Source organism: Diadema antillarum, unplaced genomic scaffold, assembly GCF_040938485.1.
Source record: "Diadema antillarum isolate AM-2024a unplaced genomic scaffold, OU_Dant_1.0 seq00001905_RagTag, whole genome shotgun sequence".
NCBI classification, from domain to species: Eukaryota; Metazoa; Echinodermata; class Echinoidea; order Diadematoida; family Diadematidae; genus Diadema; species Diadema antillarum.
The window spans coordinates 219,030-507,387 of NW_027272571.1; the positions used below are offsets into that span (position 1 = coordinate 219,030).

The window sequence follows — 288,358 nt, forward strand, 5'->3', positions numbered from 1 at the left end:
TCAAAAGCGCGTAAAATCTCAACCCCTTGGTGTATCAGCATGTCATGTTTTACGTCTATTGCACCGCCAGTCTAAAGGAACGGGTTACTGTGATTCGCTGCTTTTGGTCTCGCTCACAAAGCATAATGAAAGGATGATTCCTAATTTGCATAATGGCGCTTGTTTCGAAGATTTTGCCGGGTAGGTACCGTACTGATACTACGATTTATGGCGCGCGTAAGCGGTGATACGTAGGCGTATAGGCTTTCTCGAGCGATCTCGCCAGAGCGTGCGGATCCGCCTGCCGTCATATAAATAGCAAACCAAACAAGTTGGCCAACATTATTTTGTCATTCCACTTACATCGTTCGCGGTTTGTCTGTACGTACGTCACCGAGGTGTTCTTCTCTATCTCAACATAGGCGTGCAGATTGCTCCCCGCGCCAAATTACTATCATGACTATTATTTTAGTTGTTTAGCAGTGGAATTAAATATCTATTTTTTCCTTCGTTCTGAAAAGAGTATTTGAGTGTATATCTCTATAATATAAAGGCGTAGATATTCAATACTGGATCACCAACAACAACGATACCCGCGGCCGCGCTACCATTTGCAGATGAAACAAATATCCAGTTTAACCCTAATCAGGCTGGGGGGGGGGGGGGCGGAATCCGCCCCCCCCTCGACGTTTCGCGCAATATCTTCGCAGCGCGATAAGCTCCCGCCGCGATGTTTCATGACTTTTTTCTTTCAAGTATCGCGCAACTTTTGAGACCCAAATTGTTGCGCCCGCGCGTACCGTTTTGACGCGACGCCCGTTCGAAAAAAATTTGTCAACCGCAAAATTGCTCCAAAACGTGACTTTGTATACAAATCCAATGCAAATTGTGTTTTTTTAATTAATTCACATAAAAATTCATATCTTGACGTAGAATGGACGAAATTAATTTATTTTAGCATAATAAAGCTTCGAAAAATGTCTGTGACAAATTTTGGCCAAAAAACAAACAAAAACAAAAGGTCGAAAAACAAGGAAATACATAAGAAATTCAAAAAACAATCAAAAACATAAGAAATTAATTTCGATACAGATTTTTTTTTTTATCCTATGTCTCAGGAGAATGATACAAGAAACATTTTTAAAAAGAAATTAGCTTAATTAGAGCATTAATAAATGATTTAGAGCCCAAAACTGATTTTATGCATAAATTACAATAATTAATTAATATAAAATACATGTGTATAAGAAATATTTTTCGGAGAAAGCAACCATACATTTTGATAGTATACGTCGCGGGCGTCGCGTGTGCCGATTTTCGGCGCGATCACGCGTTCCATAGGCGAGATCTGAAGGGGGGGGGGGGGGGGGGGGGGCGGAATCCGCCGCCCCCCCCCCCCCCCCCCCCCCAGATATAGCATAGCCAAAAAAGCCCAGCCTGATTAGGGTTAATTCTAGTGCTTCAAAATAGTTCTAAATGTGAGTTATAGGGATAGAAACAGCCAATGTAAAATGTTAATCAGCAAATTATGTCAAGAAGGCCTGTTGTTAACATCTACAAAACGTGAACAATCGTTGGGCCTATAATAAATTTGTTTTTAAAATAAATCGTCTCCAGACCACTTAATAGCAAGATCACTATATTGTGTTTGGATGTCTCAGCCATTCCAAAACCGATTTTAATCTAATAAACTTTGAATTCCTCAGAATGGTATGCTCTGTATTATTTCATAAGTGGTTTCTTGGTATCTCGCATGCACAAAAAGTCATCAGGCCAATCACTGACGTTCATTAACAGACTATCAAGGTGTCAATCAAAGGTACTGTTTACCATTGGAAGCAGCGATTTGAAAAGAATTTTCCGCGTTAGGCACCTATCACATTTGATGCATAAACAAGTACTAGTATAGGCCTATAGGATAGGTCTATTTACGTGTAGGCCAGTTGTACACCTGTATCACAAAACATCCTACCACATAAAAATAAAGCCTGAAATATAAGGAGATATCACTATTTTCTCAATTAGGAGACCATGCTTTCACTTTTGTGTAATTAAATAGCACTTGACGAACCTCTTTCACGAAAAGCACGGGGAATGATTTTACCCCCCCCCCCCCCTTGAGGACGAGTCCCGAGTATACTCGGGCAGGTGTCTATGGGAAATGCATGTTGTAGCAAAATCAGCCGTCCTCACTGGGGTAACAGAATATGTTGTGTCAGTAACAAGCTGATGGAATGTGTAATTTTAATGAAAAAAAAACAAATTTTGTGGAATTCTTATATTTTCTTTATGTCGTTTCCACACATGACGTCATGAACTGTAGTAGTCTCCTTATCCAGTGATTACAACACCAAAACTTTAAAAATTCATAACTTTCGTAGCGATTGTCCGATTTTCCACTCAAACTTTCACTGATGTGATACCCCGTTGCTGCTTTTACTCAATCCAAACTGCTCTTTGGGTTTGGGTTTCCTTTAAAAAAAAAAAAAAAAAAAACACCTCAAGAAACCCATGCTTTAACCCTAACTAGGCTGGGGGAGGGGGGGGGGGGGACTCCGAGGCCCCCCCCCCCCCCTCGACGTTCCGCGCGATGTGTCGCAATCGCAAAAAGCTATCGCCGCGACGTTCAACGTTCATGACTTTTTTCTTTCGAGTCTCCCGCATCTTTTGACACCAAATTTGCGACGCCCGGGCGCGCGGTTCCGAAGTTACGCATAAATATAGGATGTGCATGCATGTCATCAGACCAAAAATTGCTCAAAAACGTAAATTCGTGTACAATTTCAATGTAAACTGTGCTTGCAGGCAAATTTCATAAAAGCATGATAATTTTGGTGTTTTATTGATTAAGATCAATGAATAACATATTTTCTTGTTCGGAGCGATGTCACAAACAAATTTCATCGAAAAAACAATGAAAAACATAAAGTCGAAAAAACAGAAATACATAAGAAATTCAAAAAACAATAAAATACTTAAGATTTTTTTCTGATATCATAATTTTTTTTCATTACATTTGCTAAGGGCACTAAAACGAATATTTACACAAAAAATGTGCCTGTTTTGAGCTTCATTTTGTGATTTATACCAAATAGTCTGATTTCATGCATCATTATGCATAAATTAGCATAATTTAGCATAAATGAAATTTTTTGAAAAATTAACTTCATGGTATTTTAGATTACATCATAGGCAATGTGTGTGCCAATTTTCGTCGCGATCGCGTGGTCGACGGCCGAGATCTGGTGGGGGGGGGGGGGGGGGCTGGGAGGCCCCCCCCCCCCCCCGGTTGCGTTTTTTTTTTAAGACGGCACAGATTGGGGCATGGCGCGTGTTAAACCTATGGGAAAAACGTTGGGTTAGGGTTTTTGGTTAGGGTTAGGGTTAGGGTTAGGGTTGGGGTTAGGGTTAGGGTTAGGGTTAGGGTTTGATGGTTAGGGCATGGATGTAGACTCTTTTTCTACCTCCATGGTTAGGGTTAGGATTAGGATTATAGGGTTAGGTTTAGGGATAGGGTCCCCAATAGATTTTTAGGGTCCCCAATCTGCGCCGTCTAAAAAAAAACACGCCCCCGGTTCTATCAACTACCTAAATAGCCCGGCCTAGTTAGGGTTAAAGGGGTAGTAGAGTATTGGTGGAGATGAGAATTGGGCTTTTAACTTTTTGCGAGATACCCAGAAAACACTTTTGACATAGTACAGAGCATACCATTTTAAGAGGAATTCAAAGTTTATTTGATGAAAATCGGGTTTGGAACAACTGAAACATCCAAAAACAAAGTAAAACAAAGCGATCGTAATAAAGTGTGGGTCCCACACTTTATTAGAATCGCTCTTTTTTGGATATCTCATCCATTTCAAAACCAATTTTCATCAAATAAAGGTTGAATTCCTCATAAAATTACATGCTCTTTCATATTTCATGAGAGGTTTCTCATTATCTCACTAACAAATGTTAGAAACCTGAATTAGGTCTCAACCAGGTACTGTACGATCCCTTTAACATGAAACGCTCGTGTTAAAACCATATAGGATGAATGTATGGTCGAAATGCTAGGCCTACTATATAGTATGATTAGAGCCGCCACTTTCAGTGTAGGCCTACCAGTGTACATGTATCATTTGAAGTGAAAACGAAAACAAGAATGTGTCCTACGGCTCTCGAGAAGTAAAAAGATATTAAGTTTCTATAATGTATAGGCTATGTTTGAGTTCAAAATGTAATCTTCAGATTGCTGAGAAAGATGGCGGCATCAAACCCTGATAGTCAAGGGCACAAATGCACCTGTTGAATTCGTTTGTACATCCCTATAGAAAACTGACAAGTATTCAATCTATCAATCAATCAATCAATCATAATTTATTTCCGATCAACAAAATCAAAACATAATACAAAGTATACATGTCATGAAATGATATTGTCCAAACGTTTACAAAAAATTAATGTAGTATAGGAAATACAACATAATGTACAATAATTACTAGGAACAATGCATGTATACTTCGTGAGCGTTCGGAAAATAACTTCAATTATGGAAAATAGCGATCCACTAAAAAGCAAAGCTTGTGGGACGTGGATCGCTAGATAAATAATACGTAAACAATATATTATTCAAGGTTTTTTTTTAACAGCTGTTGTATCAAATGTAAATTACTTAAGTCATTTTTTGTAATAATATAGTTACTTTAAGATACGCTGGCTTCGGCAATAATAAGAATTTTTATAAGAAAAGAATAATAAGTATTTGAATAAGGCCAGTTGTGGGCCAGTCAGAACTCCATGATAGGTTGTACTTGTACCTCCTGGGGACGACCAATCACCAGAGGCCGTGGAGAGATGGTGGGTGCAGTGTACAGAAAGTTCTGTGGTATAGGGCTCACACCCGTAAATACAATGGAATGTCCGAGACCCCTTCACAAATTCGTACCAAAGATACCAAAATAAATGAAGAAAAAAATTAATTAAAAATCAGTGATGTAAACCTTTGGCAAGAAACTGAATAGCTGTAGATATTGAGTATGAATTCCTCTACAAATTGCATTTTGGTTAGAAGATGAAAGCTTTTCTGGTGGAATTTGAGGGGACTATATTTCATTGGGTACGTGTACGGAAAATGGGTGATTTTTTGAGTGACAAGAACTCGTAGTCTGGCTTTTCGGACCCCTGGACAGAATTTGAACTGAATTATCCACCCTGAGAATTTGATTGATGAAAGGTTACATCTAACTTATCCAGGTTAGTGAAGCTGAAACACTTCATTTCTCCCAGCTATTTTACAGAATTTTTTGAAATTTGATTTTTAACACACATCCCTATGGGGAAATATTTATGGGTGTGAGCCCTATAGAGGATGCATGCAATGCACACAAGTCTATGGGAAGTATTCATCCCATACAAACTCTGTTGGTTTATGTTGATCTATTGTGTCAGATCTCTTCCTCCCTCCCCCCTTCCCCTTCCTACCCCCCCCCCCACCTCTCTCCTCTACCCCCCCCCCCCCAACTCTGTTTGGCTATAATTTGTTTTCTTATTATGTTGTTGTGATATAGATAGATCTTTGTACATAACAGTCATCAGTATCACACAACTTTGAATGACTGTGTTATTTTAATGTATTTCTTTGTTTGGCTACCACTGAAACAGGTCAAAATTCATAAAGTTAGTCTGTTTGACAAAACAAAGTCTTTTCAAGTATTTTGTAGGCAATAATGTGATGATGACACCCTCATAATCAAAGATTACTGCCTGCATCTAGGTATTCATCTTATGAAGAACTGATCAACACTACATTTTTATTTTAAAAAAAAAACCTCAAAGGGTGTGAGTTTCAAAAGTGTCCCTTTGAGAAGCTTTATAACCCTTGAATATATAATTTCCCATATGATGTAGGTGCAAATATCATCAAAAACACATTTATGATGTTTAAAAGTCAAATGAGAAATATGACCTTCACTATAGAGGATGCATGCAATGCACACAAGTCTATGGGAAGTATTCATCCCATACAAACTCTGCTGGTTTATGTTGATCTATTGTGTCAGATCTCTTCCTCCCTCCCCCCTTCCCCTTCCTACCCCCCCCCCCCCGCCACCTCTCTCCTCTACCCCCCCCCCCCAACTCTGTTTGGCTATAATTTGTTTTCTTATTATGTTGTTGTGGTATAGATAGATCTTTGTACATAGCAGTCATCAGTATCACACAACTTTTAATGACTGTGTTATTTTAATGTATTTCTTTGTTTGGCTACCACTGAAACAGGTCAAAATTCATAAAGTTAGTCTGTTTGACAAAACAAAGTCTTTTCAAGTATTTTGTAGGCAATAATGTGATGATGACAACCCCATAATCAAAGATTACTGCCTGCATCTAGGTATTCATCTTATGAAGAACTGATCAACACTACATTTTTATTTTAAAAAAAAAAACCTCAAAGGGTGTGAGTTTCAAAAGTGTCCCTTTGAGAAGCTTTATAACCCTTGAATGTGTAATTTCCCATATGATGTAGGTGCAAATATCATCAAAAACACATTTATGATGTTTAAAAGTCAAATGAGAAATATGACCTTCACTATAGTGCCACGCCAATCACCGACGGAAAAAAAAACCTACACCGCAGAGGGCGACATAACATTATCAATGGCAGAACCGTGATCAACGGGATCAAGTGACTGCAATTATTTTACCAGGGAGGTGGAAGACAGATCCATGCACCTCCCTGGTTTTACCCAGGCGTTACAATGGGGGATGGGGTTAACCCCTCCCCCCTCTTAGCAAAAATCTTACATCGCTGTGGGGGGATCCCCCACTTTTTGGCTCGTTTATAAAGAGACTCCTCCCCGCCCCCGCCCCCCCCCCCCAAAAAAAAGGGGGGGGGGGGAATCGGGGGGAAAATCACATTACCTATATGAATTTCCACACCGATGAAAGGTTCCGTCCTACAGTCTTCCCGTCTAAAGGGGAGGGGATCGTGCATTGATCTTGACCCCCTGACCTACAGACCCCACCCCACCCTGAACATTTTTTCAGCTGCCCTGCTTCCCATCTGTTGATGATATTTTAACCCAAGAAGAATTCAAGAGGACCTCAAAATTATTTATCGTATCATAATGAACTTTGAGTGAAAATATGTGGGTTTTTTTTCACCTATTTTGGAGTGAAGTCAGGGATCACTTAAAAAGATCTTGGATAATCCCTGAGGTCACACCAAAATTAGTGAAAATAAACATTTTCACTCAAATTCATTCCAATTTTACTCTAAACTCACTCTTTTCTGTTGTTCACTCCTTCAAGAGTGAACATTTTCACTCGATTTTTTTTTTAGAGAGATGAGAGATCAACAAAATGATAGCCTTGCAGTGTTAAGTAAAATCGTATCCAGTTTTTTTTTTTTTTTTTGGGGGGGGGTGTTTTTTTACATACAGTGTAGTTACAGCAGTAAGTGCAGCATTAGCATTATAAAGTGTCCATGCATGTATACTATACTGTTGTTGTTTTCATGAAAATGGAAACGTTTCATTTTCATGTTGATTTAACAAATTGTTCTCAATTGTTACATTAAATATTGCTTGCTGATGATACAGATATTTCTATGCGTAACAATGATCTATCATTATTATTTAACAACATGAATATGGAATTGAAGAAATTAGATGTATGGATGCAGGCAAATAAGTTAATTTTGAATGCAGGAAAGACTAATTTTATGATATTTGGGACTCGTGAGTGTATTGATAATTTCATATTATATTACAATAGTGATATGATAAAACGTGTAACTAATATAAAGTATCATTTGGGTGTTATGTTGGATGATAAACTGTCTTTGAATAGTCATGTTAATATATATGCTTTGCAACACACTGTCGAGAAATATTGGTATATTGCGAAAATTGAAATTTTTACCTTAACATGTGTTGAAATTGTTATATCATTCTCTCATTTCATCTCATTTGAGTTATTGTACTCTCGTCTGGGGCCGTTCAACTAAAAAGAATGTGAAACGTATTCATTTGTTGCAAAAGAAAGCTATTCGAATTATAACCCATTCATAAAAAAATGAATATATTACCAATTCAAGATACAATCTGCTTCCAAACAGGAATTTTTATGCAACAGTATTTATTTGGCGCATTACCAGCCCCCTTACAACAATGTTTTCATCTCAACACTAGAGTAGTATTCATTCTCATAATACAAGAAACCAACAAAATTTTCATCCTCCCCTCTACGGAACCGAATTAGCCAAGTCAACAATTTTTTTTTTAAATCAAGGTCCCATTTTGTGGAATACTTTACCAAAGGAACTGAAAACTGTAAATCATTACAGCAGCTCAGAAACAACTTTAGACGCACTTTCCGTATTTAACAGCAACATTGTTTTGAATATTCTGCCAGTATTTTACTCTTTCCTTTTTTCCTTCTTCAGCCTGCTTTGATTGTGTACCATTTGTGTTCTATATATTTTGTACCTGTATATAAAGTTGAGAAAGTCTTGCATTTACTTTGGGGCCTATTCCCAGCAAGCCTGAAAGGCTTTAATTGGTCCCCCACAATGAATATGTTTATACTATGACTTGAAAATGTATAATGATTGTTGTTTTTAATGTGGAAATAAATGAAATGAAATGAAATGAAATGAAAAGGAGGGAAAAGTGGGCTCATATCGGAGATAATTTGCCCCAGCCAGGAGTGGTATCATTCACCCTTCAAATTAAACAATATTATCAACAAATTAAAAGATAATATGGCCCTATCATCAATTAAACCTAATCTGCAAATTTTGTCTTTAGATTATTATACACAGTGCATGGTATATGATAGGGGCTTGTGTAAGTCTACGCAGTGCCTCCGTGAGGGAGCTTTTTATCATCGTCTCCATATTGTTGGGAAGCTCATGAAAACGTCCGTACATGTAAATGGGAGCTCATTTATTTTGAATGCCATTTACACTGGGAACGCTGGGGGTGGGGGGGGCGAGGCGGGTGGGCTGCAGCCCACCCGCCCCCCCCCCCCCCCCCATCACCCACCCCACTTTTTTGGGTCTGTGAAAAAAAAAATCGAAAAAAGTCGAAAAATCCATGTTTTCCCATTGGTTCCCTCATGAAGGTTCTTCCTGTGTAAGAGGGGTAGTATACCATAATGATACCTCCCCCCTTTTTTTATAGGAACACTTTGTTTTACTTTGTCTTTTTTTTTTCATCAAATCAACTTTTAATTCCTCAGAATTGCATGCTCTTTCAGGGATGGATCCAGGAATTCTGTAATATTTCTGGTGCCACTTCCAGGTTTCATTTCATTTTTTCTTTTGATTTCGTTTGTTTTTAACGAAAAATAAAGGGAGGGGGGTCGTGCGCCGGTTGCGCCCCCCTCCCCCTCCCCCCTCTGGATCCGCCACTGTCCCTGATATTTGCTATAGGTGGTTTCTAATTATCTCGCCAAAAGTTAAAATCTGAATCGCCATCAGATCCTCAACCAAAACTATATTACCATCCCTAATGCTGTGGGTGTGTCCGCGCGTGCAATGCGCACAGATTTTCGTCACGATTATTACGGATCGCATGCAGGGAGTCATAAGTACTTAACAGCACTGGTTCATGGGGCATCAATCCATCATTGCAAGCTAATTCTTTATTTCTGCATTCTAGTTTGTAGCGCTGCTGCCAAGCACAGTCTCCAGTCGACTTCTTCAAATTTGTTTTGCTCTCAATCGTGTGATATTATTATGCCAATCGATAGCTTGTTGACATCCTCTCCACAGTGCCCTGGTGGTGCTAATGCGGCATTGCATTGGATTTGATGAATATTTGTTCATGATTCAACAAATCTCACCTTTAAGATTTTCAACTGACGGCTGCATGGTTGCTTAGGGTACTTGGACACGGCAATGTCCATGCGATGATCTCGATCAGGTTATCAGCTTTCTTTGTATGAATACTCTTCTTTGTTGCGTAACTACATTTTGAATCGGACCATAATTGCAAAGGATACGAGAGCTTCGGGATGCCATTGAAGTGCTACTAATTTATAATGTGAAACGGAATTACTTTTGCCTGGCTGCAGAGACAATACGGACAGGAACCCGACCGTCACAACTGTGTAACAATTAATGCTAATCATTTCTAATCATTGATATAAACACCTGCGTTCTCCATCAAACAAAGTGACGTATCGGTGAACCGTACCACTTGATTTAAAAATCAAGCAAACATGCCTGCCGACGTAGGAAATCATAATGTGACGGGAACGCTAGTAGTGACGTTTTCTTACCACACGGCCTGGTATGCATGTTATCTAATTCTCGCTATGAGCCTGAATTCCTTTGTTTTACTCGTCATCCACCATCAGAGGGAACTCCAAGACTCAATGAGGCTCCTTTACCAAGCCCTGGCGGGACTTAACCTCGTTCTCGGGACCTGCTGGAATTTGTGGTCCATTACATGGTACTCCTTCGTCAGTCCCAAAATGTGTGACATCACAAGTAAAATTTTCCCGTTCATTTACAGGTCGTCCATCATTTCGGTCATGGCGTGCCTCAGTGGGATCACTCTCAACCTGTTCCTGATCGTACGTCGACCGCTGAGGTATCACTCTATCGTCTCACCGAGGAGAGTTCGGCTGGTGATGATGATTCATTTCTCCCTTGTTCTGCCCGTCTGCTGCGTGTTTCTCCCGCTGCCAATGATGCCCTTTCATGGCATTATTAACAAGGAGTGCCTTTCCGAAGACCTTCTGCCCAATGAGAAACTCTTGTATATCGTAAAGACATTATTTCTGGTTGTTCCAGTTTCGTTCACCATTGTTTTCACGTCTGTGGTCAACGCAGTTTTGCTGAGAACAGCCTGGAAGCAAATGAGACAAGTTGGCCCGCAGGTGGTATCGAGAACCAACATGGCGCCAAATTTCACTGCCAGCAACTCATCAGGACCCAACAGTGTTAATGATATCGACCGACCTACTATCATCAGAAGCCTTCAAAGCAATTCGACCTGTCCTAGTAATGGTCGTGCCGTTGCTGGACGATCTTCGTCGCATGGCGGTCAACCGAAAGGACCTGTTCGTGGAATGGTCACCGTGTTCCTCTTAACGGGCTCAGTCCTGGTCTGCTGGTTTCCGTTCTTGGTCTTCTATATGATACAAGGCGATGCAGGAGAGCACGTCGTAGATAAATTTGCTGCATCCTGCACCTGGATCCAACCCCTCGTCTATCTGGCTACAAACGGAGAAGCCCGAAAGATATGTCGCCACATTCTTCTCCGTACGAGGCGATAATCGTTGCCTGCGTTTATGTGGTATCGATGGTCTGGAGATGGCCTGATACATTCGTGCCCCAAAAATATTTCATCAGACGATTGTGAAGACACGATACTGTAAACCTGTGTGAGATTGAACCTGAATAAGTTATTCTGCTATTTATTATCCAGTTTAAATCATTGCAGCTGCCATTTGTTTCTTCAAAGCTACGCCGTATTGCAAGGCTCTGTGCTTCCCCGTTCACCTTTCGTTTATTTACAGAACTTCATTGCTAACTTTTTGTACGAAACGGCTGATCATCACTGTCATCGAAATATCGGTGGAATTACACAAGTAGAACATTAGGTTTCAGTTGATGTGCAAACCTTAAAAAAGGCAAAGAATGATTATTCGACTGCAGCGTGCCAGTAAAATGGGATGTGCCACTTATTGCGCAAGTAAGCACTATTGCCATAAGTAGATCACCCTTAATTCATTTTGCATTTTTATTGACGTTTCAATTTCAATTTCAGTTTCAATTCAAATACATTTGTATTTCTAGACAAAAGCACAACAGTAGTGTACTTCACTCCCTTTTGTATAAAACAGAGAATAATGTAAACAATACATACAATGTATTATGATTGTGAAACTGACTAAGGGACAACAATAATGTATACCTGTATAGTGAAACATAAAACATTGTATAAAATAGTGAATAGTGAAGTGAACAATGATGTAAGAAGAGGGATGAGATGCGATGCGTGTATAGGCCTACGTGGACCCCCTGTATATCCATATCGGAGAATTAACACACACGCAGAAATATCAAGTTACACACTCACACACACACACATACACACACACACACACACACACACACACACACACACACAAGATTCGAAAAAGCCAACTGAAAAGACAGAGTAAGCCTAACAGACAAAAAACAACATGAGACAAGATTGTCCACGACAACAAGACTACTCGAGATAAGACTGACGTGGCAAGACAAAATGAGACAAGGTTAACATACGGCAAATTGAGAAAACAACATGAACAGACTATAAAATATACAACAGACAGCGACCTGTATATAAAGAAGCAGCCTGTATGAAATATATATTGTGCAGCGTAAAAAAAAGGTAAATAAAAGAATTAAGGAAGTGAATTAAAGAGACTCCAGTGCATAATTATATACTCGGTATTCCGACAAAGTGCATGGCGATAACGTTGATGACAATATTGTAAGTGACAGTGCAGATTCTGATGGGAGTGAGTACAAAATGCACCATCAACAGGCTAAGTTCGAGTTTGTCGAATCATAAGTAAAGAGAACACTTCAATATCTTTTTAAATGGATAGGAGGATTTAATGGGTTTATAGGTTTCATGCGACTATCATGCACTAAGTAAAAATCCAACATTATTTTAGATACCATTTGATACGTACCTTGGAAATAGGTTTATTTTAATTTACTTTCACAAAATAAACAGCAGCATTGGGTTTACCTATCATAGAGAACTCTATATGCCAAAATTTCATGAGATTTCGATGACCTTTGATCCTCCACCACAGTCATTTCAGAGAATTATTTATTTCATTTATTGCTATCTTTTTTACTAACATAAATATTACCTTTAGACATTCCTCAATGAAACTATATAGACGGAGAAGGGAATTTTTAACCTTCGGTGACACTGAAGACCTATGCGAGTATATCATCAGTATATTATATTCATTTTCAAGGAAACGTTTATTGATTACTAAAGCAAGCTCTGCTATCAAACTTACCTTATGCCACTAGACATCAACAGCGGAAGAAATGGCTGGAAATGTTAGCTTGTCAAAAAAGTACAGCGATCTTTCACTTCCCATGACTATAATTTCATTCACCGTTATATTTTGTATAGTAATAATAATTTTGTCTATTACTTCGTTACAATTAGAATATCATAGGCCTATCCCACCGGACATTAATTCCTGTAAACCATATAGCTGGAAAGTGTCAGCTTCATTTAGCTCGGTGACCCTTGACCTATATATGTTGTAGAGGGACTTACGTCCAAAATCTAACCATACAGAGCATCTCTATACATCTCATGCAACATTTAAGTTTACAAAACGTGGCCCATCTACGAGTATATACGCGTATAGCTGGGCCACGTTTTGTAAACTTGAGCCTTGTTGGTTATAGTTTGTAATAGACTTATTCGACAAATCGTGTATACTTGGATAATGATGATACATTTTGCAAAATAATTGTAACATACACCGTGGTAGTAATGGTGATGATAATCTATTATCATAATCAATGACTGTGATAAGAATCATGGTTAAAATGGTACCCATGCATGTAAAGCCAGCAAACGACAACGAAGCTATTATAAGACCATAGAGATAAGATCAATGGGGGAAAGCTCATTCAAAGCTATGGAAACTTCACTCTATTGAGTTTTTTTTTTCAGTTAACTTGACACTGTCCAGTCAAAGAAAGACCCAAAGAAGGACATTTCGAGGTTTAGCATTATTTTCTATATAATTATATGTGTGACAATGAACAATCAGAAAATCAGCTATAATATTGTAAACGCCTGAAAGTCCCATTGGTTTATTTGTTACAAAATGTTCTTTCTTTTTTATAAAAAAAAAGAATGCTCTGTATATTGCCCCCTCCTCAAAATCATTGATGATGTAGTATCTTTGCAACTCTATGTATATGTAAGGATTTTTTTTTTCTTGAATTCGGGTATTACGGAGTTTGAAAGATTTTTGCAAAAACCTTTTATACCCTCAGTGATGACAATAATGATCTATGTGATTGCATGCCGTGTCATAGGTTATAGAAGTTACAGAGTTCTGTCAACAGAAATGTAAGGGCATTTCAATTTCAATGATATTAACTATCTATTTTTCATTGCTCTTTCATAACAACAACATATAAAAAGTGTAATGGTAAGGTAATTCTATTGTATTGGAAGGGAGATAAGTGCATTCTTTAGACCGATTCAATAGAGATTGCTGAAGGATTCAATTTCTTTCAGACGATAGAAACCGGCTATGACATATCTGGAACAGGAAAAATAGTTCTTCAAGAATGGATTCTCGACAGATCTTTCTACGTCTTTATTGTGCCAGAGTTGAAAGCAGCAACTTTCTGATAACCCTTTCCATTAAAAATAAGAAAAATAAAAAAGGATACATAGAGGAAAGCCATAAGGAAGTAAAGAGAAAACCAACCAACCACCTCCCAAAAGAAAAAAATATATATATACATATAATAATAATAATAATAATTTTTTCTTAAATCAATCAAACAAAGCCAACTCCATATATTTTAAAATCATTCCTAAAGTATAATATTGCACGCCCTATAAATAGTGAAAATCCATCTTTTGTTTGTTGTTGTTGTTGGTTTTTTTTTTTTTACTATTATGCCATCTTCATGATATCAAATTTAGTAAAAAAAAAACAACTTTTATTCGAAGGTGATAATGAAAACAGTTCAAACAAAATCCTTTTTGGAGCTCATTCTCTTTGCAAGGATAAAGAGAGTGACACTGAGATTGAAAAGTGTGTATCGATGCATTATGACGACGAGCGGATAGCATAGTTAATGAAACGTGGCTTAAAAAATATCATCTTGATATCAAATCTGGAGGTGACTCTTGAAGCTGTATGAATGCCCTATTCTGCACATAACTGTATGTGTGTGTGTGTGTGTGTGTGTGTGTGTGTGTGTGTGTGCGTGTGTGTGAGTGTGTTTGTATAATGTGTGCGATTGTTTTGTGTCCCGTGTGTATGTGTGTCATAGCTAATTGGGGTGTGTGTGTTTGTGTGTGTGTGTGTGTGTGTGCGTGTGTGTGTGAAGGTACTTGATACTTGAATGTTGATGTGTTAACTTTGCGTTAAAGAGAAATAGTTGTACGTATTTTTTTTCCTGGCTTCAATGTTGTTTCGCTTAAATTTGTTGCCAACGCCATTCAGCAAACTAAGCACGGCGCGATGTTTTTGATTGCAAACTGCAGTATTGATATCCACCCTTCATTCATATTCCATACCTTTCATCAACCTAGCACTTCCATGCCTTTTCTTTTTAAATCTCACATCCACAACAGCAGAATATACCTTTTAAACCATTGACAAAGACGAGGGCGCATAATAAAGTACATTAGAATTATTATGTAATAAGCATTCTCATTGTTATTGACTTTAAATCTTTCATGAGCAAGTGAAGCCAATATACACAAATAGCGACAAATATTTCAGAGGCGAGTCAAAGTTTATTAATCATGATACACGTTTATGCAGTGCATGACCTTCTCTTCCCCTAATGGGTCGAGTTCCTTGCGGATTTTGAAATAAAGATTCGATATCCCATTTCAGCTGGTCGCAATCTCTCACTTTGGTAATTCTTTGATGATATATTTTGGTAGGGAGTTACTCTATGGAAGCAGATTAACCCATTCCCTACTGGAACGTGGCGGCCTGTGTATTAATCTATAGGGATTTCAGAATTCGGCATGGAACAGATTAACCCTTTCTGCGTGACAAACATTCCTCCCCATGAGGGTACATTAATCTGACTAGTTGGTGATGGGGTCTCTGGACAGTCATCTGAAAATTTTAGTGGTCTTATGAGCTGTTTCAGATTTTTTTTTTTAGTTTTGTTTTCTTGAACAAAATGGACATCTGCCGTAATATCCGCCACTTTAATTGTTTTGTTTTGCAGGGCATTTCGCGAGGCATCATGACGTGTTTTCTTTTTCTTTTTCTTTTTTTTTCTTTCTTTCTCACCCCCATGCCACTACTTTCTTTCTGAAACGGATTAACCAATAAAGACATTATCCTTTCACTGATGTTCTTTTAGGCAATCCTCCCTACCCCCAGCATATACTTTGAACTCCATCGAATTTAAGGATGATGATGGTTTTCAGACACAACCATAATTGCATGCAGTGCAGAGTGCAATGCCACCATCAATGTTTTGGTATTCAGGGCGCTCAACCTTGTCCCTGGTGATGCATGTATAATACAATAATATAGTCTTTGCATTAAGAGCTTCGGTCACCATATTCATTGATATTGGAGAGATGCTTTGTCTCTCCCCCACCCCCCTTTTTTTGTCGTAAAGCACTGACAGTCCTATTGCTATTAGATCTTCCAATCCATCATAATATAATATTTATGGCACGTTTTTCATATGAGTGAATTTGGATTTGCAAGTGTCTTTCAATTTTCCCATTTTCGTGTCCTTGGACTTGTTCACATCCTGTACAGACCGTGTATATGCACTCAAAGTCCATGTCATCTTTCCTGTTCAATGCCGCTGCATGATGACATTGTAATAGCCATTTGCCTTTGTCTATCCTTGTTAAATCAGAAATGAAGTTATCTGTGACTTCGAGCAAAATTTCCTCACGTAGCATCCATTCAAAAACGCTGCTCTCTCAGTGTTAACCCTTAACCATTCCTCAATCCTCTGTTTTGTTTTGTTTTTTAGTTCTTCCAGAGAGTGTCCTCGATCCCTAACATTCAATAATTTAGCTTCACTGCTTCGAGACCATGGTCACTTTGTCTTGCAAATTATCTAGCTCATCCGTGTTTCTCGAGTTTAATTCACTGTCTGAAGAATTTCCCTTTGCACCTTCTCGAAGTCCCTCACCCTCCCCTCACCCCCCCCCCCTCTTCTTGGGGTCCTCATCCTACCCCGTCTTTGCTGTCCTCCGGTGAATGTGAACAGAGGACGACTGTGCCGCAGCGTTTCGGTTGAACGCTGTTTCGGCTTTGAAGTCCGTCCTTTACAGCAACAACGTCTGGCAAGACAGCTGCAAGGCTTCTCGGTCTGAGAGGGAACCAGTCTTGTGTGCATGACTCCGCGACCGTAACCAGGTCGGCTTCCTGGATGAACCGCCCGATGATGCCCAGCAGCATTCCCACGGAGTAGATGTCGGTGGACTCGTTTGTGTATGCTCCCTCGAGAACCACCTCGGAGGCTATGTGAGTGAAATTGTCCCTCTTTTGCCTGCGGGCTTCCTGATCAGAAGGCGTGGCAGTTAGGGTGATTGACCGCGCCATCGTACTAACGAGACCGAGGTCGATGATCACCGCGTGCCATCTTTGTCCTCTGTACTCGAGGAGGACGTTGTCGTCTTTGAGGTCATTGTGCAGAAGGCCATGACCATGGAGGACCATAACGCCTCTCACTATGTCCTCAGCTACTGCAGCCATGTTCCACCTGGTGAGAATGGGCTCAGGATTGATAGGGCACATAGCATAGTACAGGGGATACGCTCTTCCCGTTGTCTTGTCACCTACAAACTCCGTCACTACACACAAGTCGCCCTCAAGCGTGACAGTGCCGAAAAGTGCAGGAAAGAACGGACTTCCAGAGAGTAGCTGGTGGACCATAGACTCCTTCCTCGAGCGAGCGTAGTTGCTTTTCCTCTCTGCAGCTTCCCTGTCTTTGGGGCATCCCTCCGGCAAGAATGGTCTCTTTATGGCGATTTGAGAGGGGTGACCTTCGAGGCGGCCAAGAAGCACCACAGCGTAGGAACCGCGTCCAAGTTCATCGAAGCTTAGCATTCCACCAGAGATGCGAGAGTGGTCGGGGCCCCTCAGATCATATGGGTCCAGCTCGGTGCAGCGGATGTCGGAAAGCATAGCAGTGACAGCACGATCACCTTGAGTCTGAGCGTCCATGATGGCGCTGTGAGGCTTCGCAAGATTTTCCTCCATCCTGCAGAGAATAGTGACCAGGCATATAAGGATGAAATATTTTCCCCACTAAATTCGTTGTTTTATGCAACAACTTCAATTACTGCTCGTGCAATTGCCCATTTTAAACACTTCAGGAGTACCTAGGAACATATTAGATTATTGAAAGCAACTGTGTATTTTTCTTTTGATATGGACACAATACCAGAATGGTTCCACTCACGTTTTCCTTGCGTTTGTTTATGTGGAATCAATTACTTATATGCGTGTAAAAAATGATGAAGCCGAATTACGGAGCATTTATAATCGTTCCTGAAGAAAACTGATCGATCCACTTGAAACGTTGTAGTATGGATAAGTTGATTTTTGTAAACTGATCTTTTCAGCTGTGATGCTGCAGCCTCTATCCGTGAATTTGATGCAATCAAGTCGAATAATAATGAAAATGGGAAAAATAGAAATAATATACGTGTCATTCATCCAAAATCCTCTTGCAGCGCACTTTATAACAGAATTATGATTACTACGTACTCATGATCTAATATCCAACGTGGCAACAACATGACATTCGTTTTGGAAATCACGAAGAGTCTATATAGAAAATAGCCATTGACAAGATAAATTAGAGTGAGGAAAAATCAAGCAAACTTAATGCAACATACTTTTCTAGCAGAAGATACAACTGTACGATCAGCTTCGTCTGTGCGTCTCTTTCGTATTCGATGAGGAAGCCCTGCTCATTGATCTTCCGATTCTCGGCCTCGACGTCGGCCTTCTGGTCCTCTAGGTCTTGGATCAACCTCTTTGCCATCTGGTCGCAGTCCTGAAGCTTTTCAATTTGGGACTCGAGGAGTACTTTGTCTTTCTGCAGAGCACTGTATGTGAACCCACAATGATCAATGCACATCCTAGTTATAAGAATGTACTTAACATATCAAGGAGATAGCAGAAACTCCTTGCTTAATACACATTGTCCTATAATCATTAAGCGAAGAACATTCAATCTCTTTGACAATAATTTGGTATATGCAGATAGCAACAGCGTATATATTTTACCCAATTGAGTTTGCTTTTTTATTTGAGTATTAGCTATGCCATGTGGAAGTATTCATCCGGTGTATTATACAAAGAAGCTTTGTGTACATAAATCGAGGTTGTGTTAATCACATTTTATCAAGTATAGTCACAATTTACATAATGCACCAATATTCATAAACTCAATAGTAACTTTTCTTATTTATGAATAACAAAAACCAAACTCAAAACCGTGCTAATCGGATATGACTGACAGTCTTTCTTACCTTTTTGCATGCATGCTTTATTGAATGTTCATTTTTTTCTGTCAAATCTCCTGGAAACTTACAATCAGTATACAATTGGCTGGCGCAGGCACTTCGGTTAGATTTACATAAGTATTGATTCCAATTCGATATCAGTCACTAAAATATAGTCACCTGATTCGGGAATTTTGTTCGTCGATGAATCGTTTGAACTGATTTTCTCTTTCCACCTGCAGCTGTATCTGCCGTGAATAAAATGTGAGCAGCAAGATGCATATCATTTCATCCTTGGACAAAATAATGACACCTACACATTGGAAGTTAGGTCCAGTGGTGAAGTTTATTGGATTACTTGATATTCAGTCTATACAAAACACCTCATGGAGCCGTTACTGAACTTTATGTCAGGAAACTACAGTGTATTAGTGAGAAAGGTCTTGATACAATGTAAGTGATGGTTTTGTCGTATTCATACTGTAGTATTATTATCATTTCAAACAATTCCACACTGGTTTCACATTGAGCCATTTCATGACTATCATACCGGTGTAGTATCGTCATGCTGTAACAATCACGTATTTTGAGATGGTGTTCAGTGTGTAAGCATATAAAAATACTACTTTCATTAATCACCGTTATAATTTCTCACAATAATTCACCAATCAGAAAAGAATTCAAGTCATCTTCAATTCAATCTTGCATTCTTGTGCGATGCATTGACATCATAATGCATGATCGGCATTATACAGCAAACCATTAAAATAAGCATTTTACTGTTTATGATGCTAAATTCATTGATTGAGAAATTAAAGAATATATAGGTCGAATATGGATTTATTTTCTCATGTACCTCTTTGGGATCCACGTCAACTCTGTTGTTCCTCTTGCCAAGCAATCGCCTTAACCTCCTCCTCATTCCCCGGGACTTGCGGCCTTGATTCTTATTGCAAGCCGCCTTGAGTGCTTCCTCGAGCTCCTTGATCAAAAATAGGATGGGGAGGGGGAGGGGGGGGGGGGGACAAGAGGGGACGTGACATAAAATGATAGTACATGTATTTGTATTGTTAATTTGTATTACGTGACTGCTAAGGAAGGGATAAGCTATGAAGATGGAGAACTTTGCCTACAGGGGCACGACTACCGGTATAGCCAGGGGATTCGAAACCTGACCTCGGATTCATAATCCGTTGTCTTATCCACTGAGATATTTTGTTTGAATAACTAAATTAGATATATTACAGATTATATTTTAGATTTAAAAAAAAATGTCCTCTAGTGATTGGTTGAAAGAGCTTCACGTCACGTGATTATAGGTATTTTAGCTATGTCAGAGTGTTGCCATGTTTGACACTCCATGAAGTACTATTTGCAACATGACGTCACTCCTATGACGACATTTTGCAAGTACATGTACATGCATGTACTTCACAAAGCAGTTCTACAATTTGTGCGCAGCTTTGCACCGTCACTCTGTGAAATGTAACAATTTTAACAAAACAATTGTGACATCACAAAGCAATTCTGACAGCGCGCACTGCGTCGTACCGTTGCGTCGCTCTGTGAAATGTAACAATTTCCTACAAAACAATTGTGACATCACAAAGCAATTCTGACAGCGGGCACTGCGTCGTACTGTCGCTCTGTGAAATGCAACAATTTCCCACAAAACAATTGTGACGTCACAAAGCAATTTTGACTCACTTGCACTCTTTTCGCATTATCTCCAAACATGGCCCTCTCCTCATGGAGTAATCGAATCTCTTGTCGTAGTTCGGCAAACTTCTCGTGGATCTTCGGGACGATTTCGGCCGCTCGGCAGTCGATGGTTTCGGTAGACAGTCCGGCATCTACTGCAAGAATCTACATTGAGAGGATAGTCAAAGTAAAGAATCGTCAATGTGCTTTGACCCTCATCGACAACTTAAAGGCACGCACATTGAACAACGTTTTTATTTTCAATGATCAATCGGAGGTATCACATAGAATGTGCTTGATGCAGATGGCTATGAATTAAACAGCAAAATTTATATGGGCGCGGAAAGGGTGGGTGAGGTGTGGTACCCCACCCCGATTTAGATGGGGGAGAATCTAAAGACTAACTTTGGAGAGCCATGGGTGTTGTTATTTCTTTTTCCGATTCTTTTCCCCCGATTTCTTAAAGACCCCCCAAAAGTGTGTTTGTGCAGGGAGGTGGGAAGATCCACCTCCCTGGTTTGTGTGTGTGTGTGTGTGTGTGGGGGGGGGGGGGGGGGGGGCTGCGGTCTCCAGCGGTTTCTTTCGTTATAACCGAACAGTATAGTGTATAAAGACAATAGATTGTAATTTTGGGATTTGAACTTCGATTTCGTTGTAACGAGATTTTCGTTATAACCGTGTTCGTTATAACGGGCATGTTGACGGGAGTGCACTGCACTATAAAAATTTACACTTTGACTCCAATACACAGGCGAATAAAAGCCTTCAGTGGCGTGGTGAGATCGAGAAATGATGCCTATTCCAAAGTGTACTCGTGATTTAGTTATTGTATTTTACGTAACTATCATACAATTGTAACATGATTTATTGATAGCTTCTTTTATACCTGGATGCGTTCTTGGAGGTCCCTGGACTTTTCTTCCAGACGAACAGCCTTCATCACTTGGTCCTATAGTGAGGAGGGAGTATATCAAATATCAAAACGAGGAAAACGAATTTATTCACAATGCTGCTTTTGGATGCCGTTTGTAGATTCAAAATTTAAAAAAAAAATCTGTAGAATAGCTGGAAGAAATGAGATGTTTCAGCTTCGGTAACCTAAAAAAAAAAAGTGAGGTATACCCTTTCATCCATCAAATTTCCAAGGGGGGTTCTCCTGCTCAAACTCTGTCCAAGGGTTCGCAAAGCCAGACTACGAGTTCTTTTCACTCAAACAATCACATATTTTCTGTACATGCACCCAATCAAATAATAGTCCCTTCAAATTCCATGAAAAAAGCTTTCATCTTACAACCAAAATGCAGTTTGTAGAGGAATTCATACTCAAAATCTGAACCTATTCCAATTTCTGCCAAATTGCCTCTTCTGATTTTTAATTATCTTTTTTTTCTTCATTCAAGTTAGTATCTTTGGTACGATTTTGTGATGGGGTCAGGGATATTCCATAATATTTACAGGTGTGAGCCCTATAATACCTTCATGTTATCGGTGAGACGTTGGCTCTTCTCTGTTAGCTCCCTCCACGTCTCGGTGAAGATGTAAGACAGATCATCTAGTCCACAGTCACCTTCCAGGCCAATGGTCTTCTGCACAGTGCCAGCAAGACTTTTGTAGTCCTGTCATCAGATTCCATACATTGTCAATAGATACTTCCATCGAGGTAATTACAGAAAGATTGTAATTATCGACTATCTCGACTTGTACGACATTTATTTTGCGCTTATATACCTCTCTCTTGTTTAGTCCAGCCCTACTATGCCACTCTGGAGAACAACCAAATTTGAAAAGGAATTCGTTTTTAATTGGAAAACAGTAACATAAATGCATGAGTCCTTATCAATCGAATCCTTTATCGCAGAAATACAAGGTGTGTTTGTGATAGAGCAACTTCACGGGAAATGAACAGAGTCGGTGAAGTATGAGTCAAACTGGGAGATAAATTATCATCATACTGTACTTGTTGTCTAAAACACAGTTAAATAAAATAGCCTTACATGGGAGCATTAGCTCATTTTAATAGGACACAATGAATTAAGACTGCATCATGAAGTGAATGCGCAGAGAGGCGAAGCGAAAAGAGAAAGACCGGCAGCTTGACATACTTGAGAAAGAGGAAAGGAAGGCAAGTAATATTCTTATGTGATATACGTTCTGTGGAAGAAGAAAAAACACTAGACAAGTTAGATTTAATTGAATTGAATCAAATTAATTCAAATTGAATGACAGAGATGAAAGAGAAAAGAGTAACGCATAAAAGATGAATGACATAGAGAATGAGAGAGAGAGAGAGAGAGAGAGAGAGAGAGAGAAAGAAAGAGAGAATATGTTTTTCGAAGAATATTGTTATTGAGAATGAGCATTCATCAGAATAAGACGCATAACTTGATTGTAAATGATGAAGAAGACAATAGTGTATATAAGTCAAATAAAATCCATGAAATTAAAGTGAAGATGGTAACGACAAAACTAACCTCCATCTCTGCCCGGGTCTTCGTCACATCGGCGATGAGTCTGTCGCACTTCCCCTCCCAAACAGACTTGATCTCGCCGTACCTGGATGTCATCTTGCTCCAGCTCTCCCTGAGTCGTCCTGCAGCTGCATCCGGTGAGAGGTCTTCATCGCCCGTGATCTCCTTAGCAACAGTCACTACGCTCTGCGTTGATTAAGATGATGCAGATATTTAGTAGAGAGAATAGCTGGACCACGTTCTTACCCTCTGACTTTAGTGTGACGGGTAGCAACCAGAGCTACTGTAAATGATGTCCATCATTGTCAGAGTTTGATCTTTATACTTTATACTTTATATAATAGTATAATATTTAATTGTTATCTCCTGTTTCGTATACAGGATTTACAATCAATGCCATCGTGTAAAGCCAATGGGCTGAGCTATATGCAGGATTGTATAGGGTGTATCGCGCTTGAAAACGGCTTTTATCCTTGCATTGGTTCGGTGTTAGCATATAGCCTCAGAATATCCTTCTCTGCCTTCTCTATCATTATCCCTGTTCGCCTTTCTGTCTTTGTCTTCCTTTCTTTGTCTGTGACTTTCTGTGGCAATAATCGTGTATTCTAGCATATCCCTCTAAAGTTTCATGGCAAAAAGGGGGAATTTATTACAGTGGTATGTGAAGAGTTAATGGTCCTCTTTATATTTCACCAAGAGACATAATCATATTAGTATTCACTTGGGTGATTTAAGCTGTCAATTGCATGTCACAATAATGATAAACACAATTTTTAGGCAAACTCAACAGGATGAATAAAAGATACATAAAAGAAGAACAATACCATCAAAGCGTCCTGTACATGGGCCTTCTCCTCTCTGAGCTTATCTCCATCTGCCTTCAGACTCTTGATGGTTGAGTCCTGCTCTCGCCAAGTACTGAGCAAACTCGTCGCCAGGGTTGCTGGCTGCTGAGAGTCGTCGAATTTCGCTCCTGTCACCGTGACGGCGGCTTGGATCAGCTGTTCGTATGTCTGCATGCGATTTGTCAAGTCATATAGAATCAAGCATGTGGAACGCATCACTATCAAAAGTCATGTATTGCGTGAACGAACAATGATGCACACTGACCTACTACTGCTTTCTTGGTTTATTACCATCTATAATTTTGAGTTTTCTATTTAGAGTGAAAATCCTTATGAAATTAACAACAAGACCAGAATTTTAATGTCGGGTTCTTATATTTTCCGCTCGCCCACGAAGTATTTATACAGTGTTTTTTCCTAAATATTGTACATGTTATATGTTGTTCTATAATTTGTCTCGTACATATATTACATGAACCTTTTGGAAACGTTTGAACAATATTATTTCATCACATGTATACTTTGTACTATGTTTTTTGATTTTCGATGATTGGAAATAAACTATGATTGAATTGAATTGAATTGAATTGAATTGAATTGAATTGAATTGTATAGCTCCTTGGTGAGAGCTCATAATTCAGGAGCAAGCTTGTCATAAAAAAAAATCCAGATAACAATCTGGATGCGATAAAAACTGGAGAGACTTTCTCTCATATTATTATTGATATTGCTGCATGTGTAGTATACCCATCAGATATAATTACACATTGTCATGACTGTCAACTTAATTGGCCTGACAAAACATAATAGCATCTATAGATGAAGAGGTATATAATAGTAGCTTGCTTCTCTTCAACTTTCGGTTTCATTTTGTCACAGACTGATGATGTTCCTTATCATCTGTATAGGCATACAATGGCATACCTGGAGCTTGGCTTTGATCTCTTCAAGATCCTTCTGCAGGGATCTGTAGCAATTTTCGCCCGCCTACAAACAAGAGACATTGAAATCGGAAGAACCACGGATTTACTGTCTCTAGATGTGCATGTAAAATACGGCGTTCATAAACTTGAGGTATTGAATATTATACCACAAAATTGGATAATCTGTCGTTTGAAAGTCCATTTGCGGCAATTTCCATGTGAATTCCACCTGGATTACTACTGCAACTGCCAGCTTCATGAGTCTTAAACATCAAGAATAAATCAATTCTCATCAGGTTTTTGCTTATAGAGATGTTCCGATTCAAAGTATCTAGTATCCGGAGGTTTTTATCATTTCCTCCCCTTCCTTTCTTCTTCTTCTTCTTCTTCTCCTCTCTCTCTCTCTCTCTCTCTCTCCCTCTTCCTAACCCTTATTCCACGAGCATCATGTTGGACCCTCTTGTTTTTCTTCACTATAATGTTATTTGTTATCGGTTGCCAAACAGTCAAGAGTTGTGCTTATTATTGGCAATCGTTCTGTATGCAAATCATTAACATGTTACTCATGTAATTATACTACAGATGTATTGCATAATTGATGAAAATGATGAAAATTGTATAAAGTATACTACCGGTATTTTGTACTTTGTTAATGAAATTGCAGAAAGTTGATGTATTTGAAAAAAAAAAATGGCATACAGAGAATAAATAAATCAAATCAAATCAAATCAAATCAAAGGTGCCTACGATTCTTCATGCAAAGGGTCAGACGACATTATCGTTAGCTTGATGCTGTCGTATGTCATAAATGAATAGAGGAAAAAAAAGATAACAAAAACAAAGCCAGCAATAAGAACAAAAACAAAGCAATTTTTGTTTTAGTTTCTGTCATCCTCCATACAATTTTTTGTATTTGTCCTTTAAACTACGTATACGTGAGAGGGAGAACTTCTGGCAAAAGGAAAAGTGAATGATGTACTATAGAGTCTCTGGTTGCTATATCCAGATATCATTGTCCACCGGAAATAAATGAGTTGACTGCTGGCCGCGTTACACCGGTAGCTCACTTTGACATCGTAATAATAAGGGACAATCATCTCCCATTAATTCAAAGTGGCCAAATAAGGCAGAAATCATCACAAGTTTTATCATGACACAGTGTAAATCAATATCATGTTTTGTGTTTAGTAAGGTAAAAGACTGTCTGTGTCTATACATGCACTTTATACCTTATTGTGATTACTTTCTGGATGTAGTTGAACTTCATACTCGTCAACGATTAATCCATCCCATGCACTTACTTCTAGGCGATGGGTGTTGCTTTTAGGCGAAGCTGCATTTAGAACGGTCGGTTTGGCGTTCATCATCCGAATCAGCCTCTGCTTCTTTGAGTCGTCATCGGTGCCATCCCAACCGATGGTTCTCGACGTCGCCGAAACCCGCGGCGTCTGCGGTGCAGCATCGCGTCTTCCTCCAGTGGGTCTGCGGTCACTACAGACCCGTTTTTCTCTGGCCGCGGCGGGGCCTAGAGGGTTAACAGTCCCTCCGTAGCTCCGCTTGAGGGCAGCGAGAACCTGATCGGTGTGGTCTTCGGTCCTGCCCCTGGCCTGTCGGCGGCGCCGTTTGGCAATATTTGCCTCGCGGCGCTCTCCCTCAGTGGGATTCTTAGTAGCAGTTTTCTCGTCCATGGATCTTTAACAAACGTACGAAAGATATTGTACATCAAATGCTGGGATCATTAACTGGCATTTTTGTTTTAAAATGTCAGCTAAGCATGAAAAGCCTATGTAGACTTCTATATCCTTACCGCAATCAACTTGTTGACTATTCTGTCACTTTCGGGGAGATCTTAGTTCACAAGTCTTCAAAGGGTTCAAGTAGTTGCAGAAATAATCATCATGTGAATAAGTACATACTCAAATAAACTGGCAAGTGGAATAAAACGAAAATGAAAATAAAATAGAATTTTAGAAATGGGTGTTAAAGGGATGGTATATTTTGGTTGAGATGGATTTTTAGGTTTCAACTTTTTGTGAGATTATTAGAGACCACTTATATGAAATATTCAAGAGCATACAATATTCTAAGAGGAATTAAAAGTCTATCATACTTGATAAAAATCAGTTCTGAAATGGCTGAAATATCCCAAAACAAAGTGTTCATAAAAATGGTGGGTCTCACCTTTTTTCAGGACCACTTTGTGTTACCTTATTTTGGTTATCTCAGCCATTTAAAAGCCTATTTTCATCTAATAAACTTTTAATTCCCCTTAGGATATTATGCTCTTTAGTATTTCACAAAGTGGTTTCTAGTATCTCGCAAAAGGTAAAACCTGAATCCCCATTCCACCCAAAACTATTTACCATCCCTTTAATTAAGCAACTACTCCTGGGTTGAGGCTTGCCACACGAATGTGTCAATGGTGTTGGCCTCGACCACCTCCTGGGGTTATGTGCTGTTTCAGTCTTTGATGGTTCTTTGTAAGAAATAGATTTGGCGATTAAGTAGTCCGACGCGCATTTCGTCAACATTACTTTTTTTAGATCTATATCATCTAGCTATGATTTATAATCTTTTTGTCATGTATAGAATACTCATAGTTAAGTTGTTCAATTTTACGCCAGCTCATCAACATAATACTTCTGTATACCATAGACAATTCTATATCATACTCCAAATGAAACGTTTACGATAGCATTAAAGTAAGATCTATAGATCTAGTACATTTTGCAGATAAAAATAAGGATGAGAGATTGTGGCAATCGGCCGTGTTGTTACTTTGCCGTCGTGTTTGATGAATACATCATCTCCTAAACTAATAACAATAATAGTACTGAAACTGCACAAAATCGATTATATGAGGAAATGGGTCAGTGAAAATACTTACAACGATGTTGTATCCGTACTGAATTAAAAATTCAATCCTCAAGATAACTGCTATGAAAAAGCTGGCAATAGTAGAACGAAAGAACATCCGTTTACATGAGCCGTCGAAATAGCAATAGGCCTAGTCGACAGTGTGTGTGTAGTGATAAATCACTGACCAAATTTTGTGTACGTTGCCAGGAATGTGACGTCATGAATATGACATTAATTTGACCTTGCTTGCTGCGCCATGATAAGATAGATACTTGCGCGCATAATATGCGCGTCCTCCAATGTGCTACAATAAATTGCGTTTGGTCGATGTCCTACAGTACGGTCTTGATTGCAAGCTTGCCATGAAAACAAACAAACAAAACAAACAAACACACACACACACAACAACAACAACAACAACAACAACAAAGACGACGACGACCAACAAGAAAATTAACATGAATTCCGTCAAACCTGTCTGCATAGCAACCACCCAAGGGAAATACGAAAAAGGTGGCCACAACAGACAGGGTCTCTATTCACGTGGATTTCATCTTGGAAGGTTTTTCTTTTCACTGTCGCATACGACAGGTGGCCGCTAAAGCACGTTTGACTGTATGTATGTATGCTCATATACTAGTACTCGATTATTCGTCTCAAGACATCGATGGGCGTATTCTTATTTTATGCCGTTGGTAATGAATTCCTTCGTTTATAATCTTATATTCTTTTACTAATACATTCATCCATTCAATCAGTTAGTAATGTAAGGAAGCAGTTTGTATTTTTTTTGTTTTTTGTGTTATCTAAAAATATTGTTCCTCTTTTCTGGAAATCTGAGGGGCATTTCATGAAGCATTTTGTTCGACAACTCTGTCGGACAAATTTGCTCTCAGCCAACATCAGATGCAAGGATTTCAGTAGCTTTCAACATTTTGATGAAATATGAAATATCTGACAAAACGCTTGATGAAATGCCCCCCCAGCTTTGCTTGTCATTCGATGTATCGGCATGTCATAGTGAAGTTGCATATCATACGTTTCTGTTACGCGCAGAAGTGGATTCCAAATAATGTTTATTAAAATGATAATGATGTTTATAATGGTGATGATGTCATTGAAAAAAACAATGGCAAATAATGATAATGAAACGATGACAGTATTCAATTCCAATATATTAGAATTCTGTTAGTAATAGCAGTTACCGTTCTATAAGTCCATTCTATTATCCCTATTGTTTCCCTTCGTGTCATGATATTACGCAATGACATTAAACCAAATGAGTTGAAAGTTTAGCTCCACTCATCACCGAGGATTCGAGCTTCGCACAAAAAAAATACCGACAAACAAAGAAAAACAAGAAATTAATAATTGTAGTTTTACATCCAATGGCGGTGCAAGGGGATGAATATCAGCAATGACCATATTGGTTGTGTTTTAGTCGGGTTTTTTTTTTTTTGCTGATTTAGAAGCATGCAAAATTATGTCGTTGAGTTAGTCAGCTGAATTTCAATATTTTGTATTACAAAAAAAGTCATATGATACAGAGAGCAGTACTTATATCAAAGATGTTTTCGCACTTATATCCATGATTTATTATGCACCAGAGCTGAGTGATGAGACCTGGGACCTGTTGCGTAAAACTTTTTTTACCTGAGAAAAACTCTGGTTGATATTCAACAGAGTTTTTCCTGTGTAAAGTCAATGGGGGAGATCATACTAACGTGAGTTTTTAGTTCTTACCGGAGTTTTTCTCAGGTTTTAAACGTTGTATGCAAAAGTCCCAGGGACTCATTTCTCACCAAGCAAAGAGTACAGAGGCTATAGAACGCTTGCTTCTCACCTCCCAATGGGACATCGATCCCATCTCCACAGCATGAGCAAATATTTAGTAGTTCACCGCCCTCTGTTGTTGATGTCACGCAACATTATCATCTGTATCGACATCTCGGCATTAGGAAATTCGCCCGTGCGAGTTTGGCGTATTTGCTTACAGTCACCCATCGTAGTACAGTACTGTATTTTGCAAATTTCACACAATGTAAATAAACTTTAGATGTATGGTTTGCACATCGATTATTTTATCTTTTTTGTTGAATATTGCCAGGATGTTGTTTTAGTTTAGCTTGATCGATGAATATTATGCTTTGGTGAAAGCAACTGATCAGAACTCTTGTTGTTCTTATTGTTTTTATTTTCTTCTTAGGGAAGGAATTTGGCCGCCCAATGGGACATTCCCAAGGGGATGGTATGTCCCCACTTTGCCATCTATTGTCTGGGCTCTGAAGTCATTTGAAAGTAAATGCGTAGATGATAATGGTGGGGATGATAATCAATGATGATAGTGATTTCAATGGTGTGCAATGGTAAAATTTTCATTTTCATTTTTTCTTCATGTCATTTATTTCCACATCCAAATAATACAAAATTATTGCTAAGTAGGATTAAAAATTTGTACAAGAAGGTGGGAGTGTCATAAAGCAAATACAAACAATAACAAAAGTATAATACGTACACCCCTTCAACTACATGCTCAAATGAACCTACGTAATATATATAGATAATTTGATCTTCATGAAATTGAGGATAATGATGAGAAAAAAGAGAATTAACAACAACAACAACAAAATACTGGTGATCAGACTAGCCGTGATTGTTGCTAGAACTATGAGATGTAGAGGTCTAGAGAGAGAGGAAAACCTATGGTATATGAAGTATCAAAAGGCCTATGATTTTCCTCAGCAACTGAACCCAATTATCTGTTGAAGTTTTCCACTGGTGTCGGAATTGACAAGTATATGACATAACCCATTTGATCAGTGTTTTGCTTTGTACAAGTCATTTGTGGTGGACCTGGAGATAGAAAAGACCTACCTCCATTCGCATTTCGCATTTTCAGTTATGAAATTGGCAACTTTTAGACAAGAAAAATGCCTTTATTGTTACAGGGGGCGGGGGGGGGGGGCAAAAACGAGTTTTTGCCCCCCCCCCCCGCTTTCGGCGCCCTTGCTTGCAGTATGTATGTAAGCGCTATTCCGGTCGTCCATGTGTATCGCGGGATGTGCGTTGTCCATGCTTCGATGTCGATCAGTCATAGGGCTGACATTCAGTCGCCGAAGTTGATAAGGTCGAATAGATACGGGTGGTGTGCAGAAAGTTCGTGTTGTAAACTGATGCGAAAGAGTGAGCGAGCGAGAGAACTGCTCGCAAATACCCATACAGAATACATAGGGCCTACATAGGTGTTTATTGTTGCCGCACGATCAGCTGAACTGAGATGTTACAGAGGACTTGATTAATTCTCGTACACTTTACACGCGGAGTGGAAGAAAACAACGCCTGTCCCAGTTCCATCAGTCTAGAAGATAGTGATTTATCATAAAGTCAACTGCTAGAATGGCAACGAGACGGGCAACACACGCTGGCAGTTGGTATTCAAGTTCAGGTAAATTAGGAATTAAATAGCCAGACCCTAAACGTAGACCTAACGTTAGTTCTGACTGAGTCTGTTCTCTGAGTCTTTGCTTTGTTGTCATTGTCATTGAGTTGACCATAACATGTCGACTCTATTTGTCATTATTTCTGATTATCAATTGTTTTGGCTAGTCTTGTCCGGCTGAGAAGAGTCAACGCTGCAGGAGTTCCACTTCTAGTTCGCCTTTACGTAGTTCTTGGCTAGCTAGCTAGCTAGATGTTACTGTTGTTGACCCTGTTCAGTGTTGTTGTTGACCGTCGATCTACAGACAAGATAAGGCCATACACACACCTAAGGAGGGGATGATACAGTGTGAGGGGCGATGAACCCTGCATTGCAGTGCAGCCGCAGTGCGTGATGTTCCGGCCAGCGCAATGAATGACGCATCGCATTCGTAGCGTTTGTGCGTGTTGTGGTCTAAGCTCTTTGTCTACCCTCGTTTACCTTTGGCTTGCACATTCTAGAAACATATTGTACTGTCATTATTCAGATGTGTCTATTCTAATTTTTATATTTTACAGACTGAGTTGTTTTTTTGTTAGGTAATTTAATTTGTGGGGGGGGGGGGGGGGAGTCTTACCCAGTTCAATAATCAAAGTGCTGAGCATTTTAAGAAATGAATTCATGGTTCTATTGTTTATTATGTTTTAGTTGAGAAAGTTGAGTATCATTATTAGCAATTGTGTTCAGCTGACACTAGCAGCCTAAATGTACAAGTTTGCATATTTATCTTTGATTGTTTATGTCAAGAATGGTATACTGTATACGCTATAATTTTCGCGTACATAAATTTTCGCGAATTGCCGCTGTCACGCATTTTCGCGAGTGGTTAAATTCGCGATTGGGGGACCAGAGATAATATGAAGTGGCAAAGAAAGTGTGAATTTTCAACTTACTAGCAAATAAGAATGATACTAGTTATACACTGCATGAAAAAAACTTACCAAACTCTGCAAACTAGTAAGTTAGAATTCAACATTTTTGAAGTGGTTAAGTCCATCGCGCTAGATTTCTGACGAGTGGTCCCCTTGCGATAATGGATTGGCTCTCTACAGTATTCGTAAGTAGACGTGGACGTGCGTAAACAAGCTTAGCCAGTATGGTCTGTTCGGTAAGCCGTGACATGGTATACTAGTACTGAAATGTTAGTATCATCAAGGCAAGGGATTCATTTTGGAAGGTAATATTTTTGCGTGTTGTTAATTTCGCGAATAGCTCCCGACTCGCGAAATTCGCGAAAATAAACCCCCCGCGAAATATATAGCGTATACAGTAATTGTATCGTGTATGCAGACCTTCACTTAAAAAATTCTTGTCTCAAGACAATGCCTCATTCAAAGTGATTGTTTGCTTTATGTAACTATCCATCCTGACACTGCGTCGTTTTCAGGGAGAGAGCTGGATAGAGAGCTTGAGGGCTGGTTGAGCCGAGCCGAGCAAAAGCAGCTGCCCGCCAAAGCAATCATTGCCCCGTAAGTTATCTCACCCTCAAGGCTCAAATCAAACTGCAGTGCCACTAAGCCATGTACTTCCCTCCCTGTTCTTCTCCTCATGATCCTCATTTTTCTTGTTTCTTCCCCATCCCTCTTCCACTTTCTCTTTCCTGTTCTCATCCTTGTCCATCCTTCCTCACCCTCTGCTGGTCTCAAACTACTTACTTTTTTCCTGTGAGTCTCATGCCAATCTTTTCTCTCTCCTTCCCTTCCTTTTTGTCCTTATCCTGCCTTCCTAATCCCTTCTCTCTTACCCTCCCTCCCCCCACCTGCTTCTCTGTTCATAACTTCAGCGATCAGGGCTCAACACTAACCCTTTTCTCCAGTGGCCTGTTCAGGCCACTACTGCAGTCCTTAAATCTGAAATTTTAGTGGCTCAATAGAGAAATGAAGTGGCCTGAAATAAATGGAAATGATTATGACAATCCATTCTGAATCTTAAGTGCCCAATCTGGCTACTAAATAAAAAAATAGCCTTTATGAAAATTTGGTGGCCAGATATTATTTTTTAGTGGCTTATGTTGAGCCACAGTGATAATATTCATATCATGCCTGTCTATAGCATTGGATGTAGTACAATGGTTTACGGCCTTCTTTTAATCCTTAGAATAGTTTAATGCATAATTAATAATGCATCTCATTGAAGAAAGGATTATTATTTTTTTTTGTATAAATACAGTATGTCATATGGAGAGCAGTGGATCAACTGCGAGTTTAGATGAGCAGTGATAATATGACCACATCGAGAAAGGTTGAATCTTATGCCATCAGGGCATACCATATCTTTCAAAGGATTGCATAACCTGCTTTGCACACAAAGATGTCTTGAAATACCACAGAATGACAAGTTAATTCATAATGTTTTTTGTTTTGTTTTTTGTTTTGTTTTTTTTTTCTTCTCTAAACCCATGCCGCAGCCATGCTGGATATAGCTACTGTGGGGCATGTGGAGCGTATGCTTACAAGCAGGTGGATCCAACACGCATGTGAGTGCCTCCTCTACTCTCCTTGTCAGCCTTATCTGAATGCTGAGATTATTTAGGATGGTGCTAAAGGTTTGACTCATGTGCATTTCTTACAGGAGCTGCTGAGTATTGGTTTTAGACTCAGAGTGAAGTTACCAAGCGATTTACTTAAACTGCATTCATCCACAAGCATTTGCTTAATAAATGCATTTAAGTCTGTATGTTCCCTTTCTGAATATGACTTCCATCAAATTGGAATATGTGATGATTGCCATGCAATCAATCATTGTACAATTTTAATGTACAAACAATGCACATAACACATTGTAAAAGAGGAGAATACCAGCATTCTTTCAGTATTGAATACGTTCCAAGTACTTACCATGAACAACAACTTATGGGCAGGTAATGATTACACATTGTGGCATGTGTATTTACAACTGTACATACCGATACTCTCTAGAACATTTTGCCATTACCAATAAATATAAACTTTCTGGCAAATGATATTGCAGTGTGCTATTTCAGTACAGTAATAACTAGTGGTAGTGTATACTGGAGTTTGCCTTGACTTCTAGCAGAAGGAGGCTGTGGTAGAAGTGAAGTTGGTGTTTATCAGTGTTTTGACTTCAAGCTGTTTGTGCATTTTGCATTCTGTGCAGAGAGCGTGTGTTCATCTTGGGACCATCTCATCATGTTTATCTCCCTGGGTGTGCTCTGACGACATGTGCCAAGTACCAGACCCCTTTGTATGATCTAGTTGTCGACCAAGAAGGTGATGATATTGATAAATCCTCATGAAATATGCATATACTTTTCTTTCTTTTGTTAATATCCAGGTTAGGGGGAGGGGGAGGGATGAGACACCGGGCTTTTCAGAACATACAAGTGTATAGATATGCTATTTCATTGTTAGCCATCTTAACCCAGTGATTCATAAAATGTGTCTCCTTTTATCATTTTCATTGATTTCTATCAGTATTGTGCCAAACATGGTTTTACTACCTAATATGATTCAAACTGCACATCTTTATATTGTCAGTTCATTAGGGCTGCAGTGCAATTAAATTGTTGTTGTTGTTGGTGTTGGTGTTGGTGTTTTATCTAGCAGTTTATCTTGGTAGTTTTCCCATCTCACATGTTTTCCCCTAGCAACTTGTTTACATCTTGGTGGAACATCTGTTTGTGCATGACTATCTATTGCAGTGAATCGAGAGTTGATGGGCTCCAAGATGTTTGAAACCATGACGATTCCAGTGGACGAGGATGAACATAGTATAGAGATGCATCTTCCTTACGTAGCCAAAGTCATGGAAAGGTAGAGAGTTCAGCCAACCTTTTTTTTTTCCCAAGACAGATCTTGATGTTGTTTCTTTTAAACTTCCAAAGAATAACTTAATTGAAGTTGATCCAATTAACATGCCCTGCTGCAAGTGAAAATTTCTTTTGTAATCTCTAAAGACTAATCGATCAAAATTTACTTGGTGAATGTGGCAAACACAAATATTTCTTTAAATTAGGAGATGTCATTGAACTGCACCACTGACCCTGTATGTATAACTTTTCACACAACCCTAGTAGAATGTTTTGCTTGGATGAAGCTATGTTAAAACTGTAATGAGTATTGAAGTTACCTGTAAGTCAGTTGGGGTGCAAGTTGAAGTTATTACTAACTCTGAACAGACCTGACCTAGAAGTTGGAATCAAGTTGTGATAAACCTTGCCCGCCTCTGCTTGTGTTCCTTTCCCCACAACAGTAAGAGAGGCAACTTCACCATTGTGCCTGTGCTAGTAGGAGCCCTCGATGAGAGCAAAGAACAAAGCTATGGCCGTCTCTTTAGTACCTACCTGGCTGATCCTAGAAACCTGTTTGTAATATCATCCGACTTCTGCCACTGGGGTGAGGCACTGTCCTGCTGATGATGAATGAATGAAATTGTGGCTGGGTATACAGGTCAAATGAATTTCCCTCTTCTTGGTCATGTGATGGTTAGATGCATCGATAGGTAGAGAGATTGATAAAAATTGTATGATGAGTTGATTAGGTGGAATGTGGAAGATTCATGAATGGATTGACTGCTGGTACATTGGTAGGACGTATAGAATCGTGGATTGGTAGAATGATAGGGCAGTTAATTTTTGGGATATGTGGATGGATGAAAGGTTGGTATGAGAGATAGACCATATATTGATAGACTGATATAATGATGGATGGATGGATGTCAGCCTGCATACAATGATGGATATTTTGATGGAAAGACAATGGACGTGTAGATGGATGGATAAATGAATTGATTAGATCACGTGGACTGGATAAATAGCTGTGATGGATGTGATTATAGAAACTTAGGGAAATGCTCACATGCTTCAGCATGCTTCATACTTGTGATGGTGATTAAATTGATTCTACACTTCTCACTTATTTGCTTTTTTGTTTTGTTTTGTTCTTTGCAGGAAAGAGATTTAGGTATACCTACTATGACAAGAAGTATTCAAAGATCTACCAGTGCATCGAAGCAGTAGATAAAATGGTAAATATTTCCTCTGAAACATTTTACCATGTTGTAGAGTGATCCCAATATCAAATTATACTGTAGTTAGAAGCTTCAATTGCAACTCCAGTGTACTAAATGATTTTTAACATTCAAGAGCTCGGGAAGTCCCACAAATGACTGATTTTGTTATAAAGGCAGTGTATCAGAAAATAATAAAAATTACTCTGAGAATGTGACATACTTCATTTGCAGCAAGGTTGATGTTAAATCGTAGGGAAGTATTCTTTACATGTCATGTATACCTAAAGGGAAGTTTGTAGAGATTCATAAATGTCCTTCCAAAACTACATACTTTAACTCATCATGTGCCATGGTGGAAACCCCGAGTGTGCCACATTATTCTGAGACACCAGTGTTGTTATGCTTTGAGAAAACATTCTGTTTTTCAAATCTATGTTACTTCTATAGTTTTCTGTTCAGCTGGATGTATAGTGTGTAAAGTTGTCAAGAACATGCTAAGTTCTGCTTTGATGTGAATTGCATGACAAATCTATGATTGTTTTTCTTTCAAATGACTAGTAGCTAAATTGCTGTAAAGGCATGACTTCTGCACACAAAACAGTGACAGAAACGTAGAATTTACATGCAAATCCAGTACGTAACACCACTTGTTAGTCAATCACCACATAAAATGTAAGCTATATGTAAGAGGAACGGAGTCGCGAGAAACGCTTTCCTTGTACTGCGGCATTTGGCAATTTATCGATCGGTTTGGTTGGGGTTGTGCGTTTGAGCAGAATATGCGAAGTTGGCACACCCTGTCAACTGAGTCAGACGTTCAGGTGCACATAAAGAGTTAAGGGAAGGACCCCCGTGCTCAATTTTCATCTGCATCTGGCATTTATGGACAGTTTAATTGTACGCAAGAGCAAGTTGTCTTAAGTAACAACTGATATGTTGTGTATCCATTGGGTATTCATTCAGTACAAAGTTCATGCCTGTGTTACGGTGTCAATAGAAATACGCCCTTCTGTTCACTTGAACCTGTGTTCTATCTTCCCAGTCTCAACCTCCATCAACTAAGGAAAAATTTCTCTGAAACATGAATGAAGATTCAGACACAAGGTGACGGCGGGGCATTTAAGAAATTTCAGATCAATGGCATAATCTCCATAGCTGGGATATATAATTGCAGAATTGATAAATTTCAGTCTATTTTAAAACAGTTTTACATCTGTGCAACTGGTTGACAGTTTTACATCCTTTTTTGATGATTATTGTGTTTCTGGTGCCAACATGCACAGATAGACTATTTCTATCTGATGTGTTCCTATGAATTGAATGTTGCCATTGTTATGAGTACTATTCAAATATTGGAATGTCTCTGCTTTATTACCTCCGCCAAGGAAGGAGGCGGTTATGTTTTCATCGTTGTTGGTTTGACTGTTTGCAAATAACTCGAATTGAACGGATTTGAATGCAACTTGCAGGAAAATCTGATGATACCAGGAACAGATTATGAAATTTTGGTAGTGATCGAGAAATTTTTATGGATTTTTGAAGGATTTCTTAATCTTTTGGCATATAGGGTCAATGAACTTGGGAGTTCAAGCTGCGCATATTTGAGGTTTGCATACTGTACGCACACTGAAGCGCGTGCGCTGCTCGAGGTGCTGCGCAGCATGCTGGAAGCTGATGAGGTAAACAGAAGGCTTCTTTATCATTGGGAAATTGTGCGATTTTCAGCATGCATGTATGGATGGAAATGAGCTGCTCTAGCAGAGGGAGGTCTGTGTTCTCCGAGTGCTTTTCTAGTTTTCAGTGTCATCATTATATATATGCAGCTGTATTTAGTTAAATATGTTCCTGAATACTTTTGGTGTGGTTGACTTGTCGACGTAGTTAACATGGAGATAATATGAGTACTGTGTGTTGATGACATTATCTTGTTCTGTGGCAGGGTATGGACCTGATAGAGCAGCTAGACCCCCGAGGCTTTTCAGCATACCTCAAGAAATACAGCAACACCATCTGTGGCAGGCATCCTATTGCTGTACTTCTCAATGTAAGTGGAAAACTTCCCTACATTTTGCCTTTCATGGGGATAAACGATTACTTGTACTGGACTGTTGTATTAGGAGTCCCCGTCAATTGCACAAGTTCCCCGAAATCAAAATATTTCACACTGACACAGCTGACAGGTGTAGGTTGATAGTATGATGGCACTCTGAGAAGTCCCCACCCTATCCTTATTGGTGAAAAGTTACCCGACCCAAGTTCACAACCCAATTCATAGAACAAGCGTAGTTCAATTTCTTGTTCGGGGAAAATTGCTCTAATAGTGAAAATCTGTTTTTGCAGACCACTACCATGTAATCTGGTTCTCTGCCTAGCTTTAAAATGAAGGTAACCCCCAAAACAGAGCTAAAAGGCACACTTTAGTGAGCACTTCCAGAGCAAGACTTTGCAATTCCTTCTGATAGAGGCCTGTAGAGATGGTCTTCTCTCATTTGAAACCTGACTGAAGAATGATCAACTTGTGTGAGGTGCCAGGGTCTTTATTGCAGCCGAGATTTGCCCTAAACTCAATTTTTTTTGTGTGTCTCATTGTGTAAACACATTCACCAGTTACTACCTGTGGGTGTGAACCAAAACAGTTCATTGTATACTTACTGTATCACACATGTGCAAGTGTATGTATCACTTTAAGAGGAAAGTTCACATTCATGTCATTTACAAACAATGAGTTTACATTTTTAACTCAGCCTTACTACCAGCCTCCTGAAATGTTTACCAGGCTTTGACTTGATTCTTTATGTGTGTGCGTATGTGTGTGTATTGCACTCTTTGTACTTGTGTATACTTATTTTTTCTACATGTAAGCCAAATCAAATGGAATTGAAAGCCTTTATAATGTACTTCACAAATTTGAATAACTGATGGGAAGATATATCACAATAATTACATTAAAAACAAACTGTCATGTTATGGAAATTGCATGCTACTGCAGGAATGCAAAGAGTTTTATAATGGCATACTGAGAGAGAAAAGTATAACTTGAGCATACTACGATTCTACTGCCAGTGCCATGCCAGTATATGTCGTAAATGCTGTGACAAATCAGTTAGTGCTCAGCACACCATAATCCATTTTCTATCAAAATCTCCTCCCCATCCTACCCCTTCCAAACACACAAAGGCTATCGTGGCAGTACTAGGTGAGCGCCAGAATGGTCTCCGCTACGAGATGAAATTCCTCAAGTACGCCCAGTCCAACCAGTGCAAGACCCAGAGTGACAGTTCGGTCAGCTACGCAGCCGCCTGTCTGACATCCAGCTAATGCCAACGCAAGCTGGGGCGACGCACCGTTGAAACACTTCAGGAATATCTATAGAGAATCGTAGACTATCACAAGCCACAAAAGCCACGATCGACTGTTGTTCTTGTGCCACGCTCTCTTCAGAGACTGCACAGTGGTAAGCCAGGTGTACAAAAAGCTACAAGCATTGTTGTAAGCGGAAAAATCACATATATCAAAGACATGATTATTATATCTCTCTAGTACTTCTTCAAATACTACAAATTATCGGTACAAATACAGAGCCTTATGGATTACTCACTATCTATCAGTGTTGCGAGCTGCTGGTGATGTTATATGTAAGATGTATTTATGATGCAAAGCTGCACAGGGATGTAAACATTGGAGATACTTGTGTTTTGTTATGGTTTTTTTTTCATGATTTTCAGAGTGATGGAAAGTGACTTGTACAGTGTGACAGAGAAATGATGCGGGTAATCTTTCCATTCATGAGGATACTTTACTGAAACTTGTCCAATTGTATGATCAACTATATCAAAGATCAATCACAAATCAATGTAAGTGTAAAGAGAAAATGAAATATTTTCCCTGTTACTCCTGATGTGGTTCAGGGTTCAGTTTACTTCGAAGTGATAAATGGGGATCTTTATGTTTTCCTCAAATTGTTGATGGAAACTAACCTAGTGGCATCAGTGATAGCTTAATTTTTTTGGCATTGTTGGAGTCCAACAGGATGTAGCTGCCCATTGTTCCCTTAATTGAGCTGAAAAACATGTATGGAGAGTTGCGATATCTTGTCATCTGGAGAGAAGGAAATTATAAAATGTTTGGTCCTGTCGTGCAAGGTCTCAGAATTGGCTTGCTTGACAGATGCATGTGTTTTGGAAAAATATTGCAGTAGGCTTCCCATAGTTTTAAATGTCTCTGTGCCCTCAACACGCCCAAGTCTTGGACACAACTCTGTCTTTGTCGTATCATCACCACTTTCACGAATATTACATGATTTGTGTTATTAGTGGCTCCTCTGGGAAAGATCAGCATGTGTGTGGAATTTACATTTAGCTAATTTCTGCTTTGCTATGGTTTCGTGACAGAAGGCACTTTGTCATATGGTGCTTGCCACCCAGATTAATCTTTTTTGAGTATCAAATCATCAGTCACTTGGCTTATTTAATTATGAACCATTTTTTTGCCACACTGGCAAGCTGTCTGCTGGTTGTGAGAATTACATTAAAGGGATGGCATAGTATTGGTGGAGATGAAGATTTGGCGATTAACTTTTTGACAGATACCAAGAAACCACTTATGAAATAATACAGAGCATACCATTCAAAGAGGAATTCAAAATTTTTTGGATGAAAATCGCTGTTGAAATGGCTGAGACATCCACAAGCAAAGTAAAACAAAGCGATCGTAATAAAAGGTGGGTCCCACCTTTTATTAGGATTGCTCTGTTTTGGATATCTCAGTCATTTCAAAACCAATTTTCATCGAATAAACATTGAATCCCTCTTGAAATTACATGCTCTTTCATATTTCATATGAGGTTTCTCATTATGTCACCAAAAATGTTGGAAACCTGAAGTTAAGCCTCAGCCAAAACTATACGACCCATTTAACCTTGTAAGAAGTTACTCAATTAGGGCCTCGCAGTATCATAGATGATGAGAATAATTTTTAATCTTGAGAAAGGAGCCAGTAAATTTGTCGTGAATGATTGATTTAGCAGAAAATTTACATCTCATATGACGCAGGAAAGATTTGACGATTTTGATTTAACAATTTCCAGTTTCCCAAATTCTGTGTGGAATTTGAAGTTTTCATTTTGCACAAAGTGTCACTCCATCATATATCTTTCAGCTTTTGCCAGTGCATGGAAGAACATTGATGAAAAACTGGCAGTTTTAGAAGTAAAACATAGATGTCTGCTGATAGATTTGAACTCCACAAAAATAATTGTCCCAGCACATGTGCATGACGCAGTTCAACCTTAATTTCCGAAGTCTAACATTTATGTGTCATCTCAGTCAAATACTACATACGTGTACGTCATATATTTTGTGAGTCTAATTTTCCGCGAATCGGGACTTTCCCAACAAATTTGTGAGTGGTTAAATTGACAATTGTGGGGTACAGTAATGAAGGGAGAAATGTGTGCAGGTGGCATGCATGTTGAGATAAGAGTTGATATTTTTTGTGTGTGTGTTGTTAAATTCGCAAATAGCACTCGGCTGGTGAAATTTGCGAAAATAAAAACCTTGCGAAATATATGCCGTATATGTGTACAGTATCTGATTTCTCCCTGAATGAAGTTGAAATTAATTTTTTTTTTTAAAGATTTCTGTGGGTTAACTCCATATGACAAAAGTTATGATTTTTATTTTTTTCATAGTAAGATAAAGTGGCAAGGTGGAGCTTTTCAACACAATGTATGGATGTGTGTTTCAGAGATTTAGCACAAGTAAAATGATAAGTGAAAACGTAACACATACAAGAAATTATAATATACAATTAGACTTGCTGCTCGCATGTGATAATCTCGCCGGATTGATCGTAACTTAAGTTTACCAAAGATAATGAAATATATCAAGAGTCCAAGTGTTACAAGGTCTGACTCTCGCTGAAAGCAGTGGTGCGGAAAGTCTTGTCCAGGAGTGTTTCAGTAGTTTTTCTTTAGTTGTCTTAAAACTCAAAGGTGAAAAATAAAGTAGTGTAGATAGTCTTTTGCTGTAGGTAGATCTGTATTTGTATGGATAATTGATGTGGAACTTGCCTCTATTACTATTCAAAAATATCTTATTCTTTGTGTGTATGTATTTGTCTATTATAAGTGTATTTTGATAAAGTGGAAGAATCTTCCCCTTTTTTTGTCTGTATGTTCCCATTTGAATTATGCTGTTAGATATTGAGACAAATGTACCATTCGTACATGAATTGTGACAGAGATGTGTATGAATGAACACATGAGCGTCAACCAACTTTTGTCCCTTTATACATGGGGAAAACGTCCTATGCAACTCTTGAGGATTATTGCTTTTGTATTAGTTCCTTTTGAAGTGTTGTGAGCAAGTGTAATTGATTGCAAGACATCATCAATGGAATGGCAGAATATTGCTATCACAAGAAATCTCGAGAAATGCTCGCTGTCATGGAAACAAATGGCAAACACGCCCCCAGTGATAAAAAAATTTTCCTCGGACACTCAAAAAGTGTGGCATTTTATGTCACCAGTGTGAACCATTCTCCAGATTTTTTTACCCCCCATCCATATCCACGTGATAATTTGGGGTGGGGATTGATGGTATTCGCATCTTTGTTGGCAAGGAATACATAAAAGCAGGATACAAATAACCCCCCTTCTTTTGATATCCCCTCAATTTCAATACCTGTGCCGAGAAATACGATGTCTGCATTGTTGTGGTAGAGAGTCCAATAATAAAGTAATCTAAATAAACATTCTTGCTGTAGAGTTCCAAATGTGAGTGCTTGTTTGATAAGTGATATAATACATACATATATATGATATATTCATATACGATATCAAAAGCAACCCGCCATGGATATGACCCTGTCGCCTTTTGCTTACAGGCATTATCCATATGCAGACAATTATAGAAATGGCTGAATCCAATCATATGCTCGTGGTGTTCAACTTCACAGAGACCTTTTTTTTTTTTCCAGTTCATTTGTCCCCAAACTTAGCTTTAAGTGCATATATACAATGTATATATGATCAAAACAGTTAAAATGCTGTTTGTTTTTTTCCATTGATATTCAAGAATGTGAGTTTGCCTGTTAGATGAATGTGTAATCTTTCTTTCAGGTACGCTGCATCTGCAGATGTATGAGTGAAGGCTTTGTTTTCTATAAATGGATGCTTGCACAGCTTTTGGGGCATCTCTGTTAACGTTTTTGGAATAATTGACAGCAAATTTGATCGCAAGGACTCCTTATTTGAGAGTCAGAGGTTAATGAAATCTTAAATACTGCTAATGATATGAAATTGTCCCTTGGGTGACAAGACGTAGTATCTCTAAAATCATGATTTTTTTTTGCGAGAGCGAAAAACTGTTTCATTTTTGTAACATTTCAGCACAATGACATCAGTATTGATGTCAAATAATGTAAAAACACTGTTCTGGATTACATTAATAATTACAATGTTTTAAAACTCAAATTGAGCTAGGAGGTTTTTGAATATACAATGCCGAGGGAAATACAGTACAATTCTTCACCCAGGGACAAAAATGCCAGATTGTCTGGTCTGCTAGAACAATGTATCCCTGCGACTGTCCAATCTCCTGAAAAAATTTTTGCAGAGGCCTGTATTTGTGAGAGCCCATCATGATGGCAACTCAGTGAACCCTCATTCTATCCTCTGTTGTGTGCATCCCATAATATACAGGCATTTCATGATGTTGTGATGTTAACAATCCGTCTCCCTTGTGTGTATTAAGTGTACCGAGGTGCCATGAAATGGACAAGAGACAATAAAATATCATAGGGACTATTGTTTGAACTCATCGTTTGGACAAGGTGCTGTGTCTACTCAAATACTGCTTGCAATTTTTTTTCAGCTCGGTTTGAGTCTGTGTTGGATACACAGACAAGAGTTTGTGTATTCTATTCAAGTATTGATAGTTGAAATAGCATTGGCCGTAGCCACCTAGTACCGTAGCTACAAGTACCATTTCATCTTGCTCCTCTTCATGACCATGTATTTATGGCAGTGGTGGGACTTCACAATGCTATGATCACGTATTTCTGTTTTGGGCAATCATCTAACAATTGTTTTTTTTTGTTTTGTTTTGTTTTTTTTGGGGGGGGGGGGGTTGCCAGAAGAGGGTTTGAGAGAAAATATGTTGCCGATTCAACACTTGATCATATATCACGCACCGAACACACTGTTTTCAGTGAGCACTAGCAAATACAATGTACATGTACATGTACAACAACGTACTTTGTTTTCTGACGAGTAAAGCAATGAATAGTTGTACAAGACAATCATTTCATGTGGAACACATTCTGTGCCTGTGAAATCTCGGGAGCCATTTTGCCCATTCAATATGTGGGGTAATTGTTCAGTGGAAACACAAAATCGCAACTTTCCTTCATATATTGTACAGTTTTGTACTGAACAGGCAGGAGTTTGTGAACAAAAAAAGGGAGAAATGTAGCAGTTTCTTTCTCTCTTTCTCTTTTTTTTTTTATTTTGATAAATTCAAACCAGACAGATCATCAATGTGTGTTGACTATAGATTTGAGACTGCTTTATTGCAAAAATAGAGATATACAGGTATTACATTCATTGTGATCACATGTGTTTTTCATTTGTTTTGAATGCATCACAGAATTCTGCATTGTCAATTGCAAATAAACCATGTTTGGTTACAGAGTGGTCCATCAGGACAGGAAATACATGTATCTCTTTTCTTGTCTGTTTTCAGTGATTCACTCTGCATTTGAGCACATACATTACTCGGAGCAAGATCTGTATCTTGTGTGTGCCCATCCTAACACATTTTCCTGTGCCTCAAAGATTACATACATACTGAAGTATGGCTACCAAATGCCATACCACTAAAGTGCATTCTTTTAAATCTGGCAGTCAGATATCCTGCCGTGTATTTATTTTAATAAATATTCCGTCATTAATAGAACCCCTTACCATTAAAATACAGCACAGTAGAAACACTACAAGTGCTTATGATTACGACAACATATATCTTGTTATATTTGATATTTTGTTATACAGTGTGTCAAAGGTCAAACCTTTATTCAAAAGAAAGCACACTGATTGCTTTGGAACTTGAGAGAGGTGAGGAGAAATTGTTTAATCAAAATCAAGGTCAAAGTGTGCTGTTCAAGTCATCAAAAGTGACCATGACTTCTGCAGTCATAGGAAAATAAAGGAATCAATTCAGAACCAATACGACAATTTACCGTAATGTCGTATTGATTCTCAACAGACAAAATACTGCAATACATCATTTATTTAAAAATTTCTGCAGTAGATTGACTCCGATTTGCCTCGCCAGGGTCAAATGCATCCATGTTTTGGTAATAAGAGGAGAGAGGGATACCCGCTTTGTGCCTTAAAAGCTAGAATGTTGATGAGAGTTTGTATACACATACATGTATATGTATGCATGGACAAGGCTACATGAAATTGCAGATATTTCAGTAATGAGCATGGTGAGGAATCGCATCTACAAATTCACTTTACATTTTCTTGACCTCTGTCAAAATATGATTCAAATTAAATGCATTTACAGTATGCTAACATAAAATCTATAACAAGAAACATGGCAGTCATACTTTCGCAACAAATAGTTTGCACTTCGGTTCCTTTGGAGACTCTATCAATGCACTCTTAATACCATAAGATCAAACATCATTACGAACTAGTACCATACATAGCCTTGAGACTTCTTTCAAAAGAAAGGACACTGATATGACGAAGTGAGCTACTGTATTTCGCATGCAGAGGACAATAAAATGGCAAGTACTAGACTTAAGCTCATCCCATCTAAACAATATAGATAATACACGTACCAATAAGACACAAAAGCTGCACAACATTTTGCACATTTCAATACTACTGCCACAAACTAACCTGAAAGACTTGACATCTCTGCAACTAAAGTCCAATGAACTGAACACTTTTAATCTAACCCACACTTCTACTGCAACAGAATGGATGCCACAGGACAAGTACACAAAGGTTTTCCTTTTGATGGTTAAAATATACGTGATATTCTCTTTAGATGATATGTTGTGCACCATCATACCTTGATTTCAAGACCTGGTTAGACTGCCTGTGGAAACTTGGAAATCGTCGGGTGCCCGTGCATTGGCCGCTAACGCAATACAATTTGTATTGCGTTAGCGGCCAATGCACGGGCACCCGACGAAATGAGGTAAGAATTACTGTAAAAGTGGTTTCTTTCGCGCACAGAAACTTCCGCGGTTTCCATCGGTGCCGACTTTTTCGTGTGTGTTTAATTCGCGGTCGGTAATGATAGCGTTGTAACAAGCGACAAGTTCAAAACATTTTCGCGTGATGTTAAATTCGCGGTTCAACCTCAAAGGGCGAAAATAAAACCACCGCGAAAGAAACCACTTTTACAGTAACACATATGAGGCATCCCTTTCCAGAATGTCACCCATGGCAGGCAAATCTTACATTAAAAAAAAAAGTCTTAGTGCATCGGTTGCATAGGTTCTTGCTAATAAAATCTAACAAAGACACATTCTTATTGCTCTACAATGAATGCAGTCACTGCAAAACTTAGCTTCTTTCTTTTACATTCATGATCATATTTTGATTACCACTCATTTCCCTGAGTTGTAAGAAAAAAAAAAATACTAGGGGGAAAAAAAATTTTCATTTCTTTTTCATTTTGTTACAAATTTCAGTACTATCTCCCCGGATGCCCAACTGGACAAAGTGCATATTTGCCATATATATATATATATATATATCACTGATAAATGCAAAATTTGTTCAGTTGATGACGGTTTGTCTTTCCACCAGTTTTCTGAAGATGCCATCTCGTATCATCATCAGCTCCTCGTAGGTCCCTGTCTCCGCGATCCCGCCAGCATCTAGCACGGCAATCATGTCGGCATTTTTTATGGTGGACAGACGATGGGCAATGGTGATCACCGTCCTCCCCACCATCAATCTCTCCAGCGCCTCCTGCACCAGATACTCACTCTCGGCATCAAGGGCACTAGACACAGACAAACAACGAAAAAATACATACTCTAACCCATTGTAGACTACTCCAGAGTATACTTGAGCAGGTGTCTACAGAAAATGCTTATTATAGTACAATCAGCCCGTCCTTAACAGGTTAAAACAGTTTGAGCAGCTTTTGACAATCTTTGTCGGCTGTGTGCAAATACTAGAAATATACATTTCCTGATGGATCCATTCTTCATTTATTTCTTAATTCAAGCAATGTGATACAAAAATATTTGAAAAAAAAAATCAACATTAAGATTAAAGTATGAGAAAATATTTGATGAAATCATCGTAAAAACATACCTTGTATCTATCAGGATTTGACCAAAAAAAAACAAAAAACAATACCTCTAAAAATGTAGCATCCCCTCTCATGGAGGGCTGCAATTCTAACAACATAGATTTCCACAACAGTCCATGACATTGTCTATATCTGCCTCCTCAATACTGTAAGACTGCGTAAGCTTTAATGTGTGCATGACTACAGTATGTGACTGCATGCATAAAACTTGACCTTAACATGAAACTTTGTGACTGATTTCCTAGAACTGACAAAGAAAACGGCCCTTACCTTGTGGCTTCATCAAGCAGGAGAATCTTGGGGTTCTTCAACACCGCCCTCGCTAGAGCTATCCTCTGCCTCTGACCCCCTACAGGACAAACCATGCAGGTCTGACATTGATTAAACATGAAACTTTACATATCAGTTACAAATCAAAGTACATTCTGAGTTACTGCCAGCATAAATGGGTTCTGCTCACAGATGTTGGTCATATTCAATTATTAAGTGATAAGCAGTTATTGTCATTGTAATGGGAGGGGGAAAAAAAGCTCTCCTTTAAATCAGCTCAGTCGTACGTAGCTTCCACATTTCAGTCGTGCACAATACATTTCCCTTTACACATCACAGTGGACAGCCTTTGGTAGGAAAATGACTTGAGATACCACACAATTCATGACAAACAGTATAACCTAGGGTGATAAGATAACTTGTCTGAAGAATTGCACAACAATACGAGATTAATTTCATGGCAAGTTAACATTCATTTGACACATGTGGACTACAAAAGATAAAGCTGTATTTTGTCAAGGCCATATAGAACATGTGATAGCAGCAGTATTGCCAGTTGTAAACTACACAGACAATAGTTAACAAAGTATGATTTGTTTTTTTTCCCTTCAGAATTAGAATTATGGAAATGGCAAATACTGCAGTAATTGAATTTTGATTAAAAATGTAGCTAACAGAAAAGAAACTGACTCAGCATCAGAATCATAGTTTAAAGGGGGGGGGGGGGAGGGTGGGGGGATTCTTCAAAATGATACCATCTCTATGAATAGTCTGTAGGATTAACCCTTTCTGTACCAGGGACTTGAGACAATGTGAACAATGCTACAAGGTTTTCTGTGCCAATCTCCACTCGAAAGCACACTAAGCGTCAAGTTATCTTCCTTCTCCAAGCTCCTACACAACAATATCAGGAAACTTGCCACTAGTGCGTAAGTAACATATTCACACATTCATTGTATACAGAATGAAAGTTTCTTCACCCCAGAATGAAAGTTTCTTCACCCCAGAATGAAAGTTTCTTCACCCCAAAGTCCTGACCTCAAGTCCACACGAATTTTACGTACCCGATAGCATGAGGCCCCTTTCACCGACGACAGTGTCGTACTTGCTTGGGAATGACTGAATGAAGTTGTGGGCGTTGGCAGTCCTGGCGGCATCCTCAATCAGCTCCATGGAGACCACATCCGGATCAATGGCACCATAGGCGATGTTTTCTTTGATGGAGGTTGAGAAGAGAACTGGTTCCTGTGCAATCGGGGGGAAAAATATACCCGCATTTACCAAAGGTTTTATGCTTCATTAACTGTATGCTAGCACCTGTGCTGTGAAACAAAGCAAAAACAAGTCTTTAATTACAAACAATATCACCTCAATTCAAACAGGGGAAAAAGGGAAACCATAATGAAGTAATCATTTATGATTTTGCTAACGCTCTACATAGGCACAACAAAAGATTATTAGTTATATTTTTAAGACATTTTCTTTCTTATGATTTCACATGGTAATGATGGCTTGATATCATACAAATTATGGTATACCAACTAACTGACTAAACCGTTCCCCTTTTTTTGAGCTCAGTGTCATATGACTTTTTTAGGAATACCATACCTGACTGACTGTTCCGATCTGATGCCTTAGCCACTCGGGGCTCAGTGAGGTAACATTGGTGCCATCCAGTGTAATGGAGCCTGCATTGCAAAGACAAGGCAAAAATGTAACCGTGCATTACAAAACGAACAAAAAGTCGCACCCCTTGATTTTATGTGAGCACTCAAAAAAGGTGTATTGGGTCAACCAAGTCAATCTTGAGTTTTTCATATTTTCAGAAAGAGCTATCCTTCTACATTATTCTTTAGTTTGGGATCATAACATGAATGGGAAAGTATGTTTTAAGCAGTTTTTCTACAACCCTTTTTTTGGGAGAATAGAATGATCAAGTATGTCTCAGAATCCCCCTTTCATTTCTTGAAATCCTTTACACACTCCTCACTTAAGTCTAATAACTTTTGAAAGGCTAACTCTACTGCTTTGAAAGTTAGCATTAATTATGGACAGAATGTGTTGATAGAACATGCTCAATCTCAGCTTAATCTGATAATCCCTTCATTGTTGTTGCTCCGGTGGTTTACATCCTGCGTTTTGTCCCTTTCATTGCGCAGCTAGCACGGTTTGGTAAAGATTAATTGCTTGAATAGACCCTGTACTTCAAAGCCTCTTTTCTCAGTTCACACTTTTTCAGAGTGCATGCTTTCTTTCTAGTATTTTGATATGTTAGGGGAGTCTGTTTGAATTAAGTTATACATCATTTTAAAGCTTAGACAGAGACTCCAACTCTCCCGCTTTCGACGGGAGATCTCCAGCCGAAAACCCATTTTCACAAAATCTTCTGTTCTCCCGCTTGAGATTTAATTTCTCCCGCCCTGGCTCTGTGTCTCCCGCTTGCACGTTTTTTTAGATGCCAGTCAATTTCATAATACACATGCATAAGTATAGCATCTGCACATGATCATAATGAAATATAGTTTTATTAACCCAAAACATATGATTTGATTCATTGAATTATTTCTTATTTAGTGCCATCGTATGTTGAAAATAAGCCTGAGATAGCACGAGAGAGCATTTATAGAACCCTATTGACCCAAGGGACTTCGCATACATCAAGTTGAAGTCTCCTGTTTGCGAGGGATTCAGGCGGGAGTATCTCCAGACCAGAAGGTGCTTGGGGTTGTAGTCTCTGCATAGAGTCTGCTCTTTAAGAATCTGCCCTTAGCTAAAAATACATGTCTGGCGACTTTTTATTGGTTTTGTGATGCAGGGTCACAAATGGTCATAAAAAACATTCAAAATAACATTAGAAACACTGCACTTCAGATTATGGGAAAAAATGTTAAACCCCCCCCCCCCTCCCAAAAAAAAAAAAACAACAACAACAACAAACAAAAAAAAACAAAAAAACAACCAACCAACCAAACAACCAAACAAACAAACAAACAAAAAGAGAATAGAAAACATAATGTAGGGGATGACTGTAGAACTTTAGAAATCCATTACTTCCCTACGACTGTTTTTTTCAAAGCCCTGCTTGTTTGGTTTTTATTCCTCTTAATCAACTTAACTCTTAATTAATGACTACCTGGTTTTAGGTATTTCACACATACAGCACAGACCTTATGTTTGAAAGGACACATCTGACTTCAATTATGGTATACAGATTGTAGATAGATAAATAAAGCACAAGTTGGAGCATGGTAGGAATGCATTACTGCAGTCATCAAATCATTTACTGGCAGTAATGCAGCATTATACTACTGCTCTTCTGAAATATCAGTCCCTTTGAGAATAAAAAAAATATATAAAGTCTCGACTCTGTATCTCCACACACTGGCTATTTGTGTCTGTGTGACTTGTGTATGTGTGACTGTATGTATGTATATGTGTATGTGTATGTATGTCTCTGTGTGCATGTACATGTACTTGTCAGTGTCTGAGCAAGGAGTTTCGAGAAATGGAGTCACAACAGTCTTATTCGCTTTGATCCCATGCTCGAAGCCGCCACCCAAAAATATTTGAAGTATGTGTCAAACTGGATCTGCCGCTCAAATGCGAAGACAATTGACTCGTGTCTCATTGCATAATCACCAGCCACTTTCCAAGGAAAATATGTCTTTGTGATGGTAATCTAAATTACTTTTCGCTATCCCTACTTACAAACAATGGGCAGTAGATAATGGTAAAGGCACGGGGGTGCGCGAATACAAATTGCTCAAATATTGCTGAAATAGATATCAAAATTACTCAAATGTACGTGATTGTACGCTAATCTGACATATTAATTCATAAAGAACTATACTTGAAGATGATACCATATTAGTTTCATTTTGCAGAAATAAGGAGAAAAGTGATAAAACCGGCATTCCATGAGGGTAAAATTTCAAACACTTTCACAAAATACAGCTCAGATTTACACTTTTGTACATATTCTCAAACGGAATTAACTTTTGTTTTATATGCTTAATCATTAGGTGAAATTTCACTGCATTTGATATATACAAAACGAGCAGCATATACCCAATATTATATGTTAGCGTTAAAAATGAATCTTCAGATTGCTAAGAAAGATGGCGGCTTCAAGCATCGAACATCAAAGGCACAAATGCACCTGTGGAATTCTTTTTTCCATCCATAGAAAACTGACAGCTGATTGAATAATTATAGTCAGTTGTAACTCCATCTCTCGAACCTCCTTGGTCTGAGTGTGTCTGTGTGAGTGAGTGTTTGTGCATGTGTGGGTGAATTAAAATCTGAATCATGAAAGCCTCAGGAAAAAAAGAAGAAGCAAAAAGCCAACAAACAAATAAACAAACAAACAAACATTTTCCTCTCATATCCAATGAAAGTAAAACAAGAACATACTGGCCACTCACCTGTGCTGGGGTCGTAGTACCTGAGAAGCAATGCCCCGAGGCTGGACTTGCCCGAACCGCTCGCCCCAACCACAGCCATCACAGAGCCTGCCTTGACCGACAAGTTCAGACCCTGGAAGATTTGGACGTCGGGTCGCATAGGGTAGGCAAAGCTGAGCTCGTGGAAGTCTATTGCACCTTTGAGGGTGGACGGGTCTAATCTAAGGCCACCTACAATGACAGGCACACATCAACAAGGATCTTCAGAACACGGGAAACCCTTTCACATGTTGATATAGATATATCAAGCCTAAACAATTTGCATTTCAATCATATTTCATGAAAGAATGCAGGTTTTCATGTGCTATGAAATTTCCAGACAAGGACTGAAAGCTACCTAATGCAGCAGGTGTGTGATTTATGCATACACACATCACCCAGTAGCCTGGGAGAGTTGACTGATTTCTCTTTCTTGCCTCTGATGTGGATGTCATATAGAAGAATGAATTAAAAGGAAAACTAAACAAAAAATAGTTGATAATGATTACAAGGACACAGAAGGAAAAGCTGTTGAAGAGATGTGATACCACACTTTATGCACTCATTCCATTTGAATCAACTAAAGAGGCAGCACTCACTTGTCAGAGGTATGGCAGGTTTTCGGTCGACGAGTTCCCACAGCCGAGTGCTTGCACCAAGTCCCTTCATCAGCTCTGAGTAGAAGGAGCTCAAGCCTGCGGGATTAAAAAAAATAAAATATGCATATGGGACAAAATTACTGGGAGCAATAGCCGACTTCCAGACAACTGTTGACGTTGGTGTTTTACAGGGATCACAGATGGATTTGGTGTGGATACAGCTGTATGTAATCATTTATCATTCAATGCACGAAGAAAACACAAACGTAGCAACACATGAGGAGAGACAGAGAACACCTAATGGTGAAATTTTCTACCTACCAAAATAATCTATGAGTATAAAATGTGTAATTTCCCAACCTTACGAAAGAAAACAACAGCACTCTTGTTTATTGCCAGAGTCACCCCTGGAAAACAGTTGTTTTAAACAACTCATTTTGTATCCTACATTTTGTTTTGAAATTAATGATTGCTGCAGAAATATTCATATCAACATAAGACTAAAGGATCAAGTCATTAGTTGCTGAGTGCCACACTGTGACCTTCTTCGAATGTTGGCATACTATCCACTTGGCACCATCTTCACCACTGTCATCACCAGTACCATCAAAACCACCACCACCACAATTGCCATCAGTACCATTCTCATGCACTACAACTATCATCTTCCCCAACACCACAACCACCACCACCACCAACAGCAACACTGTCATATATATGTAGTGGTTGCTACCTCTTTGAAGAGATGTCTGGCTTACAATCCAGCTTTCATGAAGACACGATCGTTTCATTGAGATGATAATCTCAAACATTAGCATTCACTTTACACAGATAATCAAGAGCAAAATGAAATCATGGCTGACCTCCTATTGACACACCCACATAGGCAGCGTAGAGCAGGAAAGCCGACAGGTCGCCCACAGATATCTGTGATGCTGTCATCATATAGCCGCCGTTGTATAGCACTGTCAGAATGATTAGATTCCCTGAGAGTCCCATCTGAGGATAGCAACATGGAACACATCAACAAGTCAATTGAATTTCACTGTTTCAGTTCTGTCAGTTCTCATTCGTTGAGCAACACCTTTACATTCAATACACATTCATTAATTGTGATGCTCAGAGGGTGAAATGAAGGATTTACTCTGCAAAAGTATGGTTGTGTTTTAATCTCTTGAGAAAGACAATGTTTACTTGTTCTGTTCAGTTGTTTCACTCTACCTAATCTTAAATTTACTAAAACCATACTCTGTTGTAAACACTCATAAAAAAACTAGGCCTCAGGCAAAACACATTGAGTGTCTATATCATTAAAAGCCTGATTTTCAAAAACTCACATAAAATATCTGCACCTCCTCGTAGCTCTCTGTTTTATGAATTATATCAAAATATTTGTCCATTTTTTATTTTTTTAGGCCAGACTACATTGTAGGTACTCCTTTGAACGAGTAGCATCATATAAATGACCTGAGTGCCTGTAGAATTTGGTACTCTTTTGGAAGGTGACGGTGGCAATAATTGTTAACTCTTCAAAGTGATATTCAAGTACAGTTTGGAAATAATATTAGTCACGTGTCAATCTTAAAGCACCCTGTAGCTGGGTACCTGATGTATTTTGTGAATTTTGGGAGTAGACCCAATTTCCAAAAATCAACAACTCACAAAAATAATGCCTCCTATAACATATAAAAATGGCACATCTCAGGTGGGAAAACACTCATTTTTCTCTTTAGAAAGTGTGGTCAATGTGGTTCTTGATCACAAATTCAATCACTCACAAATTGTCATATAAGTTCCAAATCATGAGATATCATAAAGTGTACTCACAAGATGTATGGCATGCACAATATTTTTTTTTTTCAAGTAACAGCAAACATGTCTACAGTTGAGATCTCATTGAAATGCCTCATAAAGAACAGAAAGTACTCTTTATCAGAACAAAAATAAAACAAAACCAAAAACAACAACCTCCCCCACCCCCCTCCCCCCCCCCAAAAAAAAAAAGAAGAAGAGAGAACACAATAAAAAACACTCACTGTTCCAAAGAAAACTGAGCTCGCCAGCGCCTCCTTCTTGGTCATTTGATACACCCCTTCCACCATTCTGCTGTAGGCACTTTCCTCTCGCGGCTCATGCGAGAATGCACGTACAGTGCGAATGCTGCTGATGCGCTCTTCTGCAACCTAGCAACAAGTTTGAGAATTCATAGATGTAGTGTTACTCATTTTGCACATGTCATGACAAACTTTAAACAGTACATATCTGCAGATGGAAGAGTTTGGTTGGTAGGTTTTGCTGCTAAATGTGTTAAGTAAAGGTCTATTAAGTTCAAAGTGATCTTACAGTAGCCTATTACAAAAATTGAACACAAACCACAAAAAAAAAATCATTAAAAAAAAATATTTCAATATAGGCGGTGCGTTATAAAAAAGAAAGCATCAGAACTACTTTACTGTGCTTAGCACTGCGATCACGTATATGAGAACTAAGTATTACAGCCCTATAATAGTTAGGTTAAAGATATATACTTTAAGAGAAAGTAAGCTTTGTTCTGAATAAAAAGTGGGCGACTATATTTTCTGGTCAAGTATGAGATCAGGCTGACGATTTGTAAGTAATTGACACACACAAAATATTGTGTAAACAACAAGTCTGGTATTGTAAAAAGGTGCATGAAACAATCAAATGTGAAAAAAAAATTCCCATTTACCCTTATTTACTTTGTTTCAATTATTGACAAGTACTGTAAAAACAAGATATATTCGCGGCACAAAATTTTCATGAATTGGAGTCGACGGCCATTTTTTGCGGCATGAAATTTTCATGAACTGCTTCTGATATTCAATGCATATATTGTCGACAAGAACTTTTGTGTGCATTTTAATTTCACAAATCTCGCGAAATTCACAAAATTAAAATGCATGCGAACATTCCTTGTTTATTCAGTAACATTTTCATTTGTCTCAGTAACAATTTTTGTCTGACACAAACTTGCGATCCATGTTTTATTTACAACAACTTCTTATAAGAAACCGCAAAACAAAGGAGAAAGAGAAACGATATTGACAAACATTTCTGATGGTTCTCTATATAACGATATACATTGATTTCATATTGGTGGGTGGAACAGTTTTTTGAATCCTGAGAATGAAACAAACCCTACCAAAGTAAAGCAGTGGTAATTACCTGGGTAGCACTTGCTAAGGAGTCTTGGACCTGTTTGGACAGCGATCGGACGTACCTCCCGTACAGTATGGCCAGTACTGAGAATGGTGGCACAATGGATATGACCACTGTGGCGAGCTGAGCCGATGAGTAGAACTGCATTAGTCACACACAAAGAGGGAGAAAGGGGAGTAATGGGCAGTTTTATGATGATGACAATTAAGTGCTGACCCGATCACTGTCTGGACATTCATACAATCATAATGACTGCACGACACAGACAATGTTGCAACATGTAAAATGTACAATGTCACATATGAATACAGCTCCAGTCAGCTTTTTGCTTGATTTGCTATTATGGGGTCAATTTTTACCTTAACTTGTATCAAACATATGACCTGCTCGCAAAACATCACACTTTCACACACACACAAAAAAAAAAATTCATTGATCTTAAACATAACAGTTGAGTGGAGAAAAACAACAGGGTTAAGCTATATGTAATACAGGTTCCATGACACAAACCAAACATCAACATTTAACCACATGCAAGTGACAGCATATTTCAACTTGACCACTAATATTGGTGGATTAAGGTGCTGTAATGAGTGCTATGAATGGCAATTGCTAGGCAGTTCTTATTGCTCAATAGGTTTCACACCTGTAAATAAAATGGACTTTCCCTAGCCCCTCCACAAATTTGTACTGAAATATACTACAGTTCACAATAAAGACAATTCATTAAAAATTGTGCATATAAGTTTTGTGCAAAATATTTGGTTGTGGTTGATGAGGGAAATTTCTTTACAAGATGCACCTAGTATGGATGTCAGAAGTTCTTTGCTTAAAATTCAGAGGGAGTATAATTATGTGTAAGCACACTAAATATTGGGAACTTCTGAGTGAAACGGCACAGGGTCCAGTCTTAAGGACCCCTGTGCAAAGTTTGAGCAGAAAAACACTCTTTGCATATCTGATGACCAAAGTGCAACAGGTTGATTTACTTGGAGACTAACAAGAAAAGAAAGAGCTTGAATCGTTTGTGTGTCTTACAGCAATTTTTTTTTCCTTAAATTTTTAACACATATGTCTCTCTAGGAGATTAACTAAAGGTGTGAGACCTACATGTGTATATAGTGCACACATGCTATGGAAGTAACAACGAATCACTCCCTCTTACCATCATGCCGACACCTCCAATGACCTGCACTGCAGACCTTAAACCGTCGGAAATGTTTGAGGTGAGGGACTGGCCAATCTTAGACGTGTCCGTCGACAGCCTGTTGATCAGCTCACCCGTCGATGTCTTGTCGAAGAAACCAACCTCCTGGGCTACGATGGACTTGAACAGCATCTCTCGTAACCTCTTGATGATTCTCTGGCCTGGGTGTAACGTGATGAAAATAATCATGGTAAAATTCTTGTACTGGTCATATCATACAGCCATTTGCTCTACAAATGTCAAACATGACTGTGTGTCCATGTGAGTGACACAACATATGCTACGGTGACAACTGCTCTGGTCATATTTTCTCCAAGGACTTAGGGTTAGGGTTAGAGCTGTGATAGTGTTTTAGGTTTAGCTTGATGTGAAGATTAGGGTTAGGGTTATGTTTGTGGGTAGAAATTATATTTAGTTTAGCTTGCACGTATTTCATAGGAGCAATTGTCTCAGGAGCCAGCATGGAACTCTCTGCGTGTCTTACCAGAAGTCTGCATGAGGTAGACACGCCCAAAGTTTGCCAAGGCCCCAACGAGGAAGATGCCAGCCAGAAACGTGCAGAGCATTTTTAGACGCTCCATCATCTCCTCTTTGCTGCCCTCGCTCGCCGAGGTGTAGATAACGTCGATCAGCTTCCCGAGGGCAAAAGGCACAGATATCGTGACAGTACTGGAAATGATGAGGAGTCCAATGGCAACTGCAAGGGAACAAGGCATATAAGAAATAATTTCTTAAAATGGAAACAGCTGGCTCAGTAGACATATTATGTTGTGGTACTCTATCACACGAGCAATGGAAAAACAGGTTATCAAAATCTGCACACATTGCCACTGAAGATAATTGTTTTGGGTTTTTTTTTCTCATAAATTCTGTTAAGGAGATGTACAAGTGTATGCTTCTAAAATTCAATTTGTATAATGAAAGACTTTGCCAGACTTTGATGTTCCTCCCTTGGCATTTTCCACCCAATACTGACCTACTAGTCTGTATCTCTCAGGCTTTGCCATGGACAAGAGCCGCCACACCTCTGATGTTTTGGGCACAGCCGCCATCTTGCTTCCAGACTCTGCTGCATCAGACACCCCCTTAAGCCTCCCTTCCATCCTGCCAGCTGGTCTCCTCAAGGATTCGTGCAAGTGCCTCCTCAAGCCGGCCGGCAACGGCCTGTGCCGCAGACTGTTGAAGAGTGCATCACCCTTGACACAGTTTCTGCTAAACTGATGCAGGGAGCCATTCCACATTACCTGGGCTGACAGGACCTGTCTGGACCTGGTTCCACTTGAAAATGTTCTTAACATGCACAGGTCCAGCATTCTTGAATTCCTCGTGAGAGCAAAGGAGGAGTGTCTGCATGGAAAAATGCAGCGTAACGCTGCAGAACTATTGGCAAGATACATCCTTCTTTGGCAGTTGTCCGCTCGTAAAAATTTGCGATGTGATGCAGTTTTGTAGCTCTAGGCCTCTACATCATCCAGTCCACACACTGCAAGCAAAGAAAAAAAGTTTACTGGGTGATTGATTAGCCAATCTCAATCTAATGTTAGAGTTGTTGTTTTTTTTTTGTAGAAAAAAAGTGTGAGTGTTGATTGGGAAACATCTAGACAATGCATCTAACTCATGCATGTAACCAATCCAAATACAAATTTCAATTTAACTTTGGCTAGCCCTTCCAGTACTGTTGCGTTAGGCATAACCCCAGGGCGCTCCTTGTACACAGTAATGCTGTTGGAACGCTTCGCATTCGGGCTGGTCGCAGTTATTGTTAGGCAGTGACTGAGGGGGTCTACCATTTTCCAGCATGCTCCAATAATAATTTTCGATCTTAAAAATAAATGCTCTTGCTCACCGAAATGCTGTACTCTCGCTTGTACACCAGGCAGCAGAGCAAACCTGGGCCCCGTCTTTAAAGACTTGTGATTGATTCAAATCAATTGCAAGTTTACGATTGAATGCAAATCTATCTTATATTATAAAAAAGTTATGATTGAAATTAAGACGGAGAACTGCAATCAATCGTGCATGCAATCACAGGTTGCGATTGATTGCAGCTTTCAAGAGATTTGTGACTGATTGATTTCTATCACAAATTTTATAAGACAGGGCCCAGAGTCGGGCAGCTAACATTGACTAGCTAGGGTATTTTTACCACCCTTCTTTTTTTGATCTCCCAACATACGTGCACGTACTTGACGAGTGCGAGTAAAACACCACACAACATCCAGGATCTAGGACTAGCAAAGGAGGCAGCAGGAACGGCAGCAGAGACACCACAGCGAAGCTCGACGGCCGATATAGTCTATACCAGTACCAGTATTTATGGTATCGCCGATGTATGTTCAATTCAAGAGGTTGGCCACTTCTGGCGTTTTCCTCCGGTGCTCTTGTCCCTTCTGATCTCTGCCTGAGCAAACGTGTTACATCATATCGTTACCGTTCGCTGATGATGTAATGACAATAGTTCTTGAGCCAGCTGGTTGGCTCTACGTACTATAACTATAAGTGCAGTGGAGTGTTGTACATTACAGGTACCTACCTGCGAACGCTGCGGCTAGCTAGATGCACCCGGTACCTGCCGCCCGGCCCGCGGGTCGCACCCAGCACAACGTAACGCGCTGCATGCTTGCTTCTCATCCCCTCACCTTTGACTTTGTGATGCTCCCACATCAGTCCCGCTTGTACATTCCTACGCACGCACCTGATCCTCTTCTATTTTTGAGCCTGTCGCCGCCGGGCCGTCTGATGAAACCTCAAACAGACAAGACTAAGAGTAAGACTGAAGAGGAAAGGACAGGGTTCTTTAATAAGAAGGTTTGTTCTTGATCTTTGGTTCTTTAGAAATGTCTTGCTTGAAGGAAGGAGGCGCAGCCCCCATCCCCAGCCAGGAGGCCACAATGCGAAGGCCAAGAATGTAAAGCCAATGGCTGTATAGTGTATGCCAATGACAATGTATGTCTTTGTATGTGGAATCTATGTAACGTTTAATAGACCTAGAGTAACTGCGTCAGTAAGCGGCCGTGCAGCCGTTCGCGGCAGGTACAACATACACGGTAATATACAGCTAAACACAGCATTGCACTGTCACATGCACACTACACATATACTAACACACTAGCAATCAACAAAAACCAACCGATAAAATGGGCACGATCTCTGACGAAAGTGAAATTTTCTCACCTAAATGACATCATATCGCATCCAAAATGAAATTTTCGGTACTTCTTAACATAACAGTTAAGAAACAATGGTCCAAGAAACTGGATTTTTTGTCGTTTTCTCGATGTTCATGGATTTTGAAAACATATCCTCACGTAAAATAGAACTTTCGCGAGCCGATGTGGGCCGCCATTTTTTTCGGAAAGTGGATGTTACCATCGAAAAAAAATGAGAAAAACACGAGAAAGACATCAACAACACCGCCAGAATTGCGATCTTGTTTGCGGCCAATGCATGTGCGCACGCTATTTTCACGTGCTTTCGCAATGGGAATTGGCGCTTACGCAATGTACGCGAGACATGTGAAGGCGTTCAGCTAAAGATCGCGGAGCACGCGCGTATTGCATAGGGATTGTACATCGTGCCGCAAGCAGAAATACTACGTCGCATATCGCCCTTATCGGCGAAAATTGTGTCGGGTTTTGCCCTGGTAAATCATGAAAACTGCGTTGGTCAATGGTAAATTTCTTTCATGAAAACAATTGCGTTAATGAATAATCTTGTCTATGATATATGAAATGGTTGAAAATAATTTACCTGATTTGTTTACAAGTTGGAAAAACCCTCAACAATGCTTAAACTGCCGCAAACGGGATATTTTACTCTATGTATTTATGCCAATTGCAAGTAGATGTAAATTTATTAAAAGCCAATGTATGTAGCAATTATGCCTGAAGGAGTCCTCGCCTCATCTGGAATTAGACAAGAATCAGAAAAACAAGCGCAGTTGGCCCTACTACTCTACGTACTAGCTACCGGCCTTTTACTGCAACCAGCGCTGTGTGAAGGAGCGCCCTGGGGTTACTAGCGTCAATTACCGTATGGTCGCTACTTGTGTGTAATTCTTATACACGTCCGGGCTGGCGAACTAATAATGTAATATCGACACTGAATTAGTTCGCCGCCCAAAGCCTGCCACATATTATTAGCGTGTGTGTTATACATACGCTTCAATGAAGGAGGCATTGTCGGTCAACGCGTTTGAAAATCTCCCTTAATCTGCCACCTGAAATCCATTCTAAATCAAAAACATCCTCGCATTAAAAATGGTTTTATCACCTGTTACATATGGTAAAATATATTTTGATTACAATTATTTGTGTTTTTACGGAGGAAAAAGGTGAATTACGATTCATACGAATGTATTTTGAGAGTGATGAAAATCTGTCGCCCAACCTGATCTCCGATCGCGGCGCGCGTTACATGTGATGTGAATGTCTGGCGACCTTACCGCAGTGGCGACCATACCGTAATTGACGTTAGTAATAGTATACTTGGCTTGGGTGACCCGCACCTCGTCATACTCAATGTTTATTCATATTTGAATCACATTTTATTACTGAAATTCTATGAAATCCCACTCAAATTCAGGAAATATGCTGAAGATTCCAACAGAATCAAAAGTTCACTGATTGATACCAACCGGAAATTTGCAGCTATCGTCGTCAAACACGAACTGATGAGCGATGCGGAATAGTTGTGCGCTAAGGAAGGGGCCCGCAACTCGTCACCTGTGCTCCCATAGACAAAGCACGTAAAAGACGTGTGCGGGTGACCGTGAGGCTCCCATAGTCAGACATAGACTACACATAAAAGATGCATGCGGGTGACCGTATTACACGTATTCCTAAGATAATATAAATGTCAGATTTTTGTGAAAAACTCTTCAGTTTTCACCACAACTTGCTTGGTTGTGGTAGTCCTGCCAAGTTTCAAGCGTACTGAACACAGTCCTAGGCAAAAATGATTGTTCAGTGCGCTCGTAACGATTTTGAACAGGGTGACGGTATTCGGGCCCCTGGCGAGGTGCGGGCACCTCACTATACTACTACTACTAACGTTAGTAAATTTACTAATTATACTAGGATCTTTGTTATAACTGCGAACAGCAGCCCCATACGCTATGCATATGGGGCTGCTGGTTGCAGTTATGATGGGGGTTAGGTTTCCGGACACTTAAGTTCGCGCATGAAAAACTTGCCTATTTTACACACAGAATATGCACCCTTTACCTCAAAGACTTCATATAGACTCCTCATATAATACTAGACAACATTCTGTGAAAACGGCGTGAGAATTAACCTGCTAAATCATTGGATTTCCCCTTCAATGTGACTCAATGTACGCGTCCGGTCCCACAACGCTTGGTCATACTACTACTAGTACGGTACTAGTAAGTAGACTAGGTTTATTCTAAATTCTACTAGTACTAGATCTAAATTTACTCGTGCTACTGTCAGTACTTTTTTTGTTAGCAACTGTGGACTTCGATTGAGCATAGATGCTGGTGTGCTTTTTAAAGTACGGTATGTTGTCGGTAGACCTTATTTAAGTGATATTACGTTTACAGTCTGCAGCTAGCTCTGCTGCTGGTATGGTTCCAATCTACAATTGTACATTCTATGTTTTTATTTACACAAACAGCTGAACTGGCTCTTTTTGATATTTGTAGCCGATTGCTTGAGAGATGTGGCTTTAGTAACGCATATCATTTGTATCGTCAGGGCGGTACCTCGGGATTGGATGGGACCCTCCTTGACCTTGTCTACCGCAGTACCTGTAAAATTTTAGACCGATTACTTCCTGTATCATTGACAAGAAGGGAGTAATGAACAAGAAGATTTTTCCACCACTGTACTGCACTCACAGGGGACCTGACTCTCCACTCGCTCCTGGCTCCCGTACAGTGAACAAACAACCATTTTTAAGAGCGGAGAGTGAGACTATTAGATGTGAGTTGAGCTGCCCTGGCCTTGGTCGCAACGATGTCCAGTACACTCCCATTATAACAAACACAGTTTATACTGGTAAAACACAGTTCACAGCGAAGTAAAATTTCAGGTCCTAGACTTCAGAATAACTATCTAGACTTTATTCTACATTAATGTTTAGTTTTCTTAGTGAAATTTTCATATTACTATATATATATATATATATATATATATATATATATATATATATATATATATTTATATTACTTTGTTATGACAGGACTGTCCTGTACAGAAATGACATCAGATACGTCGACATACTGCTCATCAGTAACTAATGTAAATCCTGAATGTCTACACTTCAGCCTGTTTGATAGAAATCAAGCTATATATCCCTTCCATTATTGTTTTGATGTTATGTTTCCTTGCTCTTCTGTTCATTTATAGGCCCGACAGTAGTTGTCAAACGCAGTGCCTCAAGTCTGTGAGTCGTCATGTGGCAAATCCAAAGTAAAACCGCTTCGGCATGTGCTGTGCTAGTGATGGCAGTTGTGGCGTGCTGTGTCCTTGCAAAGGCCGTTCACTACTTCACTATTCCTGTGCAATACACGGGTCCTCCACACCCACGATCTGACCTTGCACCGTATCCAGGAGATGGCCCAGATAACCTATTTTGGTTTGTGCAGGTACATTGTATGTGGTGAATTTTTTATGATACTAGATGTCTGTCTTTTCTGCGAGTCAGAGTGGTGGAAGAAGTGTTAATACAGAATGTCTGTTCATTGCTGTTTGAAGTAGTATGGATGGAGATGAGTCAGGCTTCTATAAATTTTCCAAAAGTAGCATTACAAAGTTGCACTGTGGTAAAATATTCTGTGATTTTAATGCCAAGTTAGCATTTAGCATCTAACAGCTATGACCATTTTTGCATAGAAAGGAAATGGAAAAAATCTACAAGAGAGAGGTGTCATAGACATCTATTTCAACTGCCCAGTGGACACAAGAGTTGTATGAGAAATACTGCACTGAAATATAAAAGGTAAATAAAAAGTTGTCTAATTTTGTTTAAATTTTAGTGTCCGATGCGTTGATATTGTTACTTGCTTGAAAGATAGCTTTCTTGATCAGGTAAATTCACTAGTAGCAGTTGCAGCAATGGCTTGTATATAGTGTACTGGGTATTTATTCAGGGAATGATTGTGACCTAAAAGATTAACACAGTTAATCATTAGGCCCGGGGGCTGACATGAAGATTGTGTCGACTATATCCAGTGAAATTGATTCCACTTGTAAGGCACGTGGGATATTGTTTACTTGCAGATGTGATCTGTTGGTGGTAGTTGCTATGTGAAAATGAAAAAGTGGTATGAATGCCTTTCACAATATCTGTTGACCAGTTGGTTCTGTGATTTTGATTAGATCCCTACCTCTTGCTTTTCATTATGAAATTTGCGGCCCTGCTTCATCAGTGAGCTGGTATCATCTGTGATCAACTAGTATCCATTAAAGTAATGAGAAGGATCAGGTTTTAACATCCTTGTGTGGACTAATTATTCTTTAACTGACGTTCTTCATTCTATATGCATGTGTAATGAAAAAAAAGAAAGATTGTAGGTTCTTTTCTTTCCCCTTTCTACCTCGGTGTCATAGAGCAAATGTTGAGCCATGGTATGTCCTTACCTGATCTTTTGTTTTGCTTTGCTTTGTTTCTCTTCTTATAGCAGTAGCAGACATGTAAAATACGCACCAGCAGTTTTCTAATAGAAACTCTCTGGGTATAATCTATGTGCTAATACAGTGAAATTTGCTATCCACATTGTACTGTTTTCAACTTTTCTCTTATTTCTTCCAGATATCTGATATACACCTCACAAGTGTGCCAAACGTAATGAAGGCTACCAGGGCGAGAGACTTCAAAATTTTCTGCACCGATTATCTCAAGATCATTCAGCCGACTCTTGTTCTTGCAACCGGTATGTGAAATTTATGAGTCCCTGAATGAGCAAAGCGGTTTATACTTGTCTGTCACCTTTCGAACATGCCAGACTATCAAAAAGCACGTCTCGGTCGATGTAAGAGTACAAATGTTATTAGCAGACAGGGCCGGTGGGATTGAGAACCAGGGGAAAACAAATGAAAAACTCAGATGTCACACAAGATTGTGTGAGGATCATTTCTTTCTGTTTAGTCGTGACGGAATGTTTATCATGATTCCTGATTCAACTGATGTTCTATGGTTTTTCCGGCAGGCGACCTGACTGACGGAGCACCAAATTCTTCGGAGAACATCGAGGACTGGCTGATGTACCACAAAGTCCTGCAAGAGGCAGAGCTACCCTACTCCATGATCTGGCTGGATGTCAGAGGGAACCATGGTAAGGCTTGACTTCAAACAGGAACTGTTCACCTCGTTAAGGGTCATGACCCATTCTTGATAGCTTAACTCTCCAATGGCATGTGTTTGAATATCTTTGAAAGCCCAACATTAGTTGTGATGGCAAGAGTATGTGATATAAGAATCACGACCAAATTTCATGTTTAACAATAGACTGCTTCTGTAATGTTTTTGGATTTTATGCATGCTTTGTTAACAAAAGTTACCCTGAGCTACCACAAAGCTTGCCGGAGGCTTGCCCTACCTAGCAACAACTAAGCAAATTCCTGCCTATGGAACTTAAAGGCATTATTTACCATTTTCAGATGAAACAAAAACCTTGCTTTAGTGCTTCAAAATAGTTCTGAAATGTGAGTTCGGGATAGAAACAACCGATGTAAAAATGTAAATCAGTATAATTAATGTAAAGTATTGTTAAATATACAAAATGTGAACATTACTCGTAACAAAATTGTTTCTAGAATAAACCGTCTACTGTTATGGTTTGCTGAGAAAAATAGTGCAGAGCTGCCAAATCTCCTTGATTCTGCAGGAGTCTCCCTGATTCTGCAGGAGTCTCCCTGAAAATGTCAAAATCTGTTCATGTCTGAATAAGAGAATATTGAAATGTATGTAACACACAGATATCTCCCTGATTGCTGTGTGGAATCTCCCTGATTTGGATGTGGGGAATGTTGGCAGACCTGATAGTGGTATCTCCTTATATTTTAGGCTTTATTGTGAAATTTTTATATGGTAGGATTTTTGTGATACGACTGACCTATATACATGCATCAAATATGATTTATGATAACTTACAAAATTTTTAAATCACTGCTGCCAGTAGTAAATAGTAATGGGAAAGAGCAATTGAATGAAATGTCTTGTAACTAGACTATAAGAAAAGAACATCCATAACTTGTAATTAGTTACAGAAATGGTTTACTAGATGTTGCTAATTGTACATATTTTTGCATATTCATGCTTGATTTGAATGAGTTAGCTCACTTCTCCCTGAAAATTGAAGTATGATCCAGTCAGGATTGATAAGGAGGTATATGTATTTAAATGTAACATAATCATTTGTGTCATATATTTATTTGTCTCTATTACAGATAATTTCAATGTACCATCAGCTGAGCATACCAACAATCTTTTCAGGTTTGTCTTGTTTGGCTTTATATTAATTCCATCACTTCACTTGAGAAATCAACGAGGAAGTTGTCTTGAATTATGCTTATCATTTGAAACCAATATATCAGTGCAATCTTGGCAAAATTTAGCAAACGCGAGACACTTAAGACGTACTGTATTTAATACGTCATCTTGCGTTGCATCCTATTGTCATCCAAGATATAATTCTTTGTCATATGATTTGATAACAAGTGTTGAATAATGCTCCCTAGTTGTCTTCTTGTTGCAAAAAACTCACAAAAAACTTAAGATCAAGACAGCACAGCTGTGATTTTTGTTGAGTTTGAATGGATAGGCAGGGACTGCCCCTGTCTTGCATAATGAGTCAGAACACAGTGTTCTAGATTTACCTCAATTTGACATATGCAGATCACTTTTATATGAAGAAAAGCAGACAACAGGAGTGAAATTTGTGTGAGGTCGGGAATATTATTCAAGCATTGTCGCAAATGTGAATGGTAGCTATTTTTTAGATGCCCGCCAGACACCATATCAGGTGATGTACTTACATTCAAATGGTGATAGCATTCCTCATATTGGTGAGTTTACATTCAAATTTTCTTTATGCGGCAAAATCCCCTCTCACATTTTATCACCATTCTGTCTTTCTTTTGCAGACAGTCTTACATTTACCTGGGTAGGGATGTTCCAAACATCTCATGATCTGTAGTGGTAATATCCCACAGTTGTATTAAGTCTATTATCTTTCAAATAGAAGATAGAAGTTACTTCCGATGATTCAAATAATACCTTTCCCTCTTCTCTACCATGTTAAATTCAACAAGCAAACTGTAGAACACTTAAAGGGAGGGTACAGTATTGGTGGAGATGAGAATTGGGCTTTTAACTTTCTGTGAGATGCCAAGAAAACACTTATGATATAGTATAGAGCATACCATTTTAAGAGGAATTCAAAGCTTATTTGATGAAAATCAGGTTTGGAATGAGTGAAACATCCAAAAACAAAGTAAAACAAAGCAATCGTAATAAAGTGTGGGTCCCACACTTTTTGAGAATCGCTCTATTTTGGATATCTCAGCCATTTCAAAACCAATTTTCATCAAATAAACATTGAATTACTCATAGAATTACATGCTCTTTCATATTTCATAAGAGGTTTCTCATTATCTCACCAAGAAATGTTAGAAACCTGAAATTAGGTCTCAACCAAAACTATACAATCCCTTTAATCCCTGATTTTGATGTGTCATGTACCTAACGGTTTTATCATCAAATGTAGATAATGTGTTCAAGCTTGTAAGGAAGTGAAAGAGTATCGTGTAAAGCATTTCAGTGGACTGTGTCCATTGGCACAGGGAGTATATAAAGTTATGGCAGTGTACATGCTACAGTTGAAAATATGTATTAAAAGGGCATAGTTAAAGAAAAAAAAAGATTTTGCAAGGTATGTACATAATGTACACTGTGTTCTGGTACTACACTTAAATGTCACCTTTGCATGAAATTTCATTGAAATAGGGGGAGCTAAAAGCATTAAAAAAAGTGTTGTGACCTTGAAGATGGAATAAAGTATAGCTATGTACGAAAGCAGATTTCTTGTTCTGTGATTGGATTCCTTCAGACAATATTCGGTGCTGGGAGCTAAGGGAGACCAATCTTTCCTGCATGAACTACAGCTTCCATTCGGGACGTACTCCTTCATCTATGCAGAGGCCCTCCCTCACATCGGCCTCAAGAGGCCGTTCAACTTCTTTGGCATCCTGGACGATGTGAGTGCACTGCTTGATTGAAAGTTTCTGTGTTTAAATGGTCGACAAGGAAACAGTATGAATATGTAGGTGATGATACTGATGTTTAACAGAGCTTAATATTGATACTATTCAATAGGAGCAGAAACATCTGGAGCATGTTCAATGCCATAGGAATCGCAGCCTCCACCCTCGCACCCCAAAAAGAAATTCTCCAGACTGTACAATGCTCTTTCTATTTCACTTGTCAGTACTAATAGTTAGGAGTAAGCAGCTTTCTACACACACACAAAAAAAAAAAAAAAATCCACATATTGCAGATGATTTTATGTGTCTCATGTAAGCAATCAATCAACGAAGTCTTTCCAACAATCACCAGAAGAGTATTTGCAAACTATACGTGGATAAAAAGTCTTGCATGTTTTGTTCCCAAACACCAGCTGGACTTACACAGAATTCAGGCTCTCACAGACAGGTCTCTGGCGACACCAAGCAACCACACCATTTTCTTTGGACATTATCCAACGAATGTCATTTTGGCGCCCTCTAAGTTTCATACCATATTAAGGTAAGCTGCTAAGATTGAATTCCATGTGTGCAATATAAATATGTTTCTCTGTTGACGTCATTTGCTCCATGACCTATGCCACAGAGCAGATCTTTGTTTGCTAATACCTATTTCATGTTCTGAGAAGAATCAGATTCATGTACTTCTCAGGGAAGTCTTTTAAAGGCTAATAAAAAGGATGGGAATTGTAATGGATATTGGATATTGGATGTAGGATTTTTGGTTTGTTTTTGTTTGTTTGTTTTGTACATACATTGTATATCCTTGTTACAGTTCCATGCTGGAAGAAGTTCCTCCAAATTAAAAAAAAAGAAAAGAAAAATACGTGCTTCCTTATTTTATCTCACTCCTTTTTTCATCTCACTCCTTTTTTCTGCCTTGTTTTTCCTTACCTCCCTCCCCCCCCCCCCCCCCCCCCCCATTTAGTAATGGCATTGCATACTTGTGTGGGCACCTTCATGATTTAGACACCAAAAAAGGGGTGAATGAGATGTACGCATTGCAGCGGTACAACAGTCTTGAACTGGAGCTAGCAGACTGGAAGAAACACAGGAAGTGAGTATTTATTTTGTAAGTTTCATTCTGAGTAGGAAGAACTTTTGTAGGAAGCAATGATAGTGCTTGTCCTCTTGCTGAGACTACAGTGATATATTTCCAGACTCTGTTGGAATGCTGTGGTCCAGCACAGTCAGATTTCCTGGTTGCCAGTAGTGAAATTTTCTGATTTAAGAACTACTGAAAGTGAATCTCTGCAATTATTCAGTGATGATTCATCAGAGATTATTTTTTTTTTCTTTTGTTGCTCCGTATTGTTTTGAGCTGTGCTACTCCTCTTGTTTCACCAATGAAAATGTTGTACATGATTTATCTTTGGTGTGTCATCAAAATCAGATAGGAACCATTACTGTCGCCCTCATGGAATGCTTAGAGCTATTTCTCATACTGGATTGTTTTTAATGTTTTTTATTGTTAATTTTTTTTTTTACTTTTTTTCTTTATCCAAATAACCCATCCATCATTATACCACACTGATTTCTGAAATAGTTGATATGCTTGCATTCTTGTGGTGTGTGATATGTTTTAAAGACCCCCTCCCCAGTAGTGCAGACAGTCAAATCTTAATGATGCACAACCATGTTCAAATGACACAGGTATCGCATAATGGCATTCGACCATGACTTGCTGTCCTTCACCGATGTCCAGTTTGGACAGTGGCCCATAGTCCTGATCACTAATCCCAAGGCCGCCCGCTTCCTGGCACCAGCCCATGAGCCAGTTGGCAAGATGCGGCACTCATCTCACATCAGGTAAAGCAGGGAGATGGGGAGGGGCTGTAACGTTGCCATGTTTTTGGCAGATGTAGAACGGAAGTAAAAGGGAGGTCTCCTACGTGCGAGAGTCAAAACCTCAACCTACATAAAATCTGTTTTGCTTTTCTTAAAGAGCAGGGTAAAAAGCTGATACAGTAGACTAGTGCCATTTAAACAAAACTTGGGTGGTTTTTCTGAGTATCCCAGTCACTGTATAGTCAGTCCTCAACTAATAAATACAGAATAAGAGCTATTGCATGATTACATGTTTGAGATGGTTACTTTGACATGGGTCTACATACACTGTATCACTGTTTGATGGCTATGTTAAGATATTGTAATATACAATGAACTCAGAATGATTAAGAATCTTGTTGTGGCTTTTTGTTTAAAGTCCTTGTTTTGTTTGTTTTGTTGTTTTTGATCTGCCCCCTCCTGTGTCCTCTTCCTGTGGGAAGAGTAGATTTCTGGTCTTTTCGCCGGACCAAGTCAGTTATGCCAATGTAGAGATTGATGGGAGAGCTCTGGGTATGGCTGAGGCAGTGGATGGAGGACCTCTGTTTGTGATGCCATGGAAACCTGAGCTCTATGGCAACGGCCTGCATCGCATCTCAGTGACAGTCCGGGTGAGCAACCCTAGTTTTTGCCATTCGTGAACAGACACATCAAAATTACAAATTGACATAAAACATGCTCCTTATTCTCTTTGGGCATAAAGTGCTGTGATGCACTTGTTGTATTATACTGTACGAGCTGAAATTTTCGCGTACAGATATTTTTGCGAATCGCTACTTGGAGGACATTTTCGTGCGTTGTTATTTTTGCGGTTCAAAGACGATTCGCGAAATTCGCGAATTGTCAGCTCGTATACAGTAGTAGGTATCGCACTGATGTCATTGCACAAGAACTAAAACTAAGTAACAAAAATCCTCATCTCTTGGCCCAACATTTTTTTGGACAAGGAGATTCAATTTATGTGAAAGGATGTAACTAGGTGAAGCATTTTTTTGTGTGTGTGATATGTCAAGGAAAAACTAGTGTTGTCATAGATGCAGCTTGTAATTTATGTTAAGGTGATTTGACTTTGAGCTTGTACTTCCACATGTAATCATTGTTAAAGAGTGAATTTGTAATGCACTAGATGTTCACAGGTGCTTGCCGGGTTCAAGTGACTTGCTCTAGTTTTGCCAAATAGGTCATGTGATGAGCTCTAGAAAAAGAGTGCAGCATTTATTTTTAAGATATGTAAAGTAGATTGAATGAAAACTAATAGCTTGCTACCATTTTAAACATATATGCACATGCTCAAAACCCCACATGCAACATCTGAGAAAAGATGAAGGAATGCACCAGTCAGATAACACCCAAACACTGAGCTTTTTGTAGTGTTGTATTGTATTGACAGGGTTCATTATTGTGAGAAACTGGTGTGATTCAATGGATAAGACCACCGATTATCAACCGCAAGGTCCCTGGTTCGAGTACCCTGTTTGCAGAGGGTGTGCCTCTACACAAGCCACTTTATTCTCACAGCGTATTCCTTCAAAGGGCCTTCATAGGGGGTTTAAAACCATCTGTCACCATGTTTGCTACCTCATATAAAACATTCAGTGCTTCCTTAGTGGTCATATAAAAACAACAATTCAAACTAGAGAAGCACTCTGAGAGCGCAGACTTTTGCCAAGCGGCTCATTTCCACTACTGATCTTGTTCTTCCATAGAGATCAGTGATTTCCACCCACATATGCATGCTGAAAATCACCCGATTTCCCAATATAGAAGCCTTTTGTTACGTCATCAATTCCAGCTGCGCGGCACGCCTTGCCCTAGCAGAAACTAGAGCAGGCACTTAAGTGCTCGTATGCAAACCTCAAAAAATGCGCAGCTTGAACTCTGAAGTTCATTGCCCCTACCTGCCAAAATATCAAAAATCCTTCATAAACTCTGTAAAAATTCCTGGATCACTACCAAAATTTAATCATCTGATCCTTGTGTCATTCTCAGCCTTTCCTGTAAGTTTCATCCAAATCCGTGCACAACTTTTTGAGTTATTTTGCACACAGACAAACAAACAAACTAACGCTGATGAAAACATAACCTCCTCGCTTGGCGGAGGTCATTAAAATGTAAACAAATCAATTTTCTGTTGAGTGATAAAAATCAGCTAAACACTTCTATACCTTCTTGAGAATAATGATTTTTAGGTGATACGCTATCAGCGTATCACCTATTGTGATTGTCAAAATTTCTCTTTTTTTTATTCTTCTTTCTTTCTGCCACATTTTGTGTCGTCAATATCTCAACAATGACATTACGGAATAACATGACATTTTCAGTCAACATGTCTCATAACAATATCTAGCCACAATAAGGTTTTCATGACAGTAACATATCTATGACGTCATCTAGGCGCCATTTTGTGATTTTCGGACCTTGTCACATGATCGATCATAACTTCATAACCAGATATCATTTCTGTATCATTTTTGGTGGACATAAAGTTCAGGTCACGCTCTATCTTACATTTTAACGCTAGTTACCCAGGTCATCATTACGCGCGCAAACGCGCGCGTCAAAATTTTAAAAGGCTCAAAACGACTTCCCAATGGGAAATCTCGAAGTTTCAGACAATTTTAAGCGTTTCAAACATTTTTTCGCGTGCGCGTCCGTCCGCGCAATTTCGCGCGCAGAGGGCGTAACTAACATGAAAATGCAATTTTTTTGACTGATTTGGATTTCTGATACTTTGAGTAACAATATTCATTGATTTCCGATCGATTTTGACCTATAACAAAGGAATGCACTGGCGTCAAAGTTGAAATTCCGCGCGCGCGTCTTTCTGCATATATAGTGAAAAAACATGTCTTTGTTTATTTCGCCATAGCTCTTTAAATCGTCCAGTGACCCTATATTTCTATTGCATATTACAAAAGCATATGAATTGGAAATAACGTTTCAAGTACCAATATTTCCAGGAAAACTCATGACGTCATCATATCATCATCTGAAATCAAAAAAGTGGAATTAATTTTTTTGAGGTACTGTTTCTGACATTCATTTACTCGTATCTCTGTTGTTTAAGCTCAATATTATCCCAAATTCAGATATGTTGTACTTTGAACATTTGCCTTTTAAGTCCATGTCATGCTTTTGATATTTGATGACGTCATCATACCTTAAATTGTGATTAAAGGTAAAGACGCAAAATCAGACAAGTTTACGTGTATTGTCTATGGGAGGTGATTTTTTTTAAAACCATGCATTGACTTAACAACGTTTAAGCACCTTTATCTCAGCTGATTTTGCTTCATTTCCTCTGAAACTTTAGTATGTTGTAGCTGAGAAAATAAGCTGCAGTAATCATGCATTTTATTCTTTGAAATCTTCTCATCAGATTGACAATTTTGCAGTTTAAAACTGAAAATGAAAATGGAATGTGGACAAAACGATTCCTCATGTATCTTTCACATACATAAGTTTACGTTCCCCATATTTTCTCGTCGAGAGGTATGGCCGAGTGGATAAAGGCGACGTCTCAGAGACTTGAGGTTGCGGGTTCGAACCCCACAAGATCACGAAACAAAATACTTAGCTATTTTACTTTTTTTTTCTTCAATTTTGTATTACATATTCGTCCATGTAGAAATCACGTTCGTATATAAACGCACCTATACACACACACAGACACACACACACGCCATATCCCTCTTTTTTGTGTGTTGGAGACCACATTGCTTCGACTGCAGCAAAATTTTGCATGTTGACTTTGTCAAACCGATCATAGTATGTAATGACGACGACTGAGGTGTTGTACTTTGAACAATTGTCTTTGAAGACGATGTCATTGTTTTGTAATTTGATGACGTCATTACACTGAAAATTGTGATTAAAGGCAAGGTATCAAAACCAGCCGATTATAGGTTTTATGTCTGCGGGACGTATTTTTCCCAAGTTGCCAGAAATGGCATAGCGACCTCAGTCGTTACAAGGCCGCTTTTCCGTCTAGCAATGCAATAGATGTTCACACGGCCACGTTGGTTGAGTGGGCATTCACTTTCCCCCTGTTATATCTATACATTGGTTTTTTTTTTGTCTTACCATTTCCGTGGATGACCCGTGGCCGAGTGGTTACAGAAACGGTTTCGCATGCACGCTCAATATAACTTCAAGGTGCCTATATCACATTCTTTTCTTTGTCGATCACAGATGACTGTCATCTGATGACCACAAGCGTATCACCTAACTCGTCCTCAATGTGACGAGTTTTCATGTCTCGTTTTTTTTGCATTTGACGCTGATCCGCAGGATTCGGCTGACAGAGTCGGCGTAGCCAGCCACCAGTTCTCCCTGGATGGGAGCAGACCCGACCAGCCCTTTCTGCAGGCCTCTATCATCATGATGAATGCAGTTTTCTTTGTAAGCAATCTGTTTTTCTTTGCAAGTATTCTGTCCACTTCTGTGAGAAATTGAGAGCACAGTGCTTAACCTCCTCCCATGTGTTATCATTGTTTGGGTGAAAAAAAAATGATCAAAGGATATGTGTGCGATGAGAAAATTAAGAATTTTATGGTAAATATTCATCAGTTGCCTGAATGATTTAGATTGTTGTCATGAAATGGTGCACCATATAATACTGCATCATGATAAACCTGATAAAGTAGCAGCTGTTGTTTCACTGATTGATATTTTGAGATAAGAAATTCTAACTTGAATTACAGGAAATATAGGGGATTGTATGTAATGTTATAATAGTTGTACCAGTGGGCCCAAAATGAGAGCAGCTAAGTTTGTAGCTCTTAATTTATAAATGCTGTTTGAGAAAAAAATATATATATATCCCTTCAAGTACATAAAAAGACTAAAGACCATAAGAGATCATACTGATATTACTGTTAGGTGACTTAGGAATAAACTGCATTGCACTCTGTCTCACTGATTTACATATTTTCATCTATTTCTATTTTCAGTTTGTAGCCGTCATCATGGGTCTTGAGTGCTGCTGTGTGCTCCCCCTTCTCTTTGTCAGAAGATACACAGACGGGTCGAGTCTAGGTATGAGGCGCTTTGTGTAATGACTTCAATTTGCCCTTTCCATGCAGTGATTGAGTTTTCCGTGCTGTTTTGTTCTCAGCTTGTAGGTCTGCAGTCGGACAGTAGTTAAATTTCAAGTTGATTACTTGTTCAGTGTTGTTGCTTGACAATCAGACTTGGCATACATCTGTATGATGCCTTGTGTAGTTTTATATAAATGTCAGAATTGGCCTTTAGAGCTCTGTGAAGATGTGAGAACCCTCCACCACAGCCTTCACCTACTAAAAGTCATATTTCCACTTTCAACTGTAGGTATATTTCTTAATTTTCAGAAGGTAGATAGATGTAGGGCATGTCATGAGGTCAAGTTGTTCTGTGGACAAGTGTTGCTATGAATCCGAAAATATGATACACATAACTGAGCTGCAGAGAAACTACTGCTCAAGTGGAAAAGTACTTTTACTGCATTGTGTCACATACCCATTCTAGTGTTTGGAATACAGGTGAAGTGCAGCACATCTCTGATATTCATTAACCATGTGTGTGCTTTGAGTGCGAATTGGCACAGAAAACCCAATAGCATTGTATACACTGTCCAAAGTCCTAGGCATAGAAAAAGTTAATATTGTCTGCTCATTATGACCTCGGTACATGAAATGTAGAAGTAATAGCCCGCAAATTGTCAAAGTTAAGTTTGTTTGTATTAAGTATTTTTTTTTTTTGTAAACTTGGACAATATTCTTAAAAATAACAAGATATCATCACCTTTTCACCATTTTCATTTTTTGTCCATTGTGTACCGATATACATTTTTGGCAACGACAGAGTTCAAATTTGCATTATGTCTGTTTCCAACTGTTTCTATGGTCCGAGACGTGAGAATAAAATTAATCTGACGTGTACTTTCATTCTCATTGCCTACTCCCTGATCCAAGGTGCCTCTGCTTATCCCCTTCTGACGGGACTCTTACTTCTTGCTCACACCAGTGACGTCTTCTTCTGTCTGCTCATTATTGCAGTTTATCCGCTAATAGGTGAGAGGAGAATACTGTAAAAGTGGAAATTTTTGCGGTGTTGAAATTTTTGCTCATTTTGCAAAACCAGACACCAGCACAAAAATAAAAGCACATGAATATACTTGCTTGCTATATGTTCTAGTAGTTCTTGTCTTGATTCCGTGGAATTAAAAACATGCAAAACTCATCCTACCCAGCCGAGCGTGAAAAACCACTCATGCGAAAAATTACTCACGCGAAAATTTCCACTTTAACAATATTAAACTTTTTTTTTCTTTGTATGTAATTTGCAAAAGCAAATAGTAGTTAATTCAGGTGTCCATGCGTAGGGGAGTTCAAGTGAGGCTAATCAAATGGATTGCTGCTGCTGAGGAAAGGTAATATCCAGGAAAAACATATCCAAAGAAAAAACAGAAAGAAACAAAACTGTGAACTTCAACTGAAAGACAGACTACACTCTCATAGTTTGAGTGTGTTTGCAAGCTCCTCCCCCTTTTAACCTGTTGAGGACAAGCTGATTTTGCAGTAACATGCATTCCCCATAGACACCTGCCCAAGTGTACTCTGGACTAGTCTTCAACGGGTTAAGATAGATTAAAGGATTATTGGCATAATCTACAGCATCATGTTGGGCTTGTATCACCCAAAGCTTGCTGTAGTTTTCACAACAATAAATATGACAGCGCCCCAGCTGTTACATTTGATTTTTTAACCTTCTTCAGCAAGCAACCTAATATTAAAGGTCCTGTTTACCTTTGGGAGCAGTGATTTTAAAAATGTTCAAGATATCACATTTGATGCTTATGTGTAGGTCAGTTGTATCACAAAACATCCTACCATATAAAATTTTCACAATAAAGCCTAAAATATCAGGAGATATCACTATTTTTCTCACTAAACCATAACTGTAGACGGTTTAATCTGGAAACACTTTTATTATAACTATTGTTCACATTTTGTATATTTAACAATACTTAACATCGATTATACTGATTCAAATTTTTACATTGGTTGTTTCTATCCATAACTCACATTTAAGAACTATTTTGAAGCACTAAAGCTGGATTTTTGTTTCATCTGCAAATGGTAAGTTATGCCTTTAATTTTGAAACTGTTGTTGAAAATTGGCAACATCCCACAGGAAACTCCAAGAACAGCACTAGCAGTCCCTCGTCAGGTGTTGTGGAGTTCTGATTGGATCTCTCTGTACATTGACCTGTTTTCTATTTCTTCTACAGGTCCTTGGTTTCTGGGAGATGTCCTTGAGAACACACATGGTATCGTCACACTGTATGGAGTCTATGTGAAGGATACTTTCATTGGGGACAAATTCCCCATGTACTTCTTTGCCCATGATGTAAGTGTATAAATGACTCTGCTAGATTTTTAGGTGTATGTATGTGTGAATGCGTTTGAGTGTGTGAGAGTGAGTTTGCATGTGCAGATGTTTATAATTTCGCATAATTACATATATGTGACCGTGCACCTCAAAACGAACATAAAGTCGCACACACTGATTTTGCGTGAGGACTGAAAATAAGTGAAATGGGTCAACCTAGCCGAACTTGACTTTTTCATATTTTCTGAAAGAGCGGGTCTTCTTTTACATTATGCTAAAATATGGTATCATAAAAAGGGCAAGAGAGTGTGTTTTTTTAGCAATTTATCTCGAACATTTTTGGTAGAATAGTGTGATTAGGTGTGTCTTTAGAATCCCTTTTTCATTTCTGAAAAACCTTGTCCACACTCTTCACTTTCAACTCTAATAACTTTTGAAAGGGTAGTGCTACTGCTTTGAAAGTTGGCATTAATTATGGACAGAATGTGTTAATGAGGCAAGCTTAATTTCAGTTTAATCTGATAATCCTTTCATTGTTGTTACTCTGGTGGTTTACTTCCTGTTTTTTGTCCCATTCGTCGCACAGCCAGCACGGTTTGGTAAAGATTAAGCGCTTGAATAGACACTGTACTTCAGAGCCTCTTTTCTCAGTTCACACTTTTCCTGAGTTTGTGCTTTCTTTCCATTGTTTAGATAGGTCAGAAGAGTCCATTTGATTTGAATTATACATCATTTTAAAGCTTAAAGTCTGCTCTTTCAGGATATGGTCTTAACTAAAAATTCCTGTTTGACAACTTTTTGTTTGTTTTGAGGTGCAGGGTCACATATATGCAATGCATTTCTGTGGTTTTTCTTGTGCCAAAGCCAAATGAAATAAAGATAATGATGCAGTGGAGTCCCATTATAATGAAGTCCTCAGGACCAACATTTTTCTTTCATTAGTTCAAAATTTTGTTATAAGTGAACAAATAAACAATTAAAAAATATATAGAGAGGTTAATGTTGTGGCCTAAATGTTTTTTTTTTCGCTGTAACCGGAATTTTGTTTCAACCGTGTTCGTTTTAACGGGATGCATTGTATTTGTAACGATAATGATCTTGATGACGCTAATGACAATGAAAACAACATTCTTAATGATAATAATAATCATAATACAGTGCTCTCCCGTTACAGCAAACACAGGTATAGTGATATTCCGGTTACAACAAAGTAAAAATTCAGGTCCCAAAATTATCGCATATATATCTTTATAAACTTAATTTCTTCAGTTACAATGAAATTTGGATGTAAGTGAAAAAACTGCCGGTCCAGAGGATTTCGTTATAACCGGAGTGGACTGTAGTATTGATAAGAATTATGCTTTGCAAAAGAATTCCCAAGACATACTTCCATCATAATGTGAATCATTTGTCATCCATGCAAGTGCCGTCTTGGCAACTAGTGAGCAAAGCCAATATTCAACTTCATCCTACTTTTCCAGTTGGCGGAATTTCACATCCCTCTGACACTGTTCTGCATCCTTCACCTGTCACGAGCCCACCACCGCCTCCGCTCCAAGCAGGGCCACCACAACGGCGACAACCCGACGCGGAGCAGCCAGCGAGTGGCCGACGTTGTCCGCGTCATCATCAGCCTGTTCCCGCTCAAGGTGGCTCTGGCTCGAGCCCTGCAGACGTCGTGGGTGATGAGTCACTGGTATGGCTGGCTTGCCCTCCTTATCTCGCCCAAGTATGGCTGGACGTGTTTGGTGGGTGCATACGTGGGACTACGTTGCATCTACATTGGTGTCTATGGCGGACACATCGTCTCTCGCGTATACCATCCAAATGACAGTAGAGAAGGTTGACCGGAAGGATTAAAAAAGAAAAGAAAAGCAAGAAACATCAATCATATGACTTGCTGAAGGTGAAAGTTAAAAATTGCTGCATTGATGCCACTGATTTTGTCTACTTCAAGCTGTCACGGCAGGACATTCTTCCTCACTGAGCTGGACATACTGTATGGAGTGACGTGAATTTTAGCAATAATTGAAGTCTGGTAAGATACTCTATGGTGTCTTTCAAATTTGGTTTTGATATTATCACATGAGCGGGTCTCTTAGGTTCTAATAGGTCATGGTACTTGGTTAAAGTAAATATGGTAGATAGGTCTTTTGATAAAGTTAATGCTGCAGTTGTAATATGATTATTGGTAGCATGTTGTATGGTCTTTGCTGTGCCAGGTTAGCTGGAATTTAATGTCGCAGCTGCATAATTGCAATGATTTTGTGTCTTGTTTTTGTTTATTGATGTCACTTCGTGAAGGTGTTCGCAAATGTCGGTTTTTACAAGCATAGGTTACAGAGGTTACAGATAACTATGATACAAGGGAAGTCATGTGCTGAAGAACTTTCACTGGTTGATACCCTGAACACACAAATTGTGTGCCATTTCTGTGCATTCCAGAGCACTTATGATTTGATAAACATTGGGATACCAGTCACTGCTGGCATCATGCAGTGTCATCTAGGGAAAGCAGGGAACATGCGATGACATGACTTAAAGGACAAGTTCACCTTCATAGACATGCGGATTGAATGAATGCAGCAATATTAATAGAACACATCAACAAGAGTTTGAGGAAAATTGGACAATCCATTCAAATGTTATCAATTTTTGAAGTTTCTGCTCAGTCACTGCTGGATGAGAAGACTACCACAGCTTGTGATGTCACATGTGTACAACTATACAAAGAAAATATGAAGAAAATTCAACATATTTTCACTTTTCTTGCATAAAAAAAAAGAACACTTGACTTCTCTCTTTCAGAAGGCAAGGGGGAATAATATTACCCATAACATATGTCAGTGACGAGTGGAGGAAATGTGCACTTTTTTCAAAAAGGAAAATTTTGTGAGACTCTCTTTATATATTCCTTATAGCATTGTATGCATGTGACATCATTCACTGTGGTAGTCTTCTCATCCAGCAGTGACTATGCAGATACTTAAAAGATTCATAACTTTGGAACGGATCGACTGATTTCCCCCCAACTGTCACTGATGTGTTCTACTAGTGCTGCATTCACTCAATCTATATGTAACTTGTGTGTGATATATTGCAGCACACGAGGCTCCTTGTGGATGTTGCAATCACAATATGATTGAATACCATGAATGACCTCAGCCAATTTTAGGGTGCTGTGGGATTATATAGGAGCCTGTGTGAATTCTCTTTGTATGTTTGTACTCTCTGCCTGCAAACTGTGTGGTAGCATTGTAACTCATAAACCTTAGTCACATACTTGATATCACACACACCTACACTGTACACGCATCACAGACATACACATATCATACATTATTAAACCACAAAGACATCTATTTTATTCATTGATGGGAAAAATACTCACGCTCCAAATGTTGCTTTCTTTGAGTTTGATCCTACATGTATGTATTTCAAGCTTTTGACAATTGTAGACCTTCAAGTCATAAAACAATATCACACATAGCATATACGATTACTCCAAATGTAACTACTTGAATGTCGGTCATAATACAGCTTAAAAGGATAGTACAGTATTGGTGGAGATGAGAATTGGGCTTTTAATTTTTTGTGAGATACCAAGAAAACATTTATGATATAGTTTATTATGATAGTTATTATGATACAGAGCATACCATTTCAAGAGGAATTCAAAGTTTATTTGATGAAACTCGGGTTTGGAATGACTGAAACATCCAAAAACAAAGTAAAACAAAGCGATCGCAATGAAGTGTGGGTCCCACACTTTATTAGAATCATTCTTTTTTGGATATCTCAGCCATTTCAAAACCGATTTTCATCAAATAAACGTTGAATTCCTCATAGAATTACATGCTCTTTCATATTTCATAAGAAGTTTCTCATTATTTCACCAAAAAATGTTGGAAACCCGAAATTAGGTCTCAACCAAAACTGTACGATCCCTTTAACTGTCAACTCAAAAGAGTGCACTAAGGTAAAGAAGCATGTGTTACAAATACTTTCTGTTTTGCTTCACATTGCAGCAATACTAATCATGCTGGATTTGTTGAAGATTTAAAGCTGATGCTTGATGTGAAGTGTAGTCCTGTTTGACAATACAAGCATTGGTGCTATGATATTATTGAAGAAAGTTGACTGAAACATCAGTAACATTAAATAAGTTATGTATAAATGCTAAGCTACATGTTGTATACATACCTCTAACTTGACGTTGTACCAGTCAAGTCAACACTCTCACTAGCAGGGCAACAAAGAGGAACAAATGGCTGCTGGATTTTTTTGGGTACTCTTTCTGTTATCATCTGGATTATGCACAGATGAATTTGACATGTTTGTGCAACTTGCTGCAATTTATTTTTGGACACCCAGGGTACAGCGCCAAAAATTAATGAAATAATTGAACAAAATGGTGGATTTCTACTTGGTACCCTAGGGTACCAAGAACCGCATTATTTGTGCCCACTCAGAGGTGGTATTCAGGTATTCTTACTCATATTCTGATGCATAACATGCCATCGGGTCTGTTTTCTCTCGGTGTTGGCGTATTTGTGACGTGTGTGATGAGATACCAAAAATCCATTTGAGGCAGGGGAAATGCATTTTAGGGTCACAGGAAGAGGTGCCTCCTCTAAACACTTCTACCTCATGTTTTGTCAGGCATTGTATGAAAGACCCTGTTGTTTGGAGATTCATGGAGTGGGAAGTCTGGCCTCTGGGCCCTGTTTCATAAAGCTGTTCGTAAAGTTACGCATGACTTTACGAATGACTGGAATATGAAGTGCCAATATGTGTTCCCATTTTTTTTTTTTTTAATGTTTTAACAAAATATGAGGTCCTTTATGTCAATATTTCATCTACATTAGGGCAAAAATACACTTTCAACTAAAAATGTGTGTTAGAATGTAAGAATAATCGTTATCATCTGCAAATTTCAACTTCAGCTGTTGAAATTAACAATGATTAGGAAACCCACCTGGCTTGCCATATTTGAGTCGTTTGTAAAGTTGTGCGCAACTTTAAGATCAGCTTTTAATGAAACAGGGCCCAGGTTTGTATTAATCCCCATATTTAAGAATTGTGTAAAGCTTTATCACCAATCTCTGTGTAAGTATGCACACAGCCGCAGATTCTCTACTGGAGTTAATCGCTTACGCTTCGAACCGGTATTCGCGGTTTTCGAATGTACCCCGATTGACAGCGACTAAATTGGATCACCCAAGAATCCCCACGCTACTGGGCCTTTAATTCTGGCACTGTCAAACTAGTAAAATGCGTAGCCGTATTAACAATTAACCTTGGCTCTTCCTCACATTGGCATTATACATCCTGGCTCTTTCATACATTTACCCTTTAATTAGCACTCGTATAAAACAATTGCCTGTGATAAATGTCCTAACTTTGCTGCTTCGTTTCCGGCACTTTTAGCTTCCTTGATTACTCTAGGGCATGTTGATATAAAATGAGCCAGCGATGACCCGAAGAAGAAGGAGAAGGAAAAAAAGTGGCATTTTGCTTGAACCCGCTTCGCATCCAGCCGCAACTTCTCAGGTGTATAGTCATCCTTACCGGTGGAAAGCTTTACCCTGTCCCGGCTGCAATGCCAGTTCTACTCAACGACGGTTTTGCCTGACGTTTTTTTACTGTCACTACACAGATCTCTGCCATGGTGTTTGGTGTGTGGTCTCACTACCTTTCTCCTCTAGCCAGTGAGATTTTAAATCTGTCTCTTGTGTATATACCCTGACCTAGAGTTTATTGATAATAACGCAGTTATGTTAAACTTCACCCTAGCAACTGGGTGTATGTGTGTTTTCAAAACAATAGATCTTTTGGCCATGGAGACCATTACCAGGCCTTCTGGTATTATTGTAGTGGAAACATGCTGGACAAAGGTGACAATAGATATAAAGAAAATATAATTTCTTTAATTTCAGTAGCGATGTCTGCATATCTTTCGTGATCATTTAAGTTGGTGCTGAACTCCACTGGTGATTATTTAACTATAAATCTATGACAGTGAGGATCATCATTTCATCATTATCCTCCCTTGTTTTGTGGTTTGATCTATTAGCTTTGATTCTATGATATTGAAGAAAATAACTTCACCAGTATATTTTGGCTCTATCTCAACACAGGCTATTGGTATTCCATAACAACCCTTTGATGGTTTGATCATTTCTTTTTCAAATCTACAACATTGATGGCAAAAGTTTTTTTTACAAAGGTGTTCAGTGCTTTCTCTATGCAGAAGATTCTATACCCACTTTTTGGTGGCTCGATCATTCAAGTGGCAGATCTAGGGGGGCACCCCCTTTATTTTTGTTAAAACAAAAAAAGAAGCAAAACATGGAGGGGGACGCATATGCCCACCTTTAATTTTGTAAAGGTGCCCCACCACCCCCTTAATGGAATTCCTGAATCAGCCCCTGCTTAACTTTAAATATATATGTGGTGTTGAGGACATAAACTTTAATACCAGGGTCTTTCGCTCTTTCTCACTGTAGAACAGTCAAATTCCCTGTTTTGGTGGTTTTGTCTGAAATATGTTGCACTGTTGCTATTGTTCAGACCAGGGAGGTGTCTCACCTCCCTGTTCAGACTGAGGGTGAGTGTACGAGCTGTTGGATTCTTGTGGTGTCAGTACTTCATGGTGGAGTTATGTCCTGTCAAAGTGAAATATGTGAATGTGACGACTTGCAATGATGTTGCCAATTTGATGGTGATGGAGCAACGTCCACTTTCACTCTCGATAACATCCTGCTCCGAAGCTGTGACAAAGGGTATATAGTATTTGAATGGAAATGCTACCTCACTGTGCAAATTTTCCCCACTTGAAATTTGCAGTGTGTCACAATGTTGTAGCTACGGTTGCTGCTGTATTCTTGTCTAAGCTTGTCTCAAAGAAATGTTGAACACACAAGTTTGGTATCTATTGGTATGTGTGGAGAAATCATTAGACTGTGTCCATGAAGCTTTAATTGCAGTTCCGTTTGATTTGTATGCTGAGTTTTAAGCACTGTAAATGCATCTGACCATTGAGGATAATTCAATCTGACCATGCTCTATGCAAAATATTCCATATACTGCCCTTATTCTTTTTTTTCTGGGGGGGGGGGGGGGTGGGGGATGGGGTTGGTGTTACATTGTACATGTACCCTTGACCACCCCCCCCCCCACCCCCCCCCCCAAAAAAAAAAGAAAAAGAAAAAGAAAGAAAGAAAGAAAGAAAGAAAGAAAAAAAAATGTTCCAAGGCCTCTGTATTATATACAGTATATATACTACATAACAGGATTCTTCCAGTCTAGTATTTATCTGTTTTATATCGCCTCTGTTAGGGACCTCACCAAATTCTCATAATCTTTGTCGAGTTTGTAGTTCTCTAAATCTGCTTGTCAACTACTATACTAGTGTTTGCATAAGATTGATTTAAGACTGCAGTGCTTGTGATAGCAACTTGTTGTAGTACACATTAAAATGTATTATTGTTTTAATGTACCACACTTTCATTGGCATCAGTTGGTCATTGTGCATGCCTCCCACACTGTTCTGTAAACTATCCAGGACCTATGATCTCTGCTGCTGTATTTGATGTTCTTTCATTTGATGTGAATAGAGGTGCTGGTATGTTTTGACAAGGATAGAAATGGTTTGAAGAAACAACTCAATTTTATATAGAGAGTAGTGCACTCAAACAGCTCTTTCTCCCTTGTGATTTTTTGACAAGCCTGCTTTATGCAGATATGTTTGTTACAATGATATGCACATGGCTAAGTTAATTTCAGACTGTGGTGCTACAGTTCAAGTGGTAGTGAAGCAGAAACTAAAGATTGCACCCATAAATGTCCATATAAAAGAGTCTACACAGCCTGGCTGTACTACTGGCACTCAGTGCTTGCATAGCTTCTGTGGTACAATGTTACATGTTTCAGTGACTGCAGGTACAGTGTACGTGTTTTCATGGATGCAATCAATAGGTAAATTTTCTGTTAGATATATCTGTTGTTATAGGGATGGTATAGTTGTGGTTGAGACCTAACATTTGGGTGAGATAATGAGAAACCTCTCATGAAATATGAAAGAGCATGTAATTCCAAGAGGAATTTAACGTTTGTTTGATGAAAATTGGTGTTGAAATGGCCGAGATACGCAAAAAAGAGCAATCCTAATAAAAGGTGGGACCCACCTTTTATTACTATCGCTTTATTTTACTTTGTTTTTAGATGTCTCAACCATTCCAAAACCGATGTTCATCAAATAAACTTTGAATTCGTCTTAGAATGGTATGCTCTGTACTATTTCATAAATGGTTTCTTGGAATGGTAGCTCACAAAAAGTTAAAAGCCTAATCCTCGCCTCTGCCAATACTGTACCATCCCTTTAAGTACACATAATCAACAGTCTTTTAGAGCTTTTACAGACTTCTGACAGACTTCTCCTCTTCCATTGACATTCAAGAGTCAATTATGAAATATACTGGTATGATGATGGTGACGATGATGATGATGATGATGATGATTGACAGTTTGATATCAGTAAAGTGATAGAGAGACAGGAAAGATGAGGTCATATGTCCTGTGTGATCTATACATGTACTTATCTACAGTGTGTCCTAGATACAGTGTTAACTGCTATATTTACACTTTCACTATTTACATGTATTTTTTTGTATGGGTATTTCTTTTAAAGCTGAAATATGAGGTACAGTATGATTTTTGTTTGTTTGTTTTCACCGTGAGCATTTGAGTAATCTCAAGAAGTATTTTTGTCTTGGTATATAATCATATATTGATGTGGAATGAAACCCGACATTCATGTGTGTCATATTTGTATATTTCAGTTTTTTAACTGTGTATGGTATATTTGTACATGTACATGTTGAATATGATTTATGTTTATATGAAATTGTATCAATTAAGAATACTGAAATAACAAACAACAAAAACAGTGTTACAGGTGGATTCATCATGCTGTCTCTATATGTTTGTATGCTACATTTGTATATGCTTCTGATACCCACATGAAAAGGTGGATTGCTTGCAAACAAGAACAAAACTGTAGTTTCCCTTCCCCGTATTAAAAAAAAAGCAAACAAAAACAAATCAAAGAAACAGGCTAACATTGATGAGTTGCCATCTATTTGAGGGATGACAGTTAATTCTTCCTCATCTCAAGTTGATCCACTGGGTACATAAACAGTGGATGAATGTAATATGCGATGTGCTGTGATACTGCTTTTCTTTGTGTTTCATTTGGATAAGACTGTTTTCAAGATATTCCCAACAAATGATATCTTAGCTCAAATGCACACTGATCTGCTTTTTTCATGATATAATCCATAAATATGTACACATAGTTAATAAACTTCCATTTCCTTGATGCAATGTCAAATGCAACACTTAACCACACATTTGACACTTCACCACATTTAGACAAAGTGTGACAACTGAGAGGTACTTATGGACTTGTTTAATTATGAAATACAGTGGTAAAGATTTACAATATCGTAAAAATAACACTAAGTGCTTAATAAATGTGTATTCATAGATCCAAGGGGAGAGATACAATGTATTACATTCTACCAATATTCAGCATGAGTGTGTGTGTCTGTGTCTGTGTGCATGAATGAGCTTCATGCTTTCTTGAATGTGTGAACACTTTTCTAGAGCTCTGTAAGGGGTTCAAAGTGGAAAGCTATGATCATAAAGAGATTTGATGGACACAGTTCAAGTTGTTCATTCTTTCTTTTTTTTGTCACCGGGTCCTGGTCTCTGTGAGGTTCATGTATTATCCCTACTGGCATCACAAAATTGTTGAATTTGGATTTCTTGCTTGGAAGCAAAGTTTATATTATGTACTTGTCTGAAGGTAACGAGCACATTTTACATACATTAAGGCAGTGAATGTCTGAATAATCTAAGATCACAATTCCACACCTAGAGCGCCAAATGTCACTTTCGTGAAAACCTTTGAATCTATAGCTCTCTTACACCCCATTTATACAGGGCATTTAGAGAATTCCAGAAGTGCTCTTGAATTGCTTTTAAACTCTGTATGAACAGGCAGTTGGGCCTAGAAGCTCTCTTAAGTTAAGCCTTTCATGAGGCTAAGTTCAGGAACGCTCCTGAGGTGCTCCACATGAACTTGTAAACTGTGTGTAAATGGTCACCACCATGATAGAGTGCTCTGACGGTCTGTGTACGTACACTGTAAGTGGAGACCGCTGCCTGATTGGGATTGAAGACGCATGCATTGTACCTGCACTGAAGTGTCTCGATCGCAGTTGCAAAATTATCGGCTAAGAAAAAATGCTAGCTAAATGTAGCAAAAGTGTACATGTATGTACTTGGAACTGCAGAGATCACTGTGCAAATTATCATATTCAAAGTTCCTGCAAGTGTGAAGGTTACCCAGTTATGCCTCTCTCAGACACTTTGTGTGTGGTCTGTGCAATGGCGATTCTCTGATCTGTATGAACAAACTCAACAGAGCACAGGTCAAGGGCTTCAAGAGCACTCCTGGGCCCCATTTCATAAAAGGTTGATACGATAACAACTCTTGGTGGAATGGTAATTGTCATGGTAACGACAAGAATCCAGCTTCCTGATTGGCTGTTGCTATTGGAAGTTGCCATTCCAGCAAGAGTTGCCGTCCTAACATCTTTTATGAAACTGGGCCCTGGTCCCAACTTTTGTGTATAAAATGGGGTATTTGATTTGGTTTTAATTTGGTACAACATCTGCCACTCTGTTTTTCTGATTAGACTCTTTATATCAAAGCAAACTACAACATAATGTGGAATTGCACTTAAAATATAGAGAACAACAACAACACAACAGTCAGTATTGAAGATGCAACATTAAACTGAAATACAGACACAATTGTAAACAAGTTTTTAGAAAGGCTGACAAAAATTTTTATTACATATAAACAGACACACATACTATAGCTATCAACTGTAAGGTGCCTCGAAAAAAATTACAATCCTGAGGCCTTCATTAAGGCATTCCCCAGTCACCCTTTATACCCCCCCCCCCCCCCTGCATTCCTTTCTGTGTAAGTCACTCAACTACAGCTACAATAAGAGACAGCTGCTCAGTACTGTAGATAAAGAGGTTGGATATTAAACAAAACCCTGTTATACTGTAACATAGCCACTTGCCAATATAAACTCATACACTGGAACCTTGTTAAAATGAGGTTGGATATAGTGACATACATGTACCTGATATCACAGGTGTAATTTTGCAGGTCCCATTACCTATTATATTCTTTTGTTTTATCCCTGATATAACGAGATACCCGATTCAACAAGTAGGCCTACATTTCAGTGGTCCCAAGCAACTCGTTCGTTCCCCCGTATTTGTTTGTTTATCCTAATAAAATGAGAAACCTGATGTAACAAGGTAATTTTTGATATCCCATGGTGCTAGTTTTATCAAGGTTCCACTGCAATTCTTGGGCATTCTTTTCCACATGAATCACCATGAACATTCAAAAGACGAGATCATCTGGCCAGCTATGTTACATGTATCCAAGACAAATCATAATCATGGAGTAAACTAACCGTACTTAATCAGCACGTCTACATATGTCATGGCACTATCAGATTGGTATCCCTGTATGAAATTGCGCAACGATTCTGACCAGCAGAAATTCATGAAATGTCTTTCAGTAGATCTATGTTTACAGAGAGGTGCCAGACTTTAAACACACATTTCTTCCAGCTTGTACCTGACAGAAATCTCTCTCATGGCTGAGGTCATATCAAAGCAGACCCTACAGTCAATCTGTGTCTAGATCGTCACTGGCACTTTATACAGCACTCTGACATTGTTCAATCATCAGAAAGCACCCCCCCCCCCAAGTCCTGTCAACAGAGGAAAACTCTCCCCTTTTGTCCTGCTCTGTATAGATGCTCCGTTGTTAATGGCAACGATGAACAATGTTGATGTTGTTTACATCCTGTAGTCTGGTGAGCAACATGCAAGTAGGACAACATCTTGCCACCTGTTTCCATAGATGACTCCTCCAGCAAAATATGCGAAGAAGAAAGAAACTTGGACACCGGCTTACACAGAAATTGAGATGGGTCTCGCTTTTGTCACCGGTCCGCATCCTCAGCTATCGCCAGACACAAACATGTGAACGTCCTTCTCCGCGTGCAGCATGTGGGCATTGCGCTGCATCCCGACCACCGCCCCGAGCCTCTGGGCGTCGTACTTGGTGTAGAGCACGGTGCAGTTGTGCTCCTGTGTGGCGCCCTCGATGGCTGCTGGCTTCTCCAGCATGTTGCAGAGCTCGCTGTAGAACTGGGGGTAGATGGGCAGCTGGTAGAACACGATGTGTCGAATGCCACGGATCTTGTATCTGATTGGGTGAAGGCAGACATATTGTAAGCTATGGATTTGGGGAAATAAACCAAACAGTTTGCAGAATAGCTGCTGTAAGATCTACACCAAGTTGCAGTAAATGAATAAATTTGGAAATTTGAAATAATTTGGTAGTGATAGTGACAGTGCTCACCCTACAATCGAGAACCGCTTTTACGGAACACTGCTTTATATGTGTAACAAACTTCACTGTAACAACTGTTCAACATGTTATTTTCACCAATTGCTGTACTCATATCACAAACCGCTTCATCAAGACATATTTTGGCTGAAACATTTCTGTTGTCCCTCATTAATGTATAAAAATAATACCTAATTTAAGTACTCCAGTGGGGGGTTACGCATGGTTCACTCATGGCCCGCTACTAACTACATGTAGCCAGAAGCCCCACTTTAATGGGAGAAAAGCTTGTTTCAAGACATCCCCCGATTAAGCAGGTACAACTGTACTTGTGGTATAGGCACCTGTGTATTTCACAGCTCTCTTGAGTGTTTGTGTGTATTTGTATACAACTGCATCATTCTCTACCAGCTCAACACCACCGGAATATACAGAATTTCTACAGACCGGGTACCAAGTAGAAATTGAATCTAACAAACATAATATCTCAATTATGCCATCTAATATTGAAGCAGCAATGTGTCGCGGTTTTTTTTTTTGGGGGGGGGGGGGACAAAAAAGAGAAGAGATCAGATCACACCAAATATCAGGCACTAAGCCACTCTCTCTCTCTCCCTCAATAACATTTGAACTTACCTCCTGAAGAAATGGAACCTCTCTGTGAGTAGCAAAAAGGGTCTAGTCCCCTTCATCATGTAGAGACGAGCTCTGGAGATGTTGGACTGGCTGGTGTACCTGGATTACAGACAGCGAAATCCAAGAGATCTATATTAAATCATTCATTACCACAGGTAAAGAATATGCATGGAATGTTCTTGGTATTCTATGGGAGTATTCCCGAAGGGGTTGATAAACAGAAATTCAGCAGGTCAGCTTAATAAGCTACCACCTCACGGTTTGGTCACGGGTAGTTTCTGTTGTAGGCTTCAAGGAAACACAAAGGTCAGAATTAAAGAGTTAAGAAAGAAAAACCGAGTTGAATACACTCAATGTTTTCCCTCTCATACATTGTTGGAAATGTAAGAAGTATAATTGCTCATTGTCCATGAGTTATCAATTACACTTCTTTTTGTAACACAATTGACACGAAATACACACCCATGGGGAGAGTCACACTGTCAATTTGAATGGCACTGGACAAACAATAAATCAGAGATACCTTACTGATAGAAGCCCGTAAAAAGTCTGTTAAGTTTCATTAGGTATTGCAGAAGTTCATCTCTCCTCCTAAGTCAAAACCACATCGCTTCTCAGATTCTTGTTAGGTGTTGAGAGGACTCCATACATGTCTAAAAGATCTTCTACAGAATAGTTTATCAATTTAGTCATGATCATGTAAAGTTCTAACCACTAGATGCCTATAAAACAATGTAAAATGAGGAATTCTTGTCAGAAGGTAGTTTGAGATGGCTGGAGGCAGACTCACTCGCAAATCTGGGCAAAGCTGATCTCCAGCTTGCGGAAGTAGTTCCTCACGCGCACAAAGTCGAAGTAGGAGGGGATGTAGATCATGGTGCCAGCCATCAGTGACTCACGGTACTGGGGGAGGACCTGGATCAAGACAGGGCATCATTCAGTCAGTTCACTTGTCTCTCTTAAACGCACACTTAATTAGAATGTTACTTTATACTTTGTCATTTTTTTACGAGAATGAAAGCACACTCGAATTGAATATCTCTTCTGAATAAAGGCAGCAGGATATAGTACCCTTTAGAAAATGTCAGTTCTATGTCAAAGGAGTGTGTACATTTCATTTAAAAAAAAAAGAATTCTCTTTAAATTTTCTTTATATTGTTGCCCTACGGTGACATCACAATTGCTGTAGCCTCTTTGTGTAATCATGAAAGCACATAGATTTAAAGGGATGGTATAGTACTGGTGGAGATGAGGATTGGGCTCTAAACTTTTTGCGAGATACCAAAATAACATTTATGAAATAGTAAAGAGCATACCACTCTAAGAGGAATTCAAAGTTTATTTGATGAAAATCAGTTTTGGAATGGCTGAGACATCCAAAAACAAAGTAAAACAAAGTGATCAAAATAAAAGGTGGGTCCCATGTTTTATTATAATCACTCTGTTTTGGATATCTCAGCCATTTCAAAACCAATTTTCATGAAATAAACGTTGAATTCCTCTTGGGATTACATGCTCTTTCATATTACATAAGAAGTTTTTCATTATCTCACCAAAAATGTTAGAAAAGAGAAATTAGGGCTCAACCAGAACTGTACAATCCCTTTAAGCAAAACTTTAAAAAAGATAAGATCGTGTACTACTAACATTTCTGAATTCAACAAATTAATCCACACCCAGATTTGACAAAAATTTTACTTCAAGTTTCATATGATAACACTGACATTTTGAAATAATGTTGACAATTTGAGTATCAAGTAACAGACAGACTGAATCATGGGAACTATCACAGTTGAGTGGCGATAACAAATCAATCTACTGTAAAAGTGGATATTTTCGCGCGACTAATTTTTCGCGCTCAGCTGGGTAAGAAAAGTTTCGCATGCTTTTAATTCCACGGAATCACAACTTCAACTACTGGAACATACGGCAAGCAAAAACATTTGCATGCATTTATTTTGCGTGCTAGTTTCTGGCTGCGCGAAATGCGCGAAAATTTCAACACCGCAAAACTTTCCACTTTTACAGTATACCAAATGGCAGACAAAATAAAGTTAAACAGCAATGCATGTACAAGCTGGTTGTAACACACATACAACTCTTTACCTTTGTTGTGAAGAATTTGAATCTCTTGTCATGCGAGGAAGCAAAGTTGTCACACTGAATACGATGGAAGACCTGAAACACAAAAGATTAATCATATCAGAGTATAGCCATAACATAATAATGATAATACTATGAACACTTTTAATGCTCTTGGTATCCATCAAGAATAGATCATGCTCACAGCACAGAGAAAGGCACATAAAAAATATGAAGGAAGATCTTAGAAATGGGATGAAGGAAACATATCGATTCAATCAAAACCCTTCCCTGAATAGTACTCTTGTGTTTTTTTCTACTTTATCTAATCCAAGCATTAAACTTGTCCTTTCTTAACCCGTTGAGGACGAGTCCCGAGAATACTCAGGCAGGTGTCTATGGGAAATGCATGTCGTAGCAAAATCAGTCCGTCCTCAACGGGTTAAGGAGATAAAAAAGGAACGATTCATGACATCATTGGTCACTATTCAAACACTTCTTCTCTTGATGGAGCATCATATCGTCTTCTGATGAAAGAGTGGTAACCCATTCGTGTGGGAAGAGTGGCACACATTTCAAGTTGAGAGAATGCAGGGATGGACTGCACTTCAACTGAGAAAGGAACAGTACTCATTCTCAAGCCTCCACAGAAACCAAAAATCCGCATGACTCTCCAACAACAAGATATTCATGTCACATATGCTAACATTCTTTCAAGATGACGTCAAACTTAAAAAATTGACATGCCAATCAGAGAGTCAGAAAGAGTGTAGCTGTTGTTTTTAGTTTTCTTCAACACTTTCTCTCAAGAGACACCAGCAGCACAAATGATCAGATAACAAGAGAAAGAGATGAAGCCATCTACAGTGTGCTATCCGACGGGTGAGGTCACGGATGAGAGAAGAAATACAACAATTTCAGAAACTGTTATACATTGCATCTAACAATATGTTCTGAAATTTTAACATAATCCATGTATTTCAAATACCTGAGGTGGTGTTGTTTGTTTTATTTTGTTTTGTCCTCTGTCTTAGTATGTTTTATTCTCTCCATGTTCCCTTGATGATATTGGTAATTTTTGTTAATTTCAATTTTGTGCTTGTTTTAATATGGTCCATTCTCTCTCTGCTCCTTTTATCATTTGGTATTTTAATGTTTAAATTGCAATACGTGTACGATTTGTTTTCAAGGATACATTCTATTTTAACAAGCCTCTGGCTTTGTCAGAACTGTACCTGCTACATTTTGTAAACATTTTATATCGAAACGATTTTTATTACTGAAAATGTATGAATTGTAATTGTAAAATAAGACCGACATCCAACCTACCTGAGGAAGAGGGATGACCACCTGGCCGATGCTGCCCAGAGAAGGGACATTAGAGACCGACACTCTCCCTGCCCAATGTGACTGGAAGAAAAAAGGTTAAGGAAAGCAGATGAGTCACGCCAACTAGAGAAAGAATGACCATATTGACTGCTTCTTTTTTTCTTTTCTTTTCTTAGGTATATGTTGGCTTGTGTTTACGGTCCATTGCGTGAATACACTACTCTGTTGCAATTTTGTTTATCTCGACTTAAATTTCAGAAATTATCATTATCATTATTACTTATTCGGCACTTTAAACATATGTACATAGGTAAACACAAAACACATTTTGTGCTTTATGATTCGCGCTGGTTTTCCAACTTGACATCCATATAAAAGAATCATCTATCCGACTTGGGTCTTAGTTTCAGTCTATGAGCGTGTTTATACAGAGAAGCAAAATACGCGCTCATGCCGGCTCACGCAAGAGGACCTCTCGAATTTTGCTCTGTATAAACACGGCGTATGCCGGCATATGCCGCCAAATGCAGGCTCATGCAATAAATTGCCCTGCGAACGTGACCTATGCTTGACCCCAAAATTCGAGAGGTCCAGTTCAGCTGAGGTCCGCTCGAATCGGCTCGCATGAGCCGGTATTTTGATTTCTGTATAAACACGAGAAATAAGTGCTCATGCGGGAGGTAAAATACCGGCTCATGTGCGCCAATGCGAGAGGCTCCTGTATAAACACGCACTATGACAAACCTGCAGTATGATTGTAATATGGTGTTTCCATTTTCTTTTTTTAACTGAATGGGGTGGGGGGGACAAAATAACTCAATCAAATCAGTCAATAGAAGATGATACCTAACAATGCAGCATTTGAATGCCCAGACAAACAAAATCAGAGTGTGGTATTGGTGGGGGACAAATAATGTTATGACTAATGGCCACATATAGGTAACATCTAAAACATAACTTATCCATATTTTGTTGAGTCACATGAATAAGAGTTGTAGACTCCACAAAGAAAAGAAAGAGAAACTGACAAATCCTAAAATATATGCAAAGCCAGCAGGTCAAAAGTTATCATCTCTTAAGGTGCAAATATTTGTCTTTGGCCATATGTATACCAAATATACAGATGATTCTTCTAAATTTTGGATTACATGTAAGCAAGTCATACTTTCAGTTTGTTTATGCATGGAAGACATATCAACATAGAGAAGAAAAAGGATATTGGCACAATGTTGGCCGAGCAGAGCATTCAGTTCTGGACTGCTGACGGCACTGAAGATTAGACTCTGGCGGTAGTACTTGCTCCTGGTGCAGAGATTGTGGAAAAAGAATGACAGACATCACAACATTCAGACAATTATCTGGAATTGAATAAGGAATACAAGTGTAACTGACTGGTGGGCTGAAACTGTCGCAAGGGCTATGGGGTTGTGCAGTTTGTGTGTCTATTGAGAACTCGCAATGTCAGTAAACATGGAGAAGTGATTAGTCAAGTTTAAGATTTTGATGCAAACTTTGCCTAAGACAAAGCCTGAGAATAAAGGAACACTAAGGGTTCTTGTGGAAGATGATCCAAGCAATGCCTGGCCAGCACTATCATTCAGGGCAAGATATTTTGACCAAAAATACCCTCCCCCCCCCCCCAATAAACCAGGAGGGTAAAAAGTCACACAGGGCAACAATGAGGTAGTAGAAAATGGTACAACCATTTGCAAGAACAATATTGACATTGATGAGGTTACCCTGGGAATATATAAGGTACTTTCATGACCAGTGTACAAGTGAAAATTTTCACATGAGTAATTTTTTTTTTTTAAATTGTGCTCAGCCCGGTAAGAAGAATTTCTCTTGTTTTTAATTCCATGGAAACAAAACATGAAGCAGTATTACATACAACAAGCAAAAAAAAAAATTGTTTTTATTTCTGCGCTAGTTTGACAATGCACAATAATGTGTGAAAATGTCCACTTTTACATTATCCATGAGTAAAGCCATCTCACCATTTATTCAGAGCCCACATCCTGACCCTGGAGAAGTCCACTTCATGGGAGTCCTTGGGTTGGAGGTGGAGGTGTTGCATAATGTGCTGTACGGTAGAATAAATTTCATGTCAGGATATATAATTATAATAATAATAATCATAACGATAACAATCATCATCCTCATCATCATAATCATCATCATCATCATCACCATCATCATCATAATCCCAATAATAACATGAAAAACTTGTATAACGCCTCGTACAAAAACTTTTTAAGCATACAATATAATGTAATTGTGATGTAAAATGTGTTTGTATTGTTATGATCATTTTGTTGCAATTTAATGCCAGTGGAAGCCAAATTTCCATGTCTGACATAGACCAATAAAGAAATGAATGAATGAATGAATGAATGAATGAATGAATGAATGAATGAATGAATGAATGAATATATTGTTCACCGAATAAACATAAATAATTTACAAAAGAACACACACATATAAGTTCAAATAATCCATGAATTACATAAGCATAGATATTGTTCTTCAAATAGGTGAGTCTTAAGTTTCCTTTGGAAAGTGAAAATTGAGGTTGAGTTCTGCATGTGGCTTGGGAGACTGTTCCAGAGAAGGGGGGGGGGGCACAAACTGAAAAAAAGTGTGAGCTGTGCTAAATTATAAGGACGATGATGTGGGATTCATAGGTGTAACCTGTTTGGCTACCTCAGATCTACATTGGGTATCTCAGATCAACTTAACAACAAGTCTCTAACGTATCAAAGATCTGTCATACGCTTGTTGGCAGCATCCCAATCAACTGGGAGCATTTCACTTGGTGCAATGGTAACTGTACGCTTTGAGGTCTGACATTCAAAGTGCAAACATCTTTATAAAACAGGACCCAGGCATCATCTAGAGCCATGCTTCTCAACCTTTTTCATCCAAAGGCCCACGTTGGCTGCTAAGAAGTACTTACCACCATTTGTGAGTTTAAAGCACAAACTAATCTAAATATAGGATGGAATTGTTGACAGATATTCAAAGTATTTGTGATTCTTTACATCAATCATTCTCAGGGTAATGGTTATAAAGTGCAAATAGTATATTCTTTGAACATGGCTTTCACCATGGCAACAGGTGACCTACCACAACATGCTCCCAGTTCTGCATGAGGAAGACATCAGCCTGGTCCATCACCAGTAACTCAATGGAGGACAGGAAGTCATGCTCGTAATGCTCCTCCCTGAAAAAATGATCAAACAGAGCATCAAAAAAGAAAAAAAGAAAAAAAAAGACCACACTCATGAACTTGTAGTAACATTAAAGGACCTATGTAATGCAAATGCTTGTTGACTTGTGTGGTTGAATGAATATCTAAACATGTGCCACACATTTTATAATAATATTTCTGCTATTTTCTTTTTTATTACTTGGATCCACTGGCAAAAAAAGCTTCCAAATTCTGTCAATAACTGCAAAATTACTGATATGAGTGACAGACTACATCAGAATACACCCTCTCCAAAACTGAGCATAACTTGCATGTTTCCACACAGCATGTGTTTTTTAATCAAATCAGGAATATGGACATCTATCTACCCACATATGTGACAATTGAGGAGAGATCTCTCCTGCCTCTTTATGCTTCATTATCATAGAAGAATGGAGAAAGATAATGAACTACTCTGTGCAGAAGTTCTGTTCATCTCACTGAAATTATATGCAAATTCAGCCAAGTGAAGACCTATCTGATGAAGGTTTAGTTTTATCAAGGCATTTTTTTAATAGATTAAAATCTTATCAGGACTGGGGGGTGGGGGAGGATACAAGTCCATTTTACATTATACACCATATCATAGAAGATTTTAATCATCAATTGTTTCATCAAACAACTAGAGGAGCACTCTGAGAGCGCAGACCTCCGCCAAGCATGCAGCTCATTTCCATCACTGATCTTGTTCTTCCATAGAGATATCAGTGATTTCCACCCATAGGCCTACGTACTTATAGCATGCTGAAAGTGTTTACAGTGTGCTGAAAGTCGCCCCATTTTCCCAATATAGAAGCCTTTAATTGTTACGTCATAAACCTTCAGCTGCACGGCGTGCCTCACCCTAGCAGAAACTAGAGCACGCACTTTAGTGCGCGCATACAAACCTCAAATATGCGCAGCCTGAACTCCCAAGTTCATTGACCCTACCTGCCAAAATATCAAAAATCCTTCATAAATTCCCCTAAAATTCTTGGATCACTTCCAAAAGTTAATTGTTTGGTACTTGTGTCATTCTCAACCTTTCCTGCAAGTTTCATCCCAATCCGTTCACTACTTTTTGAGTTATTTTGCACACAGACAAACTAACTATTAAACTAATGAACACACACACAAACCAACAGTAACGAAAACATAACCTCCTCCCTTGGCGGAGGTAATTACATTACAATTATGTCAGCAACTATTATAAATTGCCTTACAACAATATGCTATTTAAAGGGCCTTAAACTATTGGCAAGTGTCAATTTTAAATTTTTCAACAGAAATCTCACCCCTTTGATCCAATCACAGTCCTGAGGCCGAGGGGCGAGGCAATGATGATATCAGAGGTGTAGAAGGTTGAGTAGAGTTTGAAGCTCTTTCTGGTGATGCACACACCGAGCCGGAAGTGATCGTCAATGTTCCCCTTGAAAGTCGCCTCCCAGTCCTCTGAACGACAACAACAAAAAATAACAAGGAAAAGTAGAAATTACGCGGTGCGTAACATATGTCCCCGCCGGAAGTAGCATTTTGAAACAAAATGTGCAATATAGGTAAAAAATCAAGGTCAAAGGTCAAAGAAGTCAAAGGTCAAAATTCTGTGTAGAAGTTTTGAAGCCCTCACCTAGTGCCATCACATAAAGCAAATGGAATCGAAATTGGGTTAGAAATGGCGAAGGAGTAGCATTTTGTAGCCAATGTACAATATAGGTCAAAAATCAAGGTCAAAGGTCAAAGAAGACAAAGGTCAAAATTCTGTGTAGAAGTTTTGAAGCCCTCACCTAGAGCTATCACATAAAGCAAACGGAATCGAAATCGGGTTAGAAATGGCGAAGGAGTAGCATTCTTGTAGCAAAATGCACAATATAGGTCAAAAATCAAGGTCAAAGGTCAAAGAAGTCAAAGGTCAAAATTCTGTGTAGAAGTTTTGAAGCCCTCAACTAGTGCCATCTTATAAAGCAAACGGAATCGAAATCAGGTTAAAAATGGCGAAGGAGTATCATTTCGTAGCAAAATGTACAATATAGGTCAAAAATCAAGGTCAAAGGTCAAAGAAGTCAAAGGTCAAAATTCTGTGTAGAAGTTTTGAAGCCCTCACCTAGTGCTATCACATAAAGCAAACGGAATCGAAATCGGGTTAGAAATGGCGAAGGAGTAGCATTCTGTAGCAAAATGCACAATATAGGTCAAAAATCAAGGTCAAAGGTCAAAGAAGTCAAAGGTCAAAATTCTGTGTAGAAGTTTTGAAGCCCTCAACTAGTGCCATCATATAAAGCAAACGGAATCGAAATCGGGTTAAAAATGGCGAAGGAGTAGCATTTCGTAGCAAAATGTACAATATAGGTCAAAAATCAAGGTCAAAGGTCAAAGAAGTCAAAGGTCAAAATTCTGTGTAGAAGTTTTGAAGCCTTCACCTAGTGCCATCACATAAAGCAAACGGAATCGAAATCGGGTTAGAAATGGCGAAGGAGTAGCATTTTGTAGCAAAATGTACAATATAGGTCAAAAAATCAAGGTCAAAGGTCAAAGAAGTCAAAGGTCAAAATTCTGTGTAGAAGTTTTGAAGCCCTCACCTAGTGCCATCACATAAAGCAAACGGAATCGAAATCGGGTTAGAAATGGCGAAGGAGTAGCATTTTGTAGCAAAATGTACAATACAGGTCAAAAATCAAGGTCAAAGGTCAAAGAAGTCAAAGGTCAAAATTCTGTGTAGAAGTTTTGAAGCCCTCACCTAGTGCCATCACATAAAGCAAACGGAATCGAAATCGGGTTAGAAATGGCGAAGGAGTAGCATTTTGTAGCAAAATGTACAATATAGGTCAAAGGTCAAGGTCAAAGGTCACGACTGAAATTCTGTGTAGAACTTTCAAAGCTCCCATGTAGTGCTATCATATAAAGCAAACAGAATCAAAATTGGCTCATAAATGACAGAGAAGTAGCAAATTGAAGATTTTGATCACACACGGACGCACACACGGACACAAGGACGGACGGACACACGGACGGACGGACGGGCGGACGGACACACGGACACACACACGTACGGAGCCCGTTTCATAGTCCCCTGCCCGAACTCGTTCGGCGGGGACAATTATCAGCATTTACGCCTTGTCGCACACAAGATATCTTCTTCAATTTGATATATCAGTACATGACATAATATAAACATAGCTTTTAGACTGACCAATATTTTTTACAAAGCTGAAGTTTGAGCTCAAATAAAGCCTCTCATAGCATTAAATTAAAAAAGGAGCTCTAGCAGAAGATAGATTTTAAAAATGCAGTCATTTGCATATGATCATCCTGTACACTTATACTAGTAACTGTTTACATCCACATTGTATCAATTTATAAAGTTGCTGTTTTGCAAATATACACATAGTATTATACATTCCTTCCAAGTGGCATTTATGTGACATACTGACAGAGAGACATGTGTGGGGTTTAGTGCCCATGTACAAAATTTACCATAGCCTGAAGTACATTGATTGGTATGTATAGGAGAAATTTGTGTAACATCTTTAAAATATGCTAATATACGAGTGTGTACAATACATAGAGTTTCAAGTTTTCACATCCTACCTGGTCTGACGAGCTTTGACTTTTCCCGAACTTCCTCCTCGCCGTACTCCCCCAAGAATCTCTTGCGGTGACTCATCTGCTGGCCCTCACGGACGAGGATCTTGGCAAAGGTCTGGATGATCTCCAGGGCAGCGTTCCGGAAGGGTACAAGGACCAGCACCCTGGGCCGGGTGAGACCCTGGTCTCGCATTGTCCTGGACCCACGTAAAAATGATGCAGCCACAGAGTAAACTATGCAATGGCAAAGTTTATTAAAGCAGATTTCCTATACCCAACTAAGCAGAACATTAAGGAAATCACTGGCTGAACTTATCTGTAATGCCATCCAGTCCTTTCAACTACTCCATCATTTACGTAGCATAGTGGTAGACTTAAAAAATATTTTAGAAAAAGTGAGAAAGCCACTATCGAGATCACAACAAGAGCAAGATTCACTCCCTGGTCCTTCTAACGTTGCAACAGAAGTCCCCTTAGTTAAAAGATTTCAGAACTTTATGGAAAGTCAACCTCGACCTCGGAGAAGACAACGAAAGGCTGGTGGCAAAGTGAAGACTTGCACATTAGGCCAAAAAAAAAAAATAGTTGTATTGGTGTAACCCGCCCGACCCTAAAAAAAAACCCGACCCTGAACTTTTTAACAAAAAAAAAAAAAAAGGAAATACATTGTACATCGTTTTTACCGAGAGAGGGCGCGATACGGGTTTGTGAATTATCAAAAACCCAGAAGGGAGATACATATTATTGGAAATTGAAGTATCCAATACAAGTTACATTTTATGCAATGTTTATTTTCCGGTTCGAGAAAAACAGCAAGAACAAATTTGATTTTTTAAATAAGTTAAGTGATCACCTCAACAATTTTAATGTAAATAACTCCCTTATGATTATTGGTGGGGACTTTAATATGATTCGAAATTTTGATTATGATATTTCGAGTAAAAGGAGTGCTATAGGTCATCAGTTTAATTCAGAATTTGAACATTTTCTTGGAACCTTCTATGCGTTAGACATATGGAGGAAAAGAAATCCAGATAAGATCCAATTTACATATAAGCAGAAGAACCCTCTAATACAAAGTAAGTTAGATTATTGGATAATCTCTAATCAACTGGAGAAGCAGATTTCAGAGTGTAATATTTTCTCATCAATTGCCCCTGATCACTCGGCTATACATTTAGGATTGTTTTTAAATTGTAACATTTTAAAGAATATAGGACCATCTTATTGGAAGTTTAATAATAGTTTGTGTTTAGATAAAGAATATGTACATTTACTGAGAGCAGAAATTAAATCTATAATAGAGCAAGGAAAGAAGGAGTTTACAAATGTTAGAGTCCTTTGGGATTTTGTTAAAATGAAAATTCGTGAAATAACAAAGAAATATTCAAAAGGAAAGGCCCAAGAAATACAGGAAAAAATAAGGAAATTACAGAAAAATATTTTTGATTTAGAACAATTGTTAATCATTTCCAAAGATAATGACATTTTACATCAATTAGAGTTGAAAAGAAATGAGATGAAGGGATTATATGATCAGAAAGTAGCGGGCTTAAAAGTGAGATCGCGAGCTAAGTGGTTTGAGGAAAGTGAAATTAATGAAAAATATTTTAAACAATTATTAGCATCTAATCAGAGGAAAACATTTATAGATGAATTAAAATCAGAAGATAGTGTAGAAATCATTGATCCAAAGCAGATTCTGAGAGAAATTAAAAAAATTTATCAAAATTTGTATACTCAATGTGAGATAATAGATAATAAAGGGGATTTTTTTATTAATATGCCCCATTTGAATATAGGTGAAGCTAGTAAAAAATCATGTGATGAGAAAATTACAATGGGTGAATGTATTTTGATATTAAATGAAATGCCTTTGAATAAATCACCAGGAAATGACGGATTAACAGTTGAATTTTATCAAACATTTTGGTCTGATATAGGAAACCTTGCTTTAGAATCCTTTAATGCATCTTTTGAGAGAGGGGAATTATCAAACTCACAAAGACAGGGCGTAATAACAGTAATTAAAAAAGAAGATAAAGATCCTTTATATATTCGTAATTACCGATCAATCACCCTTCTCAATGTAGACTACAAACTTTTATCTAAAGTATTAGCTGAAAGAATAAAATTGGTATTAGGAGAAGTGATATACGTAGATCAAGTTGGGTTTTTACCTGAGAGGAATATTGGAGAGGCTGTAAGGATTATTGATGATATTATATTTGATACGCAGGTATACAATGTGCAGGGCTATTTAGTTACAGTCGATTTTGAGAAAGCTTTTGACACCGTCTCACACTCTTACATGAAATTATTAATGACAAAATATGGCTTTGGTCCATATTTCTGTAGATGGATAGAAGTCTTATACAATAATGCAATTAGTTGTGTTATGAATGGAGGCTTCTCCAGGGATACTTCGAAAAAGGCAGGGGAGTAAGGCAAGGGGATCCCTTGTCTCCATACCTTTTTTTTGTTGATTATAGAAACATTAGCATTGTTTATTCGGAATGAAAAAGATTTAAAGGGTATCTTGATTGGTGATAAAGAGACAAAGATAGTAATGTATGCAGACGTTCAATCGTTCAATTTTTGTGAAAGAAAAACGTGATATAGAAAGATTAGATAATATTTTGGATTCTTTTTATTACATATCAGGATTAAAAATAAATAGGGATAAGACATATATTATGAAACTGGGGTCTTCTAGTCAGATTAATGATAACCTGACTGGAATAACGCTGGGCAAATTGGTTCAAACAGTTAAAGTGTTAGGAATATATTTTTCTTTAGATATTAATGTTAAAGGTACTAGCCCACATTTGTAAACCTGCAGCAATTGGTCTCATAGTTAGCATGGAGTTTGGGTATGATTGCAGTAACACCTGTGCAAAATTTCGTTCCAATTAGTCCATTACTTTCATAAAAATAAATGAAAATGCACCGTATGCATGCGTATAATGCTCGCTAGCTCCGGTCCACGTACGTACTACATGCATGCGATACATGTGTATGTTACATGTACGTAGCTAGCCCGCGCACGCAATTCGATTTTGGGTCGGGTTGACCCGGTTTGAAAATTGATTTTAAAACGATGATTTTCTCTCTTTTATCGAATGGTATAGACAAAGAGCAACAGGTGAGGTATGTTACTGTTATAACTTGTACTTGGAGTCATATTGGACCTGTTTTATGCAGTTTTTTATTTTCGTGGGTTTGCAAATGTGGGCTAGTACCTTTAAAGAAGAAATGAATTATAAAGAAATTTTGAGTAAAATAAAAAGATTGTTGGGATGGTGGAAGCAAAGGGATTTGACTCTCTTTGGGAAAATTCAACTGGTTAAAGTATTTGCTATACCTAAATTATTATATGTTTCTTCAATAATGTCAGTACCTCGATGGGTTTTCAGAGAGGTGGAAACGATTTGTTTTAATTTTATTTGTAATGGTCGTGACAAAATAAAGAGAAATTTATTGTATATGAATTATGATAATGGGGGAATGAAAATGATGAATTTTAGGTATATGGTGTATGCCCAGCGCGTAATGTGGATTAAGAGACTTTTTAGAGGTGATAAGAATATGAAGTGGAAACAGTTTTTTGAATATGTATTTACGAAAGTGGGAGGGAGATTATTTTTTTATTGTAATTATGATCCCTGGCTATTAAATATTAAAGCGCCGAATTTGTATTTAGAATTCTTAGATATTTGGAATTACTTGAAAGGAAAGAATGTTATTGTTAAAGAAAGGCATAATGAAAATCAAATAATTTTTAATAATACTTTTATTCCAGGTAGAAATTTCTCCTTTAATGAAAAATTATTTAACGCTAATGTTTTTGAAGTTAAACACGTTATTGACGCTGGTGGAAAAATTAGATCAGGGGCGCATTTTATTAGAAAGGGTTTAAATGTAGACGATTTAATTTTTCTTTATGAATTGTATAACAAATTTCCAGCAGAGTGGAGGGTGGCGAGAATAGGTAATGCGAAGGATCATATTTTGAATGATAACCCTGCTGATGTTTTTGAAATTAGTTTTAACGTTAACAAAAAAGTATACCCCTTAGTGTCAGTGACTTCAAAAATGATTTACAATATTTTTATTGGTACAATTGAAGATTCTTTCCTTTCCAAACACCCAGAAGTATTAGCTTTAAACATGGATAGATCTGCGACTGCAGTTTGTTTCTCTTTTCCTAGAATTTCAACACTAGACGGGAAGTTGAGAGATTTCCAGCATAAGCTCCTGCACAATGTTATTTTCTGTAATGATAAACTTCACCAGTTTGGAATAACACATTCAAATCTGTGCTCCTTTTGTAGGGAAGAGGTTGAAACATATCATCATATATTTTATGACTGTCCTCTAGTTTATCGAATATGGAACGAGGTAGGAAATAAACTAAAATTTCCTCAGTTTATTAATATGAATTGGCTGGATGTTTTACTTGGATTCAGGGAAAATATCAAACTCAATGCCTTGTTGAATCATGTGTTAATTTTGATTAAGCATATGATTTCTACTAATCGTAAAATTGGAAGAGTTCCAACCTGTGAAGAAATATGTAGGGCAATCGCCACCTCAAAACAGTCTGAATATGAAAAAGCAACATTAAAGGATAAATTGACATTACACTACGCGAAATGGGAAAATTATACTTCATGAAATACCGGGTCTAACTATTGCCTTTTGTTAAGATATATCTTTATTATTTACCTCAGTTAATTTATTTAGAATTAATTGAATATCCTGTGTTTTCAGCTTTGCTTGTTTATGTTCTCTGATTCTCATATCATTAAAACTTAATTAAATTTTATCTGGGTATGAATCTCCACTTGCATAAGACCCAGAGAGATATCAGTCATTATGATGTTCATAATTGGTGAATAGAATATATTTCAAAGATTTTGTAAGTCCATCATCTCTCACGTTTTTTTTTGTATTTGTTTTAGATAAAATCTTTATTCAGACTGGTGACTGAATTATGTCAAATGTGTACAATTTATGTATGTTTTATCTATATTCTACACACAACCTTTTGTTGTCCGTTAAACAGTGTATTATAGTTATATTTTGTGTCATTACAATGTAACAATTTCATTTGATTGGTCTGAATAAAGGCTATAAACAGCATCACAAAAAACCCCAACAACAACAACAACAGCTGGTGTTGGAAAATGGTCGCGCAGTACAGCGTGTCGGCGACCGGCAAGTCCGGTTCGAAGATCTTATTTAATATAATATTATTCGGAGAATTGATTTGTCTGTGGCGCTGGGTGATTTAGCCCAGGAATTTGTTCGTTCGTATTCTGACCGGTATGTCGTGACGGCTTTTAAACCGGTGATATAACAAAAAGTTAACTTTGGATGCAACAGACCCTCTCTATAGAATGGGGTTTTGTTAAATATGAGTTTTACACGTAAAATACAGGTAGCAAAAAAAAAAAAAAAAAAAAAAAATCCGCCCGCCCGACCCTATTTGAAAATCTCATGTTACGCGGGCGGATACGAAGCTATTAGTCGTGAGATCCCTCGAGGGTTCGGCGAGAATCTATCGCATGTTTAAAGCACAGTCAGGGCGTGACTGACTGAGATGGTTCTTGCCGACCCCCCTTCCCCTCCGCTCCGCGGCCACTCAGCTGTTGGGTTCAATCCCGGGAGCACTTTCACACTTATAATTTTGACCCAGTTCATAACCCATACTCCTTTTTGGCACCCCCCTCCCATATGGAAAGGTCTCAATACAACACTCCTGCCATACTCACCAATATAATCAAGCCACAACAGTCCCAAGCTGCGTGGAATGGCATGAACTAAGATCTCTGCCAGAAGCACCCTGATTACCACCTGATCCAGGCTACATGCTTGTCCTGCGTCGGTGCTGAGGAAGTACGGCGCTAACAGCAGAAGGAATCGCTAATCACGGACAGCGTGGACTGGTTGTCACTCCGAGCCTTGCCACCATAATATGGGGCAATTCGACAGAGATGACCACGGCAGTAGTGGCCAGGCACGCCGGTCTACCACCCCTGGCAATACCAACTGGTGCTCTCCATGCCGACGGCATTTATGAGTAATGAGGCATCACAGCCCTCGTGGCTGACCGAACACCAAAGGTCTGCCGATTAACAACAGAAGCAGTTCGATATCTGAACGACGCCGATACGGGAGATGCTGGATCACGAATCCGAGACTCACATCTGGGGGGTGCCTTCCATTTCTTCTCCCTCTATCTTTCCCTGTTCTTCCTCTCTATCCATGACCTCTTAATTTCGTTGTGTGGCTCCCGGGATAGTAGTGTATATTGTATATCTTCAGTTTCCGGGCCAGCCTTGCCTGAGGCTCCCCCTAAGTAGTATTGTCCTAGCCAAGTGAGCTATTGTATGCGTTTTGTAAGTGGATCACCAAGTGATGTGATCGTATATGTTCGTGTATGTTTGTATTGTTAGGGGAGAGCCCAAAAGGGCGAATTAATTAAAAAAAAAAAAAAAAAAAAAAAAAAAATAGCCAAATGCCTCGTCATCTAATTAGTGACGCGCATGAATGGATTAACGAGATTCCCACTGTCCCTATCTACTATCTAGCGAAACCACAGCCAAGGGAACGGGCTTGGCAGAATCAGCGGGGAAAGAAGACCCTGTTGAGCTTGACTCTAGTCTGACCTTGTGAAGAGACATGAGGGGTGTAGGATAGGTGGGAGGTGCTTGCATCGCCAGTGAAATACCACTACTCTCATCGTTTCTTTACTTATTCGGTGAGTCGGGAGACGGGCGTTCCACGTGGAGCGTCCGATTTCTGGTGCTAAGTGGCCGGCCCCGCGTCGGCCGCGACCCGCTCCGAAGACAGCGTCAGGCGGGGAGTTTGACTGGGGCAGTACATCTGTCAAATGGTAACGCAGGTGTCCTAAGGCGAGCTCAGCGAGGACGGAAACCTCGCGTAGAGCAAAAGGGCAAAAGCTCGCTTGATCTTGATTTTCAGTACGAATACAGACCGTGAAAGCGTGGCCTATCGATCCTTTTGACCGTCGGAGTTCGACGCAAGGGGTGTCAGAAAAGTTACCACAGGGATAACTGGCTTGTGGCAGCCAAGCGTTCATAGCGACGTTGCTTTTTGCAGAATTCACCAAGCGTTGGATTGTTCACCCACCAATAGGGAACGTGAGCTGGGTTTAGACCGTCGTGAGACAGGTTAGTTTTACCCTACTGATGAAAGGTTGTCGCTACGGCAATTCTGCTCAGTACGAGAGGAACCGCAGATTCGGACCGTTGGTACACGCGCTTGGTCGAGCGGCCAGTGGCGCGAAGCTACCATCCGCGGGATTACGGCTGAACGCCTCTAAGTCGGGATTACGGCTGAATGCCTCTAAGTCGGAATCCCAACCGGTACGCGGCAATACAGCCGGCGCCCCAGCCTCGGGAGGCCTGCACTAGCGCCAGCTAGCGGACGGGGCCGAAACCCGCGCACTCCGGGCTTGGAGGATACGAAGCTCCTTGCCCTCGCTCGCGGATAGCATTCCGCCGTGGAACGGGGCGCAAAATCACTTGCAGACGACTTGGGTATGGATCGAGGTGTCGTGCCCAGTAGAGCAGCCGTTTCGCTGCGATCTGCTGAAACTAACCCTTCCGATCCGCGGGATTTGTCCGCTTTTCTCTCAAAGTTGAGAAACAGGACGGGCGAATTCCCGGGGAGAAGGAGAGAAGGAGGAAGGAAGAGAAAAGGAGCATTATACTTGTAACCCTACAACACGCTGCAAGCGCCTCCTCTGTGTGCTGCTGGTGAGCAGCAATCTATACTTGTACACACATCGACATATATATATCTATCTACACACATCGACATATATATATCTATCTACACACACCGACATATATATATCTATCTACACACATCGACATATATATATCTATCTACACACATCGACATATATATATCTATCTACACACATCGACATATATATATCTATCTACACACATTGACATATATATATCTATCTACACACATCGACATATATATATCTATCTACACACATCGACATATATATATCTATCTATATCATCTATATCTATTCTTTTTGTTCTTCTTGTTGCTTTCGATTTTTTTTCTCTGTCTGTGGTCGGTGTGGGAATATTGATGGCCAGAAGAGACACTTTGCTCTCAAATGTAATGTTCCCGAAAGGGCAACGGCGCTTGCATCATTAGCTTTTCGGCGGGACAGGCAATAATCGTCCTGCTGAAAAGCCGACGAGGTGGAACAGAGGGCATGACGAGGCGAGTTCGTTATGTTTGACAGTCCTTCCCAACGGGGACATCAAAAAAATCTCCAAATGTTCACAATATGGCCGTCCCATCTCCAAAAGACTGACCCTTCCACAAACCTTGAACGATCATTTTCCCGAACTACATGGAAAGCAAATATCTTTCGCAAGAGTGGATGGGGAAAAAAAGGTCCACAAGCTCCCATTGAGTCTTCGTACCCCAAGAGCCATTATTCACCATCCCCAACAGAGGAGATCGGCTGTCTACATCCTGCCGGGCCCGGCTGAGAGAGACACCAGTGATGATGAGCTCCCTGAATATTTACCGGAACGACCTAGACTGGCTCATGTACCGGCTGGCACCCCAACAGTCTTCTTTGGATTTCCTGTTGGAGAGACACCTGATGAAGCAAGAGCCATTCGCCAAGCAAACAGATAAATCCTCCCAGGAACTCGCTACGTTCCGAACGCCTTTTGGCAGGTACTGCTATCAGAGACTTCCATTCGGTTTGTCTGTAAAGCCATGACGTTTTCCAGCAGCGTATGGATAACAACATTGAAAAGAACCCAGGATGTGTCTGCATTGCAGACGACATTGTTGTCATAGGCCACACAGAGATAGAGCAAGACGACAACCTCAGACAGCTCTTCGAGACAGCATCCCGTGAAGGACTGGTGTTCAACAGCAACAAGTGTATGGTCAAGGCTGTCGACTAGATCTGGAATGGAGACTCCGTAAATGATCACGACGCCTGCGCCTACACATAGAACATGATTCATGTAGGTCTAGCTCGCATCAGCCAGCGTATGAATATGGCAACCCGCAAGCAGTAGCAGCATCAACGCCGTATTATAAACTTAGCCGTCTTGGTTAAATCGTCGTCAGTCAATCAGTGTGGACAGATCTAGCTCTTGCCTCAGTCAGAGAAAGATGGAGCAGTTGAAGACTCTGGAACAACTGGAGGTAGACTTAAAAAACATTCTAGAAAAAGTGAGAGAGCCACTATCGAGATCACAAGAGCAAGATTCACTCCCTGGTCCTTCTAACATTACAACTGAAGTCCCTTTAGTTAAAAGATTTCAGAACTTTATGGAAAGTCAACCTCGACCTCGGAGAAGACAACAAAAGGCTGGTGGCAAGTGAAGACTTGCACATTACGTTTGACAGTCCTTCCCAACGGGGACATAAAAAAAAATCTCCAAATGTGCACATGAAAAAGCACTATTACGTCGGACGTCCTAGAGAGCTGACCATTTTACTGATCATAATACAGCTATTTTTTGCCAAGTCCATTTCTTCATTTTCTTCACAAGTGTTGTACAATTGTATATCATAGTGCAGTGCTATTTTTTTTACGAAGGAACCAAACGTTCCATGGAGACAATGCCGACTTTGTGAAGAATACTTGCACGTTCAAGCGGATTCAGAGAGTGAACACTATGATTTGTGCCATCCCGTAGTCCCACCTGGTGCAGCGTACGTCCACTTCTCATCCTACACTTGAACTATATACTATGACCATTTTCCGTTTCAAGGTTGATTATCTAGAGAAGGTACTGTATCATTGCTGCAATATTTGATTCCTTATTGAATCATTCCCTCTCATGTTTGAACTATGTGGTAAACATCAGTCGATCTCTCCGCGAAATGTATTATCTTGGACATGTTGTGGTAACGGTCGGCGTGAAATATGATACTTGTGAATTACCGTGATTACCAAATTTGCAGTGACGCAGAATGAAACCCACACATTTCACTTATTGTTATTTTGACTGACCCTCTGCTTATCTGCTTCTACATCATCATATCTTGAAATATTTTGTATTCTTCTTCTTGGAACATCGCCTAACATGGCTTCGACTAGATCCCAAACCAACATAGAGGCTATCGCTGTACATGCCATGCAAGAGTACTTGCAAAGCGATGCATTCTTTGAAGCCATTGAAAAGGCCCTTGAAAAGGGAATCAACAAACAATTGGGGAAATTTGCTGACCGATTAGCGAGTTTAGAGAAACACAATGTGGAAATAATGACGAGGCTGGAGAAGAGTGAAAGCGCCACAATGGAGAACGAAGTCGCTATTCAGGCCAAGGCGAGTGAGATTGATCACCTGAATAGCCAGCTCGCTTCGCAGGCAGATTCCATCCACAACCTCCAGCTATCCATCAACGAAATGGAACAATACTCTAGACGAAATTGCCTAAAGTTCTACGGTGTTCCTGAGGGCAACAATGAAAACACCGATGATCTCATCTGCAATTTGATGTCCCAGCGACTGAAGGTGCCTTTGTCTGTGACCGACTTGGACCGATCTCACCGAATCGATCCGAGACACACTCAGCCTGGTGCCAAATCTACATCGTCCACCGCAGATGGCGCTAAACCAAGGGCACGTCCGCATGTCATCATCGCCAAGTTCCACTCGTACAAAACACGAATGGCAGTGCTGCGCGCACGGAAGAAGCTTGCGGGCACAGGCATGGGGATCAACGAGGCCCTCACGGCACAGAACCAGCAGCTACTGTGGGACGCGAAAAAACACATGAAAGTGAAGGAGGCTTGGGCCTCTGACGGGCGCATTGTCGTACTCTTGCCCGCCACAAATGGGAAGTCTGTGAAGAAGGTTTTTAGGGGCAGGGATGAATTGGTCAAATTATGAATCATATTAAAAAAAAGTACATGCCAAGTGATATATAGCGATTTGTCATTGGTCAATTTTTGATAGCTTTCTCTTTGTTTTGTTAAACTACAATGTGACAATTTGATGATTATTTTTTCACATATGTACATGCTCTGTTGTCTTTTTGCTCTGTTTCAGTAATTACAATTCTGATATATTGATCTTCGTCTGTTGTTGATGTTGTTTGTTTTTCTAACGTTTTGAGGTATTGTTTCTGTATGTCACACTCAGCAAGTACATTACAATCTGATTTTTTAAGCTGTGAAGAAACTATTACTGGTCATGTAGAAAATGATAATTAATTTAATAATTTACCCTTTTTTGGCATTAACGATGAGGAGTTTGTAAATTTTGATAAGCATGCAGAAAAGAAACGGATTATCTCAATCTGGGAAGCAGATTTCAGTTTAACTTATATGATGGTGATGATAATTTAATTTATGATGTAAGAACTGTAGATTATGTAACTGATGCTGAATTTAATGTTAAAGTAAATGAAGTAGATGTAAATTTAAGTTTTATACATATAAATGCACGAAGTTTATTACGTAACTTTGATAAAGTTTGCGGTTTTCTTGCGTGCCTTGACTTTTCCTTTTCTATAATAGGCATATCTGAAACATGGATATCTCCTGGCATGCCACTTTCTTTTGATATTGACGGGTATGATTTTATACATTCTGACAGGTCTTCAGGTAGAGGAGGGGGCGTTGCAATGTTCATCAGGAAAGATATGAAATACAGAGTCTGTAAACCAATGCAAGAATGTGAAGGGCTTGAATCTCTTTGTATTGAATCATTATCTGGAATTTGTCAACATAATATTGTTCAAGTTTTGTACCGTCAGCCGAAATGTAATGTGCAATCATTTATTGCTTATTTTGAAACATTTTTAAATCATGAATTTATTAAAGATAAATCTGTATTTATTATGGGAGATTTCAATATCAACATACTCAATGTGTATAATATTTCTTATGTAAGTGATTTTGTTAATTTGTTTTCAGCCGGTGTGTATCCATTAGTAGATAAACCTACCCGTATTCAAGGAAACTCTGCTTCTCTTATAGATAATATAATGACAAATGTTGTAAATAAATCTATTCCTTCTGGAATTTTTTTGACTGATATGACAGACCATTTTCCAATTTATAGCATAATATATCCCTCACATGGTAAAGACACTGAAAAAGTAAACTTGTTCACAAATGTATTCCTAAGGTGAAAAAAGTAAATGGAAATGTATTATAAAGAAACCATGGGTTACATTTGCTATTTTGAAAGATATACAAAATAAAAATAAGCTTTTTAAACGATATATGACAAACCCGTCTGAAAAAAACAAAGTAATGTATCAAAAATGTCGTAATGAATTGAACTTGTGTTTACGTTGAGCGAAAAGATCTTATTATTATAAGAAGTTTTCATATGTAAAGAATAACTTAAAAAAGACATGGTCGTTAATAAATGATGTACTTAGACGTAAACAGAGTAAGCAAACTTTATGTAATTCATTTAAGATAGATGATAATATTATATATGACTCTGACATTATAGCAAATAATTTAAATGAATATTTTGTTGATATTGGTTTAAAAATGAATGAGAATTTTTCTGAAAATGAATATGCTTTCTCTGAATATATGAATACACCTATAAATGAAAGTTTGTTTTTGAAACCTGTAACAAAAAAGGATATCCTGGATATATGTGCAGAAACAAAATCCGGGAAAAGTTCAGGATTTGATGATGTTGATGGTGAAGTAGTTCAAAGGGGTAATTGATGCAATAATTGAACCATTAATTTACGTTTTGAATTTGTCTTTTTCTAACGGTATTGTACCTGATAAGTTGAAAATAGCTAAAGTGATTTCCGTTTTTAAAAAAGGTGATTCTCAAGTTTTTAGAAATTATCGACACCCATTTCAATTTTACCTTGTTTTTCTAAAATCCTCGAAAGAGTAATGTATAATAGATTTTATAAGTTTTTATTTTCCAAAAATGTTGTATATCCTAGTCAGTATGGTTTCCGAAAATGTTTTTCAACTGAAATGGCTATCACTGAAATACAAGACCGAATAATCAATGAAATAAATGTTTTAATAAAAGTGTAATAGGAATATTTATGGACCTTTCAAAGGCCTTTGATTCTCTTTTCCATTTTATTGTATTAAAGAAATTAGAGTATTATGGTATTAGAGGTATTTGTTTGAAGTGGTTTAAGTCTTATCTCTCTGGTAGAATGCAATATACTGTTTTTGATTCTGTTTTTTCTGATTTTAAAAGAAGGTCCGAGTACTGGATCAAGGGTCCCACATCTGGATCCCTGCCGAGGTGACAGACGTATGCGATGCCAGATCATACGTAGTCACTACTCCCAATGGCAACAAGCTCAGGAGGAATAGGGTGCACTTGAGAGACATACCACAGATGCCTCTGTTTACCTCACTTGACGACCCTGAACAAAGTCAGGGTGCTGCCTCTCAAAAAGAAGGTGGGAGAGGAGGTCCCACCCCGCCAGCCTCATAGCCCTAATGGTTCCTACATCACCCGCTCTGGGCGCATCAGTAAAAAACCTGCACGTTATCAATATTAGCAGGCACTAGCTGTGAATGAAAAAATAACACTTTCATTTTGAACAATTTACAAGAGTTGTATAGTTTCAAAATTTGATTCCACAAGTTTGTTTAATTTGAATTGTAGATGCGCAAGGATTTTATTCATTCATTTACTATTTTGTACCGTCAATTAATATAAAAACCTGAATGAAGCATAGCACTGTATGCGACATTACATGAAGCTATAATCTCCCATCACATTACAATGTATATACCAGTATGTTTATAGTTTTTTTTTTTTTTTCTAAGACAAGGGGGATATTGTGATATTGGCCAAATGGGCACGAACTACATTTATTCAATGCGCATTTATACCAATTGTCATCACTGTGTGATTTGACTTGATTCGACACACTGGTCCCGGCGGTCAAAGAATAAAGACTTCAACTTTTGTGTTCCCACGTTATTATCACAAAATACGTTTACTGTGGTTAATTGTCCTGTGTCAATTTATCATCAAACCACGTAGTACAACAGTGTATGATATCATTATCTACAACTCATTGGGGGAGGGTGCTAGAACTTCATACAGAACTTGAAGTAAACTCAGCACACACAAAACAGCTGGAAGTATATCTATATGAAAGCTGGAAGTATATCTATATATCTCTCAGCTGGTGATACCCTACTACAAAATCAGGGTCATGATCCCGATGCAAATTTTTTTTTTTCAAAATTGCTATAATTTGCAATCCAAGTATTATGATATTGATGATTTTGTTAGTCAACTTAAGGATGCTAATGCTAGTCAAGCTTCTGTCTCTTCAATACATTTCAATTCTAGAAGTGTTCAGAAGAATGTTGATCAAATGTTAAACTTCTTAGACTTGCTCAAACTTGACTTTGATGTTATTGGTTTATCTGAAACCTGGCTCAAAGATGCCGACAAACTGCCTAATATACCAGGCTACAACTCTGTGTGTTATAATAGATGTGGAAAATTAGGTGGTGGAGTTGGTTTGTACATAAAGGACTCTTACTCCTATTTTGAGAGACCTGATCTGGTTAGTGATGATGGTATGTGTGAGTCTGTTTTTATTGAGATTTGTCAATCAGTAGGATAAAATATTGTGATAGGCACTATGTATAAGCCTCCAGGTGTAGATACGCATAACTTTAATGCTATTTTTGATTCAAAGATCTCACCGCTACTGAAAGAAAACAAATTGGTTTATATTATGGGTGATTTTAATATTGATTTATTAAAATATAGCACAGATAATGATGTAACTGATTTCGTTAACACACTTTTTAGTAATTATTGTCTCCCTCTTATAACGAGGCCTACACGCATTACCAATGCCACTACTACTCTGTTGGACAATTACCAACCAGTTCAATAAGCCTGTTCAAAGTGGACTGTTGTATTGTGATATTACTGATCATCTACCTGTATTCCAGCTAACTGATCTAAATCAAATAAGAAGTGACAGACCAAGTAGTGATATTTATGTGAGAACTGTAAACATAGACAGTATTGACACTTTCAGGAATGAACTTGGTTCACACTGTTGGGATAATTTGTATGCTATGGAAAATGTTAACGAAGCTTATGATTATTTTGAGTCTGTTCTGTCAAGGTTATATAATAAACACCTTCCCCTAAAGAAAAAAAGTCGGTGTGCAAGAAGGCTTAATCCCTGGATGACTGACAGTATTTTACGTTCTATCAAATATAAAAATTTGTTATATAAGAAATATATGCATAAACCAAGCAACTGTAATGAGTGAAAATATAAACGCTTTAGGAATACTCTGAATGCTACAATAAGAAATGTGAAGAAACAATATTTTGAAAGGAAATTTGTTGTATATTGAAGTAATATTAAAGCAACTTGGAATCTCATAAATACACTCTTGAATAGAGGTGGTAAATGTGTAAATGTGTTAATGTAAATATTGATACGTTTGAGGAAAATTCCTTTCTTATTGGTGTTTTTGTTGACTTGTCAAAGGCCTTTGACACAATTAATCATAATATTATGTTAGCTAAATTAAAGCACTATGGTTTTAGAGGTGTAGCATACAGTTGATTTAAAAGCTACCTCTCCCATTGATATCAATGTACAAAATATAACAGTTGTATATCAGACTTAAAGAAAATATTATGTGGAGTTCTACAAGGGTCCTTATTAGGACCACTGTTGTTTATATTATACATAAATGATATTGTAAATGTTTCTAATTCCGATACCTCATCGTACGATTTTGTTAAAGTGGAATTGAATGATGTTCACATTCCCAGGGTAGAGAAAACTAAATTTCTTGGTGTTATTTTAGATTCAAAATTAACATGGAAGCCTCATATACAAGATACAGAGAAAAAAATATCAAAGAACATTGGTATTATATCCAGACTAAGCTACATGTTATTTACTGATGTATTATGGATGTTATACTCCACTCTTGTTTTGCCCTATTTGTCTTATTGCAACATGGTGTGGGGAAGTACTTTACAGTCCAGACTAAAGAAATTGACTTCAAAGCAAAATAAAATAGTAAGAGTCATACATGGAGCAAACCCGAAATCTAAAGCAGGCCCGTTATACTCAAAACTAAACTTGCTTACTTTGAAAAATATCACCACCTATCAGCAATGTATTTTTGTATATCAGTGTGTCAACAAACTTATGCCTGACCATTTTGTTCAATTGTTTGATATCAATCAGAATGTGCATAATTACAATACACGCTCCTCGTCATTAATGCATTTGCCCAGACCCAGAACCTTGTCTTACCAACATAATATTCATTTTATGGGGCCCAAGAAATGGAACAATTTATCTAAAGACCTAAGAAATGCACCATCTCAAAATTGTTTTAATATAAGACTCAAGAAAAAGTTGTATTCATCCATATAAGGTAGTTTATAGTGAGGGCTGCTAAATTTCTCTTGATTTACTAAAATGCATTATACATGTACATGTATGTACAATGTTGCCTTGTTTGTTTTAGTATTATACGTGTATATTTTTGGGTTCTCTTTACCTCTCCTTAATGTATTTTTTTTTTCTTTCTTCTCTTTTCTTTTCTTTCTCTTTTTCCTTCTTCCTATCTGTTTTCCTCCTGCATTCTTAGCTTTAGTCTCTTGTGAATCTGTATTTCATCTTGTAAATTTATATTAATGTCTTCTTAGCTATGTTTCAATCAGATTCAACTACGTTTTCAAATGTTAAAGGTGCACTCACTTCAAGCTGTGCTTACTGAGTTGTCACCTCCAGTTTGTCATTACTGAATTGTTACTGTTGTTATACGAATTGATCTGGAAATAAATGTTCTATTGAATTGAATTGAATTGAATGAAGCTTATGATGTAATAGGTGGAAACAAGTACAGCATTGTTAATAACCATCTTGGACTTAAAAAAAACAAGAAAAAAATAAACTTTGTTCTCTCACAAAAATAAAGTCATGCTCACTCAGTATCAAGGTCTGGGTTGGCTGTTAACAAGCTGTTGTGCTTCTGTACACAATTCCTTGACCTGGTGAAGACAAAAAGGAGGCAACAGATTTTGTTACAAAGAATATTAAGACAACAAACTTTTGTCATCAGAAAGTACTTTGTTTTTGGGGCCAGATTTGAAAGTCCCTTTGTATCTTTTTCCAACCCTGACATACCAAGCTTTAAGTGTAACAAAGTGTTATGTTCCTGGTCCAAACAAGTTAGAGTCAACTGTATATTGGTACTAGGAAATGCCAACAAGAAGAAGGTTATATGGGACTAGTAAAATTATTTCTCTTTCTTAAAAAGTTACTTTTTGAAGACTTTGGATGTATAAAATTTCACCATGGCTGATCAGGTTGAACTTTGCCTTCACGAAAGGGAAACATAATATTGTAAAACATCATTGTAAAAAAAATATTGTAAAACACTATTTGTTTGCCATCAGGAAATACTTCTTTGAGGATATAAAGATACTATATATCACATATGTGCGAGCTTTTACATATCAACACTGCTCTGTGCAATCAGGAAATACTGGTACTTGTTTGAGGATATGTTCACATGTGCAAACTTTTATAGACATAAACAATGAGAGAGAAAATAGAAGCATCTCACTTGACAATGTGGCTAAGGATGTGCAAACAGTATGCTAGCCGAATCTCATCAGCATTCTCATAGGTCCTCTGTGGATACAGCAAATCCTGAGAGAGAAAAAAAAAATCAGGATTGTCACAACAGAAAGCATTTCAGGATTCCAGTTCACAAGGAGGTACACATCAAGAGTTACTTGCAATAACTACAGATAACACTGTTGCGCCAGATTTATAGTTACCAAGCTATAACCACAGAAACTGTACAGTTACTAACACTGATACATATAATGGTCACTGTGAGACAATATTAGACTTCAGAAAGACGATCAAAGCGTGTGTGCAATGCATCCAAAAAATATTTCGATAAGTTGTGGTTGTGTATATATGCTATCTGCCATTATAAAACAATAATGCATAAAGCCCTCATTGGTTTACAATGTTATTACAAGACAGAAAATGTCAGGCTCAAGTGAGCTACAATAACTTGACTACATTTTGATCTAATCAAAGCAAATAAAAAAAAAAAACGAACACAATAAAGGCAGAGTAAAATTTAATACCTCTTTGTAAACAGGAAATGAGCATTCTACAACATTTTCTTTGAAAGAAATGGATAGGAAATCCCTTTTTGGAAAGGAAATACCTGCACCTATCCTTCCTGGCAAAGGAAATGTGTGACTGCCCAGCTAAAACCCACAAAAGTAGGCCAATATGAATTTCCACTTTTTACAGAGTTTAAAAGAGTAAGCTCTATGCTTTAAAATGATATATAACTTGTTAAAATTAGACCATCCTAACCCATTCAAAGAGTGATTGAAGTAAGTGAGAGTTTGGAGGTGCAGTTTCATAGAAAACAGAAAAAAGAGGATTTAAAGATTGGGTCACTCGCAGGTGCTGTGCAGAAGTATCAATTAGAAATGTTCTTTTCACAATGAAAGCAGTGCCTGTCAAAAAAAAAATGTTCAGAAAAACTGTTCAAATCTTGATTTCGGTTTGGTTTTAAACCGCCAAATTTTGACAGCAGGCACAAGTGTAGATGAAATATTACAATAAAGGCAAAAAATTAAACTTTGCTATATCTTTTGCATTAATCACGGTTCACTGTCCAAACATCAATCTCCTACATAATGCTTTTCTAACTTTTTTCCTTTCACGAAGTTTGTTTCATTACTATTCTCCCCTGAGAACGTAAGCACTGAATACTGTTTTCAGCGATGCGAAAACTTTAAAAATTTGAGTCGGTCAGCCCAAATGACACATTTTGGTCCATTACAGAGAATCCTAACCTGCGACTTTTTGTGGGTTTTGAGCTAGGCGGTCACTTATAAAGCCTGCAGGCCAACCATTTTTTCAATCTACACACACTTCATCCACAATCTTACTTTGTAAGAGTTCATGACCGAGAAGAGCTCCCTCTGGAGAGGAGACAGAGCCTCATCGCTGTCTTTCCTCAAGTGGGCGCCGTTGGCTTCTTTCCAGGCACTTGCCACACGCTTGGGTATCTGTGGAAGTCAAGGATCAAGACATCCAACAGTGTCAAAAGCTGATTGATGAAGCAATCAGAGGGTAGGACTAATAGTATAACAAATCCAGTTTAGATGAATGGGAAAAAAGAGGATCAATGGACCGGTTTGTGGCAGGACTAATTAGGAGGGAGGAACAGTTATTCCAAGGTGAAATATAGTTTCCATACACCTGCAGAAACTTTGGAATTTTGCTCAAAAATGGATACATATGTACAAAAAATGTGAGAAATAATGCTGTGATAACATAATTTCAGTTGGGTGGCAATGAAAATGCAAATAATAGCAAAACAGGTTTTGGTAAGCTGACAATATTACAATTTGAAAACATATACGATCGCGATTGGTATGTAATGTTTTATAATAGATTATTGACAATCGAAGAATTGGACCACAGCTGTATCAATCAATTTTCCATGCAAGAGTGAATCACATGCAGCTTGTTTGCCGTCATCCATATCTTTACTTCCCCTTCATCACCGATAGTTACAAAACTGCAGTTCTACTGTGGGATGAGTACCAGAATAGTTGCATACTGCAGTAAATCCAGTAGAACCACAGATATCACATATAAACATGAAATTAACCTTTACAAACTCACACACACACACACACACACACACACACACACACACACGCACACACACACACACACGCACACACACACGCACAATATAACAAAGGGTAACATTTGCTCTGTGTGAAGAAGGAAACTACAGGGGCTGTTGTGACATGGCCCCTCATGAGATACACTTCGACTTATCTGATGGGCGAACAGACCTGCATACCAAAAACTTTCTATAAACCTAATTGCTGGCGCCAATAAATGTTGAAAGTAGAGAATGGATCTTACATGAAGTGCCTTCAAGTCTTGTTCCTTGCACAAGCTCACATCAGCTCCATGTTCCTTTCCATACGAGGCGCAGGAGAGTTGTCCCATGCAGGGCCACTGGAACATATACAATGGCAGACAGATCCAAGGTGCATCACATGCTTTCACAGATGCAATATGAGCGACTACAAGCATTCATCATACATGAATACACAATCACAAATGGCAAATTTATCTGCTGGGTGTTTGATATGAATTAACAGTCAATGAGAGACTTTTCTAATAGATTATCAAAATCTTTGAACAACAGCAAAAAAAAAAAAAAAAAAAAATGACAACATATACCACCAAGATATACATACTGTATATTACGATGAAAGTGATTAGCACATCATATACTGTGATTCAATACTGATAACTATAACCTAATGGCCCTCCTCCAACACAACCAATTAAATCTGTAATCCAAAACTAATTCAAGTCATTACCGTACCTTTATTTCATGTTTATGTGAGGGCTTGGCTGAACTAAGAAGCTCTGCAAACCTTTCATCAAGCTCATGGTTGACTCTCTTGTAGAAAGGATCTGTTATAATGAAGTGGAGAAGAAAATGTTCTTTCTAGTGCAAACACTGAAACTGGTCAGAACTGTCTATAAAATGAGAAACTGAGAATAGATGCTTTTATCTTTTGTGAAAAACTTCTGTATACATGAAATGTTTGTATCAAACAGTTATAAACAAGATATAATTGTATCTCTTCCAGTAGGAACAACACTTACCAGTGATGCATTTAATAAACTTGTAGCATCCTGAGAAGCTCTTAATAATAACAAGACAGCTGTATTATTAATACTGACTGATATGTACAGAAAATAAATAAAACTTTAAACACACCTTGAAGGCTTGTCCCTGAATTTTCCTGCTCATCATCACTGGATCCGGAGTCCTCGGATTCCAAATTAGATGCATCACTCCCGCCTTCATCCTCGTCAGCATCCGCATCATCACTGTCTCCGCCATCTTCACTGTCGGCAACATCCTCCGCTCCTTCCTCCTCCTCATCTTCTCTTTCCTTGTCGCTATCATCCCCATCTGCTGCTAGCAGTTCATCATCTTCTCCATCATCTACATCACCACCATCAGACTGTTCTTCATCAGCATCCTCCTCCTCTGCATCTTCCTCCTCCTCCTTCGGGTATTCCTCTTCCTCTTCCTCTGACTCCTCCTCATCTGAACAGAAACATTTATACCCAAATAAGAGTTCAAAGTGCATTCACGTGACTCTCAGGGAGTTTGGTCAGTCAATAGAAATTTATGTGTTACTGTGGTTGTTGTTGTTTTGTTTTATCTGTTGTGTATTCATGGGTATAAGGTATGTGACAGAAAAATCGAAGGCTGTGGTTGAAATATGCATGAGTGGTGATGAAAATGACTCTATCAGCAAACCCAACGTAATCCCTCTGTAGAGAGTTATATGTCACGTATATAAGTACCCTTTCTAGTCTGATTGGGTGCTGCTGAAATGAATAGTGTAGCACATTATGATGCACATAATAGATGTAGATAAAACGGAGAAAGCTGCAGAGTGAAAACATTTCTCTGAGACACTCTAGTAGTTTCTCTGGCTAAATGGTTAGAACTTTTTCAACTTAACATTTTCTTTATCAATCATCATAACACATTTTTAAAGAATAGATGTGATAATAAGTTGAATGAAAAGAGAAACATGTGTATTTGCTAATTGGTCAATTCTGTTTCTTTCTCTTTTTTTTGGGGGGGGGGGAGCCAGAGGGTGGGTTCAGAAATGCTTTGCAAAACACCTTTAAATTATGTGGAGAGTGGAGTATATGAAGAAAAAAGCATATCAAAAATTTCTTACTGTTCTGAGGTAACAAACCTGAAAAGTCCAGCTCATCATCATTGTCTTGTGATCCCAGATTGGCAAGAAGCTCCTGGTATGAGGACAACTTTTCTCTCTCTTCCTCTTCATCTTCAGAAGATGACATCACCTGGTACACAATTAGATTGGAAGGTAAGTGAATATGTCAGCATAAATTGACAAAAGTGTGGAATTTCGGCATCCAACTTGTTTTATGCTTCCATAGTGCCGAGTAATATAATTTCTTCTTCATGTGGGATTTTTAATAGGTGTTCCAGATAACTTTGGTATGCTTTACTGAAACAGGAGATTGAGGAGGAATGGAGGGGCACATTGGGGAAGGAGTAGAAGTCAACATATGACCCTCTGACCTCCAAGACATAATGCCTAAACAACACAGAGTTCTGTTTGAAATGTGCTATTGTACAGCCAATATAAAATTGTGTTTTAAAATTCAATAATTGTTAGTTCAGAATTGAATGTATCAACTTCAGAGGTATGAATACCTTTGGATTTTGATTTTTTTTATCTTACTCTTGTAGAAAAACACATTCACAGCAAAAAGTAAATCAATTAGAAATGAAAGACAGACATGAAATGAGGCAAAAAAAAAATTATTGTAAAGAAAAGAAAAAAGAACTGGGTTACTAGTTACAGTACATGTATATGTTTCACTTTTACATTGCAATGTCAAGTCTCAGACAATGCAATTGTGACAGACACTGAGTGGTGGAAAATAGGAAATTGCACGTTTCTGGACCAGATACAATTCTCGCTATCGCCAATGACGTAAAAAGTACCCGGATGTGGCTTTTTCGTCAAGATTTAGTGCACTTGGTAGCAAGGGCACTTCCGGCGCGGGGCATAATTTGCACAACGCTAGCGTGCGCGTACGTGTACCTTACCTATAGCGCAACGCCGACCACGGATACTAGTACAGTAGGCCGCTGTACCGCCCGAGCCAGCGAGTGTGGCCAGGCCTGTCATACTCGTACACTGTAGTCCCCTCCGGCGGCGGCCGGCCTTGCATTAGCCACTGCATGCACGCAGCGCATAAGCTAACACATACCGGTACAGCGATCATGCGATCGATGTGCACATCACAGATAAGTCATCTCTGCATACGCTGAAAATATGCTGGAAAATATTCACCCACCTGGATATACAGTATATCGTCATGGAATGCCCATCTTCTTTCTTTATTTGTTCTCTGTCGAAATGTCGCGAACACAATCGGGAACGAACAGTGATCTCGAACTTATCCTGTCTCCGAAGCAATTTCTTCCGAGTAAGTACAATGTACGTACATGTACGTAGGCACTAGGCCTACTACCTAGCTAGTGCTACTAGCAACTACCACAAGTCGCACGTGCACGTACTGCGCTGTGGAGTCACCCGCAAACTTCACCCACGCTGCCACGTCACGTCTCGCATGCCAGTAAGGGTCCTATTTCTGCAGATTTTTTTCATTTATTGTCGTGCGAACAACACATGGCAGCTTCGCAGCAACAACCAATAGTCGTATTAACAGCAATTTCTTAAGAATGGAGAAATTTCAAATCATATTAAAGCTGTAATTCAAGTCGAGAAAACCGGAAGTACACGTAGAATACAGTCGGTTGTGTGTGTAAATAGCATTAGTCACGTATCACGCGCGTACGAACGGAAGTGACTTTGCTACCGGACTATCCCATAATGCACCGTAAATGACGCTTAAATCAACATCCGGGTACTTTTTACGTCATTGGCGATAGCGAGAATTGTAGATACATACTTAAGATCTTGTGGCAAATGTGCATATCAGCACTCATGATGTTATTAGCTTTTTTTGCAGACATCTAACAAATCTCTGCATATTTACCCTTGTTTCTGGAGCTGAAGCAGTAACTGATGGTTGGTCGTTTCCCTTGTAGCCATATAAACTTCTGGTCAATAAAAAGGATTCAGATAGCAAACACTCTCATATTCACACATTTTGCTCATTGGTCTTAATTTGTTTGTACGTTTGTGTATGTATGCATATATTCACATTATTGTTCAATTTGCAGAGAACCAGCCTCACATATATACTACATCAAGTTTTCCAAACTGAATGAAACACTTCTGGTATTCATGTGATTATGAAAAACAATTACTTGTAATCATCAACTGTGGAATCTCTCCTTTGTGTGAGAGACTGAAACTTGGAACTTCAGGCCGAGAGGGGGAGGGGTGGTTACCAACATCTCTTGCCAACAGGAAGTCCTTTTACTAAATCATGAAGAAAACTTTGCATGGAATCTATGAATGAATCTAATTGGGACAAATCAGTGAAGGACTGTTTCTTAAAATGTCAAGTGACACTTTCAAACATCTGTTTTTCAAGATCCTATAATTCCTTCCCCCTCCCTCCCCCTTTTTGTTTTTGTTTTTTGAGGCATCAAAAATAAATTTAGTGGCATAAATTTTACTATACGACGCACCAGGAGGATGGATTTCCTTTGAAAATAACAACGCTTTATGGCGTAGAAATAGTAATCTCTTCACTTTATATCTCTCATCTGACCTTGATGGTCTATAGATCTATGCCAATCGCACTCAAAAATGGCAATGTGCTACTTAGTTAGCCGCCTTCGCTTCGGTCGCGGTCATTGGATTTGGATGGTCATGGATCAACAAGTGAAGTACAATTAGGAAAACAACACTCAAACATCAATACGTGGGACTGGTATCCTGGTAAATGTAAAAATGCACGATATGAAATGGGGAACATAACGATAGTGAAGATTCGTCTTACCTCTTCTTTTCCCGCTCGATTCGTTCCTTGTTCATTTTGCTTAATTTCACCAAGTTGATCTTCCTCCTCTTTTTCTTTGGTCCACCCTTCCCACGATAGTTTCTCTTACCCATTCTCGCTGTCTGGTTCTTCACTCTCACAGCCTGAACTCAGCAGGTAAACACGTGCAGAGACAGATACAGATATTCATTCGACATACGATTACGCAACGAGCCTCTCACCTACACGTCACGTACACACACACAGCTCCCCAGGCTCGTCGTCGAGATTTCAGGCGTAGCCACATCGCCACAGCAGTGAACTGCACACAAGCTTACAGCAAGGAGCCTACTCTTAGATCTTGCCGTCCATGTTGATCATTCGCCGTTGCTGTAGACTGTGGTCAATAACTTCTCCGTCTGTCTGATAAAGAGACTGGGTTCTTTCTTATGCCATCATCTCTTTGACGGAAACTCACAGAAGCCATTAACCGACCTGCGCCTGCTACAAATCGAGCCGAAAGTTTTGTTTATCTCCTCCCGACTTGACGCTGCAGTACTCACACTGTGATCAAGAAATAATGGCAGCACCATCCAAGAAATACGACTTGGTAGTGTTCGGAGCCAGTGGCTTCACTGGGCAATTTGTTGTTGAAGAGTTAGCCAGACACCAAGAAGAGGAGCCGGCGCTGACATGGGCTGTGGCAGGGAGAAATCTTGAAAAGTTGGAAAGTGTCGTGGCACAAGCAGCGACAGTAACAGGTAATAATGGCAGTGTGATAATCTGAGACAGAGTCAGGGGTAACTGCGACAGCCGCCACACGCAGTGTGGCGCGCCTGGCGGCGCGGTCTCCGGGGCTAGGTCAGGGGTAGGGACTTTGTGTCATCAGGGCCAGCTAGAAGTTGGTTTTACATCTAACTTAACATTAAAAAGGCTGTAAATTTATAAGTTCCCTCAGCTTATCAGTAGACTTAATCTAGTGAGGGGAGAGGTGCGGTAAATTTCTTCCGTATCTGTGACGATATCTCATATTTTTGAAACCCAAACTCCACCAAAATCACAGGAAATACTAAATAGGGTCTAGATCTAGAAAGTCTATCTTGTGTTCAGTCTTTCATGAAATATATTTGATATTTTATTGAAATAAGTTGATGGTGCGCTAGCATGACCATATGCTGTGCTTTGCATGTCATCCCCGTGCGCCAGTGTACAGCGAAAGGGCTGTGTATATCGTTAATGGGGCATGGGAAGCGTTGATATCAACATTGATTTTCATGTTGTCGTTTGAATTAAACAAATCATTCTTGGCAAGCAATTGCAGCATATAATGCAATGCTACTTGTCGGAGTACCGTACTTGGGCAGTCTGAACCTGGCGTCCCCCATCGGCCAGCTACAATGTATTTAATTGAGATCCTCTGTCTGTGTTTGTGTGCACTCGAGGAACTGCATTTCTTAACCAACTTCATTCAACTGGCTGTAATCATTTTGTACTTTGGGATATTTGGCTAGCTCCAGATCCTGGTCAGTTGAAAGATATATCGCATCGATAACTAATTTCAGTTGCAGATTTTACCTTTTTAGGGCAGAGTATGCTGCAATTGCTCGCGAAGAGTGAGCTGCTTTGAGAAATGACATAAAGGCCCATATTCACGAAGGTGGTGCAAATGAAACCATGGTTTAAACCATGGACAAAAACCATGGAGCGCCAAGTGTCGCACGGAATATTTCGTTACGAAATTGGTCATTTTGTCGACAAAATGACCGTTTTGTTAACGAAATTATCATTTCGTGGATGAAACGTTCATTTAGTTACAAAATATTGTCATTTCGTTACAAAATAATCATTTCATCGACGAAATGACTGATTTTGTAACGAAATATTCCATGCGACACCTGGCTGTCCATGGTCTAAACTATGGTTTCATTTGTACCACCTTTGTGAATTAGGGCCAAAGAGTAGACCCCAATATCAACACTTCCTGAACCCCATTATTAATTGGTTCAAATATATATGAGTGACTTGAAATAGTATTATATGCGATTTTGAAGTATTTCCTGTGAGTTTGGTGCAATTTCATGCTGTGGAATTCGAGATATTTACATATATTATGCTTATAAATATGGATACAAACACTTGTACAACCATAAGCGTCGTGAGGAGGGATATGGTGCTGTTATGACAATTTTAGCTTTTGTTTTTTCAATTTGAAAATCATTTTTATGAGATGACAAGGATGTCTTTCTTTTTTACTGGACTATTTACAGCTGTACCTATATTACTCATGAATGAGACCAAGGTTCAAGTCCAAGCAGCAGCACAGCAATGGATAATTTGCTTGTGCCCCAGAGCAATGCATGTTATCATTGATTGCACATGTCATCCTTCAGAGGAGACGTCAAGCTGTCACTCCCTAATGGTTGCTTGTTTACAAGCATTCTTTACTTCTTTAGCAACCACATAGTAGAACAAAGCATAATTCAATGAGATTCAATTTGGAATCATTATAGGCAATTGATGAAAACTTTTGTTACTAACATTCTATCATTACACTATTTACAGTTATCATGCAGGATTTGCTTTCTTGGTGAAACTCACTACCATTAATGTAATACATGCCATTATATTAATGGGTGTAGTGGCCTTGGTTGCTAACACTGTTTGCTATTTAATGAAAAAATAATAATTTCTCGCACATCTAATCAAAGGGCAGGTTCTGCTGATCAGATGACATACATGCGAGTGAAAGGGTTGGGTACATGTACATAAGTGTCCAATTGTTACATCCCTCATATTGATCAAAATTTCTCTTCTTTTTTTCTATTGCTGTTCAAATTTTGTTGAAGTGTCAGTTCTCATACAAACAGCTAATGAAGATGACCTCTCCTATAACATCAATGTCATGATAGACTTCCACTCATTTTAGATGTGACTGATGAATAGGTACATACTAGGTTATAATGTCCTTTAATAGATAATGAGCCTTAAAAACTATCATTTGAATGAGGATGGATATCAGTATCATTACCTGACACATGTGACTTGTTTTATCATCTGAGCATATAGTATTCTAAGCTTATTTAATTGAAAAAAATATATGATTCTTGGTATTGGTATGCTCTGTGGTGAGATGGATATCATGACTGTTTGACCATACAATACATGTACAATACATACATTCATATTCAGTAATTCTATGAACCATGTTAATGTTGTATCCAGTAATTCTATAATGTCCTATCTCTTTTTTCTGGTCTCTGTAGCATTTACAATAAGTACATTCCCAGGCAGCCATTCTTGTTGTTCTGAGAATGTCAACATTTTATGCAGAGATTGTCATTTATTCACTCTGAACATACAAAATTGATGATATCCCATTTAGAAAATGTAATTGTTGGGCCTTTGGGTATTTTAAAGGGAAGGAAAGACATTAAAAGTTTACGTGCCGATTTACATACCCAAAATTTATAGCATACTCTGTACAAAATTCCACTCATCTTTAGTTATGAGAAATCCTGTGTTAGGCAGCACAATTTGTACATCAAGTTTTATCCTATTCATATGCTCAAGTATGCTTATTATGCACAGTAATATACAAATGATGCACAGGATAGAGTGCGTTAGTGTAGGCGTAGTGCACTCAAGGGTATTTACAATTGTGAAACATGCACGAGGCGAAGCCGAGTGCATGTTGCACTACATTGTAAATACCCGAGAGTGAGCTACGCCTACACTAACGCCACGAAATAATCCTGTGCATCATTTGTTTTATAAAATGGGTCGAAAATTCGAAAACTAACATCATTTTTCAGCGTTTTTCACGTACCTTTGTGGGTCAAGACGTCCGAAGATGTTCGTCCCAAACTTTTACGCACGTCGCACTCGCGGAAGTCCCGCACATACAGTATAAGTATAATGGGGGGTTGGGTTTCCGGACACCCGCATGAAAACTTACTTATTTTACATAGAATATGCACCCTTTACCTTAAAGACTTGATATAGACTCCTCATATAGGCCTACTAGACAACATACTCTGAAAACGGCGTGAGAATTAACCTGCTAAATCGTTGGATTTGCTCTTCAAAGTGACTCCATGTACGCGTCCCGTCCCAAAACGCTTGGTCTACTGTACTGTACAAAGTGTACGTATAGTACAGTATACGTACGTACGCCACATATTATGTTATGCACAAGGGAAGACAGGCCGGCCGGCCGGCAGCCCGAACTAGAAGTTGTTTACAGGATTGACAGCGCGTACGCGTATGCATGCAATTCATCAAAGGAGCCGCCGCGCGCACAGACGATCGGCAATCTACCATAGGATTACAGGCAGTGCAGTTGTACTGAAGTAAAGGAAGGAGGTGTGTCTCATTTCAGCGCTTCCTATTGGCTACATTCTTGAACCCATTTTATAAAACTACGATATTCCCTTCATCCAAAGCCAATTCTGATGAAAAGATTTTAATAATGAAATGTTTGCGCAGTAGCCACTGCAGCTGCCATGGTAATTGCTGTAGAAGTCATCGATCCTGTAGCACAGAATTTCTTTTGTATACAATGTACCAAGTATGTATGCATGGGTGTTTTGTATGTGTGCATGTGTTCGCATACTAGTACATATGTACAGCTGTATGTGGTACATAGTGTATGTTACAACAATGCCCTGGGAACAGTCTTGCTTTGTTTTTTATTTTGTCTGCCCTTTTATGTGCAGGCCATGTCTCAAGGTCACCTTTATCTGAGTGTGTTGTTTAAACACAGATGTCACTGTGTCAGCAGAATTTGCATCCTGCAAATTGATAAATCTTTACTTTTATTTCTGCAGGCTGTCACCCAACACAGTCTGAATATCATGAAACATACCATTAGGGCTAGACACCAACGTTATAAGTGTGATCATTCTATACTAAAGTGTTCATTTTCTTTCTATTACATCAGACAAATCTTTACCCTTATCTCTCCCAGACAAGGACCTGAGTAAAGTGGGCATGATAAAGGCCAACGTACATGACATGGAGTCTCTAAATGACATGTGTAGCCAGGCAGTGGTTATCCTCAACTGTGTCGGTCCAGTAAGTTTAGAAGCCATATTGCATCCTACGAAGAAAATTGTTTTCATGTGTGTTGCTAGCTAATATCATGTTATACGGAGAAAGTCGCATTGCTGTAATATTTTATGTGTGTCTAAAACAGACCGAGAAAATCCCTGTTGTTCAAAAGTAACTTGTGAGTAACTAAATGATAGCTACAATGTATTCATTTTAGCTATTTTTTCCTTGATTTGCAATAAAAAGGTAGAGTGAATTTAAAGGACTTCATGTTAAAGGAAATGTGTTCATAAGCTTTTAGTATGTCATGTAAAACATGCATGTGGACATACATTGTACTACATGTACACCTAATGCAGAACAGATAAAGCAAAGACATGAATAGAACTGCAAAGGTGACCCTCATAACAGCATATTTACCTACTTCAAATTACTGAAGTACTGTACAATTTGGACAAGGACTCTCTACTCCTGTCGGCAAATGCCCATTCATTTTACAATGTTCCAGTCCATTGGAGTCTTTGTTTCCAGAGCATGTGGGTATAAAACACCCAGCTCATATTAATATTCACATAGTCCAGTTAATGTTTGTTTGTTTTGGACTGATCTTCAAACAGTAAGCAAAGATTTGGATGAAAGATGGTGCATTGCATTTTCATGCATAATCAACCTCTGTCATTTTCACATCATTAGTTTTCTTTTATCTTTACTTTTCTCACCAATGGCCAATATCAACTCTTAACATGTTTGCATTGAAGAAACACATTTTATTTCCAAATTGGGAAATTTGAGTCTAATTTCTGATTTTATATCATCCTTGATTGATAATCAATGTTTTATTATGCTGGCACAGGAACATTACCAGTGCAACAATAATTGTGTGGCTAATGACAGTGTTAAAGGGCAGTGTGACCAATGACCATGTATCCTACCTCATCACGAGGTGTGGGGGGGGGGGGGACTGAACATGTCCAGGACAAGAAGAATAACCATTCTTCTGACTTACATGTATTTCCCAACTTCTGATTTGTTTTGTGTGAGTATAGTACAGGTTCTTTGGGGAGCAAGTGGTGAGGGCATGCATCGAGAGTGGATGTCACCATGTCGACATATCTGGCGAACCACAGGTGGGTCATGTGATTTTTAACCCGTTGAGGACGGTTTGATTTTGATACAACACGCATTTTCCATAGGCACTTGCCCGAGTATACTTGGGACTCGTCCTCAACGGGTTAAGCAATGAATGAAAACGTACAAAGATTTTGGGTTACTGGTATAGCTTTGAAAGTACATGTAATGTTTTCTTTGATCATATAGTAGATGACACTTTCCTGTTCATTGGTACCGTCTGTAAATGAGCAGGTCTAGAATGTGAAGCATGCCGACAGTAGTTTGTTTTGTGTTAGTGGTGAGGTTTGTGAAAACAAAAGCAAAAACAAAAGTGTGTTTCGGTGACCTGTCTTCTTTCAGCACCGTAAAACAGTGCGAGGTTGTTTCTTTTGATATTATTGCAGTCCTGATGAACAGTCGTTGAATTTAGTGGTCCTACTTTAAAACACATGGCAAAATTTCAACTTAAAAGTTCTATTCACATTTTGCTTTTGTGTATATGTGTGCTTCTATTCACATTTTGTTTTTGTGTTTATGTGTGCACCAGATACAAGTGTATTTTATATGAAAAGGAACAAATTGTTTCTTATCTGTAGAACTGTAAGGCTGATAGCTTTACTATTTATCAAAAACTTTTTTCTAGCATTCAAGTGTGCACACACTTTTCTCTTTTTCTTGTTCCTTTCGTACACACACAGATGTACATGTATATGTACACATTCACTCATCACTAAAAAAGAGCGGATTACTTTTGCAGCCTTGTCTTCTGGATATTCAGCTTAAATAATTTGTTTGATCTCAGTTAGATGAATCAACATCACCAGCATCACATGGATTCATGAAGTGAGAAATTTTCAAAGAAGAACACTCCTATCAAACATTTCTACAATAGGCGTTTTCACATCAGCCCATTGTTTCGAAATAGCACGCTATTTTCTGACTCGGGGAAATTAACCCAATCACGAAATAGCGCGCTATTTGATAATGTGAACACAAATTAGCGCGCTAATTGTATCGCTCTGATCGAGAAAATTTCTCGAGTCCAACTCGGGAAATTTCTGAAATAGCGGGATAGTAGCGCGCTATTTGATAATGTGAAAACGACTCGAGAAATTAGTGCGATGCATCCCATCATGCCTAGCATGTGTGACCCGATCAATCGAGGCAAACTGCAAACAAATCATGAGGAATTTTTGAGAGGGCACACACATTTAACTGATGCTGTTTGCACATACTCAGCTGTCGAATTAGCTCGAAGAAAATGCGGGCTAATTCTCTTTGGGCTGATGTGAATAAGAAATGAAATAGCGCTCTAATTCGCAATCACGAAAAATATCTTGAGCTTGGATTTTTATCGGGCTGATGTGAAAACGCCTATTGAGTTTAGTTTTAGTTCACATATGCTTGTACTGTCATTTTCCCCTTTTGCCAGTTTCTGGAAGGCATCCAAGTCAACTATGGCGAAAAGGCCAAGGAAGCTGGCGTCTACGTGGTCGGTGCCTGCGGCTTTGACAGCATCCCGGCAGACATGGGCGTCCTGTACACCAAGCAGCAGTTCAAAGGTCAGATTCACTCATGATGCTCGCTCCAGTGTACATTTAATCTTTTTTGAACATTCCTGTGAGAAATTAAAGGCCATCCATGTGCATCTGCTGAAAATTGTGTTTTTGTGTTTGATGTTTGTTTGTTTGTTTGTTTGTTTTTGAACTCACTGTACATTGCCTGGGAATACCACCGGAAACAGCAGGATGTATGCTTTGTGTGTGCTATTTGTACGACTGACTTCCATGTGTGCTCATTTTGTGACTCTCCACCAAAACTGCATCATTATTCAGAGAGTTTTCTTAGACTACCAGCATGTCTTGTTCTTCCTGCAATAAACTACACCGTACACTCTAAAATTTGCAAGGAATGAGTCATGCTGGATAAAGAAATACCTTCATGACCTCTTTACTATTTTCTACTGAGTTCTTATTGTAGATATCATTTTCCCCTTTTTGTGTTATGCAGGTATCCTAAACACTGTTGAAGGCTACCTTAGTTTCAATTCAGGATCAGAAGTAAGTTAATGAACTGATACGCTTTACTTTCAGGATTTTCTAGGGTTTCTTTGTGTCATCAGAAAATGTTAAGTTTGAAAATTTTGGTTTTTTGACATCAACTATCCTTTTATTTTTTTTATTGAGGAAGAGATGATTTGCATCTAATGCGTGCCCACATGTTCATTAAATTACATGTACGTCTAGTTCCTATTATTACCAATTATTGGAAGAGTCTGATTTCCAAGCCATAAGCCAAATCCTAGTTCTTGCCACTATCCCCTGAACTACATAACTCTTGCAACTGATTGACAAATTGCCTTTCATCGACATAAACACACACCTGATTATTCAGTGTTTTTGTTGTTGTTGTTGGGTTTTTTTAGCGATAGCCATAAGAAAGACTATGAGAACACAATGATGTACATAACTCCTATCCTCAACTTTAACACAATCCTTAACCACAAAATCCTTGATGCCTATTTGAAAGAATACAAGTAAAGTACAATATGCTGACAGTGTATGGATGTCTTCTTTTCATGATCAACGAGGTCTCGGAAAAATTACAGGGGAGCAAGAGCCTAGGAGGTGACTCATGAGTAGTTCAGTTATTCATCAATGTCTGATACTTGATAGGGCTTCTCAGTATAGCTTTTCTTTCAACGGACACGGTATATATTTCAACTCTACTTCATGTTGTCATGGAAGAGAGAATTTGGCCCACAATTGCAACAATGCAGACATCATGTAGTGCAACATACATTCATTCTCTGTTTACCCATCTCTTCTTACACATATCTATCACTAGTGACACATAAATAAGGAGGTTGTTTTGGATCTGAGCGCAAGACAGAGCACCCCTTCTCACATTTTGCAAAGCAAACACGAAAAGCGACCCTCGCTTCCTAAACCATTGTCTGACGTGGCGGTAATTCCTTCCACATTAGGAGATAGGAGGCTCATCAGGGAGTGTTGTGTTTCACAAGTGTAATTTTCTATGGCAGATCGCTCTGATTTCACAATACATTGCCAGTTGTAATGTGAATAAGTAATGAAGGTGTATTTAGATGTGCTCTGCTTTCCATTCCACGTAGCAATTAGTGATGTTAACATTCTGGTCTCTTTACAGGGTTTCTGTGGTCATTATGCGACGTGGCAGTCAGCCATTCATGGATTCGCCAATGCCAAAGAATTGGCCACGTTGCGCAAGGGCATGAACAATAAACCCCTCCCCAAGTACACGCCTCGTTTGACTCGAAGGTGGGTGGGTTCTCAGATAAGCTGATGGCAAGATGGAACATACAATTTATCATTATTGTGATGAACTGTTTTGTTGATTATTGATTTGTTTGTTTGTTTGTTTGTTTGTTTGTTTGGCTAAGTGAAATTGTATAAAGGATTGTGGATATATGAACAGATCAGATAGATGGGTGCATTGAATTTATTGATGGATAGTTTGGTTGGTAGAGGAATGGATGGTGTGGTACATGGATGGATGGATCGATGGGTGGATGGATGGATGGATAGTCAGATTGATAGAAGAATGAATGGTTTGGTTGATGTATGGATAGATGAGTGGATGGATAGTTAGGTTGGTAGAGAAATATATGGTTTCTTGATGAGTGGATGGATGGATGGATAATTGGACTGGTAGAGGCATGGATGACTTGCTTGCTTCATGGCTGGATAGATAGTTGGGTTGATAGAGGAATACATTTCATTGTATATGGTTTGGTTGATGGAAGGATGGATGGATAGTTGGGTTGATGGTGAAATGGATGGTTGATAAATGGATGGATAGATTGTTGGGTTGATGGAGGAATACTCTTCATTGTATATGGTTTGGTTGATAGAAGGATGGATGGATGGATGGATAGTTGGGTTGGTAGAGGAGTGGATGGTTTGCTTGATGGATGGGAGGATAGCTGGATTGACAGAAGAACAGATTTAGGTCGATGGACAGGTGGGTTTCTGGATGGATGAATAAAATTGTGGATGGATGAATTGTTACAGGAATGGAAGGTTCGGTTGATGGATGAATGAATGGATGAATGGTTGGGTTTACAGATGGCTGACTGGATGGATGGATGGATGGTTGGGTTGATGAATGAATGGGTTGTTGAATGGATGGATGAATGGATGGATGAATGGATTGTTGAATGGATGGATGAATTGCCAGGCTGACAGAGAGATGGATGGCCATATGGAGGAATGTTAGATTAATTGATGGATAGACAATAGCATGTGGAAGGATGAATGTATGAGTGCATATGGATTGATGAAGGATGTAAAGATGAATAGTTGAGTTATAATAGATTAGTAAATGGATGGATGGGCTATTTTTAAATAGTGTATTTGTGGATGGATTGATGAGTCAGTGATTAGATAGATGGAAGTAGTCATAGATAGATTATCAACTAGAACATTAAAGGGATGATATTGCTGATAAATTTGGCATAGAAATAGCACAGTCTACTGCTCTCTCAGGAGGGAGAGCAGAGTAAGGAGGAGAAATGATATATTCAATATAATTATTTTGTCAATACTGAGTGAACATGCACTTCCAGTTAGTATTGACCTAATTTCTTGATTACCAGTATTCCTTAACCCATCATACGGGAACCTGGTGGCCTGTGTATTAAGTCAATGGCTATTTCCAAATTCATTATAGAATGGGTTAATATGTGTCTTCTCCATAGGCCACAGGTCTTCTTCAGCAAAGATGCCAACAAATGGAGCCTCATGTTTCCTGGAGCAGATGCCTCGGTTGTAAGGCGGACTCAGCGATTCCTGTATGAAAAGGATGAGGAGAGACCGGTAAGTCTGTGACTTGCACATTTGTTTAGATATCTGGTACCACATGGAATGAACAGTGGGTACATGAATTAAATTTCACCCATATTTGCGGTGTTTGTATGTGTGAGTGTAAATGTGTGTACTTTGGAATTCAGTGGCTTATGTTTATAAGGACTATCCAAGGGAGACGGGAAAATGGTTCAATGGGCGGTTGATATTTATAAACAGTTTCATGAGAAGATGAAATGCTGTAATTTGAAGTAAAATTATACAACAGAGGTCATAATGGACATGTACTATTGTATGGATATAGAGGTTTTGACAGTTGCTCGGTCCACATGTAGCTTGCTGTTTGGAGATAGAAAGTCTCAACAACTTCATTCTTTTAAAAGATATCAAATCTACTAGATGTACTGATACTGAACATATTCAAGCAAGAAATAGCAAGGATCGATGAAGTGAATTTGGAAGGAAAACTTCAAAACAAATATTTTTGTTTCACACCATCTTAATGCAATAGCCAAGGATGATGTAATGATATATTTCCCCATGTGTCACTGTTTTCTTTGGTTCCATTTTTTCCCCCTTTAGATTCAGTTTGGAGCATACATGACAGTCGGCAGTCTGTTTTGGCTCATCGTGACCATCTTCTTTGGAGCCATCTTCAGTTTCTTGGCCAAGTACAAGACTGGCAGAAACCTCCTTGAAAAGGTAGCATATCAAAGTGAATATATCTTTAGATTGTAAATATATTCTCTTTTGTTTCAGGTTGACATGAGTAAATTATGATATTTGTGGGTATATCATGCGCTTTGCAAAAACCATAGACAAATTTATGAGCAAATGTTTCATTCTGTGAGTTTCCATTCTTGACAGACTGTGTAGTTGAGTAGTAGTGAAACAAAGAGCAACACCCAAGTATGTATGTACTCTTCGATGAAGATGTCTGATTTTGATTTTATACGTCCGTTTAAATGTAAATTCATGGATGATGTTGGACAAGTTGTAGGAGGATATAAAATTTATTTAATACCCTGGAATGAAAGACAGTCACCAGCCAGTTAGCAGTGAGAGGGACCACGATTGCCAAGATTTGCATCATCACAACTACTTCATCCTCCTCTGTTTTCCTTTTTTTTCCTTTGTTAAATGCTTCTTGTACTTTAATCTTATTGTAGCTGTTGCTATAATGATCACTGTCATTGTCATTTTTTTCCATTATCATATTTTTTCTTATTGTTATTAGTATCATAATTGTTTTACTTATTATCAGTAGTTGTAGTAGTAAAAGTAGTTGTAGAAGTAATAGTAGTAGTGGTAGTAGTAGTAGTAATAGTAGTAGTAGTAGTATGATATCATTGTATCTCCTATCAGAGTTATTGTCATCGTCATATCACCTTCATCATTATTTGAAGTTTTATTCTTGTCATTAGTTTAAGTGTAAATAATGTTAAACTACTTTTCTTATCAGTACTCGTGATTCTCATTATACTGACATATTAGTTTAAGTGTAAATAATGTTAAACTACTATTCTTACCAGTACTCGTGATTCTCATTACTGACATTTACACCTCCACCTATTCCACTTTCTCCTTGTCATCATCCTCACTGTCACTACAACTTCCTGACCTTTGATTGCTTGCAGTACCCCACGCTGTTTTCTGGAGGGGGATTCAGCCATGCGGGTCCGACGAGGAAGCAGATGGAGGGGAGTTCATTCAGCATCACCTTCCAGGGAGAGGGCTTCACAGACGAGGAGGCAGAAAAGGGTGGGAAGCATAATACCAAGATCACCACACAAGTGAAAGGGCCAGGTATGTCTGCTCAATATGATCATCAATTTTACTGTTGTTGTTGTTGTTGTTGTTGTTGTTGTTGTTGTTGTTGTTGTTGTTGTTGTTGTTGTTGTTGTTGTTGTTGTTGTTGTTGTTGTTGTTGTTGTTGTTGTTGTTGTTGTTGTTGTTGTTGTTGTTGTTGTTGTTGTTGTTGTTGTTGTTGTTGTTAATGTTGACGGTACATGTATTATATAGAATTTTTTCATGAAATCAAACATTTTTAAATCTGAAAACCTTCGTATATATATATATATATATATATATATATATATATATATGTATATATTATATATTATTATTGTATTATATATTCTTATATATTTGGTATGATAATGGAAATGAATAGACAGTAGTTGCCATGGAATGATAGCAATGCAAAGTCAAGGTAAGTGGTCACTCTACATTGACAAAATATGTCTTTCTTTTTTTTTGGGAACACCATATCAACTAGGAATGCCCAGTGATTATATCATTTGGCATTGACAGATATAAATCAGCAATAATTTGTATGAGACAACACAGATGAAAGCTCTTAGTCATGGTCAGAGGTCACTGAACTTTAGCACAAAAAAAAGAGAAAGATATTGTCTGACCATAACTTTAATATAAAAGGTCAAACAATGCTACCATTTGATATGATGGATAGAAGTAAATACAGACATTTTTCATTTGTGTGAGGAGGGGATACAGGTCACTCCTCTAGGTCAGTGGTCAAGGTCTGTGAATGTCCATGTAAATGTAAGTGAAGGGTCATACTTGTGTTGGAATACATTGATTGTAGTGAGAAAAAAGAGGCAGCCCACTCAACTGCCTGCTGCATGTACATTGCTCTCGTTTCATTCTGCAATTTGCTAACATTCTTGTCAATCATTAATCTTTCCAGAGCCTGGTTACGTGGCCACACCCATCGTGATGATCCATGCCGCTCTCGTGATCCTGGATGAACAGGAGAAGCTACCCAAGGGGTGAGTTTTGCCACTCTCACTCTCTTTTTACCCCGTTGAGGACGAGTCCTGAGTATACTTCGGCAAGTGTCTATGGGAAATGCGTGTTGTAGCAAAATCAGCTCATCTTCGATGGGTTAATCTTTATGACTCATGGCCTAAGCAGATCATCTTTGTGCCTTTAGCTTTGAGCTATGCTGTAGTGAGCAGTGAGTTGGTGACTGGAATAGTTGCATCAGGTGCAGCTTTCTTGGGAAACTTTCAGGATAGACACCTCCAAAAAATGTGAAGAGATGTCCTCTCTTTCTCCATAACACCGTTGAAGATGAGTCCCGAGTATACTCAGGCAGGTGTCTGTGGGAAATGCATGTTATAGCAAAAATAGCTCGTCCTCAACAGGTTAAGACTCTATTAAGACTATGGTTTCCAAAGGTCTCATCAAACAGCACAGGTTCTGGGCAGAAGAGCTTCTGTTTGTCTGTATAGTGTAATATTGTAAGTATTGAATTTTTGTAGTTTAACTCCCTTTAATTACTGGTACTTATTACCTCTGCCAAGGAAGGAGGAGATTAAGTGATCATCGGCGTTGGTTTGTCTGTTTGCAAAATAACTCTGAAAGTTGTGAACAGATTCAAATGGAACTTGCAGGAAAAGTCAATAATGACACAAAGAACAGATGATTAAATTTTGGTAGTGATCCAGGAATTTTTGTGGATTTTTGAAAGGTTTTTGGTGTTTTTACATATACATGTACAGTCAGTGATCTTGGGAGTTCTAGCTGCGCGTACTGGAGGTTTACATACGTGCACTAAAGCACATGCTCTGCTCGGGCAAGGAGCCGTGCAGCTGGAAGCTGATGACAAACAGCTTTGATAAGGCTTCTATCAATCATTGGGAACTTGCGTGCATGTATGGATGGAAATTAGTTGCTAGCATGGCGGAGGTCTGCGCTCTCCGAGTGTTTTTCTAGTTCACTATTCGCTTTATTACATTGAGTATTTACTTTAATTCCATAGCTGCATTCACTGCATTGTAAATTATGTTCATAGAAAATTTGAAAGCTGTGTTACACTAGGTGCTTTGTTGTTGGCTTTAAACATATCCACAGATTTATCCTATTCTATGGCACACATGCATGTGGTTTTAAAGTAATCATGGCTTCAATTTCAAATTTGCAGGGAAATGTTGAGAGAAACCGACACTGCTATACAGATTTGCAGCAGGCACTTTAAAAAAAATAGCATCATGATTTATTAATTCATCTGTGATCAGTCCATCTTAACCCTGCACTGTCTTGTTAACCGTGTTGCATTATGTGTATTTTCTGTGAAACAAAATGACTGTTTTTTATTCTTTCAGTGGTGGTGTCTTCACCCCTGGTGCGGCATTCGCCAAAACTTCGCTGCTCGAGCGCCTCAACAAACACAACGTAGAGTTCTCTGTCGTCTCTGCGCAGACTTCCATCTAAAGCTTGCAAACCTACTCATCTAATCACCACCGAAAAGTTTCCGGTTTTGTGGAAGGATTTCTTGCAACATTTTTGTGCACAGGAGAGAAAAGCATTCTTTTCACCACGTGGGTCACTATGTGTTATCCACAAAGAGTCGCAATCAATTACGGCAATATGATGTTCAACGTTAATCTGTTTTGTAACAGACCATGTTTGATTAAGCTGATAGAGCACATCAATAGCAGTACAGGTATCTGCATGCTTATCGAGATTAAGACAAAACATGCAGTAGTTTAAGGTGGCAGCAATTGTCTTAATTTTTGAAATTTGGTTTTGAATATTTGTTTTTATATTTATTCAGACCACATTGTTAGGGAATATCACCAAGATGACTACACTGGCTCCTTAAAATTAAGTATTCATCAATTTTTCCATGTGTATGGTGTAATATCAACTCTTTCAGACCTATTCGTATCGTTCATTTGAGAGTAAAGATATATTTTTATTTTTTTAATGGTTATGACATGGTCATGGACTCCGATTAAATCTAATGAGTGGTACATGCAGCAACTATGTTCATATATATCTACAATGGTGGAACAGTGTACCATATGGGTAGGTGGCAGAATTTTATGAAAGCTTTGGTTTTCATTATTGATAAATTGATTTTTGACAAGGGACTGTAAGTTCCAATACTTGATGGTATAAGTGAAGTGTACAGAGATTTCATTTCAGTTATACTTCATTGATTTATTGATAGTTGTTTTTATGCTTCAGGCCCAAAGGGTGCTGAAGGCATGTTTTCTAAAGTGCATGCATATTGTTTATGAGCGGCCAAGCGCTCGCAAATTCATTATCAAAGAGAAAACTAAAATCTTGTGCATCTTGCCTGAATTGAAAGCATTGTGTGTTCATGCCAATCAAGTGTTGGTCGTCATGCGTAATCTTTCCTCAAGTAGCTAAGCTCCAAAATTAATACATTTCATATCATGATAAGATAAATCTGATCCATATTATGGTGTCTTTCTCATTTGAAGCATGATTTTTATTCTTTGTTTTTTTAATGCAAGATAAGGGTGTCATTGTTATATTCTGGCTGATTATGTTTGGTATATTTTGCAGCACGAGAGCCATGGAACACATAAAAATGTGACCAGAGCTCCACACAGTCAAAAGCTTGATTTGAGTTAATGCACATACACTGGAATTTCTCATCATCGTGCCGTTCATATGCTCTGCACTCTAATGCCAGTGTGTGCGACGTAATTTTCTTATCACTGTGTTGTTTTTATGCTCTGTACTCTGATGAAATTATGTGCAAGCTAAATCTCTTACAATTATCATCATATATTTCAAACGACACATAAACATCATATTGTCTTAATGCTCTGCACCCTATACGTACTGCATTTGCAACCTTTTGACATCTATAGCAAGGTATGATGTATTGCACGTTGGTATTGGCCCACACAACAGCCAGCTAAATGGTTGATGTGTTAGTGAGGGCTCACTATCTGTAAGATACTTTCAGGTTGGCTGTACGTGAGCAAAGAATTTAATCCTCGTCCATGATATCAACCCAGTGAAGATGGTGAAGCTGAAGAAGCCCTTTCTTTCCTAAAACTTTTTTTTTTCCAGACCAAGACTTGCTAACACTGCTCTGGAAGGATATAAGTTGACTTTGCAATGGATTTTTTTTTTTAATCACAGGCGTTACACTAATTTGCAAAAGTGCCAACAACATTTTCTCTTCTTGCAGGAGAAAAAAAAAATGAATAGTATCGGTACTCTATTTATCAGCAGGGTGTATTTTCAGGGCATATTAACCAATATTGCTCCAGTAAGACTGCAATTCACTGGCACTGTAAGTCATAGTCAAGAGAACTTATATTCTCATATATTCCCCCACCAGTGTGCGTCATGTTACGTGATAATTATTTGATTGATGCGGACAGAGCGGACTTGCTATTAGACTTGCACTTTTATATTTCATTTGCTTTTTCGATAAAACTTTAGATAGAAGTGAATTCCACAATACGAGTAAGAATTTGTTGGTTATTTTGTGAGCCTTCCACGACTTTATGTGACACTGGTGGCTGTTGAGTAAACACTTCTTACAAGAAGTCCATCATATGTCCTAAATTCTTCTCATTCTTGACCCTCGTAAAGTGGATTATTGTGATGTAATTCACATTTTCGCAAGTCATTCATCCAGTGTGTTTCTCGGAGCATCGTTGATTCCATTTAATGTGCTTGGGGGGACTCCTTCAATTCAAAGAATATTTTATAATAATGGTTTACAATAATAAACAAATTAATGAATCAACCAAAAAAGGAATTTTGAGTAACTATTTGTGATATGACTATCTGGATAAGTGTCTGTGGTAATGATATTTTCATTTCTGACCTTGTGCGAGTTAATGTGACCTTCACTTTTACGGAACCTTGCTACTAGTTTCAGCATGTATAGTAGAGTTGTTGACTTGCTTGTCAAAACCATGAATGAGAAAGTGCAGAAATTCTGTGTATCAGACCAACAGAGATATACTACACTGAAATGATGAAAGGTGTTAACAATAAAGTTATTTATCTTTTTTAAAGCATAAGTATGAATTTACATGTTGTTTACCTAGAAATCAAACTCCGTGCGTGTTAATGAGTTTGAGTTTGAGATAAGGATTGGTTTCTTTCTTTATCCACTCATATTTAAGTATGTACCATATGTTTGTACTAGTGCCTACTTTTGCAATATATTTGTAATCATGTCGCATGCATTTGCATAAATTGTGTTTGAATAATTGCTGATGGTATCATCCAAAATTAAGAATGGACTAAATACATTTTTCTTTTTCCAGGGTGTGGTAGTGTTTAATTGTCTTGTGTTTTTTATAGAAAATGTAAAGCTACTTAGCCTGGTAGACAGTGTCACTGTGTGTGCTTTATTTCAATAGGGTTAAAACCCATTCTGCAAGAGTGAAATCAAATTAAATGGACCAGTCTGTGAGACACAAGGTAATCACTCATTCTTAACACATGTGGAAAATGTTTGTTTATTGCAAAGCATGGATTATTATTTTCGTAATAAACTTTGCTTCACATATTGCTCAAACTTATTGCAGTGTACCTTACATTGCTTATTGCAAAGATGAGGAGGGATATTGAGCTATCTCGGGCTATTGCATAATTGCTACTAGATAATTGTGTCAGTGTTATGTGTGAAGTTATTCACAGAGTTGGAAGAAAAGACAAGGAACAGGTTTGTTTGTTTGTTTGTTTGTTTGTTTGTTGTTTTTTGGATACACCAGTGGGGCACCCAAATATTATATCCACCCCACAGTGTTTGTATAATGTCAAATGTGATACACAATTTAAAGGAAAACTGTTCAGCTTTGCTCCACACATGGTCCTTCATGTTGGTGTCCACATAATCACAATCATACAGAGCAGCAAAACTTCTAACAATTTTTTCAGAGCAAAACAATAGTCACTGAAGACAACCAGCACAGATTCATGCAGTGATGTGGGACTTTCATCAAAGTGTAAAAAAAAAAAAAATGTCCTTTATTTCTTCCAAACACATTACTTTTTTTTTTTTAAACCAAACCATGCCAATCTTGTCTGAAACATATACACAAGTGTCTCTGTCTCAAGACCTGCTTTTATGTGTATGTGTGTGTTTGTGTGTGCATGTGTGCGTGTGTATGTGTGTGTGTGTGTGTGTGTGTGTGAGAGATAGAGAGAGATACACATACATAATGGAAGGCACTCATATCCACTTCTTTTAGTACAGACTGTATCCTGAGAAAAGAACACCAACTTTGTTTTACCATCTGCCCTATTTGGTGTGTGTGTGTGTGTGTATGTGTGTGTGTGTGTGTGTGTGTGTGTGTGTTACATGGTCATAGAGGTGTTGAATCCAAATCTGGATGATGGAGATCTTGCAGCCTTGAGGGTTTAGAGATATTCAAGATGACCACCAACAGTGGCAGATCCAGAGAGGGGCGCACTGGGCATGGGCCCCCTCTTTATTATTTTTTAAAACAAAAGAAATAAAAGGGATTAAATGGGGGGGGGGGGGGAGCGTGTGCTCCCCCTTTAACATTGTAAAGGCGCTTCCCCTTTACGGAATTCCTGGTCCGCCCCTGACCAATAGGGTAAAACCATCAAAATACATCAGGTGAACTGTAAAACTAGGTTCAGCCTCTTGGCACCCAGACAACAGTCAATGGGTCATTCAAAATTTAAAAAAATAAAAAATGAACAAACACACACACACACACACACACACACTAAACAAAAGAACAAAAAGAGTGACGCAGCAGCCAAAAGAATGATAGAGAATAATTTATTATTTTTCAACTGAATACATTTATGTTTCTTGGAATACAATAATGTGTTTTACACATTTCAAACATTAAAATTTAATTTCATCAAATCTCTGAATCAGACAGGGAACTACTTTTGTTGCGTAAATCACTTCGGTAATTTCCTCCCTTCTTTGATTGGAATTCAAATTCATCATGGAATACGTTATCAATTGACCAACAATAGGGCTCAGTACAAAATTCAAGGTACATGAAACATGGAGTACATTATGTGAGTTTTCTCTCTACAGAGATGTCATTCTGACATTGAACCGTGTTCAACACACACTACCAACAAGCAGTGGTGGATCCAGAGGGGGGCGCAACCGGCGCACGCCCCCCCCCCTTTATCTTTCGTTACGAGTAAAACAAAAGAAATAAAAAGGAAAAAAAATGAAATGAAACCCGGAAGTGGCACCAGAAATATTAGTTGCACATTCCCCCCCCCCCCCCCCTTTATAGAATCCCTGGATCCACCCCTGAACAAGTACTATTCCAATACAAATATATGTGTTCTGTTATCCATGGGTGAAATGTTGGTCAAACCATGGGCCAACGTCAGTAACAGCTTTCCTTACAGACTGGTCTTGTCAAAAAGCCTCTACATGTACATCATTCAGTCATGATTTTAGCGAAGAGAAATTGAATTGACTGCCTCGTACAGTTATGGAAGGCCAAGTCAGACAATCGCCTATTTATCATTAGAGTGACTGTAGTAAGCTCTTATCAAAGCAGAGACTAAACAATCCATATCAACATGAACTTTAGGTGCAAAATGATGTTTAAAAAAAAGCAATGTATGTTAATAAAACTCAACGACTCTGCACTCTACACAATAGACTTGGGTCACTTTTTGATATTTTTTCCCTCTTTTTTTTGTTTGTGGGGGGGGGGGGGGGTTCAACTTGATGACAAATTGAATTAAATGATACACCATTGAAAGAGGGAAATTTTAACCATCTCTCACAAGATTCAATCTTTATAGCTAACTTTTTTATATCTCTTATATTTTACGTCATGATTCATAAACCTTTCTCTTTAACAGATTGCATAATTTGTGTAGGATCTCACTTTTATTAACAGTCACATTTGTCACTGTCTTTATTTGGTCATTTATGGATTTTAGGCCCTTCGTTCAAGAAATGATGCACGATTTAGTAAACGTATATATCAACTGTGTACAATCCGACTTTGTCCTCACTTGTGTATCGAAGAACATTTGACAGAAAAGATAAGTGTCATTTTCACATTAAATTTACACAATTCAAAAACTAGAACAAAACAAAAGTTTTGCTAACGGTCTGGGCATTACAGATGTACATGTACTAAAATTCCTACCCAAATTCAAGTGTAAGCACTGCAGCAATCCTCTTCATCTATTTTGTCAATCACATAAGAGATTAGCTCGCCAGAATTTTTTTCTCTTTCTTCTTCTAGTAGAATAGAGACAACACTTTTCAAATCCATGACCATTCAAGCTGGTAAAGAAGATCTTGGATTATCTCACACAATTACAAAACACAGGCAGTACCAAAAATGGTCACGGCACTGTTTTTCGCTGGAATGCATCTCAGAAAGGACGGAGAAAGGCACACAAAAGACTCAAATTGGACCTTGTGTTTCCATCTGTCAAGGTGACCAGTTTGGCAGAAGCAATTTCTTTGGCCCAGTACAACTGCAAGATAGGACGCCACCACATTAAAACCACACCTATTTGCGGGAATTATTAGCACACTATATCTGAGCACAGGAGGGCTCACTTCAAACCTTTTCTACTATTACCAGCCGTCACACAGAAGTGTGTAAGTTAACAAATTTTCCAACAATACTACCCAAGCTCTATAAAATAGTCTAGCTGTAACAAACCACTGCAAGCTAATGTAATAACCCCTTCTAATGAATTACTGGATCCATCGCTCACAGTGAATGGCATCACAATTTTGATGTCTTTGCATGAATTGAACACATGGCTTACAGAGAAATACACAAATAAATATATTCGATGACTACAAAAAAACAACAAATATATGCACTCTTCATCTACACATACTCATGAATTGTCAGAAGAACAAACAAAAACAGAATTGCTGTATATCATTATTGCCACTGTCACAAACTATAGCTAATCATCAAACAGTAATGCCATGACTATTATTACTGATTATTGAACATTGATCAAAGAATGCCAGTGTAGAAGAAAAGCTAGCAGTAGAGGGTAAAAGCCACTTACAAAAGCCATCTACTAGTATACTGTTCGAATATCTTCCTGCTGAACACGAATCAAATACACAATTCAAAGCAAAAAGTGGGATACATATGATAACAATGCTACAACACGCTAAATATTAGACAGTCATTTATCGGTTTCAAACAAAATATATACAAAACATCTCACTCCATTTCAGTTTCATAATTTACAAGGTCTATATATGGTCACTTTCATACACATCCTAGTACGCAATATTGATACTTTTTGAAGAAAGTTTTTACGATAAGGTTGTAGTATTAATTGTAACTGCAAATATAACGGCCTGATCAATACACAAACAGTGATATTTGTTTACCAGATCCATTATAGGTTTCAAGTCAATTTAGTATGTTTCCGATGCATATACAGACTTAACATACTGACTTTATAAAATGTATGAAAAAAAAAAATGATGAAACAATACAAATGCTGATTTGCTCAATATCTGCTCCAAAAGTTCAAAATTGACAGGGCAAATTTAACTTGATTAGTGCCACTGCATAATAGCCTGAAATGGGTCAGTCACATGTTCATCTACCAAACATTTAATCTCACTCTGAAAGACTGTAAAATAGATGTCAAATATGCACTGATGACAAAAAGGCATAGGATATTTCTCATCTTTATACTTGAAAAATGATGAGTTGTCAAAGGAAGCAAGAGGATTGAAGAAAAAAAAAGACCCTGTACAACTATTGCTTCACCAAATCACATTTAAAATAAAAAATGTAGTACATTCTGTTGCCACTGAATACTTACTCGGGGAAAGATGATTATAACTTTTTTTCATGAGGATATCTCTTTTTACTTTCCACTTATGATACAGGTAATTGTGATTTTCATTATTAGACAATATGGTGTACATGTAAATGAAATATTGGATATATAATTGATTATTTTATAAAGCAACTTTATGCTTTTTGTAAAAATGAAAACAACAAATAATCACACATTATCACAAAATTGATATAGAAGTCAACAATGTTATAGTAAAAAAAAAAGATGGAAGTTGGAAATGAAAATAGTTGGAATATATTTCAGTACAAAAGTTGAAAGAACATGGAAATCAATGAATTTTGGAAACAGAGAAAAAAAATCTCACAGCACTGAATAATAATCACAATGAGCTGAAATACATGCATGAGTGATGTTGAAATTGAATACATTTTTTTTTTTCCAAAATCCATACTGGTGCTAAAGAGGGAAAAAAGGGAAAAATAGCTTTCCTTCAGAACTTGGAATATGCGTAGCTTATACTACCTATCCTTTACAGCTATCATTATTATCATTATCATCATTTACATTACAATCATCATCATCATCATCATTATCATCATCATCATCATCATCATCATCATTAACATCATCATCACCGTTACAATATACAGCAGCAGAAGTAGTATCATTATCATGTTTGATGGCATCAGACATTAACATCAAGGATGGTATGCAGTACATGACTTTTCAGGCTCAAATGTAGGAAGAATTCACACACTAAGCAGGGATGGATACAAGAAACATTTTGATTCAATAAATAGAAATATCAAAAGAAAAACTGTGATGCAATCATATCATAAGATTTACTCAGTGTTGAGAACAACAAATTCCCATGACAGTGCATACTTCATCTCAGACTTGATGTACTAATTTTATATATTAAAAACACCTAAATGTGCCTATCAGCGATTGTACCAACAAATATTTCTATGAACTGTGGTTCAACCCTAAAAAGACTGGGCTATTTTGATAGCTCGAAAGACTGGGGGGGGGCCTAAAGGGCCCCCCCTTAAGATCTCGGCCATGGATCGCGCGATCGCCGCGGAAATTTGCACAATCGTAGTGTGCGATGTAATCTACAAGATCGTATATTTAAATTTTACATAATAGTCTTCTTTTATTTTATTTTGATTAATTATGCTAATTTATGCAAGAAATCAGACACTTTGATCTAAATCAGTAAATAAAGCTCCAAAAGTGCTCATTTTTGGTCTAATTTTTCTTTGTGGCATTCTTAGCAAATGTACTTGAAAAAAAATTCGGTATCAAAATTAATTTCTTATTTATTTTATAGTTTTATGAATTTCTTATGTATTTCTTTGTTTTTTCGACCTTTTGTTTTTGTTAATTTTTTAAACAAAATTTGTGGCAGACACTTTTTGAAGCATAATACTCCTAAAACAAATTAATTTTAGCCACTGAGAGTAAAAATAAGCATATTTATATGAACCATGTGAAAAAACTCAATTTGCATTGACTTTGTACACAAAATCACATTTTTGAGCCATTTTCGGCCTCACGTGCATGTACAAAAAGTTATGTAACTTCAGAACCGTACCCCCGGGTGTCACAAATTTGGTGTCAAAATGTGCGGGAAACTCGAAAGAAAAAAGTCATAGAACATCGCGGTGAGAGCATTGCGTGTTGCAGAGTAATCGCGCGAAATGTCGAGGGGGGGGGGGGCCTTTTAGGCCCCCCCCCCCCAGTCTTTTTAGGGTTAAAAAGAAATGAACAATTTGGCCAAATTTCATTTTGCGTATGAAGGAGTGGAGTGGGTAGTAATGCTCACCACACTTTGCCAGAAGAAATTTTAGTACTGCCTGCTCAAGATGTCTGGTTCAGAATTTCAATATTTACCTCAGAGGCACTCATTTCAAATAATCTATTCATCAAAAACCTCCAATACACACTGCAAATCTCTGCAGAGAGTTTTACTGTATCAAACAGGTACTAAAACTCCTTCACATTCAACCTACTAAACTAACCTACATGTCATGTTACAAATCTCATTATCATAACAAACTTCAACTCTCATTCAATATATAACCACTCTCATGCATATCGCCTTTCCAAACAGAGCAAACACTGAACAGGATGGCTGACTCTAGCTTTAGTCTGTCGTTGCAAAATTAGTACTGGGTAAACTCTCTGTTGTGACTGTATGAAATACTGGTAGTACATGCTCCCCATGAGTTTACACATTCTTCCTCTCAGTGTTAGAAGCCCTTGCTACAAACATATGTGTCACACAGTTAGAGCTGGGCATACTAGAATGTGCCTGCAAGACATATTTACAGCTGATTGCCGACTTCTCCTGTGTGGCTACTCGTGCCATAGTTTTGGAAGCTCCACACGATTCATACTGTGCACATTGTAAAATCAGCACTGATGAGGTGATAATAACTATTTCTGTCACAGTGGTAAGCCCCCTGCCCACTTGTCATATGAATGCACCTGATACATGAACATTTTTTTTAGACAGGGTAAAAGGCAACTTTTCGTTGTGCTGACCAGGCAGTAGTGCATAAAGGAGATCATGTCTGTGCACAAGACACACGAAAAGTTTAAAAAATCCCTTCAACCTGGCAAGAAACACTGTAGTACCAATGGAGAGTAGCCTGAGCATGCAGATATTTTCTTCTTCTCTGTTTTTTTTTCAAACAAGAAATCCACTTCACATAAGTGTGAAAAAAAAGGCAGACTGAAGCCAATTAGGTTGTCTGTGGAAGCTACAATGTACAAGTAGTTTGTAAATTGTAGTAGATAGCAAATGGCACGAACTTCTTAGTATGCATTTTTTTTTTTTTTTTTTGCAACAAGAAGGAAAGAAAAAAAAGAGAAGAAAAACTGCACTACTTCTGTATTGCGAGAAAAATCGTCTGTTTTAACTCTGCAGCTCATTCTGCAGAATGTCACAACCTCTTTGAGACAAACCATGACGCCCTTGGGATGCATCCAGATACATGTGATAATGTACAAATATGACATAATCTATGGGAATGGCATGTACACTTTCTCTTCCACTTTCAGGCACTTTGTTTCTGCAAAGTCAAACACTACACCTTGACCTACAGTGTATCCCTCCCTCATTCACTATTTCAAATCAACAGGAGATACTACATGACACATTTGCAGCATAGAAAACAATGAAAATCATCAGCCATAGAAACAGTCCAGTGTCAGTGCACAGTAATAGTTTGGCGAGACTACATACAGCATTGACATTTGCACTCATAAAGCACTCTGTGTGTATACACATTACATTTCACCCAGTATGGCTAGGCAATATGGCAGACCAATTTTCGAACACACAACTTGATTCTTCATCGGCACTTTTTGCCCAAGGTGATAAATGCACCATCACTGAAAAGTAAAAAGAAGGAACAACTCCTTTCACGTCTTTTCTCCCTCACTTCTTCTTTTTAAAGATGCTTCCAAAAGATATCTTCTTCTCCTTTGCTCCGCTCTCCTTGCCCACAGCTGGCGGTCGTCCCTTACTGAGGCCAACGACGTGGATCGGCGGTGGAGGGGCGGCGGTGACCTTCATCACCTGCGGCCTGCGAGGGGGAGCCGTGGGGACGTTGGTGGGACCAGACACGGCCGAGGGGCTACCGTTGATGCTGCCGCCACCAGACGCCACTGGACTTGCCCTGTGTGGGGAGACGGGAGGGGCGGAGAACTGAGACCCCAAGGCTCTTCCTGATGATGCTGGTGATGCGGATGCTGATGCTGATGATGGTGATGATGCGGGGTGAGCAGATGATGAAGCCTGTTCGATGTGGAGCAGCAATGGCAAGCAATGTGGTGAAGGAATCATGATTAAGCAATCAGCATTGTGAAAATATGACATGCTTGCTCGGAGACTATGACTCTGCCATAAGCAATGAAAGGAGCTGCGCTTGTGTGATCACATTTAACAAAGAAACATGAAAAAGCATGGTTTACAGGTGGTTTTATCAGTTTTATCACAATGATTGGTAAGCCAACATTTATTGAAATATTCTAGATTGCAATTCAGATTAGATTAAATGTGAGGGCAGGGACAAGTTATGGTAAACTGCATTTCTCACCCCCCCCCCCCCCAGAAAACATTTTCTTTTCAATTTGAGTCGAGACAAAGGAGAGGACATTGTATTCTTTCTCACATATCCTCTACACTGGATTATAAAGGAAGTCCTAATCTTTTAAGACAATATCAATGAGAATCAACATTTTAGGCCTCTCTGTACAAAAATACATTTGTAGATGTGAGCAAAACATATGAGATATATGGAGATGTCATTTAAATTTGACAATTATTTTCTGGTGCTGTTTCATTACAAACTGAAATGCAAGTGGTCATGTCTTCATTAATGTCAGCCAGATATCCAACAAATATATTTTCACAAATAAAATATTCAGTTTCAATCTTCTACACTGGATTATAAAGGAAGTCCTAATCTTTTAAGACAATATCAATGAGAATCAACATTTTAGGCCTCTCTGTACAAAAATACATTTGTAGATGTGAGCAAAACATATGAGATATATGGAGATGTCATTTAAATTTGACAATTATTTTCTGGTGCTGTTTCATTACAAACTGAAATGCAAGTGGTCATGTCTTCATTAATGTCAGCCAGATATCCAACAAATATATTTTCACAAATAAAATATTCAGTTTCAATCTTGTTGATTTTATGCACATGAAACTTTTTTTTTTTTTTTTTTTTTTGGGGGGGGGGGGGAGGTATTTTGGGGGGATAAGTTTCCTTGTAGGCCTTCCAGATCTTTAATCATGGATAAATGTAATATTATTAAATATCCATTGAGATGAAAAAGCAAGGATGTCAATGTAGGATGTATGGATAGACATGAGCAACCATAAAGCACGCCTTGTTTGAGGTAACCATACATTTCCATACACAGAGAAATTATTTCTCATGTTTATAAAATCAAGATTACACATGGTATTAGATAGAAAAGCACTCACAGAGAACATACAAGCAGCTCATTTTCAACCATGCACACATGCTGAAAATTGCCCCGTTTCCCAATGATAAAGAAGCTTTGCCTTCTACTGTACTAGCCATAGTGAGAGTATACCTTAAAGTAAAGTCATTTGACAGTTTGACAGCTTTTGTGTTACCCGTCATGGGCACTGGGAATGACCTACCTTACTACCGATAGTACCTCAGGTTCTTGAGGTGTGCCTAAAGTGTGCGCTCAGTGCGCGTATACACACCTATTAAGTAAGCGCACCTTAAACACCCTCATTTGTCAGCCCTATTTGCCAATGATAATCATTTTAAAAAATCCAAATATAGTTAATGTTGGACCCAGACAGGGGTCCAGAGCACTATCAAACTTTAATCATCCATTCCTTGGGTCATTATCAACTTCCCTTAAAGTTTCATCCAAATCCATTTTACAACTTTTTGAGTTATTTTGCAAATAGACAGACAAACAAACAAACAAACCAATGCCGACAAAAATATATCCGCTTTAGCAGATGAAATAACTTCCCCATTCATTGATTAAAGGCAGATGGGTTTCCTGCCCCCCCCCCCCCACCTCCACTCTTTCACAAAACATCCCGCAAACATTTGGAGCATTTGAAAGTCTTGTTTGAATGGATAAAAAGAAATGGCAGATTGCATGACAGCATGAATGAACATGGAGAATAAGCCAAGATGATGTGGTGCATATACTAATATGATGCAGCCGTGTGTCAGATTGCAGAATTTATAACTGAGGCACATCAATAAGCTTTTTAAAAATCTTTGATTTTGTGTCAAAACATCGAGATTTACCTCCTTGTCCCTGCTCAAGTTTGGTGGCGGTGCTGAAACAGGCAAATCTATAACAGAAGAAGAGGAAGAAAAAAAAGTATAGTCATGGAAAATTTGTCTCCAAAACAAGCACTCTGCAGTTTTTGCTATGTAGCACAAAGAATAGAAAGCTAACAAGGGCAGGACTATACAGAGTTGTGGATGTTGATACATCCATTAACATTTTCTGCTGACAGCTCATCCAAAATATGATACACTATGACTTGACTTGCATTATGATAATGGGACATCAGTATTATTATTTTAACTTACTTGCCAATATAACACTGACAGTAGTTTGTCTTATGAAGATTTACTTTTTTTACCCCATGCAAGAAAGATGACAAATATTTAGTAATTCTCTCTTGAACTGTTTTTTTTTCCTTGAAGCAAAAGATTGATTCCATTACCAGGCAAATCAATATCATCATCATCAAAATCCACGTCCTCCTCCTCCTCATCATCACCAAAGCTATCGTCACCATCCTGGAAAGCCAGATCATCATCGTTCAGTGGGTATTCATCATCAAGTGGACAGTCATCAAGGAGTTCATCTGTGTGCAACAGTGGGGGAAAAAAGGACAATCTTTAGTGCTTCTATCTTATATCTCAACTTAAACACACTTTATGTACTGTTCATGGGATTTTCTTTGACAGTTAACAAAACTTCAGATTATTTCTCTATTTCAAATGTTGACTCACAAATTGTTTCTGTGAGCTTCAAGGGGAAAATACTTTTTGTATGCAACTTAACTTTTGGTCATCTACATAACTATAAGATGACACTCTGTAATAGTTGTTCTTTGGATAGTACATTACACAGTTGTAATCTAGTTATTGAGTTAATGAGGACAGACAAATTATTCATCTTGCAAATACAGATGAAAATAAGCAAACTACAGCTGTACAACAGTTTCTATTTAAGAGTGGATATTTGTCAATAATCTCACCCTCTTCTTCCTCCTCCTCCTTCTTCTCAAGTTCCTTCTCAGCTGTCCTCTGCTCAGCAACCTTGTCACTCTGTGTCATCTTCCTCTCCTGGCTGTCATCATCCATTGCCATGGCATTGGTTTGCAGTGAGTTGTCTTCTTTCCCCTCTTCTTCCTCCTCCTCCTCAAACATGGTGACACTGATGCTTGGGATGGTGGGAGTGGTCCCAGGCAGTTTGGGCGTGGCCTCGTCCTCATCACCTCGACTTCCATTTCTCAGTGCGGCGTGCACGCTCGCCGGGAGTCTTCCTGACGATTCATCGCTGGCTCCACCCACTGGTTTGTGATCACTTCGGGAGGGCAGAGAAGTTCTGTTCACCGAGGGAGATGAAAGCTGCGGCCGCTCATCAACAGAAACAGATGCAGAGGTCTTGGTCCCATTCATTGATATTGGAGACATGTTTGGAGTCCTGTGTGTGGTTGTCGCTGTTGGTGCAGCTTTGCTACGAGCCGCTTGAGAAGCAAACAGTACATCCTCATCAACTTCTTGATTCTCTTCACCTTCCACGCTTCCTCCTCTGTCTGTATCCACACTAACTGATGCTGGGGAAGACATCTCCTCCAGCATGTCACCGAGATCTGGATTCTGCAGCATCTGAAATGAGGAATTTAAGTAAAGGTGCTAACCCTCTTCCAACAGAGCACATATGGCCATAACTACTTGCACAAGAAGGGAAAATGTACTGCAGTGGGAGCAAACATAACTTCACAGTTTGATATAAGATAACTCTCCTGTTTTTTGCACACATATCAGAAGGAAACTATGTGGTAGTACCTCTTCTTGCAGGGATGCTAGTAACAATGAAAGAAAGGACCTGAAAATCGTCTACAAGAAGCTGATTTATATAGGAAATTGCCTGAATTCATCACATTTTTGTCAGCAAACTGGTATCCTTTGTTTTTGAAACCTTATCCCTGAAATGGGGATTGATATGGAAGACAGTCTGATATAAGTAAACTGCACTGTTGTGCGTACACATATCAGAAGGCAACTAATAATTTTTGCAGGGATGCCAGTTACAATGAAAGAAATGCTAATCAGCATGAAAGAAAACTGCAACATATTGCTAATAACTACATAAACTCAAAGCCAAACATAAACATGTAATTGTATTTTGCTCTCATCAAAAGAAACTCGTCTAATATTTCAGTTTCTTAAAGAGACACCCATCTGACCTCTTTCTGGACTTCCATCATGTGACGCTTCTCCTCCATCACCTCAGCATCCTCCTCATCTTCCTCCTCAATGGTGAACTGACTGGCGAGGAGGCCCCGCCCACCGCCCGGCACCCCCATCTGCTCCACCTTGTCAAACTCCCGCAGGACATCGTCCAGGGTGGTGTGGTTGGCATCGGACAAGGTCTTACACTGAGAGGAAATGGGGAAAGAAGGGGGAAAAAAAAACAAGACAAGATGTACATGGGACTACAATGCTGTGGACTATTACAGAGTTATCCTTGAAAGTGTTTTGTAATAATCACTCAGCAGACAAATACTGCAAAGAGACTGGTACGATGCAAGTATCAACATAAGTTATTGTGAATAATACTGTCACTTTATAGCTTATGAGAATACATTTGATGGCAGTGATATACCTCTTTTTTGTACATGAACCTTTAAAAAAAAAAATAAGAGAGAGTTGCTGAACTAAGAAATCCTCATACAAATGGACTTGACACAATTTTGAGATTTCTCTCACAATGAACACTTAAAATGAAGTGCAACCAATTCAACATTTTATTAGGCCGGACAGTGGACATGAACACAGTACATAAATCTTCCTGCTGTGAATCAGAGATATATATATATATATTTTTTTTTTCTTTAATAAGAGAAGGTTAGAGAATATTAACAATATACCTAATGAATTGGAATCGTTTGCAGACTACGGCATTCAAATGGCAAGTGTTACAATACCTTTTGATGTGCCTGTAAAATGTAAAATCTTAGTCATTTATAAAACAGAACAAGTGAGAAGCATTGGGTATCGCTGTGATGACAGAGATTACTTAAATTCTATCACTGGGGAACTTCATTAACACAAGTTAACAGCCGCAGAGCAAAATATGACTGTCCGTATATAATGTATATCTGTATGGCCTGGTTGAGGAAGCAGTCTAGGTTTGCGCACTGACCTTTGTGAGCCTCGTGAGGGCAGCAAACCTCTCCTCCTGGGCCTCAATCATCTTCTCAAAGTCCTCCTGCTTCTTCAGGAGCTCCTCGATGTCGCAGGAATCGTCCTGGGAGAGCAATCGGAGGAGAGAACTCATCAGGATGACAGCCTCATCCATCTTGGCACAGATTTACCCCACAGCACGGAGAGGGGGGAAAGAACCTAACCACAACACATTTTAGCTCCTGCATAGCTAGCGCACAGCTGCCTACCAGGAGGTTCTCAGGCTTGCTCTCTCTCTCTCTCTTACCTCATTGGTATCGTGAGGATTGTTTCACTTGAACAAATGAGAGAAGAATTTTCCTCTTTTTGTCCTCCCTCCCCCCCCCCCCCCCCCTTCAAGAGTGAGACTTATAGATGGATTAGCAACAATGGGCTGACTTTCCGATGGTATTTCTGTCTCCCTGATGGGTGTGCTATTCATGAAGGTGTGACATCTTTCCTTTCTAATGCCACTGCACTAATCCATCTTCACTTCAGGCTCTCGACTACTCGATGAACCTTAGTGGCTTTTGCACAGGATCACTTTGACGGCTTTTAATGAGAGCACTTTTTTGTGATAAAGCTATTTTTGTTTCTCTCTTTCACACGGATACAATGAAGGGAAACTGCAGTACCAATTGAGAGCACTGTTGGTGGCATTTGAATAATATAACATGTTAAGCCAAAGATTTAGCAGACCCTTTTGTTGCTGTACAAGTCTTTGTAACTTAGTGAATAGTTTACCTCCAACACAAACAAAAAAGTAAGCATCCCTGCGAATGATAACAATATCACAGCAAAAGTAAACCAATGTCTTTACAAACATGACGTGCGATAAACTCAGAGAAGAGTACAGGAATTCACTAAAAGTGTAAACATCATGAAAGTCCTAAAAACTTGCTTCTTACTATGTGACCTCAATTTTAGTTCAACCAGATACATTCCATTCTTTGTTACAGGTCATCCTTGTTATGGTAATGACAGAGCTTAGTAAACACTTGGTCAACGAGACTCGGGGACTATAAAGGCTTCTGTCCATTGCAATCTGAGGGATCTGAATGGGTGTACTCAAGCATGTAATCCACGTGTTGACATTCTGCAGTGGATGAATGGCATGCATACACAGGAAGAGAGTCTTAGAGCATCTTAGTGCTGGCTTGGTCTTAAACCATTGGAATGTGTACATGTATGCACCTCCACATACCAAAGGGTTAACATTAACAGCCCATGTTGTACTGTTAAAGTGGAAATTTTCGCGGTGTTGAAATTTTCACGCATTTCGAAACTAGCGCGAAAATAAGAGCACACAAATATTTTTGCTTGCCATATGTTCCAAAGTTGATGTCTTGATTCTGCGGAATTAAAAACACATGAAACTCTTCTTACTGCGCCGAGCGCGAAAAATTAGTCACGCGAAAATATCCACTTTTACAGTACTCTTGGTTCAATATCATACATTTATGAATTGAAGAGTGCTCATATTCAGAGGTAGCATTTGTGTTGCTTGGGGTTTCCTTTGGCTTCTTGTTGTTGTTTTATGTTTATCTATTCTTTCTAATACATGTGATTTTGTGAATGGCATCAAGTGACCTCTTGCCACAGCATCTCACCAGGAAGGACTGGTCCTTCAGGATGGCATCCCGGTTGCTAAGCCACGACTCGGCAGCATCCAGGTCTCGCTGGAGGAGGAGAGCGTCCAGCTTGGCCTCCAGGCTGGTCTGCTTCTCTTCCGACCGGCTCAGCAGGTCGTTCCAGGCCTGGTCCAGCTGGTCCACTTTGGTCTGGACCTAATTAGGCAGACGAATCACATCATGAACAATCAGGACTAAAATGTTCTGGTGAGTACATGCACAATTGTCAGCTTTATAGTCAATTTACAAAGTGGCAGAAAAAGTGAGTTAGCATGTTTAAAGCTGGTTTTTGTGTGTGTGCATGTGTGTGAGTTTGTCTGTGCACACATCTTTGATTTTGTTGCCGAAATCCATCTGGGCTTTTCTTGCATTTTCATGTGTCACATTCTTGGCAATGTCACTTACTATCACAGCTCTACAAAAGAATTCTAGTGTAAATGCACACACCAATCTTAAACACTCTCCACACTCCTTGGGATGTTTCAATTCCTTGACCACTTTAAAAGGTTCAAAAAAGGATGTGGTTGCACTTACATTTTTAAGATATATACTCACATGGTAAACATTCATATATCAGCATTATCTCCTTGATGACCCAGATTGTCACAGTCATATGAATGAGAAATCTGAGGATATTTTTTTTCCAGCTTTTTTTCTCACTGTGACTATGATATTACTTCAGCGTCAAGAAAAAAAGGATGATTAATGTAGATCCTCGTTTTTCTTATAACAACAACACAGGACTTTAATAACAACAGAAGTATGCATGCCATGTGACTGTCACAGAACATCTTCAAGTGAAATTTAATGGAAAATTGATTAAGTTTCTATGACATTACTACATCCTATGAACACGCCCCATTTCTTGCAGGCAAAGGTTCATGAAGGCCCTCTCACCTCGCTCGCCAAAAAGTGATCCTCCTCGATCAGTTTCTTGCCCGCATCAATGAAGTTGCTCACAGTAATGGCATGGAGGGAAATCTCCAGCTGGTGCTCTGAGTTCTTGTTCACCAGGGCCTCCGCGCTGGTCACATCGTGAGGCTTCTCCTCCGTCGACAGCAGAGCGTTCATCTCTTTGATCCATGTGCTGAATGGGTGAATGGGGGGGGGGGGGCAGGGCAGGGATATATAGCGACATTTTATCAGGGTTGCCTTTTTAGAGGTGTGATATAACACTTCATATCCCGACGATCAAGGGTGCATTTTTAGAGGTGTAATGTAGTACTTCATACCCCCACAGGAGTTATGTTTTCTCTCAGAGATTATACTTTCCTGAAGTGTGAAGTGGTAAGGGAATATTATCTTGAGGGGAAAATATAATTCCCAAGGGACTTTCAAATGTTATACTACAAAGATACTCAAGGCAATGTTTGTAATTTCACATGGTCTACATGAATACACAACATTTCATTCTAGCCCCATTAGCAACTATGTCAATTTCTGGAATTATACTAACTGATGTGACGTCACTGCTCACAATATAACAATTTCGGTCACTGTTGCATTAGTCATGTAATCGCATTATACAATGTATGACTTCTTTACAAGAAAATTGCAAAAAGACAACTTACCAATCAATATCTGCATAGATCGTTAAAAAAAAAAACCTATGTGACCCTGGGGTGGGCAATATACATAGTGTCTCTTATAATTGGACAGCCAGATGTACACTCCATGCACTTAATGATGGATTGGATGCTAATAATTGACTTTACAGATGCACTACTATAGTGCGATATAGTGCCTGAACCAAATACCAGGGGATGACATCACATGGACATGTGATAGCACATGAAAGTACAGCATAACTGATCATGATATTACATAGTCAGATTTTGTCTCTACTTTACCATCAACGATATGCATTTTTAATGCAGCCCAATAACCACCAGTCCCACCTGAGCTCCCTGAATTCATCAAAGTAGAGCTGCAGCTGCTCAGCCTGGCTCAGTCTGTCTTTCCTGACAGCCGCCTGCTCCAGCAGCACGTTCCAGGCAGTCACCATGGAGTCGTTCTCATCGCTGATGTGCTGGTAGGCGTCTGGGTACCGCTCCACCAACTCAGCCGCCATGGTCGACATGGAGTTCACCTTTTCTTCCACAGCAGCCAGATCTCTCTACAAAGAGAGAAAGTGAGTGGGAGAAAAAACAAAAACAAAAAACATTTATGATTAAATATACGATGCACTGAGAGGTTCCAGATGAAATCATAGATTCTGAGGCAACTGGAATAGCACTATTTTCTGAGGGGCACAGCTCCAAAGTAAAATAGTAACTACATGTACGCCAGTCACCAAAGACTCGATAATTTCAGCTGGTACCTTAAAAAGAGTGCATTGCATATTTGATTTATATCCTACAGGAGAAAAATCTAGATCTAGATAAAATGTCTTCACTGAACAGTCTGACTGTCTAACTCTGAGTGCCAGCATGAAATTGTGACAACAGTTCATCCAATTCAGAGTTGTCCAAGGTTGCCTGCACACATACTGCACAGTGCATAGTGCATCATGTACAAAGAAAACAGCAGTGCTACTGCAGCACAGGTGCTCACTGCTGGCTCAGCCTCATCGCGATTATGATTCACAACGTTGAGATATCAATAGCTAAATATCTCATTATTGTAAAAATCCCAATGAAATCCCATTTTCTTTGCTCGATTTTTACTTATCGTAAAAAATGACATCAAAATATTGGTATAGCTGAAAATATACCGAGGTCTGACATTATGCCATAAGGCACTTTTTTTCATGGTGAAACTAGTTTAAGTCACAAGAGAAGTTCTCGACCAATCCTAGTTTGCAAATTTTAAGACGTAGGATATAACACTGAATATACTATTGTTGTTTCTCATGGGTAAACTTTGCATGTAAAAATGACCGCTAAAAACCTAAACCAAATTGGATCCCCTGCAGATCACACAAGTTTCTAATGTCACTTCATGGTGCTTCTGCTTGAATTTGGTCTGCTTACAGCACAGGGCAAGTCTCTTCTTCATATAATATGAGACAGGCACATACAAAGTAACATAGCAAGCAATATTTTCTGTCATGAAAACTGGCAAACTGCATGAAAGGAAAAAGGGGAGGCAGGGCATGAAACACTTCACTTGTACATTAAACATGAAGGTAAGGAAATATAGGCATACCAGGCCTATATGCCTAAGAGGCATTTATTTTTTTACATTTTTGGTGTGCAATCTTGATTTGTTACTTGCTTCAGCTTCCATAAAGTATATCATACATTGCACAGGTTGACTTTATAAGATTGCAGAAATGGCAAAAGATATTGGAAGATGGTAAGAGAGGAGGGAATAGAATGAAATGATGAAGGAATCAACCCCCTGAATGACGTCGTACCTCAAAACCTGTGTGTCTCCTGGCCAACGCCTGGACGCTGGGCAGATCGTGGCCATAATCCTCGCTGGTCACCGCCTGCTTCTTCTCCTGGATCCACGCCAGGGTCTCGGCGATGTCGCGATCAAAGGCATGCACAACACGTACATCAGCAAGGGCCTGAAATTTCACAATGAAACATATTTAATGGTAAATAAAATTTAAAAATAAATAAAAAACAACTGCTGAGGAATAATTATCAGTACAAGCTAGGCCCCTCAATCTGTTTCCATTAGTTATTTTTTCTTCATGTTATGATGAAGAAATTGTACTTGAATTAATTTCTTCACTCATGGTGATCTATAAGATGTCACTATCACTCCAATATGTGCTGGAAATGAATTGTCCTCTAGTCCAACACATCTCACAATTTTTTAATCGGAGGCCCACTTTGGTTCCTATCAGTTTTCTTGAGGCCCAGTTATATACAGATATCTGTAATCTATTTTTTGGCCCCACAACATGGCCCACCTGTGAGATCTTTGTGGCCCACTGGTTGAGAAGCGGGGCTTCATATGTAAAGGCCATATCAAACAAAAGATAACATTTGTTACTACAACCAGCTATGACTGATATCATCAGAAGATACAAAAATTTGTAGTTAGAAAGCATCATCTCACCTGAGCTCTGGCATTAGAGGCCTCCTTGAGCTCATCCCATCTGACCTCAAGCTCCTGACACTTGGTTGCTATGCAACCGTCTCCGTCGATGCCACTCTTGACGAGGGATTCCCCCTTGGCCCCGATGGCTTGGATGCGCCCTTCGTTCGCCAAGATGTCGCGGGTGAAACTGTTGAATCTCGTCTGAAGAATCTGCTCATGGGGAAGTCACATCACAGCGTAAAGATAAACTTAATACAGCATAATTTCATCATTACTTGGTTAAATACAATTATATCACAGCATTACAAAGTATGCATATGGGCATTAACAATGTTTATACAACACCTAAAAAGAATGTAGCTATCCAATTGGTCGATTGTCCATCAATTGACATTCAGTTAAAAGTTCCATCACAGGCTGTTGCTACCAGCCATGCAATTTTGTTTGAGCAGAAATGCATAGTGCATGACTGATGTCACCAATTTCCATTGACTCCCATGTTAACTCAACTCCCAAGTTTTTGTTCCATCGTACAGCTCTGACATCACACACATACACTTTGTACTTCTACGTCGTGCAGTGTTTTGACTCTAGTAGCTATAATGCGAAGCAGATATATCGACAGAAAGAAATCGAACATACGTGTAGTGTGTACATTGTACGTACAGAAGATCAGTGCGTGCATTTATGCAGCACAGCAGCACACAGATCTCATTTAACTTATTAATCGACGTGTGTAAGCAGACGACGTACATTCACCTCGGTTTTCTTTGCGGAGTATACAACCTCTGAGTTTGTCATTGTGGCAGGACCAAGTTTTGTTTTGTTAACAGACCAAGAATTGGAGGACCTCCTCTCTGACTTTAATGTCCATAATACTCAGAGAAACATCAAGTTTGCCATGAGTCGGTGAGAATCTTTCGCATGATGTGCATCAACCTCACAACCTGAAATAGAAAGTTTGCCAAGCCAGAACTGGATCGGTTCCTCTCCCAATTTTACGCCGGTCTACTTGTACGTACGGAAGATGTGAGTCTATACACCAAGTAATTGATGCATTTGATCAAGTATGGGATGCGTCGTCATTTTTAATCCGCAAAGCAAGAAGACATTACAGACCAAGTAAAATTTCCGGAAAGTAACAGTGTCTTCAGAGCCATGATGGTCAAGCCTAAGAAGGAAGGGAAGGGGTTTGCTAACCACAAGACAGCAGTGACAGACAGTGATATGGTGAAGATTTTCAAGGCCGTCAACACAGAGACACCACTTAGTCTCCAAAACAAGGTGTTTCTAGATGTCATGACATATTTTGGACAGAGAGGCCATGAAAATCTTCGTGATATGAAAGTTCACGACTATGTCCTACACACTGACAAAGACAGGCATTGTAACTTTGTACTTTGAACATCGCGATATGCTTACAAAGTCCCGTCGTGAAAATGAAGACGAAGAATTTGGTGGTCATATGTATGAAATACCTGGCTCTTCGAGATGCCTAGTTGCTTCATTGCTCAAGTACCTATCTTCCTTGAACCCCAAAACAACCACCTTTTGGCAGCGACCTAAGTCTTCAACTCCATCTGAAGGACCTTGGTATGACAATGTCCCATTGGGGATGAATGCTTTGGGAAATAAGATGAAGAAGATCTGCGAGACTGCTGGATGTGTCAACCACTACACAAATCACAGCTTACGAGCAACGGCAGTAACAACCCTAGATCGTGTAGGTTTCGCGAGTCGCGATATCATGGCGGTGACAGGGCACAAATCTGAATCGTCTCTAAAACGCTATTGAAGAACCAGTGACGAGAAAAAGAAGAAAATGAGTGCCAATATCTCAAACAAACTATAAGGGACAAAGTTCAGCACCTCGACATCGGGATCTGAAGATGGACTAGGGTCTCTGGGTCTAATCATTCGGTCTAACAACACAAACATCAGATCCAGATCTACATCTCTCGTCCCCAACTGTCCAGAGTCTTCAACCGCACTCGAAGACCGACACTTTCCAGATGGAGAATTAGAGCTACATTGTAGATAACGGCGATATGGTCACTCATTCCCAAGAGCAATTAATTCTACAAGAGTCTAGCCTAAACATTCAGAACACATCCTCTTCTACAAGCTCCATACAGCACTTTCATTTCCATGGACCTGTCAACTTCTATAACAAATAGGCTGGAAACTTTGTCTTATATCATTGAGCTAGAGCAATGATTTAGTGCTTTAACCTAGGACATTGTGGGAACGTTGTATACCAGGTTTTGTATATCAGTTGATGCCACGGGAACCTGGCATACCAGGTTCCCGTAAGGAATGGACTAACTCTTATCTTAAAGCAACTCTACACGCTTCACATTGTGCTTTGAAACAGCAGGTGAATGCAGCGGTGGCTATAACTGAACTATAGAATTGCTCTCTTGCAGTTCCATGTGGGTCTGCGGCCACTATACAAAAGTTATTATCTCCCATGGGAAACAATATTTGTGGTTGCTGGCTGCGTTAGACAGGCTTTTCTCTCAAGGGGATTTATGAGTGGCCGCATACAGCAGGTAGCCGCTGTAGTCCGGTTGCTGCCGAGGCAGGTTTGACTGCATCTCAAAGCATGTTAGCACTACTAGAAAATTATTAGACAGCAAGTCACCTCAACGTGTTCCAGGTCCTTGCCAAGGTCTTCAGACAGTGCCAGGACTTCCTTCTCCTGGATCCAGTCCATCATCTCGCCAATCTCCCGTAGGAATTCGAACCGTTTCAGGTGGTCTGTAAGGGCGTGCTTCCTGGCAGCCAACAGCTCCAAGAGCTCCTGGTACTTACTCTCCACTTCAGCCTGCAGTAAAAAGGGATGGAATTAAGCAATGGATAAATGGCTTACTGGCTTTCTCAGGTGCCATTGCATGCCCAAGTGGACAATAAAGATGAGATACTTTCAGATACTATGAGGTACTGCTTCAAACTGCTATTGTGCTGCTCATCTTACTGACACTACTACTACTACTACAACAACCGCAATATTGTTACCACTTTTACAAATACTGCTATTTCTAGTACTGCTAGTAACAAGAATGATAATACTGAGTAATTCATACTACTACCAATGATATTAATAATACTTTTACTGCTGATCCTGCTACTACTACTACTACTACTACTACTACTACTACTACTACTGCTGTTAATACTACTACTACTACTACTAACACTTCTACTACAATAACATTGTCACCCCGATCCCTCAGAGTAATTGATGCTGAAGCACATCATCATCATTACCTGCCACAACCATTATCATCATCATCATCATCATCATCATCATCAACATCATCACCAACATCATCATCATCATCATCATTATATCATTGCTAGCCTCATATCATGCAGAGAAAGTATTAGAAACAAATAACAGCGAATGAATAGTGCATTTACTATTAATGCAGACAAAAAGTGACAAAGGTATCAATCGTATAAGAAATATACAGACTCCATGGGCAAGTCTACTTTTCACGACATAAAACTCTGCTCGTTAAATGAACCCAAAATTGTAAACTTGAAGAAGGATGCTATGCAGATAGGTTGAGTCTGAATTAATGTTGAGACCATCATTCCCATGTCCAAATGATGATTTTCCAAACTTCTTCTTTTTGCCCATGATGCTCGCTGCCAACTATACAAACTTTTGGTCTCACGACTGACAGACTTTGGATCTGAAATAAATCACAAAAGCCTCAGAATAAACGTGCTTGTTTGTTTCAGATCTAAAGTCCGTCAGTCGTGCGACCAAATGTTGTACAGTGTACGGTGGCCTTAGGACGTCCAAGCGTCCCTTACTTACTCTTCTCACTGGGATGTTCTTGGCCTCCTGGTTCCCTGAGCCCGCCAGGTTGCTGGCCGAGGTGGCCAGAGCCTGGATGGTGGCCACGTAGCTCTCCAGGTCAAGCTCCAGACCGTCCAGCTTCTTCAGCAGCGACACCACCGAGTCCTCGTTCCTCCCAAAGTCGGCACTGGTCAGCAGGGGGCGCTTGTCGTCCATCCACGACTCCGCCTCGGCAAGCTCGGAAAAGAACTGGGCGAATAAGTGCAGAAAGACGGATATGACCTTGCATCGCCAGTCACACATAATTTTCTATTCAGCATGTAGGATGTCGACTACACATGCATATCGTCAGCTGAGAGCCAGAAGGTGTCAATTTTGAATTATTTTCACTTTATTTTCATAAATTAAGACCAAAAGGGTACTATTTTACCCTATATTTAAGACAATGTGTATAAATCTACCCCCTTTTGATTAAAAAATCATTTGTTTTGTTTTTATTTACTCTAAAATCTTAGAATACGATAGCACCGTCGACTGGTTTTCAGCTGACGATATTGTGTCTTATTGTGGCAATGGATGCAAACATAGAGGACAGTCACTCAATGTATTAAAATTGAACATCTTACTGTATATTCCATAACAATTTTCAACAGGGAATATCACAAGCAAAGTGTGTGAGTTTTGTAGGAGTATTAATTGTGAGGTTTGAATTTTCTTCAATTTGTCTCCCTCTAACAAATGAAATTTGTAAGATCGCAACTGCTGATCTGTAATGTTACATTTGTCTCCATTTGTTAGGGGAGACGAATTGAAGAAAATTCAAACCTCAACTGTCACCCCTCCACTTAATATTCTCTTGCAGCTTTAATTGTGTTTGAAATCACTTCTTTTTTTTTCTGTTTTTCGATCTTCACTGCTTGGAGGTGTCTGGATAACAGAGAAGTCCAGATAAAAGAGGGCCAGATAATCAAGGTCAGAATGTATATATTTGAGTTGCATTCTTCGTTGAAGGAGAGCAGATGGGGGAAATACCTTCTGGATCTCCAGTGCAGCCAGGAGCTTCTCCTTCCTCTTAGCAGCCGCTGCCTTCAGCTGGCTCCACCTCGTGTTCAGTTTGGCCTCTTGCTCCCTGATGTCCTGCCCTGCGTAGTGGCCAGCGTCCAGGAGCTGGTGGGCCACGTTGGACGTTGCTGCTATCAGGGGCTCGTGGGCAGTCACCTCCGTCTCTAGCAGCTGGAAGACACGGGCAGGTGATGTAACATGTCAATCTCTACATCAAGCCACCACAGTAAATATGTACATTGATCGTACAGATGCTTTATATGGACTGCTCTACAGGACAATGTTGATATTACTGCCCACCTGTGGAATCTCAACTTCATTTTATGACCAAAGGAGCTCACTGGTATATGTCACCTGCAAAGTTGTGTGTTTCAGTAGCATTCATTTCCACAAAACTTAGCAAATGTATAGACAAAAGTCTTTCTCCCTTACTATTCTCAGTTGCAAATGACTTCATTTAATTTCAGATAGGTCAGAGGGACTCGCAAATATTGACATAAAGTAGGAACGCAAATTTTCTGGATTATATTTCTTCTGACATTCAACTGGCTCTCACCCCACTACACGTACACATGACAACAGTGGAATACATCCGCTATATGGACTTGTGGATGATTGCAAGACATACAAATCTAACTGTCCGGATTTTATGAACGCAGACTTACCTGATGACGTTTGAGGAGGCTCTGGACAGAACTGAGTGACTGACCATAGTCAGTGGAAGAGGCTAAAGCCATCTTTTCTTGTATCCATGACAACTCATCATCAACATCCCTCAGGAATTTGTAGAAGGCGAAGGCATCTTCAAGTTGAGTGTGGCGTTTCCTTGCCAGCTCTGTAACAGCGTCGTATCTGCAAGAGAAAATTACACATACACATTAGATTTGTGCTCTTGTCCATCATCAAACTAAGATCCCATGCATCAAGTGCATGACTCCATGCACAAATGGCAACAAAATATGACTTGCAGCTATCATGTAAAATTCTGTGTTCAATGCATAATATTTGATTTTTTTTTTAATTGCTGGTCAGATTTGACTTGTGAAATATCACACTTAAATGTTAACGGATGGTTTGACCAACCATTTGGCTTTATGTTGAGAAATCACAGATCCCATAAATGTACACAATTGAATGGCATAACTGCATACACAGGTACACTGAACATACAAAATCATAATGTACACTCACAATCCTCAACGAAAATAGGAAAGACGGGGGAACCACACAAAACACTAAGATCATATTTTACAAGCATATATATACACAGATAGGAGACAGATATGAAAGTTGAAACAAATGTGAAAGCATACAAGCACAAACACATACACATACACAGACACAGACACAGACACAGACTCAGACACAAACACAAACACTCACCTCACGTAAGTAGCATCAGTTTTGCTGATCATCTCCTGTGCCAGGAAATTTTCCTCCGATCTCAGTGTCTCTGCAGTCTGCTTAATCTCGATCACTTTCTCCTCGTATGCCTCTATCTCCATCTCTAGAGCCTGTCATGAAGCCAAATGTCACATCAAAAATTGCTTGTTCAGAATCGAACAGCCAAAGTACATGATCATATGCCACATTTCCCAACATGTCTAAAGCTGCTGAAGTGAGCCAATCTCTGTTAGTTTGGTGTCTTTACTGCTCTTATCTGGCAAGCATATGGAGTACCAGTATTACCTCAGGAAGAACCAAGCCACCACAAGATCAATGAGCTCCTTGTACCTTGGTCTTAAGATACTAACTTCGATTTCCTGCCCAATTCTTCTATGGGCCTGTTGTATCAAACTAAGGCTACTTTACAATTAATAGCTCTTCAATCAAGGATAACCATCGGTGATTTCTTAGCTTTGAGTGGCTGTGGAATAGCTAGTGTCGGCATGGTAGTCACCATTAATAGTAAAGTTACCAGTCAGTTTTAAGCAACGGGGCCAAGGTCTCAGTAACGTCACCATACCTGCTGTTTCTTCAGGAGTTGTTTGACACTGGCCATGTCCTTGCCTGTGTCCATAGACTGAAGCTGGTTCTCAACCTCACTCAGCCAGTCACAGATGTCATCATGCGTGCGTTGGAGGACATGGGCCTGGGAAAATTAATGAATAAAATCAATTAATGTAAACAAAGGTATGTCTTTATCATCCACAGTAGAGGAAAGCCAGTTTAGATATATATCGCATCCAAAGAAGAAGTAGGCTACCTCTATGTGAAATGTGTGCAACACGTTAATAGATCACCTGAAACAAGAACCTTAAGTGACCGGAACTAAGTAGCAGTGAGGAGGGGAAACATGATTTGGTGGATTCATAAAAGACAGTACAAGGGAGAGACATAATAGACATGAAAATGAATATTGAAAATATTCAGTCAGTTTTATGTCAAACATTGGTCACTGGTTCCCTTGCAAATTCTCCCCCATCCATTCCCCCAGCCTAACCCCTCCTCCTCCCTCTCCTCTTATCTGATAGATAACCCCTTGTAGGCTTCCTGGAAAAATTCTTTAACATAGGAGAGCATCTACCGCTCCCTCTCCCCCATACTTTCTTCCCTCTCCCATTATCAAGCAATCATCTTTGGCGGCCCAGCTCTCTCTTATCTGATAGATGCTCATCTTGTAGGCTTGTCAGAGATGGTCTTAACTCAGAAAGGCACCTGCTACTCCCTTCATTTTTCCCTCTCCTTCTATTTTCACCTTCAGCGACCTACCTCCTTCTAATCATATACACCCTCATTCATCTTGTAGGATTGTTAAAGATGGCTATAACTGAAAAAGGTCATCTAACTCCTCATTCCTCCAATGCCCTCCTTCCTTTCTTCCCTATCATTCAGTAAGTTATCTCTGGTGACCACTCTCCCTCGTATCTATTACGGCCCTCATTTACCTTGTAGGCTTGTGGTTCGTAACTTAAAAATGGTCGTCTAAACTCCCCTCCTCCTTCCTTCCTTCCTTCTCTTTTAGTTAGCAATTACCTCTGGTGACCCCTCCCCCTCCTGTGTAATAGGGTCCTCATTCACCTTGTAGGCTTGCTGGAGGTTTTAACTTAAAAAAGGTTGTCTAACTCTTCACATTCCTACTCCTCTTTTACTTCTTCCCTCTCGCTTAATGTTAAAGCAATCATCACTAAGCAACCCCCTCTCCCTCAAATGTGATACGGTCCTCATCATTCACCTTGTATGCTTGCTGGAGATGGTCCTGCTTCCAGGCACACCGGTCCATGAGGTACTGCCACCTCTGTTCCAGCTCACCAAGCTTCTCCCTGATCTCCTCCGAGGCGTGGTGCTCCTGCTCAATCATGGCCTCCCCTTGCTGTCAGACATAAATAATTTCATAAGTACCGCCTTTTTAGAGGTGTAATACAACACTTGACATCCCTGCGAGAGTTATATTTTCACCAAGAGATTATAATTTCCCGAAGCACACAGCGCTGAGGAAAACTACTGTTTCTACAGGAAAAATATCACTCCCAAGGGATTGTCGAACATTAGATTACAACAATAGATATGGCAACATTTGCTATAATATATGGTTTACATAAATACATATCATTTCATGGTAGTGTGGAGTTGTACCAGTTCTCATGGTTGCAAAACTGCATATTTAGCGTGGAGTCGCACTAGTTCATATGGTTGCAAAACTGCATGCTTTATGTTGCATCAGCAGCCAGTCAAATTCTGGAATTACATTAACTGATGTGACATCATAGCTTACAATATAAACATTTTGACCCGCCCTACATTGGTCACATGACTGCATAATGATCAATCACCCACAGGTACTTATGTAGACCATTTAATACATATCATATTATCTATATTTCCCACACACTGTTTCAAAGCTAAAGTACACATAGACACTGTTTCTGTTCATTCAAGTCAACACACAGTTTTAAGATGATCTGGGACCACCTACACATTAAAGCTGATTTATAGAAAAACAAAACAAAATAAAATCATCAGCCATACACTGAATGTTTGCAAAACAATCTTCTCCTGCTTGTTTGTGCTTGAAGTAAGCTAGCATCCATCAATACCAAAAAATAGACATGTGATAGGTATCCCCTATTAACCATTCCATTGCCAACAATACCAAGTCAACAGTAGATGTTCATGGTAAACTATTGTCTATGTCCTTCATCACATCATATAGAATAGACCTTTAATTCATTTTTTTTCTTTTTTTCTTTTTTGCACACTGATCCATATATCTATCTACAACAATGTTCACAATATTGTGCCTGTTCATGTTTTCACTTCTAACCGCAATGAAAAGGTGATATATCTCTTCCTTAACAAACTTGGGTATATGAATGCACACTCAGCTCAGTTAATCATAAATTTCCCTTCTCTTTGAACTTCATGTCAAATACACTGCTACCAGTTTGCTCAAGAATATAACTTTGAGGGACAGAAAAACTCCCATCTTGTAAAATCTGTTTTGGCATAATATTGTCATCGACATCGTAAATCTGTCCTTTGATTAAGTGTCTTATCTAGTAAAATCTATATTAGTGTCACAGTGCCATCGCCGTCATGAATTTGACCTTTGAACCCTACCTGCTTGCAAGCGTCCACCCTGCCTCGGTTGGAGACCAGCTCTGCCTCAAAGGCCTGGTGCTTCTGCAGCTTGTGGGTCAGATTGCTCTGGTCCCGGAAGGACTCGTCCGAGGCCACCTGGGTCTTCTCGCCAATCCAGGAACCCACCTCATAGATATCCTGGAGGAACTGGTGCATCTCGCGGGACTCCGCCAGCCGACGCCTCCTGCTCTCAGTCTCTGTCCACAGTTTGTCTCGTCTTCAGGTGGAGCAAAATATAGAAAGAGCACCAGCAGGAATGAGTTATATGCTACTGAACTACTGTATAGACTGTACGCTATATATTTGGCAAGTCTACTTTTTTTGCGAATCGGGACTTTTTGACAATTTCACAAGTAGTTGAATTCATGATCATCGAGTACAGCAATGGATGGAAAAATCGAGAAGTGTGTGCATCCATTCACACAGCAGGCACGTCAAGGATTAGGCCTACAAAACTGTATTATCACACATCTTGTTGATATGCAGTGTACTGTGTACCGGTATGAGAATGCATTGATATCAGGATTGGAGTCAATATTTTTGCGTACCGTTAAAAAATTAAAAAATAACACTCATATCGTGAAATTCAAGAAAATCAAAACCCTGCAAAACATATGGTGTATATAGTATTCATGGCTGAGCTCTACTTGAAGAAAATTTGGTGACCCTTCACAGATAGTCAACATCTGTTAAGTACTGATTGGTTATGCCTGATGAAGACTACAGTGTGTGTTCCATCTAACAATTTTCTGTACATTTCTTTTGCACTTCTAGTTGCTGAAGATGTCCCCAGAGTATCTTGATAGAAATCGTAACATTTTCAGCAATTTGTGGATTAAACAAATCGCCTGCATACAGCTGCATGTAGGCACCACTCTAGTGCCTATGGATACTAACCTGCAACTACATTATCATGAAAGTTCCACTGTGTATTGCACTGAGCTCTTTTTATAGTATGATCAATAATACATTGAGAAAAAAGTGTCCTGTGTGACTCAACTTTTAACGTTTGCAAAACTGTGAATGTGCAATATCATTTGGTGCCTCATCTTGACTCTTACATCCCAAATTTTCATTGATCAAGAAATACCAACAGTACGTGCAACAGCAACAACATTTGCAAAAGGTACATATGCATACATGTAGTTTGATCACCATCACAATCATGTCCACTAACTAAGTAATTTTCTTAGCAGTTGTTTTTCATCTTTTTTTTTTTCATTTTCTTTTTTTCTTGGGGGGGGGGGGGGGTGGGGGGGTGGAGGGGAGGATTAGTTGGGTTGACATTAAAATTGAAAGCGACTGGGAATGGAGGCTTCTGTTTTGGGGTAATATATGATAGTCAGAAAGAGGGACACAGAGAATTCATTGATGTTTACCTGTCTATAATGTTCTGGCACTTTGCCTGCACCTCATCTGAGTTATAGTGTCCTCCAGAGACGAGCTGGGAGGCAAAAGTCTGGAGCTCTGTGATCTTCTCCACCTGAGTTTCTAACGTCTTCTCGAATCCATCATGCTTCCTAGCTAGGGAATCCACTGTGGTCAGAGAATCCTGTGTTTGTTTGGGAGTAAAAAAAAAAAAAAAAAAAAAAATTGAATGAGGAATGGATCTAGGCATCACTTCCAAAGACTCTATCGTGGAAAACTACAGCAGTATCTTGTTAGGATGTAAGAAAATGTAAAAGGTACCCCCTGTACTTACACAGAGTGTTCATCAGCATGCAGTAATGTACCAAAAACTTGTTCTATTCATAGATTTTAGCAAGCCTACTCAGCTCAGGCACAGCAATGTACACATACCTCCTTCCAACCACAAGGCCACAGTGATGTCACAGAAGGGATTAGGGGTGAATCAAGTAATATTACTGATAATCAGACTTCGATCATAAAACAAGATAAATCCAATCTAGTTAAGTTCAGATATTTGCAATTTGCTGATAAAAAACCCCCAGAGGAAATATTAAGAAAATATGGGATATTTCTAATCATAATTAACCGCAAGTATATTCTTTATCATGTTACAAGTGAGGTATCACTCTAAAGGTTGCATTTTGCTTTATCTGATGATGGACTTAGTTTAAAATTCTTAAAAATGGCACCTAGACCATTTTGCAATCAAACTCTTCAATTAGTTTCCAGATATATGTGCCAATTCGTGAAGAAAAAGCCCCGGCGTGCATGCCAAGCAGCGAACATAGCAAAGTAAGGATCAAGGTTAAGAACACTCACCCCAGTGTCCTCCTGGGAGAGGAAGGCTTCCTTGGAGGTCAGCCAACTCTCTGCCTGCTCCATGTACTCACTGAAGACCTGTAGGTCCAGGCACTGGGCCAGGACATTCTTGCGCTCTTCCCACCCGGCGTCCACCTGGATCCGGCTCTCTTCCAGCTGCTCGAGGCTCTGCTGGATGTCGCCGGCAGCGTAGTGGCCCTGCCGGATCAGCTCCATCCCCGTCTCCTGCAGCAAGTCAAACTTGGTGCAGCGGCCGTCTATCTCCACCTGTCGGGGATGCAGATAGCATGCCAGTGGGCATGGAGACAATTTTAAACCCATTTCATCAACAAAGGCATGTCAAGACCATCCAACTAATGAGACACTGTGCATGCATGTCTAAAAATCACCTGTCCAAACAGCTAGGGAATGTTTTATGTTTCTCAATAGTGGTTCTTACAGACCAGCAGAGCATTTCGATGGTAAACAATTATTGCCTATAGTGCCTCAATGTTATGGATGCACTATTCTCTAGTATGTTACATGTTTGTTTAGCTGGTTATACAGTGTGATAGATATTTTTGTTGACAAAGTTCAAGCATAGGTATCAAGAATCCAAACTAAGAAGATGAGAGATATTGGAAAATGGGAGAATCTGGAGATTTTACATTTTGTTGAAGTATCAATCTCATTCAGAAACCAATTTCAATATTTACTGCAGAGGAAAATAAACATTTCTAGGGCTTTGATCAAGAAGATATGATATACATCATATCAGACTATAGTGGAATTTGGTCCCTTTTTTCATCTTTCATATCAACATCAGTTAGTGAGGATTCTTAAAGCTGGTGGGATAAGATATTTTACAATATACTTCACAAGTGCCAGCATAGAGTTCATACCTTTCTTTCTTTGTGTAACTCACACAGGCTCTCAGCCTCAGTCAAAGTCTTAGCCAGCTCTCCAGTGGTCATCTGGGTCATAACTTGACCTGTCCAGGACATCTTGGATGTGAGAGACAGAATATCAATGCATGACACAACATGAAAATAAAATTCCACATGATCATTCTGTTTGTCTTGTGCACAAAGTGAATGAAGATTGCTCACTGCTTCTGTCTACATTTGCAACAGGAAAATATGGCTTCTGGTATACATCTCCATCTCTCTCTTTGAGGAATGCTCACATGTGGTGTAAAATGCTGATTTTGAAGGCTCTACACTAGCAAGTTATTATTTGCGTATGAACATCAAAGACATGTCATGTACAACTTCATGATTTAAAATCACTAAAATTTCACCGGTCCTACACATTTATCCAGACTTAGGGTGCGTTCGAGCGCTCTAAAGCGAACCAAAGCGAACTGAACCAAAGCGTACCGTACCGAACTGTGCCAGTTTTGGAGCGTTCGAGCGCTCTGTTGAGAAAGCGTACCCAACGAGTTATTTTTAGAAAAGGTCACACTTGTTTACAGCAAGAATGTCATTGACCTTGCGCTTGACCTACTTACAGCTGTCCCGAACAAAGAGAATGATGTCTTTGCATTGTGACGTATGCGCATGATACGCGCATGCTTTACAGCGAACCTTTGGTACGCTTTGGTACGCTTTTGGAGCACATCGGGAAGTGGTCCACTTTTGGCTCGGTACAGTACGGTACGGTACACTTTAGGAGCGTCCGAGCGCTCCTCTGGCGCGGGTACGGTACGGTACAGTTCGCTTTAGGAGAGCGCTCGAACGCACCCATATTCACACTTGTTGAACAGATACTCAGAATATAAAGAGCTTTGTAGTAACCTCTACCATTGAATGAAATCATAAAATTAGAATAAGGCCTAGACTTAGAACCTGGTTTTGTTGTTGTTGTTGTTGTTTTTAGAATACGAAACAGAGAAATTGATATGAAGAATATGTATTGTCACTAACCATCTCCCTGTAGTCCCTGTAGAACTTCTGCAGGTTGAGAGAGTCGTTGAGTTTCTCCTGTCGATGATGGCTGAGCTGACAGAGAGCCTCCCACTGTTCAGTGGCCTGTTTCTCAGTGGCCAGGATGGCAGCTCTCTTGGAGGGCTGCTTCTTGCCCAGGACGTTGGCTTCACTCTTCAGTTCCTGCAAGAGGGGGGAAGATTCATAGAGTGATGGTACAAAGCAGCATGCAATGTCAGAATTGCTTTGTGATGTCACAATTGCTTTGTGACCTCATTTACAAATAGTATATACTTTGGAAAATATCTTCATAAAAGTGACATCATTTTGCAAACAGTACACCTTGGAGTGGCACACATGCCAACATTCCGACATAGCTGAAAATACCTATAGTCATGTGAAGCTCTCTCAACCAATCACAAATGGATAAATTTTCGATCCAAAATGTAATATGCGCTAAGCAACCTACATGTACAGGCTTTGATTTTAAAGTCTTTGGCAACCCACAGTTGTACATTGATCTTCTCTACCTATAATTCAAATTAGTCTGGTCAGAAATGTTTGTTTGTCTGTCTCTAAAATTGATAACAAAATAAATGTCTTCAAGTTCTCCAGACACTCGCCTCCAGCCTGGTCTCGACGGCCGTTGTGTCTCGGACCAACTCTCCATGCCGCCTGAGTAGAGACTCCACTGAACTGACATCTTTACCCAGCTCCTCGCTGTCCATCGCATTCCTCTGTTTAGAAACAAAGCAACAGATAAGTCTGATAATGAACTTATTTATTCACTACATGTACCACTTCTTCATTCACTCTCCATTACTTCACTCAATCATTTCATCATTCACTCCTTCATCATGACTTGCACACAAACTCACTGTGCCTCTATTGATAAGACAAATATAACATGTGATTAAATGTTATCAGGACAATCACAGAGGTATCTGAGTACCAGCACAACTGATACTTATTATTAATAGCAGTAAATGTACAATATTCAGAGTAAAGAAAAAGAAAATCTATTACCTCTTTCACCAAGATTTTAACACATGAAATATGAATGACTTCATAAACAATGTTGAAGTTTAATTTACACATAATTTTCCATACCAATTGTAAATACAGTACCAATTTCAATCTAATTTGGCATGTATGTGATAAATAAAGTACACCTAGGTGTCAAATAAAGTACACCTAGGTGTCAGCAACAGTCAATCTGCAGAAAAATTGAGACCCTTCAGCCTCCCAAGTGACAACATCATAGTATCATAGCAGTGAAGTCTTTCCAAACTCCATGCAAGGCAAGAAAATGAGTAATGCATCAATGGCTGAATGCTGTCGATCAATACTGATCATATCACCCGGATATTGATGGCTGTCGATTGTCAAAGCTTGGTGAATCAAGTGTTTGTTTGTTTGTTTTTTAGTGTTTTACCTTTTCGCTCATCCTCTCCTTGATGTCGTCAAGATCTCTGTTGAAGGCATGGATCTCTGCTGCATCGGCCAGTTCTTTCTGGTACTTTGACAGGCCAGATTGCAGATTCTGCCAGCTGTGGTTATGATAAGAATCAAAGTGAAGATTATGAATAACGATGCAACACATGTATCTCTCTCCTATCCTCCTCCTCCTCCTTGAGAGTGAGAGACTTAAGAAAAGAACTAGGGGCTTCAAAACATACATGGCACTGCAAAGTCTATGCGAAAGCTACTCAATCACTGATTTTAGCCTCACTTGTTTAATCACTGTCCTGTCCAGTTCACAGATCAGCATGTTGTGACAGAATCAAATAAAGAATAGAAAGCATGAACACACAAACTAATTGTATTCATGACATGGGCGATCTACTGTTCAAATTCCAAATTTCATTGTTTCGTTTTTAAATTTTTCATTCTGTAGTCAATTTTGTAGTGACCTGAGGAAAGAGCTCTAGTACATTTGATATGTAAACAACAGTAGGAAGAATTAAAAAGTTGATACACAAAATTTTCCTAGTGATACTGCTAACTGTGAATGACATACCTTGCTTTAACATCTCTGGCTCTCTTCTCAATGTTAGTCTTCTGCTCGGGGCTCCCTTCCCTGATCAGTTTGTCTCCCATCTTGCACAGAGCAGTCACAAAGGAGTCATCTACAGACAGATCCTGTATAAATGGAATAGAGCAAAAAGAGCACGTGATTTGATAGTGAAAGCACGCAAAAAACCCATAATGACGACGAAACAGCATTCATGCAGCACCGTTCATCTGTAGATACATTAAAAGGTGCCCGGCTCCCACAATGTGTCACACATCAATCACAAAGTTGGTGGAAAAGATAGGTCTTCGGTTCAGATGCAAAAGATTTGTTGAGTCCCTACATCACATTGCCAGACATCTCACTTGGGAATGCTCCATGCTTGACAGTATCATTACAAAATATACCATGCACACATGTAGGGACTACAAACAAAACTGCAGTGTATACTTAGTAAATAGACCATGCACTGAGAGACTATAGAATGAATGGAGCTGAGGGGTACAACCCTGAAGGAAATAATGCTATATCTGTAAGAGAGGAATCCATAGTGGCTTGAAGTAATGGATGAATGTTAATTTTACATCCCTTTCACGAATCTTTGAAGAAATAAATATGATTACTCAAATAAAAATTTTTACACATTGCAGTGCAAACGGGCAGTGTACTGCCCCAGATGGAATTTACACAGGGTCTATGAGGGTGATACTATATAGTAGCACTTTTATTTCCATCAGCATTTCGTTTTCAACACCATCAACATCATAGCACTGTTACGTTTGGTCACATGACAGTATGTAGAATCAATGAACAGCATTTTACTGATGTGGGATGTAATATTACCTATTATAAAATGGGTTCAAGAATGTAGCCAATTGGAAGCGCTGAAATGAGTCACGTGTGCGTGCATCAATTACAAGCTCGGCCTGACGTCACAATATTTACACTAGCAGTGCGCACTCAATCAGTTGTTACAAGTGTGTCGCGCGCTACTATACGCGCTGTCAATCCTGTAAACAACTTCTAGTTCGGGCTGCCTGCCGGCCTTTCTTGTGTGCATGTAACATGTGTGGCGTACGTATACTCTTATACGTACAGTACTTATATGTGCGGGATTTCCGAGTGCGACGTGCGTAAATGTTTGGGACGAACATCGACGAGTGCTACATGAAGCTGACTGGTATTGACCCACAAAGGTACGTGAAAAATGCTGTTAGTTTTCTACCCATTTTATAAAACAAATGATGCACAGGATTATTTCGTGGCGTTAGTGGAGATGCAGCTCACTCTCAGGTATTTACAATGTAGTGCAACATGCACTCGGCTTTGCCTCGTGCATGTTTCACAATTGTAAATACCCTCAAATGCGCTACATCTCCACTAACGCACTCTATCCTGTGCATCATTTGTATAACACCTGAAAAGAATAGGAGCAACAACAAGCACCAGATTAGAAAATGAAAATACACGAAGAGGATATACTTCATCACAAGAAAATGGATGGAATATATTAACTTTTGGCCTTAATTCATATGACATAATTGCATAACTCTCTGGGAGCTACACTACAAAATGATGCACAAAGGCGTCTGACCCTCTGTCTCAGTTCTGGTACATTGATGAAACTTACGGATCCAATGTCGTTCAGTTTCTTCATCAGTTCTGTGCAATGCTCGTAGTCGGTCCCCACGTCGTGAGCTGACACCATCACCTCCTGTGTATAATGATAGAAGAGAAAAGGCAACAGAGACAGTTAAGTACAGCTCACTACTTATAAATCTATGCCAACTCATATAACACAGAGGCAAGGTTTTGTGTAAAAAAGAGTTTTGAAAGGGGGAGGGCAAAAGGCACTCCCCTATTCCTTCTATGCTCAAATGTTTTTATAATCTCTTTATTTGAAATATTTTGTTTTCTTTAAGATAACTTCAACTTAATTTGAAGAAGTGTACAATATTTGCAGCAGAGTTGGGAAACTCTGAAAGTCATGTGTATACATATATATATATATTTTTTTTTTTTGGGGGGGGGGGTTGGGGAGGAAGGGGAAGGGGAGGGGGCAACTGCCCGGCTACCCTCAACTTTTCCTGCATATATCATACATGATGATCTGATTTGGTATCAGAGAATACATCTGACAACAAGCATGACAAACACAGAAGAGGAAAAAAATTACACTTGCCTTCTCCCTGATCCACTTCTCCACTTTCTCCGCCCTCTGGTTGAACTCGAGGAGATCCCGCACTTCCTCCAGATGCTGCCCTCGTCTGGCGGATGCCTGACAGAGGTCGCTCCAAGAGGTCATCATCTCGAACATCCTCTGCTTGATGTTGGTCGAGTCTGGGTGGTTCTGTTTCATGAGGGATTCACCCTCCTTCAAAGAACAAAAAATAATGAACAATTCAGTCAAAAACTGCATGTAAAGAATGCATATTGCACTGTTCTGCATATATGTTCAACTCATTATCAATATGAAAAAGAATATGTATATGTAAATACATATATCTATGGACATATACACTGTACATACATGTACATACATACATAAATACATACATTTATCTACATAGATATCCTGACAATATGCTACATTATGGAAGGACATAGTTGGAGATTTTTCTTCATCATGACAAGCTCTTGATATGAAGCAAAATGTATAGTATCTTCCGATGCTTAATCCATTGAGGACATGCTGATTTTGCTATATTACACGCATTTCCCATAGACACTTGGCCGAGTATACTCGGGACTCGTCCCCAATGGGTTAATAAGCTATGCAGCCCTCATACAGAAACAGAATGAACTTGTCTCAGTAGTGCTTGTAAGTATTAAAAAAAAAACAAATGGGAAGGGACTGATATGAAGGGCTCCCATTTGATCAGGGACAGGATTTTAAACTTTCCCTACACCGAAGGAAAGACACTCTACCTTTTTGACGTCTGAAATGAGCTTCTCATTGGCCTTGATCTCTGCCTCAAAGGCTTGGTGTTTCTGCAGCTTCTTCATCTTCTCCTTAAGGTTGGTGATGGCGTCTAAGGAGTCATCACCGAACGTCTTCCACTTCTCACCAATCCAGGCCTGGGCCTGCAATCAATGGTTGTGAAAGAACATGGTTTAGAATCATCCATGATAGCAATACACCTACTCTTTTATGGAGGAGGATATTCCAGCAAAATCTGGTTTCAGAAGATTTTTACTGTCTTGCCCAAACCCGAAGAGCTACTGAAAATACCATTTTATGGAAAGGGAAAACAACATTTTCTTAAATTAATCCGCGTAGGACACAAAATATTTCACGCTTCACAAAAAAGGAGATCCCAATGATGCGTGTTTCAATGCATCAGTGCATGGATAGTGAGAAAACACTCTTGCTCTTAGTTTAGTACATCAAAACCACAAGCTATATACATGTATAGAAAGTAATTCAATTACTCTTGTAAAGACAGGGAGACACATTTAAAGCAAACAAAATCAAACTGTCTGTCCAGCAAACCTTCACGCTTTTATACTGTAACATACAGTCATTAGATAAATCTTGTGTAATTACATTTACAATTCATTACCTTCCATTTTTCAGAAACTGCACCACATGATATAACATTGCAATCTTGAGCAAGGTATACAAGCAATGAACGAATGGTTAAAGAATTGTACCTCAGCGATATCTCTGCAGAACTGGGCATACAACTTAGCAGTCGATAATTTTTGCCTCCTCTCTGCACTCAAGTCCCTCAGTCTGGCACGCCTGCAAAAATGATAAATAAAAAATTTGATGAAATAACCACCAGCCTAGATACCATCTTTTCTCATTTGTATTCTGTAAAGTCACTCAGTAAGAGCAAGAAAACAAAATGCCACAAATGTGTATAGTACTCACCCTAGCAGATTCCAAATCTTTGAATTTGCGAATAAAAATTTAGCTATCCCAACCTCCACTGTCAGATACAATTAGCTCTTATGAAGAGAGACACCTGGCAAAGGACATACTAACGCAAATCTTTTCACATTTGCACAGTGGAAACTTTCAGTTTTTATACTACTTCAACTGCAACACAATCTATGAAAACAACAACAAAACCCATAACAAATAGCTCCTAGCTATAAATTGAGTCATACACTACTTTTGGTTGGCAGTGAAGAATACGTGAATACTTTCACTTCATCTCCAGGTTATACAAAAATAATACAAATACCGGTACACATTGACAATAGCACACAATTTGCAAACAGGAACACAATAGTCACATCAGCGAATATATACACTGTAGGTACGACACTGTACCTATATATTCAAGTCCACTATATGCACAAGCTTTGGTGGATTGAGTCATTATTTTACTCATAACAAGGTATGTCTTTAGACTGCGACTGGCATTGCACCGGCGTGTTAAGTTTGTAACAACTATAAAACAACAGTATGAGTACACAAAATCAAGAGTGCAAGAAACCTTCACCTTTTGGTGACTTCCTTCAGCTTCTCTTGAATGGCTGGAGCATCAAAGTGTCCATCAACCGCCAGCTGATTCCCAAAAGCCTGCAGGGCATTAGTCTTGGGAGGAAATTGAAACAAGTAGTGCAAATAACCTGCCAAATAACAGATCATCACCTGCAAATAACAGGTCATCACATGCAATCATGAACTGATTCATGAGAATTTTCTTTATGTGGCTGCTATTTAAGCAACAGATGTTTGTAAGCAAGGAAGCAACCACAGGACCAAGGGCTTCAAGTCCCAACCAAGGACTTGGCAACAAGGACAAAGTGCCTTGCCTGAGGGGCACAACTGCTGCTGTCAGGGGACTTCTAGCACTTATCATCTTACAAAGCCTTGATGGCAACATGATATCTAATTGGCACCATATGTTTTGAAAGAGAAACTCCAGGCTAGTTCAAAGTTAGTCTGAAAAGAAAGGGTGAGGTAATCAATGATGAGCACAATAGTGAAAATTTGTTCATAATGGATCAAAAGTAAGGACATTCAAAGATTTGCTAACTTTCGCAAAACAGCTCTAGACTTGAAGTGTTGATATTAATACGTAAATGAGTGAACTTATGATATCATCATCTCAATTCGACAATTTGAGGAAAGCTCACCTTTTCTTCCTGTGTTGCAAGGATCTTCTCAAATGCTTCATGCTTCTTTATCTGTGCCTCCACCTCTTCCACCGTTAATCCCATATCACTGCTCTGTAGGTAGACCTGAAAACACAACAGAGACAGACCATTGTTAAGTGATTAATCATTCTTGCAGCTGTTGTGAAAATGTTTGGAATCCATCCAAAATGCATTAAACTTGTGAATGTTTAATACTTTTTTTCATCACTCAGTTTTATAGCATACATTGTAAGGTGTGTCTGTGAACCACACATTACTCTGTATGGTTTTAGGTTTGGGTGTGATTTTTAGCAATGGGAAATATCTCTGACTGGGAAACTTAGAAACTGGCATGCATCTGGTGACAATACATAATATCAAAATCTTGTTCCCATAAAGCTGTACAGAGACCTTATACAGCGGCACCAAAACTTCAAAAATTCATAACCTTTGAACAGATTGTCCAATTTTCCTCAAACTTTTACTGAAGCATTCTACTAATATAGCTCCATTCTCTCAATCCATACATACATAAAGATGAACTTGTCCAATAAATCTATGCTACAGTTAACAGCATTAATGCACTTATTACTCTGTACAGGTTAGTTGTAAGTAATGCTCATTACGCATATTATCATCCAAGAACCAGAAGCTGAATGTTGTACAGATCAGGAGGTTACAGGTTCGAATCCTGTTCAAACATGTATGCCCATGATTTCTCTTGTCTTGGCTACTACTAGAACATCAATCAATTCAGTGCTTAATTACGTCGATGTGGGTCTGTTGGTCAATCAAATCAGTGGCGTCCGTCCGTACATCACATGACAAATGCACTGTAAAAGTGGAATTTTCGCACGACTTATTTTTTGCACTCAGCCAGTTAAGATAAGTTTTGCATGCTTTTAGTTCCGCGGAATTGAGACATCAACTACTGGAACATATGGCAAGCAAAAGTATTTGCGTGCTTTTACTTTCGCGCTAGTTTCTGATTGTGCAAAATGTGCAAAAATTTCAACACCGCGAAAATTTCCATGTTTACAGTAAGCAAATAACACTGTGGGCGTCCTGTGTAGGAAGGGGACAGCCGTGGCCCAACTCACCTCCTGTTGACTGCTGAGGGTCTCCAGTGCCTTGGCCTCTCGGTAGAACTGCTGCTGGCGATGGCTCTGGTCCAGTCTCTCCTGCTTGGTCTGCCAGCCAGCATGAAGCTCCTCCCTTGCCTGTAGCACCGCCTCGATCCTCTCCTGGATCTAGTGGTGAGAATGGTGTATATATGCAATAGCACTTCAATTCAATATATATAGTGCAGACAAGAACTTTAGCATGCATTTCAATTTCGCGATTCTTGGCTCTCGCAAAATTCCCAAAATTAAAATGGAAGTGAGCATTCCTCGTTCTACAGTAGCTGAGATGGGTTGGAGCAAAACATAACAAAAATGAGATAGGGAGGAAAAAACAGGAAATGGTCTACTCTTGACAGACTCAGGGGGACAAATCATTACAGCAACTGAGAAGACAAAATCTCATAAAGTTTTGTTTGCTGGTGTCTGCTTTCTACAAATCTAACAAATGCCAGTGTTCAATTTTGAATATGGAGAAACTATTGCTCATTATAAACACAGTCAATGGGGGGGGGGGGGGGGGGGGGGGGGGGTATGGGGGATGAAGATGAGAGGAATTGCTAGTAAGTACCTCAGCACTGGCAAAGTGTTGCTGCTCAATGAGGATCTCTCCAGCCTGGACCAAGGAACTGAAGTTGTCCTCCCGAGCCTCGATCTCTGACCTCAGCTGATGGTGATCGTCGATCATGCTGATGGTGGTGTAGACATCTTTCTCTTGCCCCTTCTCCTCCTCTGCCTCCATCTCAACGTTCATCTCCTCAGACCACTTGATCAGGTCCTTGCACTGCCAAGGAAGGCGTCAAGAAAAAAAGAAATTCCTACATATGTTTTTGTATATTGTTTTGTATATTATTTGTATAATACGTCCTTTCATATTCCTACATATGTTACAACTGTTTTTCTTGTTTACCCTCTCTTCAATACCCCATTCCCAGGCCGCCATCACTTCAAGCAAAGGCTTACGATATGCAGTCTGCTGCATTTTTCTCTTCATAAATATTCCTTTTATTTGATATTGATTAATCTTTGTTGATAACGAATATGCAAGCTCTGTTTATAATATGATCTGTTGTCAGTAATGTTGAAAAATAATAATCATTGCTATACTAGTACACTGTGGGACAAACGTTTCATATTTGTCATCAATCTGAAAGATTTTTTCATCGTTGGCTACTGCTCTTTTGCAAGGTGTCATTCTTGCATGTGTCTTTTGAATTTGAATTGTGACTTGTTTTATGAGACTGCTACAGAGGCGATTGATTGCTTGTATGTATGTATGTAAGCGACCACAGGAACTGACCACTTACAGACTGAAAGTTCCCTCTACTATCTATTTATGCCGAGTGTCACTGGCAGTGGCCTAGAATGGGCATAAATAGGGAGCTTTAGATTTTGACGCGCGGACGTTTGAGACAACGAGTGCGCTGGACGTTCTCCTCTTCCCTGCGTCGCGTTGAAAAGTAGCTTTAGATTACACTGGGACGCAATGCATAGAAAATAAGATCGCGCCCCCATATGATCAGTGCATGAAGTAGTTCTCTATGTTACAAACTGTGCGGACGTAAAAATAGCCCAGTACGCGTAGTGAAAAACTCAGGCGACGCAAGCTAAAAATAGATGGACTTGACGCGCGCTTCTGCGCACGCTCAGAACATGTTTTTTCCCTCTGAACGTCCGCACGTCTAAAATCTAAAGCTCCCTAATGTTTACTGATGTAAAACTTTGCAGGGACTCAAGTACCTTGGTATGTATGTATGTGTTGCTCTATGTAATCCTGCGTGCTAATTGTACTGATATCAACAGCTTTGGAGTTAGAATATAGGCGACTCCCATTATAATGAAGTCCTTGGGACCAGCAATTTTTTTTTGTTATATCGTAATAGTGTTATAGCCGAACAAATAAAGCAGATAAAGACATATAGATAATAATTCTGGGACCTGAATTTTTATTTGTAGTAACGAAATTTCGTTCTAACCCTGTTCATTAACTGAAGTGCACTGTACTACCTTCATAATAACTTTATGTATTGATCACACAATACAAAATATCCTCAGAATGGAGACTACTGTTTTTTGGATCTGCAAATCACAAGCCATCTGTCTCAGGAACACGAAGAGAAAAAGAGAAAGGAGCTGTGAGAATGGAGGAGGCATGACATCCATACCGTTGCCATGAGGCGATGGAAGTCGTTAGCCGCCTGGAGGGACTGCCTCCTCTCCGTAGCCCTCTCCTGGAGGAGGTTCCAGTCGGACACCATGACTGACTGCTGCTCCTCCAGCTGCACGGCATTCTCCCCGGGGTACTCCTCTTGCAACCGGGCCGCCTCGTTCACCAAGCTTTGAAGCTGAGGAGAGGATGGGGGAGGGGGTATCAATTGGTTTGCCTTGGTTCATTGTTCCACAGTCTGGGCATTCTGTTTCTGTATCATTCAATACTTCGAGTGAGTTCAGTCAACACTATGTGGCAAACTATATTCGTGCTTCAGTGGGTGTATTGTTATATACAAATACTTGGATTAGAATATTGTATTCCTCCAAAATTGCTCTATTTAAAAACTAAAACAAAACAAGACAAAACAAGCAACACCAAGGGTGCAAAAAGTTTGCAGCTATTTTTGACGCTACATGGTAGCATGGAAGTGTTATTGATGGAGTGGTAACTCCTCACAATCCATGCAAGCATGTTTGGGTTAAAAAGCATTAAAATGGGTTGTAAATGTTCCTCAACACTATGAAGACAGGTTGGGTTGTAAATGTTCCTCAACACTATGAAGACAGGTTTGACACAGCTCAACTCCAAGACAAAATTCAATCAAATTACAAACCATATTTCAATATACAAATTTTAATTGAAATAGCAAAATTTGTTTAAATTGAACAGTTTACAAAAGAATTCAAAGCTATACACATGTATTTCTGTTTTTCCCGTAATGCACAAATTGAAATGAAATGAAAATTATGTCCTCTTAAAAACTTAATATTTTTCCTTCATGCACACATTTGCACATGTTAGTTCCTATCTTCTACACGGAGAAAGAGAGAGAGAGAGGGAAAAAGGCAGAAGGTAATTGATGCATGAGAGAGATGATATTTACATTTGAAAACAAGGTAAAATGTTATTTAAAAGGGGATGAAAGTTCTTACCTGGCCTTCGAGTGCTACCAGGTCGTTTTCAAAGGTTTCATGTTTCCTGACCAGAGACAAGACTGAGTTGACGTCCTTTCCCAAGTCCGCTGGGATGATGGCATACTTCTCCTACGGAGCAAAACAATTAATAGTACGGGACATTTCGCTCATTGTGCTTGGCTTTGCTCAAAAAAGATGAAGCTATGTTAATGTACATGAAGTCTGTATCTAGACACACTTTCACTGCCACTGTCATTATGATCATAATTTCATTGTAATTATAATATAATAATAATAATAATAATAATAATAATAATAATTGTTTTGGATATAAACTCCAAATTTTATTGTCCAAGAATGGAAATTCTTTTTGCCCAATTGATCGTGGGCCCGGCAGCCACTGAGCAGCGCCAGATCGACGTTGCTCTAACCTTTTCAACTGTCGAACGGCAAACAAGGAAGCAGCAACTCCCATCTTTTAACGTCTTTTGGTATGACGCGGCCGGGGTTGAACCCACGACCTCCCGAATGTGAGGGCAGCCGCTCTACTCACTGAGCCAACACATCGGTATGTGTTATATCGGTATGTGTTATATCATCATTATGACATGATCATAATTTGTCTGCTTTGAGTGCCCACTGGCACAGATAACCCCATAGAGTTGTACACTCTCGCCACAGTCTCATGCACAGAAAGGGTTAACAAAGATGCATATATTCTGGCTTCCGCTTTTCTACTTCCTAAAATGCTGTTTGTACATATATGTGCATCTGCATATCTCCAGAGTTTGTCATATTCTTGCTGTTAAATTCTTAACAGACAAATTTCAGTAGTTTATCAACACAGCTGTCTCCCCAGATGTTTGTAAGCATTCAAATTAGGATAGATTGTGGAAATATACCATTCCAGTGCCTCAATTGAATTCTGACACCCGTATGCTGATAAACCCTCAGTGACAAGTGTACCGCTGCACTCCCTGTGGTAGGGTTTTAGAAGTGATCACCCTACATGTATATTTGGGATCTGGTAGTAAGAATCAAAAGAAATACAGTGTGTAGGTTGTGCCTCTCACCTGAATTCTTGACATGGCCTCTTCATAGTCCCTGTTAAAGCTGTGGATTTGCCTGGCAGCATCCAGCTTCTCTCTCCTGCTGTTTATCCTCTCCATCAGCATGTCAAGTGCTTGCCTGTAAAACCACAGAGGGTGACAGACACGATCATCATGGGTCAAAGTTTTTCAAAATACTTCCATAATACTAAGAGGTCTTTAAGAACCAGATGTGGTACAGACCAACTCTCTGGATAAAAATTACATGTTAGACTTGATGAACAATTTCCTCTTCTTTCTGGGGATCTTCCTCCGCCAAGGTGCATACAAGTATCATGGCAAACCTACAGAGTTACAATTTATCTTATGCTTGATTTTTCAAATGTAATTCTGTTAATCGAACATAAGATCACTATTGATTATAAAGATACCCTTGATTTAAAGCCCAAGTTTTTAGCAGATTGAGCATAACTTTTTTGAAATGCATCAATCCTAAGATCAATCTTATCATCAATCTTTATTAAAAGGGCCCCTACTCACACTTACCCTTGTATAATATCTAGTATTCATTCATACCCCTGAGCAGATAACATCAATGTAACTAACCATATTCAAAGTTGTCTTGCTGTAGGTTCAAGGTAACAGGTGTTGATGAGTGTCGAACCCACAATTCCTTGATCTCTACGGACAATTACCTAACTTACATGCCTTAGCACCTCAGCTAAATTAAAGTAAATGAAAATGGCCCCCCCCCCCCCCAAAAAAAAAAAAAGTATTTGGAAGTGTAGGTCAAATTATTGACGTACTAGAGTGGATATTGTGCTGTGAGTAATATTTTTCTTTTTTTTTTCTTTTTTTTGCACTCAGCCAGGTAAGATGAGTTTAACATTTTCTAATTCCAAGGAATGAAGACATTAATTAGTGGTATATGTAGCAAACAAAAATACCTGTGTTTTCATTTTCATGCGAGTTTCCGGTCATATGAAAATTTTCACAGTGAAAATTTCTCCTTTTACAGTAAAAAAAAGCTCTCTTTCTAACTATTTCAAAAATCAGTTTACAAAAAGCTCTCTTTCTCTCTCACTTATTTCAAAATCACAGTTTGAAAGTTGTAGTTTAACTTCATATGTTTAAGCAGTACCCATGGTGGCATTATTACTACTGACATAAACGAGAAACTAATTCAATAAAAACTAGAGGAGACTTTGTCACTGGAGTCTCGATCAGCTAACACTCACTTGAGGCTGTCCTGTTTCTCTATCAGGGAGTCACTCTGTTCGTGTCTCTCAGACACCAGCCGCTGGACTTGCTGCTCACATCGGTTGAACTGTTCCAGACCAGCGTCCACACGGCGGCAGAATTCCTCAAATTTCTTGCTCAGCTCCTGCGAATACAATGGATCAATGTTCAGAGAGAGCATGGATAGATCAAAGGTCTATGAGCGTGACAACATAACAAAAGAAGAGAAAGAGACAGACAGACAGACAGACAGGATCATAAAAGGAAGAAAAATTTATGTAAGCCGACTTTGGCAGGATACCCTTTAGAGTTTTGTAACTTTCAATTTAAATTATTTTCCTCGTAATAAAGTAGGGAAAATTATATATACAAGCTTAGTATCTAATGAATTTCTATCTGCCCAAAACCAAAAAATTACAATGTATTTTCCCGACATTATACAGCTTTTGTGATGACGTATCACATATGTGCAGTTTTTTTAGTTGATCTATTTCTTATAGACAGGATCATCTCTGGAAGACAGCTCACCTCAAGGTGCTCATAGTCCTGGCCGTACTCTTCAGAGCTGGCCACCTGGTACTGCTCCTCGATCCACTCCCCCAGCTCGTCACTTTCCCTCACGTACTGGTGCATGAGCTTGGCCTGTTCCAGCTTCAGGGTGCGGTGAGTGACCTGATCCACCAGGTTCTTGTACTGCTGTCTCAGCTCAACCTGAGGATCAGAAAAACCATGGGGAGTGGGGGCAGAAATGTCCAGAGAGCAGCTAGGTGTAAGATTTTGCGGGGCATCAGCATCAGCGAGAAAAGGGGGAAAGGGGGTGGGGGTCCCTCCTCCAACTGATCATCATACAAAGGAGCATGATATCTTGCATTATCAAACATTGGCTCAGCATCTGACAATCTGTTTCTTTTTGTGTTTTTTTGCATGTTTGTTTTTTGTTTTTTAAGCTGGCCAAACAGACAGCATATCTTGAATTTCTTTACAATGAGCTTGACAGTTATGCTTATTGCAATTGACATTGAAATAAAAAATCTACCATTTGAGAGATGTGACTGATAAACAGAGGAAACAATGACAATGACAAAATGAGGCACATGGTACTACTAGGCACATACAAAAACTGACCTGTGCTTCACAAGCATTCTCTGCCTCCGGGTTTCCAGTCGAAGCCATCTCGCTGACTTGGTCTTCCAGTCTATCAAGCACGCCCTCGTAGTTGGTGATGTCCAGTTCTAGTGCCTGTTCATGGAGCAGAAGCAGTGCTGGGTTACGCACATCTAAACCTCATTGCTAGGAATGCAAACTAACTTTTGGAAACCTGCGACAGTATTCAAAATGTGTCACAATTAATCAAATTATATGGCTTTCTCGATTACACTCGCCCTGATTAAACTCACACTCGGGGGAAGTCCTCCTCATATTAGCGATATGGCCTTTTTCGATCCGACTTACCCTGTTCTTGGCGGTCATCTTCTCCGTGGCGTCCTCGTCCTTGCCGTAGTCCTCCAGACTGGCCAGTGACATCTTCTCACTCATCCACGTCTCAGCCTCGGCCACCTCAGAGTAATACTGACAGATGCACACACAGAGAGGAAACCAGTCACACAGTAAATCCACAATGCTCTTTCCCACAGTGGGGCAGACATTGCTGTGTGGAGAAGGATGCAATTAAATCCACTGAAGACGGATCGATTTTGCTGAAAGACACATTCTTCGTGGAACCCTGTTAAAATGTACCATTGACTAGTCTAGACTGGATTACGAAGAACAGTGCAATGCAGGTTTGTGAACATTCCTGTGCCCACATCAATCAGTCAAATCAATCAATTGTGTCATCAAAATGCACATCTCACGGTCACTGTCTAACTAACGACTAAAATGAGCCAGTGTATTTGGATATATGTGACCGCCCAGCATAAAACCCACAAAAAGTAGCAGAATGGGATTCTCTGTAATGAACCAAACTATTTCACTTGAGTTGACCGAATCAAATTTTTTGAGTTTATCTTACCTGAGAGAGTAATCCTTTCTCTACCTATGGTCAAACTTTGGCAGTTTAAGACAAAACTGAAATCGAGACATAAGTAGTTTTTCTGGACCATATTTTTGGGACAGGAGCTGTTTCACTGGGAAATTGATATGCTTGATATGCTTGGGTGACCCTAATCTTTAAATCCTCATTTCTCCCTTTTCTGTGAAATTGCACCTCCTACCTCTCTTTTATTTTGATCACTTTTTGAATGGGTTACGGTGATCAGATTTCACCAATTTATATATCATTAACGTCTAGCTTATTCTCTTAAACTATGTAAAAAGCGGAAATTCATTGTGGCCTAGCTTTCGTGGGTTTTGAGCTGGACGGTCACATATTGGGTACATACCTGCTGGGCCTCAAACGCCATGTCCAGCTGTTTCGTCCTGGCCTCAGCCTGGTCAAGCAGCTCATCCCAGGACAGGGACAAGTCTTGGCACCGCTCCTGGACTTCCTCGAGAGCAAAGTGACCAGAGTCGATGAGCTGCTGACCAGTCTTGAGGACTTGGTCAATGACGGGCTGATGGCCACTGATTTCAGCATGCAGTTTCTATGGAACACAAAGGTATGAATCCACCTTTAGAGAACACAATTTGGCGATTTACAATCAAAGTATTCATTCCATGTTATTGTGCAGTGCCAAGAGTGGCAATTTGTAAACAGCTTCCAGTTATCAAATCCTAGTAAGCAAAAGAGTTTACAACATTTGTAAACATAGCTGCCAGTGGTACATACAGTCATCGATGTACTTGTAAAAATTAAAATACAACAAACTCCAAAATATTGTCATTAGCATGCAAAGACATGCAGAACAAATTAAGTTTATTATCAAAATTTAGAAAAGTGATGAAAATTTCTTTATCTAAAAAGAATTCTACAGCCTTTTATTGCTTGTTTGTTCATTACTTATTTTCATTTCTTTTTTTTTTAGTCACCAAAATTGGGAGGTAGCAGGTACAGTGTTGCAGCCTTATTGCTGGCAAATATAGATATCATTGCTAAATCCCACCTGATGTTTCTTGACCATGCTCTGAGTTGAAGTGAAGTCTCTGCCATAGTTGGTAGAGCTGGCTGCTGGTAGGTGATCCCTGATCCACTGCAGCTCCGTGTCGACGTCATGGTAGAACTGCTGGACACACAGCGACTCTTCCAGCCTCTTGTGCCGCTTCTTGGCAGGAGCCTGAAGTTCGCTGAACCTATCATGGAATAGAAGCGATGAGTGGTTTGGAGAACGAGAATTCTATAAATGATCTGATCCATGAACAGATGGCTTTCCCTAATGAAACGGCTCATCAGCTGCTTATCTCATTCAACGAAACTCAAGTTTGTAAGAACTGATTGTGATCCCAGTATCTTTATGAATGACAGAATTGAAATTGCGTATAAAGCTGGACATGCACAATAAACATCTGCGATCTGGCATAAAAATGTACATAGATTTCATGCATTTTTTAGAGCTTCCCACACAATCATCATTAAATCTCTACTAAACCAGGACAACTTCATTCCAATCAAAACTATGATTACACCTTGTTGCTCAACTGAAGAGACCTGAATTTCACATTCACACAAACACAAACGATCATACAAAAATACACACACACACACACACACAAACAAACACAATAATATCTAAAATTGAGTAGTCCAGGACGTGAACTACAATCAATGGGCACACAGGCAAATCTGCAACTAACAATTTACCTTTGTGTGATATAAGCTGTCTCCGATTTGATCTTGTCAGAGTCAAAGTGCCCCTGGTTGGCTAGCTCCTGTGACTCTTTGGTAATCTTCTGCAATTTCTCTGCCTGCATTGCCATCTCAGTTTCCAGAATCTACACGATGCACAGAAGAAAATAGTGATGTAAACACTCTTTGTCACATGGTAAGGTTAATCAAAAAGACAAAACAAAACAGAAAGAGAGCAAAATGCTGGCCAGCTAATGGCAGTTTCCTGTCGTTTCTGTCCTGCAACAAAGTCACTTCCAAAAATGATAAGATATCTCACTACTGGAGTGGCACTAGCAAATCAGCGGTAAAATGTTAATATCAAAAGTGACATCATTTTCATACATCCCTTGCATGTGTTAATCACAGTGCCATTTCAAAATTAATTGCAATATGTTGCTGGTAGCTAAAGCTTAAATATTGCTCAACACAGTAAGCGCGCGGCAGTGCAAACCCATTGTTACCTGAGAATTGGAAGAGCATTGCCTCCATAAACCTTTATTGAGTACGGTTACTACACTACTGGGCTGAACTCATACAATGTCAACAAAGCATGTATAGGCAAAACAAGACGGACATTCACCTGCTGTTTTTTGAGCAGGCTCTTGACGCTCCTCAGACTCTGGCCAACGTCCTGTGCTGCCATGGCAACCTCCATCTCCTGGATGCTGGCCGCCGCATCCTCCACTCCCCGTATCAGCTCCTGCTCCTGCATCGCCTGGTTCAGCTTCCTGCCGCGGTCAGTGGCCCTGGCAGCCAGCTCCGCCCACCGGTCGTTGATGGCATGTAACAGGATCTGGACTTCTTCCCACCTGGAGTTCTTTGTCTTTATCAGGGCATTCCCCGCCTTGGTGCACAGAGAACCATAGTTATTATTTGTGACATTTGTGTTCATATTTCGAAGGCTGCTCTTAACACATTTCATGTTTACTATATGTATACTTACAAAAAACAAAGCAAGATATCTTCAATAAATGTCTTTATACAAAAATGTTATATTTGAAACAAATGGACAGACAGAACCAAGAGGATGATACCTTTGATCTACTGAACTACACACATATACAAACTAGTACAAACACATTATAACATGCAGATATCTAATAAACTTAAGTACCTGGTAGTCATACATTCCTCTTTCACTGGAAATGATGGAGAGGATTAGGCAGTGTTTATGGCATAACTAGTCTGTGAGTGAGGTACTATCTCATGTACGTATCTGCCTTAAGGAAACATAACACACAAGTAGGTCGGATTTATTTTTACTAATTGCTTTTTGTGTAAATGTATATGAGGCCAATCGACTAGTCTACTGTAATCTCACATTACAGCCTTGAAATAGTCAAGATATCAAAAACCCTTAACCCGTTAAGGACGAGTCCTTAGTATACTCGGGCAGGTGTCTATGGGAAATGTGTGTTGTAACAAAATCAGTCCGTCCTCAATGGGTTAATATACACTACAGAAAGTTTCAGAATTGCAAACTAGCTAAAAGAAATTATATTTCACCTTTCACAATACAGCGCAGCCAAGGCGAGAATTTTTTTTTTTTTTTCAAAATTATTATCACTGATATCCTCATTTCTATGACTTCAGGGTTATATGTTGGATAAATCATTATCACTTCTCGGAAATAATCTTATCATTATTGCTTATATCTTCATTTCCATGACTCTTGGGTCCTAGCGCTGACAATTTTGATTTCAAATTACAAGAGCAGACCTCATAGCTTTCCCTCCTCCTTATCCTCTTTCTCCATCTCTACCTGACCTTACCTCATTGAGTTTATCCAGGCTGTCCTTGTTGGCCGCGATCTCTGCCTCAAATGCTTCATGTTTCTTCACCTTGCCAGGAAGATTGGTCAGCTCTCGGTACGACTCATCGTCAGCGATGGCGAATTTCTCGGCTATCCAGGATGAAATCTAAAGAGAGAATGGGTGAGACTTTCTGTTGAAAAGGGCCATAGTGCCTTGATATAAATTAGAGTCAAGATACTGATGATAGTAGTTTACCATGCCATCCATCAACTACAGTAGCTCCCACTTACATGCAAGTTTTACTGATAAGGTGTAGTCCTTCATGTAAGATAAGACCATTTAATTCTTTGTTCTTTGAAAATCCTGGAACCACTTATTCTTGGGGGACAGAGCTTTCTATCACACCGGTCCCACACTGTGGAATAATCTCCCTCTCTCTTTATGTTATGCACCTTCCTTGCTCATATTCAAGCAGCAGCTGAAGACCTATCTGAATGATTTGTAGCATGGTACATAATCTTCTTCTTCTGTAATTATCTCATATGTAGGACCTACCTGTCAATGTTTGTTTGCTGCTATTAATACTGTCCTCTTTCACTGTGTCTGGTGTCATCTATCCTCTCTAGCATCATAAGCAACTTTGTTTGAATGAACATGTGCTCTAAAAGAAGCCACTATTATCGTTCTTATTATTATCATTATATAAAACCATGTAGAAGAAACCTTTGAATGTATAGCCAATTAAGAAGACTGAGCTGATCAAGACAATGAAATATAAGTTTGGCTCATAAATTGGGGGTTTCGGACAATTATTTTTTACGTCCTGCTACTTAACTCTTGCATTTCTTATTCTTCCACTAGAAATAGAGCTATGAAATAATTGTTTGAAGCATTGTGTATTGCTTATTGTCTCCCTCATAATTAAATTAGAGAAAAAAACAAACAAGAGGAAATCTAGGTATATGCACCTATGGTTAGCTTTTAGCACAAATAATCAACACACACATAAAAAAAACTTACTTCATCTGCATCCCTAACAAACTCAAGGTACTCTTTAGATTCCTTGAGAGAGTGCAGTCTCTGCTTGCTTTTCTCCTTGACCTTATTCCTCCGGTCAATAACCTCATCCCTACGGGTGATGATACTGCAGAATTTTTCAGGAGAAATGAAAATTTAAAAAAAAGCAATAAACAAATACCCTTGATAACGCAAATGTATGAACACTGACAGTACGTGCACTAATGAGACAAAACTGAGCTTTATGCAGTAACTCTTCCTTGTGGCCGTCATTTATTTTTTCTTAAGTCGGACATCATACAGAAGTGTACGTATTGAGAAGATTTGGTAATACGAAAAAACAAAATATACCTCACTCAAGAGCATCCAAGTAAGGTTAAAATCAATATTAGAAAACCATGCCATGATAGAAATACTAGAGGAATGCTTAAGCAAAAATAATAAAAAATAAAAAATGGATAAATTAATAGATAAAAATAATAACAATAATAATGAAATTAAAAATATAAAAAACTAAATAGGTAAAAATATTAACAATAATAATGAAATAAAAAATATTAAAAAATGAAGCCTTAATGAAGAATTTTAAGAATACAAACAGCTAAAACGAAGCTCCTAGACAAATAAAAACAAAATTCACGTTATGAAATTATGAAATTATGATATGGTCCCTATTCCACACTTTGGCATATATGTGTCTTAAGTAGATGTCTAAGCACTGATTCCTATGCTCTCAATTTCAAGAAATAGATGAAAGCCTAATATGCAGTTATCCTCCAGTTGTTATACAACTGTTTCAAAGGAATAATCAAATTATGAAGCACACCTTGATACCTCATGCTCAATTTTTGGTTTCTTTTTGTTTGCCTAATCTCTTCTGTGATAGAATGTACATATAGATAACCTATCAACAATTACCATCTTTCAATATAGAATATAAATAGTGAAGTGTCACATTTGTGATGGCACAAGATTTCGCATGAAGTAAAAGATGAAACACTATTCACTAAGCGTGATAGTGCAAAAATTTGGGTTGATTGAGAGACGAACTGGGAGTAAATGAAAAGGGATTATGTCAGAGTGCGATATCTAAAACTGCTCAACAAAAATTGCACACTCAATAGTGACAGTGTGCAATGGTTCTTTTCAGGGAATGTCACATGATGAGCAATTGATCAAATGGATAGCAAGAATCTTTGTAGGTGTTGCATAAAGAGTGCTAAGTGGCCCTTGGTCACTGCATTCTCTGCTTAGGCGACAAAAAGGTTACTATCGAGCGTCATTATCTGATATTATTTCAGGGAAGGGCTCACAAATTCTTAGCATGGTGCTGCTTAGCCAGGAGAGCTGCAGCCATATCTCTCAGTCCCTGAATTTTCTCCTCTTGTAGATGCAGCTTCTTGGTGAAGTCTTCGTGCCTCTTCAGCAGGGAGAGGACACTCTCCACAGTACTCTACAGGAAGAGATTGCAGGATGGGAGATGGCAATCCAAAGAACGATATATAATATTACATTCTGCAAAAATATACCACCTTATCAATATGCATACTGTCCAAAGTTATCTAACATTGTAGTCCATCATTACACATGCACATATACATAAAACTGCACCGAAGTGGGTCTGTCAAATTCATTCTCGCTACAGCACTTGCAGTGACGAAGCGAGACTGTTCAATTAAAAACGTGACTGACTGCAAGTGCATACATTTTTTGCGTGCCACGACCATGGCGAGGTTATCCCTTTCCCAACCTTAGTGAAAATAACTTTAATGTGTCCTATGCTTTGATCAGTGTGCGATATGTCCAACATCTAGCAACTAGTAACACTGTAAGTATCCTTCATGTCCTAGGAAATGCTTTACAACACAGTGCAACAAACAAATTGTCATCATTCACAGCATTCCATGACTCCGCTTGTTCTTTTTTTGTTTGTTTGTTTTTTTTTTTTGTGAAATGGAACTGATTTCTCATTTTGTAAACAATGAGAGATGTATCTCCCTCTTTTTTATTGTGACTACGCTAAAATGTTATCAAGGACATTATATGTTCTCCAACATCCAGCAATGACACACATCATCATTTTTTTATTTAAGTGGTCAAGACAAGTCAAATTTTGTGGAACTTTCTGTCACAAATAATTGAAGGTATTTTAAAAAAACATTACAGTCAAATGACAAAGATGGCACTTTTGAGATCTCCACAGAATAATCACTATACACGCCCAACTGACATACATTCTGCTACAGCACAGAGGCATAAGATTCAACCAAAACTTCATGCTGTCCAACTTACCCCAAGGGCTTCAAAATCCAAGAAGTCCTCGTGACCACTTGTAGTTGCATCAATCTGATCTGCCTCCCTGTTGAACATCTGTGTGCATTCAAATCAAGCTGAAAATCAGTACAATAACACACTCGGAAATCACTGAACTGCCAGTAGCCATCCTTCTATGTGTGTATGTTTTGTGTGTGAGAATGTGCGTGTTTCAGGGCCTGGTTCACATCATTCCCATTTCATCAGCCTAACCTGCACTTTGATCCCCATGAATGAAGCAATCCATTCATCTAAACTGATGTAGATTAGTGTGACATCTACTCCTTTCTCTGACTAAAAGAGGATTTTATAAAATGGGTTTTTAAGAATGAAGCCAGTCAGAAGTGCTGAAATGAGTAACGTGTGCTCTCTTAATTTGTTTTTCTGTGAATGTACAGGAGTTCAAAAGCTGCACAGGAATGGAAAAAATTCACAGCAAAAAAAGTATAACAACACTGCATGTTATCTTGCGGCATACCACCAATTGCTCTGTGCAGCTGTAAATGCAGAACGAACCAAAACCATAATGCTTTGATTCAAATGGTCCTCTGCATGGCCGAACGAAGAGCAGCCCCTAGAGTATTGCAATACAAAGCCTTACTAGCTGATATCATAGTTCATAGACCCATTTTATAAAACAAATAATGCACAGGTTTACATTTGTGATGTCAGTGGAGATGCAGCACACTCTAAGGTATATTTCAAGATGTCATGCATGTTGCATGCATCTTTGCAAAAACCTCCAAGTGCTCAGCATCTTCACTGAACGCCCTCTTACCAGTGTATGATCATTTGTATATTAGAGATTTACTCACGGCTAGATCTAGGGCATCCTCCAGCTGCTTGTTCCTCTTGTCCCAACGGCTGACCAGACTCTCCTTCATGGAGGCCAACTTCTCCACCTTGTGTGCGATGGTCACAGACTCCGGCAGCGTCCTCAGCAGCTTCTCACCAAGTGCTATCAGAGTTGTGAACCTGGGAATTGTCACAAAGAAATTTGATCAGAGTTCTATCTCATTCAGTCTGCACACTTCCAAGAGCTACATGAATCTGGTATCTACATTGTTGCAAGAAATTTGATCAAGATTGTGTCCAATGGGGTTGTCTGAAAAGCAGAAATAAGTTTTAAAGGGTAAATATTTAAATTGCATGCTGTAAATCAGATGCAATGAATCGACCTGTCTAGTACCTGTGTATATTTACATTCTCACAGATCAGGGAATCCTTCTCTGCTCATGTGACATGAGCAGAGAAGGAAAAACCTTAATTTTTAACCCCTCTTCAGCTAAAAAAAACCAAACAAACAAAAAAACCCTTGCTGTAAAGCTTTCAACTGACAAAAAAGGCAACAACTTATTAAGTTTACTTGATTGGAAAAAAGAAGAGAAACACATAATACTGACACAATTGAAGGCATCGATGACAAAAATGAGAAGTACAGTATATGAAGCACTGCAAGCTGAAAATTGCATGCCTGTGTATGTCACAAACTACTGGTTAAAAAAAAGGGGGGGGGGGGGACTACATCAATCCTTACTTCTCATTGTGTGCATGGATGTCCTGTAAGAGGTCCTGATGCCTTTTCTGCAAGTCCTCAGATCCTGCTACATCCTTTGCTTGCTCTGTGTCCAGGAGCTTGCCATTCATCTCATTGCACCATGCCAACTGCAGACACAGCATATCAAGATAAGAGCAGCATGCTCACGAGTTAGAATGTGTGTTAGTGGGTATAAGCCACACATCATTAATGTGTTATTATTGATACTATCATCATCATGATCATCACCATTATTGTTATAACCATCATTATTATCATTTCATGCATAATCATCAAATGCTTTCATCTTTCTAAAATGTGCAGCACTGCACAGTGTTTATTTTACTTTGTTTTCATCAAAGCATAATTAGAATCTTTGACATTAGTCACTGTCGACACGACACAAAGGTAATGAAATTCATGCTTCCCAAACACTATGAGTAAATTTAGATCAGAAGTTTTCGGTGACAAAGGTTAGGTGAGTTTGATATCCATGAGTCCTTAAGTCCTTTGAAGGATTAGACCACATGGTGCTACCGGAGAGATTCTCCATCCACTATACACACCGTGTCTGAAAAAATTTTCATGAATCAAATCCTAAGTAACCTTTGCTGATATTGACTTTAACCTGTAGGAACCCTTTAGGTCCTCAGGGCCCTGTTGCATAAAAGCTGACATTAAATGTAAGTCAGAAATCAAACATAAGTCTGTGAACACTCAATTTCAATTTGCTGATATCTGACTTAGGTTTGATTTTCTGACTTACGTATGCAACAGGGCTAGGGTTTGTCTGTTCCCAGTGTGCCTACCAGTTCCTTGGAGTCGTTGTGGAACGTGGTAATGTCCCTGGACTGAGCCAGCTGGTCTCTCCTCTCAGAGGCTTTGTCTTCCAGGCTGTCCCAGAGCTTCTGGATCTCATCCTGTCTACCGCTGATATGGTCCCCCTCGTCCGGATAGGACGTCTTCACTCTGTGCCAGCAAAACAAAAGACACACATGGCAGGATTCATCTGACTACAGTGCAGCATCACTTGGCACGCTGTGATCATTGATTTATCGAAACATATTCAACATTGGTTCATGATGCCATGTTCGTACCTGCAATATGTTAAAGACACATCATTATTTTCTGGACTAAAATGTGATTACAACTGCAATACCACTGTTCAATTCGTAAAAAAAGAATTGTCAAACTTTGAAAAGCTGTTGATGAAGGGCAATTTGTTAATCAGTTGCAACAAAAACATCTGGACATAAGATTTCATTAGTTTGATTTTGTACACAGTACCCGCAACTATAAGGGATCAGAACTAGCACTGGGGCTTATTTGCGTGAATGAAAGGCAATTTGTCAATCAGCTGCATAGTTGTGCAGGGCCCTGTTTTATGAAGAGTTAAAATTGATTTTAAAGTTGATTTCAACTGTAAGTCTATGGCAGCCTGTGTGGTAAGGAAATTTAAAATCGATTTTATCTTTTGATTAAGCGGGGCCCTGCTGTTGTAACTGCCAAAGTGAAATGAACATCAGTAGACACTTTTTTTTTCTTTGTTTTTCATCCTGTCTTTAGTATTGAGCAGTTTCTTTGTGCTTCTGCTGTTGTTGTTTTTTGGTTCATTGACTTACGCCTTGGCGAGGAGTCCTAGTTTCCTGAGCTTGTCCATGACAGGTGTGAGTTCCCTCTCCAGGTTTTCATACTTCCTCTGCAGGGCTTCAGCGGGCAGGGCTTGCTTGCCGGGGTCATCGGCCGTCAGGGCCTTGAACTTATCCATGATCCACTCCTTGGTCTCCCCCCAAGAGTGGTTGTACAGCTCAATACTGTGTGGATTGGAGACACATGCACATCAGGCCGGGTTGAATTGGTAACATAGGCACAAAGGGTTTTCAAAGTTCTCTTATCAACTGGTTCATCATACATTATTACCATCATTGTCATCGTCATCAACATTCACATCATCATTGTGTACATGAGAACCTACTAAATTGCTTATCATTGTATTGGAGCATCCTCGGCAGTATCAATATCACTTTTCTACTCATTACTCATCTGTTACTCCATCATCCTTATCATCATCATCACCATCATCACCATCATCATCATCATCATCATCATCATCATTGTCATTGTCATCACAATCCTCAAAATCACTGTCTTCATCAAGTTCACTGACACACCATAATCTTTATATCAGATCATTATCACCATCACCATAATCATCACAATCACTGTCTTCAACATCAATTCTATCAGTCATTCCATCATCGTTATCATCATTATCATCATCATCATTTGACATCATCATCATCACCATCATCATCACTATCATCACCATCATCATCATCACCATCATCACCATCATCATCATCACTGTCTTCAACATCAATGGTATAGGTCATTCCATCATCACTATCCTCCATCCTACCTAGATGCTCCTTCCAGCATTTTCTCCTTCTCTGCCTTCAGCTCCAGCAGCCTCTTCCACTGGTCGTTGATCTCCTTCTGTCTGCTCCGGACGTCCGCCTGCTTGCTGTGGCCCGTCTCCACGAACCGATCTGCCAGCTTGTTGATGCGCTCCACGCGACCCTGGTTAGCCACCAGGTCAGTTAGTAGGTTTTCAAACTTCCTCCTCGTGGCCTCCACATTCTCAGAGAAGCTCTCTTTCTTCTTGAGGACTTTTTCCTGTTAATCAAAAAGTAATATCTTATTTTCCTCACCATGTTCTTAAAATGATGCAATGATCAATGATCAAATTAATCAATTATCTAACATAATAAAACAAATTGGGTGTAAGTAGATTTTGTAACATTCCCATTAAAGCAAGTCATCTAACCATACAATCAAATACACAGAGACACATTTATACATACAAATTATTACAACTTAAGATTGGGACAATGGAATCTACTGTGTATGTACATTTGAGATAAACAAGAACTTAATTTAAACTGTCATTGATTCCATGACTGCATCCATGCCTGTCAACCAGTTAGCAGTTGCATGAGCAGAATAAAGATAATGTTACAACAAACCTCTGAAATACATCTCTTAAAAAAAACAAAACAAAACAAATAAACAAACAAACAAAGCAACACCTACAGTGTAAAACACCTTGAATACAGCTGTGGAGATTACTTTACCATAAGCAGGTTGCTAAATTTTTGTTGTTTTTGTTTGGCTTTGTATATTTGATGTCAGTAAAAAATAGCTCTTCATTCACCATTCCAAAATGTAAGCACACAAAGTCTGCTCAGACACTGCAATATTCCATAAGTAATTCATCTTCAAGATTTATTTGGATCACACCAGCTGATCTTTTGCGTACATCTGAAAAGTACGAATTTCAAAACAGCAATTGGAAAGCACGGTGTGCATCCATTCAGTGCTTGATTAACATACAAGGAAAAAAAAAGAAGGGGAAGGAAAAAAGAGTAACCTTTTCTCTCATCCAGTCCTGGAATTCATCGCAGTCGTGGTAGAAGGTGAAGAGCTTGATGGCATCTTCCAGGTACCTACAGCGAGCCTCACTCAGCTTCCGCAACCTCTTGTAGGTGCTGTTGATGCTGGCTAGCCGCATCTCTATGTTGTCTTCATCAAAGTGATGACTCTGTCTCCTCACTGAAAAAAAAAAAGAAATACAGAGTATGGCTAAAGTAGGAAACAGATCAACCACAAAAGATAATATAATGCCAAACTCGCCTTTTCACAGATATGCTGACATTTTTAACACATTGTAATACAAGAAATGACTCTTTATTTCTCACTTAACTTCATGTGATACACAGTGACAGAGTATGGATGGACTGATTTTAGATGGCATAGGCTTCTGTAAAATGTCCCGATAACTGGCCTGCAAAATATCTAACAGATTTAATTTGTAGAGGGAGACAAACTGAAGAAACTCACCCCTGAAAAATATCTTTCTTTCATTAAGATATTTCCTGGTTGCATATGTATCCCTTTCTGATAATTTGGCACTGGTGATACATATGCATTAAAATATGCAGTAACATATTTGTAAACTAGCAGATTACAAAAAAAAAAATTGTGTAGATGATGATAAGCAGGTATCAACCGCCATCATGGCAGTCATAAAAAGTACAAAATAAAATCACATGACTGCACTAAGCCAGAGAGTTGAATCCAGAAAAAAAAAAAAGAATGGTTTTCCTTCAAATGAAAAAATGTTTTCTTTACAGGTACATCAAACTTTCAAATCTCACCGCTTCCAGATCTGGACAGTACTCCCTTCCGACTTTTGTCCTTCCTCTTCTTGACCACCTCCTGCTTGACCTTTGTCTTCTTGACCATGACCTTCTCAGGAACCTTGACCTTCCTTCTGACCTTCTTCTTGACAATCTTCGGGTCAACCTCCTTAACGTAGTTTGCGGGGACGAAACCCTCCTGGGCGTTGGCACGCCTCACACTCCACCAATCACTGTTGGTCTTTCCGATGAGAATCATCAGCTGCAAAAAAAAACAAAACAAAAACAGTGGCATATCAAACATTTAAGAAGTCTGATATTCCCAAGCTCACAATTTTTAAGTAATGTGATAGCAAAAGAATGTGTGGTGTTTACTTATCTCTCTATTGCTACCAGAATAAGGAAGCAAAAATCACAACCAATCAGTAAAGCTCTATTCCAAGCAGGTCAAGCTAAACATGATGGCCGCTGGGAGTATCTAATCATTGCATTGGTCCCATGCAGCGACTAACTAAATTATGCAATACTGAACTCTTTAGCAATAGTAGTGTGAGGGTTAGGCTTTCTACCAGCTTTCTTCTCAATTGGAGATACTTGCAATTAAACCTATTGAAAACTTGGTAAAAATACAAAAATATGGGATATTTTCAATCATAACTCCAAGAATATTCATTGTTATCTAACAACAAATGTATTATTGGAAAGGTGCTATTTTGCTCTGATGATGGACTTACTTTAAAATGTTTACGGATGGCACTTCTGCGATCATACTCATCACTTGGTCTATTAACCTACAGCTTACCTCTCCCTTGGCCACTTTCATGTCTTGACCTTTGTAGTTGTACATGGCTCTGACCTGAGGATACTTCCTCTCCTCGATCATCTCCTTGACGACCACGCGTTCCACGATCTCCTCCTCCTCCACTTCGTAGGGCACGTCCACCACCTCCTCCGTGTATTCCTCCTCATCTGTGGGAGGCGATGACCGGTCCTGCATCTTTGCCTGGTGGCATGGACATGGCAGAAGATAGATGCATGGGAACTTGATACACAATAACAAGAACTTTGAGTAAACTAGATATATCGCTACGGCGACTGATATGCCTCCGCCATAATGCACGGTTCTCCTAATAGGTGTATAGTACAATGTCTTGACAATGTGTGATGACAGTTTCACACAATTGGCAAAATATTAAAATGACAGGTTTGACACAATTGTGCTTAATGTTCACTTTCCTAGAACTAGGTTCAATTGGATGAATGATTAAAATGTCAGAGTGCAGGTATTTGGGGAACTGATGATTTTTACTTGACTTTTGACCCTTTTATAAGTTTATGCATTGAGTAATTTTCAAGGTATTGAGAAAAAGTATAATTTCAGTATCAAATGGGAAAATAGCATTATCTAAACCTTTCGTTTGACCTTTGACCTCACAGTTCCACAGAGAATCACTGTTAGGTAGAACATGCATAAATATGTAAGTTTCATGATGATACCTTGAGTTACTTTCGAGATATGGAGGAAAAAGTGCAATTTAGCACTTTCACTTGACCTTTGACCTTTTGACCTTTGACCTTTTGGCAAGAAACTTCCCCAAAATATATATTGGGTAATACATGCCATACATCAAGTTTTTTTTTTAAAAAAACCTTCAGGCATATTGCATTTTAAGGGAAGTAGTGATATTTTGAGGAGCTGACCTTGACCTTTGACCCCCTGACCTTTGACCCATGACCCCCAACTTCCCTAGATAATCACTGCCCATCGGTACAAGCATATATACTAAGTTCCATGAAGATACCTTGAACCATTTGCGAGATATGGAGAAAAACATGAAATTTCAAATCTTTTTTTCACAAAATAACCTGTGACCTTTGACCTTTGACCCTGTGACCCTAAAATCCACACAAAGTATTATCCCCCAAGGATATACCCTCATACCAAGTTCGATGTAAAACCACCTCACGGTTCTTGAGATATCGACAAAAACAAAACGGGACGGACGGACGTACGGACGGACGGACGGACGGACGGACGGACGACCCGAAAACATAATGCCTCCGGCCACTTCGTTACGGAGGCATAAAAACACACTGAGTGCTATTTCTACTCACAACTGTCCTGAAAATCAACAGGATGGAGAGACGTTCACTTTTGTGCACGCGCAGATCACTTTAATGCTCTACTTACCATCCTCTTTGTCTACCGTCCTTTGATCAAAAGCTCACTAATTATCTTAGCAAGGCCTCTCTAAAAAAAGCAGTGTTCATGATGTAGAGGCTACCCTGCGGGTACCAAATAAGACTACAACACATGTATTATTCACATTTCCAGTTGTGCATTCAATTTTTCTGCCAATACTATAAAACATAATGATAAAGGTAGGTCACTAAAACCGCTGTGTCAAGGTAATTCCCTTATTTACGCTCTCTCCTCATTTATACCTGGTTGGACTTGATAGTAGTCATCATCTTCATCCCGTTGTCACGGAGCTGGATGACCTCGCTCTCGTAGGCATTGATCTCCTCATGGAGGACAGTGTGTTTCTGGAGGAGGCTCTTGGCGGAGTCTGCATCCCTTCCGTAGTCATCACTGCACACCAGGGGCATCTTCTCCCGCATCCAAGACTCCGCCTCGTTGGCATCAATGTAGTACTGATGGAAAGAAATATGGTAGTTCTGATAATATTGGTGGCCAACTCATGAACAAAACACATATGACCATCTCACTTAATGCTGAGGTGCATATATGCCACTGTTTCTTCTTCAATAAATTCAGTTTACATTCAGAGGTAAAGTGCTTCACAATTAAAGTCCAGTCTAATACCCTATGATAAGAGCTTCTAGAGGGTAAAAAAAAGCAAAAGGAAAGATATTGAAAACTGTTTCATGGTAGCATCGGTTGCAAGTTTTCACAGCCTTAGACAACTTTTTTATATACGACCTACACCAGATTAGTGGGCCTGCATTAGCAACCACACTGACAAGACCAGGTAACATGCTATTTGCATTTCACATAGACTAGACATAAACATTATCTAGCACAGTGTGAAGACTGTGCTACAGTGAACACAGATTTAAACTCTTATAACTGAAATACCAAGTTCAAATCTTGGCAAGTGCAAACATCTATGAAGATCTGGACAAGATATTTCATCAACAATGTCTGTCTTTCATTACCCACATCTGTACAGGGGCATCTGGCGATTTCTGTGATAACGACAGCAGGGAAGCCTTCTGCAAGAGCAGTTTGTCATATACCCCCATTCCACAGCGATTTTTTTCTTATTGGTCACTCATCAGAAACAAAGATTGTTGGTTCTGGTCACCCATCGAAGTGTATCGGATCACAGTCTGATGAATCCGACTTGGTTGGTCAAATATCCAGTGAGTGTCAGACATGTCGCGCATGATCCTCATCGGATTCATCAAATTTCGATTCGATACACTTCGGTGGGTGGCAGGAAGTGATAAACTTAGCCTCTAATGAGTGACTGATGATAACAAAATCTCTCTGGAATGGGGTAATATGGAAGAGGCTACCCAAAGGCAGATGATAGTTGGCAAGAAAATGAAGAAAAAAGATCAAAAGGTGGTCTGTTTGCGCATTTCTTTCCTTGTTAGTTTGTCTGTCTTTTTGTTTGTTTGTTTGTTTGTTTATGCTGTACCTGGTGAGACTCGGCAGCCACCTGGAGCCGCCATCTCCTGATGTCCACGTACTCCTTCAGCTGCTCCAGTTTCTCCCTCAGGCTCCCCATCCTGGTCTGAATCTTCCTCTTGGACGGGTGACCGGTGTCAATCAGCTCCTGACCGGTGTCCACCACCCCCTGGACAGTCTGCTGCCGGGCATTCACCTCTGCTTCCAGAACCTATGCGGATAGAAACATGCTCCATTTCTTTTTGTTTGCTGATGACATCACATTCTCAAAACTCATTTCTGTTCAGATGAACTAATTTACTCATGCATGATTAAGATTTCTTACTTTTTGCATCTAGCAAACACTTCCAGGACAATGAAGTACTACTGTCATTCTTTTTTTTTTCATATTTCTTCAACAGCGCTGAAGACTGGCATATAATAGGTTTATACACCAGGAAACTAAAATGACATATGAAAGGAATCTTATCATAATGACTATAAAACAAATGACCGCACTAGAAATGTATGCATTCTAATAAAGAAGACATGAAAACCTTTTACGGTTTACTTTGCTGTGTGAAATATTGGCTGCCTGTATAACCAATTAGATTTGTTGTGCCACAAGAAGAATTCTCATTCATACTAGTAGAATGGATACGAAAAATACTTGATCACTCCCCTTGTGGGTGCAAAAAGTTTTTACTATTAGGTTGGATGATGCCTGGTAAATAAATGTCAAAACTTGCACTCCACAAACGCAACTTGGGGATACCAGCACAACAAGCACAGCCATAGAATCCCTCACTTACAGCATGTTTCTGCTTCATGCTGATGACGCTGCGCAGGTCTCGCCCAGTAACAGCCGATTTGGCGATGCGCTGCTTCTCCAGCAGCCAGGACTCCTCCTCCTCGCTGTCTCGCATGAACTGGAAGAACTTGAGGGAGTCCTCAAGGCACGTCTTCCTCAGGTTGCTTGTCTCCTTTATCCTGCAAGTAAGGTGTGATGGGTTTGCCGAGTATGAATAATCTTTTTGTTCTATTTGCAGAAGAAAATGGCTTGATATACACATCACAGGGTCAAAAAAATTCACTCTTATCTCACATGCAAAACAAACCAAGTTCACTGGTAAATATCGTGGAGTTGTGCTAACAAGAAGCCCGGGGGTCTTGAGTTCACCTGAGCATATTATACCATATCATTATCGTTAATTATCTAAAATGACACCAAAGCAGGAGTGAGAGGGAAAAAAAGGTCGGAGATTTGGCTCACGCATTGAAAGTGATGTTGAGCTCCACTGTTCTCTTCTTGATGGAGGCACTCTCGGCGTGCTCCTGGCGGAGGCAGCGGTCGGCAATCTGGTTGACCTGGTTGATGCGCTCCCCCTGGGTCAAGATCTGGGTCTCCACCAGGCTCTGTTTCTGGAGTAGGGCCTCAACGGCCTGCAGGTGCTTCCCCCTCTCATCCGACTGTAGGCTGACCTGTGTTGAGGGGAGAGATGTTGGGATCTTCAAGATGTTGCCAGTGAACAGGACATCTGTAAATGAATGCTTTCATGCTTTACGTATCGAGTAACTGATTGTGTCCAAAGCTGTTTTGGGTTGGTTGTTTTTTGTTTTTTGTTTTTTGTTTTTTTAACACGGCTCATGGTGATTTTATGTTGGTACAGTATGATTTAGAGCACAAAAAGAGAAGATTCTGAAGATCACTGTAAATCTATCATATGTGCAAATGAATGAAGTATGAAGGACAGCATGGATGTATCAAATAGAGATACAGTTATAGACAATGGTGTATCTCGAACAAACAGTCCTTAGTGAGAAAATATCAAAATCTAAGAAATCAACACTGTATAAATGTAAACACAGTGATGTGGTGAGAAAAAAAAAATGATAGTTGGAAGGAAGAAAAGGAGAATGAGACAGAAAATGAATGTATAAATTCGCAGGAAAACAGGCATAGCATCACAGGCATAGACAGGAAAGAGCAATATGGGAGTCAAACGGGTATGCTTTGAAGTGTTAGAAGACGATGTGACTACTGTACGATAGAGTTTGCATGCTAGGCAATTACACCCACCTGTATTTCCTTCAGTTCTGCCATGATGCCGTCCGACTCGCGAAACATGCCCATGAGTTCGTTGACCCCTCTCAGCACGATCTGCCTCTTGTCCAGGAGACGCAGGAGTTCTGTCCACTTCTGGCTCACCTTCCGCGACCGCAGCGAGATCTCCGGTTCCCTGTGGTACCCTTCCGACGCCAGCTCCCTAGCCATGGACTCCAGGTCAGCAAATCGCTCTTTCTGCAGTTATCATACATCACGGACAGACAGAGAGGAAGTGAATAGATCGATAGCAAAGGAGTGAGGGAGAAAACACACATATGTATAGTGTGGTTTCCTTCATTCCATTCTGAGGTCAAACAACACTGCAGTGTCTGAGTGACATTTCAGACATAAGTTTTACATAATGCCATCTACACAAGCAGGGCTACCAACATTCACCCAACATAATACAAGGAGATTCCACAGAGCATTCAGGGAGATGCTTATATGTTACATGTATCTCACTTGGCAAAAATATGATTCTCAAATCTGGACGATTCTTGTATTCTCTTGTCCAGACATGAAGAGATATTGAAGTTTTCTGGAAGCCTCCTGCAGAATGGGGTAGACTTGGCAGCTCCGCAATAGTAACATGAATGAACTCACATATCGATGCCACAACTTTGTGAGATACCATATGCCACAGTTGGCATGTCTCACATTTCATTACACTTGCATCTTACAATCAAGACAACCACACAAGGAGATCTATTCGCAACAGTAATACCATTAGGGTGTGCCCTCAGTCTATTCAAATCTTGGCTGACGGGATAAGTGTGATACGAAACTTCAAAGAAAAACACTTAACGCCAATTTTACAGATTGATTCATTTGTAAGTTTCTTACATGATAGAAATAGAATGAACTATTTTCCTGCAGTTGTCCATATTAAAGGACAAGTTCACCTTCATAGACATGTGGATTGAGTGAATGCAGCAATATTAGTAGAACACATCAGTGAGAGTTTGAGCAAAACCGGATAATCCGTTAAAAAGTTATGAATTTTTGAAGTTTCTGCTCGGTCACGGCTGGATGAAAAGACTACTATAGCTTGTGATGTCACGTGAGTATAACGATATAAAGAAAGAATAAAGAAAATTCAACATATTTCCATTTTTCTTGCATAACAAAAGAACACTCGATTTCTCTCTTTCAGAAGGCAGGGGGAATAATATTACCCTTAACATACGTCAGTAGCAAGTCGAAGAAATGTGCACTTTATTCAAAAAGTAAAGTTTTGTGAAATTCTCTTTTTATTTTCCTTATATAGTTGTACGCATGTGACATCATACACTGTAGTAGTCTTCTCTTCCAGCAGTGACTGCGCAGATACTTAAAATATTAATTCGTAACTTTTGAACGGATTGGTCAATTTTCCTCAAACTTTCACTGATGTGTTCTACTAATATTGCTGCATTCTCTCAATCCTTATGTATATTAAGGTGGACTTGTCCTTTAAGGTAATACTAACAACGTGAACATTGTCACAGAATGTTGCATATACCACGATCACTGACACAAATGCAAACACCAGAGAGTTTTTCGAGGGATTTTGAAGTATATTCCTGGACCCACCCTTGCCATGACGTCAGCTGTGATAGCCTCATGCCTCTTGGTGGCTGCATCCACAGCGTGGACATCGCTGCTGGGCGTCACACTGTCCTTCAGGACGCTGGTCATGTCCACTAGCCAGGACTCTCGCAGCAGGGCCTACAGTAAACATAAAACATATACGGTCAGTCATTCCAGCAGATACAGCAGTACATAAGAGACAAAAGCTAGCAACAGAACTTTGTAATACAGTGGCTTTGGCATCCTTACTATTTAATGTAAACATGAGATTGAAAAGAATCATGTTCATCTTAGAGAACAAGCTTTATAATCCCATTGTAACAAGTGTTGGCATTGAAGTTTTTATTTCTGGTCCAGCGGAGCATAGCATAAAGCTGCTTACCTCCAGGGGTCCTTTGACAACATGTCACAACTCACTGTCTGACAATACTGAGATTCCCCTCACAAGATGCTGGGCTTAATAACTATAGCATCTTTGTCTGGCATAAAATCTCTGTGACTTTGCCGAAATATGACTAAAACTTATGAAGCTACACCCCGGCTGCTCACATACGCATACGTTTTGTGCCATTCTGTGCATATGTTCAAATGCTGTTGAAAAGTTGGTACTTGCAGTAATGATTTATACAGAGAACCTGTGTGAATTTCTTACTGAGGTTTACTCTGAGCAGCATGTCTAAATTCTTGTGTAGTAGTACCTGCCCAAGAGTGTACAATATTACAACTATGTGTATGAGACTTTACACAATCATGAAATATACCGCGCAAGTAGAGGTGAGGGGGCAGATGCACATACAGACTTATTCTCTCTTTTTTTTCCATTGATGAGACACACCATATTTATAATATGATTATCAAAACTTCAATTTCAAAAAGCATTATACACGTCTTCCCATAGCAGCAAACATGCATCATGTAGTACTGTAGTTCTATATCTGAAAATGAACCAAGAACAATATCTGCATCAAAATCGAGTGTTTTCACAAATCTTTGACACAGATGTTTAGGCAGAGAAGAAATTGTCCACTTTCTCACTCGCAGCATCTCACTGACAAGTGTTGATGTACCTTCCTCTCAAACTTTTCTGCCAGCCGCTCCAACTTCTCCTGCCTGGCGAGTTCATTGCGCAAAGCAGTCTCCCTCTTGTGCTCAGCCTTCTCCAGGAGGTCCCAGTTCTTCTCGATGTCGTGGACCAGTTTGCCCTCAGGCGGAGTGTACATTTTCCTGCGGCACACTCTCGCCTTTGTCTGTATGCTGAACAAGGTGGCTTCGATGTTACCGCGCTCAACGTACCTATGTGGGCAAATGGGCAATCACTTTAGCACTGTATGAGCCAGAGTCACACTGAAATCCTTTGTCATATCACACAAAGTGTATTTGTAGTTCAATCAGCAAGGATAAAGACGATATAGAAACTTAGGCATAACCATTCTCTTACAAACTTTCACGCAGACACACATGCACACTCAGTCAATGAAATACCATAGTAGAAAGTACATGTCATCACTGAGGTACAAGACCCTGTATCTCAAATTTTGGGGAAAATAATTTTTTTTTTCTTTTTCGGGGCGGGGTGAATTGTCAGATAATCAGTTACGTGATGTAATGTCCAAATATTAGCTGTCTAACCCCCCAAAATGAGGCCAACGCGGATTGTCAACAGAAAGGCAATCCCATTTATTATAATGCCTTGGCTGCCACGTTTTATCACCTAAACAATTGACACTGTTGAGATACAAGGATCTGTTGCCCCAACAGTGAATTATAATACATAGGTAAGGAAGGCAATATACAAATTAAAATGACTGTTAAAGCACATTCAGGTTCGATCACACTCGGGGGCATTTGAATTCAACATACTTGCAATGTCATCCTTTACTTTGCATAACAGGGGATGAGAGAAAAAGATATCAGTTTGAGAAAGCAATTGGTAATAAGGACCAAACTTTCTTCCTGTAAATGTCTGAAGGCCCTCACATTATCTTCTTTCCCCTCTGAAAAAAAAAAATGTATTACATATTGACAAGTAGGTTGGGTCTAATGACACTCACTTGGGTGGTTTCTCCACCATCCTGTACTGCTTGAATCGTGCCATCTCTGCCTGGATGCCTGCCAGTGAGTTGGGCAGGTCCATGTCACTCAGCTTCCTGGTGGTGCTGTGGATCCACTCCAGGAGGTCGGTGACCAGCCGCTCGTACTCCTCCTGCAGGTTGTCAATCTCTCGTATCTGGCTGATGATCTGGAAGGGGGAAGGGAGAATGATTGAGGTGGATAGAATAGGTGACCAAATGTCGCTAGTGTGGCCGCATTCACAGCATCAAATGTCATGCTAATAAATTTAACATGGATGAACTTAAACTGACAAACTTGGAATGGATTAGAGTACTAGCTGTGCCCCATCACCTCATGAAATTCACATGGGGCACCAACTGTTGTTCCATTATGCAGTTGTTGTTTTTTGTGCAATTGCAAATCCATCTGTGTACTAAATGTGTCTAGGCCAGGTATTAACAAGGTTTTCTTTAACAGCACCCCAACGTACTGCAGCTGCAACTGTCAAGCAATAAAAAGCCGAATGGCTGTAGCTATGGAAGACCTAGTATCAATGTGAATCTTCTATAAGATATGCATCTGATCCTTGACTACAAAATCAACCATTAGTCAAATATAACACATCTACATACTTTAAGTTGAAATTACTCAGGTATTTCAAACATTTCTTTACAAAACAACAGCAACACAAAGAAATGGACTGACAGTTGATTACCTTTGCGATCCTCTTGCCACCCGTCTTCTCTGACTTCATCTTGGCAAAATAATGGTAGTAAGCCGACACATAGGTCATTACAGATTTCTCATCTGGTCGATCAACATCGACATCTGTACATTAAAAACAAGACAGTACTTGTCACGACAATTAACTCTGGAAGCAATTGAACATACACAAGACATTAATCACTGAAAAAAGCAATAAACTCTATGGAGATTACATCCCTGAGAGAGAAATGCTTGAATTATTAGCAGAAATACAGAAGAAACTGCTCTATCAATGCAGAAATAAATGATTTGAATGCTATATATCTCCCATATCTGGCTGATGATCTAGCAGTAACAGTAAACAGGAATGCATTGTAGTAAACATTACTAACAAAAAGTGTTAAGCACTGGACTTGAAGGTTGAATTCAGAAATAAAGTTGTTTGGATAGACAGTATAAAATGTTTACAAAGTGTAACAGGTACAAATCAGTGAAAGCCAGAGGTTTGTCAAAATAGAATGTACCGTAAAGTCATTGAATAGAAATGAAATCATATGCACATTGCAAATCTTAAACATTGAAATACAAGATGATAATGGTGCACTGGGAAGGAAATTGGTGACTTACCTTCAGCATCCAAGAGTTTAGCAATGCCAAGCTTGTCAAAGGCGATGTTGAATGCATTGTTCAAGTTCTGCTCATTGGTGCGATGCTTGAGTAGCTCGTATTTGATCAGCTCAGGCCTGAAAAGCGAGAAAGTACAAGCAAAACACATCAACATCGATTGATGCATTAAATAACATGTTTACGGTGTAAATTTCCTTGCATTGGCTGATAATATCATATTGGAGAAAAGTACTAATAATTACCTAGATATATTTTGAAGCATGATAGCCAATAAATCATGTGAGATAATGACAAATGAGGTATGTGGACAAAACAAACAGGTAAAAACAATAAAAGTATACTAATTACACAAAGCCTCTTACTGATTGCAATACACAGAAATTCACAAGACAAATACTGAACAATCAATGTACCCAAAACATGTACCGTCATTTGATTTTATACTTCTATTTGAAAGACAAAGAAGGACTATTGCACTTCTGACACAGATGCTATGGCAGTTACATATTCAAAGATTGTCAGAGAATCAAAGCCCACGAGGGACATATAAAATCCCAAATAAAGAAATTGAGCAAAAATAACAGTTCGTAACAAGATGACTTGTGACAAAAAACACTTATACGATCAAAACTGAAAATATCATATATATCAAACTTATGAACAACTACAAACAAGTCTTCAACTGTGACAGAGAAAGACGTTTTCCAGAGAGTTTGAACAATACCTGTGAGCATGGATCAAGGCATTGAAAGCCAGACCCGATCGCCAACTCGATGTGAAATTGTGGACGTCCACTCCTTGGTATCTGATGAGAAAATATGACATTGATGCCATCAGTTAAAGAATGAGAAATTTTGTGCATGGTTGTGTGTTCGATCAAGTACCTACTTCAGCAGAACAAAAAGTGTCATCTAGTGCCAGCAAATCATGACATTCTTCACATACTGACATATGAACCACTTACACTCTCAGACATATGATGCTGAAACACCAATTTCACTCAGATTCATGTTTCACTGCCAAAGAGCAGTACAAATCATGCTACAGTGATTGCTCAAATCAACTCATACTCACATAAAATCCAGGAATGGTCATTGCAAAAACAGCCTAAAATTGAATCTTGGGGAATACTGGAGTTTTGCATATATGAGATCTCGAGACAAATCACTATAATCTCTGTATGTTCAAGTTTCAGATAAATGCCATTCTGACAGTTCCTCATGAAGTCATGTGATTTTGGGGTGATTGTTCACGATGACCTCAGTATAGAAACTCACATTAATAATATGAATAAATCGTCAGCCCCGAGTACACACATGAATGGACAAATTACAAAACTTTCTGGATAGATCAAGTAGAGAAGCTGGTACATGCATTTATTCTAGTTGTCACTTACATGTAGATAACAATGATGCTCTGCTGATAGGAGTGCCCAATTCTCTTCTCAAAGGATTGCAATGCTAACAGAATTCAGCTGCAATGCTTGCAACATGCAAAAGCAAATCTGAACACGTAACTCCTTTCCTGCATACAGTACATTGGTTGCTGATAAGAGTTTTTATTAAGTTTCAACTAAATGCCTACGATCCATGGAAATGCCTCTGCCTACCGTAGGGAATTATACAGAGCCATATAAGACTGAACGTAATCTATGTTCAAAGTCAAAACTACCAAAATTATCATCTCTGAAATACTATATCATATGTTTACAGTATACGTTATTCGTACACTTATGTTTTAACAACATCCAAACCTTCAAGTAAAAAAGATGTTAAATGACCTTACTGTAGACTATATGACAGTATTACCAGGCAAGCGTCTCTACAAATTGAATATTATCATCATTTATGATTTGAAAATTTAACAAAGACGAACACATATAAAACTCACCCTGCTGTTTTCCTCTGACACCAGAGCAGCAGTGCTTCCTTTGCAGACTTTGTTTCAGATGTCCCATCATCCTGAAAATATCAGAATTCACTTATATCACATTGTTTTCATAATCACATGCCATATGATCACACACCGACTCTCAAAGCCAGGATCCATCACAACACCGGACAGATATATACCTAATGAACATGTTAACAATACTTTGTATGATGAAAGCAGATGACTGTGAATTACATAAACAAGGTAACTATCTAGTAATTGTATTATGTGTGTGCATCAGTATATGTGTAAGGGTATGCATCAGTGCAGAGCATGTACAACTGTCTATGTGTGTCATCTATCAATTAGTGCAAAAAACTCTTTCTGATACATAATGGTGTACAATAAAGCAAGAATTGTAATTAATATATTTTCCTGTCACTCAAGTACAATTTTTACATCTCCTGGCATGCTTTTTCAATACATGGTAAAATTGCAATTGAGTAAATCTGTTGTTCAACGTTCCAACTTCAAATCATGTACAAGTGTACGTACACTTACCTCAACTTGAATGTCCTGGATCTGAAACCTGAGAATGACAGTCCAGATAAGACCCAGAATAAGGCGAGGATTGCCATCACACACATCCTCTGCTCCTATGCTCTCCAGGCGTACCTTCTGCGCAGGTCAAAGGTCAAAGTATAGACACATTTGTGATATGCTTTTACAGAGAGCATATATGCATTTCCACACATTTTCCTTTGTTCCTAACATCTAAATCTATGTGTTACACTGCTCATTTACACACAGCATGTTTCATGATGTATGCCTCAGCTTGTGTCATGTCACATTGGAGAAAATTTGATCTACACTGAATTGAAAAACCCAATACTTCACACAACTCAGTTGAAGCCTACATTACACCTTAAAGGGACTGTACAGTACTGGTTGAGGTAGGGATTCATGTTTTGAACATTCCTAAGTGAGATAATGAAAAGCCTCTTATGAAATATGTAAGAGCATGTAATTTTAAGAAGGATTCAGCATTTATTTGATGAAAATTGGTTTTCAAATGGCTGAGATATCCAAAAAAGTGCTAATAATAAAAGGCGACATGCCCCAACTTTATTAGTATCTCTTTGTTTCACCTTGTTTTTGGATATCTCAGCCATTTCAAAACCGATTTTCATCGAATAAACTTTTGACACCCCTTAGAACCGCATGCCTTTTGACATCTCATAGAGTGGTTTCTGAATATCTCACAAAACTTTAAAAGCTAAATCTTCACCTCCACCAGAACTGTACACACCCTTTAATGTGTGTTCGTTTGTTTTTTAGGAACTTGAACATGTACAATATCCATGCACATGTATGCTTTCTTTTCCCACAGAGAGTAAAAATTAACATTCAGTTTTCCCTAAACTGGTGTACATGTACTTCACTTGAATTATGGAAAAAAGTTATCTAGTATTTGCATGATCCTAAAGCAGCACACATAATAACATATACAATGTTATGTACAAATCATTTTCATCATTCCATCATAATCTAATAAAATATTTGATTTTAAGGCAGCTCATAACTATATTTTTTCAAGGACAGAAAACTGTATGTACTGCCTCATATTGTAAAAATCCGGTTATATAACTGACAGCTTGCCTGATACAAATTTGCATGTTTACATCATTTGCTGTAAGCTATATCAAGGTGTTCAGTGTATCTTCTTGAGAGATGTGTGGTGTGAATACAGACAATTAAAAATAATACACTTCTTCAAAAGGCATGTCTGGAAGAAGAAAATGCACTCATGCATATCCCACTTTTTTTTAATCCATAGAGGCACGATGTCACTTCACATTTTACAAGATGACATCACAAATGTCTTCACGTACCACTGCAATTCTGTGACCAATATCACTATTAAATATGTCTATAATTTATAAAGAGTACAGCGCCCTGAGAGTAAAGTCAGCATCACAATACAAAGTACTGTAATTCATGTCTACTGACAGAGCAAGCTGTACACCTAATCTAATGGCTTATTTCAACACTTTTTTTTCTGTTTACCCTGCCACACAAGCTGTTGCATAGTTCTCTTCACAACCAGCCCCCCCCCCCCCCAAAAAAAAAAAAAAAACACACACACACACTCAAACATCAATAAAGATGCAATGCCATGGCAATTAAAATCAACCACTTGCATCTGTTGTATAAGTCTGCCTCAGGGAAAGAGAGTTGGATTTGCCAGGGAAAATCACTGAGGTGAAATTAAAACACAGACATTTCCCAGCTAACACTGTTGTCTTGTTTGCACACACAAGATAACTTCTCACTTCATCTCTAAAAGGTTCCCACAGTTTGAGTGATCATGGTCATTGATCTTTCCAACCATGGACACACATTATGTACATGTATGGCACACTGGCCTGTACAACCACAGACTGCTACATGTAGCTTGTAGCTTTTCAAATGTACACTGTCTCTATTTCGTCTTGAGAATCACACTGTTATTTTCTATGGCAACATTTTTTAGCACAGATATTTTTTTTCCCAAATGAGAGAATACATTTTCAGCAGTTGTTACTTTGCAATCGACACATAAGCAGACCTCCAAGCATGCCTGAATTGTGTTAATATTTCTGTTGGGTTTCTTTTCTACTGAATTCAACTTCATTCTTAGCTTTTCCAATGGCAAAAAGCAAAACAAAATAAAAACAAAAACAAAACATAACAAAAACAGTTTGTCATCAACTTATTTTTCATTATATGTAGAGTATTGGTCAAGATGATACTCACATACCCGAACAATCCCATTCGGTATTATTATTTTTTTTTTTTGATAAATGAATAAATAGAGACACAAGAAATATCCAAAGAAGAGCAGCATGAATATACAGTTCAGTGCAACAAAATTCTGTGACAAAATTACCACTGGACTTAATGAGTTAAAGGGATAGTACAGTATTGGTGGAGATGAGAATTGGGCTTTTAACTTTTAGCAAGATACCAAGAAAACACTTACGAAATAGTACAGCGCATACCATTTTAGGAGGAATTCAAAGTTTATTCGATGAAAATCGAGTTTGGAATGACTGAAACATTAAAAAACAAAGTAAAACAAAGCGATCGTAATAAAGTGTGGGTCCCACACTTTACTAGAATTGCTCTGTTTTGGATATCTCACCCATTTCAAAACCAATTTTCATCAAATAAACGTGGAATTCCTCGTGGAATTACACGCTCTTTCATATTTCACAAGAGGTTTCTCATTATCTCACCAAAAAATGTTAGAAACCTGACATTAGGTCTCATCCAAAACTATACGATCCCTTTAAGGAACAGGCTATACAATACACTTAAAGTATAATACTCTTGGAAGAGATCAATTGTTTCCGCAACTATGACCTCTTGCCCCAATCAAACTGCAGTGCACCAGAACAAATAAAATGTGCATCACAATCTTCAGAGGATGATAAGGTCCAATAAAATATAGATAATGATGAGTTCTACAATATGATTCAGCCACAATACTAGACTGCTAGTGACTCAAAGTGGACTCTGAACTATCCTAGTGCATTATAATGGCACTAGAAAATGTAACATGCATGTACACCTGGCACTGCTCTGAGGAAAACTGCAGCTGGTAGAAAAATTTATGATGTACCTGTACAAGTGTACTGTAAGCAGAACATACATGTACCAACAAATCATGATGGTTTATTCATTGCAGTGAACTACATGCAAACAGAGTTTAGGGGCGAAAGTTTTACATGTCTAAGTGTCATTCTACATTTACGTAGATCATTAGGTCGAGAAGAGACATTTACTGTACTACCACTCTCTTAATGTCAACTCATTTGAAACATGAATTGTCCAGTATGTGTACTTGTGAATAAAATAGGGGAATACAATGTCCATTGATCTCATTAATGCATACATCCTGAACATTTCAGATTTGAAATGCATCTAGCGATCTAAATTTTATGAAATTTCAATCAAACAGATTACAGCATACCCTGTGGCATACATTTACTGTTTATACAATCTTATAGTTCAAAACAGTAGGTTAAGCTTTTACAAAATATTCCAGAAAAGCTGCCAATAAAATGAAAAATACAGAACATACTCCCAGTGACACACAGGTAATAGTAGAAAAGATACAGTCTGCTGGCTACCGAATTTTAGAAAGATGGTCATGAATAATGGAAGGATTATATCGCATACAGCAGAAAGCACAGTATCTGTAATAGCACTAACAACAATCTTTAGTGTAACACCATATTGTAAATGTTACATTGAGACTAGATATGACTTGCCATTCCTTATATATAAGTACCTGGTATGCTAAACATAGTGTATGAATTAGCAAATACCCTAAGAGATTTACACACACAATCAATGCATTCATGCAATGCAGAAATCTGCTCATCCATCAATAATGGAGGAATTTTGCTTTAAAAAAATAAATTAATAAAAAAAAAAAAAATATATATATATATATATATATATGGGCCGTGACGCGAGAAAAGGGCCCTTAGCGCCGCTGCGCGCAAACGCCAGAAAACGGCGCGGAAGTTTGACAAAGCAATACGCGCAAAAAAGATCAACCTGCTAACTGCGCGCACATCCATAGACGCATCTAAAAAGTGACAGGATTTGGACAAAACATGCTTTTTTTTTGAATGTCGTAATGGGGTCATTTAGGATTGGAATTTCAGAAAAAGGTTTTCATATTTAAATACGTCAGAGTTCCTTCTACAATGTGGAGGTGAAAACTCATTTTCGGTATTTAATGCCCTAAGGGCCCTTTTCTCGCGTCACGGCCCATATATATATATATATATATATATATATATAGATTTGTTGTTGTTGTTGTTGTTTGCAATTGTATATTTTTTTCTCTATGAGGGGACTGCATTCTACAAGCTCTGCTTTTTAGCAGTCCCCTCCATTTCCAGCAATATTGTTTATGCATTTACCACAGTGACATAACAGTTATTTGTATCTCTGTTGATAATTTACCTGTATCTCTTTTACAATGTTATTCTGTTCATCGCATTGTGGTACTGACTTCATGACGTCTGTGTTTATGAGCGTTTCTTTGTATTTCTTATTATTTGTTTGTTGGAAGTGAAATAAATAAACTTGAACTTGAATATATATATATATATATATATACATAACTGGCACCTCCTAATTCTGTTGCATCTCTTGATTTCAGAGTTATTTTTTGATTGATAAAAACTACTTAAATCTGAACAAATCATAATTCAAAAACAAAACATGCCAATCATTCCGGTGAGTTCACTCTTTTGTAGCCAATTTAAGGGTCACTTAAATCTAGTAGTGCAGAGGCTTTTGATAATTCTGCAAATCAAACTGAATGATGGCATATCACCAAGATATGCCTAAAAATGAAAAATTAATTCTCAATAAACTTTTAAAACACTTATAACAAAGATTTTTAAAAAAAATAGAAAGATAGAACAGCAAACCAGAAAAATGTGGTCTCTGGGACTTGTGGGATAAAGAAAAAGTCTTGTGACTTGATCATTTACCTTGGATGACAAAAACTTGAGTGCCTTGTTGATGTTTTCCATCTTCTGCACCCTCAGCTTGCCATGGTTGGGTCTACCGACCGACTCCCCGGACAGCACCTCTAGGAGTCTCATCAGGATCTTGCCATCATGGAGATCTTCAAACAGATTACTGATGTGGAGGTTTGCCTGGGTAAGCAAGGGAAGAATAGAACAATGTGCATATTTTTTTATACCATTGAAGAGACTACGCCTGGACCAACTGGACCCCACGGAAGGGTATTGCAGCTGAACATGGGCTATCCAGCCATCTTCTCAGATGGAAGTGGAAAAAAAAAATCTCCCAAGGGTAAATGAAACTTTGTGAGAGATGAATATTAGTATGTAACTATTTAACCACACCAGTCCGTTCCCACTCATTCAAATCCTCTCGAGCTACAAATCATATTTTGATATGAGATACATTCGTATGTACATGTATATAATGCCCTAATGACTCCTATATTGGCAAAGCCTGTACCACAAGATTTCGGTCCTGATTCAGTAACCACAAGTGTTCGATCAGACAAGGCTGTACAGGCTTCTAAAGCAGCTGAACATTTCAACTTGGCAAAACCTTCTTTGCATGAACACCTAATGGTCTGCTTGTTTAGTGGACAGTACAAAACTGCAGATAAGAGAAACTGGGCAAACTCCAAGCCAGTAATTGTGAAAAAAAAAAGTCCTGATGTCACCGTTGTAAAACCATTGCACCATGACTCCTCATTTCATTGACAAACTGTTTGTATTTCACTACACTTTCTCCACAGCATCATCAATCTTCTCCCCACTCTGCTAAGATACAGCATACATCTAGGATGTTGCATTCTTTTGTATCTTCTAAAACCAGAAAGGCAAGACTCTTTACGAAAAGTCATGGGATTTCAAACAAACTCAGCAGGTAATTTTGTGTGCAAAACAAATGACAGAAACATACAATCATGAATATGATATAAAATCATGCAAGAGATGTCAGTCACATGATCAACATAGTCATTTTGATATGTTATGAGCAGAAACATTCATACTACAGCATTGATATCTAAATCAAGACAATGTTTTGTTGCACTATTGTAAAAGTAACAGCAATAATAAAATACAAAGTAACACCTCTGCCATTAAGCTTCATTTTGCCACAGTGGATCTGAACAGGCTGACGGTAGTTAAGCTGATAAACCAATGATGTTTCTCGGCTTCGCCAAGACTTTCACATATCTGCTGCTTTAATGCCATCATGCCACTGCAATCCAAAACAGCTTTCTCTCCTTATCGCTTTGGGTAAATTCTTCAAGAAACACAGCAAGACATTCAATTGCAGGAGTACCTTGGACAAGTGTGAGTTGATCCACTTGGTGAAGGTCTTCTTCTGGATGGTGATGCGCTCCTCCTGTAGTGCCTGTATCCGCCCCTTCTCAAAATGGCTGGCCCCCTGGCCAGATCCAACAGAGGCCATGATCTCTATGCCCACTCCTCCTCTCTGGTGAAGGAGAGGAACAGATACATTGTGGATCATAAACTAAGACATTGAATGGTTCATGGAATTTTCTTAATTAATGGAAATGTCCCCTGTTAGTTACTCTTCATGACTTGCTATACCAAGGCTCCACAATAACTTTTTTGGTATGTGTGTGTGAGTGTGACCCATTTGGGCCACCTAAATCATCAAATTTATTTATTTATTTATTTATTTATTTATTTATTTTATTATTTTTTTTTTTTGGGGGGGGGGGGGGGGCCGACAAGGGATTTAGTGATCGGAAGGAATTAAAAATATAACCATGATAACAAAATAAAGTAATCTCATAAAACATCCATATACCAGATAAAATGATAGAATCATGATAATAATGCATAGGCCTACATGTACATGTGAAACTGGTACAACAGGTACAATGAAGACAAAGTGCTTGAAGCTGAACTACCAATGATGCATGTACCATGAAGAAGAAAGAGAAAAACATACATACATGAGCAGCAATTTATTCTCTCCTTTTCTGGATGAAAACAACACATAAAACAATACAAACAGTAAGGCCCTACAGTACAGTACACACTTATAAATCTTTACTGGCCCAGATGGGCCCCCCCAAATCAAAAGAAAACCGCCCATAATTTGACCATAACGCCGTCCAAAATTTGAACACCTGCTACATGTAGAAATCTATGCTTTTGCAAGTGGTTAAATTTTTAGCACAGGAGGTCAAACTTTGAAGTTTATTTGGAGTGGGTTTCTTACATTACGACAAATGTTTGATTTTGATTAACATGATTAAGAAAAAAAATAAGAACAATGATACACTTAGTCTTACACTGTATGTTATTGTTACTAAACATAAGTCTAGTTAATATCTAGGCTTCATCTCGACAACACTCAAAGGACAAGTTCACCTTCATAAACATAAGGATTGAGAGAATGCAACAATAATAGTAGAACACATCAGTGAAATTTTGACGAAAATTGGACAATCGATGCAAAAGTTATGAATTTTTTAAATTTTTGTGTTGGAACCGCTGGATGAGGAGACTACTACAGCTTGTGAGTCATATTTATGCGTATAACAGTATAAAGAAAATGTAAAAGAAAATTCAACATATTTTCACTTTTCTCGCATAATAAAGGAGCTCTTGACTTGCCTCTTTCTAAAGGCAGGGGGAATAATATTACCTATAACATTTGTCGGTAACGAGTCAGGGGAATGTGTATTTTTTTCAAAAGATGGAATTTTGTGAAATTCTCTTTATATTTTCCTTATATTGTTGTACGCATGTGACATCTAAGTTATTCATACACTGCAGTAGTCTTCTCATCCAGCGGTTACTGCACAAAAACTTCAAAAATTCATAACTGATGTGTTCTACTAATATTGCTACATTCTCTCAATCCTTATGTTTATGAAGGTGAACTTGTCCTTTAGTAAGTATTCTTGTACAGGCTTTCAGAATGTGTAATTATGATAAACGATGATTAGGCCTAATAGTCTATAGTATATGGCTATGACTTTAGTTATGTGACATTAAAACTGTGGAGTGTGGATATGTGTTCTGTTGTTGCACATCAAAATGTTAATTATTGTCATTTTTGAAAATTCTACGGCTTTACCATTCTCAGGCCACCATCATCATGGCCATACTAGAACCCCTAGTCTTTACTATTACTACAATCTTTAGTACAAAGTAATGTTTATGGTAAGATTGTGAAGCAGACGCGCTCAAAATTAGCTGGTATATCAATATAAAACCGCATTAAAAAAAAAAAAAAAAAAAAAAAAAACGTTTGTTATGAGTTCCGTGTGTGGAGGTGTGCGAGTGTTCACTGCACCGCTAAGGAGCCAGCCAGCCGGCCTACGCCCGCCAGGAAGCCATAGCATGCATAGGAATAGGATCGTCGGGTATAGCAAACAGACGCTAACGCGAACGTCCGTCTTGAAACGGATCGTGTTAAAAGAGTCACTTCAGGCAATTACTTACATTTGGTAAATGTACTCCTTTATACCATAGTTGTGCCCATTGATCCTCCTCTTTGCGCCACGATCAATTAGGAGAGAACCCACTCACTCAATCGAGATTTATAATACTTCAGGATTGCAGAAAGTACGAAACGTCGCCTGCAACACGAACTAACTGCACTGCGTAACCACTGTAAACCATTTTAGTTGCAACTAAAAGTGCTACTTAAGATGTAGTCTTTCGTCTGTACATACATGAATCGTTCCTTTGCACCGAGTTCGATAACCAAGGGAGATGACACAACTCCCTCGACAGTCATTATCTTAGGTACATGCACGAAATACCTGTGCTACTGTGTATTGAGTAGGACAGGGGTAGGAATAAATGTCGAGTTTGTAATAATCAGTTTACCATAGACAGATTAATGGAAGAGGTAGAATAGTGTAAATGGACGTGCTATTGTTGTTTATAGAAAAAAAAAACACCTCAGAATCAGTGATAGGCTATCCTTTGCGTGTCAAGTTATTGGAATTTGTACGAGATGCACAATTATATGGATTGACCAAAAAAAAAAAAAAGATGAAAAAAAAAAAACCACGCACGTGTTTTCTCTGTTACTTTTATATGACCAATGAATAGTTCAGATGATACAGCTTTAGTTCGATCCTCAAAATATTGCCATCATCTACGATCTTTCATGACCATTTACAGTATGACCGAGGAGATTGGACTTACAACTGACTCATTCCACGTTGCACCCATGTTCGATGCCACTACTCAAAATATTTGAAGTACAGTAAAAAAAGTGCCACACTGGGTCTGCACAACGCAGATAAGAAGACGATTGATTCATCATCGCCTAATGACCAGCCACTCTCAAAGGAAGGTGTTTTTGTGATGTATAATTAGGCCTACTTTTCGCTATCCCTATATACCTTTAAGAGATGTGCTCAATCGTAAAGAGACTATGATGCCCGAAATATAATGTTTACAGCTTAATATTGATGAAATAAGAATTATAGTTACTCGACAACTCACTAATCTGACACATTGATTTATCAAGAACTCGAATACTCGAATCGATGTTAATACTCGAAGATTGATTACCATATCAATATTATTGTCGGAATTAAGCGGAAAAGTCATAAAAATCGGCTGTCTATAGGAGCTCTTTCCCAGAAGGGTACAGTTTCAAACACTTTCACAACATACAGCACTGATTTACACTTTTGCATAGATTTTCTGGACGTTATCGACCTCTGTCTCATATAATTATAATCTAACATTATCCTCGGAAATTTCATTTCACTTTGTGAATAAACAAGCAAAATATACCCGATTTTATTAGAGTTCAAGAATCAAGATGATTTTCAGATTGCTCAGAAAGAAGGAGACATCAAAATAATGCCAAGATCAAAGGCACGCATGCACCAGTGGATTGTGTGTGTGTGTGTGTGTGTGTGTGTGTGTGTGTGTGTGTGTGTGTGTGTTTGTGTGTGTGTGTGTGTGTGTGTGTGTGTGTGTGTGTGTGTGTGCAGTCATAGCGAACTGATGTTGTTTTAGTAGGTCCTAACAGCCAGTTGGAACCCCAGACTCCAACTCCTGCAGGGGGGCATTTCATGAAGGAACTTGTCGGATAAAATATCTGACAAGTCAATTATATCCGACAAGTTTTGAAAAATTCTTTTGTCTGATTGGCTGATTTCTCTGAACTTGTCGGATATAATTGACTTGTCAGATATTTTATCCGACAAGTTCCTTCATGAAATGCCCCCCTGAACCTCCTTGAATCTCCTGATTTCTGTGAAGGAATAGACAGTTGGTGTTGCCGGGTTCCGTCTAAAGAGGGCGGAACATTCGAGACTTCACCATTGGAGATAACTTACGAGCTGTGCTCGATAAAGCGCCAAGTCAAAGAGATTTTTCTCACTACACATTATAAGCTCTTTGCGCCAAGACCAACTTCTTCTACAACACTTTATAACAGATAACATGCATGCATGTGATGAAGACTTTGTTCGCAAAAACCGATAAGTCCATTTTGAAGATTTTGAAGTACGGTCTCTGTCATAAAGTACAAAATAATACCTTTTAAATTATATATTGGTCACTACTTATACAGAAGGTAAATTTTTTAAGTTATGGTCAAAAGAAGCAAAAATTTTCTTATACTTCTCTTTATTTTTCTTGACCTTTAATCGCAAATATCTCCATTTGGCAAATATGGACTTATCGGTTTTTGCAAACAAACTCTTCGTATGTATGTATGTATGCAATTATCATACATGCATAATTATAATCTGTTCTTAGACTACAATTAGCAATGGTTTTTGCTTTGAAATATGCGTATTTTAGCGCAAGTGTCTAAATTTTAATGAAACATAATTCGTGGGAAAGACATTTTTTTTTTTAAACCTAAATTCAAGCACACGCAAAATGGACATCTTTTCTTCTTTTTTTTTCCTTTTTTTTGCAGTAAATATCCTTTTACTTTAATGAATGATAAAGCCCTCGGGGAATTTCATCAAGTGTTTCGTCCGTGACTTTCACTGACAATATTTTTGCTCTCAGACAATCAGAAGTAAGGATTCAGTACAGCTTAAAACTACTCAGTCGTTTGACCTGTCACTGACAAGTTTCATGAAACGCTGCCAGAGAGGCGGTACTACGCCCTCTGACGTTTACTTTGGAATAGTTTATTTGTTATTCATTTTCATTTGAGAAATTTGGCTGGTAGTCCATATTCAGCTGCACTATACCTCGTCTTCCATGGTGGGGTCCACTAAGTCTTGGATGTGAAGCAGACCATTTCAAGTATCAAGTATGGTTGTTTTGCCTTCAGAAAAGAAAAAACTCCTCACTGTTATGATACCTAAAGTTTTCGGACATGTAATTCTCCACAGATTATTGAATTTTCTTACACCCTTACACTTTTAATGAATGTTTCATTGTTCTGCATTCACTGCATTTACATGTTTGCAAAAAGAAACATCCAGAGTTGATTTTGACGAGAATATAACAAAACAAAACAAAACTATATGGAAGTTTCCTTTAATTTAGATACGCATAAGAAAGTTATGGGACTGAAGAGTTTCACAAATTTCCCCGGAGCAGTTTTAGTCAGAGTCACATAAAATGGATCGGTAATGACTGTGTTATATCATGTAGCCTACATTGTATGTATGCATCTGTATTAATGTATGTATTACGTATTTTTTGCATGCATAAAATATATGTAGGCCCTATATGTAAATTAATGTCGACCTAGGTGAATATAAAATGATAATTACGTATGTGAGTATAGTATCATGAATGTGTGTCTTATATGTATACCTCTAACATTTGTTCATCAATCTTTAGTGGCATAATACATCAAAATAATGGATAATATTACTATTACCCTACAGCATTGTATAGGCATGCATGTGTGTAACATTGTGTTGTGCAACGTGTTGATGGATGCCGAAATTTCCTCATCACCAACTTTATTCTATAATAATTATATCATTATATCATTAGTTTACGAAAGGTGTCTGATCAAAGTGCAAATTCCTCACCATGATTTTGTTATGTCTGAGTTGGGAATGAAGTAAAACAAGCAGAATTGTAAACTTTTCATCTTTATTTTGACCGTACAAAGACAATTTAGCAACAACAACAACAAAAAAGTCGCATCAAGTTTTGACGAAGAGATGGCAGCGACCAGAATATTAGACAACAATGATGAGATGATGGCCTCATAAAACCTCCCATTGACTTTCACTTTATGGACACCAGAGTTTTCGCGAAATTTTGACATAGATTCTAAAAGGAATGCATGCACGAGTTTTATCAAGCTTGTGTCAATGGAGCAACCCCCGAAATTCCAATGATCAGTGCCCATAACCACACTAAATGGGAGTGTCTTAGTGACTTTATTAAAATATAACGTCAGAACCTGCAGTAGTGTTCTTACGTATAAATATATAGGCCTACGTGGTTGCAACCGAACAATGTCATCATATTGGGGGAAAAAATCTAAATCTTGGAATTTTCATTAGATAATGCCATACACTTCGCACAAGATTTTAATAAAACACTTACACTTCTGTTTGTCTGGTTTTACTGTATGTAGGCCTATTAAAAAAAAAAAGTCAACTTGAATATGGCGTTGATTTACACTCTTCAAGGAAATGTCTGATTTCATTCAATCCGGTATATGTAGCCCTACGTGTTGGGGAGGGGAGAGTCTTCGAGTGTTTATTTGTTGTTTTTCCATATACCTTAGGTATAGCCTATCATCTAGGCTAATTGGGAGGTCCTCATCTCAAGGTTCAAAGCTTTCAACAAGAACACAATGTGATGCTCAGTGATGCATGCTCCGTTGCATCTTCATAATAATACGTCAATGTGCCATTGTGGATGTCGCGGCACTTCTCTACAGGATTAAGTTACTGAAGTATGTGAGGTTGGGAAAAGTGTACGAGGTTACAAAGTCCAACAGAAAACACCGGAGGTAGATGGGGTCAATAGCAGGGTCTTGACCGCAAGTTGGTGTTAAATAGGCCAACCCGCTCATGAACGTATACGTACTTGTGTGTATATCAATGTGCTGTCTCGACTTCGTGATCAGTACTGGTATGTTCCCCGAACGTGCTGTCAATGGAATTGCTAGTCTTGTCGAAATCACTGCGGACTACTGATACAGGTAAATTCAAGTGATTGATTTCATCATGAGATAGTTTGAGCGGATGAGCAATTCAGATTGAGTTTGATGATCATTACCCATTTTGCTATATAATGAGATGGTCTGAGTCGGCGTGTTGTGCCCTTGACCGTCCATAATATCACTGGATGACTGTATACATCAGACGCTAGTGGACACTTCCACAAAAGCTTTCAAGCAAGAGATGAGATTGAATTGACAAGGACGTGCGACTGACATTATTATCATGGAGGAGGTATTGTTGACACATTATTTATGTTTCTTTTTATAACACCACGATAAAAGCACACTAAAAATGACCTTTGCAAGTTTTGATGACTTGAGCAAACGCAGTGCAGACTGAACAATGCTGAATAGACTCGGTACTATATACACTGGATGTCTCGGTGAATTATTTACTTATTTATTGTTGTTTTTAACGGCATGAAGTTCGATTAGTGACCTTCCCAAAGGTTTAAGTCTTTTAATGTTATTGGAAGTGCATTGCGTTTACTTCAGTATTGGTCGACAACTCGCCCATGAGGGGCCCATGGACGATGATGATAGCCAATTGACATCGCAAAAAAGCATGGTGCGAACCGAGCGAACTAGTGTTCCCTCTCACCCACAACCCACACAAGAAAACAAGCGCATGGTGCCTAATATACCCCTCGAGGTTTGAACGGTATCAACCATATTAGCACATTATTGTGCCGTACACTATACTTGAATGGATGAATGAGTACCATCGGAGTGAACTTCATAAAATAATGAAGTGGATATTTCTGTTGATTCTGTTGATACACTTGTGGAGAGATGTAGGCTAGTGGACGGACTGGCAGTTATGGTTTGGTCCGTTACTGGAATTTCTGGAAAGGTCAAGGTAAGCCTGTTGGTAACAACTTTCAGCACAATTTTATCAATACCAATACTGACAGTGTATAAGCAATATTCTTTGTTAAAAGAAGAGCCAAATGAATGCTTGAGTATGTTTACAGACGAAGCTTCATCATACATCTGCCTAAGAGACCTATACCTCAGGCTGCCATGGATGTGCGTTTATAAATTCAAACTCACCTATATGTAAGTATATGTTTGAAAAGGAAAGGATTAGAAGATGGCATCAGAAGATGAAGACTGGTTGGAGAGTAAAAAAGAAAAAGAGAAAGGTTAGACCTCGATCTAAATCTACAGTTGACAGTCAGGAAGAAAAAAAATGAGAAAAGGTAGTGTCCGTAATGAGACAGATATATCAACTAAATCCTCTCCAAAACGAGTTAGAAGCAAAGAGCAAGTATGACGATGGCCGTAAAGGGAAAAATGTCGGTGTCAGATTAGTCGGTCAAATTAGTGCAGCATTTACACAGAGCAATTGGGGAAGTGGAAAATAATATGTTCAAAGTGAATGAGAAAAAGCTGTTGAAAATAGCGTGTAAAGACGAAAAACAGGAGGAAAAAAAAATAGGTATTATTATATCAGTGAGCTGTTCAAAGTGAATGAGAAAAAGCTGTTGAAAATAGCGTGTAAAGACGAAAACAGGAGGAAAAAATAGGTATTATTATATCAGTGAGCTGGCCCCAGGGATCTCCGTCAAAGTAGAGAGAATACGATCAAAGGTAGTGAATGCAAGCGAGCCATACGCACAGAGTTCATGGTCGGATCACCGAAGAATAACTAAGAATTGTTGAAAGAAGTCATTCAGGTGAAGCAATGATTAAAAAAAAAAAGAAATAGATACATGGAGTACTATGTCCCACCCCTTCGAGCCTATTTTGACTCACAACAGATGCCTATGTACCTGTATCTGTCACATTTCTGTATCAGAAATAAAGAGTTTATGAATAATTATCAGAAATAAAGAGTTTATGAATAATTATGAACCCGGTAGCTCCCCTCACAAGGTGTTTCCAATGTCAACAATTCGGTATACGGACTTTTAATCCTGGAGCTCTCTCCCATACAGAACGCGCCCTCCCTGCCAGTATAAAATCTAAGTGGACACCCAGAACGCTGCCCAATACTAATGATCGAATCGCGTCCAAGCATTATGAAACTCAATAGCAACCATGATTGCGCAACCTCTGAGATAGCAGGACTTCCGACGAAGCTTTTGGGGCTAATATTTAGCAATTTCTTCATTACCCGATTATAAGGGGAATCGTGATATTACAGCATTATTTTACACATTTTCTTATGCACTTACGTCTTGTGTATATCTCTGAGTGAAAATCAACAGTTCTATCATAGCCATACAAGAACTTTTTTCACTTCAAATTTCACTTTGACTCCGATGTCAGTGGTGGTTGTGATGCCGTCCTGGTAGTGCATTGGGAGGGGGTGAGAGTTGCGTTTGAACACTAGTTTTTCTCAAGCCATATGAATGCTCTGAGAGCATTGTACAGCGCTGAACCGTGCCTTCGCGCGTAATACGAACAATAATCGGGGTCACAATCTTGAAGGAAGTCAAAACTCAAAGAGCAACGTGGATTGGATGAAAGCAGCAACATTAGTAGAACACATCATTCAAAGTTTGAAGAAAATCGGACAGTCGACTCAAAAGTTATGAATTTTTAAAGTTTTGGTGTTGTAGTGACTGGATAAGGAGACTAATAGAGTTCATGACGTCATGTGTGGACAACAATGAAATGTAAAGAGAATTCCACAAAAATTCATTTTTCGTGAAAATTACACATTCCATCAACTTGATACTGACATATTATGTTGAGGGTAGTATATTCCCCCTGCTTTTGAAAGCGGTTAGTCAAGTACTCTTTCATTACGCTAGAAAAGTGAAAGTTTGATGAATTATTTTCTTTATTTCTTTGTCCACACATGATGTCATGAACCTTAGTAGTCTTCTTATCCGTGGTTCCAACACCAAACTTTAAAAAATCATAACTTTTGCATCGATTGTCCGATTTTCCTCAAACTTTTTATGACGTGTTCTACCAATATTGCTGCTTTCACTCAATCCACTTTTCTCTTTGGGTTTTGGTTTCCTTTAAACAAACATCCATTTATTCCTGTATAAAATGGGACAAATTTCGGAGCGGACACGAAACAAGCGCACAATACTTTTGTTCTTATGTTGCTCTGTTTAGATTACCATTGTTATCACCTCCCTCCCCCTTTCTCTTTCTTTCTTATGTTTTTTTTCCCTTCCTGTATGTGTCATGTGAGAGTAGAAGTAGTACATTGTCCCGTTTTTGAATTTGAAACTCGGTCACTTTCATGCATATATCTCATTTCTTTCTCTTTTCTTAGGCTTCATGTCTCGTTCTCTCGTTCTTATATTAAGTTTGTCTAACCGAATGAAATGATGGCAGCGTCCGTAAGATCACGTCGGGGAGTGTCTCGAGACAGGTGGCGGTACTTGGTTCTGGCGGGAAAAGGAGGAGGAGACTTTCTGAACCTCGGCATGCAGAAAGCTTACGGCGTTTTGGTCCCTCACCTTGCCGCTCTCTTCGGGACAAAGTACGGGACCATCGGATTCATCCTATCCCTGGCAACTTCTCTGGGCTTCATGACATGTAGGTTCAACTTTACTTTGAAGTTATTAAATAAATTAGTCAGAAGAGACAAGATTTGAGACTTCTAATGGCATAGTTGTTTGAACAAAAGAAAGTGGATTTCAATTATACGTATACAAATTACTGTATGAGGCGATGACATCATGCATGAACTCACTCATTAACATATTCATATCTTTCTATCTCAAAAACTGCTCGGCGAAAATCAGCGAAACTTCATATAATTTCATAACTTCTGTGATTTGTATTCGACTTTGATCAAAGTTTCGCCTTTGTGCTTGTAAGATTGTACCTGGGGTTCCTAAAATGTTCAAACTAACGTTTATCTGTTCCGGAATTTTCCTTATTTAAGAGTCTCCTCTCATTGGGAGTAACTTACTAAAAAACATTCAAAACTTTAAAAAACATTGAAGACAAATTTGATTGGACGGTCTAAGTAAATGTAACATGGATTTTAATAGAGTCATCCCACGAGCTGGACATTGAAGAAAAGGTTCGTGAGATTTGCACCCACGAGTCATACAGCCGACGCGTCACACAGACACCAAGTAAAGCAGGTCCACGAGCCAGACACGAGGCAACTAGATTTTAACTCGTCACTGGGAAGAGTTATGGCCCAGTCACAATTTCGGCGATCTGTCGGGGATTAGTTTTGGCCGGGGGTCGCCGTAGAAAATAAAGAATCCTTGAACAATCCTAGCAACAATCCTAATAAAAGTGGAGCAGTCACATTGTCTCATTTTTTTTCAAGGATTTTGATCCGGTTTTGTCGAAAAATCGTGGGATTAGCCTCCGATCGCCTCCGATTGCATCGGACGCGATCGGAGACGATATCTGCGATCTTCTTTTGGTGCTCCCCTTGACATCTTCAAAATCTTCTGTCACAGCCTCCTGCAGCAAGAGCGTCTCAAACTTTTAGCGATCCGGTCGGAGGCGCCCTTATATACACGGCGATTTACTACGATTCCACCGTACGAATCGTCGGAGACGATCACAGAAAGCGTACGAATCGTCGCAGGGCGCCTCCGATTCAGTCGGAGGACGCCGGAGACTACTCGCAGACATTGAATCTCAACCTGAATTTCCAATCCCACACAGAATCTTGCGACTAGTCTCAGATTTTTCGGAGGACGCCTCCGATTAATCGGAGGGCATCGTAGGTCATCGGATATTGTGTCTGGGATGCCAAAAATGGGTTTAAAATCTTGCGAGCAATCTTGCAATCTTAAGTTCAAAGTTAGGGACCGCGACGGGTGTGGCGATGCCTAAAAAATCTGCGACAAGCCACAGGCGTCCGGAGAGCGCCTCCGACGGGCGCAGAATCGTGAGATCTGTCTGAAGATTTTGTTAAAATTTCCCGGCTTTTCCCCATCGCCGACGCATCGCAACTGATTTGTGACTGGCCCATTGAGCCCGCCGCACACTATACGACTCACGACTATACAACTGACAGACTTTCGATCCGAAATTAAACACAATAGCCTCAGAATAAACACGCTTGTTTATTTCAGATCCAAAATCTTTCAGCCGAATAGTCATGAGTCGCATAGTGTGCGGCGGGCTTTAGATGATACGAAGAAAGGAAAACAAAAGACATGGAATATGTAGGGTGTGTGTGTGTGTGTGTGTGTGTGTGTGTGAGTGTGTAATTGTGCATGTTGCTTTATAAGTACTGTACATATATTCGAAGCAATGATTTCTACTTACATTATATAGGCCAACTCCACGGTTCACATTAAATGCTTTTGGCAGCAGGTTAGGTAAAGTAGGTACATTATTTAAATATAACAGGCAACTTCATTATCAAAAAAGAATAGAGACCTATCATACATCATTTTGATTCATTTTTAAAATGAAAATTGTGCACATTCATTTGAAACAGAATAAACTAATTTGAGTAAGAATTAGTCAAAAGAACAAAAGATGCATTCAAATTAATTTCAAATTTAGCATCGGTGTCACTACAATTGTCTTCATTTGTTTTTATTTCGTACAGCAATATATTGTAACAAAATTTCGCGTCGGGAAATTGACGAAATTTCGCTATCAGTTACTTATAGTGTAATCAAGGATGTATTGCAAACGACACCATGCAAAAGGGGTCCATGGGCTCGAATATGCACTAATGTAATGTCGAGGTCATATGCCATTTTGCCTCTGTCGAGCTCATGAGCCCCTTTTGCCTAAGTCGAGCTCGTAGGCCTTATTTGCCTAGCGTCTAGCTCGCGGGCCTTATTTGCCTATAGTGCCTAGCTCAGGGGTCTATCTTATTTGTTGTCGAGCTAGAGGACCTTGTTCACTTAGTATCTAGCTCATGGGCTATATGACTCGTGGGCTATATGACTCTTGGGCAGTTATGACTCGTGAGTGTCGAGCGCATGACATGCCGAAATTTTAACTTGGTCCTGCCCTTGTCACTCTTTATGGAGAATGTTACTTTTTTTCTCTCATCAAGGTCCACTCGTATTTGCTCTTGCACGTCGAGTGAATCGAAGGGCGTTGGCTATGACCAGCAGTCTCTTAGCAGGTCTTGCCATCATGATCTCTGCCTTCGTTCATTCGGCTCTGTGGTTCGGCGTCGCGATGGTTGTCGTTGGTAAGTTCCGCGTGAATTTCCTTCCCTGTGTAAGTTATAAGCTTGTTTAGTAAGTCCGTCTTCCCTGACCAAATGATACGTGGAAACATGCCATTCATTGGTATTTGCAAAACGTTGTACATTGTATTTACACACTGAGCTGGTCTATACTAAAAGGAGCAAGCATCTTTTGGTGTCTTGCCACAGGTCACTTCTGTTGCTAGAAGTAAGGAAAATATGCTATTCAGAAGATAAGATGATTAAAGAAAAACGTTTGAACACAAAGAGCAAACTAGCTACATATAAGTTTTTTTTTTTTCAATGACAACTAAAAGAGAAGGTCTATACTGTCGTAAATACACTGTGGTTTAAAAAAAAAAAACTCTATTGAAATCTGACAAACGCGTTTCAGATTTTTTTTCTCTCTCTCTTTTCGTTGCTTCTCCAAGGTATCTTCGGTTCACCCATAACTCAAGTTGGAACCGAAACACTCCAGCAGTATTTTGGTGAGCGATTCGGCAGCATGAACTCGCTGTGCATGGCATGTAGCTCGGTCGGTGGTATGATCCTTCCGTTGATTGTAGCACACACCTTGAAATCCTACGGACTCGAAGGCACCTTGCTGATTCTCGGAGCCATCTTCCTACACACGGTGCCCGCGGCGGAGACTTTCAAAACTCCTCCTGACGTGGAACGGACCCACAGATCTTTCAGGAGGCTGACGAAAAATGACCGACCCGCGAATTCCGTTGTATTTCACCAGAGCTCATCGGAATTAGTCGATCTCGCTGTACCGAAAAACAGGGGTGAACAGAACTCGTGGTACAAATCGTGCTTGCACGCAGTGATTGAGGAATGGCCATTTATCGTACTTTTCTTGCCATGCAAATTCCTTATAGAGTTAGCGCTGTCTGGTTGGTCTCTCTTCATGGTGTCCTGCGCCGTATCCAAAGGACTAGATGAAACTACTTCGGCCTATCTTCCCTTCGCCGGTGCTGCTGGAGGACTGGTGAATCAGGCACTCTCTGCTCTCATATTGCACTGCAAACGAGAGTCAGCCGCCGTACTCTACGTCATCAACTGCAGCCTTGCAGGACTTGGCCTTATTCTCTATTCTACCGGATCGTCTTTAGCACATCTTGTGACGTGCTCCTTCTTCGTCGGATTCGGCGTCTTCGGTAGCTTACCTGCCAGCTTTGCCGTTCTGGATGTCTATGTGTCGGAAACAAATTTTCCGCGAATGCTCTCCTATTTTCTTTTCGCCACGGGGTCAGGGCTTCTCATTTCCGGATACGTAACAGGTGAGTGCTGCAACTTTGCCAAAGGTCGAGCACAATGCAGATTAACTTTGGCTAAAATGTTGTAACGATTTCATTATCATACTAACACACATCACCATTTATCTCATCTGTTCTCTTTTTTTTTCCAAAGGTACTGTGTACGACGTTACGGAATCATTCGATACAGCCTTCATTTCCATTGGAGTGTTCGCCTTCGTCTCTGCTCTTCTGACAATGTTGCTGATGCTTGTCAAGAGGTTTCGATAGAAGTGCCTGAAAGTCTGCTGTCTTACTCCTTCAAGAACTTGAGCCCTCTTTGTCCCTCATTTCCGGTCATCGTCCAGCGTCATTAGGTGTAGGTCCCCTATATTGTTCCGCCTGGGCAAGAATAACGGTTTCAGCTCGTTACTCCGAAGGCTCGTTATTCCGAAAGCTCGTTAATCCGAAAATAAGATAAGGTCCCTTTTTCCGAAGTTTCGTGATTCGAAAAATGAAATATGAGTGGTCATTCCCGAGGTTCGTTCATCCAAAAAACGAAATAAGGTTTGTAATTCCGAAGGTTCATTAGAACAGCACTGTCTTTGAATTTTCGGTATAACGAACCTTCGAAATAACAAACCTTATTTCAGTTTCGGATCGATTATCGAACCTCTGGATTAACGACCCTTATTTCACTTCTGGATTAACGAACCCTCGGAAAGACGATTCTCATTTCATTCTTTTTTTTTTAATCACAAAACTTTGGAATAAAGTCGAAATTTTCGGACCAATGAAGCCCTTCTTATTTTCGGATTAACGAACCCATGAGATAGGTATAGGGAAATTGCACGTTACGGAATAATGAACCTTCGGAATAACGAACCTCATTTCATAATCAGATGAACGAGCCCTCGGAATAACGAACATTACCAAAAAATAACAACGTTACAATTATTATTTTTTTTTTTTGCTTTGCATAAAAGCACAGACAGAGAGACAAAGATAAAAACAAAACAAAACAAAACAAAACAAAACAAGCAGAATGCTTCCGAAATTTGAACAAAATGAGGTATTATTAGAGGACCAGAATTAATAGACTATTACATCTGCCCCGTTGCATGGTAGCTCGTCTGTGATACTGTGTGTAGGTCTATACTCTCCTGCTCACGAGTAGCTTCCCGAGCCAATGCTGACTGGATGCACCCCACGCTCATGGGACCATTTTTTATCCTCGTTGGCCGCTCGTTTATATGCATTGCATAGAGATGTGTATACTTCACTCATGCAGCTTCGATAAAGCTGCAATGTTATTAAGACTGAAGACATGAAGTTGCAATATGACATACCTTTGTACCTTTCAAGCTAAAAAATCTGTCAAGTGTGGTTTCCTTTGACAACTAGATCTAGCCTTCTCAAAATTTCGATTTTCATGTTCTTCAGTGTTTAGTTTTTGTAGAGCTAATCAAAGAAAAACAAACCAACGAACAAACAAACCACTAGGACGCAAAAAGAGACAACTGCTATGGATGGTTGCATAGTTCTTGAATGTTGGGAGAAGAGACAAAACATGACGTGTCACGCGAATGGTTTCTAGACAAGGAATGCGCTCGGGGTTAATATCCATTGTGTGATAATTCATCAGCTGTATCAGTTGTGCACACTGGCACAGAGTTGAATATCATCAGTGACCTCGGTATGCACCGTTCTTTAATGAATTTATATTTATAAGCCAGTTCGGAGTTAGCTCATGGGCAAATTGGTACGAATTACCTCTGTGGGTTTTTTTTTTTCTCAGTCGGATAGGGACACTTTATTCGTTTTCAGAGTGGCATGTAAGAATGCATAAGCTTTAAGTAACAATGACTTATGGATCCATCAGTCCTGTTCAAACAAAGAATGAACCTGCGTAGACCAGTGATGACCAGAATGATCCGTCAATAAATAATTACTTGGGAAAGCATCCATTTCATTATTTTGCATTGAATGTATTGACAATTTCTTTCTATTGATATTAATTACATGAATAATCATTACATCACTAATGCTTATCCCAGGGATTAAAAAAACAACAACATAGTACGAATAATGACCTTCTTTCTGCTCATGCGCGAAGTGAAACTCAAACTGGCTTACTTCATGTGAGATTTTGGTCACAACCACTCAAATGCATAGGGACATGGTGTATTGTTTAGTGCATTGTTTATACAGTGTATCGTATAGTTGATGGAATTGCCGGTATGTGAAATGTGTATGGAGAGTACTGGTTGAGCAGAATATCAGTTCATAATTGTCTGTGTAGGAGTGTGTGTGTATGTGTGTGTGTGTGTGTGCAATATTGTCGATGGTTTTAATGTTGCAATAAATTTTTCATTATTCACTTATACTGGTTGTGCTGTACTCATTTTTTTCTTGTACTTACTCTCTAAAAAAAATCGAGTGAAAATATTCACTCCTAAAGGAGTGAATACAAAAAAGAGTGAATTTAGAGTGAAATTGGAGTGAATTTCGAGTGAAAATGTTCATATTCACTCATTTTGGAGTGACCTCAGGGATCGCTCGAAGATTTTGGAGTGATCCCTGACGTCACTCTAAAACGAGTGAAAATGAACATTTTCAATCAAAATTCACTCCAATTTCACTCAAAATTCACTCTTTTTTGTATTCACTCCTTTAAGAGTAACAATTTTCACTCGATTTTTTTTTAGAGAGTACATCATCATGTGAAAGCTCTTAATATTTTATCACGATGTGTTAAATTTGCAGCCGAACCTTTATTTTACGCACAAAGCATGCAAAACACACGTTTTCGTATACTTAATAATGTAGATATGTATACATAGTTATATATATATATATATATATATATATATATATGATATACAGGGGCCGAGTAACCGGGTTGTGGCTGGGAGGGGAGGACTGCAGCTCCCCCCCCCCCCCCCCCCACACACACACACATACACACTCTTTTGGATTAAAAAAAGGGGGAGAGGCACAGGGAAACACATATTTTTTTAGTTTCCGTCCCAAGATTCCTTTCATTTTAGGCGGGAGACGGCGAGCAGACCATTCACTCTTGATCCCCAAACCACATCCATATCACCCACCACACACATACACTTAAATAACTTCCGTGACTCCCGGAATATTTATATAATATTGGATGGCCTTGAGATTAATACAAGGAAATATTGGACGAGCTATGCACAAATATTGGACGAGTCGAAGACGAGTCCAATATTTTGCTTAGCGAGTCCTATATTTCCTTGTATTAATCGAAAATAGGACATCTAATATTATCATTATTATCCTACAGAGGATTTTAGCAAAGAATATTTTCACTTACCCCGGCTTTCTGTTTCAGAGTGCTGTATGGTCTCTTACTTAGCTACTGTACTTGATCCTGACATGGGGTATGGGACACTCTTCAGTGTTAGTTAATCTAGATCTACTTCATTCCCTGATAAAACAGTGATCGAATCCATGGTAGCAGTCATGTTACTGTTAGGCCGAGATCTAGCTAATTTACACCAGAATTAGATGTTCTTGTATCCGAGATCTGAGACACAAATCACGCCGCATCTTCCGTAGATCGTGAAAGATCGAATTACTCGTACTGTAGTCCTATGGCCTACTGTACTTAGTATACACATAACGTAACATGCATGCAAATGCAAGCGGCGGTGGCCGGCTACATGTATTTGTATATCGCGCGCGGGCTATCTAGCAGTAGCGCTGAGCTGGGGGGCGTTTCATCAACGAGTTCGTCGGAGGTTTTCACCGACGAATTTACTATCAGCCAATCAGACGCAAGGGTTTACACTGACAACTGTTAAAAGCTAATGAAATCCTTGGTCTGATTGGCTGATAGCAAATTTGTCGGTGAAAACTCCGACGAACTAGTTGATGAAACGCCCCCCTGATCAATCGTCGCCTTTGTTTTCATCAAACCTAAATTTAATTTCCTGGTATGAAAGTGATATTTTGAAAAATTGTATGCAAAACAATTTCAACTAATTGATATATAAAATTTGTTTGTATAAACACAGAATTTTAGAAAAAAACGATATTTTAATTAATTCGTGATTGACCAATCACAGACGCTTTTACTTCATATTTCAGGTCATCTCGTATATATCTCAGCCAATCACGGTGCAGTTTATAAAAAACTTTGGGGAATCCCCCTCTTGCCGTCCAATATCTTAAATATTGGTCGCCTCGGCAAAAAAAAAAAAATATTGGTCGAGTTCAACAAACTTTCTAAGTGGGTCGGAGGTGTTATGATGTTCGTCGACAAAATAACACTTGTATTTGGGCTCTAAAAATCCTCTGTATGGATAATAATATGATATACTGTATGTATAGATATGAAACTTTATTTCGATCACATGTATTCCAATTTTCACCACTCCGAGATCGAGGTATCAACGCGCCAACGAACAAATATTGACTGTTTTACCCACACTGGCAGGTCACCATATGAGCCAGTCATCAACAATGCATATAACGGCTCTTGAGTTATAACCCTTGTATATTGACATAACGTTAATAAAATGATCAAGAACGCTCTATGCTTATGATCTCTGAACCGCCCCCTAACAATAAGCGACTGCAGTTCGAAGCGTGTCTCCATTACGACGCAATAAACTTGTAATCATTTCGAAGATATTTTTTCCCTTCTAATCTTGAGATTGACAGCCGTGTATAGTGTCGAATTGAATGAGCAATGGCTTCCGAGGCGACCGAACCAGAATTCGTCTTCCCTGACGTCTTCAGCGATCCCGAGCGGGACTCTTTCCTGTACGGAACGTTCCCGGAAGGATTCGTCTGGAGCACCGCCACTGCGTCGTACCAGATCGAGGGTGCGTGGAAAGAGGACGGCAAAGGGGAGAGCAACTGGGACGCGTTCTCTCACGCTCCAAACCACGTGAAAGAACAGCACAATGGTGACGTAGCCTGCGACAGCTATCACAAGTAGGTTGCGGTAGGGTCTTCGGAGGTGTCAGATTTGACAAATACATTGTATTTCCCAAAACAAACAAATACACAAACAAATACCGAAATGTCCGTTGGATTTTCACGATGTCTGGGTTAAGGTTTTACGGCATTCTTTAAACGGACATGTGACCTGCAATTGGCTGCATCGATTTCAATATCCAAAGGAATCTAGGCCATATACATGCGTTGTATATACATTCTTAACGTTATCATCACTTTGTGGCACCGTATTCTTGGGGGCTTAACTTTCGTGGAAGTTTTATTTTGTTTGTGTGTGTGTGTGTGTGTGTGTGTGGTTATTTTGTTTCTTTTCAGTAGATTGTGGCAGACTGTTCTGCCGCGACGGAAATTTGGCGCCAGAGTTTTCTGTGTCATGGCCATGTATCTCGGGTGAATGACATGGAGTACAAACTCGGAATTTAATGAAGTGCATCCCATTTGTTTTTTTTTTTTTACTTTTTTAACTCAGTTTTTTAACTGAAAGGGCTACCCTGTGAAAATAAAACGGAATAAATGAATAAATCTGTTATGCTCAGGGGCCATATTTACATGGGCAAGGTTGGTTTGTTCAATAACAGGGCAAAGAGAGGTAGGCAAGCCCCATATTGTTACACTCCGAGGAAATATAACGCTCGATCATGTTTAGGTTGGCATCACACTGTCCCGATATTGACCTAAGATGGCCAAGCGAATACGGAATTGTCAATTTCGCGCGAAGTGGACCCCGAACTTGGTTAAAAGTCAATAAAGAGCCAAGGCAGATACGATGCTTAAAAGGTCACAAGATGGCACCTGAGCCACACTAAACGGCTACACGAAGATGTGAGTCTCTAATGAGACCATCGCAAGATCTTCGGACTAATTTTTGACTTGCCAAAGATTTTTGCCGCCGCTCGCGAAATTGCTGCCAGAGCCTGCAACACCCTCAACAAACCCTGCAAAGGGCTGATTGATTTGCAACAGGATATGCCAGTCAGACTAGCGGGACCTGTGAACTCTTTGAACTTATAGAACAAACACAAACAAAATATCATCAGTCCGGATACCGGAAAGGAAGGAGATTCAGGCTTTGACGTTATCATGGGCTTGCAGGTTGACATTGACCAAATTGCAATTGACGAAGAATGATTCCGACAGTGGGGGTAATACGGCATAATGGATAAGACTCGATTTTCAGTAAGAGGTTCCGAGTTCGAATCCCGTGAAGTGTCTAAAATGCTTTTACCTTTTATTATCATGTCCTTCTTGACCAAGGTGAATAAAATAGCACCTGGCAGCTTTAGGGTAATAGTAATGGCATAAGCCTTCTGGTAGAGCGGTGGAAACACTAAACAGGCTACCCTGTATGAATAAGATATTATTATTATCATTATCATCATCATCATTATCATCATCCTCAATATTATTATCAAAATACATGTTTTACGGGTGTTCTGAACTCCAAGACAAACTAGATGTAGAAACTCTAACTTATAATTTCAAGAAACAGTTAGTGTACTATCTAACATACTTATTATTAAAGTTAAGTTTTAGTCGGGAGAGGAGGGACTGAAAAAAAAAATACAGTCATCACTTTCGTACTTTGATTTAGTATCATGTTTATACTGATAATTACCACCTAGTGCTTACTACCCAGGACAATTCGCCGCCGAAAGTGCATTGCATCGATTAAATGTTATATATCAAGGTGTGTAACAGGGCTCTGTTAAAAGAAGGGCATACTCAATCATATGACTACATTGTTTTATAATTTGGCCTGGAGGCTAAGATGAAGAGAGAATCTGAAACAACATCGACGTTGATTAATTGTGCTAAGAATGCATGAAAAGACCTATATTATATAACTCCCACTTGTCTCTGTTGAACACTTAACTTTGTGTAACATAACACTGTGTTGACAGTGATAAAAACTATACCGTGGTAAAAAGTAGGAGAGGAATTGCGTATTTTGTTATACTAGCGTTTGTACATTTTCGAGAGGATTGCGAATGACCCACAACAAAACCGGGCATAACCCTTCCTGTTCATCATCGCAAACGGCATACTGATGTGGAAAATTATAATAAGATTGCGCCATTTTCAAGATGGGTGAGAATTGCATAATCTAAGAGAGTCTACATTGATTCGTCGTTGTATATTTACATAATGTTAGGCAACATCACAGCATCTCTTACACGTGCTTGATGATGATCCATCTATTTGGTATTGATTGCTTAATGCAATCCTTTCATATAATAGTGACAAGGGTTATTAGTAGTCCTAAACGATGTTTGTCAATGTTTCATGAACACATGAAACTTAACTTGGATAATAAAAGAAATCAAGGTTTGATTTCGATGAAACTTTCACCTAGATTTTTGTTTGCTTTCACAATTTCTCAAAAACAAAATTAACATGACATGGAATTGTATTTTAAAGCTTTCCCTGTCAAACGTTCAATGACAGATTTGATGATTTACATTAAAACATGGAGCAACATCAATCATGGGCCACTAAATATTTCAGTTCATGTCATTCTACAATGATTTTATTGAAGGTACAAAGAGGACGTCGCTCTCATGAAGGCGATGGGGATGAAACACTACCGCTTCTCCATCTCGTGGCCTCGCATCCTTCCGAACGGCACGCTGAGTAACGTCAACGAGGCGGGCATCGCCTACTACAACAATCTCATCAACGAACTCCGAGACAACGGTATCTCCCCAATGGTGACCCTCTTCCATTGGGATCTCCCTCAGGCTCTCCAGGATGTCGGTGGCTGGGCCAACGAGACTGTCATCGAGCACTTCAAAGACTACGCCGAGCTTTGCTTTCAGCGCTTCGGCGATCGTGTCCCTCTCTGGATCACATTCAACGAACCATGGGTCGTGTCGGTTCTGGGTTACGGCTTAGGTATCTTCGCTCCTGGGGTCAAGGAGATCGGAACCACGGTATACAAGGTGTCGCACAACATGCTCAAGGCACATGCGCAGGCGTGGCACACATACGATGAGAAGTATCGGAAATACCAGGTAATTTATTTGCCCAAGGACGCATGATGGATTCATGTAAATCTACTTCCTAGTGAAGGAAAGGACTGTATAGATTGTGATTTTTCCGTAAATTACTGGCGAATTTTTATTTGCTACAAAAGGAGGTACATACTGCAGGAATTCTGCCAGGGTGTTCCGTTTCACGGTAGGTTTGGTGGGTATACTGAAACACGAGCCTCAGAAAAATGACACTACAAGCAGACTGCTGTTTAGAATAGCAAATAACTTTGACAGTCGTGTTTTAGCAGTAACTTACTTATTACGTAAAAGTTTTACATCATTTTTTGGAGTTATATCGTGCTATGCCCTTTCGTCCATAACTGTGACACTGCAAGTGTGACACTCTATTCTCTGTCCAGAGATGATTCAACGTTTGAGAGCGTGTTAGTAGAAGAGTCAATTAGTGAATATTGAACAGCCATGAGATAAAAGTTGTGCATCATCAATCAGTCATTACGTTAAAAAATATACGAAGCAACCTAAACATTAAACTGCCTTACGAAAACTGAGAGATTGTTCACAATCAAAGCTCGATTAACTGTTTCTCTCCGTTTATCTGCAGAATGGTATTATCGGAATCACTCTCAATGGTGATTTCGCCGAACCGTTCGACCGCAACGATCCCACCAGCGTCGAAGCTGCCGACAGGTATCTCCACTTCCATTTCGGTTGGTTCGCCCATCCGATCTTTGTCGACGGTGACTACCCGAACGTCATGAAGACGAAAATAGCCGAGAAGAGCAGTGCGCAGGGCTTCAAAACGTCGCGGCTTCCTCAGTTCACCGAGGCAGAGAAAGCATTCATCAAGGGTACCAGCGATTTCTTCGGACTGAATGCGTACACGACACAGTATGCCGTGGCGAGCAAGGATGGTGGTGATTCCAGCGAGCCGAGCTACTTTGCAGATTCTGACGTCAAGAATTGGCATGACGAGACGTGGCCCAAATCCGGTTCCGTATGGTTACGGGTGGTTCCGTGGGGCTTACGACGACTCCTGAAATGGATTCACGGGCAGTATAAGGCGCCCATTTATATCACAGAGAACGGCGTCTCCACTCCAGACGTCTACGACCTCAACGACGTTCTCAGACAGAAGTACTACAGGGCATACATCAACGAAGTTTTGAAAGGTTAGTCTCTCTGTGTCTATGGATCTCTTATCCACAATTGAAAGAATCTTTGTCGTTTTTCATGTTGGTCAAAGTATTTATGATAGCAAATTCTATTGCCATCTTGCGGGGGGAGGAGGGGAAGGCTGAATGCAAACTTGGCGTTTACTCGATCATGAGTTCGGGTTTGTAAGTAAGAGGACAAATATTTTCACTTAATATCCACACAAGCTGTCATGTTCGGTTTTTCCTACACGACATCCCAATAACAAGTAAATTTTTCACGAAACATTTGAAACATTTGAAATTGAATCTGGAAATAACAAGAAATAGATGTTTTGATAACGTTTTAAAGTAGATTTAACCTTTATATTAAGGCATCGTCGTTATCAAGGTTTTGCCCATTAGATTTCTTTGCTGCTGATGTCCCTTCAACTTCTAACTGTTTTTCTTAAACTAATTTCAGTGCATTCAGCACATTAAGAAAGCAACTTGCTGTCAAGAATGCAACAAGTTATCAACTCAAAAGCGTAGCACCGGTCAATAACCCTTCAATCTATTTTCTGCTGCGTCCATGAATTGGTAACTATGAAACCATACTATTTTGTAACCCTTCTACTTTTGAACTATGACCTCGCCTCCCTACCGACAGCGATAAAGGTCGACGGTGTCGATGTGCGGGGATACACCGCCTGGTCTCTCCTGGATAACTTCGAGTGGGCCTCGGGGTACACCGAACGCTTCGGTCTGCATTACGTTGACTTCAACGATCCCGCACGTCGAAGGGAAGCCAAGAAATCAGCCGGCGTCTATGCGACGATCGTCGCCAACAATGGCTTTGTTAGAAATTGATCTATCTATGGCGGACATTGGTTTAGCAGTTGGATCCCATCGACTGTATCAGATGCAGAAAAGTAGTTATTCATCTTGACAGCATTTTGTAATTCAGAGAGCCTATCGGTTGATTGGTATATCCATTGTGATTTGATATCGTATTAAGTCATATTATGCCGTTGAGCTCACAAGATTACATGTTTTAAGTGGAAGACTTGAGAAAGACCACAAATTCCTGAAAATAATGGAGTAATCGTTGCATGCAAACAGATAAGGGCAGGAAACCTAAGTAACGACGGATATAGGCAGTATAACTAAAATCAGCCAAAGAATGCAGATTATGGACAGGGTATTCCAGTAGCATATTATTGTGTGTGGACAGAATTTCTTACTGTGAACTTCCAAAGCAGTCAATGGGGTTAATATAATAGATACGTATAATAAATACTAGTCTTATTCGCTTTGATCCCATGCTCGAAGCCGCCATTCAAAAATATTCGAAGTATGTGTCAAACTGGATCTGCCGCTCAGACGCGAAGACAATTGACTCGTGTCTCATTGCATAATCACCAGCCACTTTTCAAGGAAGATATGTATTTGTGATGGTAATTACTTTTCGCTATCCATACTTTACAAACGATGGGCGGTAGACAATGGTAAAGGCACGGGGGTGCGAGAATAGAAATTGCTCAAATATTGCTGAAATAGATATCAAAATTACTCGACTGCACGTGTCTGTACGCTAATCTGACATATCAATTTATAAAGAACTACATGTATACTTGCAGATGATCCCATATTAGTTTCATTTGACGAAAATAAGGAGAAAAGTGATAAAGCCGGCTTTCCATGAGGGTAAAATTTCAAACACTTTCACAAAATACAGCTCAGATTTACACTTTTGCACATATTTTTGAACGGAATTGACTTTTGTTTTATATGCTTTATCATTAGGTGAAATTTCATTGCATTTGATATATAAACGAGCAGCATATACCCGATATTATGTTAGCGTTAAAAATGAATCTTCAGATTGCTCAGAAAGATGGCGGCTTCTATTATCGAACATCAAAGGCACAAATGCACCTGTGGAATTCTTTTGTCCATCCATAGAAAACTGACAGCTGATTGAATAATTACAGTCAGTTGTAACTCCATCTCTCGAACCTCCTTGATCAAATTGTGTCTGCACATGTGCTGCGTGTGTGCGTGCGTGCGTGTCAGTGTGTGTATGTATGTGTATTGCTTGTGCTGCTAGGAACTTGCTGACTGGATTCTAAAGCTACGTCGATGTGATTCTACCCAAAACATCGAAAATACATCAAGACGGCCGTCTTACAAGTGATGAGCATTGTGACATTGTGTTGGTTTACAAAAGAAACATTTCGTGTACTCGAGGTTCTAGAATTCGTAGGAATGATGATCAGGAGAAATAGTTTACAGCATCCATATCGCACCTTTTTCTACAGTTTCATTGCGAGTTTACTAAACGTGTAACAGACAGCGGGAAAACGGAAAGCACGTATACATTCTTGTACAAGAGCGTCAATATCAACTTGCGTATACAAAGAAAACCACACAATACGCTCCCAAAATTTATAAACGACATGGTATAGGGAATAACGGTCTGGCACCAGCAAAGAACGTTAGCTGTGTTGTGATTATGTGCTAGTAATTCTTGGACAAGATGTCTTTTCTTATGCTCATCTTGACCAATGTGTGTATGGTTACATGGAAATGCTGGGCTATCATCATGTCAGTGCCCTTCTGAAGAATAAGGCTAACACTGTAAGAGGTCGCACTAAGTAGCAGACCATACTTTATGTCATTGCGGAATGCCAAGTCGTGACGACATATTATTATAATATGCGTCTCTTTAGTCATAATGTTAAGGCATCTGACATGTGTGATATAGCTTAGCTGAACATCTACTGCTTCATGGCCGTTCAGCAGGGTCAGTGGATGGAAGGAAATATTTCATTCTGGAATATCTAGATGTATTCAGCAAGTCAAACGTTTTGTTTTGTTTTGTTTTGTTTTGTTTTTCAATCAATGAACAAGCAATCCTAATGCATGGAAATTGTCGTTGCGCCTGGTATTCAATATTTATTGCTGCATGTGCTTTTTGCAATCAACATAATGACTTTTCCTTTTTTTGGCGGAGTCTATTTTTTAACCTTGAAATGAAGTGCAATTGATATAGAAAGTATACAAATTTGACAAGTTATCCACAAATTCAAACAACGTTTCCTTCCACTAATATACCAGTCCGCATGAATAATGACATTCCGTATTGTTTGATTTATATTCCTTTTTACTTTTTTTTTGTCAGTCATAGTTTGTTATGCTAGGTAATGTAATGTATCTCTTTACGCTCAATTTCGCTCTTCTAAACTATCGTCGCATTTCCTACCGAATTCATGAAAAATCATGGGCATACATAATCGAACAGGAGTATGTATGCCCATGATGTCTTATCATGGCTACTACCAAAACACTTATTTACGTCGATGTAGGGCAATTTGTCAATCAGTCGCAATAAAACAATTCAAGGCAACATTTTCATTAATTTTAAGATTCATTAAGCTGTTCGCTTTCACTGTTATTTCTATGACAATTTTCTGTGTAGGCCTACTTACAGCCATATTATGACATCAATGAATTAAAATCAATGAAAGTTGACTCCAAAAGACTATTTCAAAATGTGTTGCTTTCGATTTGTTTATCTTTTTACCAGCGTATAATTTCTTGCATTTCTGCTTGATTATAAAATAATTGGTACGTACATTCAGACAGCATACAATACGACATAGTCTCGACACCATAGTCTGAAAACTCGTATAAGTGGCTGGAATTGAGAGTGTCTTCTGTTCTTGGCAATTGACGCACAGACAAAGTTACACAAACGAATCTGAAGCTTGATAATGATGATTTTGAATTTTATTATACACATTTACTCACCACCTGCATGCATACTAAGAAGAGTAATACGTTCGCATCGCAAGCTTAATAAAGTGTACTCTACATTTGCATGACCTTGGCAGAGGAAAAGTAAGATATTTCTCATACACGCTTTTTTTTTCTTATGATATTTTATTGATTTCATTCAAATCATTCATAAATCAACCCATTCTACCCATTCTGGGTGTAACATGAACATAAACAGTAAAAATGCCCTCCAAAACACAAACAAATCCATTTATCAACTTATACTGCCAATCATCTCTCTTCAACATAACAACTCGATTATAAATCAATCCTTGACTGACAATTGACAAATACAAAAACAGATATTCTTTGAATATACTGAATCATGTTACTCACACTCACAAGGGTATATACATAAAAAAGCAACAAAAATACGTTGTACAAAACTAGAATGAAATCATTTAATTGAAAAAAAAAACAACCAACCAACCCTTCCCCTATCCACCAAAACAACTCTGACATCTATCCTACATAATTATTCTACCAATATCTTTCATACAATTTATAACTATCCTTCTTCAAATCATATCCCCATCCCCACCAACCCCGATTCACCAAAACCTACCCCACACCCACACCCACAACCACTAACCCACATACACCCACACATACACACCAAACACCAACACACATACTAGTACACACATACAGCCCCACACAAACACACCCGAAGCGATACCACCTTCCTTCCTAATGAACGACTTCCAAATGTTGATTGATACGAAGAACATACAAGCTTGTAATGGACCGTATGCAGAAAAGCATCATCCGCCCGCACCCAAGCACCGCTCCAAATTCACATTCAAATCCATCAAACAAAACTCATCAAAATCCTAACTGCTGATAAAATCCTATAACCTTTATGCCAACAAAAACTTACCCCTCCCCGCGCGCGGCCAATAACACATTATACACTGTATTGCCTTCACCACTGAAAACTACACTGTACTAAAAAGAAAAGAAAAAAAATTAAGCTCTTGTTTCAGAAACACAGGCACGCACTTCAACTTGTACACACACACACACACACAAGCACACCCTCACATACCCACAAACACACACACACACACACACAAGCACACCCTCACATACCCCCCCCCCCCACACACACACATACGACCCTCTTTCCTCCAATAAGTATCAAATTCATCGCGCCTTTTTCTACTGGAAGCTGCTTTTACTCCTGTAACTATATACGTTGCGCAAATCAAATTTCCACAATTCAAAATTCTCTTTATTTCAAAGTTCGTTGAAAAAACTCAAAGAAATAAAATTATCTTCATAGTTTTTCGTTTGACATCGTATAAGATATGGTGCTTTACTAATTGAGTGGTCTTCAACAACAGTATTATAATAATGGAGGAGCAGCCAGATCTTTAGTGGTGTGTGTGCTTTTGTGTGTGTGGGAGGGTAAGAGTCAAGGGTTCGCGAGATATCCCCCCCCAAAAAAAAAAAAAAAAAAAAAAAAAACTCCGGGTATAACCTTCTTAGAGTCATGTGTTTAGTTGTAAGTTTTATACAAGAGCCAAAAGTGTTCCGCTGCCCCTCTTGCGACGAATATGTTAAATAGTACCAATTAAGTAACAAATCAAAACGCATTTCAATCATTGAGCCATTCAAATTAATCTTTATCACAGAATGAAAGATGTGCCATTGTATTTCTGATTAACGACGGCATTACTGTCCACAGTATATTATATACAGCTGTAATAAATGTGTTTAACTTGTTGACAGCTTAGCATATGCTATGAAAAAAGAATACCTCGTTTTTCCCCTATCACGAAAAAAGAGCCAGAGCCCATGATAAGAGACTCATCAGACAAGTAAGCGCCACGTCACTGGCTTGAAATTTCATCGACGTCCCTTTACCCGTTGTTGGTTGGGGTGACGAAGTCCCGGCCCCAGCAATGAAGCCGTTGTTCGCGATGATCTCGGAGAGCACTGTGGTTGACTTCTTAGCCTCTCGTGGTCGTTCAGGGTCGGTGAAGTCCACGTAGTGGAGACCGAAACGCTCGGTGTAGCCGGCTCCCCACTCGAAGTTGTCAAGAAGAGACCATGCCGTGTATCCTTTCACATCAACACCATCCAGTGTAATAGCTGCGGACAACGATGATGGAACGGTGCAATGTTTAGTAGTATTTGATATTGGTAAGATTAAGAGAGGAAAAGTAGCCCGAAATTAGATTGAAGCTTTCTTTAACATTGCTGTATTGATCTCCAAGAATAATTTACTTAGAATTTAGTCAAATCTAGATGAGAGAAATGGTTCGACTTTTACAAGAGTAGGCCTACACCATCATAGTGTTTTGCTTTTGCCTTTGCTTACAAAGAAATAAAAGTAATGTTCGGCTCCCTTCGCGTGTTAGTTACCTGATCACTCTCGTAACCAAACCTTTCCCTATTATCATTTTCTTCTTTTATTCCCAGCACTAATATTCAGTATTTACCTTTGAGGACTTCGTTGATGTATGCGCGGTAAAAGTCTTGCCGGATGACGTCATCTATTTCGTAGACATCCTTGGTGGAGACGCCATTCTCCGTCACGTAAATCGGCACGTTGTACTCGTTGTAGATCCAGTTGACGATACGGCGAATGCCCCACGGGACGATCTTGAGCCAGCTAGTGCCGGATCCCGGCCAGCTGGGGTCTTGCCACAAGGCGATGTCGGAGTCCGTCGAGTAGCTTGGGTCCTCGTCAAGGTTCTCCGGCACTGCGGCGTAGAAATTGGTGGTGTAGGTGTTCAGACCAAAGAAGTCTCCGGTGCCCCTGATGTAGGCCTTCTCAGCTTCGGTGAATTCAGGCAGTCGAGATTGGGTGAAGCCCTGGGCGGCACTCTTTCTAGCCACTTTGGTCTTCATGATCTCAGGGTAGTCTCCGTTGATGAAGATGGGATGAGCGAACCATCCGATGTGGAAGTTGAGGGCGCGGTCAGAGGCTTCGAGGCTCGTCTGGTTGGTCCTGTCGTACGGTTCAGCCCAGTCGAAGTTCAGGGAGATCCCAACTTTGCCATTCTGAATTATAGTATGATTGAAATTAGACACGTAAATGACAGTGTTAAGCTGTATATCGTGAGCTTTGTTTTGATTTTTTTAGGGGGGGGGGGGGCAGGCTAAGAGTAAATTGCATGGTGTAATTTCTTGCAGACTATCTATGCCAATCCATAGGGAAGAGGACCATTAAGTTAGGGTATTACACTATAATATACTAGTACTAGAAACTGAGCACTAGGGAACAGTATGCAGGCACTGATAAATGGACACAGAGAGTATACATGGCGAACTGTTGTGTGCTCTGTCTCGGATACGTTCGCCAAAATGATATAGTAGCAACCGTTTGTAATAGGTGTATTGTTACAGTTGGCTCCGATAGTACTCGTATTTTTCAGGTAAAGAGGTGATCCTCTCTCTTGCAATAACCATCACAATAATTTGGGTAAAAATAAAACAAAATAATCTCATAACAGAGCCTAGGATAAATTGTCTAGGAATTTTATGCTCTCCTGATATAATGTAGTAACTCAAATTATCAAGTTACGTGATTATAAATGCAACTGTGCTTACCTGGCGTGCCTTGTACCTGTCGTCGTAGCGGTGATACGCGGCTGCGTGAGATCTGATTATGTTGTGAGTGACCCTGTACGGGGCAGAGCCAATCTCGGCCAGCCCTGGGGCGTAGACGCCCGTACCGTAGCCGAAGACGGACACGATCCATGGTTCGTTGAATGTGATCCAGAAGGAGACTCGATCTCCGAATCGCTGGAAGCACAGTTCGGCGTAGTCGGCGAAGTAGTCGATGATGTCCTCGCTGTCCCACCCGCCTTTGTCTTGTAGGGCCTGGGGTAGATCCCAGTGGTAGAGCGTCACCATCGGCGAGATTCCGTTCAACAGCATTTCATCGATGAGGTTGTTGTAGAAGGCGACTCCAGCTTCGTTGATGTTGTTGATGGTGCCGTCCGGTAGGACGCGAGACCAGGCGATGGAGAAACGGTAGTATTTGAGACCCATGGCTTTCATCACAGCAATATCCGTTTCGTACCTGCAATGAACCGACCGACAGTTTCTTCTCATGAGTGAAATATAAAGGTATTCTTAACTTAATCATCCGCCATGCTTTGGGTAACAAAGACAATGGATATCTCCATCTCCCCCCCCCCCTCTCTCTCTCTCTCTCTCTTTATACAAGATAGTGTGTATATACGCCTGTATGTGTGTGCCCACGTAGTATTCTGGTGATGGTAATGCTCATAAACTTAATGCACGCGCTGAATGCTAGCGCTGTCCAATGAGAGAGCTTACTCTTGAGATTGCACGGTTTCAAGCTGACCAGCACTGACATCGATGTATATTTTACTGGTTCCTGACCGGATTAAACAACAAATTGTCAAGATATTTACAAAGATACAAAAATTAAGAGATGGTCTGCCAAATAATGCATTTTCATTGAGACGCAAGGTGAATTTAGTATTCTTTTGACGTATTGAACGTGAACTACACGAATTGCTTTTTTCATCATTTTTCAAGCTCAATTTACGCTATGATATTTTTCATTTACAATAATTTGAGTAACATGTGACGATAGCTTAGGCCCTACATATTTTCCTTGAATTTGATACCAAATTTGTGAATATAAGGTGGATTTTTTTGTTGCCGAAAACCGCAGCTCATATATGCAAGCCTCGAGCGGGCTTGCATACGAGTTGAATAAATACGAGCGAATTATCGGGTGCTGCGGACTGACTGTCTCATGTGGATGTTAAGCTATCAAACAAGATTAAATGAATAAGATAAGAAAAGAAAGTACATGGTGACTGTACTTGTTGAAGCTGTCACAAGCGATATCCCCATTTTGGTTGTAGGCAACGTGGCCCCCTTCGTGGGTGAAATTGTCCCAAATGCTCTCTCCCTTTCCGTCTGCGTTCCAAGCTCCTTCGATCTGGTAGGCAGAAGTAGCCGAACTCCAGATGAAGCCATCGGGAAACGTTCCGTAAATAAAGGCGTCCCGTTCCGGATCGTTCCAGTAATCGGGGTACACGAACTCGGGATCTGCTGCTGAAACAGCAACCATAAGACCAAGAAGTCCCACTGCCAGTAGCAACCGGATTGTTGCCATCGTGCTATTATCCTATGCTGCTTTCTGTGGTTTTAATGAGGAAAATGAGGCGTAAAGCTTACAATCAAGCCTTTTGCTTCAGCACTCAACTTTTCAGCAAGAGGTGGCTAGTGGACTGGAAGCTGAATCCAGTCGGAAGTGTATCCTAAAGCTGGTATCTCACTGAGCAGCGAACGTTTGCGAACTAGCGAATTTGAGATTCGCCAACTTTTCTGACGAATGTTTGCAAAAAATCAAGCTTCGCTTCTGCCGTTAGCGACAGTTAGCGACTTTTAGCTATGCTTAGCGACAATTAGCAACATTTGAGCGAATGTTTGTGAAAGTGTTTGCGAAAAACAGGCGGCGACTATTGGCGACTGTTAGCAAATGTTAGCGACAGTTTTGCAATTAATATTAGCAACTGTTTGCAAATCCCTTGCGACAATTTGCGAATGTTTTGGGACCTGGAAAAGTACCAGGCGATTATGTATAGTCAGACCCATGAAACGAACGTAAAACCCTCCACTGCATTCAGATCTCTTGTGACCAACGTTAAAGATGGATTTCCGGAATATAGAAATGAATTTTTGCCAAGAAGAGGTTCAACGTGCTGCTATCCTTGAAGAACTGCTTTGTCTGCACGGCTGCTGCTACAGTTATCGTGCGGATTAAGAGAAAGAAGATGAAGAAAAACAAAAAAAGGAAGAAGAATAGAAAGACTGTTTGTGTCAGAGAGTAGTTGTTGCAGAGGACAGACTTTGGTCAATATGAAAAGCTTTTGCAGCAATTGGAAATGTCAAGAGCTTCAAGAACTTTCTTAGAGCTTTTATACAGGAACCATATAGGTTACTTGTTCGCTAGCAATGTTGAATCAGATAGAAATGTAAGCGACACCGTATTACGACCGTTTGCGAATTCTTACGAGTGTTTTGTGAACGTTTGCAACTGTTAGCGAAAATACAAATTCGCAAAGAAATTTTGAACATGTTCAATATTTAATTGCGACCAGAAAAACCGCTTGCGATAATAAAAACCGTTTGCGAACTTTCTTGTAACTTTTAACGAACCTTTTGCAACCCTTTACGAGCCCTGGCGAAATCCCCAATTCGCCACGTTCGGAAACGTTCGCCGCCCAGCAAGTGAGATACCCCCTTAAAGGGGCATTCCAAACGATTTTCATAATTTCACATCATGTGGTAGATAAATCGACAACTCCATGTATAGATTTGTGGAATTTATTGTGGTTCTTGAGCAGAGAAACAATGGTTTGAAAAACCTCAAGCAAATTACACTGAACAAGGATGATGACATAGGAGGTTCACATATTTCAGAAATGTAGCTGTGTGATTTTCCATTACAATACCGCTTGCTTGCGAATTCACCTGTGTATAATCTATGCATGCCTTCTTCTTTTGTTCTGCTTCCTTGAGACCCAACTCATGCATTCTTACGGTGACTCTGCCATGTCATCATCCTTGTTCATTGCAATTAATTTTGTTCTAAATTTTGAAAATATTCTTATTCTTCATCCCAATTATTACAAATTCTGAAACGCTTTCCTTAGTATCACTAATGTATAGTTGTTCAAATGTAGAAATCTGAAAATCATCCGGAGGTCTCCTTTAAGGATACAAAGATTGCAGTGATCATCACTGCGCTTTCGAGTATAATTAGTAACCTCCTGATGCATGTACACATTGAATAGTCAAGGCGCTAATTCCTGTTACGTTCAACCCACCCCACAGAAAAGGTTTGACCACACGGGGTGGTAGATGGGACCTCCATGAACACCCCCAGGTAGCATGTGATTCCAAAATTGTGGTATCAATGACATTTTACAGGTCACTTTTCATCATTATTAATGTGTTGAAACAAACGTAAAAAGGTCTGCGTGCGACAAGACTACTACACGCACCACGGGCACTTGTCTGGCAGGAAGCTCTATGGGACGCACAGTGCCAGTGGCGCGTGTATAGTAGTCTTGACGCAGGCTTTTTTCGACCAAAAAAGGGTTTTGTGCCTGCAAACTAACGGAGCCGTCACACCCTTCCGGGTAAGCTACGCCGGTTTGTAACGAGTAGGGATTTTCCAGCAAGTAGGAGATATTTCTGCGGGCGGACAAGGGTGTTGGCGAGTTCTGTACTTGCGTCTTACCTGCTGGACGCTTGCCACTTACCTGTTACTTGAGTGTATTCCGTGTGACCTGCGTGAAAGCTTCGAAACCGACCCGTTTTCGGTTACGAGCGACATATGGGGACTGCGAAGTACCTGCGTGGGAGTCGCCTGCGAGGTCTGCCACTAAGGGCCTCTTACTTGTGTTCTGCGTGTACCTCTGCGGGCAAACAACCGCGACTCACCCGGAAAAAGTTTTGAGCATGCTCAAGGCCTTGTCAAACCGTGACTGGCGAAGCCTTGCGGGTTGACTTGCGGGGAAAAAAATAGCTACCCGGAGCTCCCCGCAGTTGGCCCGCACCTGGCAGTACTTATCTGGTATCTCGCCCGTAGTTGCCCGGAGGTGCGGGCGCTAATCCGATACATTTACCCGCAGCCAAGTTTTGAGCATGACCAAAACATTTTCCGAGTGAGTCGCGGAGATTGCCTGCAGAGGTCCACGCAGAACACCAGTAGGAGGCCCGTAGCTGCCGCCAGTCGCAAGCAGTTGATCCGCTTGAAGTACGTAAGTTGCCCGTGAATCTATGCAAATCGAATTCATTGAGAAGGATTCCTTCACTAGTAGAGCGGTTAAGCCTTCAAAATCATGAGAATTGTGCAAAATTTGACTAAAGCATGAAACTTTCACCAGTGTTAGTACATACCATGAGATTCATTTTAAGATCGGGAGGTAAGTCTGATTTGACCTCTGATGACCTCCAGAGGTCAATGAACTTCAAATATCAGAATATTGATGTTTGAAGGCATTTGTGAAAGATAGGTCTAGACGTTGGTTACGCTGCACTAAATATGCATTTGTACTACAATTCTTCTCGGATTCCACAGGGCATTGACAGGTTTCTACCTTTGACCTCTGATGACCTTTAGAGGTCAATGACCTCAAAATACCATAATATTGATCTGTGATGTTATTAGTTAATGATAAACATGGTTAAGATGTACAAAACAAGCATATCATCATTTCTCCCTACTAACTAAATCCCTCCATTTCCCATAGAATAAGACGGTATATGAAATGGTCTCAAAAGCCGTAAAGACGTTCCTAAGTGATGAGTGCAATGCTAAACTAACTTGTGAGGAAAGAAACTTGTTTGTGAAGAAGTTTTTTGTTTCAGACCTACAGGAAGGCAGGTCGTTGGAATAAATATGCCGTTAGTAGCATTGGTGTTATCCATGTAAATGTTATCATTTGAAACGCATTTTGCATTTGGTGTTGTGGAACAATATTTAGTTTCTTCTACTTTTGGTATTTTGGTGATGATTGGTGTCTATGTGAGTACCTAACCCCCGACCAGTACAGAGAGAAGCTGACAGACCAATCCAATATCTATCCGCCTCTGTACAATAATTGGTCGCCGGCTTGGAGAAAGTAGTAAGGAGTTTTAGGGAACTTACACAATAATGACGTTGTCTTCATATATTCCAAAGAGCACAGGCAGGTTTCCACCTTTGACCTCTGATGACCTCGACAGTTAAAATGACCTCAAATTATCAGAATATTGATGTTTGACATCATGATTAATGGTAAACATGATGATGTTTTATAGAGAGCATTGGATGGTCCTATTCATTAATCTGGTCTGGTGCATACTGAAAACGGAAAAAGCATAATTAAAAAATCGACCATTGACCCTTGCTAAAAACGCTGCCCCAGAGCCCTACCCCACCCCCACACTTAGAAAACACACACACACACACACAATTCCGCCGCCCCAGTTAAGGTGTACTCTTTAGGAAAACTGAACATGAAATTGTAAAGTGCACATCACCATGTCCCCGGTGAAGAAATATTAATTACACTGTATAATGCTCTCGCAGATCTGTCAAACCTGTACCGCCCCACCCTGGCAAAAGGCAGCAAGTGACAAATGCGATCTATTTCTTATAAATGAACAAAATAATATTGCGCTGGCGATTCCAATGACATATCTCACAGGATTGATTTCTAAGCCATATTTTTTTTCCAGGAAAATATCAATAAATCGGATCTGAGCAATTTGTCGAACCCTCCCCCCCCCCCCGCTAAAGTAGGACAGTACGTGTATATTATATATATATATATATATATATATATATATATATAGAGAGAGAGAGAGAGAGAGAGAGAGAGAGAGAGAGATAGATAAGAGAGTAATCATTTAAGAGGAATTACTTTAATTTACGTTTGAAGACATTTCAAGAGATGTAGTTTGATTTGTTAAGGGACAAATCATTCTAATGTTTGCAGTCTTGTAAACATACTTGTATCTTTAGCGAAAACTGTTCGAGTACGTGGACGGTGATAAGTAGGCCCCTATGAATCACTCTGTAGAGTAAATTATATATGAACAAAATGGTTTCTTTTGAACATGTGTTGTATTGAAAAGTTCTTGGTAATTCTTTTTCAGGCAAAATGTGTAAATTACATGAAAATTCCGATTTAAAAGCATGTGTTGGGAAATGTAAACAGTATGTGCGAATGCTTCTATGTTTCCTGCTAAACTTATTTGTTAGTGGGGAAACGAAAAGAAAAGAAAAGAGAAGTCTCGCTCTACCACGTCTACATACCACAACGCCTACGGATATCTTTGTTTCACATTGTTAGTGGGGAAAAGAAAAGAAAAGAGAAGTCTCGCTTCATGAGAGATGTTCAGATCCCGCTCTACACCACAACACCTACAAATGTCTAGGCTGAAGGTGGGTTTGATTGTCTTATAGGGCCTATAGAGCACCAACAGTAAGTGCAGATCGTGTTCTGCGTAACTCATGGGCTGTACGACTCGGGTTGTTTGACTTGTGACGTACACCTGATGAGGTTGGCCTGTTGTTTTCTAGTTAGCATCTGTCACCCTTTCATCCAGTTCAAGGGACTTAGTTTGCCATATGCCTGTTCACAAACTATTAAGCATCAACCCAAAATATGGTACTCCTCTCCCCACCTTCCATGTTTAAGCGTACAAATTTTGTCCAGTGCAAATTGGATAATGTTGCACATAATTTCATGCAAGCTAGTCTGCATAACTAACCCAAACATAAATACTATATTTGAGGTCACTGCCATCACTGATGAAGACACGTAAGCTTCATTTCTGAAGAAATGACCGCTCACATTCCTGAGACCTGTTACTATGAACCAATGCTTCGTGGAATATGCATACATATACTTTGATTATAACGTCAAGGCGTGATTAGTACATGATTAAACATTCAGGATTAAACCAATGAAGCCAAACATCAATATTTGCAACCCTACACAAATTTTGATATTCTAAAAGTCTGACCTCACATTGTCCTTGGAGGTCAAAGTTGGATATACATAGGGTACCGTAATGACCAATGTTCTGTGGGATGAGAAGACACTTCTTGTAGCATGAATGCTAATAGCATGATGCATAATTGGACACCAGGTATACAGTTAACCATTGAATATACATCAAATATCAATATTTTGATATTTTGAGGTCATTGACCTGTCACAGTCCTCAGCGGTCAAAGGCAGAGACGTGCAAATAATTTCCCTTGATCTGAGGAATAGGAAAACGATTCAGTTGTGACACAAATGAATGTTTAGGACATCGTTATCATGTTTATCATCAACCAATTGCACCAAATATCAAAATTCTGATAATTTGAGGTCATTGACCTCTGGAGGTCATTAGAGGTCAAAGCTAAAAACCTGTCAAGGATCTGCGGAACATTGAGGCAATTCCACTGTTTAAAAAAAATGGTTTTAGTTCATCATTGCCGTGTTTATCATTAATCAATGACAAAATATAAATATTCTGATATTTTGAGGTCATTGACCTCTGCAGGTCATCAGAGGTCAAAGGTAAACCTGTCAGGGTTCTATGGAACATGAAGACAATTCCACTGTAAGAAAAATGAGTCTTTAGTACATCGTTACCATATTTAACATTAATCAATGACGCAAAATATCAATTTTTATCAAATTTTGAGGTCATTGACCTTTGGAGGTCATCAGAGGTCAATTTAGACTTACCTCCCGATCTTAAAATGAATCTTATAACATGTACTAACACTGGTGAAAGTTTCATGCTTTAGTCAAATTTTGCACAATTCTTCGGCTTATCTGCTCTAGTACACCAAGTTGTCAGCCCTCATTCGCCACCCATGCGCCTCACACCCAGGTCACATGGCATGCACTTAAGACGAACGTGAGTCCGCCCGCAAAATTTGTCATGCGTGCAGGAAAATCCCCACACGTAACAAGCCCGTGTAGCTTGCCCGGAAAGGTGACAGGGCCTTAACTTGACTGCGGGTAAATGGGACTTGCGTGCGCAACTCCGGTTAACTATACGGGCGAGATTCATACTAGGTACTGTCAGGTGCGGGTTATCTGCGGGCACCTTTCCTCTGCTCTTTTCCACGTTGTTTCGAATAACCATCTCTCTGTAAATACTCAAAAAAGAGCTAACATTAATATCATTGGCTTAGTTGCTCTCTGTATTCACATATATTTTTAAGGGAAATTTGTGTCCATACATTGCTAAAAACTACATTTGCGTGTACTTTGAAGTCAAATTCGTACCGAAAGTACGACGGATGCAACTTTTTCATGCATTTTACTATTCGAAAATGATATCTTCCTTCCAATGGCCGTTTACTCAAAATGTGTTTTTATATGCCTTTGTTTACAAATTTTACTGTAACTTGAAAATGCTTCAATATTTTCTTCCCAGGTAAACTTATGCAGAAGGACATGCTTATCGAGCTTTCTGATATTATGGGCTTTAGTTTTTAAGTTATTAACAGCTGAATCCTGATTGGATGATACTGGTTGCCATGGCAACAGGAGAATTCTTTTTAAACAATAATCAATAAAAATGTCTGCTTTTTTTCATTGCATCTATCTAAAAATATGAACAAAAATACCAAAGTTTCCAGCAGTAGGCATTTTAGGGTTACCAATCACCTGTAGGCATCTGGTTACCATGATAACCATGCTCAATATTACCTTACAATGTATCCCACTGTATTGCTGACATCCCTAGCAACATGTACATATATGGTTTAATGGAGTTTTGATGAATTCTTCATGAAGTAAATGCAAAAAAAAAAAAAAATTATTTTGTCATTTCATAGCGACAAGTGTTACCCTAGTCTAGTTTCTAGCCGTTTTTATTTCGTCTTTATTATTTCTCTCTTGCAGCTTGTGTATGTGCAGAAGCCCGCTGGCCCATAACCAGTGACTGCAACGCCGGAGGGAAAAAAAAAAACGGTTCGGGCGTCTCTATCACTAGGTATGCGCCCTTACTCAGCTTGCTGCAACTCGGAATTCACACTGATATTCACAATGACATTCACGTTATTCACAATGATAACGGACAATAACAATTGCACTATCCACCCCACATTCCACACATTGTGAAGGCTACTGGTTCTATGGCAAGCCGAATTGTGGCTAGTTTCGGTATTTCTGAGAGTGCAAAATGATTACATTTTGAAAATTGCCAGGGTTGGCAAAAATGGTCCTAAAATCATAACGCATTAACCAAAATTAAAGAATTTGGTGTCATTCTATTGGAAAAACAATGGCCTTTCCAACAGTATGCTAAATAAATCTGCCATGCGCACGGAAGTGCGCTAACAACAATCTGCCATGCGCATGACGATATTTGCATAGTGTGAGTCGTGTATCTTCAGCTGCTAAGCCCCTGGGCAGTCGCATCTTTTAGTAGTGTGTATAACGAGAGTAAAGAAGAGGCGGCAGACGTTGCTTTTGAATCCTCACTATCTAATTTTACTTCGAGCTTTCGGGCTTTCTGCCCTTTGTCAAGACTGAGGACAAATCGGACAAAATACAGAACATGGATATCATATACAAAAAAAAATAATGATGATTAAGACAATAGTGAAAATAACGACAGTGATAGAGGCAGAAACGGCAGAGAATAAATACACAAATGGGAGTGTTTAATATGCATCAATCTTACATAATATAACATGCATATACAATCACAAACAAGCATACATATATTATAAGCACTTACAAATACGTATGACTAAACATCTGCGCACACACATGTACATATATAGATACGGATATGTACGCACAAACACATTTGTGAATCTCCTCGCATATGTCAAAGCAGGCAAGCATAACGGCAATTAATAAAATCAAGGAGTGTATGTATAAATAAACGGAACATACGCACACAAAAAAAGAACGCTACTTATGTGCTCTGTTCTTTTTATGTATGTATATGATATATATATATATATATATATATATATTTTTTCCATCGGGATTCGAACCCGAGACCTCCGGATTGCTAGACCGGTGGTCTACCGACTGAGCTGAAAGCCCTAGATCGGTGTTCGTCCCAAACTTTCAACTCTCTGTATGTGTGCCACACACACACACACACACACACACATTAACCCAAAGGACGTAAATCAAATTTGGAATAAATGCGAGGGATCGCCGAAGCGATGCAGCTCTTTGTAATATTGAAACAAGAAAGGGGAAATTCACCAGAAACAAATAATAAATAGTGAAAACTTTGCTCAAAGTTTTCACTATTTATTATTTGTTTCTGATCAGTTTTCCCTTTCTTGTTTCAATATATATATATATATATATATATATATATATATATATATATTTCTTTTATATAGTGCATGAGGCTGAATGCACTGTAACAATATAAGCACCGAATGATTCTGACTTTGCCCCGAAGGTCAGTTATACATAACTGCCTGAGAGCAAATTCAGAATTTGGAGGTGATTGGTACTTAATTGTTATAGTGCAATAAGAAGTCATGCACTATGTGTTATATAAAATAGTATAGGTATACCCACGGCAGATAAATGGAAAAAAATACGAAAGCCTTGATCACTAGTTTACCAGTTTCTTTTAACTTTAGGAGACAAAATCCTGAAGATCTAGATTCAACTCGAGTCTATATCTATATCTAGATTTAACAGTGCAAGTAACAGTAGGTTAGGACTAACGTTAGATCTACGAGCGACAGAGCTAGTTAACACTTCGGTATAGTGGAAGTAGTGGATCTAACAAAAGTTAGACGCCCTACTTACTGCACTGGGTCCAGGACCAGGAATAGTATCTAGATGGTGTATTGTAGGATCACTGGTCTCGGTGCAATCGGATTTAAACACAAGCTCGTGCCAGGCATTGAAGGCGATGACTTTCACTTTGTGTAGCAAGTCACCATCATTGAAGTCACCATCGCTGCAAATGTAGATGCCAAGAGTGTCTTGAAAATGTCGTTGTAAAAGTCCGTAGCGTATAGATATAGCGTGATCAAAGAGCGCTCAGCGTATTATACCGTACTAGTACATAATACGCTGCCCATTTCCACGGCGCACTTCGGCGTAGAATATACGGAGAATTGATATTCACAGTGACATTCATATTATTCACAATGATAACGGATAATGACAATCACACCGTCCCCGCCCCCCCCCCCCTCCCCCATATTCCACACATTGTGAACGCTCCTGGTTCTATGGCAAGCTGAATTCTTGCTGGTTTCGGTATCTCTGAGAGTGCAAACTGATAACATTTTGAAATTGCAAGGGTTGACAAAAATGGTCCTAAAATCATAACGCATCAACCCAAATTAAAGAACTTGGTGTCATTCTATTGAAAAAGAAATGGCCTTTCCAATAGTATGCAAAATAATGACACATTTGCAACAATATTGCTGAAATTAAAGATCTTAGGTGTATCGTTCTTTCTGGGCCACTATGGTTCAGTTTCTGTCAGCTTCCATGTACCTACCGCTGAAAGTCTAGTCCCACACAGCTGAGTTGCTGGCATGGCCAGCGAGAATAGAGGATAATATCGAGCAAAGCATATCGCGGTTGTGGCGCAATCGCGTAGATTAGATGCGGAATTCAGGCACTCGATGATTGAAGTTATATAGGGAGCAAAAACCGATAGTCATATCGATAGTGGGTTATTTTTGCAATCGTTACATTTTGCGTGAACTATAACTTTTGTCATGCACTGCCGCCGCTGCCGGCATGTATCATAAGTATATATATATATATATGTATATATATATAATAGTAATAATAATAATAATAATAGTGGCTACTTGTATAGCGCGCAGGTCCACTTTTCAGTGCTCATGGCGCTTCAAAAATGAAAAGATATTTACATGCATATACATACTAATATTCAAACATTTCAACAAAAGAAAATGGTAAACAAAAACAAATGTATACCAAATAAAGAATACAACAAAAGATTAAGAATACAATATTGATCCAACACTAATGACATACAGCAATTACAGTCCTCAGTATGAAAGGAACAGATAAGTATTAAGTTTGGATTTGAATGACTCTGTAGATGACAGTTCCCTTAACTGAAGAGGCAACTGATTCCACAATTCTGGTCCCATAACGGAAAAAGCACGATCACCATACCCATGTTTTACTCTAGGTGTTTGATGTATCTGATGATGAACGTAGCCTTCGTGTCGGATTGTATTTTTGAACAGAATTCCTTATGTATAGGGGGGGGGGGAGAATGAACTGAATGATGTACTAATAACAGAATCTTGAAAATAATCCTTTTTTCTACAGGTAACCAATATACAGATATAAGGAACGGAGAACTGGTGATATGGAATCAAACTTATTAGTAAAAGTTAACAAACGGGCAGCAGAATTTTGCAACCGTTGAAGTTTCTTTGGAAGATTACACAACAATGAATTCGAAAAATCCAACCGCGAAGAAATCAAAGCATGAATAAGTATCTCAGCTGCAGATTTAGACAAATATTTCCTTATGAAACCTAAATTACGCAACTGATATCGAACATTCCGCTGAATATGAGTTACATGACTTCGAAATGACATTTCCTGATCAAATATGACACCTAAATCACGGGCAGTTTTCGACGGAGTAATGCAAGTGATACCGATGTTGACATGACATGATTGATAATCAAGTTTGCTTAACATGCTTTGAACCCAATAACAGAACCTTGAGGTACACCAAACTTTGTCATAGTTTTACAAGAGGTTAAGAATCACCAATTTTGACATAATGAGATCGATCACATAAGTAGGATATAAACCAATCAAGAACAGTTCCTTTGATGCCCAAATATCTCAATCTTTGAATCAGAATAGCATGATCGACTGTGTCAAAAGCTGAGCTCATATCAAGCATGATAAGAGCAGTGATGTTGCCACTATCTAAATCTCTGAACACAATATCTGATAAGTTGACTAACAGTGTTTCTACACTATGACCAGGCTTGTACGCAGATTGAAGTGAATCAAACAATTCATTATCTTGCAGATATTATGTTGCCAGTTGCGAGAAAACAACCTTCTCAAGCAATTTACTCAAATAGAGTAAATTTGAAATTGGACGGTAATTTTTTAGACACTCCTGATGTAAGCCTGCTTTTTTCAAAGTTAGATGAATAACTGCGTTTTTACACACCTGTGGAACTACACCTAATCTCAGGCTAGCATTTATGATTCTTGTGATAACGGGTGCTAAAACTCTGCCACACTTCTTAACCAAATCTGTAGGGATTGGATCAAGTTCACATGATTTGTTAGGTGAGTTCTTAATTAGCTTTTCTATCTCATTAACAGTGACAGACTGAAACTCACTCAATTCTGACTTGACTTCACATACAATGTCTTTTGGCTGTTCACAACGAGTTGGGAAACTCTGTTGGATTGCCACCATTTTGTCATATTGATTAAAACAATTTGCTAACTCAACTTGATCACCATGAGTGAGGTGTTCTGGTAAAGGAGATCGCTGTTTTCGGTAAAGTAAAGCATTAGCAACTTTGTACAACTTTTGTATTTTTCCCACAATCCGTAACCTTTTTTTGAATGATATTGTAACTTAGCATCCTTAATCAAGGCATTTACACATCGCCTTTGTGCATGATACATCTGCTTGTGAATCTCCAGTTTTGTGGACCTTGACTTTCTTTCTAATTGTCTGCGAAGAAGTTTTGCTTGAGCTATTTCTTGGGTATACCATTCAGTATTAGGGTGTATTGTGACCTTGATTCGTTTCTCAGGTGCCAACTTATCAAGGGTAGCAGTGAGTAAGGTGTCATACAAATTCACTTCATCATCAACATTATTAACATGAGATTCAGCTGATACAAGAGACTTAACATGAGTATCAGCAACAAACTCTTGTGGGTTTACAGATTTCAAATTCCGTGTTACAACAATTTTTTTTTAATACAACGTTTAGGAAGGTTCAATTCACACATTATTGCTGAATGATCTGATATACCTTCCACAACACCAGTATTACAAAGTTATATATATATATATATATATATATATATATATAACGAGAGTAAGGAGGCGGTAAACGTTGCTTAATTGAATCCTCATAAGTGATTTTACTTCAAGCTTTCGGGCTTTCTGCCCTTTGTCAAGACTGAGGACAAATCGGACAAAATACAAAACATGGATATCATATACAAAAGATAATGATGATCAAAACAATAGCGAAAATAATAACGACAGTGAAAGAGGCAGAGACGACAGAGAATAATATATATATATATATATATACATATATAATATATATATATATATATATATATATATATATATATATATATATATATATTAATCATAAGAAGAAAGAGTCTCAAGTACGCCATGCATATCCAACGAGATGTTTTTTATTACAAAATTTTCGGTCTGCCTCAGACCTTCGTCAGTGTAAAGACAATGACGAAGGTCTGAGGCAGACCGAAAACTCTTTAGACTCTTTCTTCTTATAATTAATATATATATATATATATATATATATATATATATATATATATATTATTATTATTATTATTATTATTATTATTATTATTATTATTATCATTATTATACAGGGCTCGACACTAACGGTGGCCCGGTGGCCCGGGGCCACCAAAAACGCGCGTTGGACCACCAAAATTTCAGAAAGGAAGATTTTGGTGGCCCAATCGGGCCACCAAAAAGTCGGATAATTGCCTTCACTTTTGTAGATGGACAGCGGTAACAATCGGCTCCGTAAGATGCTAAAATAAATGTCAGATGTTTGCTTTTTATATTGGAAATGAATAACGGTAATATTCGACTCCGTATGATACTAAAATAAGTGTCGGATGTTTGATTTTGCGTTCGGAAATAAATAAGGATAACATTCGGCTCCAGAAGATGATGAAATAAATGTGGAATGTTAGCTTTGACGTTCGGAAATGAATACTAATAATATTCAACTCCGTATGATGAGAAAATAAATGCCGGATGTTTGCTTTTACTTTGGAAAGTAAATAGCAACAACATTCAGCTCCAGAAGATGCTAAAGTAATGGTCAAATGATTCCTTTGACGTTCGGAAATGAATAAACATGATATTCAACTCCACATAGATAGTAAAATAAATACCCAATGTTCACGTTCAGGTGAATGATAAGAATAATGTCTCATGTTTGCTTTTATGTTCCAATGTATATAGCAACAACATTCAGTTCCGGAAGATGCTAAAATAGATGTCGGATATCAATTTTGCTCTGACGTTCGGAAATGATGAAGCGTCCCGGAGCGGACGCGAAACGTCGCTACTCCAAATTACAAGTAAGTCCAGTTGACTAGATTTACCGATATTGTTCATGAGAATTCGATGGATGTGAACATATCTGTATCTGGTCTGTCTTATTTTGAGATATCGATGTGACAAGGACATGTCGATTAGTATAGGGTAACAATAAGATACCTTTGAGAACTTCGTTTGTGTAGGAGCGAACTTATTTGACCCTTTTCCATCGTCAAGGACATCAGTGTCGGTTGTTGCCATGCCATTCTCAGTGACATAGCCGGGGACATTGTACTCCTCGTAAATCCAGGCCAGGAGCCTGCGGATGCCCCAAGGTACGATCCTGAAGCCCTGGTGGGCGGTGCAGAATAAATATAGGGCCAACTCTGGTCCTTGGAAGGGAGAACGTCCTGGTCCAGCCAGTAGCTGACGGGCAAGGAGACATTGAGCTCGGACACGGGAAGGACGAGGCTATTGGTGTAAGTGTTCAGACCGAAGAAGTGGATGATGTATGTTTTTCCTCCTCAGTAAACACGGGCAGTTGGGACTCGTCGAACTGCGATTTGAAGGCGCACTTCTGGCTTCTGGGCCACCTTGTACTTCATGACTTCCGGGTAGTCGCCGTTGAGGAAGATTGGGTGAGCGAACCAGCCTTCACGGAACGTTCCCCGACGGCTTCGTGTGAAGCTCGGCGACGTCTTCTTATCAAATCGAAGGGGCGTGGAACGAGGACGGTAAAGGTGACAGCATTTGGGACACCTTAACCCACGAAGGAGGCAATGTCTACAACAATGACACTGGCAATGTGGCGTGCGATAGCTACCACAAGTGAGTCTTGCTTTTGTTGTTTAGTGTTAATTTTATAAGTTCACGTATAATGCCCTATAATTCTTATCTGACTTCTTATAGGACGGAATTCGTTGCCATCACTATTATTTCTTCGTTTTCTGTGACTATCATTGATTAGTATAATTGCAGTATATTTTTGGCAATATTTGAATTCGTTAGTATTAAGCAGCTAGAACGCCCCTTCGCAGAAACCCGTGCATTGAAAAGATACAAAAGCATGCAAATCTTTGAAAAAAAGGTCATACATTAGAATACGTTTTTTTGGTGGTGGCAGGAAAGAACATGACAGTAATGCAAACATTAAGCTGGTTGGCGCGATGCTCCACTTTTAGAAAAGGAGCAATAACGACTTATAGATAATAGTACGTCATCTCGTCACGTGCATGTAAACCCTCGTAACTTTGATACTGATGTGCACCTAACCTGACGTACAGTCATCATTTAGAATAACCGTGAATTATTTGTCCCGGACATGCACTGAGAGAAGTATAGCCTTAATCAATTCCTCCCCCTTTAAATGCAATTTTGGCCGAAAACTCCTATCAAGGTGTACTTGATTCATGTACCCTGTGTTCTACTACCCGTACTTGCGTCTTATAAAGACATCGAGGTAATTTAATTTTCAGTATCAGGTTAGGAGCTGGAACACTAAAATGTTTTTTTTTTTTCGTTTCAAGGCGAAAACTGTTTTACTATAATTACCCCTCTTCCCCGAAAAAAACCCCAAACATAACAAACATGTCTCTCACTTGGGCGTATAAGGAAGAAGAGACACGTCTCAGCTTGAACAACTGGATGTGAAAATATTATAAATACTGATATTACAGCTTGGACACATGGTATAAACGGCTGCTTTTTTTTCAGAGTTATAGTGTGAGTGTTTGCATTGTGATACTGCAGAAGCAATTAGGCATGCACAAGAGTTGGAGGAATATTATCGATTCTATCCTTTACCCTTCAATCATGTTGTGATTGACGGAGATGAAAAGGGGGTTGAGTGATGGCAAACCTAGTTTTTCTCCACACTAAACCCAAATTCCACTGTCCCTAGAGAGTGATGCACACATGCAGTTCTTACGATACGATACGGTATAGAATATCTGTGATGTTGATAATGTTCTGTTTAGCACTTTACTTTTTTTGATACAACACTGTCACTGAGAAAGTATTGAGGAACAATAGCGAACTGTAGATTTGCGGCGAACGCTAATCACTACACTTTTAGGCTAATAAGGATGTTCTGCGCATGCGCGAGGCAGCTGTTTCCAGCTGCGTCGTCTTAAAGGCCCCCTCACACCTGAGCGAATTGCCTGAAATATGACTTGCGATGGCTGGCGAAAGGCATTTTTGGAAAAATCGTTTTCAATAGTAATTGATAGTAAGTCATATTTACCCTTCGTGTTTGGGTTCGTACACCTTCTGAACTAACAGTTGCGATTATTCAAATTCGCACGGGATTTTTTAACATGTTTAAAATTTCCCGACGAATTGAAAAATCGTCTGTCATTTGCATCTCTTATTTAGTCTGCGATAATCGTTCGTTTATCGTTCGTGTGCTATTGTCACGCATGGTCCCTCATCGCGCTTTTGCCAAGGTGGACCGATCTCGAAAGAACCCTAAACGAAGCAACACGATGACTAAATATGACTTGCGCATAGAAACGAAGATACCGTCGGCTCAATGGAAAAAGGGGTTAGCGCACCTTCGGGCTCAAATTTTCCAAGAAAATAAAAATTTGTCATTCGAAAGCAGATGGCATGAGCTACATTTTCATATCAACAGATATGTCAAATTCGATCTAATTTTGTAAAAAATCCCAAAAGAAAAAGGCGATAACGTGCCGTATGCACGTCTTTGTGGTAGCAAAAAGGGGTTAACGTGAATGCGCTCTTTCGCTTCTCTTGCCTAAAGCATGGTACGAGAAGCATAAAGGGGTTATCGTTCATGCACAACCACATAACGCTTTCTCGTAATTTCGCTTGCAATGCGTCCTGACAAGTGAAAAGGCGTTATCGTCGTTCTAACTGTACTGACGCGCGCGCGCGCGCCGCCTGAGATGAGCTAGCGCATCGGCTGCATGCTCAATATGCCATGTACATCATGTACAGTATGCATAATGGGTACGGTTAGTACGCAGAGTCTACCGGTATTAAAATTGACTTCAATATGATATCATTAATTGCATTGGACTGCTGAATTGAAGGACGTCAACTATCTCATACTCCGTAGATCTACCCGTGATCGACGACGAACGTCAGAGTTCAGACGAATCGGAAAAATGGTAAGGATAAACCTTAGTAGATCTAGATCGATCTAAGGGCCAAATCGTGAAATCAGCCACCACTCACCTCGCTCGTGCGCTCGCTCCGTATACAAAGTCGATGGGAGAGGGTAACGGGCAACAGCACTGACGAAATAAACGGCAGTGAATGGACTGGGGACTTATTTCACGATAATGCCGATCTAATTAAGTTAGACGACTTTATGTTAACACTATTTTAATTGCTGTTGGGTTTTTTTTTTGTAGAATTAGCAGCATGATTCTCATAGGATTACTTACAATTTAGATTTGCTGGACCTCGATCTAGATCTAAGTTAGTAAGTAGTTAGATAGACCTAGACTATAATCTAGTCTGAGACTAAAGTTAGATCTGGTCTATAATTTTAATATTATAGAATATAGATATGTATAGATATGTATAGACCCTAGATCTAGATGTTAGTTTGGGCGCTAATTTGTCCCCGCCGAACGAGTTCGAGCAGGGGACTATGAAACGGGCTCCGTACGTGTGTGTGTCCGTGTGTCCGTGTGTCCGTCCGTCCGTCCGTGTGTCCGTCCGTGTGTGCGTCCGTGTGTGATCAAAATGTTCAAAATGCTACTCCTTCGCCATTTCTAACCCGATTTGATTCTGTTTGCTTTATATGATAGCACTACATGGGAGCTTTGAAACTTCTATACAGAATTTCAATTGTGACCTTTGACCTTGACCTTTGACCTATATTGTACATTTTGCTTCAAAATGCTACTCCTTCGCCATTTCTAACCCGATTTTGATTCCGTTTGCTTTATATGATGGCACTAGGTGAGGGCTTCAAAACTTCTACACAGAATTTTGACCTTTGACTTCTTTGACCTTTGACCTTGATTTTTGACCTTTATTGTACATTTTGCTACAAAATGCTACTCCTTCGCCATTTGTAACTCGATTTCAATTCCGTTTGCTTTAAGTGATGGCACTAGGTGAGGGCTTCAAAACTTCTACACAGAATTTTGACCTTTGACTTCTTTGACCTTTGACCTTGATTTTTGACCTATATTGTACATTGCCTACAAAATGCTACTCCTTCGCCATTTCTAACCCGATTTTGATTCCGTTTGCTTTAAGTGATGGCACTAGGTGAGGGCTTCAAAACTTCTACACAGAATTTTGACCTTTGACTTCTTTGACCTTCGACCTTGATTTTTGACCTATATTGTACATTTTGCTACAAAATGCTACTCCTTTGCCATTTGTAACCCGATTTCAATTCTGTTTGCTTTAAGTGATGGCACTAGGTGAGGGCTTCAAAACTTCTACACAGAATTTGGACCTTTGACTTCTTTGACCTTTGACCTTGATTTTTTTACCTATATTGTACATTGGCTACAAAATGCTACGCCGCCATTTCTAACCCGATTTCGATTCTGTTTGCTTTGTGTGATGGCACTAGGTGAGGGCTTCAAAACTTCTACATAGAATTTTGACCTTTGACTTCTTTGACCTTTGACCTTCATCTTTTTACCTATATTGTACATTTTGCTACTAAATGCTACTTCCGGCGGGGACATATATTACGCACCGCGTAATTTCTACTTTTCCTTGTTTAGTTTCGTATCCATGCTCATAATATATGTTCTCCCGAGTAGAATTTCACGAAATTTCTAGACCTAACATTTAGAGGCTCGACTCTAGATAGACCTAACACTAGTGGTTAGATCTAGATCTAAATAAGTTACACTCGCAGGAAATGTTCTCAAACATCAAGTCAGTCTTCCAAATTTTGAGCGAGATCGGATCACGGGTAGGGTCGATATCGGCTTCGAACTTAAGTCCTACATTGTCACGTCACTCGCACAGCCCCATTCATTATTTTGTGTAAAATCTAGATCTAGCGTTAGGTAATATTTCTAGATTCTAACGTTAGAGAGGCAAAATCGTGTTTCCGGCCCCATTACTTGAATCGATCATCGCGATATAAGAGACAGATTCACGGCCTAGGGTTAGGAAGATCGCGATAAGGAGGCAGACTCACGGCCTAGGTAGGGTTGGGGAACTATGTAGGAGACTGATTCAAGGCCGAGGGTTAAGGAAATCGCGACATATTGATAGGTTAGGTTTAGGGTTATATAAAAGATGCACGGTGGATATCAGCCCCACCAATGTGGTAACAGCGCGCAAACGCCGTTTGGTGGGGTCGTAAACACGAGTAGATCTATGATACTGTGCTCACCAGCCCCACTGCCGTATAAATCCTGTAGGCCCTAGCTGTAGTCTGTACAATTCACATCTGTTGGTTCTGAGCGCGATCAGTAATTTGATACAGAGAGTTATGATCGATCAGCATGTAAGGTCCCATATCATATGTATTTGTAGTGATGGGGCCTATTTCACGAGTAGATTGATCTATGCCTCTACTAGAGACTAGACAAGTAGACTCGTCTATCGCTAGCTATCTCGCGATACACAAAATACCGACTGTAGCTAAGTCAGTGGCTGTGCGAGCGATGACTCGTCGCAAGAATAGCCACTACCTCAATAATATGCTAAGTCTTTAGATCTACTGTAGTTTGAGTTTGTCTAGATCTCTATCTAGACGTGGAACACCATTCTATTTTTCTAAAAAAAACGTCATTTGCATTGCGTAAACCCATCCATTTGTCCATTTGCATTTAACAAAACAAAAAATGACACTGGAGTGGACCGTAAGTACGTAACAGCACAAAAATATACAATTTTTTGGACAGCCATTATGACTGAATTTCATACCGTTTTCAGTATTCACGTTGCGTACATGACATGTCCAGCTGCCCTGAAAACTACCCTCTTTACTTGACCTTTTGGACAACCCTTAGATCTATACCATTTTCAGATTTACAGTGGGCTCGTGAATTCCATATAAAATATCAAATATATGTAAATCTTCTGTATCTGTATCCTCTTAAATCATTTTAGGACACCATTTAACTGTTACTGGAAGCCTCACAGTACAATCATATAGACGTCAGCATGGAAGGGCCTCTGGAGAACAAGTCTGATGGTAAGGGTGAAAATGCCATTTAAAATTGATCCATCGTTTGTTGCCGGATATATTCAATTTCAAATGTTAGGGGAGGGGAATGTATGACATTTCCATGTCATGATGTATAAGAATGCTATTCGCTCCGTCTTTTAATTTGTAATAATTTTGTAATATTTATAACATTTGTGATGTACTTTAGTATGCAGCTAAGTGGCTAAATGTAATTTAAAGTTAAACGGAATATCTATGTGTTTATTCCTTGGCATGAATGCAGATTAATATCTATTAATTTTAGAGCAAATAACTGAAATGAAGTTTGGCAGAAACTATTAACCCAATTACCGTACTCTAAAAGTACTCAAATACTTGTATGTTTCACTCATCCAGTTCACCCTGGACCTGAAACTGACTTGTTGATGTATGTTGAATGGAAAAGTAATAAATCCCGCTATTTTTACTTGCACATTCTCAAGTCTGCCTGAGCATAATTATAATAAAGGACTAGAGCTTGGTGAAACCTATCAAACTGCTTGTATTATAACTTGCTGAGAGAAAACATTCTAAATATTGCCAGTGTTTTTAGTGATTTATTGCATATTCTTTCAGAAATGAACCACACAGCCCAGCCCAGCCAACTTTTCGAAGGCCCACTTAGGGAACCTTGTACTACCGATGCCAAGAATGAATCAGTGCTTCATCGTGGTGACAAAGACGACAGCAGTGACGACGACGATGACTTGCCCCTAGCAGTATTGATTAAGCCAGGTATATACAGAAAAAACCCCAGCTACGGTAAAGTGGTAGAGAGTAACGTGTTTGTAAATTCCCTCTTAAAAAAAAAAAAAAAAATCATTGACAGATATGCAATTCCATTTTTAAATTACCTAGCTTAATTCTTCAAGGTATGTTGATTACAACGAATTGCAGGATTGGAGTCGATCTCGTCAATTAAAATTTAATGTATAAATAAACATAGCCAACTTCCGTAATGCTGATGAGTTGCCCTTTGGTAGAATTTACTAAACAGGGTGTGTAATATACATAAATTAGCACTTATGTAGAGATAAGTGAGCGTGAAATTGAAAGTTCATTTAATCTACATTATCAGGGACAAGTTCATTATACCATTATTACTGCATATTCTAAAGTCTTCCTGAGCATGATTAAAATAAAGGACTAGAGCTTGGTCAAACCTGTCGAACTGCTTGTATTATAATTTGCTGAAACAAAACACGCTAAAAATTGCCTGTGTGTTTTTAGTGATTTGTTGCATACTCTTTCAGGAAAGAACCACATAACCCAGCCCAGACAACATGGTAGTGACAAAGACGTCAGTGGTGACAGTGGTGTTCACCCTGGACCTGAAACTGACCTCTTGATGTATGTGGAATGGAAAAGAGATAAATCCCGCAATGTCGTCAAACTGAGTGAGGTGAAATGTATCGGACTTCCTCTACCAGGGAATACAATAGAAATGAAATGTGGTAAAAGGAGGAAGGACATCTGGAAGGCGACAATTATAGACACTGAGGAAATTTATGATGATGACTGCAGTGATGATGAAGCCCCAAGTACCAGCTCCTACATCGAAAAAGAAGAGGAGTCTCCTCGTGCTAATTCAACCCAACAAGGTTTGTAATGATTTGTGCGAGATTGTATTGGGGCATCCCATATCAACCAATGTATTTCTTTAAAATGATAGGATAACGAAAACAAAGGATTCAATATTAATGGAACTAATCTCAGTCACCTTCGGTGTGTTGATGTGATTGTAATAATTTGAAATACAACTAGCTGAGACTGAGATGTTGTCACAGCTTGATAAGGAGAGTAAAGTGAGTATTACAATTAATATGTTCAAAACAAAAGTCATCGGCCAGTGTTAAGTAAAGATAAGATTTGAAATGGTAGAACAAGAAATTTAATAAGAATCCAAAAAAGTTGATTGTTAAAACCAGAATTGTATAGTTCAAACAATAACATGTGTAAGGACCGAGTGCAATAATTTCCTGAACAATTAGAACACGTATGGTCTGTGTACCTTGGTTAACGTTGTGCTACTCTGCCAATATTTATTTACACACTTCTCTTCTGATATACTCTTTCAGAAATGAACCACACAGCCCAGCCCAGACAACTTTTCGAAGGCCCACTTAAGGAACTTTCTACTACCGATGCCAAGAATGAATCAGTGCTTCATCGTGGTGACAAAGACGACAGCAGTGACGACAACGATGACTTGCCCCTAGCAGTATTGATCAAGCCAGGTATATACAGAAAAAAAACCCAGCTACGGTAAAGTGGTAGAGAGTAACGTGCTTGTAATTTCCCTCTTTAAAAAAAAAAAAAAAAATCATTGACGGATATTCAATTCCATTTTTACAACTCTACATTATCAGGGACAAGTTCATTATACTATTTTGACTGCATATTCTGAAGTTCTTCCAGAGCATAATTATGATAAAGGACTAGAGCTTGGTCAAACCTATCGAACTGCTTGTGTTATGATTTGCTGGAAGAAAACATTCTAAAAATTGTCATTGTTTTCGAGTGATTTGTTGCATACTCTTTCAGGAAAGAACCACATAACCCAGCCCAGACAACATGGTAGTGACAAAGACGTCAGTGGTGACAGTGGTGTTCACCCTGGACCTGAAACTGACCTCTTGATGTATGTGGAATGGAAAAGAGATAAATCCCGCAATGTCGTCAAACTGAGTGAGGTGAAATGTATCGGACTTCCTCTACCAGGGAATACAATAGAAATGAAATGTGGTAAAAGGAGGAAGGACATCTGGAAGGCGACAATTATAGACACTGAGGAAATTTATGATGATGACTGCAGTGATGATGAAGCCCCAAGTACCAGCTCCTACATCGAAAAAGAAGAGGAGTCTCCTCGTGCTAATTCAACCCAACAAGGTTTGTAATGATTTGTGCGAGATTGTATTGGGGCATCCCATATCAACCAATGTATTTCTTTAAAATGATAGGATAACGAAAACAAAGGATTCAATATTAATGGAACTAATCTCAGTCACCTTCGGTGTGTTGATGTGATTGTAATAATTTGAAATACAACTAGCTGAGACTGAGATGTTGTCACAGCTTGATAAGGAGAGTAAAGTGAGTATTACAATTAATATGTTCAAAACAAAAGTCATCGGCCAGTGTTAAGTAAAGATAAGATTTGAAATGGTAGAACAAGAAATTTAATAAGAATCCAAAAAAGTTGATTGTTAAAACCAGAATTGTATAGTTCAAACAATAACATGTGTAAGGACCGAGTGCAATAATTTCCTGAACAATTAGAACACGTATGGTCTGTGTACCTTGGTTAACGTTGTGCTACTCTGCCAATATTTATTTACACACTTCTCTTCTGATATACTCTTTCAGAAATGAACCACACAGCCCAGCCCAGACAACTTTTCGAAGGCCCACTTAAGGAACTTTCTACTACCGATGCCAAGAATGAATCAGTGCTTCATCGTGGTGACAAAGACGACAGCAGTGACGACAACGATGACTTGCCCCTAGCAGTATTGATCAAGCCAGGTATATACAGAAAAAAAACCCAGCTACGGTAAAGTGGTAGAGAGTAACGTCCTTGTAATTTCCCTCTTTAAAAAAAAAAAAAAAATCATTGACAGATATTCAATTCCATTAACATCAGGGACAAGTTCATTATACTATTTTGACTGCATATTCTGAAGTTCTTCCAGAGCATAATTATGATAAAGGACTAGAGCTTGGTCAAACCTATCGAACTGCTTGTATTATGATTTGCTGGAAGAAAACATTCTAAAAATTGCCATTGTTTTCGAGTGATTTGTTGCATACTCTTTCAGGAAAGAACCACATAACCCAGCCCAGACAACATGGTAGTGACAAAGACGACAGTGGTGACGACGACGACGACTTGCCCCTAGCAGAATTGATTAAGCCAGGTATGGAAAGGAAAATTTAAAATAAAAATTAAAACACATTGCACTATACCAATTTGTAATTGCCTAGCTTAATTCGTCCATGGATGTTGATCACAACAAAGTGCAGGTCTGGATTTGAGTCATTCTGGTCAATGAAATATGATAAAAATGAACATAACCAACTACCGTAATGCTGACGAGCTGTCCTTGGCAGAATTGACTGAACAAAGTGTGTTTATATAAATATAAATTAGCACACACATAAATTTAAATGAGCGTGAGAATTTATCTGCATTATTTAAAATACTTTTAGGGACAGGTTCATTATAGTATTCTACTGCGTATTCTAAAGTCTTCCTGAGCATAATTATGATAAAAGACTAGAGCTTGGTCAAACCTATCGAACTGCTTGTATTATGATTTGCTGGAAGAAAACATTCTAAAAATTGCCATTGTTTTCGAGTGATTTGTTGCATACTCTTTCAGGAAAGAACCACATAACCCAGCCCAGACAACATGGTAGTGACAAAGACGACAGTGGTGACGACGACGACGACTTGCCCCTAGCAGAATTGATTAAGCCAGGTATGGAAAGGAAAATTTAAAATAAAAATTAAAACACATTGCACTATACCAATTTGTAATTGCCTAGCTTAATTCGTCCATGGATGTTGATCACAACAAAGTGCAGGTCTGGATTTGAGTCATTCTGGTCAATGAAATATGATAAAAATGAACATAACCAACTACCGTAATGCTGACGAGCTGTCCTTGGCAGAATTGACTGAACAAAGTGTGTTTATATAAATATAAATTAGCACACACATAAATTTAAATGAGCGTGAGAATTTATCTGCATTATTTAAAATACTTTTAGGGACAGGTTCATTATAGTATTCTACTGCGTATTCTAAAGTCTTCCTGTGACATAATTATAATAGATAACAAATGACTAGCACTTGGTCAAACCTATCCAATTGCTTGTATTATAATATACTTAAGAGGAAACATGAACTAAATGCTAGAGTTTTCTGTAACATTTTTTTTTAAGGAATGGATGACATTAACCAGGCCACTGAGCCCATGCAACTTTCTGAAGACTCAATTGAGAAATCAGTGGGAACAGCCAATGACAAGGATGGTGGAGATAAGTCACCTCTACCAGAATTGACCCCAAAAGGTACTCAATTAAGATTAAGAAATGTTAACCAACATATAACTTGCGAATAGCCTGAATGAGAGATTAAGAGTGGATATACGATGTTCAGAAATTATTATTGACAGAAGCACAACCGTTTCACAAGCATATGCCAGAGTTCCGGGAATTAGATAAATGTAAATGGCTTGAATTCAACTTGTCATGCTGCTTGAATAGAAATTATATATCTATTTCATTTACAAATAGGCCTGTATGACAGTATATGTCTTGACAAGAAAATATAATTGACACAAGTTCGGGTAATTCATCTACAATTTTGTTAGATTCCATTTATGATGATCCATTCGATGTCAAATCTGCAAACCCTAGTGATATAAATGTGGTTATTGTATGGAGTCTGGAAACTGAATTAAGGAGCAAGATAGCCAAGCAGACACGATAAAGAATTCATGTATACGTTCTTACAGTTGGAATAAATATCACATGGTTATGATATCACCAACAAAATATTGTTCACATTTTGAAAGACAATGAAAGGAAATAAGTGGCACATGTAATTTTTCGATGGCTACCCCTTTTGTCTGGGGAAAGGGGCTTTCACAATTGGTTGTGCGATCGCTATTGCTATTATTTCTTGATAGTATACTTTGTACAGGATCGCAAGCAATCGCAAGCGATCACATGACCGATTGTGAAAGCCCCTTAATTAGCAGCAGTGCGTATGATAACAAATTGCTAGCACTTCGTGAAACCTATCCAATTGCTTTTATCATAATTTGTTGAAAAGGAAACATGAACTAAATGCTAGAGTTTTCTGTAACATTTTTTTAAAGGAATGGACCACATTTACCAGGCCACTGAGCCCATGCAATTTTCTGGAGACTCTATTGAGGAAGCGGTGGGAACAGATACTAATGACGAGGATGGTGGAGATGAGTCATCTCTACCAGAATTGACCCCAAAAGGTACTCAATTAAGATTAAGAATTGTCAACCAACATATACTTTGCGAATAGCCTGAATGAAAGATCAATAGTGGATATATATGATAAGAAATTATTATTGGCAGAACGCACAGCCGTTTTATGGGCATGTGCCAGAGTTTATGGGAATTAGAGAAATGTAAATGGCTTGAATTTAACTGGTCAGGTTGCTTGAATAGAAATGATATATTATTGCATTTACAAATGGGACTGTATGACAGTATGTGTCTTAAAAGAAAACAAAATCGACACAAGTTCGGGTAATTCATCTACAATTTTGTTAAATTCCATTTATGACCATCCATTCGATGTCAAGTCTGCAAACCCTAGTGAAATAAAATTATTATTGTATGCAGTCCGGAAACTGAATTAAGGAGCAGGATAGCAAAGCAGACACGATACAGAATTCATGTATACGTTCTTACAGTTAAATAAATATCACATGGTTATAATATCAACAACAAAATCTTATTAAAATTTTGGAAGTGAATTAATATGAATAAGTGGCATATGTCATTTTCCAGTGCTACCCCATTTTTCTTGGTAACGACGGTGGGGTATTATTCGTGTGAAATATAATTTTATGTATTACTTAAGCCATGAGTTGGTAACAGTTAGTTAAAACAATGTTGGCTGTCACATTCTACGTAATTACCTAATTCATGGTCATAAGGGAATATTGATTTGAAAGTGTAAGATAAAACAACATACAAGTCCTCTGTAACATATCGGGCGAAGAGGTTATAATTTCATTAGTGTGAAAACATGAAAATGAATCTGTTGTCGAAGACTTGAAGTAAGCCATCTCCAAAATGGAAATGAGCCACGCCCCCTTAAAACACAAGTGAGCAATAAGGCAACTGACATTTGATAATGTGTTTGGAATCATTCAAAGTAATTAGTTGTTTTACTAAAAAGAGGCATTTGATCAATTGAATGGAAATATAAATGAAAAGTTAAAGTGATTGGAATTCGGCAACGAGTGTTAACTTGTTTTCCATTTTAGGTACTTTCTTGGATATAAGTCAAGCATTTCCTGAGTCGTTGTATGAACTGCAACAGGGCCTACCTATGTTCTGTTGTAATAGAGGATGTACTCGTGAAGTTTACCAGGAATGTATGACATGTTGGAAGCTGATCTGCTATGAACATTTTGTCGCAAAGGATCCTTGCAGTTGTCACGATGGCAAAGCTTGGGAGGTAAGAGTTAGCACGTTAAGTCTAAGCTTTAATTTAAAAATATCAAAAAGAAACTAAATACTAACAGTTCACCAATAATTCCGCGTGAGGTTTCACATACTTGACATAGTAGACAGACCTTGACATACTATTGTTATTTTCATGAACTTCTCATAAAAAATATTGTCATGGTGACTTACAGTAAGCTTGGAGCTCGTTATTCAATATACACATGCATACATGAACTTGAATGTGATAAACATTGCCAGTCAATATTTATTCTAATTCTTCAGAGACTGTACCACAACATATGATTATTTCTAATGTTTCTATGTTGTAATCAAAATCAAACAAAAACTTAAGTCAATGGAAATGAACTAATATTTCTAATATTGATTTCTTCTTGCGAACAAACTAATGCAGATAGCATAAGAACTAAACAAGAAATCTTCAACACTTCGTTCACATGTAAACGGAAATAGTGTCGGAATTGAAACCAGATATGTTTTGATGCATTGTGTGTGACTCGTACTAATTATAGATAATTAAAATTGCGTTTAGTTCTTTATGAGAATTAAATTTCTGTTTGATTCTGATATATATATATATTATATATATATAATTATATATATGTAGGATGTTACAGACTTCGAGCGAGAGCGAAGCGACCGTGAGCAGCAAGATCCAGAGGTCTCACTTAACCATGCAGACTTCGAGCGAGAGCGAAGAGACCGTGAGCAGCAAGATCCGGAGGTCTCACTTAACCATGCAGACTTCGAGCGAGAGCGAAGCGACCGTGAGCAGCCAGACCCGGAGGTCTCACTTAACCTTGATGATGCTGAACAGCAGAAGGTAATACGGATTTTTTTTCTTCTCTTTCAAATATAAATCAGTGTGACAACAAGCAATCACACAATTAAAGACATATCGTCCTTTTTGCAGATCAGCAGAAAACCATCCAAACATCTGTAAACCCTAGAGCATGGTGGGCAGGTTGTATATTCAAAATGTGAAATAGTTAAATCATGTAAAATTCAAATAATGCACGTAAACAGTGCATGAGAGATAGTCTTGCTCAGACACTTGGAAGTTTTGTTTCTTGAAATAATAGTTATCTGTGTGTAATTTAAATTACAAAACACATTATGAACATAATGTACATTATAGAAGACATTATTCAATATTTTGTAAAAAGTAATTAAAAAGGACTGTGTCAGAGACTAATATATTTTTTCGAGGTTCGAAAAAATAAATTCAAATTATAACGGTAGTTTGTACTTCACAAGTGAAGACCCTACAGGTCTAAAAACTACACAAAGGTTTTTGTAACAGTGTCTTCTTCATTATATACCTTATTGTTTTACACCAATTGTATACACAAATTCAATGCAAAAGGGACATAATGTCTTTAAGGCTCTCCTTATCAATAAGTCCTCTAAATCACAAACTTATTAAAACAATCATATCAATTGTGCTTGTACTAGCATTTTGCTTATTTCTCCTGATGGCATAACGGCAATTGACTAAGCTCCTTCAAATTTAGCCAGGCAGAACGATAGCAGCCTCTTCCCGTGTTTTGAATAAAAGCGATATTTTTTATTCTTAATTCATAGATTTGTGAATTTATAACATAGTTCCCTGAAGACAGCATGAGCTTTCAGTTAAAACTATTAACATGTCATCACAGGCACCTTCAAAGCTTTTGAAAGGCTAATGAAAACTTTGCTAAAAATTTAACCCCCTTTTTGTATTCTCTGTTTCTTTTTGTTTTACTGAGTCCAGTTAGATATTCAGATAATGCTCTTACGTTGGCTTCTTGTCTCCATATATCACTCGAAGGATGAAATAAATGAGACGGAGCAAGATCAAGGTGACCGTGACTCCCTCGAGCATCAAGAGGGTCAGCATACCCAACATGAAGATAACATGCACGAGGTTCAAGACAGTCAGTCTGAGGTGATTATATGATATAAAAGGTGTCATGAATTATGATAATATGAGCAGTATTTCAACAACAAAAATCTCTGTCAAATCATTATCTACACTTAGTAACTGCTTATTTCGGAAAGTGTGATTGGCTCTTCATACACGGGTTATGTACTGTAGTTCAATTACAGACTTGCAATAGCTTACAATCAAGTCCATTGCAAACGCGCCAGAAATTTAGTTTCTAAATTCTAAATTCCAAAATTCGCTACAACTTGGGGCACACAAGGATCAGACTGGTTCCACTGTATGGAATAATCTCCTTTTAGTTAGATAAACTTTGCTCTTCATCAGAGTCCTTTAAAAGTAGTTTAAAACTCACTTCTTTAATGCTACCTTTTGATTACCCATGCCTTGTATTAATAATTTACTTTCTATCTTACTCTTCTATTTTCGCGTGGAGCATTCTACAGAGTGGATTTGCCGCATTACAAATCTCATCAATCATTATTATCATTATTACTTACTGTTGCAGAATTTTAGGGAAACTAATATGAGAACTGCCTCGTGCCGTTTTTTCGACCTCTAATTTACGTCTGTAAACTCGCTGAAAAACGCATACGTTTTTAGACGCTAAACGGTTCAGTGTAGGACAGTACCTTTGTATTCACGAAACATGGCCCATATCTAATATTGACTTTTCACTTGCATATTGACATGTTTCTGTGGATTATTTTTGAACCTTCAGTATATTCCCACTTTTTTACAATAAACTTATGAAACAAATTTCCTTTTTACATTCTGTGTGCTACTTGTAGCAAGGAGAAAGAAAGAGTTAATCATGTGTTATTTTCTATTTCAGAAACGTGGGAGGAAGAGAAAACGGAATCCAGAAGAATGGAAGAAAAGACAGCAGTCAAGAAAACGTAATCGGGGAGAGGAATATGTTGTACGTAATAAAACAATCCCTGCCAGAAAGATAGGAAAGAAGTGTAACACAAAATGTCCCCATAAGTGCTTCTCTAAGTTCTCTGATGAAGACAGGAAAACATTGTTCGAGGATTACTGGAAAACGGGCTCCTACACCCGTCAGCGAGATTTTATTCATCACCATATTTCTCGGTCCAAAGCAATACCTAGAAAAAAGAGAAAAAGTCAGAAGCGAGTGCGTCACATGTACAAATACCATCTCCCGCTCACATCACAAAGGGAACGAGTGTGCAAACATTTCTTTCTCAGTACTTTGGGAATTGGTTCCAAGCTTATTGAGTATACATTGAAGAAGTATGAAGGCCCGTTTGCACGAGAAGACAGGAGGGGAAAGTTACCGTCAGTGAACAAAACTTCAGAAGAAGATGTTAAGAAAGTATGTGAACACATTGATTCATTTCCTGTTGTTGAATCACATTACTGTCGTGCGTCTTCAAAAAGGAAATATCTGGACCCTTCTTTAAGCGTTTCCAAGATGTACGCAATGTACGAATCGTCTGTATCGAAACCAGTTTCCTTCGCAGTGTATAGAAACATTTTCAATTCCCAATATAATTTGGGATTTCATCATCCGAAGAAAGATGAATGTAACACATGTGCTTCATTCAATAATTCAACTCCGGAAGAAAGGGAAGTTAAAGAGCAGAACTACAAGAAACACATTGCTGAAAAGGAAAGTGCAAGAGAAGAGAAACAAAGAGACAAGGAACGAGCAAAGATCGATCCAATCTTTAGCTCCTTTACTTTTGATCTTCAACAGGTCTTGACTACACCCTATGGCCAGACATCTTCGTTCTATTACAAGCGGAAAATGTCTACGTATAATTTCACTGTATACAACCAGGCTACTGCATGTGGAAATTGCTTTGTCTGGCATGAGACTACAGCGAAGCGGGGAGCATGTGAGATTGGCTCATGCCTCTTAAAGTTCATGCAGTCACTTGATCCTGATACCACACACATAAGTTTCTTTTCTGACTGCTGTGGAGGCCAAAATCGGAACAGAATTATAGCTTGCACTTTGCTATATGCAGTTCTGCACACTAATGTTGCCATCATTGACCATAAATTCTTGATCAGCGGACATACTCAAATGGAATGTGACGCGATGCATTCCTGCATCGAAAGGAACAAAAGGGGAGTGACAATCCATCACCCCGACCAGTGGATACCAGTTATTCAAACAGCAAGGAACAGGAATCGGTATGAAGTTACCCACATGACGAAAGAGGACTTCCTTGATCTGCGTCAGTTGACAACACCCTGTGTGAAGTACATGAAGAAAGACAGGGCTGGCAATCCCGTCAACTGGTTGAAAATTCGTCAGATCCGCGTACAGAGGACAGACCCCTCTGTCATCAAAATAAAGTATGATTTCAACGAAGACTTCGTAGAAGTTCGCGTCTCGGGCTCAAGTCGAAGAAATGACATGCGTCTGCCTCTGTTGTACAAGCAACATCTCGCCCTCTCAAGGGAAAAGAAGCAAGATTTGCTTAGTTTGTGCAAGGACAACATTATCCCATCGATGTATCACAGCTACTATGAAAACCTCACGACAGAGGTACAACAGTCTCAGAGTGATGAATCCGAGGAGGAGGAAAATGATGGACACATGCATCAAACATCCGAACAGTGAATCATATTGTAGGCCTACTGTTGTGGCTTGAACACAGACGACAGTACAAATACATATACAGCTGTAGTACTCTTGTGCATCGTTTGAATTCTAC

At 39.0% G+C, this 288,358-nt stretch overlaps 10 protein-coding genes and 2 pseudogenes across 11 annotated transcripts in view; 8 read left to right on the forward strand and 4 right to left on the reverse strand.

Moving 5' to 3' along the window:
• The first annotated feature begins 31,270 nt into the window (after positions 1–31,270).
• Positions 31,271–39,795, forward strand: LOC139713112 (protein MEMO1-like). Its single transcript, XM_071624868.1, has 9 exons — positions 31,271–31,437; positions 32,858–32,939; positions 33,878–33,946; positions 34,588–34,700; positions 35,132–35,243; positions 35,683–35,825; positions 36,380–36,456; positions 38,381–38,485; positions 39,619–39,795. The coding sequence occupies exons 1-9, from the start codon at positions 31,389–31,391 to the stop codon at positions 39,757–39,759; spliced, it is 891 nt and encodes a 296-aa protein (XP_071480969.1). The 5' UTR covers positions 31,271–31,388; the 3' UTR covers positions 39,760–39,795.
• Positions 39,796–47,245: 7,450 nt separating this feature from the next.
• Positions 47,246–60,027, reverse strand: LOC139713114 (ATP-binding cassette sub-family B member 10, mitochondrial-like). The gene is made up of 13 exons (XM_071624870.1): positions 59,674–60,027; positions 58,464–58,970; positions 57,972–58,184; positions 57,446–57,648; positions 56,287–56,421; positions 55,137–55,283; positions 53,964–54,099; positions 53,101–53,196; positions 52,484–52,693; positions 49,668–49,747; positions 49,124–49,304; positions 48,060–48,138; positions 47,246–47,474 (listed from the first exon to the last, which is right to left on the reverse strand). Exons 2-13 carry the CDS (start codon positions 58,882–58,884, stop codon positions 47,246–47,248), a joined length of 2,130 nt encoding a protein of 709 aa, XP_071480971.1. The 5' UTR covers positions 58,885–58,970; positions 59,674–60,027.
• Positions 60,028–60,193: 166 nt separating this feature from the next.
• LOC139713104 (transmembrane protein 62-like) lies at positions 60,194–80,093 on the forward strand. Its single transcript, XM_071624860.1, has 15 exons — positions 60,194–60,295; positions 63,859–64,097; positions 65,264–65,384; positions 65,661–65,786; positions 66,901–66,946; positions 68,562–68,709; positions 69,129–69,256; positions 69,683–69,811; positions 70,408–70,563; positions 71,030–71,192; positions 74,872–74,982; positions 75,534–75,618; positions 76,533–76,631; positions 77,852–77,970; positions 79,434–80,093. Exons 2-15 carry the CDS (start codon positions 63,906–63,908, stop codon positions 79,797–79,799), a joined length of 1,989 nt encoding a protein of 662 aa, XP_071480961.1. The 5' UTR covers positions 60,194–60,295; positions 63,859–63,905; the 3' UTR covers positions 79,800–80,093.
• Positions 80,094–90,075: 9,982 nt separating this feature from the next.
• On the reverse strand, positions 90,076–123,293 carry LOC139713106 (U3 small nucleolar RNA-associated protein 25 homolog). Its single transcript, XM_071624862.1, has 17 exons — positions 123,185–123,293; positions 122,182–122,517; positions 121,780–121,871; positions 121,308–121,403; positions 120,314–120,433; positions 118,954–119,039; positions 118,313–118,375; positions 101,331–101,524; positions 99,041–99,197; positions 97,643–97,739; positions 96,514–96,599; positions 95,740–95,818; positions 94,517–94,597; positions 93,212–93,283; positions 91,896–92,020; positions 91,106–91,204; positions 90,076–90,325 (listed from the first exon to the last, which is right to left on the reverse strand). The coding sequence occupies exons 1-17, from the start codon at positions 123,291–123,293 to the stop codon at positions 90,076–90,078; spliced, it is 2,142 nt and encodes a 713-aa protein (XP_071480963.1).
• A 2,963-nt stretch (positions 123,294–126,256) lies between these two features.
• LOC139713099 (saccharopine dehydrogenase-like oxidoreductase) lies at positions 126,257–143,335 on the forward strand. Its single transcript, XM_071624854.1, has 11 exons — positions 126,257–126,682; positions 130,888–130,994; positions 132,017–132,097; positions 133,513–133,642; positions 134,091–134,140; positions 135,249–135,379; positions 136,819–136,936; positions 137,507–137,626; positions 138,562–138,730; positions 139,635–139,716; positions 141,055–143,335. Exons 1-11 carry the CDS (start codon positions 126,502–126,504, stop codon positions 141,161–141,163), a joined length of 1,278 nt encoding a protein of 425 aa, XP_071480955.1. The 5' UTR covers positions 126,257–126,501; the 3' UTR covers positions 141,164–143,335.
• An 8,608-nt stretch (positions 143,336–151,943) lies between these two features.
• Positions 151,944–224,526, reverse strand: LOC139713107 (spectrin beta chain-like). The gene is made up of 72 exons (XM_071624863.1): positions 224,398–224,526; positions 223,056–223,223; positions 218,059–218,175; positions 217,516–217,586; positions 216,350–216,430; positions 215,626–215,741; positions 215,009–215,121; positions 214,293–214,480; positions 213,309–213,534; positions 212,245–212,379; positions 210,646–210,867; positions 209,839–210,047; positions 209,378–209,555; positions 208,597–208,797; positions 207,374–207,583; positions 205,731–205,931; positions 204,947–205,190; positions 204,160–204,341; positions 203,149–203,405; positions 202,352–202,543; positions 201,539–201,698; positions 200,730–200,857; positions 200,008–200,167; positions 199,172–199,249; positions 198,193–198,332; positions 196,883–197,006; positions 195,881–196,027; positions 194,689–194,952; positions 194,082–194,212; positions 193,387–193,573; positions 192,727–192,927; positions 191,798–191,914; positions 191,471–191,584; positions 190,874–191,056; positions 190,345–190,490; positions 189,131–189,245; positions 188,076–188,186; positions 187,097–187,276; positions 185,503–185,715; positions 184,911–185,060; positions 183,811–183,915; positions 183,171–183,265; positions 182,371–182,461; positions 181,645–181,800; positions 180,899–181,090; positions 180,347–180,430; positions 178,723–178,844; positions 178,138–178,252; positions 177,326–177,439; positions 176,703–176,885; positions 175,680–175,781; positions 174,799–175,065; positions 173,949–174,121; positions 172,549–172,786; positions 171,164–171,301; positions 169,955–170,080; positions 169,372–169,502; positions 168,654–168,840; positions 167,959–168,159; positions 166,945–167,175; positions 165,760–165,942; positions 163,134–163,325; positions 162,478–162,633; positions 161,018–161,235; positions 160,017–160,206; positions 159,099–159,275; positions 157,469–157,573; positions 156,510–156,701; positions 155,295–155,928; positions 154,812–154,898; positions 154,327–154,373; positions 151,944–152,303 (listed from the first exon to the last, which is right to left on the reverse strand). Exons 1-72 carry the CDS (start codon positions 224,524–224,526, stop codon positions 151,944–151,946), a joined length of 12,081 nt encoding a protein of 4,026 aa, XP_071480964.1.
• On the forward strand, positions 163,446–164,967 carry LOC139713097 (uncharacterized; annotated as a pseudogene).
• Positions 224,527–234,524: 9,998 nt separating the features above from the next.
• LOC139713108 (monocarboxylate transporter 2-like) lies at positions 234,525–238,857 on the forward strand. Its single transcript, XM_071624864.1, has 4 exons — positions 234,525–234,735; positions 237,191–237,331; positions 237,760–238,611; positions 238,742–238,857. The coding sequence occupies exons 1-4, from the start codon at positions 234,525–234,527 to the stop codon at positions 238,855–238,857; spliced, it is 1,320 nt and encodes a 439-aa protein (XP_071480965.1).
• Positions 238,858–243,170: 4,313 nt separating this feature from the next.
• On the forward strand, positions 243,171–250,145 carry LOC139713111 (cytosolic beta-glucosidase-like). The gene is made up of 4 exons (XM_071624867.1): positions 243,171–243,543; positions 246,104–246,578; positions 247,162–247,729; positions 248,361–250,145. Exons 1-4 carry the CDS (start codon positions 243,296–243,298, stop codon positions 248,558–248,560), a joined length of 1,491 nt encoding a protein of 496 aa, XP_071480968.1. The 5' UTR covers positions 243,171–243,295; the 3' UTR covers positions 248,561–250,145.
• Positions 250,146–253,307: 3,162 nt separating this feature from the next.
• Positions 253,308–272,147, reverse strand: LOC139713109 (cytosolic beta-glucosidase-like; annotated as a pseudogene).
• Positions 272,148–275,785: 3,638 nt separating this feature from the next.
• Positions 275,786–278,762, forward strand: LOC139713110 (uncharacterized). Its single transcript, XM_071624866.1, has 4 exons — positions 275,786–276,481; positions 277,070–277,228; positions 277,747–278,094; positions 278,572–278,762. The coding sequence occupies exons 1-4, from the start codon at positions 276,451–276,453 to the stop codon at positions 278,760–278,762; spliced, it is 729 nt and encodes a 242-aa protein (XP_071480967.1). The 5' UTR covers positions 275,786–276,450.
• Positions 278,763–280,806: 2,044 nt separating this feature from the next.
• LOC139713101 (uncharacterized) overlaps positions 280,807–288,358 on the forward strand; it is an 8,978-nt gene continuing 1,426 nt past the window's right edge. Inside the window, exons 1-7 of one of the 2 annotated variants that reach the window (XM_071624856.1) lie at positions 280,807–280,977; positions 281,444–281,572; positions 282,385–282,516; positions 283,540–283,733; positions 284,349–284,564; positions 285,552–285,668; positions 286,501–288,358. The exon at positions 286,501–288,358 is cut by the window's right edge and continues 1,426 nt beyond it. In XM_071624856.1, coding sequence (XP_071480957.1) covers positions 281,446–281,572; positions 282,385–282,516; positions 283,540–283,733; positions 284,349–284,564; positions 285,552–285,668; positions 286,501–288,264 — 2,550 coding nt within the window. In that variant the 5' untranslated portion in view covers positions 280,807–280,977; positions 281,444–281,445 and the 3' untranslated portion in view covers positions 288,265–288,358. The remainder of the gene's footprint in view (positions 280,978–281,443; positions 281,573–282,384; positions 282,517–283,539; positions 283,734–284,348; positions 284,565–285,551; positions 285,669–286,500) is intronic. The other variant, XM_071624857.1, reaches the window with a different exon arrangement.

Bases quoted from the DNA above. Each gene is read 5' to 3' on its own strand.
- LOC139713112 (XM_071624868.1), top strand. From the start codon at position 31,389: ATGGCAACGAGACGGGCAACACACGCTGGCAGTTGGTATTCAAGTTCA. The intron at 32,940-33,877 runs GTAAGTTATCTC...CCCATGCCGCAG, and splicing joins GCCAAAGCAATCATTGCCCC to CCATGCTGGATATAGCTACT. The intron at 35,826-36,379 runs GTGAGGCACTGT...TGTTCTTTGCAG, and splicing joins ATCCGACTTCTGCCACTGGG to GAAAGAGATTTAGGTATACC.
- LOC139713114 (XM_071624870.1), bottom strand. From the start codon at position 58,884: ATGTATCTTGCCAATAGTTCTGCAGCGTTACGCTGCATTTTTCCATGC. The intron at 56,422-57,445 runs GTAAGAGGGAGT...TGACTAATGCAG, and splicing joins TTGGAGGTGTCGGCATGATG to TTCTACTCATCGGCTCAGCT. The intron at 48,139-49,123 runs GTACGTAAAATT...TTTGTCCTGTAG, and splicing joins AAGGGGCCTCATGCTATCGG to GGGGTCAGAGGCAGAGGATA.
- LOC139713104 (XM_071624860.1), top strand. From the start codon at position 63,906: ATGTGGCAAATCCAAAGTAAAACCGCTTCGGCATGTGCTGTGCTAGTG. The intron at 64,098-65,263 runs GTACATTGTATG...TATTTCTTCCAG, and splicing joins ACCTATTTTGGTTTGTGCAG to ATATCTGATATACACCTCAC. The intron at 71,193-74,871 runs GTGAGCAACCCT...GCTGATCCGCAG, and splicing joins GCATCTCAGTGACAGTCCGG to GATTCGGCTGACAGAGTCGG.
- LOC139713106 (XM_071624862.1), bottom strand. From the start codon at position 123,293: ATGTCATCTTCTGAAGATGAAGAGGAAGAGAGAGAAAAGTTGTCCTCA. The intron at 120,434-121,307 runs GTAAGATCCATT...TGACTTCCACAG, and splicing joins AAGACTTGAAGGCACTTCAT to ATACCCAAGCGTGTGGCAAG. The intron at 92,021-93,211 runs GTAAAGAGTTGT...GTCTTGATCCAG, and splicing joins TCAAATTCTTCACAACAAAG to GTCCTCCCCCAGTACCGTGA.
- LOC139713099 (XM_071624854.1), top strand. From the start codon at position 126,502: ATGGCAGCACCATCCAAGAAATACGACTTGGTAGTGTTCGGAGCCAGT. The intron at 136,937-137,506 runs GTAAGTCTGTGA...TTCCCCCTTTAG, and splicing joins AAAAGGATGAGGAGAGACCG to ATTCAGTTTGGAGCATACAT. The intron at 139,717-141,054 runs GTGAGTTTTGCC...TTATTCTTTCAG, and splicing joins CAGGAGAAGCTACCCAAGGG to TGGTGGTGTCTTCACCCCTG.
- LOC139713107 (XM_071624863.1), bottom strand. From the start codon at position 224,526: ATGGCCTCTGTTGGATCTGGCCAGGGGGCCAGCCATTTTGAGAAGGGG. The intron at 174,122-174,798 runs GTGAGTGTTCTT...AAACAAACACAG, and splicing joins TCTCCCAGGAGGACACTGGG to GATTCTCTGACCACAGTGGA. The intron at 165,943-166,944 runs GTAAGTAAGGGA...TTTTTACTGCAG, and splicing joins AGAACATCCCAGTGAGAAGA to GCTGAAGTGGAGAGTAAGTA.
- LOC139713108 (XM_071624864.1), top strand. From the start codon at position 234,525: ATGGCAGCGTCCGTAAGATCACGTCGGGGAGTGTCTCGAGACAGGTGG. The intron at 237,332-237,759 runs GTAAGTTCCGCG...TGCTTCTCCAAG, and splicing joins CGTCGCGATGGTTGTCGTTG to GTATCTTCGGTTCACCCATA. The intron at 238,612-238,741 runs GTGAGTGCTGCA...TTTTTTCCAAAG, and splicing joins CATTTCCGGATACGTAACAG to GTACTGTGTACGACGTTACG.
- LOC139713111 (XM_071624867.1), top strand. From the start codon at position 243,296: ATGGCTTCCGAGGCGACCGAACCAGAATTCGTCTTCCCTGACGTCTTC. The intron at 243,544-246,103 runs GTAGGTTGCGGT...ATTTTATTGAAG, and splicing joins GCCTGCGACAGCTATCACAA to GTACAAAGAGGACGTCGCTC. The intron at 246,579-247,161 runs GTAATTTATTTG...GTTTATCTGCAG, and splicing joins AGAAGTATCGGAAATACCAG to AATGGTATTATCGGAATCAC.
- LOC139713110 (XM_071624866.1), top strand. From the start codon at position 276,451: ATGGAAGGGCCTCTGGAGAACAAGTCTGATG. The intron at 276,482-277,069 runs GTAAGGGTGAAA...ATATTCTTTCAG, and splicing joins TCTGGAGAACAAGTCTGATG to AAATGAACCACACAGCCCAG. The intron at 278,095-278,571 runs GTTTGTAATGAT...ATACTCTTTCAG, and splicing joins TGCTAATTCAACCCAACAAG to AAATGAACCACACAGCCCAG.